Source organism: Sorex fumeus, unplaced genomic scaffold, assembly GCF_029834395.1.
Source record: "Sorex fumeus unplaced genomic scaffold, SorFum_2.1 ptg000002l, whole genome shotgun sequence".
Classification (NCBI taxonomy): Eukaryota; Metazoa; Chordata; class Mammalia; order Eulipotyphla; family Soricidae; genus Sorex; species Sorex fumeus.
Window position 1 is genome coordinate 56,899,920 of NW_026606059.1, and position 288,358 is coordinate 57,188,277.

Sequence of the window (288,358 nt, forward strand, 5' to 3'; positions counted from 1 at the left end):
GCACCCTATCTCCTGTTACTATCTCTTTAGCTATATTTATGTGAGAGAGCTTAAGAGCTATCTTTAAATCACTTTAAATCATTCTTAAATCACTTTAAGAGCTATCTTTAAAGTGAGAGATTGTTCTATAATAGGCCAATGGAACTACAGACCCATCTTTAAAGTTTCAAAAATTTCAATTTAGATTTCATTAGGTTTTATATTGTCATTATTTTTAGTTTGTTTGTTTGCTTGCTTTTTAGGCAAGACCTTGTGGTGCTCAGGGAATACTCCTGACTTTGTGTGCAGGGATCACTCTTGGTGGAGTTTGAGGAACCATATGGAATGCCAAGGATCAAAACTGGTTTGGCCATGTGCAAAACAAGTGCCCTAGCTGCTGTACATTCTCTCACTGACCTATTGTCAGTAATTTTTAAGAAATTACTTCTTGCCAAATTAGTAGTAGTATCATAAATAAGCTTTCACAACTATCTGCAAGGACAGATGTTCTTTGCAAAATCCAACGAAAATAATGTATCACATTAGAGTGAAGCAGAAGATGAAAATCTAGAGGTCTTCTATTTATCCAGACACTGAAAAAATTTACTGAAAGTGCAAAACACTGCTACTCTTTTCACTAAATTATTGGCAATAGCAAATATGTTTTTGTTCATAAAATCATTACTTGGGCCTAGAGTCAAGGGTTATGGTATTTGTCTTGTACACAGTCGAACCTGGTTTAGTCTGTAGCACTGCATGGTCTCTCAAGAACTGCCAGGAGTGACTCTTGAACACAGAGCCAGGAGAAAGTCCTGAGTAGTGCTGGATGTAAATACTATTTGCATCAACATAACATGGGTTAAATAGTATTAATTATATGAATTTGAAACTATTTTTATTTTTTAGTTTTAATTTTGAACATCATGGCACTGATAAATATCACCCACATAAAAAAACTGCAAGAGTCTCAATTATTTTGAGAAGTCTCACTATTTTTATTATCGTGTACAATATTTTGCTTATTATGTTCTACATGTAATTTGCGTGTACACACTAGTATTTGGGTTTTATGAGAATGTGAAAATGCCTCTGATATAAGCTACAGAGTTACATTTTAGAAAGACAAGGTGGAAAATGTTTCGACTGCTCATGAAAGCAGGTAGTCTATCATAGAATCTGAGCCCAGCCCTAGTGAAAGTTAATTAACCTTTGTAAGTCATTGTTTCCTGAGTTTAATAACACTAACCTCTCAGGATTGATGTTTTCATTGGAGTGTAAATATGAAATCTATTACTGAATAGCTTAGCAAAGCTAAATCTTTAATAACTATTCCAATTACCATTAGGACAGCCGATGTGAGTTTTCTATTACCAGTAGAACAAATGGCCCCTAACTTAGTGAATAAAAGCCACAGACATACATTCTCTGATGGTGCTGGAAGTCATAAAATGGATATAGGTCTGGTGTGGCCAACATGAAGATGTCACGAGATTTTGCTTTCCTACGCAGGTTCCAGAGAAAGATATGCTGCTGGAAACCCTTGGCTTTTGGTTGCATCTCTCAGTCTTCATTTGTGACACTGAATTTCTCTTCTATAGTTAATCTACCTCTTGCCTCTACTCTTAATGGGAAACCTTATCTAGGGTCCATCCAAATCATCCAGAACAATCTCACATCTTAAGATTTTTAATCACATTTGCAAAGTTCTTTTTGCCATTTAGGGCTACCTTCAAAGGTTATAGGATTATATTTTTGAGGGTGACAGTATAGATTGCAACATCCTCTCATTTACAATGAGAACATTGAGCATTGTGTCCCATGAGAGGTGAGGATATTTGAAAAGATCACAGGTTGATGGAGTGTGAGAAAAGATAAGGGTATCTACCATCACTCCCATCCAGTCATGAACAAGCAAGTCTGAGGTCTCTGATACCCTAGGAAGAGTCATTTCTCTTAAGTTCCCTGCATATTCCTCATAGATCCAAGTAACCCCTGATATATTTCCCAAACCCACAGATGACAATATGTATGATGCTCCATTTTATTGTGTAACATGATATTTCTCCCTTGACAAGGATCAGAGAATGGAAAGCAACACTTTATTTCAACAAGTTTGAGGGCATCAAAGTAATTTAACGTTGAAAATAAAGATTACTTATAACTCAGTTCATATCTAGGTACATAAGGTAAGACAAAATGATGCAAGACTTGGTCCTTCTAAACCATATTATTTCTTTGAATAATGTCAGTCAACATTTGATATTTTTCTCCTTAGAGTTCCTTTCTTTGTTCCAGTTGTATAACCTAGTCATTATAGTCTGTATTGTCCCACCATTCAACAAGCTCATACTGCAGCCTGTGTTATATGGTGATTCTAGGTACATAGTGAGTGTGGAGGTGCTCAAATATTGGCTTTGAGCAGAGATCATAAATGGATTCCTAGAGAGACTATAAAGAGGTTAATAGCTATTAACTGAATGTCATCAGGACTTAAGAGTCCTGAATAAGAAATAAGCAAAGCCCTTTCCCCCAAACACATTCCCAGTGAATACCTTTCTTTTTAGTAGGCTTAATGGTCCCCAAAATGGTACATATATTCATCTCCAGGACCTATGAAAATTACCTTGAATGTCTAAAAGAGTGATCATGACTTTATTGGAACAGTTGTGATCAAGATAAAGCTCCTGAGTTCAGGAAATTCTCTGAAATTTTCTAGGTGAGGCTTGGAGAACTTCACAAACATCCTTACAGAAAAGAAGCAAAAGGAGACAATACAGACCTAGATGAGAGGACAGAGACACTCAGAAACGGCACTGTAAAGTGATTAGAGGTCAAAGAAGCCAAAATTGTCAATAGCCACCAGCAACTGGAAGAGGCATTTCTGCAAGCACTATTTCCCTTGGGGAAGTGAGCTATCCTTCAGCCCAACCGTATTTGAGTGTGTTGATAACTTCATACCCTCAGCGTTGGAAGGGTTATGGGGAATTCCAAAAGTGGACACAAACATGTGTAATGGATCATGAGTAACAGGGCACACAGTTATCTACCTGCTCAAGGGCAGGTCTAGATCAAATGAAGACCTCGGCCATTTTCAGACTGACCCAGGTTAGATACCCAGCATCTGCTATAATCCTCTAAGCACAACCAGAAGTAATTCCTGAGCACAGAGCTAGGAGTAATACTTGAACATCGCCTGGTGTGTCACTACTCCCCACCCCTCCATCTCATGCTTCCAAGTGTTCCAGGCAAAGGGAAGAGCAAGTTACAGAGGTCTTTGAGAGGTAACATGTTTGCCATGTTCCAAGGACATCCAGAGGTCTGTGAGCCTGGAGCAGAACAGGTAGGAAGAGATGGGAGGAGATGAGGTTAGAGGGAGGCAGGGGTCAGACCTTTAGGATTTTTTAGACCAGACCGAGGTTAGCATTTATTTTAAGTGCCATGGGGATCCAGTAGAAGGTTTACACGAAGAATGATATACAGTTTGGCATATTTTCAAAGACTACCAGGCTATGTCAGGGGCCAATAGTGAAGCACCACTCTGCAAAACTGCAGCAGTTTTGGTGAGAGAGAGTGTGACTTACACCAAGCCACATCTTGGAAAGGGGCAAATGAGGAAGACCTCAGGTGATGTTTGGAAACTGGGTTGGAGAGACAGCATTGGGGCCTGCTTGGAGTCCTGTTGTAACACTGCAACACTTCACCGTAAGGATGTTGACCTTTTTTCACAGATGTAAATTTGGGATTTACTGAATGGTTCAAACAAAAACTATTCCAGTTACCAAAATTTCCAGAGTGGAAGCCACAGTTATATGCTAAAGAGAGTGGAAATGTTGGTATCTCTGAGTTCGCAGACATTTTCTTAGCCAACTAAAGGCCTCTTCTCATTTTCTTTTCATCAGGAAAAGAGAACATTGGTCTATTTCTGGCAGAAGAGTATGTGAATGTTAAATCTAAGATAAAGCCTGCACCTTATCTCTGTTACTACTTTTGGCGAACTATGAGGTAATAAACCTTGTTGAACACTGACATTTTAACTTTGCATTAACCAAGCAAAGGCATTTAGAATACCAAGTGGCTGTCTCTGAACAGAGGGGAGCATTTGACAACCAACAATTCACTTTGCTATGGATCTTTTTATCGGTTTTCAGGAATTCTGAGGAATCAAGGAATCACAACTTGAACCAACATGGTTTCAGAGCCTAAGAAATGAACTTCAGGTACCACACTAGCCATTAGCATGATGTACTCAGACAAACAAGCTGCCAGGTGGCAGGCAAATGGAGATATCACTCATAGGTTCCTTTTCATTGTTGTATGTATGCCCAGGAAAGAGCTGACGATAGCTATAGCAAGATTAACTTTAAAAATGTGGGTCATCCCAAGAAATACAACTTAATCTTTTAATTTGGAGCAGAAAAAAGTTATGGGAGTTAAGGTAAAGGTAAAGGTAAAGGCCCTCCCGTTGATCGTCGATTTGCTCGAGTGGGCCCAGTAACGTCTCCATTGGAGACTTTGTTGTTACTGTGTCTGGCATATCCAATACTCTCGGTAGCTTGCCGGGCTCTCCGAGAGGGGCGGAGGAATCGAACTCGGGTCGGCCATGTTGGCCGCGTGTAAGGCGAACGCCCTACCCGCTTAAATTCATAATGAACGAGTGTTGACTTTCTAATCTAAAATTGTTTCTTTCATCAAAAGTCATCAATGTTGCTGAGGATAATTTTAAATAGTCATTTATGCTTTTGAGCGGGCATTTATTATATGTCTAGTCAGAGCTAGAACTGGGGTGGAGAGGGAGAGAGATTAGTAAGATGTGGTCAGTGCCCTGAGAAAAATCAGTTGTTCAACTGATGGACCATTTGGTAAGGCAAGTCTGGAACAAACAGAGTATAAAATGGATATAATCAGATCTTGAATAATTGGTGTAAGCAAAGGGTCGTGAAATGGAGAAGGGAGTTGGTGCCCTATATAGTACACAGAGCTATATACTTGGCCAATGCCCCAGTGGTTTTTTAAGATGACTATAATACAACCCATACCAGCATTGCAACCCATGGGAGATGACCCCTAGCTAGGTTGCTCCTCCGTTCCCAACCTGAAGACAGCATCAGACAACAAATGCTTGTTGCTTTCAGCTACTACATTTTGGGGTCATTTGATATGTCTCAATAGATAACTACCCAGTGTCGGTTAATTTAAATTTTGTACTCCATTTAAATTTTATACTCCATCACAATGAACTCATTAGGGTCTTGAACTTATCCTGCGGTTATTTTCCAGACCCTGAGTGTATAATTAGAATACATTGACTCAGCCATTAACTGGAATCCCATATTGACTCCAACCATGAAATAGAGGCTATTATTTGGGAAAGATAAAATAGAATCTCTGGAGCTTCTCCTCCCCCATAGACTAGTAAATCAGAAGCAGACACACATTGCAGAGAAATTGCAAAAATTAACTGCATCAACAAAAAATCAAAAGATACAGAGGTGGTTGATTTTTTCCTATCACTTTATAATATAGCACCTCTTTAGTGGGTGCAGAAAGATACTTGGAGGTTGGAAAGAACAATGGATTATCAAAAGCTTAAGCAGATGAGACTCCTTTTGCAGTACTTGAGCCAGACAAAATTTTCTTGCTGCAGCAAAGCAACAGAGCCCCTGGATTCTGATACTGTGCAATTAATTTATAAGATTTTTAGAAACATAACCCAAAAAGGAGATAAAGTTGAGACAAACTAGTTTGTTTTTACCAATAAGAGAGTATAGTGTAACACTATCATCCTGCTTCAAGGCTATATGAACTCTCGAAATCAGCCATAATTTTGTACATTTACCAACTCTTCAATTCCCAAATAAGCTGTAACCTAGTACAGTTACCAACTCTTCGCTCCCAGGCTACCAGGGCAATCTGCAACATCGATGATATACTGTGGAAAGACTGAAGATAAGAAAAAATGTCTTTTATTTTTACTTTTAGGCCACACTCTGTAATGCTCATGGGTTACTCCTGACTGTGCTCAGGAATTACTCCTGGTGGTGCTTGAGGGACCATATGGGGTGCCAGGGGTTGGCCAAGTGCGAGGCAATCACTCTGCCTGCTGAACAATAGCTCCAGCCCAGGACACTTTTGTCTTGATAAGATGTCTGTGCCTGAGGGTCCTGACACCTCAAGGAAATTTCTGGGTCAGAATATTCTTCCTTTTTTTGTGAATATTCTGAACTTAGTGCATGATGAGCTGATTAAGTTGCATTGTGACACATAGCCAGTTTATGAATTTTCTCACTGGGCCTAGGAGCAGAGTCATTATTTGCATAAGACACATGATTTTTCTCTAAAACTAGAGGTCTCTGGTATGATTCTTCTATCAGGACTTTTTTTTCTTCTTCTATCAGGACTTAATGCAAATCCCAAAGATCTTTCTGATACTCATTCCAACAATACCCGTTTTCCTACAAACTATCAATTGTCTAACAAGTGCTTAAATCCAGAGGTACATTCACTATGCTCTGTGACTCTGGATTTTTAAAAGCATTGTCAATTTAGGACCAGACTTCAATCAGCAGATAAATAAATTTACGGAGTACCATCAAATACGTATTACTTCCCTAATTCACATAAATTCACTAAGACCTCTTTCACTCTTTATTTGGCCAACATCACACATCTAGTAAATGGTAGAAACAAGTTTCAAAGCCAGGTTAATTTGATTTAAGGTTAGGAGCCAACCTTTACAAGTTTAAATGAAAGATATTTCTTTGTAATCATTGCTACCACTATTATGATAGTAAAAATAGTATCATAAATTCTCACTGAGTGTCTGGAAACAATAACAGATTTTTAAAAATAACTAGATGGCTAAGAAAGATGATGTATTTTGGGTGGCTAAAGCCAGTTTGTGGACTGCAAGCCTTCTGGAGACTCTAGGAGATAATCTGCTTTCTGTCTGGCTTCTAGGGGCTGCTCGCTTGCCTTGTCTCATGGTCTTGTCCTCCCTAAAAGCTGGTGCTGCATCTCTGACAATCCCCTGTGGCACAGTATCTCCCTCTTCATTTCCTCTTCTGTCTTCCTCTTCTCCTTTTAAGGATCCTTGAGATTACATTGGGACATTCAGATTGTTTCTCTAGGTCAATCTCTTGATTAATTGATAAGAAACTTTATAATTACAGGTGCAATCTTATTTCCCTTTGGCACAGAATTTAACATAGTTATGGACTCAGGAGCCCACCATGGATATTTGGATGTTCACCATAGCCACCTCTTGGTTGCATTACTTTACACGTTCATTAAGAGGCAGTCCTCAGTGTCCTCATTTGTTAAGTAGGAATAATTTTAGGAACAGCTCTGAGGTACTGTTTGATTCAATGAGACAAATAACCAGATAGGTTATTTGTCTAACACAGAAGAAACACCCAGGTTTTATAGTGTTTCTGTCCCGATTCAAAAATGAAAAAACACACAATGTGGAACCCTGGACTGTAATGCCCTTTACATATCCTCACAGGCACACACTGACATTTTTAGTTGGATGACAATGGGAACTCTGAGTTCACACTTCCCTCTCCCTTGTGTCTGAGTGACATGCTCCCTGTGGACACTATGGGACATCCTCAAGTATCACCTCAAGGTTTTATCCTGGTGCCCCGGGACACAAGGAATCATGGACCCACCAAATGTATTGGCATGTTCTCTGCTACTGGGGAGTAGGCTAAATTGGAAAGGGGGTATAAACCAGCACCCTGAAATAGAGCTCTTTCGAGTGAGGCAGGGCAGGTGATCCTGAGCTCATTTGGAAAAGGGGTTCTTTGTCCACACAGTCTCAGGGTAGAAGCTGCCCGCTCCCTGGCTCAGGGCATGCTGCCCTCCCTGGCTGGGGAGAGCGGTCTTCCTCTGGGTCAGACTCACCTCCAGGCCAGAGCCAGGGCTATGCCTGTGCACACTGACCACCTGAGTAATTTTCACCCTGGACTCAGACAGACACTGTCAGTAAGGAATCTTTATTTCCCCTTGGTGGTTGGCAGGGTAGGTTGTCCTATGCCTGCTACATGAAGGGACTATGCTGAGGCCTGGGCAGGATGACCCGACTCCCTCGGTTCTGCACACTGCCTGACAGCCCCCATGCATGGAATTTAACAGCCGTTGTCAGCTCAGTGTCAGATGTCAATGTTGTTTTTCATTTTCCATGCCCATCGCTTCTCATCCTAGGCACAACCGCCTGACCTGGCTTGGCGTTTCTGGATCTTGTCTGCAGTGCTACTCTGACTGGACCCTCCCTTCCTCCATCTGCCACCACCCCTCTGGCCTCTATGCCAATCAGTGCAGAGAAGGGAGCTGGTGTTTTTCCATATACTTCTCCAGTGGCCTTCTGGCTAGTAAGCTGTTTCAGCAATAGAGAGTCGTTTCACAAGAAAAAGAGGTGGTGGTGCAGTAAATGTTGGGCATGAAGAAAGAGTCAGCATGGGGAGCCAAGTGTAGCTCCTTCCCGGGTGGTGTAGACCCCCTGGAGTCCTGGACATAGCTCTGTGATCAGTCAAGATGACAGTAGAGTTTTGCAGCTGACCAGATCCTGCTCTGTAGAATCTTAAATATCCCATTTTTCTTCCAACAGTGCAGAGAAAAGACTAGTATTTCTTTAAAACTAGGACCAGAGTTTGCATGGACCAAGAGAGCTGGAATGACTTGAGAGCTCATAGGGCCAAAAGGTGACCAAGAAGTCATTCTGGGCCAACCATTGTGCAATTGCCTGGGAGTGGTTGTGTGAAATTGGGCCTTAGAAGTTCACTTTGAGCACCAGGGGAAACACAGCCTGGTCTTATCATCATATCTGTCTTGGTCATAGGATGAGAGCAAGGCCATTGATGGGCCACATCCTAGCCATTGCCCATCCAGCTCAATTTGCCTCTTGTGCAGGACAGGAAATGAACTCCCCGTGAAATGAGAAGACATGTCCCAGGTCACACAGATATTTTCTTCATTATGTATATAGGAAAAGAACCCAGGGTTTTAAACACAATTTCACTACATTCTTATTGAAATAGAGGCTTTGGAAATCAGCCTGAGTTCAAATCCCCAACCCATCATGTACCAGTGGAATGGAGTGACCTTGGGATTGTCACTTAATATCTCTGTGCTGCCATTTTCTCAGTGGTAAGTGGAATGAAAATACCCATTTCAGCCAGGATAGACCTCAGCATTATAGCAGTATGGCACATTCCTTACTAGATCCCTGACACTAAAAGCAATAACCAGCACCACAAAACCTCACCCCGGCATTATTGGGGAATCATGTGACAAAGGTATTTGTGGCTTACGGCCTCATGCATTAGTGCTTATTTTTCTTTCTACAACTGAAAATGATATTCAGTTTATGATTGCCTCCTGGGGAGCAGTTAGCACAGTGTGGTAATTACTTTATTAGACAATTGTAATTCTGGTTTGTTGTCTTGTGAACTCTAAGACTCTAGGACCATATTACAATCAAGATTCCTCTGGATTAAAATTCTAATGACTACAATAAATAAGTTTATTATTTCAGGGGAATGCTAAAGAAATGATTAGGGGGTCTTGGAAACACCCCAAATGATACCTGGCCAATCAGGCTAGACAGTTCAGTGCTTAGGTCTACAATGTGTTGCTGTTTGGGTACAGTGGTGCTCATATCCACTAAAGCCATATTCAGTGGTGCTCAAGGGCCTTCAGGGCGATACTTGGTGCTGCCCAGGGGCTATACAGTGCTAAGATTAAAGCTCAGGTCTCTGTGCATACAAAGCATGTAACCTGCAGAAGCCTGAGCTATCTCCCCAACCCCAGAAAAGCAACTACAAGATTTTTCTTCACTTGTTTCAATTTCCTGGAATTTGAATCCTTGGAGTATGTTCTGATCAATCTAAGGTCATTCAAGAGTCATTTACAGGATTTATAGCCTTCCAGGGCTTCCCTTTGCCACTTTTTGCTTTGAATGTGAACCTTTGAGGGTCAAATCTGGGCCAAGTCATTATGACGTCCCAGCTCCCCATGAAAAGAACCCCTCTACCTCTTAGAAGGTGGCAGACTTAATTTATAGGGGAAGGGGATGAGGAAAAGTATTCACATGTAGTCATGACTCTGGACTTGGTACTTACAAGACCTTGAACTGGATGAGTCTGGGACTTTGACACCCTGATCCAATTACTTCCTCTTATCATCTTTGAGCTTTAAATGGGCAAGTGGCCAAGTGGTCCTTTGGTCCTTGATGCAGAAGCTACTTGGACAAATAGGAAAGACATTTAGAGCTGGATAGAGCCATAGCACATTGCCATGAATGGTGGGACGTCCAATGAACTCCATTTCAGGACAGCCAAAGCATTCTGCCCTCTGAGGAAGGCCAGGAGAGAGGAGCAAATCAGGCCCAAGAACTGGGCTCAGTTGAGAGTTATAAATAGGACCATGGAAACTCATAGAAGAAGCCAAGCAAGGCAAAGGAGAATGGGCAAGTCTCAGCGAGACCATTCTAAGATGCAAATAATGGGTGAGAAAGAAGCCAAATTTCTTTGAGTTTCTTTGCAGGACATTATGTAACCCTTTTTCTGGATGAGGATCCGGGAAGCAATTTGAGCTGAAAAGCACATACAGGGATGAAATTAAGATCTGGTGCTTATATTGTTCCTTTGTTATTTAAGCTGCACACTCTTCTTCATTACCTCGGGCACCCCTGCTATGCTGGGCATAAGTTATTTCGTCGATTGCCTCGAGCAGGCCCCAGTAATGTCTCTTTCATCCTAGCCCTGAGATTATATTCAAAGCTCTTTAGGAGAAAGAGACCCATCATTGTTACTGGTATTTGGCATATTTGGTACGCCACGGGGAGTTTGCCAGACTCTGCCCTGTGGGCAGGCTACATTCGATAGCCTGCAAGTTTGTCCAAAGTAGGAATGAGATAATAAGATGTCATAAAAAGATGTCCTGATATGATATCGCGCAGCCGATATGATAGCAGGGCATAAGTAAAGCTTCAGATGCCAGAAACGAAACCAGGGAGGACACATGTACAGCTTAGAGAGGTAACAGAAATGACCCTTGTGCCATGGACACACTGTTTTTAGTATGTTGCGTTTCTCATGGTGGACATCTGTTGTTGTGTCTGCCTGGAATTCTCCCACCTCCTTGACAGTGCAAAGCTGATCTTTGAAGGAACTATCCCTTACTCAGAACAAAGTTTGTACGTCTTCACTTTCTTGACCCTGGTGATAGGGAAATTGGCCTGTGACCCAAGTCAAGGTGATCAGAGTTCTTTCTGGGGGTTTTCCTGGAGAAAGCAGCATTATTTCTCTGTGAAAGTGAAGCTCTTAAGAGAGGGAAAGTGCTGCAGAGAGGAATTTTCTGCTTCAGAAGGGCAGAGAGTTAAGAGAATAAAAATAACAAGGAGAAGCAGAGACTACCCTCATACATGTGCACACACACACACACACACACACACACACACACACACACACACACAGAACAAGAGGGAGAGAGATGTGGGCAGCTGAGAGCAGTTAAGTGCCTAGTTTCACCTTCTATTTATTTTTTCAATGATTAACAAATGCTGATAAATAGCTTCTTTTCTGGCTTCAGTTAGCTCAAATGAGTTTCACTAATAACTCTTACTAATCCCACTTCACCTCTTCTCAAGGTAAAAGGGAAGAAACCAAATATTTCCTAAGAGCCAAGCATTATTATAGGTAGGTTGCAAAATGAGTTCAATTACTTCTCCAAATAAGCTTGGAGATAGGGGTCAGTTGCTCCATTTTTTCAGTTAAAAGGAGAGAGAGAGACAGAGAAAGAGAAAGAGACAGAGAGACAGAGAGAGAGACAGAGAAAGAGAAAGAGACAGAGAGACACAGAGATATAGACAGAGGGACAGAGACAGAGATAGGGAGAGACAGAGAGAGAGCTTAATTAACTTGTTCTAAATCACAGAGTGACAGGAGACCGCTAAGCTGATTCTGATTTTGAGCTTCAGTGTAGGAAGCCAATCAAGGAAAATGCCCTGCACACAAATAATGCACTGGATTGAACACAGAGTGTGGAGGGGTTTTGGCCATTAGAGAAAAATACCTACTTAAACTGAAGGCTAAAGGATGAAAAGACACTGGTAGAAGGTGAGGAGAGCAGAGACTCAGGAGTGGCTGAACGAGAGCAGGAAACCAACCAGGAGCAAGCAGAGACCTGGCATGGTGGCATTAACTTGGACTTGGACTGTCATTGGCCTTGTGGAATAGGATGCCGGGAGACTTATGAATGGGTTAGAAATGGTGGCAAGGAAAAACCTGCCTCATTTCTTCATTTAGAAGTATGTCATCTCCAAGCCAGGGCTGACAAATGAGATGAAGAAAGGCCTGAATGCCAGGGATGCTGTGGCCTGTTTGTAACAGAGACAGGTTAGCTAGAAGAGGAAAAATATGATAGAATATCCTTTGTTGTTTGATTGCCATTGGGGAGGTTTAGCTAAGTTGGTGCAGAGGGAAAGAAAATGGAAACTTTAGTGAAATTTTTCCTGAAAATGGCATTTCTTAAAAGATTGGTTAACTTTGTTCCAAAGTAAATGGCTATGACAATCGCTCTATGGAGGCCTATCTGAGAGCACAAGGCTTTGCACACATCTTATTATTATTATCATTATTTTTTAAATGTAGAAGTTCTGCTATTTATTTAGCCATTGACTAAGCTGGCATTCTTTCTGCAGCTTAACTTAATCAGGAAGAAGGCCTGGCCACCCACCTTTGAGATAGTCGAACTTCTTCAAGACCCTAAACAAACAGTTTGAGACTCTTCGTGTTCCTTGAGAGAGCAGACGCTGTTAGGCTACACTAGCACAAGATAGAGACAAATGGAGACATTATTGGCTCCTGCCAAAGCAAATCAATGAGCAATGGGATGATAAGTGATATAAGTGATTGATTAAGCTGATTGCGTTGGACATGAACTCCATATTACTTTTTAAAAAACTTTAAAAATTGAATATCTGTGAGATAGACCATTACAAAGCTGTTTATAATTGGGTCTCAATAATACAATGATCCAGCACCCATCCCTCCACCAGTGCACATTTCTCACCACCAATGTCCCCCATTTCCCTACCACTATTCCCCAACACACTACCCCCACCCCAGCCTCCCTCTATGGGAGGCACTTTTCTTCTTGCCATTTCTCTCTCCTTTTCTTGTTGTGCATTACGGTTTGCAATACAGGTGCCAAGAGGTCATGGTATTTGTTCAGGGCATTTGGTATTTTTATCAGGATGGAAAGGCTGAAGTAGTTTTTCAGTTGGGTGGTCACTTTGGGGTGTGGGTGAGACTGCCGAGGCTTCTGGGAATACAGGGAGGTGGGGGAGGGTGGCACATCCTGACCCCTAGAAGCCTGGAGATTTCAGTCACAAAACCTGCACACCAGAATTTTCAGCAGATTATGTCTCAGTGGGGCTCTGTCCTGAGACAGAGGAGTCAGGCAGAGGGTATGGCAGTGATTTTGGATTGTGGGAGCAAGCGGCTGCAGGGCGCTCTGCTTGAGCAGGCATCAGACTGACCCACCTCCCTTCTATTTACCCCGGCATGTTCAGCCTTGTGTGGGTCCAAGATAAGCTGCGGCTTTTGATCTCTTTTGAGAATTATTTATGGGTCTCTGAAAGAAGGCCAATAAATGAGCTTGTATAGTTGAGCTGGAGGTGGTTTGTTGGCTCTGCTCCCACATACCTAACTTTTGGCCATTTCTTGGTAAACTTAACCCAAGTTGTTGGGGTCTGGCCAAAGGCACAGCGAAAATTTGGTGGTATCAGGAAGCCTGAAGGCACCATAAGGCTGCTGATGCACTTGTCTCACAGGTACAGTTTGACCTGCTGGCGCAGGTTTGCACACATCTTAGTATTACATAGATCTCTTCTCTCTCTCTCTCTCTCTCTCTCTCTCTCTCTCTCTCTCTCTCTCTCTCTCTCCCCCCCCTCTCATATCCCTTGGGACAAAGAGCATTTTTCTGATTCTCAAAGCTCCGTCTCAGTCAGCTCCTACACTGAATAAGAGCAAATCTGTCAGAAATCATTTTATTGTTTCAAATAAAAGTAGAAAGGAACTCAGGTGTTTAATCCAGGACTTTCTCTACTGTGACCTCATACAAACAAGACTCAGGTATACCCCTGAATGACAGTAATGGTGTGTGTTGAGTGCCAGATAGCTACACAGGTGTGCTCTGCACAACTCTAGGAAGCATCTTACCCAGAGGCTGCTATGTGCCTGTGTCCTGTGGAGCTGTGAGGGCATATCTGTCATACACATACAGTGACTCATTTTTGAATGAGTCCCTTCATCTCTCAATGATATAGTTCTATTGGCTGCAAAAGAAAACAGGAAAATGGACCAGATCAATCTTTCCAAAATTGTATTTTCTGGGGCATTCATTTTGATGTGATTTCTCTGGGGATTGCATGGGATTTATTATTATTATTATTATTTTAAATTTTATTTTTGTGTTGGGGTCACTCTTGCAGGGCTTATTTCGGACTTTGTGCTCAGAGATCACTCCTGGTGATCCCCTCCATACTGTGTGTTCAATTCAGGGGACTACATGTGGTGCTGGGGATTAAACCTAGATCTGCTTTGTGCAAGGAAAGTTTCCTACCATTGTACTATCTCTCCGACCCCAAAGCTCTGGGATTTTAAAAGAACCTACAACCAGAGAGACTGCTCAATAGATTAAGCATATGCTTTACTTGCTCTGCATGCAAGAGGCCAGGGGTTGATCACGCACTGCATGTTTCCCTGAGCATTGCTAGGGGAGAACCTTGAAACAAAGCTGAGACTAAGCCTCGATCATTGCCAGGTGTTGGTTTCCAAAATCCAAACCAAACCGAAAAACAAACCTGGATTTGAAAAGTTATCATTGGATTTTTTGAAATAACCTTATTGAAACCTATAATTGTTAACATGATTATAAAAGTGGAATTAAAATGGTAGAGTTTGTCATTAGAATTCAGAAAGGTACTTTTATTTTTTGAAGACAATTTGTGTTTATCCTACAGAAGGTTATATATTACTTTATGACCACAGTGAGAGTTAAAATATTTTTTGAATAATAATTTTCTTGTAAAATTGTTATACTAAAAGTAGAAGACATATATCAGTGAAAGTAAAATAAAAATCACCATGGAATATAAAGATTTATAAAATACTTTGAATGCAAAAACAAAACTCACCTGACATGCCATGGAAATTCACATGGTAGACTTTGTGTATGACTAGACACTTTTTAATAAATACATATTGATAATGTCCAAATGAAATGAGGGTGTTTGAACCCTGTGATCCCCAAATCACTAGGGTTTTTGCCACAGAAAAATATAATGTGTAGTGGGTAATGTCAGAAAGCACAAGACATTCTTCAATAACAACTTTGCTTCCATGTTTTATGAAACCCTAGTATAGGCACATGAATGTTTTCTTCTCTCTAGCATGGACACCAAAATGTGGAGACAAGAGAAGGTAGGCTGAGAGGTATTGGGGCCCTTCTGTCATACCACCACAACCAAGGATTTGGTGCCTTCAGTGGTGAGGGAAATACATTCAAAAATAGCATGAAAGTGTGTCCAAAGACCCAACTCAGAGTTGAGTGAATCTCTTCCTCAGTTCTCTGCAGGCAAGAGGCATCTCCTGAAGAGGACCGCTCCCACACCCCCTCCCCCTGAACTTTATTAACAAAGTAAGCTGGAGGACAATAGAGGAACACTGAGGTTATCTGGAACACTAATTTGAAGAGCAAGAACACTTGTGAGACCCACAAAAATGCGGGATCATGCTGCCTAACAATAATCATCTTTTTTCCTGGTATAGTTATTCTGGAAGGGTTGTTATGGAATAACCACAGTTGTTCCATGATTCACCTTACTACTATACATCTTTTGGTATTTGGCCACAGGTGGCAGTGCTCAGGTACTACTTATGGCTCAAAAATCACTCCTGGTGGAGTCAGGGAGAATATACGGGGTGCCAAGGATCAAACCCAGGGTGAAAGGCAAGTGTCTTACCAACTCTACTATTGCCTTGCCCCCTACTATTTTCTTAAAGTACTTTAGAGTCCTTAAAGCTGGAAGCAATGGATGAAGCAACTGGTTGAAAGGTCTCTCAAGTTCTACTAAAAGGTGGAGGTGGGAAGTTTTGGGAATGAGAGGAAGAGGAATTTGGTCTGGTCTCAGAGGCTCTATGGAAGTCAGGCTATTCTTTTGAAGATGAGAAGGTTGTTCATCTCTCTTTTATTACTATTTATTTTTTTGGTTTATGTGCCACACCAGGCTGTGCTCAGAGTTTAGTAATAGCTCCTCTGTTCTCAGGGATCACTCCTGATGGTGCTCACAGAACATGTGAGGTGCCGAGGATCAAACCTAGGTTAATCACTTAATCACTTAACTTCCCATTAATTGTCGATTTGCTCAAGCGGGTGCCAGTAATATCTCCATTTGTCCCTGTCGTGTGCTAGTGTAGCCCAATGGCGTCTGTTCGCTCTAGGGACATGAAGAACCTCAAACCGATCGTTCATGATCTTGACGAAGAAGTCTGACCATCTGGTAGGTGGGCGACCATGCGGTCTTTTGACATCCCGTGGAATCCAGTCGGTAACAGCTCTAGTCCAGCGGTCGTCTTTAAATCTCATTGCATGACCAGCCCATCTGATTTTTGACACCTTGGCAAACAAGACAGTGTCCCTGATTCTTGATCGTCGACGGATGTCGGAAGTCAGGATTCTTTCTCTCTTTAGAGTGAAACGTGATATTCCAAGCATAGTTCTTTCAATTCCTCTTTGGGAGACCTGAATAGCGTTCTCATCCTATTTGCGTAGGGCCCATGTCTCTGAGGCATATGTTAATGCAGGAAGAACAGTGGAATCAAAGAGATGTGCCCGGAGCCGGAGGTTCTTCGTCCTCTTAGCTATTTCTTCAATGCTCTTGAAGACGTTCCAAGCTGCTCTCTTCCTCCTGCGCAGCTCGGGTGCCAGGTCATTTGTCATGTTGACTTCTCGGCCTAGGTACACATAGCTGTTGCATCCGGAGATGGTCGTTCTGTTGAGAGCGAATGGGGCGTCAGGAACGATGCTGTTTCTCATAAACATTGTCTTTGTAAGATTCAGCTGTAGTCTTATCTTTCCACATTCACGGTCAAAGTCGGCCAGCATTTGTTCCGCTTGGCTGATGCTTGGTGTTATTAAAACAATGTCATCAGCAAAGCGGAGGTGGTGTAGTTGCCGACCATCTATCTTCACTCCCATTCCTTTCCATTCCAGTCGTTTAATGATGTTCTCGAAGGTGGCACTGAAGAGTTTCAGTGAAATGATATCACCCTGCTGAACCCCTCTCTTGACATCAATGATTACTTCTTTGTAGAATGGTGAGATCCTGGTAGTGAATCCACAATACAGCTCACGGAGGATCTTGATGTATTGGGCATGAATGCCCTGATTGGCTAGGGCTTCAATGACTGCTTCCATCTCAACAGAATCAAAGGCCTTCTTTAATCAATGAACGTTAGTCAGAGCGGCATCTAGAACTCCCGAGAAACCTCAATGAGCTTGGTTATCGTGTGGATATGATCGGTGGTGCTGAATCCTTTGTGGAACCCGGCTTGCTCGCATGGTTGTCCTTCATCTAGTGTTCTACCAATCCTATTTAGGATGACTCAAGTGAACAACTTGAGTTGTTAGGACAGACATTAGGCAGATCGGGCGATAGTTGCCAATGTCATGGACATCTCCCTTCTTGAACAGTAGTACGGTCCTGCTGGTTTTCCATTGGGACGGAACCTTGCATTCAGACTGGTAGTGTGTGAAGAGCCGAGTCAGTGTATTGATGAGTACTGACGGCAGGTTCTTCAGGTGTTCAGGTCTGACCTTGTCTGGGCCGGGTGCTGTTCGTTTCTTTACTGACGAAATGGCGTGTCGGATTTCGGAAGGGAGAACATTGGGAACGACATATCCATCCTGTGGAATTTGGTATGTCGGCAAGTGGACATGGCTATTGAAGAGATTTGAGTAGAAGTCATGGATAATCTTCTCCATTGCTGTTCTGGAGGATGTGATAGATCATCAGGACGTTGGAGGGCAGTCATCTTGGTCTTGTAGTTGGCGAAGGACAGGCGGGCATTACGAATACTTTTCCCAGCTTCTGCCGCATCTACCAGCACTTCTGCTCTTCTCTCTTTGAGGACTTCCTTGATCGAATCTCTGCACTGCTTTGCTAGCTCGGACGTTAGCTTGCGGTTGCCTGAGGCATGCGCCAAACCACGTTAGCGAATAAGCTCAAGAGTTTTCAAAGACAGGCGTTTTTTTGTGGCTATCTCTCTCTTGGCGTTCCTCGCACAATCATGGAGGTGCTGAACCAGTCGATTCTATTCCTCATCAATGTTGTCAACAATGGCATCTTCCCATGTTGCCGCAATAGTGCCAAAGAGCTCCCAGTTGGCGGTCGTTCTGGGAGTTCTCTTTTTTAAACTTTGCAGCCCTTTCTCCCCGCTCTGTGAAGTAGAATTTTGCATGAAGGAGACAGTGGTCCGATCCCGTTCGGAATTTTGGGACAACAGTGACATCGGTCAGGCAAAACTGTCCATTGAATACGATGTGGTCTATTTCATTGTGGAATTGTCCACTGGGAGACTCCCATGTCCAACGTTTAGATTCAGCCTTCTGGAATTGTGAGTTACCATGGATGGTCTTGGTCGTCATGATGAACTCAGACAGTCTCTCACCCTGTTTGTTCCATTCTAGGCCATGGGTCCCGATGTAGAGTTCTTCTGCTGATCTTCTCGGTCCTATCTTGGCATTAAAGTCACCCACAATGATCTTGTAGAACGTGTGGTCTTCTTTATAGAACTTCTCCAGCTCCATGTAGAACTTCTCAATTTCTCTTTCATCATAATGAGATGTTGGTGCGTAGACAACGAAGACAGAAACTTCCGGCAGTGAGCCACATCTATTCAAATGTAAACGTCCGACTCGGGTTGTTAGGCATTCGAATGAATCAATGCTCATGGCCAAGTTTGTGTTGACAAGGACACCGACGCCTCCAAAACCTCTTTGATCACATGTTCCGAGGAACAGTTCTTCTCCAGTGTCGAAAATGGCATGGTGAGATTTGTGCCTTCTTGTCTCGGTCAGACCAATGATATCGTACTTGATCTTTTGCGCTTGTACCATCAGGTCATCGATGGATGCATCTGATGCTAGCGTACGTGCATTGAAAGTACAGACGATCATTTTTGTCTTCCTTCGTTGTGGCAGCCTAGTTCGGCCTTGAGACTTTATCGGCCTCTCGTTTCTCATCCTTCTCAGTGCTGCCATGTTGGTGAAGCCTTCAGGGTCAAGTGAATGAGACCCATTGTAATTACTGATTTTGGCATATCAAATACACAACGGATAGCTTGCCAGGCTCTGCCATGCGGGCGGAATACTCTTGGTAGCTTGCCAGTCTTTCCGAGAGGGATAGAGGCTTTTGGGACGACGTCTAATTGCCCTCGTAGGTGTTACCATATTTGAACCCTATCAAATATGGTATGGCAATTCCAGAAGATGGGTATTTAGTGTCTTATAACGTGTCGCGGGAAAGGAAGGCGTCCTGGAGTGTGGCGGCGGCTGGGTAGTGGAGGTAGTGTCAGTAGTTGTACCTAGGTTAGTTGTACACAAATCAAGTGTCCTACCTTCTTTACTTTCTCTCTGGTCAGGATGTTCATCTTTTAAAGCAGGGTTTTCAAGGCATAGGATGCATGCTTCTGCTTCTCCTCCTGATTTTAGATATTTTATAGGCAAGACAAGTAACAATATTGAATAGAGTGAGGAATAATTCCCTTTTCAATTTCCTTTCAATCTTTTCAATTATGGCTAGAAAAAGCAGGCATGGGGAACACTCTTTTCAACAAGCAAAGCTATCTAGTTAGAATCTAATAACATTGCTCAAATTTCATAATCATTACTCTCAGCTACTCTTAGCTGTTGTTAAGAATTACAGTAACAGGATAAAACTTTTCTCAACACTGGCTTTACATTTCTGATGACATATACATTTTTATTTTATTATTTTATTATCTTTTTTATTTGGGGCCACATCTGCCTGGGGTAGGGCTTACTCCAGACTCTGTGCTCAGGATCACTCCTGGTGGGGCTGGGAATTGAATCTGGATTGGGTGCATGCAAAGCAAGTGCCTTACCCACTGTGCTATCTCTCTGGCCCTCCATTTCCCTTTAAAAAGAAGTTAAATAAAGTAGCTAGGTTTAAGGAAAACTATTGAGTATATAGAAATGTCAATGGCATACAAAGATGACTGAAAGTATAAAGGCAAGGAGAAACCAATAATGGAAAGAATCTGATAATGACAGTGATGTGCAAGCTGGGAATTCTCTAATCCCAAAACCGAGAAAGATAACTTATTTTTTAATTTGTGGTACCACGATTTACAATACTGCTCATGATACGGTTTCAGGCTCACAACATGCCAACACCACACCCTCCACCCACGTCCACTTCCCTCTACCGTGATTTCAAGTCCCCTCCTCCCCTCCTGCCCCGCCTATCTATGCCCTTGGAAAGCTCAGTTCTATAGCCCAGTTCTCATGTTCTGTTGCCTTTGACTTTTAGTTACTCCCTAACTATGTTTATTCATGCCCCACATATGAGAGATCATTCTGTACAAGAAAGATGGTAATTCACAATAGGTACAGATTCTTTGGCCAGGAAATAGTGGGGACACTTCTCTTAGATTCATAGGACTCTGAAGCAGAGAGAAAAGTGGGATCTAGGGGTGGAAAGAGGGAAAGGGAGTTCAGTGATTGGCAGAGTAGGAGTAGAGATCTTTGCATACCTCCCTGGGGAAATTCAGGATACTAGCAAAGAGCTCAGGGACTCCATCCTTGTGTCTGTGCTGGGAAGGGAGAGAAAGGTAGAGGAATGCTGCTGGATTCCGTTGTGTTTTTCCCTGATACCCCTGTGATGTCTGACTGAGCAATGGAGCACATGCCCTCCTAATTTTCTACTTAGACTGTGGGTCACATTCTCTCTTTAGAGTTCTTGCTGCTGTTCAGGAAGCTGAGAGATAAACGAGTCAGCATTGGTCACAATCTCAGTATTCCCTGATGATTTGCTATTGTAAATACAGCCCACAAGCCTATAGAATTTCCAGGTGGGCAGAAGAACTCAAGGTTCATTAGAAAGAAAAATTCTTCTGGATTGAAAATCTTATTTGTGTGCACGAGTTCACATTTCTGAAAAGCTCTTACAAAGCTGTGTACAAAGCAAACGAGGCATCTCAAACATGCTGTTTGCTGCTGTTCTTGTTAGAATTATTTCCATTGTTGCCCCGAAAGATAGACAAGGTGGCAGGCCATATCAGAACAATTTTATGGATAAAGATAAAAACTCAGAGAGATGCAGTGACTGGTCTAAACCTGTGCAAGAAAGAACAGAGAGCCAGTTTTCAGACTCAAGCCTTTAGGCGATTAATCTCAGCTTAAATAAAAAGAAAAGACCAGACAAACAGTAACAGTACTGTGGAATGTGCTCTTGCCTCTGTCACCTGTCACCCCTGAGAATAGCAGATACCCAGTGGGGGCTGTGGGCACAAATGGGCAAGGTTTACTGAGAGCCTTTGTAATGGATAATCACCTTTGAGGGGGAGGTTTTGAAGCTATATAATACCCTTGCACTCATCAATTTTTTTCACCCATTAATTTCAATATCCATATCAATGTATGTCTGAGTCAATATTTATGATGCTGGTTGCCAAAATGTGGTTTTCTATTTTCATCATTCCTGCTACACTCCTTAGTTGGCTTCTCTATTTAAGAAGGAAATTTCCCTTTCCTCTCATTTATGTGCATGGATTCATGGATTCCTATCTTATGCAATGGCTTAATAATCAATTACTACTCATTACTTTGATGCTGAAATTGTCCTGGCTTTCAGCCAGCCATGGCTCCTTCAAGCTGGCTTCCCTGTCCTTTCGCCAGAGTCCTGCTGTTCTTCAAAAACTTATTTATTGCATGCTGATGTGATCTCGGCTGACAACAGTCACATAAGACAGGAGCATTCAAATAGACATTGTTTTCTCTAACCTTTTCTTGTTCTTTGTGTCTCCTGCTGCCTTCTTCTTTGTCCTGCCACAGGATGTTCTAGAACACTTGAACAGTGGACACAAAATGGAGCTCAAGATCTCTAACCATCAGTCAGAGATCTACAAAACTGTGTCATCCAGTGACCTCCAGATTCAGAGTCAAGTCATCGTCCCGTGTCAGTGAACATGTCATTCCCTTGCCCCTGCCTGCCCTCACCCAACATTCTGCTGTCTGAATGTTCGAAGGCCTTTCTTCTCTGACGTGTCCATATTTTGGACTCGGAATAGGTCAAGTATCCATTTAATAATTTAAATTTGTTAAGTATTTAATGATAAATTCCTAAAATAAAAAAGTGACCCTTTATGTGGCAATGGGTTAGTATTTCACATAAGAGAGTAGGAGGGCTGTTTGGATGGTGGCAAGCTGGCTCTGACTTTTTTCTTCATACGTGTCCCTGGCCAAGAAGTTCTGAGCCTTCTTCTCATCGTCCGTAAAGCTGGCATTATAAACATCCATCATGAACAGACATTGTGAAGAAATCTCCAAGAATGCATTTGAAAATCGTTCCCGGTACCCAATACTATTATACACGTTTTTCAGGCTATTCATGATCACATTCAAGTTTGGGGAGCCTGGAGATTAAGAATTCTTAATTTATGTGTGGCTATAAAGAGGGGTGTTCAGAGAAGTGGGGCAGCTATAGTTGGTGTCTTGTCATGGTTCAACTGAGAGAACAACTTCAGACTACCAGATATTCTGATTTTAACTGATGCTCGACTTGTAACACTCACCTAGCTGTGATGCAGGTGAGGTAGAAGTGGTGGCGGGTTCATTTGCGACTCCCAGGTTCTTCATAAAAAAGATGATCAGACTCAGAAAAGTCTACTTGGAAAGTAGAAATATTTATTGGCAAGTAAGAGAGAAAAGAAAAAAGAGCTCTCCGTGTGGGGAGGAACTTAATTAACAAAGGACTAAGTTAAAAGTAAGGGTTAGTGTAGGCCTTTTTAAAAGGCTCTTTGCATTTCTTATCAACCAACAACTATTACAGAGAATGCAGGGGATCTTCAGGGGGTCGGGCTGGTTTGAGTCTTTCTGGCCATCTGCCTCAGGTATTGTCCATTATTTTAGTCTCTCAGAGAGCTTAAGCTCTGGGGAAGAAAAGCCGAGGAATTTTTTTTTGTTTTTGCATTTTGGGTCACACCCGGTGATGCTCAGGGGTTACTCCTGGCTTTTCACTCAGGAATTGCTCAGGGGACCATATGGGATGCTGGGAATTGAACCCGGGTTGGCTGCGTGCAAGGCAAACACCCTAACGGTTGTACTATTGCTCCAGTCCCCAAGGCCAGGAATTTGCAGGTCGTCAAAAATGTAGGATGGGCCAGCCAAAAGCTGCTCACAGCAGCTGGCAAGGTGAAACTGAGGCTTCCTCTTTCAGTGGGAATCACTAAACTTCATCCTGTCACTAACCATAGCCGTTTTGTAGAATGGCTGGGTCACAAAGAGAGCTACCATGAAGCATGCACAGAGATTCTGAGTACCACAACTCCTTCAACTTCTGCTTCTGTCTGCTCTACCGAGTCAAGAGGTCCAATTTTTTTATTTTTAATACCCTCCTACAGGGGCTGGGAAGGCAGTAGAGTAGGTAGGGTGTTTGCCTTGCATATATCTGACCTGTGTTTGATCCCTGGCATCATAATGGGCCCTCAAGTCCCTCCAGGATCACTGAGTTTGGATCCAGGATTAAATCCTGAGCACTGCTGGATGTGGCCCACTTCCAACCCCCCAACAAACAAACATAACTTCCTCCTATTGAAGTCTAGATTTGATTGACTCAGGGAATATTTTAAGCTGGGTTTATGTAAGTTCAAAACTTACAAAACCACAGCTTCTCTGGAAGAAATTCAAAGAAAAACTATTATCAATTGCACTCTATGGTGAATGCATTTTTCTCGTGTCTTCCTGAGTTAGGTTTGGCTGTAAATTGAACTATTAAACCCAGGAGAGACACCTAGACTTCAGAGAGTGGCATAAGTGGGGTGTGCAGTTGGAGATCTTGCAGCGAGGATGAAGTCTCCAGCAAACAGTTACATCAGGAAATATTTGTGTACATTAAATCTAAAAATTCTCATTGTATGATTGTAACCCAAACATGAAAGCCTCTAACTATCTCACAGTGATTCAATAGAATTAAAAAATAAAATAAAAAATAAAAATGTATGCAGAGCTAACCATTGTTTGCAAGTACCACTCAATTCTTGGAATAGTCTTATAAGGTCGGAATTGCTATCATGCCCACTTTATGGAGTATTACCAAGACTCAGGCATCAAGGGAGCTTGGTTATGGCTGACTGGAGCAAGTTCACTGACATGGACCATGCAAGGACTCTCCAGACTTCTGAGAAGCAGAACACCAAGGATGGAAGAATGTATCAAGTCTTCTGGGGAAAGGAGTCTGCAAAGGCTCCTCAGGGAAAGACAAAACTTGGATACAGAGCAATATGGCTGCACTCTCCTGGGTCACATTCAGAAAGGAGTAGCTGGGGCTTGTTTATTCTCCTTTGTTCAGACAAGGAAAAATGGCTTGTCATCAACTTAGCACAATTTCACTTTAACAGTTCCTGGACCTTTTGTTTCTGAGAACAAATGCTCCCCTGCTTCCAGCCATTTGCATGTAATTTCATGTTAATGTCAAATGGAACATCAGTGACTCTGAAATAGCAAAAGAGAATTTTTGAGCTGCTTGCATGCTGCCTGCATCTTTTGCAAGTGATTAGGATCCATATTTACCGAGTGAATGTCTTTGCCACACCTGCTATTTTTTTGCTACTGTTATTGTGTATCTCATTCACCCCTGACTAGTCATCCATTTCAGAGACAGAAGACTGAGCTGGAGAAATAGTATAGCTGATAGGAAACTTGCCTTGCAGGTTGCTCACCCGAGTTTGATCTTTGCACCCCATATAATTCACCAAGCATTGACAGGAGTGGTCCCCAAGTGCAGAAGCAGTAGTAAGTCCTGAGCAACACTGGGTGTGGAATAAAAGCTGAAAGAAAAAAAAGACAAGATGACTGAGATTCAATGAATTGGAATTCAGAATGCCTGACTCCATACTCTGTCCTCTTTACACTCCACCCTCTTAAATGTAGTTTGAAATTTATTTTTTTTTTAAGTGTCTGGGCCGAACCCAACTGTGGATCAGGGAGTGATCTACCTGCTGTACTATCACCCAGGCCTCCAAATGTTTTTCTTCTTTTTTCTTTTATTTATTGAATCACCTTGAGATACAGTTATAAGCTTTCATGCTTGAGTTTCAGTCATACAATAATCAAACACCCATCTCTCCACCAGTGCACATTCTCCACCACCAATGTCCCCAGTATACACCCCATTTCCAACCCTCCCCCTGCCTCCATGGCAGACAATTTACTCCATACTCTCTCTCTACTTGGGCATTATGGTTTGCAATACAGATACTGAGAGGTTATCATGTTTGAACCTTTATCTACTTTCAGCACAAATCTCCCATTGCAAACGATTCCTCTAACCATCATTGACTTAGTGATCCCTTCTATATTCCTAATGTTTTTCTTTGGTTTTGGGTCACATCAAAACTGAGTGAGGATTTAATCGGAAGTGCCTGGGTATTGTGCTCAAGAATTACTCCTGGTGGTGTTCAGGGGACCGTATCTGCACTGGGAATCGAACCCAGGTTAGTTGTGTGCAAGGTAAGCACACAGTTCCTCCTGTTCTTAATTGTGATGACAATGCTACCTACCAGAGTGTTCGGCACAGGTCAATAACAGTCTTTTGTTAAGTTGAACTGAATATTGTGTCAGTGTGAAGAAAACTCATGGTCTTCATACTCTTTGAGAGATACTTGAAGCTACTACTGGGTTCTGAAGGAGGCACCCGGTTCTGAGGTGTCCTCTGGGGCACACAGGAGTCCAGGCAGTTCTTTAGTGCAGCCTGCTGGATTTGCTCGAGCGGGCCCAGTAACGTCTCCATTGGAGACTTTGTTGTTACTGTGTTTGGCATATCAAATACTCTCGGTAGCTTGCCGGGCTCTCCGAGAGGGGCGGAGGAATCGAACTCGGGTCAGCCATGTTGGCCGCTTGTAAGGCGAACGCCCTACCCACTGTGCTAAGCCTGCTGGATTACAGAAGAGAAAGAATTACACTTCCTCATTTAGTGTAATGAGAAAATTGACATTTTCTAGTGTATTTCCAAGAGATTATGAGGAATTTAATGACTTGTCCAAATGAAGATTAATGAACAACATGTAGGCATAATTTTAGGTAGAAGTTTTAAAATCCTCCTGAATTTGGGCTTTGGGAGTACCTTGTTCCTAACACACTTTATGTTTCTCCTCATCTCCTCTTTCCTTCTCTCTCTCTTTCTCTCTCTCTTTCTCTCTCTCTTTCTTTCTTTCTTTCTTTCTTTCTTTCTTTCTTTCTTTCTCTCTCTCTTTCTTTCCTTTGTTTCTCTTTCTTTCTCCTTTCTCCTTCTCCCTCCCTCCCTCCCTCCCTCCCTCCCTTCCTTCCTTCCTTCCTTCCTTCCTTCCTTCCTTCCTTCCTTCCTGTGGGGAAGGCTGTGTCATATCTGAGAAAGAAATTTCGCAGTTCAGACCAAAATCCTAAAGATATTACTATTTAGTAATTTTTGATGCGGGTACCATTTCAGAATTAATATCTTAGAAATACTTAGAAAAATAAGGAAAGCCATATAGTTAAAAATGATATAGTATTTTTAACAGTGGTTCTATAGGTTAAACTATGGAAATTATTTTTAAAATATGCTAGTGTTAGCTCATTAGAGTTCATGATCACAATCATCCTGTTGTTCGTCGATTGCCTCGAGCAGGGCACCAGTAACATCTCCTTCTTCCTAGCCCTGAGATTTTAAAAGAGCCATATTCAATGCTCTTTCAGGGTTAGGAGAATGAGTCCCATCATTGTTACTGGTATTTGGCATATTGAGTACGACACAGGAAGTTTGCCAGACTCTGCCGTGGGGAAGGATACTTTTGGTAGCCTGCCAGGTTATCCAAAGTAAGAACGAGATAGTAATTAAGATGTTGCGCAGCTGCAAATGCGGCCGTACTCTTCTGGGAGCTGGGTTTTATTGTCTCTGGGTCTTGGCCATTGATGGGACCAACCTGGCACTGGCGACAGCTGGTGGGTGTGATTCCTACCTACTGGAATGGGGGATCTGGGTGGAGAAGGCCCAGTCCCAATCTGAGCAGGCTTGGAGATCTCAGCCCCAGGATCCGCATGCCTGGGTTCCTCTGCCAGTTCCTTCATGCATGATGCCTGTCCAGACATGTGAAGAGTGGTCTCAGCATGGCTGTGGCTGGTTCTGGAGGTCTTCGACTGGTGGGGCTCTGCTCAGACGGGGGGAAGGGAAACTCAACCCGCCCCACTCCAAGGGGCCCTGGTGGGAACAGCCAGGCATGGGGGCAGGAGACTCTCATTAAAATTATGGTGCATATATCTAATAGGATGCCTGTCATCATCATAAACTGTGAAATGAAGATTATGATACAGCATTATACATGTGCACAGCTACAAAGTTGATTCATAAACTTGGGGGGGGGAGACTTCAGGCCCAGCCTGAATTCAAATCTTGTGTGAATCTAGTTGGTACCTAAATGATGCCATTGTACAATGAACTGGGAATTTGGGAATGGTGGGCTCTTCGTTGAGAAGGCGGGCAGGAAGGAAGGAAGGAAAGAGGGGAGGAAGGAAGGAGGAAGGGAGGGAGGAAGAAAGAAAGAAAAAATGAAAGAAAGAAAGAAAGAAAGAAAGAAAGAAAGAAAGAAAGAGAGCAAAAGAGAATATGGAGACCATGGTGATGAATGCCTTTACCCAGCCTCTCTCCTGTTGTTCATGGATTATGCCATTGTAAGACAAATCCTCCTGAACTTATTTTATTTATTTATTTATTTATTACTGTTTATCCATTTCATTGCTTTATTTATATGAAGTAGAGGTGACATTTATAAACCAGGTGTAGTGATAACAGGTGTGCATGCTCCCTGGATATTCAACGGATATATTCTTGCTAAGTGGTAGTCTAATCACCCAAGCTCAATGGAAGACTAAATTTAAATCAGATGTTAATTGCCTACAGAGTTTAGTTGATCTTTGCATTCAATTATCTCCCCTAAAGTCAACTGGAAAAATGTTTTGACTCAGGAAATTGTATATGAAATTGACAACTTTATAAAGAAGATAGGCTTAAAAACTATGTGCTCTTAAAAAGAGAAAACTTTTACTCATTTTCAAGTGTAATATTTCCTTCCTTATGTTTTTCATGTTGTTGTAATCAAATAATTGCTATAATATATTAAAAATATAGTCTATAATTTTGAAATTTAAACTTCTTTAAATGGAGTGATTATTTATTTATTTTTTATTAGTGAAACACCATGAGGTACAGTTATAGACTTACAAATTTTTGTGCTTGGGTTTCAGTTATACAATGATCAAGTACCCATCCCTCCACCAGCGTCCATCCTCCACCACCACGGGTCCCAGCGTCCCTCCCACCCCCCCATCCCCTCCATCCCACCCTGCCTCTGTGGCAAGGCATTCCCTTTTGTTCTCTCTCTCTCTCTTCTTTTGGGTCCTGTGGTTTGCAAGAGAGGCACTGAGTGGCAATCATGTTTGGTCTATAGTCTACTCCTGAACTTTAATGCCTGTATCTGTAGCACTATCCTCCCATTGTTCATCTATTTGCTTGAGCGGGCCCAGTAATGTCTCCATTGTGAGACTTGTTGTTACTGTGTTTGGCATATTGCATACATCATGGTTAGCTTGCCAGGCTTTGTTGTACGGGTGAAATACTCTCTGTAGCTTGCCGACTTCTCCGAGAGGGGCGGAGAAATAAAACTCAGTTTGGCTGGGCTGGCGGCTTGCAAGGCTAACGTCCTACTGCTGTGCTATCGCTCCAGCCCCTGTATCTGTAAAACAAATAAATTGGGAGAAGTCAGAGGTCAAAGTATGGAGAGTCCATTTTTCCTGCTCCTAGATTCTGAGCACTTACATACTGACCAAGGAGATTAATGGGGATCCCGTGCCAATTTTAGAATTGACAGCTAACCGGTGGTCAATGACTGCAAGTTTAAAACTCACCCTGGTAAGTTTGAGGTTGGAGAGTGTCATAGGGCTGCAGATCTTTACATAGGTATACCTCTGAGGATGTGCTACATTTCTTTCTTATATAAATGGCTGCATCATATGTCAGGGCTTAGAAATCAGGTGAAATATCAAGGTAGTGGCTGGGTACACGATTCGGTAAGTTTTAGGAACATTGTAAGGAGACATGAGTGCCCAGCATGCTGCGCACTAGGTTCGAAGAGCAAGTCACAATGCTTTCCCATCTTTCCAGCTTCTCGGTGTCAGACCCTCAACAATAACAGAAAGGCAGAGTCAGAGGCTGTCATAGGATTACCGATTCCTGGGCTTGGCCTAGGAAGAATGTGGGGAAGAAGTCACAGGCATGAAACAACCAAGAAGCTACCAGAAACTACTCTGTGTTCAGTTATACTAGTTATCAAATGGGTACAAATGGGGGTTAATATTTTGCTTCCATTCATGTTAGTGGACAATTGAAAGTACTGTTATTTTAGGAATAAGTTACATACCATGTACACAATTATACATTTCTCTTGTTCTTTTTATTCATAAAAGTTGAACAAAATAGTATTAATTAAAGCCTTTTATGCCGTTTATCTGTGGATTTTTCTGTAAGACCAAAATATTTAGAAGTACTTCAAGGAGTGAGTTGCTCTTTGTGGGGGACAACATGTTCTTTGTGTTCCAAGGGGTTAGATTTTTCTTTAGCACATCTAGCACAGCTTGTTCTGATGAAATAGAATAGCTCCAGATTAGACAGCGTGAAGAAGCAAGTTTATTTTTAAGGCATTGGATACTAATCGTCCTTGGGTGCCAACATTACCAGCAAAGAGGGGTGGTCACCTTTATGACAAAGTGTAGACAACTCAATGAAAAAGAATACAATCCAGATCATTTGAGTGGAGTAGTTATAGGAGGCAGTTACTAGCCAGAGTTTGAGAATGGGGAACATAGTGATTTCCTTTCTTCAGGACCTGGGATTTAAAACAACTTAGGGATATAAATTAATCACTATTGCCATTGTTAATTTGTTGAATGCTAGGATGGTGAAATCCAGGAGGGTGTTAGTAACAGTTGTTGAGAAAGCCCTTTTCTCTTTCTACCAGAAAAGAAAGTCCTTTTCTCTTTATACCACATATATCATATGTGCTTGACCACAAACCAATTGCAACAAGCTAATTGTAGTCTGTTAATGACTCATTGTGGCATGGAACAAGAAAGCAGAATTATAGTAGGCCCAGATTCTGTGTGTACATATTTCTATTTGTGTATATTTAAATCAGTAGTTAGAACAATTAAGCAATGCTTTCGATTCATGATCAAGTCTTTATTTCTGAGGGGTGGAAGTTTTTCTTTAAGACCCAAGAATTCCATAAAATTTGAATTGAGAGTCCTGAGTTAAACCTTCAGACTTATAGAAAATCTACAGTATGTGAAGTAGAGAAAAGAAAATCTCTTCAATGAATTTTGGGTGAAATGGATAACCGTATGTGAAATAATGAAAGTAGAACTGTACCTCACACCATTTACAAAAGTAAGCTCAAAGTGGATTTTAGATATCAATTTAGACTACAATTTATTAAATACATTAAAGAAAACACCATCAGAACTCTCCAGGAAATTGAATTCAAAGAAGTCTTCAATTAGGTGACCACATAGGAAAAGACAACAAAAACAAAAATTAAAAAATGGGATTGATTCATAAAATTAAAAAGCTTCTGCACAGAAAAGAAACTAAAGCTATAATAAAAAGACATTCTATTGGATAGGGGAAAATATTTATACACAATAGATCAGATAAAGGGCGGTTGTCTGAGACCAATAAAGCACTCACAAAACTCAAAAACAACAAAATCCACTACTCTATGCAAATGTGGGGAGAGAAGGTGAATAGGCACTTTCCCAAGGACTTACAGATGGACAATAGGTATATGAAAAAGTTCTTATAATAACTCATGATTAGATGAACGCAAATCATAATAACAGTGAAATGTCATATCATGTCATATCAGCTAGTGAGAGTGGCACAAAAAGTCTGGAAACAGTCAAGTGTTGGCAGTGTTGTTTTGAGAAAGTAACTGCCATCCATTATTAGTGGGAATGTCATCTGACTCAGCCTCTATGGAAAGCAATATAGAGATCTCCCAAAAAATAGTGATAGAACACTCATATAACCCAGTGAAATAACTTCTTGGCATTTATCCCCCAAACACAGAGAGAAACCATTAATTTGAATTAATTCATTGCAGTAATTAGTACAATAGCCAAGATATGAAACTAGCCCAAATGCTCAAATATGGATGAATGGATCAAGAAGTTGGGTATATATGCACAATGGGATATTATGCAACCCTAAGAAACAATAAAATTATGCAGTTTGCTGTGATATAGATGGAACTAGAAGATATTCTGACTGAATCAGTGAGAGGGAAAGGATAGATACAGAAAAGTCTCTTTCATATGTGATACAGATATACATCAAGGTAGCAACAATGACAAAAGGCATCATAATGGTAGAACTGATCCACACAGCTGATTTTGTGGGGGTGGAAAGGGAATGACATTGGGGTCTTTGGAGGAAAGAGGTGGATACACTCGTGATGGATGTGGTGTTGGAATTCTGTGCACGAGAAACCATCATTAACAGTATCAAAATTTTAAGGTAAAGGTAAAGGCCCTCCCGTTGATCGTCGATTTGCTCGAGCGGGCCCAGTAACGTCTCCATTGGAGACTTTGTTGTTACTGTGTTTGGCATATCGAATACTCTCTGTAGCTTGCCGGGCTCTCCGAGAGGGGCGGAGGAATCGAACTCAGGTCGGCCATGTTGGCCGCTTGTAAGGCAAATGCCCTACCGCTGTGCTATCAAAATTTTAATCAATTTAAAAATAAATGACAATATAAAAAATAAATGAGTTTCACAAATAACTAAATAAAGATAATTATTGGAAACTGACAGTGTTTTAACTTATTGGAATATCCATTAAAAATCATACTATTTTTATATCTATTAAAATAATATTAAAAATAATCTATTAAATGTCTATTAAATATTTAATATTTATTAGATATCTATCAAATATCTATTAAATAATTGTATAACAATTACTTAACTATTAATTAATGAGCAATCATTAAATATCTATCAAATAATCTACTAAATCTACTAAATATCTATTAAATAATCTATTACAAATAATATCTATTAAAACAATGCTCAGTTTTATCTTAAGATATTTTATCTGAAGTTTTCTGATAGTTGCATAATTTACAACAATATTTCTGAATCTCTAGAGAACAATGAAGTTACACTATTTTAGACATCTTAATAAGAACATGCTATTTGCGTTAGTAGTGCTGTATCGGTAAATGAAACCAAAAGAAATAATTACGAGTAGGACAAGAATTTAGCTAGTTAGATGTTTACTTCAGTGTTATACATAGGGAAGACACTTATTGGTGAAATCTGATTTAATCAAAGCTCTGTTGATCAGTATAGTATAATAATCAAACGATTATAATAATAATGTGAGCTATGTTTACTTGTATATGAAGTAGCTTCATTTAAAGCAAAATTTAAGAACAGAGGGTGGGTTTCTGGGTCTGAAAATATTAAACATTCTACCCACTAAGTGAAATCTAACCCCTGGATATAATACATAAAACAAGCCATGAAGATTCTTAAAGTGACCCAATTAGTGATGTATAGTGAGTTCTCTGAAAGTTTTTTCTGTTTGTCTCATGTAATCCCAACTTGAGTTGTCCTCCCATTTTTCATCGATTTGCTCTAACGGGCCCAGTAACATTGTGAGACTTGTTACTGTGTTTGGCATATCGAATACGTCATGGGTAGCTTGCCAGGCTTTGCTGTGCAGGCAAGATACTCTAGGTAGCTTGCCAGGCTCTCTGAGAGGGGCAGAGGAATCAAACTCGGGTGGGCTGTGTTGGCTGCCTTCAAGGCAAACACCCTACCTGCTGTGCTATCGCTCCAGCCCAAAGTAGCAACCTAGAAACATCCTTAGGCATAGACTCAGAAGCATATGCAAAATCTGACTCTCATTTTCCAGAACTAGTATTTTAGCAAGGCAGAACTCATAGACAATAAGTTCTCTACTCCAGACAAACCTCACAGAAAAAACTATAGCCATAGTCCTTTCAGCAAGGCTGAGCAATCCTAGACTTCCATGCTCACCCAGCTGTGGAGACACACCTGCATTTCCTCCAAAAAGGCACAGCCCAGAAGCATTGAGGACTTTGCCTATCTCTTATCTGTTACAATGCCTGTGCTGTTACGCTACTCTCTTCAATTCATTCCAGTTAAACCTCTGCTAGCTCTCTGGCCTTGTCCAGTTTTAGTTCAGAGAGATAAATGAACAATATCTTGAGAGCTGGCAATTGGGCAAGGTTGGGGGAAAGTCATGGACATTTCTGCAGCTTTCTTTCCCTGCTCTCACTCCAGGTTTGCATGAGTCATCCCTTCTTTATGGTCCTTTGTGCTCACATAACTCTTCTCTCTTAGGAGAGTTATCCAGGATGAATATTCACTGTCATTTATACATCAGTACACTGAGTTTCTGCATCCATAGATCTCTAGAAATGAAATGGGAATCTTTGTGTTAGGAAGGACCATGCCATCCATTAAAAAGTGGTGTCTGGGGCCAAAGTGATAGTACATCGGGTAGGGCATTTGTCTTGCATATGACTAACCCAGGTTTGATCCCAGGCATTCCATGTGGTCCCCTGAGCACCATCACTAGTAATTCCTGAGTGCAAAGCAAGAGAAACCCCTGAGCATCACCAGCTGTGATCCAAAAAAGGCAAACAAAACAAAACCACAAACAAAAACTGCCCCAAACTGGTGTCTGCAAGAAGAAAAATATCAGTTAGGAAGGCATATCTTGAATTTCTATTCTCTTTCTTCTAGGTTATCCTGAATGAAGGGAATAAGCTGACTGTGAAAGTAGAGGCTAAGCCAAAGGAATGGCTGTATTGAGCAGTGATAATAATTACAGCTCCTTATGGGAGATAATGATTCGCTTGGTAATTCCCATTAGTATTAAAAATTTTGCTGGTGTAAATTTTTGCTAAACTAAGAATGACTTTTCTATAGCCATTCACCTAATGGCTAAAAATAGACTCCTATGAAATATATATTAGTTTTCTAAAGTTTTTCTTTTGATCCAAAAAATAAGACTTCTAGATAAATATTGAATGATAGATTTACAGTTTCAACTCTAACATATAAAGAACTTGGAAATTGGTACTGAATGTGATACTACTTGCCATGCACGTGTCCAATACAGGCTCAATGCCTGGCACCCTATATGGTTTCCTGAGCGCCACCAGAAGTGATCCCTGAGTACAGAGCTAAGAGTAAGCCCTGGGGACTTCCAGGTATGACTCCAACCCCTGCCTTCCTTTCTTGAAAGAAAGAAAGAAAGAAAGAAAGAAAGAAAGAAAGAAAGAAAGAAAAAGAGAGAGAGGGAGGGAGAGAAAGCAAGAAAGCAAGAAAGCAAGAAAGCAAGGAAGCAAGAAAGCAAGAAAGCAAGAAAGCAAGAAAGAAAGAAAGAAAGAGAGAGGGGGAAGGAGGGAGGGAGAGAGGGAGGGAGGGAGGGAGGGAGAGAGAGAAAGCAAGGAAGGAATGAAGAAAGAAAGAGAGAGAGAGAAAGAGAGAGAGAGAGAGAGAGAGAGAGAAAAGATGCGGGGATTTTCCGTTAGACCTCTTCAGAAAGAATGTCAGTTTCCAAGCCCCCAAACTGTCAGAGGTGATTTTTGCTGGGCTCACCGAGGGTCCTGCTCCATGCATGGTATCTGGTTACTTCTAGCTACCATAGTCACCCACTTTGGCAGAGCCACCGCTGTCACCAGTCAGCCAAATTACGTGGGCTGAGAGCAGTTGTGGCTCCATGACATTGCCAGGAGAACAACCAAATCTTCAGCCCCTCAGCAGGGCCACCTCAACACCCACCGCCTCACGGAAAGAGTAGGAAAGAGGGGACGGACCCAAACTCCGCAGGCCCCAGAATTGCACAAACATAGGCTCTGGGTAATAATCAGTAGTCTCGTATTTCTTGGAAGCTTCATTCTTTTTGTTGAGGGGATGGCTGGAAAATAGTCTAAATCTTTCTTTGCCAAGTTCACTGGTGCTAGGGCCACAATTATCTATTTTCTTGAAGAGCTAATAGAGGCAGATTTTAAGTGAGCTCCTTGAATCGTTATTTAAATTTAATGATTATTAAATAATGCAGGCTCTCCTGTGGGGTCTTCAAAATAAATACATTCATGCTTGAGAAAGTGACTATTTTGAAATTATTATTAAAAAATTCAGCCTCACAGTGGAGTTTTCTAATTCTGAATCTGGATCATCACCAATAACCACTAGATGAGCCAAACCCAGGATGTTTTAAATTGAGTTCTTAAATTCCAGAGCCTGTGGTTTTACATGGGGGCACATTTTAACATGCTGAATAATTAATAGGAATTGAACTTCGAAACCTCTAAATTTCTTACCAAGATAGCATTTTAGAAAAAAAGTTCTGATGCACTTCAGCAGGCACCTGCTGAGATTTCTCTTAAAATTCTTTCTCATCTGCTTGATGGAAGAAATAATTCATTAATAAGGATTAGACCATGTCAATAGTTTGTTGTGTGGGAGGAGGGGGCTCACATCTGCAAATGCTCAGGATTTATTCTGTGCTCAGAGGTCACACCTGGTGGTTCACAGAGGACCATATAAGGTGCCAGAAATTGAACAGGTTCTGCCACATGGAAGGCACGTGCCTTAACCCCTAAATACCTCTCCTGCTCTTGTGTCGATAGGTCATCGAGAACCTATAAACCAAGCACTTGAGAGAGTTGTTTCTAATCTTCATGTAACAGGATGTTAAGAGGAAAGTGTTTTGGATTCAGGTTTCTCCCAGGTATGCATCCACTGTTTACAAGGATGATGCTGGTGAGACTTCCAACACGCAGGGCTAAGGATGGGGATGGAGAAGAATCTGCTTCTTGTCTCCCAACTCCCTCACCTGATGTGAAATCATGAAAGACTAAGAGAAGATTTAAAAAATATAGAATGAGAACCTTCTAAACTCAAGCTAAGAGTGGAGGGATTCAGAGGGTCTGGCTGGTCTTTTGAATGACTTCTGTCTCTCCCATTTGTCAGGGTCGGAGAATTCAGTCACCACTAAAGAATTGCTGACCCTTTCCCTTGCCTGGATCTGAGCTTCCCTTCTCTGATTACAGGCTCGGTAGATTCCAAAAGAATCATGCCAGCACAGAGGGATGTGAACAGCAAAAGTAGAGAAGAGACAGACATGCTCCTGCCTCACGGTTCATGGGAGTCTGCCTGACAGGAGAAGGAAGGTTTGAAGTTGTCAGCATCAGAGTCCGGGCTCACTACAAAGATCCAGATGCACTGTGTTGTTGAGTTCAGCCTTTGTTTCCTTTTTGGGTCATACCCAGCGATGACCTGGGTTCCTCCTGGCTCTTCACTAAGGAATCACCCTTGGCAGTGCTCAGGGGACCATATGGGATGCTGGGAATCAAACCTGGGTCAGCCACATGCAAGGCAAATACCCTACCGGCTGTGCTATTGCTCCAGCCCCGAGTTCAGCCTTTTTGATTATCAACTGCCAAGGTAAAGGTAAAGGTAAAGGCCCTCCCGTTGATCGTCGATTTGCTCGAGCGGGCCCAGTAACGTCTCCATTGGAGACTTTGTTGTTACTGTGTCTGGCATATCGAATACTCTCGGTAGCTTGCCGGGCTCTCCAAGAGGGGCAGAGGAATCGAACTCAGGTCGGCCATGTTGGCTGCGTGCAAGGCAGACGCCCTACCCGCTGTGCTATCACTCCACCCTGCCAACTGCCAAAGTGTTTGCAAAATAGGCTTAGGCCTGTGGATTTGTTACAGTTCAGAGACTGGCCCTGGCCCTCTTCCCACCCTCCTGAACTCCTGACCGCCGCCCATGGAATGAAGTTCAAAAGGATGTAGTAATCACAATGAAATCACCCCGCATCCACATGCTTGTTGAGTACCAACAGCATCATAATGATGTGTGATTCTGGCCCCCCTCCCATTTAATAGATGGAAAAGTAAAGGTCAGAGTGTTAAAATATTGTAACTGGTAAACAAATATAAATTCAGCAGTTCTTCAGGGTTGCATTATACTGTACTATTTTTGATTATCCTGACAAGAGGGGAAACTATATGCTAGAGATTAGACATATTAAAGAAATAGATTTTTAGCCAGGAGAAAGAAGTTTCTCCAAAGAAATTATTTTACGTATCACCCATACTTATAAATTACTCTGAAAAAAATTATAGTGGGAAAGATAGATGAATTTGACTGTTTCATTTCAATCTGTATGAAACCACACAGGAAAATCCTTATTTTCTGCTCCAGCCACAACCTCTCTGACAGTATAGTGCATTGCATTTCTTTTATCTTGAGGATCCATTATTCTACATAAAAACACGAATTAAAATGTGGAGACATGAGGGACTGAGGCTTTACTTTGTAAAATTAATCACAGTGGGTTTTCTTTTATTAATCTATTTACAAATAGCAAGGGTACCAGACTGCATTTGGCATCATTTTGTTTAACTTACAACTTGGAAGAAAGAAAGGCTTTTCAAGAATCCATCCTATTCCAGAATATCATGTATTTGAATCTGTTCCATACAACTCCATGCTGACAATAGTCTAGAGATGTCACCATCCAAGGGTTGGTGAGGGGGCCAGGACTACAGCAATTATGGTTCCTTGGGTTGGGGGACCCTGTTACCCTTTCCTCCTGTGGATCTTTCATTACTCCACGCATAGAACACCTCACTTCTGACAGGTCTAGATTTCTCCCAATACCAAACAATTCTCCAGGACACCAGCTGGCATGTTTTACAACACACTTTTTTACAACACTTTTTTTGGGGGGTCACACCTGGCGATTCACAGGGGTTACTCCTGGCTCTGCACTCAGAAGTTACTCCAAGCGGTGCTCAGGGGACCATATGGGATGGGAATCGAACCCGGGTCAGCTGCGTGCAAAGCAAACACCCTACCCGCTGTGCTATCTCTCCAGCTCCACAACACGTTTTTGACAATGTGTTTTACAAGGCTTTTGAAACCACCTCAGATACTATCTCAGAAATTGTGATGGTGTTAGGTCTCACAGAGAAAGGAGTCAATTCCACAGGGCTGCACTCCCCTCTTCAACACCCCACTTTAAAAACCAGTCTCAAGTTGTAGGTCCCCAGGTAGTCCCTAACTTTCACTCATTGGCTATAATTAAGATGTTCTCACAACTTCTTTCTCTAGCTTGGTTTGTTACAGCAGCACACTGACTGTAGAGAAATGTGTAGGCTTACTAGTTCATCAATAGGTATGATGAAGGATACAGATGAACACCAGAAGAGGAGAGCTATAGGGTGAGGTCTGGGAAAAATTCTGAGGCCAGGGGCTTCTGTCCCCATAGAACTGAGGTGTGTCATCCTCTTGATACTTGCATGTATGTGTCAACCAACCCAAACTCTCTCTGAATCTTGTTCTCTTAAAGATTCTTACCAACACTTCACCACATCTCTCAGTCTATTTTCTATTCTTCTGCAGTGAGTGAGTGGGGGCAGAGCCTAACATTCCAAGTTTCTGGTCTTTCTGGTGATCACCAACTCCCAACCCAGAGTGACCCAGAAGCCTACCCAGAGTCACCTCATTTAAGTAAAAGACATTCATATCATCTGATTAAGAGGATTTTTTTTTGCGTCATACCTGGCGACGCACAGGGGTTGCTCCTGGCTCTGCACTCAGGAGTCACTCCTGGTGGTGCTCAGGGGACCATATGGGATGCTGGGAATCGAACCTGGGTCGGCTGTGTGCAAGGCAAATGCCCTACCCGCTTTGCTATCTCTCCAGCCCTAAGAGGCATTTTGAGAAGGGATCGTGTAAAGGGACTTAGATATCCAGGATCAAGAACCAGCACCAAAGACCAAATATTAGAACAAAGGATGATGCTCTTAGTGCCTTTTTCACTTAAGATAAAAAATCAAAAGGAATTCAGGAGCTGCGTGTCAGCAATCTGCAGGTTATATATAGTGCTCCAGGCAAGAAATCTCTGCTCACTCTGTTTCTGGTGGTCTCTTAGAATTCAAGTAGAAGGTTAGCTGGCTTGGGGGAGAGGGTGAAGAAGAGGAAGCAACGTCATCTACCCACATACAGGTGACCAAAGCAAAGACATCATGGCCAACGCAAGTATCTGCCAACATAGCCATGGTCTGCCCCCTTTTAGAATGTGTAACTGGGTCAGCCTCTGTAAGCCCCCTCCGCACTCCAAATGGAAGTTGTTAATGTACTAGAAATGCAAATTGAGCTAAAATTAGTTTATCTTCATTCTCCAAAGGCCATCTCCTCCCCAGTTGGCAGAGAAAGAATTTGCATAATTTTATTTAGAGAAGATATGATAACTCAGCCTTTTATATAAATGAGCATATTTGATGATAATTTTGCCATCTTCCATCACCTTTTCGCAAGCTTAACAGCAATTGCGTTTTTGCATTATGATCTTTGCTCTCATTTCAACATGGGCAGATACAATAAAGCTCAACAAAAATGGGAGACAAAAGCAGGAGAGGGCCAGGTTGCTAGGAGGAAATCAGGAAAATCAGATAATCAGGAGTTCTTGGACAAAGGCCATACCTAACAGCCTCTTCTTCAAGTTGCACTTGAGTTAGACTAACTGAAGTCAATGGTGAGTCCCAAACCACCTTTTGGAGAATTAAATCTATGCAGCAGGGGCATAAGCTACCTTAAATCAGAATAAGATGGGTCATATCTCTTGCCAGTGGTATCTTCTCATCTGGAAAGTCCTGATAATCCCAGGAACATTGAAGGGTCATTGAAAGGTCTTAAAGGTCATTGGGGCTTTCTTTGGGGAGGAGAACTTGGAGGAGATTTAAGAATTACATGAGCTTTGGGCATGGTTAAGAAAACATGATAAAGGTAAAGGTAAAGGTAAAGGCCCTCCCGTTGATCGTCGATTTGCTCGAGCGGGCCCAGTAACGTCTCCATTGGAGACTTTGTTGTTACTGTGTCTGGCATATCGAATACTCTCGGTAGCTTGCCGGGCTCTCCGAGAGGGGCGGAGGAATCGAACTCGGGTCGGCCATGTTGGCCGCTTGTAAGGCGAACACCCTACCCGCTGTGCTATCGCTCCAGCAAGAAAACATGATAATAAAAATTAAAAAATAATAATAACTAAAACAAAAAGAAAAGATGATGGTGACAACAATAGTTGGAAATGATCATTTTGGACAGAAACTGAATGTTGAAAGTAGTAAAGATAGAAAACTTCATGGTCTGTATTGCAAACCATAAGGCCCAAAGGGAAAGAGAGATAAAGAGAAAGAGAAGGTAGAAGAGAGAGAGAAAAAGAGAGAGAGTGAAGAAAAGTGCCTATCCTTGTTCTTTTTCATGTGTGCCATTTTCTGTAATGTAAAATGATGTCTCATTGTTTTTTTGACTCTCAACCCCTGATGACTAGCAGTGTAGAGTATTTTTTCATGGGCTTTTGGCTATTGGTATTTCTTTTTTAGGAAGTTTTTATTCATTTTTTCTCTCCATTTTTCATAGGGTTGGAGGTCTTTTTTCCTGTAAAGTTCTACCAGTGTCTTGTTTATTTTGGATATTTAACCCTTTACCTGATGGGTTGTGAGTAAATGATTTTTCCCATTCCGTGAGCTCTCTGTATTTTGGTCACTGTTTCTTTTGAGGTGCAGAAGTTCCTTAGTTTAATGTAATCCTATTTGTTTCCACTTGCTTGGTCAGTGATGTTTCATCCTTAAAGATGCCTTTAGCTTCAATATCATGGTGGGTTATGCCTACATTTTTTTCTATGTACTTTACAGCATGGGTGCGGGGAGAAAAGGACTCTTATTCACTTGTTGGTAGGAATGCTGGCTGGTCCAACCTTTATGGAAATCAATATTGACATTCTCCAAAAATCTTGAAATTGAGCTTCCATATGACCCAGCAATATCACATCTGAGAATATATACTGGGGGTGCAAAAAAGCACAGAAAAAATGACATCTGCACTTGTATGTTTATTGCCGCACTGTTCACAATAGCCAGAATCTGGAAAAAAACCCGGAGTGCCCGAGAACAGATGGCTGGTTAAAGAAGCTATGGTACATCTACATACTGGAATACTATAAAGCTGTTAGAAAAGATGAAGACATGAAATTTGCATGTAAGTGGATGGAGATGGAGAGTATTGTGCTAAATGAAATGAGTCAGAAAGAGGAACAGACATACAATGACTACACTCATCTGTGGAATATAAAATATGATGAGACTAACACCCAAGGACACTAGACAAGGGCCAGGAGGATCACTCCACAGTTTGGAAACCTGCTTCATGTGCTGGGGTAAAGGCAGATGGGATGGAGAAGGGACCACTAAGTTCTAGGAATGGGAGATGCATGCTGAAAATAGACTAAGGACCAACATGATGGCCTCTCAATATCTATATTGCAAACCATAAAGCCCAAAGCAGAGAATAAGAAGGAAGATGCCTGCCACAGAGGCAGGTAGTGGGTAGGGGAGGGGGTGGCGGAAGGATACTGGGGACATTGGTGATGGAAAATGCGCATTGGAGGAGGGGTGGGTGTTTGATCATTGTATGACAGAAACTCAATCAATGATCATGATCACGATCACGATCATCCTGTTGTTTGTTGATTGCCTCAAGCAGGCACCAGTAATGTCTCCTTCTTCCCAGCCCTGAGATTTTAAAAGACCCATATTCAATGCTCTTTCAGGGGTTAGGAAAATGAGACCCATCATTGTTACTGGTATTTGGCATATTGAGTATGACACGGGAAGTTTTCCAGGCTCTGCCATGTGGGCAGGATACTTTCGGTAGCCTGCCGGGTTCTCCAAAGTAAGAACGAGATAATAAGATGTCCCAACTTCTGGGAGCTGGGTCTTGGCCATTGATTCATTTCAATCAATGAAAGCTTTGTAAATATATCTCACAGTGATTCAATAAAATAAATAAATACCCAACTATGAATAACTTTGTAATTTTATAATTCATGGTGATTAAATGAAAAAAATAGAAAAAGAAAAGTGCCTGTAAATGGTCCCAGGGAAACTGGGACCATTGGTGATGGAAAAGTACACTGGTAAAGATACATTATGTCAATGAAATCTAATCATGAACAACTTTGCATCTGTGTATACCACGGGTTCAATAAAATTAATTCATTAATTAAAAGAAAGCATGATAATGGTTCCAAGAATGATTATTCTCTTGGCTGGTCTCATGGGCTTTTTCACTGGTTCAACTTCTCAGTTTTCAGATGAATCAATCTGCAACTGAATTGAATTGTATCTTAAACCTCAGGGTGACTGAGAAAGGATTTTCTCTGCATCTAATGATAAAGCTATAGATTTGGATTCTTGTTTTTCTTTCCTGACCAATGAATGCTTAATTGTGGATGTTGAGTATTTCTCAAGAAAGACTTCAGCAGGTCCTTTGGGGCTGACTACCTGGGGTGACCCACTCTTCTCTAGAAGTATGCTTGGTTCTCAGGCATAGATCCCTGTGCCTTGGTCCATTACTGCCCATAAATGGTTTGAATATCCTAGAGGCATCTGCTAGAAACATTGGACAAATGAAAATTTTAGTTTTCCTTGGAATTTAGATAAAGAAGAATGATTTGTATTCCTGTGCATAATAGCACTGACATTGAAGGTCAGTGATCTACTGCCGAGTCCTTTCAATCATCCAATACAAGTTGCTGTTGTTTCTTTCTTAAATGTCTGATAAATTTTACCAGTGACTTTGATATTTAGCTCTGCTGGGACATTTTCATTCTGAATTACTTTTATTAATTGTAAAGCTGTTTTTGAGTTACTCTTTTCTTCTGGTGCATGTGTTGGTTTCTTCTTCATGGCATTTTTCTAAAGTTTTCCCCTTAAGGTTATTAATAGGTATAAGATTATCAATAATATTCCCAATTATGCTTCTACTGTGTACAAGATAACATAGATCCCTTTTTATTCCTAATATTAAAAATTTATTTTTCACTTTTATTCTGAAGAACATTTTAATTTTTTTTTTCAATTGCTTTTAACTGGGCTGGCGTGATAGCACAGCGGGTAGGGCATTTGCCTTGCAAGTGGCCAACATGGCCAACTCGAGTTTGATTCCTCTGCCCCTCTTGGAGATCCCGGCAAGCTATCGAGAGAATCTCGCCTGCACGGCAAAGCCTAGCAAGCTACCAGTGACGTATTTGATATGCCAAACACAGTAACAATTGTCACAATGGAGATGTTACTGGGCCCGCTCGAGCAAATCGATGAACAATGGGAAGACAGTGACAGTGACAGTGACAGTCTCATAGGTGTGAGGTGATATTGTTTGGGCTGGAAGGATAGCACAGCGGGTAGGGCATTTGCCTTGCATGCAGCTTTTAAACTATTTTATTGCTTTCAGATTTTGTTTTTTTGGTTATTTCTTTTCCTTGTACTTTGGGTTTAGTTGCTTTAATTTTTTTAAAATTTTATTTTCATAAAGTTGTTCACAATAATTGATAACATTCAATATTTGAACACCAATCTCACCACCATTACACCTTCCCACCACCATTATTTCTAATTTTCCCACCACCACTCCAGCTTGCACCATAGGCAGATGCTAACTCATTTATTTTGTATTGCTTGTTATGAATAGTAGGAGGTGTCATGCAACCATAAATGCACTGCACTGTAGCACTGTCTTCCCGTTGTTCATCGATTTGCTCGAGTGGGCTCAGTAACGTCTCCATTGTGAGACTCGTTACTGTGTTTGGCATATCGAATACGTCATGGGTAGTTTGCCAGACTTTGCCGTGCGGGCGAGATATTCTCGTTAGCTTGCCTGGCTCTCCGAAACAGGTGGAGGAATTGAACTGGTTCCGCCAGGTCGGCTGCATGCAAGGCAAATGCCCTACCTGCTGTGCTATTGCTCTAGCCCATGAAAATTTTAAATAATTGCGATCTGGAGGATCTCTGCAGCATTTTGCTTTCTTTCGAGATTCATTTGTGAATCTCTGGGTCATGACCATTAATGCGCTTAAATGGTGCCCAGTGGCAGTTCCTGAGCATGACTGCCAGGAAACCAGAAGGGTGGGGAGATGGGAGAAAGTGGCCCATTCCTGACTCCATGAAGCCTGGAGTTTTCAGTCACAAGTCCCACATACCTAAGTTTTTCAGTGGATTCATTCTCATGCTTGGGGTCTCAGGAAGAGCCTGTGAAAATTGGCCGTGAGTGTGGTGGCAATTGGGTTCTGGAGGTTTGCAGCTGCCTGGGGTTCATTTGGAGCAGGCGAAAGAATACGCCTGCCTCCCTCCCAGGTGCCCCAGTGAAATCAGCCTGGCATGGGGTGGGAAGATATCTCTGTAGCATGCTGCTGTTTTCCAAGATTGATTTGTAAGTCCAGTTTAACTGCTTTTAAATTATTATTTAAGGTGAGTAGTTAGAAATTTTAGATAAAACCCTTCTTTTATGATATATAATTGCCATGTAACTTTGTGGTAGGTTTAAAGGATATTGGTAGGTCCTATATTGATATTGCAATATGATTACCACTATAGGGTTAGCTAACAACTCTATCATGCTACATATATCATGTCATATATATGTGTATATATACACACAGAGAGACATTAAGATCTAGTTTCTTAGCAATTTGACCTTTTTAAAGAGTGTTAACTATGTATAATCACTATTTTGTGGATTAGAGCTCCAGAAGTTATTTATCTATACCTTGCAAATTTCCATTCTTAATTTGCATATTCCTCAATCACCCTACCCTTTGGCCCCTACTATCCACCGTTCCACTCTTTGGACTAGCAAGTTTGGATTTTTTAATATTTTACACGAAGTTATATCATACAACATTTGCCTTTATTTGATTTATGTCATGTAACATAATGCCATCAAGGACCATCTATATTGTTAAAAATGGAAGACTATCCTGTCATGTAATTCTATGTGCCTTATTATTATTTTTTTATTATTTGTATATATAAAACCTCTTATTTACATATTAAGCTGTTGATGAACAGTTCAAATGTTTCTATATTTTGGCTATTGCAAATAAAGCTGCGATAAACATGAGAGTGGATGTATCTTGTTAAATAAAATTTTGCTTTTGCTGTTTTGGATATACACATAGAATTAGATTTTTAAATCATATGCTAGCTCTATTTTTAACTTTTTTTGAGGAAACTCCAAACTGTTTTTCATAGTGGCTGTACTAATTTACATTCCCACCAACTGTGTATAAGGTATAAGGGTTTATTATTATCACATCTTCCTGAACACTAGAGTTTTTATTTTGATGATAGTTATTCTAATAGGTGGAGGTAGTACAATATACCATTATGTTCTTGGTTTGTATTTTCATCATAATTAACAATGCTGAACATTTTTTTAATATATGGTGAACATTTGGATATCTTCTTTTGAAAATATCTATTTCATTTGCAAATTGGATTGATAGTCTCTTTGTCATTGGGTTGTTTAAGATATTGATGTAATTTTCTGTTTTTGAAAATGTAAGTATTTAAGCTTCCAATTTTACGTCTATTATAGTTTTAGCTGGATCTCACATATTTTTATATGCTGTAATTTTTATAATTCAGATTTTACAATTTTTATTGACATATGGGCTGTTTAGAAATATGTTCTCATTGAATTTGGATTCTATCTTGACTGTTCTCTCTAAGATATTAATTTTAAAATATGTGTTAAGAATTGCTTTATGAACATGGTGTGATTCCTCTTGATAAATGCATGCACTGTAGCACTGCACTATTCTCCCATTGTTCATCAATTTGCTCAAGCGGGCCCAGTAACATCTCCATTGTGAGACCTGTTGTTACTGTGTTTGGCATATCAAATATATCACGGGGAGCTTGTTAGGCTTTGCCTTGCAGGCAAGATACTCTCAGTAGCTTGCTGGGCTCTCCGAAAGGGGCTGAGGAATCGAAACTGAGTCAGCCAGGTCAGCCGTGTGCAAGGCAGAAGAAGGAGAAGTAATTCATTAATGAACCCACAGTTTATCTGGTCATCTGTTCTTGGACACTTGATTGTTTCTAGATTTTTCGCTATGGTGAATAGTGCAAATGTGTTTTCTGAATAGAGTTTGGGGCCTTTGGAGTAGATGACAAGAAAGAAATTTCCGAGTCCTATGGAAGCTCAATTCTTAGTGTTTGGAGTAGTGTCCATAATGTTTTCCAAAAGAGTTGAACCAGGAGATATTCCCACCAGCAGTGGATGAGGGTCTTTCCCCACCCCCCACATCCACACCAACACTGATTGTTTTGTTCTTTTTGATGTGTCTTAATCTAACTAATATCCTTTTATATTTTTAAAACATTGTCTCTCTTTGGGGTACATTTAATTTTGTTATTCCTATGGGAATCCCTAAAGCTCTACTCAACATCTTTGTTTCAGCTTTGTTTTAGGAATCAACAGTTAAACCAAGAAGTAATGGAGCTTCATTTTCTGCCTCACTTCCCCTGTCTTTGTCAGACTTTTGCTTTGTAAGTTATCTTTGCCTTCTGAGTGTTCTAATGCCTTCAAATAGGTTAATTTAATTTTTAACGAATTTTCTGTAGCCTTCAACAAGAGGACTGGTCCAAATACAACTTAGCCATTGCTAAAAAGCAAAACTGTCTACTACTATTTATTAGCATTTTTCAGAGATTTCACGGCCTTATCTGGAAATGTGCCTTCATAGCTCACTGCTGTTAAATTTAGGTAAGTCATTGTTCTTCGCTGATACCTGGGGTCCACCTATGGCCAACCACTCATCTTTCATTTGTTTTGTGGAGCTTTTCAAGTTTAAACCTGGAAAGGGATTTTTCCCCCCTGCTGTTGTTTCTGCTTTCCCTACACATTTTTCAGTTTCCTGTGATGATCTACCAGTCATTATATAATTGTTTCAGAGCAGCAAACAATTTTTATTATCAAATAGAATCAATTTATTTGGTTTAATTATAACATGTCATCACCAACAAATCTAAATTTTGCTCTGTGCCCATATTCTTCCACAATACCATTATTTTTTAATTTTAATTTCTTTGATCATAATTAAAATTTACCCAAGCCTATAGTGACATTTTGCATGACATGATTTTATTTTATTTTATTTTATTTAATTTATTTATTTATTGAATGTGGGAAAGGTTACAAAGCTTTCAGGTTTAGGTCTCAGTCATGCAAATATCAAACACATTTCCCTTTACCAAAACTTATTTTTTACCATGAAGAACCCCAATAAGATCCCACCCCCCACCCCTCCCAGACCCTGTGAGGCAGATGAATTCTAGTTAACACTCTATCTCCTTTGATTAGATTCATTGTTTCATTAAAAGATTCACCACTATTATTTAGAGTTTACTCCCCCCCCCCAAATCAGACATGCTGAAAAAGCATTGTGAAGTGATTTGCTTTCTACAGCTGGGTTCAAGAATTAAATGTTGGTTTTGGATTTCTGCTATTTTACTTATTGACCCTGGAAGTATTTCTACTGAAAGTAAGATAGTTAAGAAATTGGTTTCTGTGCTCTGGAGTTGTGGCCGTGCTGGAGAGCCGCTCGTGGGGGGCAACTGGTGGCCTCGGTAGGGCGTGAAGGGCGGACCGAAACGCCCCCCTTCCCATGAGGTTTTAGTCGCCCCCACACCCCCAGCTCATACCTGCTGTCCACAAGGCTCCCATGCGGCTGCCATCTTTCTTTCCAGGGAGGAAAGGGCGAATGGGGCAACACCCTTTCCCCTCCGGACAGACATGATGGCCTGGATTAATGCATAGTTCGTTCACTTTTCTGCTCCAAGCTGCCGGGTTCTGCATTAAGTCCTTGTGCTTCTGGGGCCGTGGCCGTGCTGGAGAGCCGCTCGCGGGGGAAAACTGGTGACTTCGGTAGGGCATGAAGGACGGACCGGAACGCCCCCTTCCCATGAGGTTTTAGTCACCCCCACACCCCCGGCTCATACCTGTTGTCCACAAGGCTCCCGTGTGGCCGCCATCTTTCTTTCCAGAGGGAGGAGGGCGGAAGGGAGCAACACCCTTTCCCCTCTGGGCAGACATGATGGCCTGGATTAACGCATAGTCCGTTCACTTTTCTGCTCCAAGCTGCTGGGTTCTGCATTAAGTCCTTGTGCTTCTAGGGCTGTGGCCGTGCTGGAGAGCCACTCGTGGGGGGCAACTGGTAACCTTGGTAGGGCGTGAAGGACAGACCGGAATGCCCCCCTTCCCATGAGGTTTTAGTCGCCCCCACACCCCCGGCTCATACCTGCTGTCCACATAGCTCCCATGCGGCCACCATCATTCTTTCCAGAGAAGAGAGAGCGAATGGGGTAAAACTCTTTCCCCTCCGGGCAGACATAATGGCCTGGATTAACGCATAGTCCATTCACTTTTCTGCTCCAAGCTGCCGGATTCTGCATTAAGTCCTTGTGCTTCTGGGGTTGTGGCCGTGCTGGAGAGCCGCTCGTGGGGGGCAACTGGTGACCTCGGTAGGGCGTGAAGGACGGACCGGAATGCCCCCCTTCCCATGAGGTTTTAGTCGCCCCCACACCCCCAGCTCATACCTGCTGTCCACAAGGCTCCCATGCGGCCGCCATCCTTCTTTCCAGAGAGGAGAGGGCGAATGGGGCAACACCCTTTCCCCTCCAGACAGACAGGATGGCCTGGATTAACGCATAGTCCGTTCACTTTTCTGCTCCAAGCTGCCGGGTTCTGCATTAAGTCCTTGTGCTTCTGGGGCCGTGGCCGTGCTGGAGAGCCGCTCGCGGGGGGCAACTGCTGACCTTGGTAGGGCGTGAAGGACGGACCGGAATGCCCCCCTTCCCATGAGGTTTTAGTCGCCCCCACACCCCCGGCTCATACCTGCTGTCCACAAGGCTCCCATGCGGCCGCCATCCTTCTTTCCAGAGAAGAGAGGGCGAATGGGGCAACACCCTTTCCCCTCCGGGCAGACATGATGGCCTGGATTAACGCATAGTCCGTTTACTTTTCTGTTCCAAGCTGCTGGGTTCTGCATTAAGTCCTTGTGTTTCTGGGGCTGTGGCCGTGCTCCAAACTTAACTCTGATTTTCAGGGAGAAAGGTTGGGTGGTTTACTTCCCATTGATCACTTTGTATATAGAGAGGTGTCGCGCGGCCGCATAAGCGGCCGCGCAGTTTTGAGAAAAAGTCCTAGTTCCCGCATACTCGAGCTGTGCTTGTAGAGGCTTCTGTTCACCGGGGTTCCATCTGGGGGAGGTGGGATGCGGTACCTACCCCATCTGGAACTTCCCGATGATCTCGGCTCTTTTTGGAACCTGTTTTTTTCTTTTTCTCCGGGAGCTGTGGGTCCCGCTCTCCATGTGGCCTTTCTCTTGCGGCTGTATGTTGTAAATATGGCGCTGGGGGGCGGGCTGTGGGCGTGACTTCCGGAATCTGAGGTTACCTGGGAGCTGTAGTCCCGGCAGATTTGATAAAAAAAAGTTCTAGTTCCCGCATACTCAAGCTGTGCTAGTAGAGGCTTCTGGTCACCGAGGTTCCATCTGGGGGAGGCGGGATGCAGTGCCTACCCCATCTGGAACTTCCTGATGATCTCGGCTCTTTTTGGAACCTGTTTTTTTCTTTTTCTCCGGGAGCTGTGGGTCCCGCCCTCCATGTGGCCCTTCTCTTCCGGCTGTATGCTCATGACATGATTTTAAATGTCACCTATTATCTTGTCACATCAGCTTGTTATTTTTATGTTGGGTGTTTTCTTGGTGTTAAAAGGAATGGCATATCCTAGTTTATTTATGTATTTTTAAAGAGTTTGGTTTGGAGAATCTTACACTGGAAATGCATTTATCATTTTATGGGCTTACATTTTTGTTCCTTATTAATTAAAAAGATATAAATATTATTCAAAAAATAACCAAAGATAAAACCGAATCCAGAAACAGGATGGGATGGAGGAGCTCATTGGGAGGAAAGAGAATTGGGTTTAAAGAGTCTTGGGAAAATTAGATTTGCCACAGAAAAGGCAAAGGGCTGGGACTTAGGAAATCTGTGATTTAGAATTAGAATTTATAACTGACTATGAAGCATTGGGTAGGGAAGAAATAATTTCTGAGAAACATCCATATCCAAGGGTGAAAAAGTATGTCTTCTTCAGCTACTCTGTGTGGAATTTTTAACAATAGATATGCCATCCCTTCTTTGCACGTACTATAAAATATCCATCTACCAAAACTTTCCATTACTAGTTTTCAGTTTGTGAAATAAGGACATTGAAGTTATTATCTTTAAGGATTACTCCTGGTGGTACTCAGAACACCATGTGGGATGCTGAGGATTGAACCCAGGTTGGCCACCTGTAAGGCAAGTGCCCTACCTGCTGTACAGGGAGAGAGAGAGAGAAAGAGAGAGAGAGAGAGAGAGACAGACAGAGGAGAAGAAAAAGAAAAGCACCTACCATAGGGGCAGGCAGGGGGTAGGGGGTGGGGAATTATGGGAGGAAATCTGGGAACACTGGTGCTAGGAAATGTACACTGGTGGAGGGATGGGTATGGGATATTGTACGACTGAAATCCAATCAGAAAACTTTGTAAGGGTCTATCTCACAGTGATTCAGTTAAAAAGTTAAAAATAAAATAAAATTTCAAGATTTGAAACAGCTCTTTTAAGTTTCAAATTGACTTTAGGAATTTTGGGAATCCTTTGAAATTGATACAAACTTTTGTGAGATTGTGTACAGATGTAAATTTTTCAGGGGAAGAGGATTAATAATGCAGTTATTTTATTCTATAAAATTTTGTAGATGCAAACATATCAAGAAACAAATGAACAATTTAATCATAATAATTCATTTAAACACAGAAATAGAGCAAACATGTTCTTGAACACCTTTTATGTGTTCCTATAAGCACAAAAACAAAAAACAAACACTGTCTTCCCGTTGTTCATCGATTTGCTCAAGCGGGCCCAGTAACGTCTCCATTTGGAGACTTGTTACTGTGTTTGGCATATGGAACACATCACGGGTAGCTTGCCAGGCTTTGCCGAGTGGGCAATTTACTCTCAGGCTCTCTGAGAGGGATGGAGGAATCAAACCTGCCTCAGCCAGGCTGACTGAGCACAAGGCAAACGCCCTACGGTTGTGCTATCGCTCCGGCCTCCTATAAGCACATTGAGGAATAAAATGCACATTTGAGAAATTCCAATAGACCATCAACAAAAGTTATAATATTTCTTCTGGGCTGTGTTGAATAGGGCCAATGTCAGAAGTGTAGGGTACAAATTTTTTATTCCTGCAGTACTCAGCCATGACTCAACTAAGAAATTACATTAATAATATTACACTGAGCCAGTATTAGTTCATTCAGATGATAAACAAATCATACACGGCTGTACATGTTGGGGTCATGTATAATCTCTGCTAGATCAAGGGATACATCAGTGAATAACCAGTGAACCTGCCCCAGAGAACATAGAGCCTAATAGTAAGTTATAGATTTGATTTTCCCATGGGAAATATGCCATAGTGGGGTGGCTATTAACTTGAGGTGGGAATTTGGTAAAATTACTTTGAGTCCTTTCCCTTTCTTCTTTCCATATTGAAATGACCAAGGCAATTGAGAAGCATCCAGACAAAATCTGTGTTTACCCTGTTTCTTGAATAGAGAGAGAAGAGGTATGGTGACTGTGGGAAATGGCTACTGAGGGCCCACGTGAGTTTTCAGATCCCTCAGTTTTTTGAAACTTTCTAAGATTGGCTTCCCAGAAAGACTTTTGGGAATTGAGAAGAATTGAGTACATAGCCAGCCTTCTATCACAGGGTGGTGTATTGAGCATGGTAAAGTCACCTTCTTTGAAAAGTAAAAAGTGTGTAGATCCCGCCTCCCCCAGATGGAACCCCGGTGACCAGAAGCCTCTATAACCACAGCTCGAGTATGCGGGAACTAGGACTTTTCCTCAAATGTGCCGGGACTGCAACTCCCAGGTAACCTCAGATTCCGGAAGTCACGCCCACAGCCCGCCCCCCAGCGCCATATTTACAGCATTCAGCTGAAGAGAAGAACAACATGGAGGGCGGGATCCACAGATCCCGAAGGAAAAAAAAAACAGGTTCCAAAAAGAGCCGAGATGATCGGGAAGCCCCAGATGGGGTAGGTACCGCATCCCGCCTCCCCCAGATGGAACCCCGGTGACCAGAAGCCTCTACAAGCACAGCTCGAGTATGCGGGAACTAGGACTTTTCCTCAAAACCGCGCAGCCGCTCACGCGGCCACGCGACATCTCTCTATATACAAAGTGATCCATGGGAAGTAAATGACCCAACGTTTCTCTCTGAAAATCATAGTTAAGTTTGGAGCACGGCCACAGCCCAGAAACACAAGGACTTAATGCATAACCCAGCAGCTTGGAGCAGAAAAGTGAACAGGCTATGCGTTAATCCAGGCCATCATGTCTGCCCGGAGGGGAAAGGGTGTTGGTCCCTTCCACACTCCTCCCTCTGGAAAGAAAGATGGCGGCCACATGGGAGCCTTGTGGACAGCAGGTATGAGCCGGGGGTGTGGGGGCAACTAAAACCTCATGGGAAGGGGGGCGTTCCAGTCCGTCCTTCACGCCCTACCGAGGTCACCAGTTGCCCCCCACTAGCGGCTCTCCAGCACGGCCACGGCCCCAGAAGCACAAGGACTTAATGCAGAACCCGGAAGCTTGGAGCAGAAAAGTGAACAGACCATGCGTTAATCCAGGCCATCAAGTCTGCCGGAGGAGAAAGGGTGTTGCCCCATTTGCCCTCTCTTCTCTGGAAAGAAGGATGGCGGCTGCATGGGAGCCTTGTGGACAGCAGGTATGAGCCGGGGGTGTGGGGGCGACTAAAACCTCATGGGAAGGGGGGCATTCCGGTCTGTCCTTCACGCCCTACCGAGGTCACCAGTTGCCCCCCGCGAGCGGCTCTCCAGCACGGCCACAGCCCCAGAAGCACAAGGACTTAATGCAGAACCCGGCAGCTTGGAGCAGAAAAGTGAACGGACTATGCGTTAATCCAGGCCATCAGGTCTGTCCGGAGGGGAAAGGGTGTTGCCCCAGTCGCCTTCTCCTCTCTGGAAAGAAAGATGGCGGCCACATGGGAGCCTTGTGGACAGCAGGTATGAGCCGGGGGACTGGGGGCGACTAAAACCTCATGGGAAAGGGGGCGTTTCAGTCCGCCCTTCACGCCCTACCGAGGCCACCAGTTGCCCCCCACTAGCAGCTCTCCAGCACGGCCACGACTCCAGAGCACAGAAACCAATTTCTTAACTATCTTACTTTCAGTAGAAATACTTCCAGGGTCAATAAGTAAAATAGCAGAAATCCAAAACCAACATTTAATTCTTGAACCCAGCTGTAGAAAGCAAATCACTTCACAATGCTTTGCCAGTATGTCTGATTCGGGGGGGGGGGTAAACTCTAAATAATAGTGGTGAATCTTTTATTGAAACAATGAATCTAATCAAAGCAGATAGAGTGTTAACTAGAATTCATCTGCCCCACAGGGACTGGGAGGGGTGGGGGGTGGGGTTTTATTGGGGTTCTTCATGGTAAAAAATAAGTTTTGGTAAAGGGAAATGTGCTTGATATTTGCATGACTGAGACCTAAACCTGAAAGCTTTGTAACCTTTCCCATGGTGATTCAATAAATAAATAAATTAATTAAAAAACATTATTACTACTGAAATTCAGGTCTACAATGGAACTTAGCAGAATTAGGGACTAAGAGAACAGATAGAAAGCAGAGAAGTCTGTCTAAAGAACTGGGGGAGAAGGCAGCTGGAATAGAGAAGGGATCACTAACTCATTGAGTTGGAGGGATTGCTCGGGATGAAAGATGTGTGCTGAAAGTAGATAAAGGACCAAACATGGTGGCCTCTGAGTATCTATTGCAAACCATAATACCCATAAGTGGAGAGAGAGTTAGAGGGAAATTGTCCGCCATAGAGGTAGGGGGAAGTATGGAATGAGGGGTGGTGGGAGGGATACTGGGGACACTGGTGGTGGAAAATGTACACTGGTGGAGGGATGGATATTTGATCATTGTATGACTGAAACTCAAACATGAAAGCTTTGTAACTGTATATCACGGTGATTCAATAAAAATAAAAATTTGTTTTTTAAAAAAAAAAGTGTGTAGAAACAAAATTATTTTTAGATCTTCAAAAGCACATAGACTCAATAAAAAGCATTAAGATGTTATGCATATTAAAATGATAAGAAAATCTTTATAGATCAGAATCACAAACAATTTTTTAAATTTGGGCCACACCCTACAGAGTTCATGGGTTATTCCTAGCTCTGTGCTCAGGAATTACTTTTGGCAGTGACTGGAAACATATAAGACAGAGGGGATTAAACCCTGGTTGGGTGTGCAAAGCAAATCCTACTACTGTCCTTTTCCTCTGTCCCCAGGGACAAATCTTAAAGGAACCATTAACAGTTTCTGCATGGATAGGGGGTGAGGTAGGATGGAGAGGAACAATAAAAATCTCTAAAAGATAAAAAAAATGAGTAACATTCTTTGACTATTGAACAGGAACCATGATGACAAAGCAACAATAGTTATTCAATCTGTTCTTTTAACAGGTCACATCACTCATAATCATCATATCATGAGGGAGATTCCTGAAGAAATAATCAGTGAGCTGTATGATTTAATGTGAAAAGCTAACGTTGTAGAGAAAAGGGAAAATTAAAGAATTATCCAAATAACAAGGTGTAGCGTAGCATTAATATAAAATAAAAGTAATGAAATACTGGAGAGGCGAATTTGAATATTTCTTCCTGAGAAATTTCTAGAACTAAAGAAAGACTTGAATTTTTTAAATGTAAATAACCTACCAGCCATAATCAAAGACAAACCCTCCACAGATAAAATAGCACAAGCCTTGGACACAATGTAATCGTGCTTCATAATAAGTACATTCAGAGAGAAACAATTTAACAGCTTCCACGGGAAGAGACAGATTATCTCTAAAGGCATAAAATTCGTGGAGAACCAATTTCTCAGTAGCCACATCAGGGGTCCAGGAGAACAATGAATCAATCAGCCTTAAAGTGTTTTTAGATATGTACTCTTGAATCTGAATGTTTTTTCAGTCTAGGCAAATGTTAAGTGGAGGTGGGGAACAGTTTGTCTTTAGGAACTTTGTACATGATTATGAGGCACATTGAATTTTGAGAGCCACCATCATTTTATATTGTTTTCTCATTTATTTGCTTTTTATTGAGGTTAGATGTTTTAAAATGACATTAATATTTATGCTTTTGGCATGCCATGTAAATGCGCCTCTCTCACTACTAAATTCCCAATGTTTATACACCATTGTCCTAGGTCCCTTATCAATCACTCCATCCTCTATCTCCTACCAAACTCCCACTCCCACCCCCTCCACCCCTGCTTGGTAACCTCAGTTTTCTTGTCAGAGTCTAAGAATTTGTTTTCATTGGCCATTTCCTATTACTTGCTTTCATTCTGGAAGACTCACTACTCTTATTCCTGCAAATACTTGCATCTTGCTCGCCTGATTCTGTCGACATTTGTAACACCTGGCATGGAGACTTTAACAGAAATAATATCTTAAGCTATGAGAATAAAATTATTATGAGGTTGAGTTTCTGGTACTTTTGGGACATGTTGGTGTGACAGGAGGGGCTGAGCTAAGATCTGGGGAGGGAGGTGGCTTTCTAGGAGCTGATAGTTGGGGTGTTTGTTGTCTATTTGAAAAGTTGGTCTGGTCCTTGAAACAGTGAATTATCCTTTTTGGTCTCAGCTTCATTTCTCTAGGTGGTTCCTCTGGCTACGCGTTTACCCATATGTGTGTTTCTTTGCTCCAAAACAAGAGTTTGAAATAGTCTTGGCAACAAACAGATTTGAAGGGAATTAAGCCCACTTGCTGTTTTCAAAGGGTTTATTCTCAGCACCATCAGGAATACCTTATAGCAGCTCTTTAAAGAAATATTTTCTCATCATGAGTCTAAGTACTTACAGTCTGGTTTTTCTAGGTCTAAGCTCAGTTTCCTGACTGAAGAACTTTAGTCATTTCTTGAATGTTTATTTTTTCCCACTGGGTAAAAAAAATAAAAATTTGAATTGATGTTATCAGTAGACTACACTAATAGTTGAAAATGCTGAGGTTTTTTTTGTTGTTGTTGTTGTTGTTTTTAATCTCAGCAGTGATCAGAGGCCTCATCATGGCCTGAGAGCCCAGAATTAAGAGGGATGGGTCTAAGGGGGACTGAGAGCCCACAGCATCCTGGTGCAAACCTCTTCGTTTCGGTTCTGGGGTGGGAATGACCTGATTCACCTCTGGGTCCAGCTTCAAGCACAGAGGTGATGGAGATGATTAGGAAATTCATTTTGAACCAACTGGTAGATGAGTGTAACATTTTAAAATGTCCAAATTGAACTAGTTTCTATGTTTCCTGGCATTTGAGTAAAAAAGGGCAGTTCCTTGATCTATGGTTTGAAATCTCTAGTTTACAGTTTCAGACTCGAGTGCTTTTAATTGGGCCACTCTGAGGTTTGAGGGGAGGGAAGGACTGCCTCAAAGCTCTACTCTTTGAATGAAAAATTTTAGGCTGAGGGACATTTTTTTTGGGAAGTAGCTGAACTGAGACTTAAAACCCAGCTCTTAATATTCTCCTCTCAGTTAGGCAGGAAATAGAGCAAACTGTATCTTTAACCAGCCTTGCTCAAAAGGTGAGAGGGAAATGCTGCTGAAATGGAGGCTACACCATTAAGTCACAGTTTCAAGTCAGCAATGACCTTGGGTAGGAACAGAATAAGAGATTGTGTGTTGAGGAACCATTCATATATATATTTAAGTTGATTAAGCTTGAGAATGGAATAGTAGTGGAAAAATTTCTTAAAATTTATAGTATTGGGGGTTGGAGAGATAGGTATAGTTATAGGTTGAGTCCTATGGTTCCCTGAGTACTGCCAGGAGCAACAACTAAGCACAGAGCAGGTATCGACCCCAAGCACTGCTAGGTGTGGCTCTCAAGCAAAATTAAAATTGCAGTTCTGCTAATGGATAATCCAAGGTCACCTCAGGTGACTTTGTAATATACTTCTCATTTTCCTTCATCATTGTTTGGCACCAGTTGAAAAATATAATTATCTCTCAGAATATATTTCATCTGGGGTACAGGAGGAAATGATCACGGGACCATATTTGCAAAATGAGTTTAATGATCTAAAGTACTATTCTCCGCTTTTCATGCCTATTGCTTATAATTAGTTTTATTTTCTGATGACCATGCTACAGATGTTCATTGTGTGGAGTTCCAACTGTCATCCCAAGCCTACACCCAATCCACTCACTACTCCAGTTCTCACTAGTTTTCTATTGGAGACCTTGTAGGGAGTCTTTTCCTCTCCTCGATCCTTCTACACTTCTGTCCTCCTCTCTAGAGAGAAGAGAGAACTTATTGTCGAGGCTTAGGAAGGTACAAGCTGGCCAGCTTGCATTGATTTTTCCAAGAACTTTCTGATTTTAGCATTGAGAGTCCTTACAGTTTTGAATCACTGTAGTTCCAGTGAGCTGGGATGTGGGTTTATTACTCTCCCCTGCCCCATCCCAGGAACAGAAAGGAAGAACTTTATTGACTCTGCCTTGAAGGGCTGGTGACAGGCTGACACTCAGCAGCCATGGTGCTCCGTTGGACAAGGTTAATGTGTTCACTCATGCAGAGATCTTGCTTTCTGCTGGGTCTGTGCCCAGGCACAGTGAGCCTCATAATCTTGCCACACTTTGGCTTCTCTAGCTGCACCCAAGACATAAAAATAAAGCAGTAAATTGGTTAATACCTTATCCTTCGCTGTGTTCTTTTACCTTCCACACAAAGCAAGGGTCTGGGAAACTTTATTAGCAATTTATGACCTTAATAATTATGGGGACTATGTATCTGTTGTGACAGATACAGCTGATTCTCTGGTTCCCATGTCTCCCTGTATCTACTGTTAGCTGGTTTCAGCTCTGATGGAGGGAGGGAGGAATGTATAGTCCTAATCTCCAACACACCAGTACTTTCATGGGCAGGCCTTTGAAACTAAGACTTCTTTGAATACTAAGGTGAGACACTAGCATAATTTGGTGCATTGTATTATTACCGCTGGTATTCCTAAGTGGGACTTGAGAGCTTTGTGTGTTTTGGAATTGTAAATGAAAGAAAGACTTTTATTTCTATGGGAAGTCAATGAGAAAATTAGTGAGTTGGTATGGTTGACTTGTGATTCCTGGAGTTAGTTGTCAAATTTCCTAAGGGCTGAGTGTGCTTAGTGGACAGCCCCGGTTCAAGGTCAAACAAAGTAGGGGTTGGGGTTGGGAGGGAATATGGGAACACTGGTAAAGGGAAGTTGATATCGGTAGTGGGATTGGTATTGAAATATTGTATGCCTAAACTCATCTATCAATAAATTTATAAATCACAGTTCTTTAATAATAGGTAAGGTAAAGGTAAAGGCCCTCCCGTTGATCGTCGATTTGCTCGAGCGGGCCCAGTAACGTCTCCATTGGAGACTTTGTTGTTACTGTGTCTGGCATATCGAATACTCTCAGTAGCTTGCCGGGCTCTCCGAGAGGGGTGGAGGAATCGAACTCGGGTCGGCCATGTTGGCCGCTTGTAAGGCGAACACCCTACCGCTGTGCTATCGCTCCAGCCTTTTATAATAGTAATATTAATAAAATAATTGTTTAAAAAAGATAACAAAGATGGGACTCACAGTCAAATGGAGATGAGACTTTAACTAGATCCATTCTTGGCAAGTGGGAAGCAAGCATATCACTTTTCACTATCTTGCCCTTGAACATGTACTCATTTGCTTCTCTCTTTATCTTTTTTTTTTGTTTTTGGTTTTTTTGGGTCACACCTGGCGATGCACAGGGGTAACTCCTGACTTTGCATTAAGGAATTATGCCTGGTGGTGCATGGGGGACCATATGGGATGCTGGGAATTGAACACAGATCAGCCGCGTGCTAGGCAGGGGCCCGACATGCTGTACTATCGCTCCAGTCCCTCATTTGCTTCTCTTGGCTCCATCATGTCCCCTGTACCTTGTTCTTTATCTAGAAACCAAGCACCATCCTTTAATGATATTTTTTCATCAAAATGACTCATCCATGGAAGTTTGTTATCAAACCAAGCCTGGGAACGGTGCCCGAAAATGACTGCTGAGGATGTATGGGGACCCTGCAGTTCAGAATCCAGATTTGAGAAAGGGAATTTGAGTCAAAAATCTCACCAGACACTTGTGCTCACTTCAATGAGAGGACTTGGACTTCACTGTGTCCACCCTTCCTCCTGTTTCCCCACTGAATGCTGTCCCAGACACTCGAGTTGAACAGTCAACTGAAGGTTACTTCAGGGACTTGAAAGCAGAAAAGGCAAACTTTGGTAAGGCAGGCAGAGCTTTATTTTTGAAGGTATCGCCTGTATTTGTCACAGCTGAATTTTGTCTCCTCCAGGTCATATGCTGAATTCCTAAGATTGTGACTTCATTTGATGAAAGAACCTAAAGAAGAGGCACTGAGGTGAAAATGGAGTCTCCATAGTCTGCAGCTTCAGAGTCCTTAGGAGATGAGGCAAGTGGACACAGACATGCATAGACAAAAGAACACATTGAACACAGAGGAAAGACGGCCATCTAGAAGTCAAGGAAAGGGACCTCATAAGGATCCGACCTTGCTAATGCCTTCAACTCAGATGGCTAGTCTGTAAGAAAATTAATTCTTGTCATTTGAGTGACCTGGCTTGTGGTACCTTGAGAGGGAGCTTGAGCAGACTCATACAATGTTGGACACTGGTGTGGATTCTGTAGGGGGTGGAGGATAATACTTACCCATGCTCTTATGAGTGAGAAATGATGCCATGGCAAGTAAATCAGAGAGTCTCTCTGAAAAGTTAACATGTGGACTGAGCTCAGAAAAATGAGAATGAGCCAGTCACAAGGAGAGCCAAGAGACAAATATTCCAGAGAGTTAGAATTTCAAAGGCAAAGTTCCTTGAAATTTCAAGGTTTAAAAAAGCTCTATTCAAGGTTAAGAAAGAGCAGGAAATCTGTGGAAAGAGAAAACTAGCAGAAAGTTATGAGCTGAAGGGAACAGACCCTGAGGGCGTGTGGTCAGAGCATTAAGAGAATATGAATAGCCCCCCCACCCCCCCAGCAATAGGTAGTCACCAAAATGTTCCAAGCAAGGCAGCCTTAATAAGATTTATGTGCTTGAAAGATTGCTCAGGCTGTCTGAGGAGATGTCTGAGAAGATGGGGAGATCATGGAGGTTATTTCTATAGTCCAGCCAAGTCAGTGAACTTGAGAATAGAATGATATGATTACATTTCGGTATTCTATCCACACTGGTAATAATCTCCAGTAGAAGGAATTGGGAAGACCTGGTAAAGGAGAACCCATGAAGGACTGAGACTGACGTGCATGTGACAGAATGTATCTCAGTGAGGATTTGAGGACAGAGCAGTTTTTGGAAAGGGGGACAATAAAAGCGAATGATGGAGGACAGGAAGAATTTTGTATCTGTGAAGCATAGGGAAAACTTTTCCAGTGGTTCCAGAATATGTGGAGTTAGTGAGAGCAAGTTATTATTATTATTATTTTTGCTTTTTGGGTCACACCCAGCGATGCTCAGGGGTTACTCCTGGCTCTGCACTCAGGAATGACTCCCGGAAGTGCTTGGGGGACCATATGGGATGCTGGGAATCGAACCTGGGTCGGCCACGTTCAAGGCAAGTACCCTACCCACTGTGCTATCACTCCAGTCCCCCGAGAGCAAGTTTTAAATCTACCTGCCACAAAAATAAACTGTTGGTTGATGTAACTAGGAGGTATGTGCTTCAGGTACGGCTAGATCTACTCTGTTCTCTTTCCCCTACCCCTTCAACTCTGAGGTGCTTTCCTTGGTGCTGATTTTATCCTGGCACAGACCATAGATTGTTATTCAACAAAATGTGAAGGTCAGTAATGTCGCAGGAATGTTGTTTACTGCTTGGTTTGGGTCACATGCTTAATGCTGAACGAATCACTGTGCCTCTGGGTTTAAATGTCTATTCACTGTCTAGGCCTGGCTAATGTGTGTGAGGAGAAGGGGTTGAGTCATTCTCACTAAAAGCACAAGAACTGAAGGTAGCAGATGAAAAAAAAAAAAAAGAACTCAGCCACAAAAGAACTTTTTTTTTTTTTTCAGCCTAAGGTCCCATCATGTCTCAGCTGAGGCTGAGGCTGACCTACTTCCCAAGGTGGCCAAGTTGTGCCAGTGAGTGAGATCATGGTTCAACTCTTCAAGATCAATTTTATTTCCCTTACTAGTGTTTCCTAGGAGGGGGACTCAGTATAGCGCCAGGGAACAAAACTATCCACTAAAGAAGACTTTGGCCTAACAGGGTACACAGTAGGTCTTCTATCAAGGGTGGCAATGGTTACAACCATTTATTGTTCAAGGATGTCCTTGTCACAGATCAGACACTGTCATGGCTACTTGGAACTGACCCTCGCAACTCAGTCTCAGCTAGGACCAGTCATTTCATGGACTGGGTGTGGGGGCAAATGATGGCTCACACCTGCACCTCTTCCTTCTGAAAGGGACCATGGAGAGGTCTCCAAGGGAGACTCAACTGCATGAAGAGGAGCAAGTACCATGAGCAGTCCTCTGAGGGAGATTGAGTGTGAAGGCCGCCCAGGCCTCCTGTGATTTGTCTCTGAACCCAGCTCTAGCAGCTGATGTCTGAGCACTCAAAAAAGAGATAAAAAACTTTTTTTTTAAAAAAAAAGCTGTTCTGCTTGGGTCCCTGGGGAGCTCAGGGGACAGGACAGCTGACCCCCTGGGCCTCTCCTATAGCTCCTAATGGACTGTAAAGGGAAGGAGGACGTGTCTTAGTCTAGGGACAACTCCTCCTCTCTGGCTCAGAGGGATGCTCAGTGATTGTACATTGTATAGTAACCCTGATTCTAGCTGAAACCATGGGCATCAAGTCACACTTCAGAAAATAAGTTTGCTGAAAGCTAATTTCCTGAAAGCCGACTGACTTAATGACCAAATGATCAATGACTACATGATTGAGGAGTTAGTAGGCATTTTCAGGTTTGCTCTTGTACCTACCCCTGCCTGGTCTCTAAGGAGTGGGATTGCTGGTGAGGGGTGGGGCAGGAGGAGCTGGGGGATGAAGAGAGGTCCTGGGGGTTGAGATGGGGCTGCTTTTAAATTTGAATTCTCCTCCCATAGTCTATATTTTTGTGTCCTTCTCTTCTGCCTCTATTCCCAAGTCAGACTAGTCTGTGCCTCTTGCTCTGATCCTCCTCTATCATATGATCCTACTGTCCTTTGAAAGGTCACTAATAACATTCGTGATTTGAGAGAGTCATGTCACGTCGCTTTGAACGAGTTACAGTTGCTATTGACTACAAGTCACACAAAACAGGTTAGGGGTGTGTTTTTCCCCACGTAGCAGGAAGTAGAGAGAAAACCAAGGCAGAATCAAGACTCCTTTACCTATCTGGTTGTGTTATCATTGGCTTGCTTAGTCCCCAGGTGGAGAGAAAGTTGCTGTAACTCTGAACATCACATCTACATTTCAGGAAGGAATCAAGGGATGGGATTAAGATAAAACAAAAGCAAAAGCAAAACCAAAAATTAGCCTCTTTTTGACTTTGAAAAAAGCATTTCAAAGGCCTTAATCTTTTTTTTTTTTTTGTAGTTGTTTGTTTTGGTTTTGGGCAACACCTGACAGTGCTTAGGGCTCACTCCTGGTTCTGTGCTCAGGGATAACTCCTGGTACTAAGGGGATCTATGTGATGCTGGGGACCAAATACTTGAATCTAGGTCTGCCACATGTAAGGCAAGTACCTTTCTGACTGACTATCTCTCGAAGACCTCAAAAGCATTAATCTTAATCTTAATGGTCAGTGATGGTCTTGTGATCACTCTAGTCTCTGCCTCTTCCCTTATATCTGTTGCTGTCCCTGTGCTGGAGGTGGAATAATGGCAAGTTTTATTTTAAAGCCTCTGGGAGCTGAGTGAGAGAATCAACTTGTATCAAAAGAGTTCTGATTTGGAGGTTATAACTGTCATTACAATCTTATTTCTACCCATCAGTCAATTCAATTGATGAAAATCAGCATGCAGGGTGTATAGGGCATGGTGACAAACATAAATCCAGTTGAGAGTCAGGAAAAACATGTCTGAATTTCAGGAGAGACACAAAATGCACTGAGGCTTGGCCAAGGAGCAGAAATTCCAGAGCAGGGGAGATGAATATAAGCAGCATTACGGTCTTCTAATGCTTATTTCAAAATTGACACCAGTGCACTATAAATTAACATCAAAGCAAATTTACTTCTGTGTAGGGGACAAGAAATGCTGCATCTATATGCCTGAATCCTAACTGCTAAGACTCCAAAGGGTGTTCTTAAACAACAAACATAGTAAAAGATCACTCGGGTATTCCCCGAGGGCCCCAAGAGGACCTTCACAGGCCATAAATGAGCTTGGTAGAGATGCTCAGGAAAGCCATTACAATGATTCACTGTAATGTGAATTTCCCTCTTTTATTGAAAATCAGTTGGCCTGAAGTTAGCAAGCGGTTTCATTAAATCTTCATAAACATCACAGATACTGTTATAGGCAGGAAACTGGGTAAATCTTTGGGGGAGGATACAGGATATATATAGTACATTAAAATGTAATAACTATCACGTTGGGAATAAGGAGATAAATTTTAAAACCAAAGAGAACTTTTTGTAATTAGCTATAGAGCCCTGATTTTTTAAATCCATAAACTTGAAATAGTTACTGCCGCATGTGGAAAACATTAGTCACCAACATCTGGTTCTTCTCAACTTTGGAGCACATGAAGGGATTGTGGTTCTCTGCTCCTCAGAATTTGGTCATGTGACTTCTTTTGGCTAATCAAATGTGTGTGGATAAATTATTAGCAAGTGGAAGTTAGTGTTGGAGTCTCATTCCTTGATCCCCACCCCCAATCGCCCCTTGAACCAGCCACTGTGAATTAGTGTGCTGTGGATGATCCATGTTATAATACTCCAGCATCCTGGGGTAAGTATATAGAATAGTTCATATCCAAAAGCAAATTTTTAAGAGAGAAAAACTACGAAGACAAATCTCAGAGATATAAAACGTTGCTTGTTACACAAATAAGTCCAACTCTATCCTGGTAATAGTCTTTACAGAAGGTCATTGTAAGGATTAAAAATGATTATGTGTGAAAATATAGCATATTGACTGCCGCAAAAACTTCTGCTGCTGCTAGAGAAGCACAGAGAAACATTTAAAAGGTGAAGCTTTCAACAAATGGTGAAAGGAACACTGAATGTCCACAAAATAATGAAGTTTGAGGGCTAGAGAGATAGTAGGGGGTTAAGGCATAGTTGGGGGTTAAGGCCTTGCATGCACTCAACCCCAGTTAGCTCTTCAGCACCACATGGTCCCCTGAGCACTGCAGAAGTACTGCTGATGTGGTTCTGAAGGTCTCTCAGAGCACATCTGGGGTGGCCTGGGTATTCCCTGGCACTATAAGGCCCTTGTAGTGCTACATCTCCAGGTGCTTAGAGGAGCCCACTGATCTAGTTGGCTAAGATTCACCATGGGTCTCTTGAGCAGTGCTTGGGAGACCTCCCTCATATCTCTCCCTCATCAAAAATGAATTTTACCCTTGCCTAATACTGTATACAAAAACTAATTCAAAGTATGTGGGAGACCTAACCATGGTGCTAAAACTATAAAATTCATAGAAGAAAACATAGAAGAAAGGTTTCATGTCATTGAATTTATTCATGACTTCTTAAATAGCACACCAAAAGCACAGGCAAAAGCATTTTTAAAAATAGACAAATAACTTTGACTTTGGAAAGATTGAGTTTCATTTTACTCCATCAAATTAAAAAAATCTGTTTCAAAGAACACTATCAACAGAGTAAAAATTAAATCATAGAGAAAATACTTGGAAATGACATGTATAAATTATTATTGTCTAGAATATATAAGGGCTGGAGTGATAGCATAGTGGGTAGGGCATTCGTTTTGCACGCAGCCAACATGGCCAACCCGAGTTTGATTCCTCTGCCCCTCTCAGAGAGCCCAGCAAGCTACCGAGAGTATCTCGCCCGCACGGCAAAACCTGGCAAGCTACCCATGACATATTTGATATGCCAAACACAGTAAACAACAAAGTTTCACGATGGAGACGTTACTGGGCCCACTCAAGAAAATCGATGAACAACGGAAGGTCAGTGATACAGTGATACAGAATATATAAAGGCTGGAGCAATAGCACAGTGGGTAGGGCATTTGCCTTGCACGTGGCTGACATGGTTGACCTGAGTTTGATTCCTCCGCCCCTCTTGGAGAGCCCGGCAAGCTACTGAGAGTATCTCGCCTGTACGGCAAAGCCTGGCAAGCTACCTGTGACATATTCAATATGCCAAACACAGTAACAAGTCTCACAATGTTACTGGGCCTGATCGAGCAAAATCTATGAACAATGGGAGGACAGTGACAGTGACAGAATATAAAAATTCTGGACAAAATGGAGATAGAACCTGTATAGATACTTCCTAAGAATATACACAACCTCCACCACCCCAGGAGCACATGTAAACATAATAGATGTTACTAATCATTAAGTAAATGAAAATCAAAGTCACAATGAAATACCATCTTTCATACATTAGGGCAGTCTTTGATATAAAAAGGGGGCTCTAGGGGCTGGAGCGATAGTATAATGGGTAGGGTGTTTGCCTTGCATGCGGCGAACCAGGGTCCAATTCCCAGCATCCCATATGGTCTCCTGAGCACCGCCAGGAGTAATTCCTGAGTGCAGGAGCCAGGAGTGACCCTTGTGCAATGCAGGCTGTGATCCCCCCCAAAAAAGCAAAAAAAAAAAAAATAAAAAGGGGGCTCTCAGAGGATATAGCTTAGTGAGTGATAGAGCATCTGCATTGCTCATGTAAGGTCAAGAGTTCAGTACCTGGTGTTGCTCCACATTTCTGAAAGTGATCCCCAGCAGTCACTATGATTCTTGGAGCTACAACATGGGTGACCCAACACATAACAACGAAGTGTTTGATCACTTAATGGAAGATGACATATCTTCACAAAGGGACCATTGATAGTGAAATGTTGCTGATCTGAGAGGCAGTGACTCAAATAAGGATCTGGAAGAAACTGGCTTCTACTTCTACAAGGTCAAAGAACACTTCTATGCACCACTTAGGATTTGGTTAGTTACATGTGACAACAAAAACAATCATAGTCACCCCCAAGCAACTCTGACTTTAGAAAGATAGTTTATTTTGCTTTCATATGAAAAAGTCTGGAAATAGTGCATCAATAAGGTGTATGTTGTTGCCACAATAAGCAGGGATTGAAGTCCCTCCCATTTCCCTTTATTTTTTGTGGTGGTGTCGTAGTCAAGATTGCCTCATAATCCAAGATAACAGATGGAGCTCCAGTCATCACATATATAATTCAGGCAGGATAAATGAGAGTGGAAACAACAGAAATAGTCTGTCAGCTGAGTAAATCTTCAATGAGATTTCCTGTAAACCCTACCCACTGAACTCTGTACACATAGCCTCAAGCCATTAGAAAGACACTTTGAGTTTAGCACTTTGCTACCCCTGACTTTCAACTGGCAGCTTGAAGAATTAGTGAGAAGAAATATGTATGTCACTGTCACTGTCCTCCCGTTGTTCATCGATTTGCTCGAGCGGGCACCAGTAACATCTCACAACAAATTGTGAAACTTGTTGTTACTGTGTTTGTCATATCGAATACATCACTGGTAGCTTGCCAGGCTTTGCCGTGTGGGCGAGATGCTCTCAGTAGCTTGCCGGGCTCTCCAAGAGGGGCGGAGGAATCGAACTCCAGTTGGTCATATTGGCCGCTTGCAAGGCAAACGCCCTACCTGCTGTGCTATCGCTCCATGTATGTATGTCATCCCATTGATCTTCTATTTACTTGAGCGGGCCCCAGTAACATCTCTATTCCTCCCAGCCCTGAGATTTTAGCAGCCTCTTCTTACTCATCTTTTCCCAACAATTGGAGGCTCTGTCAGGGTCAGGGGAATGAGACCTATCCTGCCCGTGTGGGCAGGATACTCTTTGTAGCTTGTTGGGCTTCTGAACGGCATAAATGGGTAGAAAGTGTCTTATACTGTGTCACATAGCCACGAGGTCCAGAAAGTGGTCTGGAGCATGGCGGTGGTTGGGCAATGGAGGTTAGCTGCCGGGGCTGGGCCCCTTGGGGTAAGGAGGGCTCTCACCCACCCCACACCCTGGTGCGGAGCCCGGTGGCATGGTTCTGGGGGCCTCCTTTTATACTCCCATCTGGGAGGAGCATCCGTGAGTTCTGGAGGGTGGCCAATGAGATTATCTGGTGCCAGCAGGGTGTGGTTTATGGGTGTGATCCCTGAGTCACTGGAGTCTGGGGGCAGCGGGCAGAGAATCTCTATTCTGGGTCCTGTTGAGTCCAGTGTCCAAGGTCACAAAGTTCTGCATTATCTGGGTTCCATGAGAATTCATTCATGTGTGAGGCTTTGCCTGAGTATCCGGAAAGTGGCCTGGAGTGTGGCGGTGGTTGGGCAGTGGAGGTTGGCTGCCGGGGCTGGGTCCCTTGGGGTGGGGAGGGCTCTCACCCGCCCCACAACCTGGCGCGGAGTCTGGTAGCATGGTTCTGGGGGCCTCCCCCTCTCCCCTTTCTCCCTAAAAAATATATAATACATACTTCTAATTAATCACAGCACATAGCAAACATCAGTTGTCACTTAAATAGTGCTTATTAATCTGGTACTATGATATACAAGATGGTGTACTAGACACTTGTTCCCCAGTAGAGAACCATTACCTTCTACCACACAAGCCCCAATCACAGATAATTCTATACTATGAGTGTTATCTGCATTTTATATATCAGCAAGTTATAGTTAAGAGTTGCCACAGAACTGGCTGAAGGTCACACAGTGTGTGTCTTTCCCAGGTTTCAATGCCCTCTTCTCAGCCGCCAAAGCCCATTTCTTTCCACTGGTACGATTCAGAGAAAAATAGAGTGTTCTTTTGTCAAATTGTCCTTTATAAACTAGGGAGAGCAGAGACAGTGTTTTCTTTTGAATTGGAAGAAATAATGCCGTGGGTGAAAAAAAGCCGAGTTTAAGAGGCCTGTCTGGAATTTCTAAGGCAGAGGGAGTGAGGACATGAGAGAGTCCTCTCATAACCCTCTCAGAACTAGATTCTTCCGGGCTTGAGAAGATTTAAATGAGTATGGGAAGGATGGGTGGTTTCTTTTCTTATTCCTGAAACAACTGGCACTTGAGACACTGCACAACAAAAAGAGACATCTTGTTCCAGAGCAAAACAAAATAAAATATGTCTGTGGAACCTCCTTCTTTCCTATGTCATAATCATTCCATCAACTCTTAAAGCTGTATGGAATGACTTTGAAGTTGCAAGAGTTACGAGCTGGATGTTCTGCTCAAGTGCTTGGTCAACAGAAGAATTCCCTCCTCTGCAAAAACGAACAAATGAATAAATAATAAGTGCATAAATAAATTCACATCATAATTCTCGGTACTGTGTTCTTTTATTTGTTGTTGCAGTGTGTTCTTTTGTTTCGGCAGAGCTGGTGAAACCCTGGGCCTTATCTGCAGAAAGCATGTGTGTGCTCTACAACCGGGTTACATTCCTAGTGGTCGTGGCCACAATATGACAAGAGGATGTTTACAGATAGAATAAAGTCAAGGACTTTGAGGGGAAGATTTTATCCTGGATGATGTGGATAGATACAATGACATAACAAGTTTTCTTAAAAGTAAGAATTCCTCTGGCTGTAGCCTCCAGAAGGAAGGCACAAATGGATATAATGTGACTGGCTTTGAGGGTGAAGGATGGGGGCCCAGCAAAGTGGAGCGAGCAGTGATCTCTAGTAGCTGGAAAGACAAATCCACATGTTCTCCCCCCAAGAGCCTGCAGAAAGGAAAGCAGCCCTGCCTAAACCTTGATTTTAGCTCAGGAGCTCTGTGTTGAACTTGGGGCCTGCTGAACTGCAAAACTATATTATTTAGGTTCTAGTCCATAGGTTTGCTGTAATCAATCACCACATTAAATTGATTGAAAAATTTCTTTGTTTAGTGTCAAAATGGGTTGGAGCGATAGCACAGCGGGTAGGGTGTTTGCCTTGCACGCGGCTGATCCGGGTTTGATTCCTCTGTCCCTCTTGGAGAACCTGGGAAGCTACTGAGTATCCTGCCTGCAAGGCAGAGCCTGGCAAGCTCCCTGTGGCGTATTCGGTATGCCAAAAACAGTAACAAGTCTCACAATGGAGACGCTACTGGTGCCTGCTTGAGCAAATTGATGAACAATGGGAGGACAGTGCTACAGTGTTAGTGCCAAAACATTTTGGAAACAAAGATCTGGTGCTCATTCCTCACTTCCCATCATTTGATCACTTGATCTCCTGTTATTCATCGATTTACTCGAGCAGGTGCCAGTAACGTCTCCAATCATCCCTGTTGCGTGCTAGCGTAGCCCAACGGCATCTGTTCGTTCTAGGAACATGCAGAGCCTCAAACCGATCATTCAGGGTATTGACGAAGAAGTCTGACCATCTTGTAGGTGGGCATCCATGCGATCTTTTGATGTCCCATGGAATCCAGTCAGTAGTGGCTCTAGTCCAGCGGTTGTCTGTAAACCTCATTACGTGTCCAGCCCATCTGATTTTTGATGCCTTGGCAAATGAGACAGCGTCCCTGATTCTTGAGCGTTGACGGAGATCAGAACTCTGGATTCTAACTCTCATTTGAGTGAAGCGTGATATTCCAAGCATAGCTCTTTTGATTCCTCTTTGAGAGACCTGAATAGCGTTCTCATCCTGTTTTCGTAGGGCCCAGGTCTCTGAGGCATATGTTAATGCAGGAAAGACAGTGGACTCGAAGAGATGTGTTCGTAGCTGGAGCATATCACTTCCCATATCCAATTAAAATCCATTTACTCTTGATTCTACACATAGAAACGACTCTTATGACACTAGTTGCTTGTCTTTAAGGATGGACTGTGCCAGACACATGTTAGACTTTTGACATTCACTTTTCTTGAGAAGTAAGTAACAATTTATTGCTATCAAATGAGAAAATTGAGTCTTGGAGAGATTCAGTGAACTTCTTCTCAGATGGACTTAAACATCTCTGTGTTGTGGCAGAGAGCTGAGGACCTTGCCAGTGTCCTGGGATCTGGACACCCCTCTCCATCTCCAGAGCTAAGACCCTGAAACAGATTCATTTTCCATCAGGTTTTGGGTCCTTCTCTAGAAATGTCTCCCTGGACCTAGATCACATCCCATCAATCTTCAGGGACTGTAGAACAGCTTCTCCAATATTCCACCTGTCCTTTTCACTTGTTTCTTTAGTCAGGCTACACAAACCATCTTCTGCTACATAAAGTCCAACCTCCTTGACGTGGCGTTCAAAATTCCTCAAAATCTGACTGAATTTATTCTGTCTCTTTGAAATCATCACACTCCAAACCCACCAACATGTTAACTTTGTGCCGGGATATACCACATACTTTTGTACTGCAGCACATATGTAGCTGTGTGTATGTGTATGTGTTTGTCTGTGTGTGTTGTATGGCTAGTGACCCAATGTTATGTCTCAGGGATATGAGATAACCTGCCTCAGGTCACACAGCAGTACAAGCAGAGTCAACACTAGATTCCCAAATTTCCATTAGATCTGGAGCCTGAAAGAAACACCTTATCCTTACACATCCCTCCTCTGCTGTCATTACTGAGAGAAAATACCCTCTCTGGACCACAGCCCCTCTTACTCATTCTTCACTTGAAATGAAACATCCACACATCCTTTTCCACTGATTAAAATCCTTCACTGTTTATTGCTTTTTCAATGAAGACCCAAACTCTCAAGGTTAGGACTGTTCGTGAGTTTTCAGCTCCACCTCAGATCCCTCTGCCTCTCACTACGATAACTATTCTCTTTCAGATCCCTCCAGATACCTTGTTCCCTTCCACTTCGGAGCTTTTCCACATAATAATAATACCACGTCTGTCTACAGTGCTCCTCTTTTTTCCCTCTCTTTCCTCTCCCTTATCCTTCAACTCTCTCAGCTCAACTATCCCAGGAAGACTTCTTAACATGTAGATGGGGTGTGGGTTTTCTGTGAAATGTGTTTCTGTCTCCAGTACTTTGCCCCTATTCAATCCATCAGCCTGTAACGATCCCCATGTGTAATTATTTGATTAATGTCTTTTCTCCATCAAAGTCTATGCTCCATTAGAGCTGAGACTTACATTATCTGATTGGGTGCTTTTGTCTCCCTAGTGTTGACAACAGCACCTGGAACAGGAATGGAGCTTAATAGTTTATCAGTTTAATGAATAAATGCTAAATGACCCTGCTGTGCAGTCCATTTGGTAATTTCCACTTATGTGTCTTTTAAGGGAAAGAGCAAGGGAGGTACAAAATGTTTCAATGACTGGAGATCCACAATGGAAATTTTATCCTAAAGGTTGTTAGTTGCTCCTGGTGTTAATTTTACATTGTTTAATTTAGGGGGGGGGATGGAAATTCAAATGAAAATTCAAATGATTAAAAAAACCCTCCAATTAAAACCACTTACAGATTTAAGCTATAAGAAAAATTCTTCACTGTTAGATGAAGGAATTTGTCAAATGAATAAATTTAAATTAATCTTATTTAAAAGCACAAATAAGGATTGTGGCAACTTGTTAGAAAATAGACCTTCTGTTTTAAAATTTAAAAAATTAAACTGTAATATCTTTAGTACTAGTGCTACAAAATTAGGACTAGAACATGATTCTCCTTATTTATTTTTTACACTGGATGGGCCATAAGTGATAACCTATGTATAGAACACCAGGCAGAGCTGATTCCAAAATTATCTTTTCTTGCCACTTCTTCTCACACATTTCTTATGTTGCCATCTGATCTGAAAGTGTTTCAAATACTTCTAAAGGCCTATCATCTTGGACATCTTTTGACATCAAGTAAGGGTGATGAGCTCTACTTAGAAGCATTTCCAACTTCTAGTCTATTTTTATTGTACATTTGAACAGTGTGCTTTGCTTTGTCAAAAGCTGACTTCTCATTATGCTGTCCAGGATCCAACAGAAATTATAGTTCCTTATTTCCAAATCTATCCTTAAGTAATCTTTTATTTTATCAACAAAGCAGAAAATACATATTGTACCATTTTTTAGATCTTGTCTAGAAAATACATTACTTACCTGGTATGCTTTTTGGACAGCTGAAAAAATATTGGAGATAAAACAGTATCTTGAGAGAACAGGAAGATCATACAAGGGTTACTTTCAGTATCAGTGCCTGACTTGGGCTCAATCCCTGCTACCACATGGGACCCTGAGCACCCCAGAATGTAAGCCTGGAGACACTTAGGCACTGATGAAGTGGCCCTGGTGGTCCCCAACACTGTAGAGTCTGAGCAGCACTGTATCCTCAGACTCCCACAATCTACTGACTTGATGAGAATTTCAGGAAATGACTTCCAGATGCCTCAAATAGTGTATGGAACCCTCACTTCAAAAAAAAAAAAAGACCAATCATAAATAAAATCCTAAAAGTAGCTGGGATATGAACTCCATGGTGAAATGGGTCATGTTTTCCTATTCCTTTTTAATTTAATTTAATTTGCGCTTTTTGTTTCAAAGCATTTTTAAAATTTTAATAGTTTATTATTGAATCACTGTGAGGTGAGATTGATCCTTGCAAAGCTATTCATGATTAGGTTTCAGTCATACAGTGTTCCAACACCCATCCCTCCACCAGTACATTTCCCAGCACCAGTGTCCCCAGTTTCCTTCTGAGCATTCCCTCTTTGCCCCCAGCCTGCCTCTACGGACACCTTTCTACTCTCTCGTCTCTTTATTTCTCTACTTTATTTTGTTATTTCTATGCCTACTGCCTCCCTCATTGAAGACAGTAAGTATTTTAAAATTTGTCTTCATTTACTAAACTCTTACACTTACTATACATCTAACTTTAGGCGCAGAATGATATTACAGCAAGTAGGGTACTTGGCGCCGTGTAATCCCATCAGCGGCCAAGACTCAGAGACTATAAAATCCAGATCCCGGACGAGAACAGTGCAGTCTTCTGCCCCCGCGCCTGGGTGTTCCTTCCCGGAGCCCCTTGGAGGGGAGCGGGTTGAGCTTTCCTCCCTGCCCCGACCAGGGCTCCGGCAGCCGAAGACCTCCAGGACCAGCCATCACCATGCTGAGACCACTCTCCGCACACATGAAGGTACTGGCAGAGGGACAAAGCCACGCGGGTTCCGGGGCTGAGACCTCCAAGCCTACTCGAATTGGAGTCGAGCATCTTCCACCCAGATCCTCCAAATTCCAGTAGGCGGGGGTCACACCCACCACCTGGCCCCCTGGCGCCGTGTAATCCCATCAGCGGCCAAGACTCAGAGACTATAAAATCCAGATCCTGGAACCGCGCGGCCGCATTTGCGGCCGCGCAACATCTTATCAAAACTTTTTTTTTTTATGACATCTTATTGTCTCATTCCTATTTTGGACAAACTTGCAGGCTATCGAGTGTAGCCTGCCCACAGGGCAGAGTCTGGCAAACTCCCCGTGGCGTACCAAATATGCCAAATACCAGTAACAATGATGGGTCTCATTCTCCTAAAGAGCCTTGAATATAATCTCAGGGCTAGGATGAAAGAGACGTTACTGGGGCCTGCTCGAGGCAATCGACGAATAACAGGATAATGAAAAAAAAAATGAAAAGGGTACTTGTCTTGCACAAAGCCAATTGGTTTGATCCGCTGCTTTCCATATGGTCCCCAGAGCCTGCCAGGAGAGATCCCTGAGCACAGAGCCAGGAGTAAGCCCAGAGCATGCCAGGTGTGGCACCCAAATAAAAAGCAAACAAAATAAATTTAAGAATAAATTTAATATACATTTAAATTTACATTAAACTTTTTACATTAAAATAATATGTGTTTATTAAATATTTGGGGAGAAAACCAAAAGGAAAAGAAAATGGTATTTAAGATAATTACAATCAACATTTTGGCATATTCTTAGAAATATTTTACACATGCATATATATTTTCTTTTTACTTCCTGCTTACATATAGTTTTATATATGTCTATATTTACTTACAATGTATTCAACATACATTCTCCAACTCATCAAGTGTTTTTGATTTCAGTACTACTGGCATTTGTATGCAATTTCTCAGCAAGAATGAACCAATTATGCAAATAAACTTACTGAAAAATGGAGCGAATGATATAATAGCTCTGTTTTTCAGCTCTTAGTAAAACAGGAGATTTTGGTTACTAGGGACTAATCAGCTAGACAAGAATTCAGTGACCAATGCTAAGTCTAAAATTACATAGACCATGCTTAGTCTCTAGTAAACAAAGAACATTCTAAAACTACTTTCCATATGGAAGCAAACACCTTTATTTAAAGAGTCGCATATTTTAACAAAAAATCCAAATAAAAAAGTATCCCTGTACTTCTGGTGTTGAGTGGCAAACCCATTCCAAGTAACCCAATAATAGAAAGAACAAATAGTGTCATATTTAGTTGTCTACAAAGTGGGAAATTTTGTAGTGAAATTGAGACCAAACATTCCAATTCCTATGTTTTTCATTTTAACTGAGAAGGCCACCTAATACTCTTTGATTTAATTCAAGTGGCAGAACTTGAATGAAGAGTATATGTTTACTTTCAAGAATAAAAAAGTGACTTTCTTGACAAGTGCAACAATATCATTTCTAAGTAATTAAGTATGCTTTGGAATTAGCTTCTGATTAACTTTCTTGACAGAAATTACCACAACATGTCAGTAAAACCAAATTCTAAATTCTAGCATCAGGGAGGCCCACTGTATCATGGTCTGTGGGAATACTAGTATTGATGGGACCTGTAAATATGTCTTAAATATATTCCTGCCCGTCGAAAAGGACTTTGTTTATCTCCCCTCATCAACTTCCCAATACCATACACACAGACCCATGTATATATTTCGTATTTACAAAGTTCAAACTCTGGAATGGCTATGAAGTATATATCTACAGGGATTTCTACAGAACTTAATACTACTATTAAACATGTTTAACAAGTGTTGACTTAAGTGGTAAACCAATGGCATCTCTTTAGGTGGAAATTTTTTACAACAAGGTATTTTAAGTGACTTATGTAAGTTTTTCTCTAAGCCAATTGCATAACATGAATAAGTGAATATAAACTTTAGGGATTTAACAATCTACAGTGTAGGGGACAGGTTAAATATCTAGTAATTAGCTGAGATACTTTATTTGCTATACAATGTTGTTAAAGGTATTTCCTATAAAAGCTCAAACCCAGAATTAAAACTCTTAAAATAGAATGAATTATGTAAAGAAAATATTCATCTAGGTTCATTTGAGGTCATCTCTGATTATTCTGAGGTGAAGGGGCAATTATTTCATGCTGTCCTTGGGTGATCACATGACTTAAACATTATAAGTGTGGAAGGTAGTGGCAGTGGGGTAAAGAGAATGCTCCTGTTTTATCTTCCCCAAGAAGAACTGATCTGTACTTAGACAAAGGGCCACTTAGGTCTATCCACTCTGCACCCAGCAGAGTGTCTGTACACAGCACACACTTTCAAGTAACTGTTTGCTGATGAGGATGGTAGGGTTAGGGAAAAGAAGGGTTCTGGTACCATAATCTATGAACCCACAATTTTTTGGCTGATGGCTCCTGGCAAAGTATAGATGAAGAGGACCAGGAAGATGATGAGGACGAGCAGAATAAAAGCGATAATGATGTACTTCTTGTAATTCCTCCAGATGAGGTGGTAGAGGCACTTGAAGGGGCTCACGAACCAGGAGAAGGAGGTGTCTGGACGGCTGGAAAGGAGGCAAGAGAAGATCAGGTTGTGTTGTAAACATACTGAATATACAAGCTCTCAGGAAGTATACCTGACTTCCACTTTCTGGGACCTCACAAAGAGAGGCCTGAGAACAGGAGAGGATGTGTTGTTCTGAAGCAGGAATGGTTTCTTTTTCGGGTTGGTATGGTTTCAGCATCCTTGTTCAGACTGGTGGGGAGTATGGCAAGAGTCTACCCAAAAGCAAGGGAAGGGGCTGGAGTGATAGCACAGCTTGTAGGGCATTTGCCTTGCACGTGACTGACCCGGGTTCGATTCCCAGCATCCCATATGGTCCCCCAAGCAACTGCCAGGAGTGATTCCTGAGTGCAGAGCCAGGAGTAACCCCAGTGCATCTCTGGGTGTGACCCAAAAAGCAAAAAAAAAAAAAAAAACCCAAAGCAAGAGGAAATGTGTCCAACCGTTAGCTGCTCAGGTTCTGTTCCGTGGCGCCTGCCCTACTCTCTGGTTCACAGTGATTCCTTTCTTCCACATACTGATCTCACTTGTCTTTTGACTTATCCCCTTTCTAAGCTGAATATATTTGCCTTCTATACTCTGACAACAATCTTACGAGTCTCTTTGTTCTTCCTATTCAGACAGAAAGTTCTTGCAAGGGAAAGTACATGTCTTATACTTCTTTGATGTTCTTCTAAAGAGTACATATTGTAGGAGCTCAAAAAATAATTTTTCAGTAATGAATAACTAAGCACACATAATTAGGAATTCGTGTTCCTATGGTAAATCACAGGTAGGTACAGAGAAGGAATGATTCATCTTGTGTCCCTTAGAATGCAAGAAGGACAGATGGAATTGAAAAAATTCATTTTTATTTATATTTTACATCTATGTATATTTTATTTTTAAGTGATATGTGATCATGGATTAAACTGAATAAGGAAATTATTCTAAAAAGTCTACTCCTGAGAATTTACTTTAGATTAATAATTTATAAAGGCAAAACTTTTAAAAATAATATTATATTCATGATAATGGAGGAAAAGTACAGGTAAAATTATACAGAATTATAGAATACCAAATAAGTCAATTGTGAGCATTAACTCTTGGTTATTATTGCACCATTAAAAATCCTAATTATTAGCATATAAAGAAACGTGGTAAAAGAATAACAAATGGTCATGTTTGTGTGATTATAGAATGAGTAGAAAAATCATGTGAATTCATATTCATATAAGAATTCATTATTTTATTAGAACTTATTCGTTTAAAAATGAAAAGAAAAGTCATAAAGGGTTAATATAGGAATTCTTCTGTGGTTCTACTAGAAAAAAAGCAAACTCTTCATTTGCCAAACACTCAGTAATATTTTAGAATATTTTCCAACTACAGGAACTAAATACTACATTGGTATGATGGCACCTTTTTGTGGATGCTTTTCAGTTCTCCCAGAAAAATCCAATAAACCACTGACTTCTTTTACACTTTGGACCAGGACTGAGTTGAAAACCACTAAAGTAAAGCCCTGAACCTTAGGCATAAGGATTGCAAGGGGTATTTGCATTTCTGGTACCCTCAGCTCAACTCACTTGGGCTTAGCCAGAGGCTCTGGCTCCTTCCGGGCTTTTCCGACAGGGTTCCTCTCAGCTTCTTCTGCTGTGACCAAGTGAAATTCAGCTTCGACCTTGCCCTGAACAAAGATGAGAGATTCAGTTTCTAGTTACAAAGACCAGCCAGGGCATTGCCACTATGTTAGAAGTGCTATCCTGTAGGAATGTCAGCAAATATTCTGGCTCTCCTGCTGTTTTATTTTGAGAAATATTGTTGCCTTGGGAGAAGCCACTTTTGTGACAATGAAAGACCAAAATGATTTTTTTATTGAGTGTTGTGGGCTGGACCGATAGCACAGCGGTAGGGTGTTCGCCTTGCACGCAGCCAACGTGGCCAACCCGAGTTCGATTCCTCCGCCCCTCTCAGAGAGCCTGGCAAGCTACCGAGAGTATCTCACCCGCAAGGCAAAGCCTGGCAAGCTCCCCGTGATGTATTCAATATGCCAGACACAGTAACAACAAAGTCTCCAATGGAGACGTTACTGGGTCCGCTTGAGCAAATTGATGAACAACGGGAGGACGGTGACAGTGACATTGAGTTTTGTGAAAGATAACCACACACACACACACACACACACACACACACACACACACACACACAGAGACACAGTTGCCGATGCTATTTTGTTTGTAACTAAAAAAGGTAACTAATAAAACATGTATTATAGAAACTTAATAGCAATTAGAAAAAATATTAGCATGGCAGAACTTTTTAGAATCACTATCATCATTCTTCTCTGTCAAAGATTCTCAAGAGGACAGTGATAGGAGCGGCCCTACATTTATCAAATGATTTTTCTGTCACCCCTCATTGTTTTTGTCACCCCCGTGAATTGTTTTAGAATTATCCTCTTATTATAGATTTTCCTTCTTTTTTTGTCCCCTCAATAATAAATTGAGCTTCTGACTTGAAAATGCAGAGTCAAGTGCTTTAGAAAGTGGAGCTGTTTTAAAGTAATTGTTCTTAAGTCTTGAGTTACCAAAGGGTTAGAAGTGTATGCAAAAGGTAAGAATCGTCTTTTTCCTTCATTTGTTTGCTAATTTGGGAACCCTTTGAATGGTAGGTACTGTGCTAGGTACTGCGAACTTGAAGATTAAGAATAATATGGTCCTCTATTTTATGAATCTCCTATTGTTGGTAGCAGATACCCACTCTCCCTACTTTCCTTGAAGATGATGTTCAAGTTTACAGAAGGGACACAGAATTGTCCCAAGAATTCTACCACCCAAGAATTTTACCACCTAAGAATTCAATTCACCCAAGATTTCTATCCCCTACAATTGCGATAAAAGACTGTTTTCCTGGATAACACCTGGTTTGTGAGTAATATCTCATTTCCTACCTCAATAAAAAGTTTGTGATGCATTAATAACCTTTCACAATTCACTTACATATTCACTCTGAAAAGACCCGGATTATATGTTTTTTAAATCTTAGCATATGGTTGTTTTTGGTTCTAAGTAATTCCCAATTTTTACAAAAGCAACATTCATAGGTAGTATGCAAAAGGCACCTTTAAAATTGATGTACATTTTAAATTTTTGCTCCTTCCAACTTCAAAGTTCGAGTAATGCAACAAGTTCTATTTTTTTAGTTAAAATCTATGGGGGGAGGGAACACATTTTTAAATTTTTTTTAGGCTTTTGACTATCTACAGTCTATCCAACTATTATTATTATTATTATTATTATTATTATTATTATTGTAGTTTAGGTGACCTGTTTACAATAGTGTTAACACTTATGGGATTGATGTGCAGTTGCTGTAACTGACCACCACCAATATGCTCAATACCCTCTACTAATATCTTTATGTTACATCTAAGCCACCTCTTCTCTCTCCTGTACCCCCACCCCACCCTCTGGTAACCTCTGCTTGGTAACCTCTGTTTTATAATCCGAAGAGCAGAATTTCTTAACAAATGGGTTTGATTGCTTACAGCCATGAAAATATAGCCTGGGTGGAGGTAAGGCTGACTTTGCTTTTCCTGCAAAAAGCTCCAATCTGAGACTACAGCTTTCTCTTCTGTTTCCCCACTCCACCCTCCAAGGCTTTTCACAGGGAAGTTAATGTGGATCAAGTAGGATGGCGGCTGTACTCTTTCTTTATCTAGGCTATTCCTTCCAGGCTCCTCATTTCTCCAAAGACATCCTTTGGCGAGCCATTCACAAGAAAAGTGAAGAAACTGCATCAATGGTTAGAGCAGTAACTTTGAAAAATCTTCCGTAAGGTTCCTTGGGGTTTCTCCTACAGTCTTGGTCAAAATAGAAACTTTAATTAGTGGAAAATTTTGCTCCCTTGCTAGTCTACCAGAAAGATTTCTTCTTTTTTTTTTCTTTCTTTTTTCTTTTCTTTTCTTTTTTCTTTTTGATGCTCTTTCTTTAACCCTCTCACTTAGTTCAGAAGAAATGATTTCAGATCCAGATAGTAACTGGAATGTTAATGAGGCCAAGACACAGGAACTTAGCCTGGGCAAAATTCAGGCTGCAAATTCTAGTGAGAGAGATGGTATCTGAGCAGAAAAGTTCTCTCTTTTTCTCTCTTTGATAAGGTCTTCAAAACACACTGCCTTTAGTTAGCCATAGTCATGCCTGATATCAGGTCAGATCCCGGGACTCCCAGGGACCTAGTGGGACCTTAATCACTTAATCACTTAACTTCCCGTTAGTCGTCGATTTGCTCGAGCGGGCGCCAGTAACGTCTCCATTTGTCCCTGTCGCGTGCTAGTGTAGCCCAATGGCATCTGTTCGCTCTGGGAACATGAAGGGCCTCAAACCGATCGTTCATGATCTTGACGAAGAAGTCTGACCATCTGGTAGGTGGGCGGCCACGCGGTCTTTTGACATCCCGTGGAATCCAGTCGGTAACAGCTCTAGTCCAGCGGTCGTCACTACTTCCACTACCCAGCCGTCGCCACACTTCAGGATGCTTTCCGGACACATCATAAGACACTAAATACCCATCTTCCGGAATTGTCGTACCGTATTTGATAGGGTTCAAATATGGTAACACCTACAAGGGTGATTAGAGGTCGCCCCAAAAGCCTCTATCCCTCTCGGAAAGACTGGCAAGCTACCGAGAGTATTCCGCCCGCACAGAAGAGCCTGGCAAGTGGGACCTAAGGCAGCAAAATTTAGGGGTTAGAACCCCCCTAGGGCTGCTGTTCTACCCCTTCCTGAAATCTTTAGAGGTTAGAGTTCCTCATTACAGATGCCATGGCCATCACTGGAAATGCAAATCAGGTCTGCCCTAATTTAGAGGGGGTTAATCCCCTGAAAAAAGAAATGCAAGCCATGTTGATAAAACATCCTACTTCCCTGTTCTTTTTTCCCCTCCCCCTTTTCTCATGGTAGATAGGTACTGGCACTCGGGATGCAAAAGCATGGGAAATTTGATCTCCATTTCAGAGGACTCCTCTTTCAGGGCTTATCAAAACACTAGGAAGACTTTCTAATTAAACAGGCTGACAAGGAAGCATCTTATCCATCTTCGTGACACTGTGTGGTGGCCCCAATATAAACGGAGTATGAAGAAAGATGGCCCTCTCAAAGAGACTTTTAGGTTATAATACATACCATCTTGCAGCTAGATCTTTTCTACAAAAAAAACAAGAAGAAGAACGGCATGAAATGGTTTATGTTCAAGCCTTTCTGGCAATATTGAATATTCAAAAAGAAAGAGGGCTTGTATGTATGCTCTGCCATGTTTTGGAATTAAAGGAAGTGATCTGGATTCTGTGGATAGCTTTCTATTGTGAAATCCTCCCAGAACCGGCACCCATGAAAACCCTAAAGCCCTGGTTCCATCTCCCCCTTCACCTCATCATGCCACAGAGACTCAGGCTGAAAAGTTCCACCACTTCCTTCTCAGAAACTCAAAAAGGGGCGAGGGCACTTCATTCTTTCTCCAAGAGGGAAGACAGCCCAGCAGGATACCCTCTCAGTGGAGCTTGATACCATCTCCAAATGGCCCAACTGTTCCTTCTAAGACCAAGCAGGGAAGCAAGTAGAGTACAAACACACACATGCACACACACACACACACACACACACACACACACACACACTCACACTTCACCCACCAGGAGCTCTAGTGCTCTGGTGTCACTGCACTATAAAATGGTAGATCAATTTCTATGTCTTTGTTTGGGTTCCAGGGATTAAAATCTAAGGTTTCATACATACAAAGCATACACTAATACTGTGAGCAATTTCACTGGCCCAATCTTCTTAGAGATGGAGAACTGAAGCTACAGAAATCAAATACCTTACCCACAGTTATGTAGTCAGTAAGCAGCCAGATGGACTTTAAATCAGAGGTCTGTAAAGTGACAAAGCTCTGTAAGTTGAACCCGACACATTCATCTACTTGTCAGATAATTAGATCAGATGTTTTTACAAAAACCTTTCCAACTCGGCAAGAAGATTCTGATGGTTTTCATCACCTAAAGGATTTTTATCTTCTGGGATTCTGTTTCCTTCTCTGTCAAGTGGCAAAAGTCTTTGTAATGAGTTCTGGCTATCACTTCTGCTTTCATGAAACGTGGAGTTGAAAGTCAAGGAGACCCTGATAGATTTGATGGCCAGAAGAAACCCAAGGAGACAGCCCACAACTCAGGAGAGACACTTTTAATAGGCTGAAGGAACTAGAGGTTTCTCAGAAGGAAGCTAAACTCCACAGATCTGTATATTTACATGCTGAAAGTTTCAACCAATTCTTCCAAACTTGAAGGAGAATCAGCTCAAAGAGTTGCTACTTTTTGAGTTTTAGAATGTTTGGAAGAAAGGAGAAAAGTAAACAAGAAGTGGGAACCAGAGTATAAAGGTCAGAGTTGCCTCTCTCCTCTTCACTGCTCCATAGCTCTGTCTGTCCGTACATTATTACCTGGCAACTGCTTCAAGCATGCGCTGTTCCATTCATCCTAACAACACTGCAAGGTAATGTTGTTACTGTTATTACTGTTATTGTTTTATAGACAAGGAAACAAAGGATTGACGATGTTCCCTAATTTGTGGCCGAAATCAAGATTTGCAAGGAAATCCTCTGATACCTAATCCCACCTTCTATTATTTTATGTGTCCAAACAGGCCCTCTCTTTGGAAGAAAAGAAACAGGCTATTAAACAATGAATAAGTGTGGCTTTTATGGAATCCTCAAGAGGCCATCCATAATTGTTGTTATGACTCTGGCATTAGAATTTGTTTTTTTATTTCCCCTCTAAGAGCATTTTTTGGGTAGTTTGATAAATATTATAAACACAAGACAGCACAGAATTGCAGGTATGGGACAGTGAAGTATAGTATAGTATATTATAATACAACGGGGGCTTAGCATAGTATAGTATAACACAGAATAGCATAGTGTAGTATAACAGCAAGGCATAGCATAGTATAGTATAATACAGCAAGACATAGCTTTTAGTATAGTGTAACACACACAGCATATCAAGGCATAGCATAACAGCATAACATATTGCACTACATGGCATAGCAGAGCATTACACAGCATAGCATAGCATAGCATAGCATAGCATAGCATAGCATAGCATAGCATACCATGATATAGAACAGCATGGTATAGTCTATCAAGTATACTATTGAGTGAATTAAGATTTGGTGGCCAGATTTTACCATTTATTATCTGTGTAACCTTGAGGAAGTTATCTGCCTTCTTTCATTTTTGTTGTCAAGGGATGTTAAAATTATATTCCCTATGGTTTTTCTTTGAAAAATAAGTGAAGTAACACATATAAAGTATTCATCTTAGAGCCCTGTAAACAGCAAGCTCATAAATGATGGCTATTGCATTCAACACTATTTCATGGATGATAACACATAATTTAACAGGAAATAGCTTCCCATACTGAAGACATCCAGCAAAGTCTTAGGACCCAGATTCCTACCAAAACAAAATGCAAAGAAAATGGAGGCAGAGAATATGAAATTAATTCTGCCCAACACCTGAGAATCATCATTTATTCTCACGAAGATTCTTGTTTCTGCTTCACTGCTCTGTCTGAGGCAATATTTTTTCCTGATACCACAGTGGTAGTGCAGGAAGGTTTTTTATCGACATAGTTAGATAAAAGTTGCTCCTCATTCTCTATCTCACCACACAGAGGGCTCCATGTCCCATTTCAATTGTCACTATTCAGTCAAGCACCAAGTGGATGTCTAAAGCTAATAATAGCCTCCACATGTAATTTGAAATCTGTTAGAAGAGAAAAGGGACAATTTGAGAGACTCTCTCAACCTAACTTTATCTTTGGAAAGCAGACAATGATAAATCCACAAAAACCTTTATTTGTGGTACCAGATGTAATATTTATGGCTTTAAACTTTATCAAGCCCGGAGAGTTGATGCTAGGGGAGAGAAAGGCTGGGGGAAAAGTATATGTTCAGTTGAACATGCCTTCTGCAGTAATGATTATTGCTTATACAAACCCAACTCTCACTGGCATGAGAGGGGACATTCTTATACATCAATGATGGGCCTTCTTGGGGGTAGAGTCACAGCTCAACGTTAGGTTGCTTGCCTTGCATGCAGCTGACGCTGGCATCTCATATGTTTCCCTAAGCACTGCCAGAAATGACTCCTGAGCACAGAGCCAGGAGTTACCCCTGAGCATTGCTGGATGTGGCCCAAAACCCAAAAAAGAAAAAAATATATGAGGATTTCAATCTGGCAGAATCCTTTAGTAAAAGGAATACACTCATACACTAACTTATATGCACATACATATATATATATATATACATAAACATGTATACGTAAGTGTGTGCATTATTCTATATGTAGTCATTTTTGGACCTAAGAATTATATTTCTGGGTAGCTTGCTTAAGGAAATAATTCAAAATGTAGAAAATTTTCATGCACAATTCATAATCATTCTTTTGTTCTACTTGTTACAAAGAGAAGACCCAGCCTCATCTAATCTTTTGTCTGTATTTAATCTGGAAATGGCTTTTCTCCACTTTTCTCCAGTCAGAACTGTTATTTGGAAACATGAATTCAGAACTATAGATATTTTTTGCTACTGGGTAATTTTAATCTATATCCTTTCAATGAAGAAAGCTAGAAAAATATTTTAAAATATGAGTCCATAGAGGGCTAGAGTGATAGCACAGCGGGTAGGGCGCAGCCAACATGGCCAACCTGAGTTCGATTCCTCCACTCCTCTCGGAGAGCCCGGCAAGCTACCGAGAGTATCTTGCCCACACAACAAAGCCTGGCAAGCTACCTGTGACGTATTTGATATGCCAAACACAGTAACAAGTCTCACAATGTTACTGCGCCCGCTCGAGCAAATCGAAGAACGGGAGGACAGTGATACAGTGACAGTGAGTCCATAGAGATACTAAAGGAGAAAAGTGTTGTTATTTTAGAGGTATCTCTTTATATCAGTTACTTCCTAAGTGCGAAGAGGAAAATGTACCTCCTCAATGAAGGATCTCAATCGTGTTGGGTCGCCAACATGATTCAGTGAGCAAACACAACCTAATAAATAATAGCTAGACATCCAAGGAAAATGGTTCCTGATATGTTTCAGTAGGAAGAAAAAAGCTTTGTGTCTTAACTACTCTCTCAGAAAAAGCTTAACCTGGACCTTATGAAATTGTTCCACCTCACAGTAGCATCATGAGTAGCATCATGAGAAGATAATCAGATGAAGCAGGTGAAGTCTCATTGAATAGTTCATGACATAGGGGAACATGATGGGAGGCTATTCTAAAAAAACAAGTCAAAGACATAAGGACCAAAAGCAACACACAAACCATGAGTAAATTCTGCTTGAAAAAAATAGGAACCAGAGAGATAGCACAGGAGTTAAGGCACTTGCCTTGCCTTTTGAATCTCTGGCACACATAAGATGAGCACTGGCAGGGGTCATCCCTGAGCACAGAGCTGAGCATCACCAAGAGTCCCTGTCTCCCCACAGAAGGAATTGTAATAAAGTATACTTTGATATGTAGATATGAATAGTGTAGATACCAGATTATATTAGGTAACTATTATTAACTGTTTTATTTTGGGCAGGTGTAGGATGACATTGCTTTGTCCCTTTCTCCTTTGTCTCAAGGAGCTTAGGTTTATCAGGTTACACCCACCACGGTGCTCCAGAGTCACTCCCATTCCTTTGTTTATCTGTAACCACTTCTCTATGCTCTCTTCCCCAACCAGTTAATCAGCTTTTTCCCCCTAATCAGACTCTGTTAATTTGTAAGGTCAGATCCTCCTACGACATTGAAATTGTATTGTAAGTTAATATTGCCTTTCTCCTCTCCTTATGTCTTTTGAATAGTTTACTTTAAAGCAATGTCCTTTTTGTATAGAAACAGGAAGACCATTAATATTATGCTTTGTAATTTAGGATTTAATTGACTTTGAATATTATTCACTCCTGGGCATCTGCTTTCTTGACTTAAGCCTCAGTTGCCCTTGGTTCCTAGCACCCCAAAAGCAGGGTTCCAATGAGGGACTGAACGGACCCAGGGCAAGCGGTGAGCTATCCTGGCATCGAAATGAGCCAGGCCAAAATGCACGATTCTTAACTATAAGTTAAGAGCTTGATCATAGACAAATGCTGTCATGATCCAAAAGTAACGACAAGATTAGGACCCTGCTAGGGATAGAAAAGACTATCTGGCCTGAGTACTGTAGTCTTGAGATTGAGATGGCCCTGAGGGGACAATTCTATAAGTTTAAGATATTTTTTACTGTATCCATACAAAATGATTTATATTATGTCTGCTTATATGTTTGTTGGACAAGGAGAGGAGAAACACACCCAGGGGATTCTGCTCTAGGATGGGTCGATCTGATAATGAGAATCTGTCCTAGAAGTGGCTTTCCCCAAGGGAAAGAATTCTACCCCTATTGATTGTGACCACATTTATGTGTAATCGTTACCCCAACCCCTCATGCTTTGGGATTTAACTAGACCGTATTCAGATTCCAGAGTGAGAAGGAAAATGAAGGGGGATCGAGGAAATTGAATTAGCATGGGGGAGGAAGAAGCAGGAGAATCAGAGGAGAATGGAGATGGGATTGGAATAAACTGCAACTGACACCAACCAGCCTGGTCCTCGTTTCCTTCCTTCTCCTTCCCATTGCCATCGACCTTCCTGGGGTGGGGGAAGCGGCGTGAGACTACAGAACATAGGCAGCGGGAGAGATAGACCACAGGCGCTGCCACTGCTGCTGTCTTTTTTGAGTTTACACGGGGGGTCACACCTGATGGTGCTCAAGACTTTCTTCTGGTTCTGCACTGAGGGATCATTCCTGGAGGGCTTGGGAGACCATTTGGGGTGCCATGGATGGAGCTTGGGGTGACTGCATGCAAGGCAAAAATACTCTACCCACTGTTTAACCTCTTTGCTCCCAACTTCTTATAGATGATGATGGCATTTTGTCATGTAAGATAATATTCATATTCTTAGAAGATGCAGTAAGGAATATTGAAACATAAAATGCCATATTGCCTATAATTTACTCGAGTCAATATATGTATGTGTTATGCCACCTAATCGGATAACATTAATAGAGAAAAATTATAGGTAAAGGTAAAAGGTAAAGGCCCTCTCGTTGATCGTCGATTTGCTCGAGCGGGCCCAGTAACGTCTCCATTGGAGACTTTGTTGTTACTGTGTCTGGCATATCGAATACTCTTGCCGGGCTCTCCGAGAGGGGCGGAGGAATCGAACTCAGGTCAGCCATGTTGGCCGCTTGTAAGGCGAACACCCTACCACTGTGCTATTGGGCGATCTGGCTGCGACATCTGTCACCCCATTGATCACCAGGGTTGATTCGGCTGATCTGGCTGGCTAGGCGGGTGTCCCCTTCCTCCCTCACCGCTCCATGTGCGTCCCTCCCGAAGCTGCGCGCTCGGTCAAAGAGGACGGCCTTCCCCGATAGAGACGGACCGGTCTTCGGTCGAGGGTATACGAGTAGCTGCGCTCCCCTGCTAGAACCTCCAAACAAGCTCAAGAGAAAAATTATAATGTGTTGAATATATGTGAAAGACATATGGCTGATCATTTCCTATTGTTTTTACCTAGCTGCACATTTCAGTTTTTAAATGAACACAAGTTGATTAAAATCACAATAACTAAGATGATGAAATGAACAGAAACTTTCTCAAAGAAGAAATCCGAATGGCTAAAAGAAATGGCACACAAGAAAATGCTCTACATCACTAATCATCAGGGAGATACACATCAAACAACAATGAGATATTATCTCACCACAGAGACTGGCCCACATCCAAAAGAACAAAAACAACCAGTGTTGGTAAGAACCAACCAGTTGTGGGGAGAAAGGAACTCTCCTTCACTGCTGGTGGGAATCCCAACTGGTTCAGCCCTTTTGGAAAACAGTATGGATGATTCTCAAAAAATTAGAAATTGAGCTCCCATTTGACCCAGCAATACCACTCCTGGGAATATATCCCGGAGAGGCAAAAAAAGTACAGTTGAAACGACATCTGCACCTGTATGCTCATTGCTGCACTGTTCACAAGAGCCAAAATCTGGAAAAAACCCAAGTGCCCAAGAACAGATGACTGGCTAAAGAAACTTTGGTACATTTACACAACGGAATACTATGCAGCTGTTAGAAAAGATGAAGTCATGAAATTTGCATACAAGTGGTACTACATGGAAAGTATCATGCTAAGTGAAATGAGTCAGAAAGAGAGGGACAGACATAGAAAGACTGCACTCATCTGGGGAATATAAAGTAACAGAATGGGAGACGAACACCCAAGAATAGTTGAGATAAATACCAGGAGATGTGCTCCATGGCTTGGAAACTGACAGCTCAGGCTGGGGGGAAAAGGCAGCTCAGATAGAGAAGGGAACACCAAGTAAAGGGTGTTTGGAAGATTCACTCAGGATGTGAGATGTGTGCTGAAAGAAGACTATAGACAGAACATGATGGCCACTCAATACCTCTATTGCAAACCACAATATCATAAAGGAAAGAGAGAGCAAAAGGGAATGCCCTGCAACAGAGACGGGTCAGGATGGGGGGGATGGGGTGGACGGGTGAGAGGGCTACTGGGATCATTGGTGGTGGAGAATTAGAAAAAAGATTAAAAAATTACATTGATTAAACTGTGACTTATCTATTTTGAAAATACAGTTATTAATAACATTTGCTTAGATAGATGACTGCTTATTATAACACCAAGTAAGATAAAAAAAAAAAAGTTCACCTGAAATTTTGCTCCATGGTTTGGAGGCCAGCCACGCATGCTAGGGGAAAAGGGAGCTCAGATAGAGAAGGGGGCACCAAATAGAGGGTGTTGGAAGGATCCTCCCAGGATGGGAGAAGCATGCTGAAAGTAGACTATAGACCAAACATGATTGCCACTCAATGCCTCTTTTGCAAACCACAACACCCAAAAGGAGAGAGAGAACAAAAGGGAATGCCCTGCCACAGAGGCAAGGCAGGATGGGGGAGATGGGGGGGTGGGAGGGATACTGGGACTCGTGGTGGTAGAGAATGGGCACTGGTGGAGGGATGGGTATTTGATCATTGTATCACTGAAACCCAAGCACAAAATTTGTAAGTCTACAACTGTACCTCATTGTGTTTCACTAATAAAAATTTTTTTTAAAAAAAGTTCACCTGAGGACACAGGATGATCTCACTGTATAATTAATTAAATAAAATCTATACAAGTTATGAATAAATCAAACATTGCAATAATTTTCTTTGGATGATTTGCATCTGAATATCTTCTTTTCTACATTTTTATGAATTGAGGTTTTCAAAGAGTTAAGGGAATGAGGTGATGGCGGCGTAAGGGCAGATAACTGTACCATTTGCTGCTTTACACTGTTTTTAAAATTATAAAAAGAAAATAACATAAATTTCCTATAAATGCCTATTACATGCTCTATCTTAAAAAAAATCTTCACACCAAAGATTTAGTCTTTCCCCTCTGCTTGGGAAAATATCAATTAGTCACAAACTCTGTAGGTGATTGGTGTGTCTAACCAGCCTCCTTAGCTGAGCTGTGAAACTCTGGCTGACAGGAATGTGTCTCATTCATTGCTGATCTCTTAGTTCCTCGCATGCAAGTGTGTATTACGGTAACTGCTGGAAATTGTTTCTCATGCTGAACTTGAGACACAGAAATGTCTTTTTAAAAAAAATTTCAGTCACACTACTTGCAACTTACTTGGGCTACTTAACTGCCAATTTTCAGGTTTAACTTGTGACAGAAACATCCTTTCCCCCCATCTTCGGAAGGAGTGGTTTAACACTTGCTTTTTTGTACAAAAGCACATATAAAATGTGCTGTGTAACGGTCTCATGAAGAACATGTTCAGTATACATTCTCTATCCTTCTACCCAGTCTTTAGCAATCTGATTGGAACTGTTTTCACTTACTATGAGGACAGACACACTCCACACTAGGAGGGTGCAATCCAGTTGTCTACGTTACATGGTGCCCATAGGCAGATTAGCAGCTTTAAAATGTGGCCAAACAAGGGGCAGTGCTCATCATGAGAGCCTTCCGGGGCCACTGATTGGAACAGGGGGGCAATGACTATGGGGCTGATGGTATGCACCTGGTGGACCCTCGCTGGGATCCCTCTGGCACTGCATGTGATCACCCAGTCCCATGTACTCATTTTAAAGATGTGTGAACTGACGTCTTAGAGCTCAGAAATGACAGGAAGAGACAGAAAAAAAGGGACTCACTTGAGGCAGAAGTTTTTCATCACTCTTACTCTGGCATGGTCTATCTTCCTACCACAAAGGGAGAAGGCCACTGGTACTTAGCTTTTGCTCTGGTAACTGGTTCCTTAAGACTAAGGGGATGAGGGACAGCAGGACTTTACCTCACTGTAGGCCAAAGCAGGGTCTCATGGCCAGACTTTGACCAGTAACTGTTTAGGTGAGGAAGGGAGAATCAATCCTTATTTTTCCCTCAGATTTTCAAAGACAATCATAAATTGAAAATAAGAGGATGGATTCTCTCTGTTGAAAATAAAGAAAGATAGTTTCCTTCCTTCCTTTTCCCTTTTTGGTTTTTGAGCCATACCCAGTAGTGCTCAGGGCTTACTCCTGGCTGCCAGAGATGGAACCCTGGTTGGCTGTGTGCAAGGCAGGCACCCTACCTGCTGTACTTTTGCTCTGATCCCTCCCCTTCTTTTTTCTTAGGGTGTTCATACTTTAGAAAACTTGTCGTTGTAAGCCCTCTATCTTCCTTTAAAGTGTATATAAACCCCTTTGAATAATAGACAGAACTTTTGTCTTTAGTGTCCAGGAATGCCTTCATAAAGAATCCTATTTATTTATTTAGTTAGTTAGTTTGCTTTTTGGGTTACAACCGGCGATGCACAGGTGTTACTACTGGCTCATGCACTTAGGAATTACTCCTGGCAGTGCTCAGGGGACCATATGGGATGCTGGGAATCGAACCTGGGTTGGCCATGTGCAAGGCAAATGCCCTACCCACTGTGTTATTGCTCCAGCCCCAAAGGGATTATCTTTAGAACGAATACATTAGAACTGGAGAGACAATACAGGGTTTTGGAGCTTACCTAGCACCCCAAAACCCATTCAAATCTCTAGCATCACCCATGGTTCTAAGCACCCCCAGGGATTACTTCTGAGCACATAGTCAGGAATAGTTCCTAAGCACATTTGGGTCAGCTCACCCGCCCCTATCCCACATCTCAACCCCAACTCAAAGTTCATACTACAGGACATGGAAGACATCTCTCCCAGTTTAATGTGAAGGAAGGCACCTAACTTCAGGGGTGCCAGCTCCCTTTGCAAAACAGCCTCGTGTCACTACGAAAAGTTTGTTTTTCTTCTGGATAAAGCCAAGAGGAGCAACAAGCTAACCTAAGATGGGCAGGTGAATCTAGGGTGATCTATGTGAAACAAATGTCCAGTTTTATTACATAAGGATCAGTTGTTTATCTTGAGCACATGCCTGTAATAAATTAGATTTGCTTCATTTTACAAAGGGTGGGATTTATTACTGTCACTGCTATCTCAGTGGGTGACCTATGATATACATCACCTTCTGGTATAATGCTTAATCAGCAATAAATCTGCTTTCTTTCTCAGGTTGAAAACTTCTGTGGAAAGGTTTTCTGAGTTGAAGAAAAATTTCATTTTTACCCAGTTTTTTTATTGAGGCACTATGATTTACAACACTGTGATTTATAGTGTCACAGTGCTACCGATTTACAATACTGTGATTTGCAATACTGCAACTTACTGAGGCACTGTGATTTACAATACTGTTTATGATAGAGTTTAATGATAGAACTGTTAAAGACAGAATAACATTCTCAAAATGTTCTAACACCACATCTACCACCAACATCAGATATCCCTCCAAGTTCCTAAGGTCCCCTCCCATCTCCACGACTTTCTTGGTAAGCTCAATTCTGTAGGTTAATTCTCAGACCATTATCATTTAATTTTTAGTTTTAGTTCCCCAAAGAGATGCCCCTCAAGACTGAACTTACATGGGATGATTTTGGATGACCCCAGTACCAAATTTCCTGTTCCTTCTATTTCTTATAGCCCTCAGCCGCAAGAGGAAGCACTGCAGAATGGTGAAGACCAGACTGTATGGGTTTGCATTCCAGTTCTTGACTCTCTCCTTTTTTAATTTACAAAGATCATACCCAGCAGCCCTGGGTGGGGGGCACCAGAAATATACCTGGCGATGCTGGTGAACAAGTACCTCACACAGGCCTGTGCACCACCACTTGTGCTATATGTCTGGCTCATGAGTTCATCCTCTAACCTACCTGTGTAACATGAGTCACGTTACTTAACCTCTTTATGCCTTATTTCTTAAATGCTTATTGATGCTATAAATATATTTGGGATCTTTTTGCAGACAACAGACAACTGAGTTTATATATAATATAGATTACATAATATAAATATATTATTATAAGATATGTTATAGTATATTATATATACATGTATAGTGAATGGAAGTGTGGAAATAATTGAAGACTATCAGTAGAGAATATTTATCTCTGAATGCTACATCCCTTTCAATCTCATTGATCAAATAGATCATCCCTGCTCTCTTGAGAGGAGAAAGGGGTTGCCTAAGAAAAAGGGAAGAAGAAACTTCTTTGCTAGCAGAGTTTGGGGTCGGCATTCCTATAACCATGCCACACAGCAGTGCGGGAAGAAAGAACGCTGCCTCTCCCTCTATCACCTTCTTGAGGCAGATTTTCAAAGATGAATCACTTTTTAAATTGCTCTGAGTTTGAGGTAGAAGAAATGAAAAGAGATGGAACTGCTCACACTAGTCAGGACTGTATGTTTCATTTTCAGAAGTGTTAAAGAAAATCAAGGTCATGGACCTCAGACCAAGCCAAAAGGATAGAAAAACCGACCAGAGAGATTGCAAGTGTGCTGAAATAGGAAAGTCTTAAGGCAGTTATACAATCTTCAAATTCTTCCTTCTCGGCAGAACTTTTACCTTCAAAGATTGCGTTATTTCAAGGAGTTGGACCTGATGTTCATAAAATAACTCATGATTTGTAAATCTACAACTGTACCTCATGGTGTTTCACTAACAAAAATTTTTTAAAAAATGTAAATGATGGAGAATGGGCATTGGTGGAGGGATGGGTATTGGATCATTGTATAACTGAAACCTAAGCACAAAAATTTGTAAGTCTACAACTGTACCTCATGGTGTTTCACTAATAAAAAATTTTTAAAAAATAAAATAAAACAACTCATGTAGAAAACAACAAGTCCCTTGTCTGACCCCGCCCCCAACTGCCCCCATCACTTACTGTGAGTTCTTTGCTTTTAGCAAAAGGCCACCAGCCTCGCACACGCTTCTGCTGGAATATGGAGATCTTGTTCTCCTCATCTGCATTTTCAAATTTGTTAAGGTCACAGGCTTTGGCAGACTTGGCTGCTCGAGGAAAACTATTGAGGTTCATTTCCAAGGTTCCTGTAAAGAATATGTTAACAGTTACAGAAGGATGTTTGCAATTCCTCCTCTGGGACCACAGAGATAGTCCAGGAGGCAAAGCCTTGTGTGCAGTGTACATGGTCAGCCCCGGCATTGCATATGGTCTCCCTGAGCATCACCAGGGAGAATTCCTTACCACAAACAGGAATAGCCCCTGAGTACCACTGGGTGTGGCTCAAATTTCCTTTAATGAAGAAAATTAAAAATCAAATCAAATTTATTGCTCGATAACATTCATTCATTCATCCACTCTCACTTGTCAGTCTTTCTATTGCACAATGAGTCACTAGCATGGGCTGGTGGAGGAAATATAGACATACCCCAGACATGTATGGGCCCTTTAAAGTGTTTGTGCAGTGGTATTAGGTAGAAGATAAGGGCAGACTCCATTATGTCACTTTCAAGTGTTTCAAGTGTCTTTCTCTGCTCCCTGAGTACAGCCTATGTTATATCCCCATCCTCTGAGATTTCCAAAGTCTTAGTTTAGATGAGTTTGTGAGAACCTTCTACCCCATCAGAACTTTCTCCTCCAAGTCCACAAAATTCCAGATTAAGAAGAAAGTCTTCTTCTTGGTCTTATAGGTCCTCTTTAGGATAGATACTCTGAGTGAATCTCAACAATGTACTTTCAATGAGGGGCTATACGGCTGAGTAAGAAAATATCATGACTATGGGGTCCTGGTTGTCACGCCCACAAACTGCCTCCAGGTGCCATTTAAGCACATTGATGGCCATGATCCAGAGACTCACAAATGAATCTCAGAACTGAGCTCACTGTTTCTGGACCATAATTATTTAAAATTTTAAAATTTCATGAGTGCACAGCCGCAATATCTCACGCTATTCATAACAAGCAATACAAAATAAATTATCTAGCATCTGTTTGTTGGGCAGGCTTGAGTGGTGGTGGGAAGATGTAATGGTGGTGGGATTGGTGTTGAAATTTTAAATCTAATCCATTATTGTGAACAACTTTATGAAATAAACTTTAAAAAAAAATACCATGAGAGATCAATAACACTTCCTTGTTACAAAAAATGAGAAAAAATAAGAATAAAGGTCCTTGCTTCCACTCTCTAAGAGTTAACCAGTTCTCTATGAGTCATTTCTTTCTCTTGTGTCAATCTTTTCTGTCCTTTTGCCTATCTGACTTCTTTCTTCCTCTACATATAGTTAAAAATGTATTTTACAGAAAGGAGGCTTTGTCTCTATCCTAATACTCAATGCAAGCTGTCCAAATTCTCAACTAATCAAATATTTTTAATTGCTTAAGGGTTTTGGTGTCTTGGGCTATACTTAATGTGAAAAAACTATCTTATAGTCTACACAGGTCCCAACACTCTTTGAGGTAGCACTGTAGAACTGTCTTCCTGTTGTTCATTGATTTGCTTGAGTGGGCACCAGTACTGTCTCTGTTGTGTGACTTATTGTTGTTGTTTTTGGCATATTGAATGGGGAGCTAGCTAGTTTCTGCTGTGTGGTCGGGATGCTCTCCGTAGCTTCCAGGGCTCTCTGAGAGGGATGGAGGAATCGAACACAGGTTGGCCATGTGCAAGGCAAACGCCCTACCTGCTGTGCTATCTCGAAACTAAGGCACAGAAGAGTCTCTTAATTAGCATAAAGTTTAATTGCTTCTTGGTGGGGCCAGAGTGATAGAACAGTGTTTAGGGCAGTTGCCTTGCATGTAGCCAACCTGGGTTCGATCCCTGGCACCCCAAATGTCCCCTGAGTCCACCAAAAGTGATCCCTGAGTACAGATCAGAGTATGCCCTGAGGACTGCCAAATGAGGCCCCAAAAGAGACATATTTTTCTAAAGATCAAATTCAGTCTGAACATATATCCTTCACCTTATGAATGCCCCATGACTATTCACCCAATCCCCTTGCTAATGGCTAGTTGGAGTGCTTCCAATTCTTTGCTATCATAAATAGAACTGAAATTATTATTTTGGCTGCTAAATCAGACCAAGTGCTCCAAAAGCCGGGACAAAACCTCTAACATTATTATGAGCTTGTTCAAGTCATCAGCTTACCCAGAAAGTCATCTGAGGACAGCCTTTCAAAATCCCAAACTTGAAGCACCAATACAGCTGGTGTCTTACACTCCATCTTCTCTAAGGAGAAGATGTTCTCCCTCTTGGTTATAACCATTTGCTTCTCAGCTGGGAGATACTGAAATGGAAACAGGAAGCGCCAGTTGAAGTTCCCCTCTCCTGTTAGGGAGTTATAGTGCACATCTGTCTCCTGCTTGTCATCTTCCAAACCTTTTATCCACCTGAATAGAGAAGAAAAAATATATTCAGATTTAAAATTATCATTGGTAAACATAAAGATTCAGGTGGAAGTTTCTACTGAATCCAAAGAAGGAAACGAACAGGCTCGATTTGGGCCTGCTTGGGGAAGCATCTTCAGTTGTTCTTGGGTAGATTGGAAATCTCATATGATAAAGAGGGAAAATCATGAAGATATGACATAAAAGTGTAGTTCATTTTCTCATCCCCCTGGGAGTCTCCTTTGGAAAGAGCACTTTCTCTGTTTCTGAGAATCAGAAGAATGATGTCTACCCTTGACAGAGGCCTGATAAATGGTCTGGTGTAGATCTGTGATGTCACGATTCTAAATTTGCCCTCTCCTGCCTGGTTCTAGGTCTCAAAACCTCAGAAAGTCTGTGTCCATAGGACACGAAATATACAAAGATTGCTTATATTCACCTAGATCCTAATTCTGATTTATGCCACTGACCAACTGTGTAGCCATGGATAAATTATCTAAGTTCTTTGTGCCTTTGTTTTGTCCTGGAAATGGAAACAATGATAGTATTGGGTTGATGTGTCTGTGCTGAAGAATTATGTAGATAATGTCTATAAACTGCTTGTAGACTCAAGATTATATATAATACTATTTTTCCTGAGTGTCATAAAGTTTTCTTCCTCTTTTTCCAGCATACAAGAACCTACAATGAACACATTTTCCCTGAGTATTTTATCCATGGTGAATTAATTATTGAGGAAACAAATGGCTTCCTTTCAAACAAATTAATAGTGCCCAGCCATTTGCTTTATAAAATCAGGTATTATTGCCCCAGTGTAGATGAGAATAAAGACTTGTCTCTTTCCAGAGAAGTGGTATCACTTGAGGCAAAGAAGAAATTATCTACCTTATTAAATTAGTACATTTATGGTACCTTATATCAGGCAGGGCTGGAGTGACAGCACAGCGGGTAGGGCATTTGCCTTGCATGCAGTTGAGCCGGGTTTGATTCCTTCATCCCTTTCGGAGAGCCCAGCAAGCTACCAAGAGTATCCCGTCCACATGGCAGAGCCTGGCAAGCTCCCCGTGGTGTATTTGATATGCCCAAAACGTAACAAGTTTCACAATGGAGACATTACTGGTGCCTGCTTGAGCAAATCAAAAAACAACGGGAGGACAGTGCTACAGTGCAATAACAGGCAAATAGTGGGCCAGACATTAGGGGAGTGTCAGGGAGCACAAAGATTACCTTGCCTTCATGGAGTTACAATCATAGAGGGAAGAGGATGGAGGACATAGGTGGTTAGCAGAAATCATCAGAGAGATGTGAGAAAAGTTGTCCTATGGAAGAAGAGGAGATGAAACACTCTGAAAAGGTAAAAATTCAGTGTGCTTGGACGGTAAAAGCAAAGGGGATTATTGACAAGTAAGATGAGGCTGAAGAGACAGGCAGGAACTGATTGTTAGCAATATTGGGAATTTGGGTCTTTGCCTAGAAGAATATAGGATGTGATTGGACAGCACTGAAATGATTATTTTGCATTTTGAAAGGATAATTTAGGTTTTAACACCGAGAAAAATTATTGGAAGCAACACAAAGTGATCAATCCATATTGGTCTTGGTATCTTAAAGATTCTAGCAAGATAATGGAGAAAAAGACTTATGATGATCATGTGGTGAAGATGGAGAAAATAGACAATGTTGATAGTAGTTTTTGAAGTAATATAGACAAAATTTGATTTCTAACTGTAAGTGCTAATATCGTAGTACTGTAGCACTGTCCTCCCGTTGTTCATCGATTTGCTCAAGCAGGCCCAGTAACGTCTCCATTATGAGACTTGTTGTTACTGTGTTTGACATATCAAATATGTCACGGGTAGCTTGCCAGGCTTTGCTGTGTGGGCAAGATACTCTCGGTAGCTTGCCGGGCTCTCAGAGAGGGGCAGAGGAATCGAAATCGGGTTGGCCATGTCCGCCGTGTGCAAGGCAAATGCCCTACCACTGTGCTAAGACCTCAAATCAGCACCTGTACAACTTAAAAACTAGAAAAAGAACAAATTAAAGTTAAGACAATCAGAAGGAAGAAAATAATAAAGATTATAGTTGAGACAATTAAAATTGAAAGATGAAAAGCAATGAAGAAAACCAGTGAAGCCAAAATGTGGCTTCTTAAAAGATAAAGAAATTGACAAATATCTAGTAAATTTATGAAGAAAAAAAGATAATTCAAGTCACCAAAATTATAAATAGAAGTGGAGACAGTACTAAGTAAAGAGGACTATAAAACAGTACTATGAATAGCTTAATCACAACAAATTAGATACCTTAATGTAAAGAACACATTCCTAGAAACACAAAACTCATAAAGACTAAACATATCCGATACACAGGGAAATGTCTGGACAATGAAGTTTCCTTACTTGTTCCATTGCTTAAAAAAGACTAAATTAAATACCATATAAAAGCTAACTTAAACTAGATCAAATGCTTTAATATTATTCCTAAACTATAAAGCACTCAGAAGAAAACAGAGGAAAGTTTCATGACATGGATTTGGCATTGATTCTTCAATATTATTATTCAAGAATATGTAGCAAAAGAAAGAAATAGACAGATCAGATTACATGAAAACTAAAAGAAGTGTGCATCAAAAGAAACTAACAATATAGTAAACAGGACAATATAAAGGACATGGAATATATTTTCAAAATTTTATCTGATAAGCTACTCATAACCAGAATACATAGAGAACTCGTAAGACTCAGTAGTAGTAGAACTACCCAATTAAAAAAATGATCAAATGACTTGAATGTCTATACCTCTTTCCAAAAGAGATGTATGAATAGAAAGTGATTACATGAAAAGATGTTCAACACTGCCAACCATTAGGGAAATCCAAATCAAAACCACAAACAGAAACCATTACTAAAGAAAGCAACAATTGTTGGTAAAGATGTGGAAACTCTAACTTTCATATGCTGTTGATATGAATATAAAATAGTACAGCGACTGTGGAAAACTCTATGGTGGTTCCTAAACATTGGAGATATATATATATACATACATGTATATATATATACATACATACATCTGTATGTGTGTATGGATATATATGTATCGCAGATTTTTGAAGAGATATTTACATACACATATCACTATTATTATATCACAGTAATTAAGCTTTGGAAGCAATCCAAATATCTATCAATAGGTGAGTGGATAATCAAAACATGATATAAACATACAACGTAGCCTGCCTTCAAAGGAAGAAAATTCAGACATGTGCTGCGACATGGAGAAATCTTGATGCTGAGTGATCTAAGCCAGTCACAAAAAGAGAAAACTGTATGATTTCTCTTATATGAAGCACCTGGAGTACTAAGTCACAGAAACAAAGTACAAGGGTAGTTAATATGGGCCAAAAGTAGGGTTGGGGAAATGAGGATTATTATTCAACGGGTAAAGAACCTCATTGTCACTGTCATCACTGTCATCCTGTTGTTCATCGATTGCCTCGAGCAGGCCCCAATAATGTCTCCTTAGTCCTAGCCCTGAGATTTTAAGAAGTGCCACATTCGAGGCTCTTTCAGGGTGAGGAGAATGAGACCCATCATTGTTACTGGTGTTTGGCATATTGAATACACCATGGGGAGTTTGCCAGACTCTGCAGAGGCAAAGAACTTCAGTTTCATTTATCTAACTTTTGGTTTGGGGCCACACTGGTGGTGCTCAGGGGTTATTCCTGGCTCTGAATTCAGGAATTACTCCTGATGAGCTTTGGGGACCATATGGGGTGTGGGGATTGAACTCAGGTCAGCCAGGTGCCAGGCAAGCATCTTCATTTTCTGTTTCAGAAGCCAATTTATCTTGGGTTATGCTACTTCCATTTGTCTTTATTTATAAGCACTTAACTCCCTCCCAGTATTCTTACCCTGAACTGAACCTCTGGACATGTTTTGACTATAAAGTATGTTGGCAATATGAATTCCGAAGGCAGAATGTTTCTTGTTTGAGTGAGGAAATCAGTTACAAATATAAGGCTGAAATGAGTTTACATCTTCTGAGATGAATTTTATCTGAGAGTAGTATATATTTCAATTTCTTTATATCTGTTTCTCCACCAACTATTCTCTCTCTCCAACTGAGGCTAAAATAAAATCTTCAAAAATATTTTGTGTCAAAATAAATATGTAAGAAAGAGCTATAAAATGTTTAATACCCCGAGTCCTAGTTTGTTCTCTCCATTAGCAGAAATAGCAACTTTAAATGTCTAATTTTTAGCTTTTTCATTAGTCTTCAATCTTCTGAACATAAAAGATGTCACTCCAAAATTTTAGTTATTTTACGTTCAACTGAAAGAGATATTTGTGTAACAAAATTTCCTCACAAAAATTGTTTCCTAAGATAATAGTTATTTAAAATGAACAAAATATTTGACAGAATTATCTAACAAAGTTTGTAAGATGTGGGTGGAATATTCTCCATAAGGCATGGGTCAGATGAGTCAAGTGACATTACCCTTTAACATAAATATCACTTGATTTTTGTCCTGTGAAGAAATTCTCATCTTCTAAAATGACATCTTCCGTGTTCCAGATGGTTACTCTCAATTCATACCTGGGACAAAGAAAGACAGTATTAGTCTAAAGCCCTTGAAAAATAAGAGGTAATTATGTTAAGTAGGAAAGGTAATGGAAATATTATTTAGGTCTACAGTGTATTTCTGCTTGAAGTAACCATGCTGTACATTTTAAATATATGTAATTTAGATTTCTCAAAAACTCTCATTGAAGCTTATTGACTCCTTTAACTTCACTAAGCTGAAAAAAAACTTCAACATTTTGTTTATTCTATCAAAAACTTCCCCCAGAAAGCAACCTCAGAATCATGAATACAGATTCTATTCCTGTTGACCAATATTTTTCTGGATATTGAATCTCAAAAACTACCACTAGACATCTGGGACCAATATTTCATTTCCTACCACTTCACCGCTTGAGCAAATCGATGAACAACGGGAGGAAAGTGACAGTGACAGTGACCACTTCTCCATCACCACCACTCATTCCTCTAACTAGCCAGGTGGAAGTGAGGTCAAGTGAGATCTGTTGTCAAGTGCCAATTGATAAATATAATTAATGTATCAGAATTCAAGATCAATTGCTATGCTCTTTAAGTCTGCTACCATAGTACCTCTCCCTTAACAAAGGACTGCAACTGACTTACCCTTTGGGTTTTCTTGGTGAAATGTCAACAGGAGGTCCTGGCTGAGTCATATCTTTGGGAAACATGTCCACCCACATCTGCAGGCGGCCCTGTTTAAGAAAAGACCTCCTTTAGCTTGGAGGGAGGAGAAGCACCTGAGAAAATGAGGGCTCATAGCTAAAAAAGATCTCTTTAAAAGACATGGTTATCAGGTACAATGTGGGAGTTTTACACATATTTAGAACATTATGTCTATTATGTCTTTGCTGATAGCCTACATTTTTATTACAAACTGGAGTATGCATAAGAATGTGCGCAGTAGAAATGATCATAGAATCCATGGACCTTCTCCCTATCTGATCTCTCAAATTTCTTCCAAGAATGTGAAGTCTGATGTATGGAGTCCATGGAAATGGATGGGGACTCTTGTTCTATCACTAGTTAATCATAAGCCTTCAGATTGTTTCTTTGACTTCCCTAAGCTTTTCAATATTTATGACTAACCCTGACGTGTGATTGGTTTAAGAAATCATAAAGATAGGGGCAGGCTACTCAATGCCTCTTTTGCAAACCACAACACCCAAAAGGAGAGAGAGAACAAAAGGGAATGCCCTGCCACAGAGGCAGGGTGGGATGGGGGGATGGGGGGTGGGAGGGATAAACAGCAGGGGAAGGGTAAACAACTCTTCACGAACCCCTGTTACCTGGTTCACAAATGATCGGTATCTGGCAAACATCTCATTAACTTTTTCAACGTTCCCACTGGGTAGATATTGCTATTTTTGTTTGGAATATGAAAAAATATTTTGTAGATGTTTACAAAGACAATACGTGTCAAAGTCTAGATTCAACCCTAGTTTGTTAATTCCACAGAGCCTTCTATTTCTACAAATTCCTAAGATTAAAACTATAGTACCATCTCTCAGGAGTGTCATTCTTCAGTATTTCCAAAGTTCCTTTGACATCAATATATCTATGAATTTTTAAGTTAATTAATTAATTTGTTTTGAGGACCACACTCGCTGATGCACAGTAGTCACACTGGCTTCACTCCTAGTGGTGCTCAGGGGATCACAGGGGATGCTGAGGACCAAACTTGGGTTGACGCAAATAAGACAAGCACCTTACCTGCTGTGCTCTCTCACCTGATCCTATCTTTTTCTTTCTTTTTTTTTTATTAGTGAAACACCATGAGTTACAGTTGTAGACTTACAAATTTTTGTGCTTGGATTTCAGTTATACAATGATCAAGTACCCATCCCTCCACCAGTGCCCATTTTCCACCACCACGGGTCCCAGTATCCCTCCCACACCCCATCCCCCCATCCCACCCTGCCTCTGTGGCAGGGCATTCCCTTTTGTTCTCTCTCTCCTTTTGGGTGTTGTGGTTTGCAAAAGAGGCATTGAGTAGCCTGCCCCTATCTTTATGATTTCTTAAACCAATCACACATCAGGGTTAGTCATAAATATTGAAAAGCTTAGGGAAGTCAAAGAAACAATCTGAAGGCTTATGATTAACTAGTGATAGAACAAGAGTCCCCATCCATTTCCATGGACTCCATACATCAGACTTCACATTCTTGGAAGAAATTTGAGAGATCAGATAGGGAGAAGGTCCATGGATTCTATGATCATTTCTACTGTGCACATTCTAAAGATTTTGTCAGCTCACACAACTAGATGAGTGATCAACAAGGGCTGAAATTATCAATGGAGATTTTATATGAAGGAAGTGGGGTTTCCACTGGAACAGTAAATATCTAGGTGAAGGATGAGTTTTACAAAAACAAAACCCCACAAAAAGCCTCAAAGCAACCTTTTTTTTTAAGGGTAAAGGTAAGTAAGACAACTTTAACGAGCATTTGAAAAGAAGTGAACCAATGAAATGCTGATTACTATAATGGTAATAATAATTACTATACCAGTCCTAGCGTTTTTAAAGATATATTATCATTTTTTAATATAATTCATAAATTATCTTTAACATAATTAAAGATATATTAACATTTACTTTTCACCAAAGAGTCAGGAAAAATAAAGGATTCCAGAAACCAAAAAACTTGAAATATTAGTAGTAATCTACAAAAGTAATTATAAGTTACCATTTATAATAAGGATTTATCCTTTTGAGATGTACTATCACCAGCTCTGTACCTCAATACTGCAGAAATAGATGTTTCTGCCCTTTCACCTTGGAGTTCTCTTGTTTTGTCTGAGTTACAGGGTGAGGGTCCAGAGAGAGACTTGAGAAGACAGGACTCAGCTTGTGATTTTGAACACAGTCTAGGGAGTCAAATTGCCTTGAGGACATATCAGTTCTACTGTTTGCAGGGTGAGAAACTTTGAGCAAATCACATAAACCCTCTGTATTACCATTTCCTCTTTTAAAATGAACACCAAAAATACTACATCATGAGGTTGTATTTAGAAAACAGGTGACTCCACCCACCCCTGTTTGTCTACAAAAATTCCAGGGTAGGCCAGCTAAATTAATAGGACCTCTTTTACTCTCAAGCTAGTCACAGTATGGAAGCACAGTTCTGTGATCATTTTAATAAGGTAATATATTTATATAAAAAGTCTCATAACTAAGAGACTTTTAACAAAATTTATCTCCTCTTCCTTTCTAACTCCTAATCTAAGATTATATTAAAAATAGCATAGTCAATTTCTTCCCCTCATTTCTTGTCAGTTCTTTAGATTAAGTTTCCACCAGTTGCTTCTCTTGAGAAAACTAGTGGGTTGTGTGTTTAGTAAGAGATTTTGGACAAGGTCTTGTCAATCTAATAGGTTTGGAAATTTCTAAATCAGAATTCTTCCAAAAGAGTTTGATAATTCAAATCATAAAAAGAAAAGGCTCAAAGGCCAAGACTGATTTTAGGGCGAGGTCCTCGATTTGCACTTTACTGGCACTTGGGGCTGAGTAATTCCTGGTTAGATGGGGCAAGGAAGCTGGCCTGTGTATGATTGATGATCAGTGGCATTCCTGACCCTTACCCACTTGATGCTAATAGCACCATCCACAATGACAACCAAAACTATCTCCTGACAATTTTAAATGTGCAGAGGGTGTTGATATTATTCCATTATCTATTTTTCCCTAAAATTAAATTTTAGGGTAAAAGATATGATTTTGGGGATAAAAAGTTTCTTGGGCCCACAACCATATTGCCCATTACCTGCTCCATTCCTGGTTTGTCCTTGTGGTACAGAGGTCGAGTTTCTATGTGTTCAGGAACCAGCCTGCACCCAACCTCCGTGATATTCTCCCAAGAGTGTAAAACCTTGAGGGCCAAGTGCTCATATGACTCCACTGTCTCATCTGCATGGAAGAGGGAAAATTATGGGGAGATTTGTCAGATGTGAGTTCTTGGAAAGGGGCAAGTGATGGTTATCACAGGATTCTTAACTTTCCTTTAATGTTCATGAGCACAACAGAGCATGGGGAGAGAGGAAAGACAGCCTAGGAGAAAAGGAAGAAAGGGAATGGGGGAAAGGTGGGAACAGGGGAGAAACTGAAAGTGGGAAAACTAGAAAGAGAAAGGGGGACATGGCAGTAGCACACTGGGCAGACAGGGTCCTGGAACATGGGCTCCTTTCACCCCAAAAGTGAATCCTTTAGAGACCATGAGTTATGAGTTAAAGGGTTGGCCTAGAGGTACTAGGGAAGGTGTCTCCTGGAGACATAAACCCATTTTTAAATTCTATAATGTAAGACAATCAGGTGACCCTAAGCAAGGTGTGGAAATGGGCCTAGAGGTTGTTTTGCGTCATTAAAGTAAACTTAACTTTTTACTCCTAAATTTATGGAGAACTTTCTGGCAAGTGCCATGAAGCTCCTCTGGAGAATCTACATTCTGGTGTCAGTGTAGGAGAGTTACTGCATATATAGGGAACTTTTGGCATGTGCCCACTCATTGATTTTCCCTTAGAGTCATTTTAAGGTTGTTTAGCATCTAAAAAGTAAAACAATTTTTCTTTTATAATCTGCATCATAGTAATATCAGAAATAAGGAAAATTATGTATTAGGAAACTCACGGTAGCATTCACTCTCTCTCTAAAGAATGGAGAATGAGCCCTCTGGCTACTCAATAAGCAGCTTAAACCATGATCCAAGAGATTCAGAAACGAATCTCTGAACCCAGTGGCTTTTAGCAGAAATCCCTCCAGATTTAATTATTAAGATTTCAGAATTTCAAAATCGCACAGCCACAATTATCAGCAATAGAAAACAAATTGTCTAATGTTGCCTTTTTGGCAGATGTGAGTGTTGGGGCAAAATCCCTAATAATAATGGTGGATCTGGTGTCGAAATATTGAATGTAATCAAAATAGAGAGTAATGTGGAGACCATCTGCCACACAAGTAGGCGAGGGGGTGGGATGGGGAGTATACTGGGGGTTTTGGTGGTGGGAAATGTACCCTGGTGAAGGGATGGGTGTTTCATCATTGTATGACCGAGACTTAAACCCAAAAGCTTTGTAACTGCTCTCACGGTGAATCAGTGAATTTTGTCACTGTCTTCCCGTTGTTCATCGATTTTCTCAAGCGGGACCAGTAACATCTCCATCGTGAGACTTTGTTGTTACTGTGTTTGACATATCGAATACGTCACAGGTAGCTTGCCAGGCTTTGCTGTGCAGGCGAGATACTCTCGGTAGCTTGCTAGGCTCTCCAAGAGGGGCGGAGATGTTGGCTGCGTGCAAGGCAAATGCTCTACCCACTGTGCTATTGCTCCAGCCCTTCAATAAATAAATTTATTTTTTTTTTAAAAAAAGGACTGGAATAAAATACAGACAAAGAACTCTGTCCTGAAATGGAATACTATCAGTGTCTTAAAGGACAGCAGAATCACCATAATGAGCTGAAAATAGAAAAAGACAGTTTACAAAACTTTATATGTATATATATATATACTTTATATGTATATATGTACTTATACTGTATATAAATTATATATATACTATAATTACAATTCTCTTCGAATGGTACACATTATATACAAACCTCTATAAGGAAATAAATCAGCGTGATCATATTTATCTCCAACTTAGGGGTTTACAAGTGGTTTTCATTATCCCTCTTAATTTTTCATATTCTCTGCCTGAGCATGCATTACTTTTTTGGTTGGAAGAGTTTTAGGTCACAATCTGTGATGCTCAGGGTCAACTCCTGGCTTACTCCAGCAGTGCTTGGGAGACCATATGCAGTGCTGGGGAGGAACCAGGATTGACTGTGTATAAATAAGGCAAGCACCTTCACCCCTGCCCTAGCTCTCCCACTCCACAGGTATTACTTTTATGAACAGTGATCGATGTCCCAGTCACAAAGGCCCAAGAAGCAAGACTGTCAAGAGAAGGGCTGTGTCAGCAGGACACATGTGAGCAGTTACCAGTGTCCTCTTCGGTGAAGGTCGTTTTTCCAGAGAAGACCTGGCATCCTATCTGTATTTTTCCAGGGCTAAAATGTGGTCCATCCAGCTTGTTGTCTTTGCAGAGCTTGGTGAGAATTTCAGTGGGTTTGGACGTATCTCTCCAGGCATTGTATCCTTCTCTGGAAGTAAAGGAAGGGCAGCTAGAACCCCTGTGCCCTGCACTCAGAATTCTGCCCGAATTTGATCTTTTTGGTTTCCTGAAGATCCCACTGTATGTTCTGCTCTCCTGAGGCCACAGTCTGTTTTGTTTTCCTTCTCTCTATTCTGCTCAGTACCTCAGCACGGGCATAGCTGTGAGGAAATACAGGACTTCTAAAGAGCATGGCATACAAATAGTAGGCAGATAGTTTTACTTTTCTTTAAAGGAATATACATCACTTTTCAAAATTGAAGGTCAGTGGATTATTTAAAAATTGACCAAGGACAGTGCACTAAGCATATTCTCAATGCTATGCAACTAAGACCTCTATCTAGTTCCAAAGTATTTACATCACAAAAAAGGGAAACCTGGAACTCATTAACGTAGTTAGTCCCCTACTTCTAGCTCCTGGCAACTATAAATATTTTTCCATTCTCTGTGGATTATTTTGCAGGAAGTTTCTGTTTTGCCTTTGTTCTACACCAAGCAGAATAACTGAGGGAAATCAAAGCTCTTTATTCGATTTTTGTTTGTTTTTGTCTTCTGGTAACATACAGTGGTGCTCAGGACTGGCTTGATACTCAGGAATTACTCTGGGCAACATGTGGGGGACCATATGTGATGCCGGGGATGGAACCTGGGTCAGCCATGTGCAAGGAAAATGTCCTCCCTGCTGTACTACTGCTCTAGCCCAAGTTACTTATTCTGAAAGAAAAAGTCAAGCTTATCCTTTCATTCCTCTGGCTCTTTCTTCCCACCCCCTACACTCCACATGCCAAACCATATTGTGGACTCAAGACACAGCAGAAAGTTTTGAAGTATGGTGTCTTTAATTGGTGATACTCTTGGTAGTGAGTATCACTACTTCTATATATTTCCAACTTCTCTTAAAATCTAGCTGTTTGCTTCAAAATTTTAACTTGCAGTGAAACCCTTCCTGAGTGTCATGACTAAGATAAATTCAGATGTCACTGCTCATTAGGACAGAAGCGTTATTGGCATTTAACTTTCTCAAGCTTTAAAAAAAATCAAAACATGATTATAAAACAGTTTTTCTATGCTGGGCTGGAGCCTGGAAAGTTCCCCCAAGCTATGTCCTTAAGTCAGACATACAACTTCTGAGAAATAGGGGCACTTATCTTATTTTTAAAAGATGTCAGTAAACATCTCTTAATACTTTCCTGATTAAACTGTCCTACTTTCCACCATCAGGAAGTTCTTATGAATAGAAAAGACACAAGTTCATTTTTGTTTTGGGGGCATACCCCTGGTGGTGCTCAGGGTTAACTCCTAGTTCTGTGTTCAGGGATTATGCTTAGCTGGAGAGCTCTATGTTTGTTCAGGACTTCCTTTTCTGGTTTCAGAGTAAGAACACTAATTGGGCTCTTAATGGTATCTTCGCCCAAGCAGGAGAATGAAGTAAATGCCTTTGGAGGTCCATTCATTCACTGGAGTCCCAGATAAAACCTGGCTTTCTAGACTCAGGGAGTAGCCAACAAGCAATAGACTTGTTTCAAAATCATGCCAAGGAAAGAGGCGCTCAGATTCTGTTAATGGAGAGTTAGTTGGGCACAAATATTAAAGTCCATAAGATATGCATTTCTTATACTAGACAATCCACATTTATGGATGAAAACCAAGTGAATTATCAAGGAGATAAGCAATGGCTTTTATATGCAAATGCTCATAGAGCAACGCTTATAATAGACAAAGAAGGAAATATAGATAAATATTATATATTTCTAGAGGAAATATAATAGATAATGAAGGAAATAGAAATGCCCTATAGGCAAATTGGTTAAGTCATTTTTTATAGTAAAGTCATATGCTACTGTGGGTTCTGAAAATACTGATTTTTAAGACTAATGACATTATAGAACACTCTAAGGGTAAGGACAATAAACATGATACAAATTGTAGGGATATTGTAAGACCAATTTAAATGAGAAATAGCATAGAAAACTAAAACGAAAATAAAATACTTAAGCATTTTTTGTATGTTACCTCTGATTATAATAATTTGAACGTTACTTTGTATTTTCTCTATTTCCTAATTTTTCTGTAGTGAGTATACATTATTTTATATTTAGGCAAATTTTCCAAAATTATACCACAGAAATCTGATTGTCTTATATTTCTAGCTGAGTATATAAAACTTGAAATTTGTAATATTTTAATGTTTTTCTTAAGATAGTCAATACAAGGTAATTTTATTGGTGGTATATAAATTTACACTTGGCAGAATTCATAGTATGTGTAAGAATTAACAGTAAGTACAATTTCCCCTCATTTGTGAGATGGGGCTATCATATCCTCAATGATTTTTGAGAGTTTGAAGAGAGATTCCACACATTCAGGAATATTTGTTATGCTTAACTGGGATATTGTCATTTGTATTAGATTAATCATTTTTCTTCTAATATTATTCTCCACTGGGGAACTCTGTCCACTAGATACAGGTGACAAAGTGAACATATACAATTCACATTTACATAGACACAACTCACATAGACTTTGAAGGATCTGCTCAGATTCTTCCTAACTCCAGTTACCCTCAAGTCCCCAAGCCAGCTCTAATGACACGGAGTTCCCTTGACACACTGAAGGTTTGGTTGTCCTTTTCAGAGCAGAGACAAACTGAAGCCAAAAGCTTAGAACCCCCACGGTGCCTCCAACAGAAGAACTTACATCTCGTACTGGCTCTGCAAGCCACAGATGGCTCGGTGTTTGCTATAGAAGCGATTTTCCAGGTCAATCTTGGTCTCCCCAATGAGGTCATCTGTGCCGATCAGGTCATGATCATAGATTAAGATAGAGAGTAGGGACTCCTTTGGGAATGTGGCCTGAATCTCAAATGACCTGCAGTCCAAGTAGAAGCATTGGGAGTCAGTACCATTCAGCAAAGTGGGAAAATTGTTCCCTACTTTGCTTTAGCTAAAATAGGACTCATATGAATCAAACATTAAAATAACTGATTTATACTTCATAGACATTTATATGGTTTTATTTCACATTAAGTAACAATTTCCAATCCCCTTGTCAATTTTTCATAGCCAATAACCTCTGTCATGGCATGTGTTTTACAGTTTTTAGAGCCACAAGAGAGAGAGAGGAATAACTTTGTGTTTTGTTCTTCATCAGGAGATGAATTTCCAATCTTAATTTCAAATCAATAACCTTCTGGTTGTAAAACTTTGGGTGAGTTATTTCATCCCTTCAACCTCCTTGGGAATAAATATCTTCTTTATAATCACTGTCACTGTCCCTGTCCCCCCATTGTTCATCGATTTCCTCGAGCGGGCCCAGTAATGTCTCCATTGTGACACTTGTTACTGTGTTTGGCATATCAAATACATCACAGGTAGCTTGCCAGGCTTTGCGGTGTAGGCGAGATACTCTCAGTAGCTTGCCGGTCTCTCTGAGAGGGACAGAGGAATTGAACCTGGGTTGGCCAGGTCAGCCGCGTACAAGGTAAACGCCCTACCGTTGTGCTATCATTTTATTAAGGACACAACAATTTCTCTCCAATTGTTCCTTCCTCTGGCTGCCCCAGAAGTGAAGGACCCAGAGAAGGTGGAGAGCAAGGCAGAAGGGGCGGCTCTGGCTGTTGTCCTCATGGTCAAATTCACTTAGCTCTGACTCCTCTTCTCCAAGTAACTGCAGTCACAGCACAACCCAAAGGCAATGAATGAACCCTCCCCAACAATAGAGCAGAGATGCTAGTGACTCTCACTGATGGAGGCAGCTGCAGACCAGGAATGTGGCCATGTGGGAAATAACACATGTTTTCTCTAGAGGCACAGTATTGCTTCATGGGGCTCCAAGATGTGGATTGCAAAATGTAATTGATATTCTGGAGGAAGCCTCCAGCCTCCTGAACTTGCTCACCACTGTGACTGTTGCCACCAAAGAAGGATTTAGGTTATGCTTAACCACATCTGCTCCATGACAGAGAAGCCAACTGCTCTGGTCCATCTCCCTGAGCTGAGCATTTACAGGTTACCCAGATTCCTTTGAATTTTCCTTAAGTTGCGATTGAAAGACTGATCCCAAAAAGTCCACCTAGATGGACTTCTGGCCATTTTGGGGAAAATGAGACATATACCAACTGTGTATCAAAGGAGTCTTCTCTAGATAGAGAAGTGATTTGAGAAAAAAAAAACAAGGTACATTATATTGGGACAAGCAATCTAATTGAAAATTCAGTACCTCTAAGCTTCAGAGCAAAGAAATTCATGCTTTCTTTTTCACTCATTCTTTTGCTCATTCATCTTTTCATTGGCACTTGTTACACATCCATTATGTGCCAGGTGCTATGTTTATCAAGCATCTGCACGGTGTCAGGATTTTTGTTAAGTATTGGAAATACTGCCTTGAGCAGTCTAGACCAAAAACCTGATCAAAGAGAATTTACATTCTAGTGTGGAGCTGAGAGATAACCAAAAAACACATAAACATATCAATTCATGTCAGTAGTTACAAAGGATTTAAAGTAGGCAAGGAAATTGGGCTACAGGTGGGTAAAGCCCAGGTGTCCTCATACCCAAGGTGACAGAGAATCGAGTTCAGGCCCAAGTACCCTGTGTGCTGTGGGCTGGGATACTGTAAGACTGAACCACAAAGATTTTATTCCTGAATAGCAATGAAATATACACCCAGTAAGACATCTTATACATGGAAGATTTCTGAAAGAGGCTCTGCAATGCCAGAGGCAGGAGGAAATATCCCATCTTTTTTTTGTATTTTTGTTATTGCCATAAGATGGGGGGTAATGAGACCAGTCTAATTCATGGCAGGGTGGCAAGAGTAGCCAATAAAAAGTGACCACAAAGCTCTAGGTAAAGTGTGGTACTTGTTATGTAAACACAGGGTAATGATTGAGGTCACTGGGGAACAGAAAAGCAACGGTAAATTTCCCAGCACTATCGTTCTAATCATTTCCATTAATCTGAACAGGCAAGATCATTTATTGCTTCATTTCTCCGGGAGCAATAAAATGGAAGAGGCTGCTGTTGATCAAATGTCAGAGGGTCCACAGTGATCATAAATGTGTAAATTTAAACAAGGCTGATGGAGATTTCATCCCATGCTACTAGCCATTCAGGAAAAAGAAGAAATTATACATGTTTGATGTTTCCATTGTTAAAGCAATTATCAAGATGGAGAGGAAGGATGCTAATGTTTTGAGTATCTACTGTGTGTGATTATAGACAATGTTCTAGGAGTTTTATGTATTAAATATACTGAAAGCTTCTGATAGTCAAGTGTCACTATTGTTGCTTTATAGAACTAGAAAATGTAGGATCAGAGAGATTAAGTCCTGTGCAGAAAGTTACACAGCTTTATGTGGCAGAGTGAAACCCAGATCTACTTGACCCCAAAGTTGATGGATTTCAGTGCACAGACTCAAATAGGGAAAATGGGACCTGGCGGGAATTATATAATAGGTAAAGCACTTGCCTTGTGTGCAGCAGACCCTGGTTCAATCCCCAGCATCCCATATGGTCCCCTGAGTCACATCCCAGGAGTGACCCCTGAGCATAAAGACAGAAGTAAGACCTGAACACTGCCAGGTGTGGCTCCAAAACCAACCCCCCAAAAAATAAAATGGGAAGACAAAGGTTAGAAGACCAAGTAGGAGACAGGAGTTAGGATAAGTGTAAGTCAGAAAACAATGTCAACTTCACCCAAACACACACAAATGCAATGGGTTTATTAAGTACTTGTCAGAAAAACAAAAGCGTGGCTGGGGGATGCAATTCAACTCTTTGACTTCAGGAAGTCAACTCAAATGAGCTGCAAAAATGATGTGATGGAAATATGCCTTTGTGGGGAAAAAGACCAACTGTTTGACCCCTTCTTCTTCACTTAATGAGCCATTTTTTTATTAAAAGGAAGTCTCTTTGTCCAAAGTTAGGAGACTGAATGCAAGACATTCAAGAAATCTTTTAAATTTGGGGAGGGCAGTTTGGGGGGTGATGCTCAGGGCTTATTCCTGACTCTGAACTCAAGAATCACTCCTGGAGGTGCTCAGGAGACCATATACGATGCCAGGATCAAACTCAGTTAGGCCATTTGCAAGGTAAATGCCTTACCCACTCTACTACCATTCCAGCCTCAAGGAGTCTTTTAAATTTAAGACCTTGGAACTAGTATTGGTAAAACAGTGGTAAAGATAGCCACATACCCATTAAATTTCTTTAGACACCAAGGCAAAAAGTAAGTTTTTCTGAGATTTGATTGGCTGTTATTATGAGCAAAAGTCAGTATTCAACCCCATCACCATTTACTCAGACACAACACAACACGCACACACACAAATTCTCCCCCCCCCACCCCACACACACACATAGTCCTCACAGAAACACATCAGGAACAAATGCAGAAGAATAAAATATGTCAAGTTTAAGATGGCCAGCTGACCTTCCAAATACTGGGTTCAGTTGTTTGGGAATGTATTTGTCCCGGTCTTTGATTTCTGTTTTGCCAAGTCTGACCACAATGTAAGGATCTGCTTTGCCATCTGGATCAGCTGGGCTGAGATTGAATGCCTGCAAAAGACAAAGAAAATCCCTTTGGACCAGCAGTTCTCAACAATGTCTGACGATTCTAGTGGTGCATCCTAGGCTAAGAAATACTGTTATTGCCTCTCCAGTTTGCTCTTAAAAATGGCCAGGGACTGAAGAGATAGTATAGTGTGTAAGTGCTTGCCTTGCACATAGCTGACACAAGTCTGGTGCCTGGTATTCCATATGGTACTACAATACCCTCCAGGACTGATTCCTGAGTATAGAGCCATGGGTAAACCCTGAGTACCACTGGGTATTATCCCGCTTTCCCCCAAAGAGAAGAAAGTAAAAAGAAAACGGTCATCCCAAGTCCAACTTTTTCTGGAGCTCCTCTTTGGTGAAAACCAGTGCCAGATACAGGTAAAAAAGGAGCATATTGGACAGAGAATGGAAGGCATTAACTTCAATTCTTTTTCTTGTTTGTTGTGTGATCCTTTGTCTCCAGGTTCTGGCTATAAAATCATGGGGTAGGCCTGAAGATACCTCCTAAAATGAAAGGGCTCAGAAGTCATGACCTGAGAGTCTTGTTTTTAGCATTGCCCAGTTGATTAGTGATCTGTTGTCAGATTCCAGATTCTGTACACACAGGATTTTAATTTTATTTTTTAGATTATTATTATTTGCTTTTTGGGTCACACCCAGTGATACTCAGGGGTTACTCCTGGCTCTGCACTCAGGAATTACTCTTGGTCGTGTTTGGGAGACCCTATGGGATGCCAGGGATTAAACCCAGGTCAGCCGCATGCAAGGCAAATGCCCTACCCATTGTACTGTCGCTCTGGCCCCACACAGGATCTTATACCACCGCAAGTGAACACCCTCCAGGAGAAAGCAAGGTAGGGCCAGTGGAATAATAATACTGAAATGATGGAAAAACAAGCGAGAAATAACCCTGGCTTTTGAACTTTATCCTTTAGAGAGTTAGTCTAGTCCTATCTCTAATCATCCAGTTAGAGCCTGGATAGAAAGGAATTTTGATGGCAATACTACCGAAAGCACTGTACAAATTCAATGCAATCCCTATAAGGATACCCATGACGTTCTTCAAAGAAATGGAGAAAACACTCCTGAAATTTATATGGAACAATAAACCCCCACGAATAGCTAAAGCAATTCTGGGGAAAAAGAAAATGGGAGGAATCAACCTCCCGAACTTCAAACTTTACTACAAAGCGGTAATAATCAAAACAGCATGGTACTGGAACAAAGGCAGAACTGCAGACCAATGGAACAGAGTTGAATACACTGACATCACCCCCCAATCATATGATCATCTAATCTTTGATAAAGGTGCAAGAAATGTGAAGTGGAGTAAGGAAAGCCTCTTTAACAAATTGTGCTGGCATCACTGGACGGCTACATGCAAAAAAATGGGCTCAGAACTCTGCCTAACACCATGTACAAAGGTAAGATCAAAATGGATTAAAGACCTCAACATCAGACCAGAAACCATAAGATACATTGAAGACAAAGTTGGCAAAACCCTCCATGACATTGAGGCTAATGGTATGTTCAAAGATGACACGCCACTGGCTGAGCAAGTGAAAACAGAGATAGATAAATGGGACTATCTTAAACTAAGAAGCTTCTGTACCTCCAAAGAAACAGTGACCAAAATACAAAGACAGCCTACAGAATGGGAAAGAATATTCGCCGAATACACATCTGACAAGGGATTGATATCAAGGATATACAAAATACTGGTTGAACTCCACAAGAAGAAAACATCCAACCCCATCCAAAAAATGGGGCAATGAAATGAACAGAAACTTTCTCAAAGAAGAAATCCGAATGGCAAAAAAGCACATGAGAAAATGCTCTACATCATTAATCATCAGGGAGATGCAGATCAAAACCACAATGAGATACCATCTCACACCTCAGAGACTGGCCCACATTCAAAAGAACAAAAGCAACCGATGCTGGCGCGGATGTGGCGAGAAAGGGACACTCCTTCACTGTTGGTGGGAATGTCCACTGGTTCAGCCCTTCTGGAAAACAGTATGGACGTTCCTCAAAAAATTAGAAATTGAGCTCCCATTTGACCCAGCGATACCACTCCTGGGAATATATCCCAGAGAGGCAAAAACGTGTAGCCGAAGTGACATCTGCACTTGTTTGTTCATTGCAGCACTCTTTACAGTAGCCAGAAACTGGAAGAGACCTGAGTGCCCAAGAACAGATGACTGGTTAAAGAAACTTTGGTACATCTACACAATGGAGTACTATGTGGCTCTTAGAAAAGATGAAGTCATGAACTTTACATACAAGTGGTACAATATGGAAAGTATCATGCTAAGCGAAATGAGTCAGAAAGAGAGGGATAGACATAGAAAGATAGCATTCATCTGGGGGATATAAAATAATAAAATATGAGATTAATACCCAAGAATAGCTGAGAGCAACACCAGGAGAATTACTCCATAACTTAGAGGCCAGCTGGGTATTCTAGGGGAAAGGACAATTCAGATAGAAAGGGGAACACCAAGTGGAGGGTGTTTGGAGGATCCTCCCAGGAGGGGAGATGCAGGTTGAAAGTAGACTGGACTGAACATGCTCGCCACTCAATGCCTCTTTGGCTGATCACAGCGCCCAGGAGGAGAGAGAGAACAGGGGGGAATGCCCTGCCACAGTGGCAGGGGGGGATGGGGGGATGGGAGGATGGGGGGGGAGGGATATTATCCTGGTGGTGGAAAATGGGCACTGGTGGAGGGATGGGTATTTGATCGTGGTATGACCGAGATCCAAGCACAAAAATTTGTAAATCTACAACTGTACCTCATGTCGTTTCACTAATAAAAAAGAAAAAAAAAAAGAAAGGAATTTTGAGGATGCTAGCTAGACTATTGTTTAATAGCTCAAAATTATAATCTGTACGAGAACAATTTATGGAGAAACAGAATTCAAACCCCCCCCCCATTTACTCTCATTATATCACCCAACTTTAACTCTTTACATAGAAGTTATCTTGAACATTCATTTATCTGTTCTTTAACTTTTATTTCATCTTAAATCCCATACTATTTCATGGAGATTAGTATATAATCCCCATGGTTAGTATTAGCAAGATCAGTTTTAATTTGATTAGAATTAATGTGGAGATTAGGATGTCATCTTCATGAGAACAAAATTTATTTCTTTTGTTTATTACCTTATCTCTAGGTCCTTTGACAGTCTCTTTTTAATATATGTTGAATGAAAGAGTAGATAGGTATTATATTTATTCAGGAAAAGACTAGGTGACTAGTAAAAAAGGATGAGGAAACCCCATCACACCTATTTGTAGAAACATTCATGATAAGTAAAAAAATAGAAGATAAACATGTAATGCATGAAGCAGGATTCCATTAACTGAGTACCTGGCCATGGCTGTAGACATGTTTACATAGATATGATGTGTTTGCAAATGCACACATAAAGTAAGCTATTTCTATGGATGGAATTTAGATTGAGCAATTGAGATTTTTCTGTACTCAGCTATGCTTTTTAAACTTTTATACTTTAACAAATTAAATGAGTCTTAAATTAACTCATTACTTAGCTAATTAATTAGATATTAGTCTGAGAGGACAACCATGCATCATCCTTGAAATGTCATCCTTGAAAAGCACTGACTGTCCCTGTATGCAGTGAAATTACCCTACTCCCTGCAGCCCAGGGCCACCATCCTCTCTATTCCTTTGTTCAAGTCCTGCCTGTCTTCAAGTTTCAGCCCAAGCTCCTCATTCTCTAGGCTTCCACTGAGTATTTCTCTCTCTCTCTCACTCTCTCTCTCTCTTTCTCTTCCTCTCTCATTTTTGGGCCACAGTTCTCAGAGGTTATTCCTGGCTCTGTGCTTAGTAATCATTCCTGGCAGGCTTAGGGAACTATATAAGATGCCAGGGATCGAAACCCAGGTTGGCTATATGAAAGGCAAACACCTTACTTGCTATATGATCTCTTCAACCCCTGGCATTTCTGAATAAATAAGTGAATAATTAAATAATACTCTTTCTCTGTAGCCTAAATTTTTTCTCATGCTATTCCCCACATTCTGCATTCTACTTTTCATAGAATATGATCCCATAGAATCCAGTCCTCAGAGTTTTCTGTAGCAAGGCGGAGGGAGGGGGAAAATGAGGAGAAATATGTTAAGAAAATTCAGTTAGATTCAACAATTAAACAAGTTTCCTTGATTTGGGCATTCTCAGATCCTTGGATTAGCTTTCAAGGAAAGTTTCAGGGATTAAAGGAGTGAAATAAATTATTGTCCCCACCATTTATCAATTTCTTTCGGATGTAGGTCTGTATTCAAAGAAATGCAAATTAAATTTCCAATATACATGAATTCTCCAAATTACCCTAACTCATATGAATTTCAAAACATGAGAACAAAATTTTGAGAAGGTTAGTCTCAGCTATCCTCTAGGCATTCAATAAAAGTGATTTCTCTTAGCTTCTTTATAGGGTTCTCATCTTTCCTACTATACTGAATCACTTGAGGGCAGAGCTTTATATTTTCATTACAACATTTCCTAATAATGATTCGCTAATGGTCCTGCTGTTGCTGTAGGGAATGGAAAAAAGAAAACATCTCCCTTCGCATTTTAAAATACTCAATTTATCTTTCGTTAAGGCGTCCTTATATTTCAAAGAATAATGTCAATTTCATCAAAAAAGTCAATGCACAGTAAGACTGCAGGAATCTAATATGATCATGAAAATCAGTTCCAGGATCAGGAGGGAGAAACACTATTATGAACCATCAAAGTTCAGCCAAGCCAATTTCTTTGTTTAGCATCCTATTTGGCCTTGAATTTCCCAGCAATCAAGCCTGAAAAGTTCATACTATTAAAGTTTAGTACTCTTACTGGCAGAGAGTACGAAGCCTAGGGCAGGAATAATATTGTTCTTGGAAATACATTAGAAATAAAATTTCATGACAAGGCATGTGGTGGGAGAGTATTTCGTAGGCAGCTGCCCCGCTCCATTCTGTTTCTTCCCTCTAACAGCCTGTGAACTTCCTGTTTCTGTCCTGTTTGGTAGCCTGGCCAACTTGTGGGTAAATGCAGAGAGAAAAATAAAGCTCCCCATAGCAGCTCTCTCTCTGCCTGGGAAATATTTTCCTAGAGTGAAAGTCAGCAAATTTCTGTGTTACTGACCAATACTTAGGCCCTCTGTCATGAACTGAACTCTGTCATCTCAGAACTAAATATTGCATCTCTAACCTCAATGTCACCATATTTGGATGGCGTATCCTTAGAAGACCATGGAGACAAAATGAGGCCACAGAGTGTTATTCTAATGTAATAGGAGCAGAGTTCTCTTTAAAAAGGTGAAGAGCTACCAGATTTCTCTCTCCCCCATTTTTATTCTCCCTTATCCCATTTCTACAGAGGAGAGGACATCTGAAGGCCTAGCAGGAAGCAAGGCCTTCATGGTAAGAAGATAGGCCTTACTAGAAACCAACCCCACCCTCTCTGTGAATTTCCAGGCATCAGCACTAGATAAAGAGTCTGTGGTTTATGTCTCACAGGTTTGTGCCTGTGGTGTTCTTTTGTTGCAGCTGAAATGACTGAGACGCCCGGGGAGAGTAAACAAGATGACTCACGGCCACAATGTAGACTCTGATCAGAACTTTGACAGGGTGGTTGGGGGGAACCCCTTGCTGGATTCTCAGCTGCCCGCTATCCTCAGTACTGGAATCTTCGGGGCTTTTGTAGATGCAGAAGGAGCCCTGAAGAAACAATGTGTGGACCCATTGAAATAAAATAGTCATAGGTTCCCTTCCCCAACCCACCAAAAGAAAATAAAAAGAAAAAAAAATGTCAGAAGGATAATCTGGAAAAAGGAGCGGTGCATATTGGGTAGAAGAGAGGTTGGTGCTAATGCCCTCTAGGTGTTCTCAAGCAGTACTTCAAGGCTCAGCAGTGATCCACTGCCAGCACTTAACACCTTGATGTGAGGAGCAAGAGCAGGAACATCAGGGTGGGGAGGAAGGCTGATGTCTTCACAGTTGCGGCTCTCTCCCCTTGTCTCATTCTGTCTGGACTATAGTATTTCTATTTCCAGATGCTGCGACCAAGGCTCAAGGGAGTCAAGAACTATTCAAACAAGAACCAGGAGGACTGGTTGATGGTAGCAAGCTTGCCACTAAAGGGGGGTTGGGGGATTGCAGTTAGGACAGAGAAGGGAACATTATGACAATGAGAGTTGGACATGATCACTTTGGACAGAACAGAGTATTGAAAGGAGGTAAAGTGATATGCGTGATACTCTTTCAGTAACAGTATTGCAAATCACAGTGCCTAAAAGGAAAATGAGAGAGAGGATGAGAGAGAGAGGGATGGAAAGAGAGAGAGAGAGATGAAAAAGTGTCTGCCATAGAGGTAAGCTGTGGGTGGGAGCAGGAGCCAGGCAGGAGAGAAACTGGGGACATTGGTAGAGAGAAATGTGCACTGGTGTTTGAACATTGTATGACTGAAACTAAATTATGAACAACTTTGTATATCTCATAGTGGATTCAATAAATTTTTTTTAAATAACTGTTCAAGATCAAGGGGCTGGAGCAATAGCACAGCGGTAGGGCATTTGCCTTGCACGCAGCCAACATGGCCGACCCGAGTTCGATTCCTCCGCCCCTCTCTGAGAGCCTGGCAAGCTACCGAGAGTATCTCGCCCGCATGGCAGAGCCTGGCAAGCTACCTGTGACGTATTCGATATGCCAAACACAGTAAAAACAAAGTCTCCAATGGAGACGTTATGGGGCCCGCTCGAGCAAATTGATGAACAACGAGAGGACAGTGGACAGTGGACAGTTCAAGATCATGAGGTTAGTTAGTATTATAATTATGATTAGTTAGACTGACAAATTACAATGCCAGGCTATTTCCAGCACACCACACTGCGTGCAAAGGGTCCATTATACAGTGGGTTCATAGTCACTGTCCATTGGAACTTTGTGGTGCTGATATCACAAGTCTGCTAGGTAATGAGTTTTTGTAATTTGATTCAACCATCCAACTAGAGAGTTGCATATGAATTACACATTTTGTAGGTGATGAATAAAAAATAATTTTCAATGATACTTTCAAGAAACAATTCTGATTGATTGTATTTCAGAGTTCTAGCCTAGTTCACAGACCAGTAACCCAATATTTTCAAAAGACTGGGGTTCAATCTTATAGAATTCTTGAATAAAGAAGGATTTTCCTTAAATGCATTACACAACAGAATTGTCCTATATGTTATTTATGGACAAAAGAGATAAGTAAAAGGGCTAACATTGGAACCTGCCTTAAACTTCCCTATGACTCGATCTCCATCTAGGCCATGGTCTTCTTCTGTAGATTTGCCTCTTAAGAGCTCAAATGTTTTCACCCAGTCTTGAAAATTGTTGAAATGACTCTCAAGATCACCATCATATATCTAGGGAAAGGGGATAAGGGGGAAGAATGTGTTTAGAGAAAGGAAAACCTAGAATCAGTTTAATAAGAAAAGCGAAGGTTTTCTAAATCAGTCTTAATATATGCCCCTGGGAAAAATGATGCTATTTATTTCTCTTTAACAAAATAATATGATTGACTCCTCATTCCTAAAACTACTCCTCTGAAATGTATACAACTTTTTTTGATCATCTTTGAAATGTTAAGGATTAAAGCAGAATTAAAAATTAAAATTGTGAAAGTATTAATATAAAAATCATTTATTCTTGCTGTGGACTATTAATTTTGAGAAAATTTGAGTCAACAAATGCCAGCTAAGTATAAATATAAATATATTTAAGGAATGCAAAATCAAATTGAGTTTTAGGCTTGGTAACATAATTACATTACTTACTCAAATTTCTTATCAAAATTGCTTATCCAAATTGGTTATCTAGATACATAATTTTCATTCTCTGACTTTTCATATTCATAAATATGCCTCTAGTTAATAGCTTCTGGCTGAAGTGAAGGCTGATCTAATGGATCTCACTGTAGAGTTAAAACTCCTGCTATTATGATCGTGTTCACAGCCGCATGCTGATGCCAAGCCTCAAGAAGTGAACCAAGGGGAACTCGGATACTGTCAAATGTCATGCTGAATTGAGGCTAACCAGTGTAAATTATGCCCCTTCTTTCTCCATGTGAGAACATAGAATGTGAACATTTAACAAGCTCACTTTGTCTTGGCTAAAATACCTGTTAAAGTTTTATTCTCTGCACCAATGATTATAATGATGATAAAGTAAGTTCAAACAAAGCACTTCCTAGGTAGGGGTGATGGAAGCACAAACAGGATCCCTCTCGGAACTTCTCCCCATCTCTGTGGTCACGATAGTGGTATCTACACACCTTCAAGACTGCCAGATTGGGGATTTCATCTTCTTTTGGTTTCTTCTTGAGTAGTTTGTCTTTCTTCTTCTTTGGGCTGTTTTCTATGTTTACCACTACCTGGTCTGATTTTGCCTCTGTGGGTAGGTAGTGAAAATCATTAGATTTTGTATGGCTGTTGAGATGAGAAAAATAAAGTCAAGTTCCTTTTCGCTTTAGTTTTAGCATGTGTCATGCTCCTTCATTAAATAAAGACAAAGTTTTGTTGTAGGATTTTGTTGTAGGTAATATTCTGCCCAGTTCTGGTATAAGTAAGAATCCACTGAATTAAGCAGAGAGGGTAAGTAATTACACCTGTGAAGTAGCAAAAATCAGGATAGGGCAACTCCAAAGCCTTTAGTTACATTCTCTCTCCGATCTATTTATATTTAAAGACTTGAAATCCAACCACTTGAGGCTCAAATGTGTTAGAAGTCTTGCACAAAGTCATGCATCCAGTTAACAGTGATTTTTTAAGGACCAATTCTAGGAAAAACCTAACCTCTGTTGTTTTCCAGCTCTATAAATTCGGGAAAGTTAGTCTACCTCTGTGTACCTGTTTGATCTTGTGCAAAATTAAGCCACAATGGCTTATGTCATAGTGGTGATCTGAGACTGAAACATGCTAATTAGGAGCCTGGCTCTGGTTTTACCCACTTTCGGTGGTGCCACTGAAACACCACCGACAGCTTGTTGTGACTTGCTATTTTTAGGCCAAAATCTGTCATTGGCTTGAATTGAGTTTTCGGTCATCTTAAATCCCAGGCATTTTTCATTTGACCTTCTGCCAAACTAGATCTACTCAGTCCTTGTAAACTGAGTCTTAGGACCTAAATCCGGGTCACCTCTATTAAATTTTATCAAGTTTGTTTGGGCCTCTCATCTCAGCCTACTCCTATTTTTACTCTACTGTTTCTGCATTCAAACTGTCAATGTAGGGACATGAGCCAGAGAGTGGATTTCAACATTGAACTAGATAGGGAGACTTGGGACGTGCTCGCAGTTCAGCTCAAATTAGATACGTGACCTTTTTTTAAAATAGCGTGATCTTGCTGAGATTGTTGTCTCTTTGGGAAGCGAGGGAGTGGAGTTGTAACACACCTTCTGTGTCCCCTGAATAGCTACTGACCTGTGTTATCTTTTTTCTCTTCGGAATTGCTCTCCTTTTCCTTTGAAATAAGAGGAACACCAAATTATTTACACCACCATGTCAGACTTATTAATTGACTGCTACAGTTCTGATTCAATCCCCTTAATTGTCTGCCTTCCCAGAATTTCTATTTTTCAAAAAGGATATTCAGATAGTCCCCAAGGGGCTCCCAAGGGAAGTGGCATGTAAAGACAGGGGGCCCAAGTGTAGTGATATGATCCACCCTAGAGAAGAGTTACGTGCACTCATCAGAAAAACATCCCAACTGAGCTGTTGATGGTCTTGCTTTTGGAGTACAGTTCCTTCTGCTGCTGGGCAAACAACCCCTCACCACTCTGAGCCCTGCCCAGTCTACACTGTTTTACCTGCTGGCATGCTGGGTCACTGGGCTGGTCCCAGAGATGGGGGGGAGGTTAATAGAGAACAGGGATCGGGGGCTGGAGCAATAGCACAGCGGGTAGGGCGTTTGCCTTGCACGCAGCCAACATGACCGACACAGGTTCAATTCCCAGCACCCCATATGGTCCCCTGAGCACCGCCAGGGGCAATTCCTGAGTGCATGAGCCAGGAGTAACCCCTGAGCATCGCCGGGTGTGACCCAAAAAGCAAAAAAAAAAAAATAGAGAACAGGGATAGGTCTGACTAGGCACCGGAAGTGGTAGTGTGCATGGCTGCAAAAGGAGGGAGACTGGAGATAGGAATTAACACTTGGCGAAATTCTCTAATGACATAAGAAGCCATTGTCTTTCTAGGCCAAAGAGTCATTAAGTTTTCCTAGTCAATTAAATTTAATTCTCTTGTCCTGCTTTAGTCAGGGAGAAAAAAATCTTGCCAAATATTGACACTGAGCTTTGGCCTGAGACTCCAGATCTACTTCCCACTGGTTCTCCGCCTTCATAATTCAATTCTTTATTTTTTTTCCCCCCATGCCATGTGCATGAGACCTTGCTTTGGCAACTTGTGGGTTATTCCCACTTGCTAAGGCCAAGATCTATGCTTCTATTTCTAGAGCTTTCCATATGACTTTTTAATATTATTGAAGAATCAGGCATCTACCGTTTCACTGGAAACCCCTATTGTTTCTTTCCTTCTTTCTAGAGATCTCATTTCTCTTGGCTAGACCTTCTGGCATTATACTGGGCTGACTTCTCCAGATGCCACACTAGGCTGTACACCCTTTCAGCATATCTACCATGAGACCGTGTCAGTCAGCTCTAGCCAGAGGGTGGGAAACTTGTAAATCAGAGACACCTGGTCCTTCTAGTCTTTTTACTCACCTGCAGTTAACAGAAACACCCCGCAGGAGGGCCTTCATAGAGTGGAGTTTTAAGTAGGGTAAAAGGTAAAGGCCCTCCCGTTGATCGTCGATTTGCTCGAACGGGCCCAGTAACGTCTCCATTGGAGACTTTTGTTGTTACTGTGTTTGGCATATCGAATACTCTCCGTAGCTTGGGCTGGAGCAATAGCACAGCGGGTAGGGCGTTAGCCTTACAAGCGGCCAACATGGCCGACCCGAGGAGTTTTAAAGAGGGGCTAATAAAAGGATTGCACAGTAGAGGGTGCTATTCTTTCTTTCTTTCTTTCTTTCTTTCTTTCTTTCTTTCTTTCTTTCTTTCCTTCTTTCTTTCTTTCTCCCTTCCTTCCTTCCTTCCTTCCTTCCTCCCTCCCTCCCTCCCTCCCTCCCTCCCTCCCTCTTTTCCTTCCTTCCTTCCTTCCTTCCTTCCTTCCTCCCTCCCTCTTTTCCTTCCTTCCTTCCTTCCTTCCTTCCTTCCTTCCTTTCTTTCATTTAAAAATAACTTTAATAAGTCATTCATTTAATCACAGATGTTCAATATTCCAACAGCAATCCCACCAACATTGCAGCTTCCAGGCTGCACGACATCTCAAACTTTGTAACACTGACAAACCAGTTGTAGTACACCAAGTTGGATGGGTTGTAATGTAAAAGGCAACCAACCTCAATTAACAAAATATAAGCACAGAAGGTTTAACCTGTAACAATATCTTAGTAAACTCTTATACAAGGCCTTAAGGGTTCCATGGTGAGACACAACAATCTTCACTAACTTTCTTCTAAGAAACCATTTTTGAGCATCCTTTTAGCAAATTATTTATAACAAGCAACATAAATTACTGAGGGCCTGCTATGGGGTCAAGATTAAGGGTAATTGGGGAAATTGGAAATAACAGTGGTGGGGAGTTGAATGGTGTGCTTTCTCATTGAATCCCATGACCTTCCCAGGGCAGACTCTACCTTTAATGCTTTCTTCACAGAGGCGTAATATTTAGTCCACCAGTCAATGACATTTTCTGCGGATTCATCTGCTATGGTCCTCTTCTTTTTTTTGGTAGACCTCCGAGAAAGTCTCCTGGGATCCTGGAAAGAAATGAGGAATGTATTATGAGTTTGGCCTCATGGATCTGCATGTCTCTGACTGATGGTCTGCTGAAGAAAAGAATACATGGGCAGCCTCTGGGGGAGTGGATGAGCTATCAGTAAGGTTTGTGGTTATAGTTCTTACCACATCAGCAAATGAAAGTTTAATAAGGTGCTCATTCATCCATCCATCTATCCATCCAACATACTTTTACTGAGCAGATGCAAGATAATATGCTTGACTCTGGGGATGTAAGGGAAATTAAATAATAGATAATTTAATTCATTAGATAATTTTGGAAGCTTAGAGTCCACCGGAAGAAACAGGCATATGAGTAAAAGAGCATCACTTCAAACCAGGCCTATGTTAAAATCACTCATTATATAGTGTGAATTTTGTGATTCTCAATTTTCTCATCTACGCATAATAATACCTGCATTATTTGCAATGTGAGAAAAAAGGGACATAATGTAGACAATTCCCCTTGAGCAAATAAATGGCTACTACAGCCTAAAGGAGAGACTGGGGAGGATGTGTGTGTGAGAGAGAGAAAGGGAGTATTCCTGGGAGATAATAGTTATCTTATTAGAAATTACTCATGCAAGACACATCACACACCCGTCATCCATCTACACTTCTGATATGTCTTGAGTATCTATAATGTACCAGACACTCTATCAAGTACAGGGGTCACAGAGGTGTTAAAAAAATCATCTCTGACCTTGTAGGGATCACAGTCTTATGGTGAAAACAGACATTAAAGCTAAGAAATCCAACATAAGGCATCAGGTGCAATGTTGGTGGGATGGAGAAAGTCCTGTGAGGTGTCATGGAGGGTCACACTGCACATGATGAGAGTGGACAAGGCTGAGCAAACAGCCACTCACCAATCCACTCTGCTCGTCATTTCCATCTCTACCATTTGCAAGGCAGAGAACCTTTTAGAACTTCCTTTAAACTTCTCCTTTCTGTCAGTCAATGTTACATCAGGATTTTGTACTCAGATTTGTGATTTAGATCCTTGCTTTATGGTTTGTTATATATATATATATATATATATATATATATATATATATATCTTCTCTTCCAAAATCTCAGCTGCAGATGACAAGTTTAACTCTCTTTTGGAATAAATCCAGAGGGCTAATACTTTTTTTGAGCCATATGACCTTGTATAAAGAAAGTTCTGAGAATTTGTGTAACCAGTCTGGATGAGAAAACCACTACATTACCAAGTTAATGAATTTAGAAGCGCTTCTATTCAATTAAATTTGGCAGTCACATTTGACTAGCACTTTGAATTCATATATTTTTTTTCTGATTTAGTTTTATATGTACTTCTATATCTGCAGTGATGCTGTACAGTGGGTATCAATAGCCCTCTTTTATAAATCAGGAAACTGATGCGTGGAAATATGAAGTTATCCTTGGTCACAAGTATGGTGGGAGAAGTGGTACTGAGAAGAACCTACAAAGCAAACTCTCAGTCCACCTGTTAGTAGAAAGGGGGATTGCTTTCTGACCTTCGCTTTGTCATCTTTTGGTGGCTCTTGGACTGCAGACTTTTGTTTAGGCTCCTGCACAGGTGGTGAATCAGGGATGTCAATCAGGACAGCTGACTGAGGCTGGGCAGAATCAGTTGCATCTGTGGGAAGTGGCTCAACATTCACGGAGATGTACTCAATGGGGGCATCCTGGGAGGCACTATTGGTTCCAGAGGGGTCCATGGCTTTTAGCGAATCTGGAGTAGCTGAAATGAAAGCACCTCGATTGGTCAATTGGGCTATAATCAGAGCAGTCATTTGAGCATCCTCATACTGGGAATCACACATATCTAGATTCAGATATGGAAACTCCCTATTATCTTTGAATATCACTTTTCTTATTTATAAAATGATAGTGAAAATAGTTCTTGCACAAGGGGATAAGTGAGATCATGGGGTAAGGTAAATGATGTATAGGAAATAATCAATAGGTACTTGTTATTGATCTCTCAGACTGATTTTAATCAATGGTGTCATAGGATGAAGCATAATAAGATTAATACACATGTCTTAAGTGTTGACTGGATTCCCCAAGTGCCTTAACTCAGGGAACTTTGGAAGGCAACATGCCTGTGAGCTCCCATATGTAGGTTGAAGTCTGGTGACATGAGCAATTGAACTTGAGAGGGAGCAAAGGTTGCTCCTTGGCTTTATGAGGGTTTTAAATGGGGTTCTTGATTCAAAAAAAAAGGGCATAATGCTGATTGTCTCTGTCTAGGATCATAGATTGATTGCATTATATTTTTTGCTGTAAAATTAAGTATTTATAAGCTTTCAGTTGGAAGCCCCTAAGGTTGCCATGGTCTCCAGAGTGTCTTTTCCCCAGTTGTAGACTTTTGAACAGTGATCCAACCCAACATTTAATAGGCATCTACCCTGTGCCGGGCACGGGGATAGAGATATCAGAATAGAAGTAGGCTCAGAATGGTTTCTTGATTTAGAAGAAAACAGTACACGAATCAATGATAAATCATTTGTGGAAAAATATATAATCTGTGCATAAAAATGTACCTACATTTTTACATTAAATCATATACAAATGCAGATAAATTAAAGTTCTGATACATGCAGATGTAATACTAATTTAAAGATAAGATCTATAAGACCAAAGGATAAGAGCGATAGCAGAGGGTTGGTGTTTTTTGTTGTTGTGTTTTGTTGTGTTCATGGGATAGAACCCGCATTCTCATATGTAAAAAGCATGTGTTTTGTTGTGGCTTGGTTTTGGTTTCTGAGCAAAACCCAGCTGTGCTCAAGGATTACACCTGTTCCTGTGCTCAGAGGTCACTTCTGATGGTATCACTTCTGTACTATATGTGGTTCTAGGGATCAAACTTGGGGCAGCTGTGTGCAAAGCCTCTGTATTATTGGAGCGATGTGCTCTATTGCTGAACCATGTCCCCTGCCCCTAAAAAGGTTTTCTTATCAAACTTACAAAAGAACAAATTACAATGTTTAAAAACCAATTTGAGGCCAGATCGATAGTACAGTGGGTAGGGAGTTTGCCTTGCATGGGACCGACCCAGGTTTGATCCCCGGCATCCCATATGGTCCCCCAAACACCACCAGCAGTAATTCCTGAGTAAAGAGCCAGGAGTAGCCCCTGAGCATTGCTGGTGTGACCCAAAAAGCAAATTAATTAACTAATTAATTAATTAAAAAACAATTTGATGTGATTATATCAAATTAAGAATTTCTGTAACTGTTATGGACCATATCCAATATTAGCAGTTACCAGACAAAAGATTTTATCGATATGTGCAAAATACAGGATTCTAACATCTAAAGTACAAAAAACAATGAAACTTACACGTAAAGTGTGGGGAAAGGATGAAAGCTGAATTGTAGAGGAGAAATGAAATTAGGAAAAGATCTGTAAGCTGAGTGGCACCTAGAGAAATCCAAGCTAAAATACAAAGATTGACTGATGTGGCAAAAAATCAACACAAAAATGAAATCAAAGCAAAACAAAACTTAGATGGTAGCAAATGCTACTGAAGAGGTGAAATGCGGAGCCCTAGACAATAGGAGAACAGACTGAGTAAACCCATCCTGCTCCTTAGAGTGGTCCCTGGAATTAGTGTAGTTAAACCAGCACATTCCCTGCCTCCCACTCATCTCTCACTCCTAGATGTATATTCCAAAGAAATTTCCACAGAAATCAGGTTACCCATCACAGCACTGTCAGTGGAAGTGGGAAGTCGGAGGCAGCCTAAAAGTTCAATGTGGGGGCAAAGAAAATATAGTTATTGCAGCAGAATATTATTTCAAGTTAGCATACACAGAGTGATCCGTGGCTCTAATTCTAAAGACTTTTTGAATAAAAAATCTATAAGACCATATGTGCATATATATATATATGCAAACTAGTATTTTACAAGGATTAGTGGGTTGGAAACCAAGAGTAAAGGCAGGGAGTAAGATATGTATGGAGGGGCGGAGGGAAGCGGAAGATATAATGAGAGCAAAGTTTAAACTGAGGATGATTGTATAGACTGAACTGAAAAAATGTAGTTCACTTGTCTCTGTGCACCTGAGACCCAAAATGTCCAAATTAAAGTAATGTTGATCAAAGAAAGACATCAGAGAATAGAGGTTCAAGGAAGCTTGCGTAACAGTCACAGAAGTTTTCTTAGGTGAGTTTTAAAGGGGTGAGGGGTGTCAAGCCTGTGTAGTAAGCTCTGAAGTCATTTGAATAGAAGTAGAGGGCAAACAGGAGCAAATTCTTGGGAAGGAGACAGCTGACCATGGGCACTTCTAACAGGCTCCCTCATCAACCCTCTGTGGACACCATGACTTTGTACAACTCATCAGTCTATGAGGCAGTTCCTACCTTGTCCGTCCACCTGTGAGGTGATGGCCAGGGGCTCCCTGGATTTGCACAGAAACTGCTTCAAGCAGTTGATTGTGTAGGTGCCCACCAGGGTGCTCCTCCCGAAAGCTCTCCAGTCCACCACAGAGATGCTCAGGGGTGGGTGCAGAAGTTCATTCTCAGGCAGCTCCTGTAGGGAGAGGCCGAGTGAGTGGGGGCACTGGAAGGGCAGGACCAAGTGGCCTGTCTGGAAACAGGATAGAAGCAAGTCCGGCACCCCTCCTCCGCCTTCTGTCTCTGCCTTGCCATTCCATCTCTCCTTGGCACCTTGATAAATTTCCAAGTCAGCTAGTGATTACCCCAAATGGGAAGATGGCAATAATAATTCATTTCTGGTATAAATTTCAAAAACAACCCACTTCCAAATTCTTTCTGTCAGCATCTCTGTTCTCTTGCTTTCTCCTTTATTACCTGTGAAGCTCTTATCTTGGATGACCCCTGACTTCCAAGATCTCAAACAGAATAAAAATGGAGTCATTTGAAAGAGAGTTGAGGGTGTCAGGCTAAGGACCAGTTCTGCTTCCCTTGACAATCCTCTAAGCTTAAGCATTCTCATTATTTCTAGTCTTTGCTAATTTAAAATATGAGTTCATTAGAGCTGACTGATCTGACAAGATAATCTTTCAGTTCATTCCAGATAAGACACACAAAAAAGTACAGTTAACCATTGAGCAGTAAAGGGGTAAGGGGTGTCAAGCCTGTGTAGCAAAAAATTCAGGTATAAGTTACAGTTGATCGAGGATTCTATAAACACAGAATTAGCAACCAGTGGTTGACTGAATTTAAAGTCAACAGCTAGGAAAAAAATGGCATAGAAGTGGATCCAGGAGTTAGGGTATCTTCTAGATTAGAATTTCTGAACTGGGGGCCACATGGCTCCCTGGGGTAGGCAGGATATTCCAAGGGGGCTGCAGGTAAAAAATCACACAAATGAGGGACTACAGCACAAAACTAGAGTATTGACTGGTAAGACAGTGAGTGAGGGGAGAAAAAACAAGGTCAGAAATGGGTCATGGCTGGGAACAGGTTGAGAAAAACTGTTCTAGATCAATGATTCTCAGACTTTTAGTGAATCCAAATACTCAGGGTAGGGGGAGGGTCTTGTAAAGCCAAAGGTAAAGGGGTCTTACCCTACTGAAGTTTCTCACTCAATAGTATGGGGTTATCCTGAAAATCTGCATTTCTAATACGTTCCCCGCTAAGACTGATGAACTGGGGATCCTAGTGAGGAACTATTGCAGCTGTTTTGATTTTTACTGTGTGATTGGCTTCTGGAACCACCAAGACCAAAACAATAATGACAACAAAACTCTATTGTGGACCAGAGAGACAGTATAGTGGGTAGTGTGCTTGCCTTGCATGCAAGAGACCCAGGTGTGATCACTGGCTCCATATACTTCCCCAAGCCCTCCAGGAGTGACCCCTGATACCTGGTCCCAGAGCCTGAGTAAGCCCTGAGCATGCAGATAGGGCCCCAAAACAAAACAACAAAAACCTATGCCAGTCTGAAAATTCAGCCTCTTCACTAAATTAGACAGTTCTTCGTCACAGACATAAGATCCCAAAAGCTCTGGAACTTTCTCCCCCAAGGCAGGGTGAGGAAGGACAGGTGACCTCTGCAGAAATGAAGCAAGAGGCAGGTGGGGAGAAGGGTCCGCACCACTTCGAAAACGTCCGCCTGGACATTGAAGTTGGGGTTGTTCTTGTAGCTCTGGATCACACAGGACTTGACTCCTCGTCCCCCGCACTCGATGAGAACCTGAGGCCGGTCCACTGATAGGAGCTGCACCTTCTTCATTTCACGAACTCCCCAGAAGAGAACCTGAGGAGAAGAGGTGAGCAGAATTGCCTGTAAAGACCTCCAGGTGTTGACATATGCAGGTCCTGGTTTCCATGTGGCCCGGACAGACATGCGACCAGAGAATGAAGCCTGTCCAGTGCCCAGGGGACCGCATGAGGTGTTCTGTGTGCCTCCTTCCCACCATCCCCTCATGCCATATACAGCCATGCTCATTGCTGCCTGTCAGCCCCCAGAAACGATGCGCTCTTCCCCTGCTCTGCTCTGTACCTCAATGCGGTATTTACTCAACACTGGCCGGATGTTTGCAGGAACAGGGTAGATCTGGGTGACATCTGGTGGGTCAATGGGAGGGAGGCCCTGGATTCCAGATGGAGGAACCTGCACACAGAGGACAAGCACTGGTTAGAGCACAGGGGCAGGGAGGTAAGGGAGACTTGGGGTACCAAGCAACCACCTCGGCCCTAAAGCAAAAGTTGCAACCAGCTCAATCATTTTACCATGACAAATTTATTACTTGACAAATGCATTTTCCAGCAGGGTAGCCAATGTTTACTGAACCTTTACAATGTGACCCAAGATGAATGGATCCTTCCCTAGGCTCATACTAGACCGAACAGATGGAGAGGGAGGGAAGCAGGTGTTTGTGACTTGGAGACATGACACCAGAGCTGGGGGGGATGCAGAAGGGTTCGGATCAAAGTCGGAACCTCTGAGACTCCACTCTCTTGCTTTCACGACTTAAACTTGCTTTCATGTTTTCATGAGCTGAATCTAGTAGGCACTGTGTTTTAATGAGTAAAACAGAAAGTCCTTTGAAGGCTGAATTCTAGGATGAAAGGTATCATTTTCGGGGCATGAAGCCTCAAGAAAGCTATCACTGTGCTTTGCCGAGCTCTCTCACAAAGGACTGAGAAACTATTGAGGAAAGGGCCTTTATCACTGAGATTCATCCAGGCCACCACCAACACTTGCCTCAACAAGCCTCAGTAAGTCATCCTGGTTTGATCAACCTTGGGGATCATTCTCTTGGTCTTTAGTCCTGGGACATAGTGAGTCCCTGTGGAGGCTTAGTGAAAACACTCGGTGGGCTGAACCAGAAAACAGGCTCTGCTGTGTGACTTTGCATTAGAAAATCTCTCTCTCTGCACCTAGATGCTGGGCCAGCCACAAGAATCTCCAAGCCCCCCGGAAGTCAGATGTTCTCCTAAGCACTGCTGTGTCACAGGAGGTTTTCCTCACTAGGGGTGTTTCTCCTGGCCAAGAGGATGTCTCTGCCTACTTCATTTCATTCTCCAATCCCCTCGAGCAATGCTCAACCTCTTGTGAGTTCTTTTTACAGGCTGAAAACACTTGCGCTCCATATGCTGGAAAGGCCTAATTGCTCACCAGAAGCTGCCAAGCCCAGACAAATCATCATTTTTTTTCCACAGTGTTCTAGTTGGTGCCAGCAGATGTGCTTAAGCTAATGATCAGAGAGCCCAGAAAAGACAGAGCACAGACACTGCGAATAGAAAACAGGCTGCAGCTAATGACGCTGCAGCCAGAAAGGATGTGAGGATGAAGATGTGTACCCAAGAGCACCCCCTGCGGCAGAGGTGAGCAGTACAGCCTGCAAAACCACACTCACTGACAGACCCAGCTCCCCGCAGAGGTCCCAGGGAGAAGCCAAGCTGGGGTCATAGGTCACCTCTGGCTATGTTTAATAAAATCTTGCCCTTTGTTTTTTCCTTAAGGCAACTGTAATGCCAGCCTGGGAAATGCCCTAAAGTCTCTCTGTTCATTGAGTTCCTGAAAGATGCCCTTCAGAGTTTCTGTCTGGGCTCTAACATGGTGGAGACTGGAGCACGTTGGACTCTGCTAGGATCCAGCTTTTCCACAATGAGATAGATCAGCTGCTGATCAAACACAGACCTGGTAGTTACTCAGCATATGGGGCCTAAGGGAAGTAAAGAATTTTCATGAAGGCAAAATGAAATTAAAAAATGAGGAGTGGAAGGTACATAAGATGAATTGGTCTAGAAGGTAGACTGTTCTAACATCCCAATGGAGAGAAATACCAGGACTTCAAAAGGAGATTAAGGGGCAGAGCCAGGACAAGGGGACTCAGGGTGGGACTTGTAAGGGGACCCTAATCTCAAGGTCATGAATGAAGTTCGTCCCAGTCTTAACCCTTTGATAAATGGTGCTTAGAACCCTTTCTCCTTTCTTTACCCTCCCCGCTCTATCACTGCTTATAGGATCTAGTGATGAGGATGTTTTACTTCTTATTCAGTAAGGACCCAGCGTTGGGCTCTATCACTTATAAGCTGGATAAATTTGGAGAAGCCTTTCAGTGTCACTGAATCTCAACTGTGTCATTTATAAAGTGACAACAGTGTTGATGGATTCATGAACTCCTGCGAGGAATTGTTGAAAGAGCCTGCAAAGCACTTGGCACACTTTCTGGTATTGTATTTGCTAGGAGTAAGGGTAAAGGGAAAATGGACTGACCTTGACAAATATGAAAGCACAACTTCAAATCATTTTCATTTTAAATTGCATTCAGATGACCTAAGATTGCCAGTGCCCCAAACTACATTAGAAGTGAATTTAAATTGTCTCTAGAGGAAAACAATGCCCAGGCTCAAGTATTCTCTACATAATTTATGTAATTGAGCAAATAAGTGTGCTTGGAAATATTGTATTGAGAATTTTCTATATAAAATAAAATTGGCTTCTCTCAGTGACATGGAGAGATGAACTTCACACTCACCTCCAATTGTCAGCCAACTTTCATTCCCTTTGACGGCTATCTAAAACCCTGTTCTCTTTTTTTGTTCTATATCCGCTCTTCCTGTTCCCTAAGCTGGATTGCTTGAAAAGCATATTTGAATGAATGAATGAATGAGCAAAACACTCTTGGGCTTCAAGACACTTAGTGATTACTGGAGATAAGTTTATGAATAATTGACCTTTCCAAAACCTAAATTAAGTAGAAAGCGAGGTCAAGTGCTGTAGAAAGGAAGAGGAGAAACTATTTGGTGGATATGGGAATGAGGAGAGCTTCCTGGTTTCTCTGGTCGGAAATCAACAGGATTAACCACCTCCCTAAAAAGGAGACCAGAATGTGGAGGTCAGGGTGGGAATGTGAGGGAGATCTTTATGAGTCCCTCTCTGGGGTGAGATTAGAGAGCTCAAAGTTTTGGCATAAAGAGGTCACAGCAAGTATTAGGTAACCTGGGAAAATATGAGCTTAAAAACCAAACAAAAACAGTTTGAGGACAAGTGTTAGGAGAGTCTAAATGCCATGCTATGCAAATTTGACATTCCCCTATGGATCCAATTTATTTTCCATGAGTTGTACAAACAAAAAAAAAACAGTTTATAGTTTAAAATATATTGGGGAAATACTGAATTTCAGAAAAATGTTTCAAATGCTTATTATAAGACTTCTCAGAATCTTTACTACGGTAAAAACATTTCAAATCCCAAAGTCAAGTCATCTAAAATAGTATGATGTAAATTTCTTCAACTTCTTTATCATTATATTTGGAGAGATTTGGCTTATAATAAAACAGACTCTGGGAAATGTTCCTGGAAGTAAAATGCAGGGAGGAGACTGTATGGTCTGAAACTGTGTTCTGGAAGATCACAAATTGGGTAGAGGTCTGGGAGATGGTCCAGCTGTTAGGAAGCATGCCTAGCAAGCCAGCCTTGGGGGATGTCCACTCCAGCACCACATGGTCCCCTGAGCACAGCTGGTGCAGTCCTGGAGGCTACTGAGCACCATCAAATTGTGGCCCTGAAGTCCCTGGGCACCTCTGGGTGGCCTGAGCAATCCCCAGCACTGCGAGGTCCAGGTAGCCCCACATCCTCTGGCCTTTGCATCACACTGTTTGCACAGCTGGCTGAGAGCCACCAGTGGGTCTCCTGTAGCATGGCTTGAGAGCATCGCCTACCTATTCCCACCCCCACCCTCACACAAAATGGGTAGAAACTCATCCACCTGCAAAGAGGTCAGTGTAACAATCCTGGTTACACTGGTAAGAAACAGCCTAGGGCCAGAAAAGATTACAACTGCTCAAGGAGCCATCAGTGGGCTGACCTGGCTGTGGGTCTATAGACACAGAGTGAAGAATCAAAGTTGAGTATAAGTTTTCAAGGCAGAAGAGCTGGGAGAAGAATGGAACTATGGACCAGTACTGGGAGGACTTTAGGGGCAGGGTTAGCAAGGCAGCTAGGTGGGTCAGCAGAAGGAGATAGAGATATGAATTCAGTGAGGGCTGAGAACCCAGCTACTACATCCTTTTGCTTTTTTTTTTTTTTTAAAAAATTGAATCAATGTGTGATGCAGAATTAAAAAGCTTATCATGTTCATACAGTTTCAGTCATATAGTTCCCCAACATCCCTCCGTCCACCAGTACACATTTCCCACCACCAGTGTCCCCAGGTTCCCTCCTGCCACCCTACCCCCAGCCTGTCTCTATGGCAGGACCTTTCCTTCTTTCTCTCTCTGTGTAATTCTCTCTGTCTGTATCTCTGTGTCTGTCTCTGTGTCTGTTTCTGTGTGTCTCTGTTTGTCTCTGTGTCTGTCTCTGTGTCTGTCTCTGTCTGAGTAACTCTGTCTTTCTCTGACTCTCTGTGTCTCTGTGTCTGTCTCTGTCTTTGTCTCTCTGTCTCTGCCTCCGTCTGTCTCTGTCTGACTGTCTGTCTCTCTGCCTCTCTTTCTCTCTCTCTCTCTCTCTCTCTCCTCCCTTTCTCTCTCCTTTTGGCCATTATGATTTGCAATACAGATCGGATTCTGAGACAGGGAAACATTTCCATAATGGAGAGGCTGAAGGCACCATCCACGAAGGAAAACTTAGAGCCACTGGTGACAAATGAAGCCAGTTTCTTGCTCTGCCTTCTCAGCATGGAGAGAATCACACGTGAAGACAGCCGTGCTGGTGATCAAATTACTCTCTGAATTACTCTGAATGAGAAAGAAGTTCCAATGAAATGCTAATGAATTGTATCTCTTAGGCTGCTTCCCTTTGACAAGGTTTCTTCCATTAACTCAGCTGTCAGGAAGCAGCGGGGGTCTCTGTTTCACCCAGCCCAGAGGAGAGGAGAGCAGAGACTCTGGAACTCAGATGCTCTCCAAAGGCCTGTAGGGGTCTGTTGGTACAGACCTTCACTTTGGGACTCTAGGCATTTCGGGAGGTTTTGTGTAGTGAAAAGAGTAATTGACTGAGGGGCCCAAGTGACGGTACAGAGAGTAGAGAGTTTGCCTTGCAAGTGGCCCACCTGGGTTTGATCTTCAGTATCCCTGGACCTGTCAGTTGTGATCCCTGAGCACAGATCCAGGAATAAGCTCTGAGCACCGCTGGAGTAGCCCAGCCCCTGCCCCCACCAAAAAAAAGAGACTAGCTGACCAAATCCAATTCAGCTAACCTTGAGCCTCTGCTTTCTGATGTGTGAAATAAAAGCATTGCCCTATATTGAGTTTTCCCATGTCAGCTTCTCCTCCATCACCTTTACCACCTATGCTATTAACCATAAAACATTTTCCTGCACGCAGTCTTGTTTTGAAAAAGAAAACTTCTTGGTGTTCAGACAAGGCCATATAAGCAAGGCAACTTTAAAATGAAAATAAAACACTGTTATTGGGATACGTCAAGTCAAGCATTTCTTAAACTTCCTTTTCAATATATTTGGACAGTCTGGTATTCCAAGATGTTGGGAAATGTTCCTATTAACATCCATCCTTTTTCCCCTCAACCCCAAGAGACTAAGCCTGTGCTTTGTTTTAGGAAGACTGCAGTTGAGAGCAGTAAATTTTTTTGTTTGTATTATTTGATGAGTAGCAAATAACTTTCTTCTAAAAGTGGTGAGAAGGATGAAAAGCATCAAAACTCTTTGCAATAGTATGGATAGAACTTGAGAGTATTATGCTAATTGAGAAGATCTGGAGGAAAAAATTTCCCGCCTGAGCTTATTATATGCAGAATACAAAAGAAATAGAGTGGCTTCATGATCACTGGATGGAGAAATGGGTGAGGGTGATTGAAGGGGACACATTTCCATTATTAGATAAATAAGTCTTGAATTTCATGAACATGGTGACTAAAGTTAACAATGACCCTGTTACATGCTTGAAAGTGGCTCAGAAAAATTCTTGTCAAATACATACAAGATAACTCTGTAAGGTGATAGATATGATAAATCAACTAATTATGAAAATTATTTTGTGATATATACATATATTAATGATCACTTTGTGCATCTTAAAAATGAAATGTTATATGTCACATTACATGTCATTAAACCTGGTCACATGGGAAGGCAAAGCTCCTTCCAGTGAATTCAACAATAACAAAAAATTAATGCTCTTCCTTTTTTGACCTAAAATTCTTCTTTGACAGCCTAAAATCAGTCTTTGGGTTTGAAGAAAGATTGGCCCAGCTGGTTTCAAAGGTTACTTTCAGCTCTGGAATTTACTTCCTTCCTTCTTTGCAATGCAAATCTATCTGGCAAGAGCTGGTCTAGTGGAATCTCTCTGGGTTCATTCCTCTGGTATCCTAGAACCTAAGATTTCTAAAACAAAGAGTTTCTAGTTCTCGCCCTTCTCCCATCCTGAACTGCAATCATTTTGGAGCAGGATATACCTGAAATCTGCCACCCTTTCGAGAGGCTCACCCAATTTCACAATCTTCAACAGAGTTTCCTCTTTCTTTCTTATTAAGTAGAGCAAAATCAAAGTCTCTAATGAAATGGAATAAAAAACTTATTGTTGTACTTACATATAGCTCCCAGGTTGCAGAAATGAACAAGCCTTGATTGGAATACAAGTATCTAACTCCACAGCAGTTCCCTTCCTCATTATGTGCCCTACCCTCTTCAGCTCTTAGCGGAAACAGGTAGACTTGGAGTCACAACTCTGATCCTGCTTATTCAGCACGTTTTCATATATCTCCACTTGACATCCCTTATCTGATGTAAACTGATGGGACTGGACATCTTGTTTTAATATTCTGTGCCATAATATAAGCAATAATAATAAAGCGTGTGGTATTTGTTGAATGTCTGTTTCACACCATGTCCTTAGGCAGGTGACTATCATCATCAATTTACAGGGTAAACACTGAGAGATGAAGTAGCTTACCCAGGGTCACACACTAGTAAGTAAAGGAAATGAGGTCTACACCATTGAAGCTATTATCAATGTGTTAGGAATGCTTGCATTCACGGTTTTCTACCAAGACAGTTTTCTTTAAAAATTGAGATTCTTGGGGCTGGAGTGATAGTATAGCAGGTAGGGCATTTGCCTTGCACACAGCTGACCTGGATTCCATCCCTGGCATTCCATGTGGTCTCCCAAACACTACCAGGAGTAATTTATGAGTGCAGAGCCAGGAGTAACCCCTGAACATCACTGAATGTGACCCAAAAAGCAAAAAGAGTAAGTAAAATAAAATTGAGATTCTGAAACTGAGATTATCTGTAAAGGAACAGGCCTGACCTAGAAGCAAAGTACCATCTGCTCTCCTGATTCTCAATAAATGAAATAGTCAGGAAGATAAATCTGATATAGGTCCACTTGGTCACCTCTTTTCCAGGTCTTCATGTCCCATTTAATCATCTACTGGACAGCCATACTTAAGAGTCTCAGCTTCCCCCAAGTACAATGACTTTGCTTTCTGAAAAAGTCTCCCAAAACCTATGTTCCCAAACACAACTGCATTTTATCAGGACAGAGAAAGAGCTCGCTCTTGTCTTCAGGAAAAGGTATGGTACAGTGTAAGGAAAAAAAGATTTTAGAGTCCAATTTAGCTCTCAACTTAACCCTAACTAACTGCCTAATAAAGTCAGTCCATTGCATGCATCTTCAGTTTACTTGCAACAAAATGGGTGCACTATCTCAGCAGGAGGGAGGGTGAAAGAGGGCAACGAAGGGTAAGTGAGGCAACAAATACAACTCTGGGTTCATGCCAAGTGCCCACAAGTATCTGCTACCTCCCTCTGAGCCTCTTCTCATGACCTATCTGGAGCTCTGAGACTTGAACACAGGACTGCCGAAGCATTATCTGCCAGCTCTGGAAGACTTGCAGACACTCTTGACTTTGCAGCAGTGGGACTCGGGGAATAACTTGTGTCCCTCGAGTTCTTAAGAAACACCGCCAGATTCTCAGAAGAAGACACAGGCTATCGCAGTGAAATCAGGAACAGCTGCAGAGCTGTGCTCTCCCATGAAGTTGCTTCTTGAGCAGGTTGAGCAGAGAGGCCACTAGTGTGGTTATCTTGTCACTTACCTGCAGCAGTTCAAATACCGCGAGAAGGTCCCCTCCAGAGAGGTTCCCACAGAAGATGGGGTGATAGCTCAGCTTCGGTGGCTCATAGTCCTGGTCAACCAGCTTCACCACAGGAGAAGCCACGGTGGCACCCAAGTACTCTGGCTTTCCCTAAAGTGGGAAATAAATTCACGTTTGTTCTTGACTTTGAGCCACCTGTGCAATTCTGTAAATGACCTTCATAAAAAATGTTACCCTCAGGCGTTCCCTCTTAGCTCGCTCCATCTCCCTATCATCTGTCAAGTCCCTTTATCCCTTTCCATGGGATTGGGGAGTCATGGAGTGCACTTGGGTTTCTGGAGTGGAAACTTTAGGAGGGTCATCACGGGTCTTCCTGCTCCAAGACTCTCTTAAAGGATTTATCACCCTCAACAGAATAATTAAAATAATTATCGAGAGTATCTTGAGGAGAGTAAGTGACACCAAACATTCCCAGAGCACTCCACAGAAAGACACCATCGGGACTAGGACATGGACTTTGGAGACCAGTAAACCTAAATATGGGCTACCAAATGTACTACTTTCCACATTCACAGCCATTCATTTGTCAATTTCTCAACCATTTTTGAATGTATGCCTAACCTTGGGTTTAAATGAATACCTGTTTATGGAGAGATGTTACAATGATGTATGTACCTTACACAGTTATTTGTATATAATAGGTACTGAATATGTGGTAGTAAGATGAGGAGAAAAACGAGGAAGACTAGTATGTTTAAGTGACAAAAGTTCTAAGTTTCTTTAAGAATTATTATATGGAAGATGGAGGGGGGATTGTCTGACTAAAGCTTAATTATGAACAAAGTTGTTGCTGAAAGATAATTCAATTTTTTTAATTTAAAGAATTTTAAGAGGCTGAAGAGATAATACAGCAGGCAGGGTGTTTGCCTTGTACATGATCAGCTCTGGCATCCCATATGGTCCCCCAAGTATTATCAGGAATGATTCTTGAGTGTAAAGACAGGGATAACCACTGAGCATTGCCAGGGGTGGCCCCCGCAAAGCAAAACAAATAAAAACCAACTAAAACAAATAAAAATAATTCTTCTATGTCACCATCTCACATCTCTTGTCTCTTCCCCATGCCTGATCCTGGACCCTGTGTCCACATTCCACCCAGGAGCAGCTTAGGGCTGAAACAAACCAATCTGCTTTGCTGTTTATGTTAGGAACTTCTGGAATGAAAGTTCCATATGGCAAATTTCCTGCTTTCTTGACCACCATATCCCCTGGCTGCGGGCAGTCACTTTCACATATTGAACAAGTGAAAGTTGTTGGCAGTACGACCAGCAGAATCCAAAGCCAGGCCTGCCACCTTTTCTGTCGCTTGAGGTTGGGTTTGAACAACAGTACTACATCACTGCCTTTGGATTCAAGTTTGAAGCACATTTGAGGAGAAGAACAAACAAAGCTGCCTGCTGATGGCCTCTGAAAGAGTCAGCTATTCCTGGTCTGGGAAGAGATAGGGCAGCTGGATATGAAATGACTGACCAACTATCTGACTATTTTGTCCATGACCAGAGCTGGAAATTAGTAAGCATAATTAGCCCTATAAATAAAGAGTAAGTAGAAACTGAAGTCATCAATTTCCCAAGTAAGGCAGTTTCTTATAAAGCTCAAGATGTAAATGAGGGCACAGGTCATTAGCTAATATATTAATATTCTAGGCTGGAAGCACAGGACAGACAGTGTCAGGACCTAATAATTTTACCACCACTATAAAACTGTGGTCCTAGTGCAGCTGCAGCTACAGACTCTTTTGCATGTCTTCATGTTTCTCTCCAGGGAAGAGGGAAACTTTCTCCTGTTTTCTGTCTTTCTGATGTTTCTTTCCTTACGTGTGAGAATGGAAGCTTGTTTTGCTGTGAAAGATTTGGCTTGGGTTGAGAGCAGGAAGGCAATCACAAGATAGAGGCAGCAATTTAAAAAGTGTCTTGTCTAACACCTAAAAACAGTAGAGATAAGGGCCAGGAAGATCACACCATGGTTTGGATGCAGGCCCCATGTGCTGGGGTAAAAGGCATTCAGGGCTAGAGTGATAGCACAGTGGTAGGGCGTTTGCCTTGCACACAGCCAACCCGGCTGAGCCAGGTTCGATTCTTATGCCCCTCTCGGACAGCTTGGCAAGCTACCGAGAGTATTCAATATGCCAAACACAGTAACAAGAAGTCTTATAATTGGAGACGTTACTGGGCCTGCTCGAGCAAATCGATGAACAACGGGAGGACAGGACAGAGAAAGGACCACCAAGTAAATGAGATTGGAGGGATTGCCCAGGTTGGGAGATATGTGCTGAAAGTAGACCAAGGACCAAACATGATGACCTCTTAGTATTTGTATCACAAATAGCAATGCCCAAAATGAGAGAGAGAGAGAGAGAGAGAGAGAGAGAGAGAGAGAGAGAGAGAGAGACTGTACCTGCCACAGAAGCAGGGAGTGAGGTAAGGTGGGGGTGGCGGGTGGGACACTGGGAACAATGGTGATGGAAAATGTGCACTGGTGGAGGGATGGGTGCTTGAGTATTGTTTGAATGAAATGCAATCATGCAAGTTTGTAGCTGAATCTCACGGTGATCCAATAAAATTTTTATTTAATAAATAAATAAATAAAAAGTATCTGGACAGTAAAGGCAAATCCATCTAGTCCTGCAGGTTGATTAAGGGGGCACTTTCAAAGATGGCTGATTATTGCTATTAACTTTTAAATAAAAATACTGAGGACAGGGAATTATGTTGTTAGGAATAAAATTGAGAAGGAGCTACTTCGTGGTCATCTCTGTAGAAAATCAACACAACAGCAGAACTCATTTCTCCTAAGAGTATATATATATATAAATATTAAACGATATATATATCGTCCCCTTTACAGAAGGGGAGCAGAAGCCAGGGACAGAGTCACTCCCAAAGTGGAAAGAGTGAACACAGGAGGCTAAGTTCAAGTTCTGGAATTTGACATTTGCTCAAATTTGTTTCCTGCTATCATAAAAGAGGGCTTCCTTAACTACAATCTCCCATTTGACTTTCCTCTTGACCTTGGATCAAGGTCAGGCTGCTAGGATGCTCGAGGTGAAGAGACTTTTGTGATGCTTCTTGTACCATCTGCCATCCCTAACATAACTGTATTTTGCCATCTCCCAAAAAAGCAGAATAAAGCTTTGCCTTTCACTTTAGATTTCTTAATTTAAAAAATATTTGTCTCAGTATTTTTCAGAGTCCTTTCATAGACCTTTGAGTCTATTTAAAGTTTCATAGCACAAACATCTTCAGAGAAGAGGTCTGGTTAACATCAGAATAGAAATAGAAGAGGGATGGAAGTGTTGTTGCAAGACTTGGAAGCCACAACCAGAGATTAAGAGACCCAGTTACAAAAGCTGAACTGGCAACAATAGCCATTCATTTCCTTCCAGTCAGGGGATGTCACTAAAAGCCTCTGGTTTACAAAAGACATTCTTATTAAACAGCAATAAAGATATAAAACTAGCTGGGGCAGTGGGTGGAAGTCTCCTAAAGCATTCCTAAAGAAATATGTGATAATTGAATGTTTGTGAACTAGATCCTATCATATTCTGATTCAATTTCAACCTAAAGGCAAATCTAAGTCACACACACACACACACACACACACACACACACACACACACACACCCCTTTAGTAGAGCAGATAATCGTGGAGCATTTTCTTGGCTCTGTTTTTGCAGGTCAGGATTGCCTCCAGGCACATCCTGAGTTCAGTGCTGTGGCAGGCTGGTGGCAGACTGGTTAAGTAAACTCAGTACATCAAACAAGGTGTGTTTAGAGCCCTTGAACACTCACCACTGCATCGCTGTCGTATAACTCCACCACCACTGATGGTGGCGCCTCGGCCAGCTCCTTCTGGTCCCCATGCAGTACCAAATCATTGAAGAGCAGCATCTGGTTCCAGGTCGGGGAGAGGGTCTGGGAAATAACCTGAAAAGTGGGTCCAAAAAATAGTAAAATGTCACTGGAATGGATGGTAGGGAACTCCAAGGTACATTCAAGGCACATTTAACAATGTACTCCAAGGTACATTCAACTCCAAGGTATATCCAGATGAAAGATGAAAAGAGCATGTCCTCACACATTCAACACTCAAGTGACAATAAAAAGTGTGAGGATGTCACACATTTTTACTGTGCTGGCTTCTGTGCTCTTTGTATTTGGTCTCTTTCAAACTTCTCAATTCAAGAGGTGGATACAGCTAATGAATCAGATTCTATAGACCATAAAAACAGAAGCTCTCCTCCAGAGCCAGCAAGTGGCAGAAGTTAATATTTGGTTGGATAATCTGGTACCCAAGCCCAGTCTGCTAATCTCTCTCACCATCAGATGCTAAAATTATCTCAAGTTTTGTGGAAGGGAAAATAGAGGATGAGGGAGATCTGGTGATTTATCACTTGTGAGCCAATACAATTTTATCATCAATATCCCTAAAGAGGGATTTAAAATGATGTTCCTTATAAGGAATTCTGTTTTGTGGACATTTATCTGACTGCATAAAACTGATCAGGTTCTTCAAACTAAATTTTACCCTTTTGTATGGTAACACTCTTTCTGCCATAGCAAATCGCCATGTTGGCAGTTGGTCATGCCCACAATAGAGATGGAGAAACCAAATTAAGAAAACAGCCTGCTTAATTGGCCCAGCCCTACTTCCACTCAAAGGGTGCTTTAGACAAAAGAGGATAATTAAGATTTGCATCCTCTTCCTTCTTGTGAATCTCCTTCCATCCTCCCTGTTGATCTGTTGACCCCTAGTATTTTACGGTGGCCACCATCTCACCTTAGAATATCCTGGGTGCCTACAGGAGGTTGTATGGAAACGTTGCTCCAGTATACTTAATTGTATGTTTGGAAATAACACCAGTTTCACAGAAATAAAACAAAGGTTGTTTGCAGAATGGGACTCTGCACCTGGACAGAAACTCTCCCCTTAGTAAGTGAGGTTAGCCTGGAGAGGGGCTGCAGCCACACTCACTCAAATGAATGATTTCACAGTGCACACAACACAGTGTTTTCTGGAGCCTGGGCAAATGCCCATGACACCCGTATTTCTTGCTGCTCAGTCAAAGAGCATGTGAGAGAGATTTAGCCTGTACTAAGTGTCCAGACTACAAACTCAAATAATCCTATCAGAGTTTTACATCAAGAGTTGTTTCTAATCATTTGCATCAAATCATTAGCACCACAGCTACAAAATACTTGTAATGTTCTCCTTTATGAGTCATAAAAATTATTTTGCTTTATAATTTTATAGGTATTTTTCTACAGTAACAGTGAAGTTTTTAATACAAAATTTCAGAGAAAATATGAATTTTTTAGACAGGGTAAGAGTGACTCCATTCAATGTAGAAATAGGAGTTAAGAAGTAGCAAGGCAAATTTATCTTTTGCTAGTAACTGACATTATGGAGAATCATGTGTGTTTATGTTGATTTAAAGATAGAAATGTCTTCATGTTTTTGGTTTTTTTTTTTTGCAATGTTCACCCAACAGTGAGATACAAAAGCAATTTATTACCCTCATTGCATCTTTCCTATAGAAAAATTTAAAGTTTTTTTTTAGCTTTGAAGACACAGCCCTCTTGATAAGATTATAGGGGTCAGTATTCATTCATTCATTCATTCGTTCGTTCAACATTTATTTTCAGAATTGGTAATATCTCAGCACAATCATAGGCGCTAACTCAGCATCATTCTTCTGTGTGAATTCAGTAGTTACTTGCATGAATGAATGAATATGTACTGGACTGGCATCAGAGGTTCTCCCATGGACGAAAGGATCATATGACCCCCTTTGAGTGGTTCCGAAAGTATCTCCCAAACAGATATATATTCTCCCTTTACCAAGGTACCTATGACTAGTATCATTTCTTCAGAATTTGCTTAAAAGGTGATACATTAGAATCATGCAGAATGTCATTATCCAGAACACTATTATTTGAAAAACAGATTCTCTGTCTCTTTGAGATATGGTTCCAAATCAAAGGGAGATACCCCTGCAGAGATACACTGTAGCACTGTAGCACTGTCCTCCCATTGTTCATGGATTTGCTTTAGCGGGCACCAGTAATGTCTCACAACAAATTTGAGACTTGTTGTTACTTTTTTCGGCATATAGAATACATCACAGATAGCTTGTCAGACTTTGCTATGTGGGCAATATACTCTTGGTAGCTTGCCGGGCTCTCTGAGAGGGGTGGAGGAATCAAACCCAGGTCGGCTGAGTGCAAGGCAAACACCCTACCCGCTGTGGTATACAAAACAGAATAATTACCTAGCAGCTCAGTGAGCTCACTGAACCCTCACCTCACACAGTCAAGATCATCTCTGGGGTCTGGAACTGCAGTGTTATTTTTGTTGCTGTTGTTGGTGGGGGCTGTTGGGTCTCACCTGATAGTGCCTCTATCTTATTCCAGTGCTGTACTTCCGGGTCAGTCCTAGTGGTGCTTAGGGCAGTGCTAGGGATCAAATGTGAGGCAACTGTCTTAACTTCTACTATCTCTCTGGCCCCAGTCCATGGTGTTAAGACTGGTGGAGAAGGTCCCCATGGGGCCACGCTTTGAGAGTCCCCTTTGCTTAGGAGGATAAATCTCATGATAATAGTCATGCACAGTCACAGAGAAGCTATTTTGAGCTAGGCACTGACTGTGGGAAGCATCTACGCTATCACTGGACCCACATTACTGATAAAGTAACTGAGGACAATGGGGATTTTGCTTGATGTCACACAGCTGAACAAAGAAAGATAGTAGATTTGAATTCTGATATTGTAACTCTGATCTATACTCTTTTGAAATGTCTTTATTTTTTTCGTTTAGTGACCATAAAATTACAAAGTAATTCTTGATCGGGTTTCAGACATACAATGTTTCAACACCTACCCCTTCACCAGTGTCCACTTACCTCTACCAATTCCCATCCCCACCCCATTTGTCGTCCTTCCACCAATCTACTTCTATAAGAAGTGCTTTTCTTTTCTTGTCTTGTCTTGTCTTTTCTTTTCTTTCATTTTCTTTTCTTTTCTTCTTCTTTTTTTTTTAACATTTTACCATTGTGATTTACAGTGCTGTTGCTGATAGGGTTTCTTTCATAAATAACACTCTACCACCTTTTAGCAGTGCCTCCTCCTTCTGATTGAACATTTCCCCCCTCCACCATAGATGCTGCCCCCTCCTCCCCACTCCTATCCACCAGGCCCTTCATGTTCTATTGAATAACAGTTCTCATATTCTTTGTTTCCATTGTCTTTGGTATTTAATATTCACCCATTATGTTTCTTTATATCTAACACAGCCCCCGACACCTCTGTCCCTAACCAACTTCACTCAAGCAAGTGGAAGCAAAGATAAACAAATGATCTGCCCTCTTAATCCCTCTCAAAGCATAGGAGGGCAAAGCAGCCTACTGTCCTCATTTCCTGCTTGGTCCCTGAGTGAGGATGGAGCCGTGGTCCTTAACCAATATCTCTCCATTTCCTTCTTATTTCCTTCTAACTTCTCTCCACAGTTTGCAGCCAGAACTATGTGGGCTTTATTCTGGTTTGTGCATATCTCATAGGCTGGAGCAATAGCACAGCGGGTAGGGCATTTACTCTGCATGTGGCCGAGCCGGGTTTGATTCCTCCTTCCCTCTCAGAGACCCCGGCAAGCTACTGAGAATATCCTGCCCGCACGGCAGAGCCTGGCAAGTTCCCCGGGCCATATTCGATACGCCAAAAACAGTAACAACAAGTCTCACAATGGAGACATTACTGGTGCCCGCTCGAGCAAATCGATGAACAATGGGAGGACAGTGCTACAGTGAAGACAGTGCATATCTCATGCCTGTGCCAGCCTCCATGTCTGGATGGCATCTTCCATGGGAACAGGGTCTGCCCCTGTACTCCGCCCCAAAACCCCTACCCGGCAAGGGTCTTGGTTCATGAGAGCAAGATCCCAGCCTGGAATGGACACGTGACCAGCTCACATTATGATCTTGGTCTGTGTGTCATCCATCAAAAGTCACTTCCCAGGTCACAGACCTCACTTAGGAGAGAAACACTGTCCCTCCAGCATCAGCCAATGGAAAGGCGTCCATTCATCAATCACTATTTTTACGTTTTGCTTCTTCACACCTGCTCTCATTTCAGGTGACAAACAGACTTAGTGAACAAATGCAGCAGATTAACTAGAAGGAAACCTCAGGTCTCTTTGTAGTCTGACTTTTTGTCTTAATTCCCAGAAACGGGCAGAGAAGAACAATAAACTCTTGAGGACAGAGTAAGGCCTTAGAGAATTTGATCTAAGAAGAAAAGCAGTCTGTTGGGTGTCTGCTGGTTGGGAGCACTCTTCACATTTCAGTCCAGGAAAGGGAGAAAACACAGAAAAAAAGAAGCAGAGCTTTACTCCTCTAAGCTTCAGACACCCATCAGGAAGCCTAGCTGTTGGGGCAAAGGCTGAGCTGCAGAGGTGTTCAGAGTATGCAAAGACCTCGACCTGGCAGGCACAGAACAAGTCAGAGCTGGAAAACTCTGCTCTCCCAAAGATACCAAATAAAGACTGGATTAGAATAGCCCCATGAAGGAGATCTGAGCAGCGCTGTTTCTCCTTTGTCCATTCTCCACTGAAGGTGAACTTGGCATTATGTGGGCATTTGAGCATTACTCTAGGTTCCTTTCTCCCTCTCCAAACTTTCTGCCTCCCATCCTTCCTTTGTCTTGGCTAAGTGCTCTTTTTGGCTGCAGGACTAAAGATCACACTGGACAATGTCACTTCTTCATGTCACTCCTTCCTTGCAAAACTACTTCTGAGTCAGAAATACATAGCACATAGCCAGACATAGACTTGTTCCTAGCTTTCCATCCCAGGCTGTGCTGTGGCTTGCTGTGGGCTGTGGGGGGAGGAGGCAGCTGGGCTTCCCTGCTTACCTTTGTGGCCTGGCAGTGGGAAAGGAACGTGACTTTGGCAAAGGGGTCAGAAAGTCCATTGCTATCAGCAGCGATGAGGCCTCGGGCTTGGTACATGTGAGCTCTCAGCTGAAAGGTATGCCGGTCTGTGGACAAAAAATTGAGAGAAGACAGGCATTAGCAGGCTTTCAGGAAGCGTGTGCATGAATAGGAATGTGTGGTATGTTTGGCGGGAGAGGGGAAAGAAAAGAGAGGTGTGTGTGTGTGGGGTGTGTGTGTGTGTGTGTGTGTGTGTGTGTGTGTGTGTGTGTGTGTATCCAGGAACAAAGGAGACCAGGAGCCATCCACCCTGACATTAATGAAAGTAAGAGGATGAAGTTATGTTTTTTGGGTACATATTCTCTTTGGTGTTTTCACCACGTGGTGGGTTTTATTCCTCCCACTAACCAAGTGAGGGATCTATAATTACTTCCATTTTTACAAATGAGGGAAATAGCTCATAAAAAGGTAAAAATACTTTTAAAATGTACAGAGCTAACAAAAGCCAGAGCTTGAATTTCATTACTGTCAGATTCCATAATCATCTTCTTTTCCTAAAAAACACATTTTCACTTCCTAGTAATTCTGATTCCTGTGTTTGAGAGTGTGTATGTGTGTGTGTGTGTGTGTGTGTGAATGTGTGATCAAGAAAGAGAAAGAGAGTCAGAGAGTGGGGGTGGAAGGATGGAAGGAAAGTGGGGAGAGATTGAAAAAGAGAAGAAAGAAGAAAGAAACAAGAGACAAGAAAAAGGAGGGAGAGAGAGAAAAGCTGGCAGGGAAGGGGCTGTTCTGCAAATGGCTCTTGTTTTGAGGAACTCTATAATGTTTTGGGTCATCCATTCACACATTCTTCCAGGTTTGAGCACCTCTGCTATGCCAGGCATGGTTCTCCTCTCTGAAGTAGCCACCACAGCACCTACCCTTGGGGAGTTCCAGGAAAGGAAAGAATAGACAAGCATCAATCAGGACATGAGGCAGGGACAAGTGCCCTGCGGGAGACACAGTCAGAAGCCAAAAGCTTAAATCAACAGTAAACACATTTGTTGTCAGGAAGCACGGTAAAGAGTTGGTTTCAGGTCAGCACAGATCAGAGACATAGATGGAACCCCAAGTTAGAGACGAATTAATACATTCCTTGGTTCATGCAGTCTAATGATCATTGACAGTTGCAAAGACCCTCTTGTTTTTGATATTAGCTTGTTTTCTTTTATATATAAACCCATTCTCAACTGTGTAGTATTCCATGGTGTCTACATTCCACAGCCTTTTAATCCACTCATTTGCTGTTTGACATTTGGGTAGTTTTCATATCCTGACTGTGGTACTAAGGCACCATAATGAACACAGGTGTGCACATGTCTTTTTCAATTAATGTTTTTGCATTTCTGGGATAGATGCCAAGAAATGAAATCGCTGAGCCGTATGGGACTCTATTCTTATTTCTTGGAGGAATTGCCACACTGTCTCCATGTGAGGCTGAGCCAGGCAACTTTCCCACCAACAGTGAATGAGAATTCCTTTGTCTTTACATTTGCTTGCAGTGTGAAGCCTTGAGTATTATAGGCACTGCATCTGAAAGCAGCACAGTCAGCCTCCTCATTGCTCTCACACCTTGGCTGCAACCTCCTGTGCTGTGGCTCACTTCCTGTAGCACTGTAGCACTGTCCTCCCGTTGATCATCGATTTGCTCGAGCAGCACCAGTAATGTCTCCATTGACAATGGCTCACTTCCTACCTGTAGTTATTTAGGACATATCCAAGAGTCCCATCTCAGGAATTTGCAGCTGGGACTCTTGAACATTTGATAGCCTCACCCACCTCCACACCCCCCACTAGTCTTCCTCCTGTGCTTCCCACACGAAGGTGCAAACTAATTACTGAGTGGACATTTTCTGAAGCATAAAATGACTGAGGAAATAAAATTCTCCAGTAGGTGTGGAAGGTAGCCAAAGTCATTAATGCCAGTGAACTGCAGAGAAAGTTTATTAGGTCATCCCATAAAAACCACACACTGCGAGGATCAGAAGCTTCAGGAAAAGTCTTTTCTCCCCCCTGAAGTGTTAAGAACTGGGGCAGTAAAAATAATAAGAACCTTGGGTCTCTAGAGACGGTATATTTAGAAATAAAAAAAATTGATGTGGTTTTTTTTTTCAAAGAGGGTAATTTTCACAACATGGGATGAAAGGCATGGTAATGTAGCAGATTTGAAAATGGTTTACTCATCATTTACCAGCTGGGTAATCTCTGGAAATCTCTAAGCATCTCTAATATATTTGATGTCTTTCTATAAAGTGAAAAAACCCTCACCTAGAAGATTTTATTATAAAGGATGAGTATAGGGCCTGGCTTTAATGGAAGGTGTTATATGGAAGGTGTTATACATTTTCCTCAAAAGATAATCAAACCTTTTTTGCCTTTATACATTATCTTTGAATACAGAAACATAAGCTGATCCATTGATTGCAGATTTCTAGAATACTTTCTTTTATAACTATTGAGTCTCTTAGATACCATCAATGTTCAACAGAAAAGTCTTGAGCAATATAGAGAAGTTAAAATTGCAGTCTATTCTCTCTAATTTCAGCAATAAGAGATTCAGCAAAGTGAAGCAACTTGGAAACAAAAAGCAAAAAGTTACAGAAAGCATTAAAATTATATTAAAACTCAAAAATGTGTTAAAATGTACACGTGATTTCATAGAAAATTAAAGAAAGAATTCTAAAAAGCGTATTGAATTCCTAAAAGCAGCTAAATGAAGAATCAAGATAGAGAAATAAAGTTTCCACTGGTGCAAATTTCCATTTGGTCTTTAGTGGAAAATATGTTGTTTATATGTCAAAAACTCAGTCCCCTATAAAAGTAAAATCTGCTTTCATTCCACAGGTCACAGCTTTACCAAAATTTAATAGATTTCATTAAACGAAATTTTTTATGCTGAAAAATGCAAAAATCAACCCATATTATCTGCTTGCAAAAAAGAAGTCATTGCATTCCCTCCATTAACATAAAGATTTTTTTAATTCAAAATATGTTTAATGACTTTATTCCTTCTAGATAGGACACTGAAAGGTAAGGAAGAATATATAGTTTTGGAAACTATAATTTTGTGATATAGTTTTAGAAACTATATCAAAAATAGAAGACCATAACAGTGAGTACCCATGTAGGTTGTTCCTATCATCCTTCTCACTATCTTCTCAGAAAGCCCACCTGAGACATGCAATGACCTTCTTGACACAGTGGGGAATCATACCTTGGTAGTGCAGATTGGCTGGGGGTTTAATGGTGGTGCCAGACACTTTGGATTGTATTTCAGCTTCAAAACCTACTGGTAAGTTTTCCAAAATGGCACTGGAGTGTTTGGTGGGGCCCAGCCATAGGTACACGTCAACTTTGGCTTGTACTGACCAACCAGATGTTCGTTTCCCTGGAAGCTGAGGAAAGGTTACAAGAATACCATCTTATTAGCAAGTCTTGGTCTTTGAGAAAAGAGGTTCTTACTGGGGACATATTGAGGTTGGTGATCAGAGAACAGTTCGCTGAACTTCATCCTGTTTTTATTATTTTAGGAGCTTGGGATATCACTTGGTGGAGATCAGGCCCTATATCTTTCTCTGTGCTCAGAGTTCACTCCTGGTAATACTCAGGGGACCATAAGCAGTACTAGGGATTAAACCAGGGAGGGTAGCCTGCAAGGCGAGTGCCTTCACCCCTGAACTATCTTCCATCTGGTCTTCATCTTGGGACACAATAACCCCAGTCATCACAACACACAATTCCAGAGGAGTCCTAGATCACATGGAGTCCTGTATCACATAAATATAACAGTAGGTGAAAAGGACAAGAAAGCTCAGACTCAAAGTATAACTAATTGGTTTCCAAGTCACTCAACTTTTAGGTGGTGAAATAGGACTCAAAGCGAGGAGAGATGATTTCAAATCTGAATTCTGCCATTTATCCCCTGAATTGGAATCGTCCATTCCAGAACTCCCAAATATCTGGAGTTTTACCCTCTTTGTTCAATGCAGGGGCTGGAGCAATAGCACAGCAGGTAGGGCATTTGCCTTGCACACAGGCAACCTGGGTTCGGTTCCTCCATCCCTCTCGGAGAGCCTGGCAAGCTACCTAGAGTATCCTGCCCGCAAGGCAGAGCCTGGCAAGCTCCCCGTGGCATATTCTATATGACAAAAACAGTAACAACAAATCTCACAATGGAGACGTTACTGGCACCCCCTTGAGCAAATTGATGAACAATGGGAGGACAGGGTTTGCTTGACAGTGCTTTTGTTTAACCCAGAAGAATTCAGACACTTCTTTTATCAATGAGGTCTTCATGTACTCAAAGACACTTTCTCACCCTATCCCATCCTCTCTTTGAAAGATAGCCCCATGACAATTGGGTCCTAGCAAAGCAAGTCCCAGCCCATATCCCGTCCTGCAGCTGCGGCAGGCTAGCAACACCAAGTACCCCCATCTCCTCCTTGCACCTGGAATTCGCCAGATAAGGCCACAAGGCTGGAGAAGGCCTAATGAGGCATCTCCTTGTCCTGGAATCCGCCTAACAAGGCCCAACATCAAGTACCCCCATCCCCTCCTTGCACCTGGAACTCGCCAAAAAAGGCCATGTAATAGTTCAAATGTATTGGATGCTTTGTGTGCGGGTTTGTTCTGAAATGCGCGGGAAGATACCCTATAAAAAGCCCCCTCTGAAGGGGCTCGGGGCTCTCAGCCACTGAGATTTTGTTGTCATGCTGTGAGCCCAAGCATGCTCGAATAAACCTCTTGCTTTTGCATGGACTTGGTCTCTCAGAGTTTTCCTTGACAGGTGAGGCTGTCCTGAGCTCAGACCCTAACATCTTCATGAATTAACCCTTCTTGTTTCTTAATCCTTTTGGTGCAACATGTTCCAAATATCTGGTAAAGTATTCTTTATTTCCTCAGTATACTTGGATTAATTTGCTTGTTTGATTTAGTGTGTTTATGTACATATCCCTGTGTGTGGTGTGACTTTATGTGTGCACATCCTGCTATGGGGGTACACACACTATCAAGGTGAGAAGGATGCAACTCAAAGTAGCGGACTTGATTAGTGGACTAATTTCATCTAAGGAGTCAGGCCCTAGATTAAGCTGTGTAATGAATTTCTGGTAAGGTTATTGTTCTGAGTGAGAGTGGCTGTATTCATTTTTTGTTGACTCTCCTAAGTGTCCTAGCATTTCTCAGGATTTATTATCATTATTTTCCTTTTATTCTATATCACCATTACTCTATAGAGAATCACAAAATCCTGCTCAGAGAGGCTTAGACTTGCCCGACAACTTCTAAGGCCACTATGGAGAGGCTCTGAGTCCCATGTGGAGTTTGCTTATTTGTCTTTCTCTCGTGCTTCATGGGTTTCCTGTATAGATGCTGAACCTTGCAATTTAGCAACTGTCACACACGTCACTGGGCCTTAGTTGAAGGAGTGAGGCCACAGGGAGTCTCACAATGACATAAATGCAGTACAGGAGGGTCTCTAAGAACTCATGTCTAGACAAGGACACCAATGATGTGCATTTCCAGTTCAAAAGTAAAGTCAAGTGTAAGAGAGAAACAATCAAGGAAACAGAAAAATAGCTTTGGGAGTTTTCATCCTTTCTTTATGGTACAAGTGTGGGGCTGGGTTTTAATCAGCAGAGAAAGCATCCTGGGTAGAGAGAAGTGTATCAACAAAGATGGGGGGGAAACAAACCATGTGGATGTGAGCTGGCAGGAATTGTGTGCTAATTTTCTGTGTGTAAAACTTTCTGTGCCAGAAAGTTTCTCTGAAGGCTTTCATCAAAGAAGGAACAGCAAGAAATGAGTGAGAGAGTTGAAAAAGAAGGTGTGGGGGAGGATGGAGAACCCCACTTGGTTTTTTGTTGTTGTTGTTGTTTTTAAAATTTTATTGATTCACTGTGAGATAGTTACAAGCTTTCATGTTTGGGTTACAGTCACACAACGATCAAACATCCCTCTACCAGTGCATATTCCCAACCACCAATATCCCCAGTATACCCCCCACTTTCCTACCCTCCCCCTGCCTCCATGGCAGACATTATTCCCCATAATCTCTCTCTACTTTTGGACATTATGGTTTGCAATATAGACACTGAGAGGTTATCGTGGAGAACCCCACTTGTGTGGAGGAGTTTGGGTTTTGTTCTCTAAGGAGTGGGTTGTCATTATTCAGCTTTTAAAAGCAAAGTGGACCATTGTGTTGTTGTCAAAGGCAAGCACTCTGCAACTTGAAACTCTTTTTTTTTTAAATACTCATAAAACAAATGATCCTCAATTCATCATTTCTACCATAGCTAGTCTGTGTGAGCTGCTGCTTCAACAAAACAAATGTTTATTGAGAGCCTAGGGTTATTTTGTTGTTAATACAAGTGATCATTTGCCATTTATAGGTGCCACTAGGACATCTATTTACAAAGGCAAGGATTTTGTTTGATACTGTCATTAGACAAAAAGAACAAAACAAAACACCACACAGTGATGTCCCCGATGCCTAAAGGGTATCTGACACCCAGGAAGCACTTGGTAAATATTTGTTGACAATAATCCTTTATTTTTCTATGAATAATAAGACTTCACATGTTGGAGCATTTACATTGCCCCAGGCAGAATGATCTGTTGCATATGATTAATAACTCATCCATCCTGATTCATCACTATGGTGACTACAGAGCAGATCCCGTCATTATGTGTATTTGAAAAATGAAGAAATGGGAGATCCAGGAGGCTACCTGTACAACTGATTAAAATGTAAATCTCAATCCCTTTGTTGTGCTGGGTTTGAGATGTGATATCTTCCCTGTTAGTAATGATTCTCCCAATCTGCAGACCACAGTGTTAATCTGAGTTCCAAGATTTAAGTTAATATGCTGTATTGCCTTAAGTACAGAGAAATACCTTTAGTTCTGTGCGGGTGGGGTGGTGTGTGAGTTCTCCCTGGCTGTGCTCAGAGCCTATTCTATAGTGCTCCAGGCAGTGCTGGTGGGGGGACCACAGGCAACGCTGGAGATCAGTCAGAGGCAGCTGAGTGCAAGGCAAGCTCTTAACACCTAACCACCCCCCCTACTATCTCTCCAGTCCAGAAGTACCTTTACTTCTTAAGGTGAAACAATATATAATCTATCATTTGCTTCTATTGTTAAAAACAATGAGCTTTTTGAGTTCATGGTTATAACCAAAAGCTTGGCTAAAACCTTGTAAGAATTAACACTAGGACTCTGCTACAGTTGCAAGTTTTGTGGTGTATTTATCTTTGGAAAAAATACATGAATGGAAACTGCTTGCAAGACAATACTTGAGTCTCTCCCTTAAGTGACCAAGTTTAACTCAGGTGACATTCCTGAGTGACTGGACTCCCAAAGTAGGTGCTTCCATAAACAGAACTCTGTTTTGAATTCCACTTACCTATGGGGTGAGTCTTCTCCTGCCTTCCCTTCTCCACTGTCTTTCCTCTCTTTACATTGCAGAAGTCTGAGCAACCATAGAAAATTCTTTTCTTTAGAGAGTAACATAATAAGGCAGAAGGAAAAAAACTACTCTAGAACAAAATTACCAAGTGCCAAGTGTCTAGGAAAACTGTGACCATCAATGTATAAAATTGTATTAGACAAAATGTTAGTCTTAGCCTAAGCCCTGTCCACTTCTCTCCATGTTCTGGGGAATGTCAACTGGCTAAAAAAATTTTTTAAAAAAATATAAAAAGAGGAAACCCTGACAAGTCTTTAAAAGAAGAGCCATTTACATAAACTGTGTTGTAGCTGGTTAATCAGTATTGATAGACTTGGTTGCCTCATACATTTTGCTCTAATGCAGAAAGTGGCAGGCTGTTTCAGCCAACACCTCCTACTGCATCCTGGAGAAAGTTGCTAGGGAAACTGGAGGCCAGAGGAGGAGACTGGACTCAGTGTGGAGCAGAAGTTAAAGACAAGAAGAGGATACTGAGAAGGAGCTCTTGGGCACAAGTGAACCACCACTGAGAGGGGAGATAGCAGAAAAGGAAGGGTGAGTGCTCCCTCTGCAGGGCCAGTGCACATCGTCTCATAGAGGCAGAGTTAACTCTCAGGTGATGAATGTCCGTTCTGTGACCTGTGGGGTCCGTGGGGATGGTACTGATGTGACAGAACTCTGCAGTTTGGCATGGTGTAGGATAACATTGGTTTGTCCTTTCTGCCTTGCCACAGGGAGCTCAGGTTTATTGGGTTACTCCCATCACAGTGCTCCCATTTCTCTGTGTTTATTTGTAACCTCTTTCTTTGTGCTCTGTCCACTTGTAAATACTGCTTTTCTCTTCTCCTTAAGTCCTTTGCATAGTTAATTCAGATCAATGTCCTTTTTGTATAGACACAGGAAGACAGTTAAGGCTAAGCTTTTGTAACTTGGGAGTTAATTGACTCTGAATGATATTCACCCCTGAGAATCTATTCTCTCCACGTAAGCCTCAGTTTTCTTTACTTCCTAGCACCCCCAAAACACTGTACCGACGAGGGACTGGTTGGACCCAGGGCAAGCTGTGAGTTACCCTGCCATCGAAATGGGCCAAGCCAAAGCACCGTGATGCTTAACTATAAGTTAAGAGCATGGTCATGGACAAATTCTGTCATGATCCATAGAGTAACAACTAGATTCGGACCCTGTGAGGGTTAGGAAAGATTTATCTGGCCTGAGCACTGTAGTCTGAGATCTATTGTGAGATGTTCCCAGGAGAGCCACCTTACAAGCTCAATGTATCTCTTACTGTGTCTATACAAAATAACAAATATTAAGAAGTAGGATTTAGATGTTAATTAAGTTATTGGACTAAGAACAGGAGAAAAACCCCTAGGTGGCATTTCCACCTTTGAACCTGATCAGTGATCAGGAAGGGCTTTATTTTTTTTTTTTAGGAGGGGGTAATCAATTGCTGTTTATTCCATTCTCCCCACGCGCCTGCCCCAGTCTCTCTGAGCCTCCCATTCTAGTCTCACTCTGGCCCTCATTTCTGTCTGCTCCTGTCTTTCCTGCCCATCTCTCCCTGCTCCATCTCGAAGCCTCCGAGGCTCTCTCTCTCATCTCTCCAACTCTCTTCCTCTCAGCTCTCTAGTCACTTCAACTCCCTCCCACCTCCCCCCCCCCCCCCCACACACACACACACTCTGGGCCAACACTGCACCCAGTCAGGTAGCAAAATCAATATAAGAAAGCCCTTTCTGGGCTGGAGAGATAGCACAGAGGGTAGGGCATTTGCCTTGTACGCTGTCAACCTGGGTGAGTGCAGAGCCAGGAGTAACCCTGTGCATTACCAGGTGTGACCCAAAAAGAAAAAAAGAAAAAAAAGCCTTTCCAGAGGGCCCAGTAAGTTCAAAGGGAACACCACCTAAAAGGTATTTCAAAGTCCAGGAAGGGCTTTTGATATGTTGATTCTGCTACCCCCAATGCAGGGAGTTGGAGAAAGAGAGAGAGAGAGAGAGAGAGAGAGAGAGAGAGAGAGAGAGAGAGAGAGAGAGAGAGAGAGAAAGAGAGAGAGAGAGAGAGAGAGAAGAATGTAGGCAAAAAATGCAGGAGCAGGTTTGTGGAGAGAGAGATACGAGATACGGCTGTGAGAGGGAGTGTAGAGAGATGAGCGGGAGAAACAGGAGGAGACTGGAATGAGGGGCCAGAGTGAGACTAGAATAGGGGGTTTAGTGAGACTGGAGCAGGCGAGTAGGGAGAAAGGAATAAATGGCAAACGGTCATCAACCAGCCTGGCGGCCTTGTTTCCTCCTTCTTCTGCGCATGGCATTGACTGCCCCTAGATGGGGAGCAGCCCAAGTCCACCAAACACAGGCTGTGAGAGAGAGAGCCCCTGAGGTTCCCTAGCCACTCCTGAGATTACACAGCATGGTAGTTGGGGCCAAGTTCTGAAAATCCTATTCCAGTCTTTTTGGTAGCATTATAAGAGTGTGTGTGTATACACACTTTTTGTGTGTATATATGTACATATATGTATATATATGATATATTGATATACGTATATATTATATATGTTTGGGGGGTCACACTATCAATGCTCGGAGGTTACTCCTGGGTCTGTACACAGGAATCACTCCTGGCAATACCAGAGGAGTGGAGAACCATATGGGATGCCGAAAATTAAGCCTGGGTCAGCCATATGCAAGGCATCACCCTACCTGCTGTACTACAGCTCCGCCCCCTTATTATGAATATATTTAAATTAAAGAAAAAGATTTATCATGGAGTGAGGTTCATGAAACTCTGGCAATTGTGACAAATTTACCATCATGTGGCCATGAGACTGCATGAGACACCTTCAGTTCCTCTATACTAATATCCTCCCAGCTGGGCCTCCTAGGCACAGCAGTATCCCCATATTTTTAAATAGTAATTCAAGATGGAATAGGGTTAGCAGACATGGGTTGGAATATATGTTTCTTGACTACAGAACTTCTCAGAGACCTCTACTAGTTAGTGGAAGCTGAAATTCCCCACAGATGGCTGCAACTACAATTTCCCAATGTCTTAACTCTGGATCATTCATGGAAGCATACCCAGGTAAACTGTTCAGTAGAAAAAAACAGTGAAGAGAGCCTGGCCTAGAGACCTTTACACACTGATATGCTATGCTGCTTCCCAGCTAAGACCCAGGTCATGTTTGAAGACTGTCTCCCTGGGAAAGCCCTGGCTTTGTTCAGGTTTTCTAATTCCCTATGGAGAAAGAGGCAATGAAGAGAGATTGGAGAGAAGGAGGTGAAATCAGGGACAACAATTAACATGGGAATAAAAATTGTTTTTGCTAAGTCATATTATCAAGATATTTCATTATGTCAGTTCAGTTCAATTCCACATAATTTAGAAAACTATTACCCAGAGGAATATCAATGCAGAAGAGAATTCCAGATAAATGTGAAAGTGAACTATGACTTAGAGACCAACTGATAGAGAATAATATCTAGAAGATGAACACAGCAGAATAGAGGTTCTGAAGCCTTCATTTTGTTGCTCCACTGGCTTTCTTCCACAGCTGTTCTTTGTCTTAATTTTAAATATAATGACAGGATGCATCCAAATGTTTATGAGGAAGTAACTTCGCACTGATTTCCTGATATGCTTAACCCAGGGCCTTCTAAAATGATATTCTATTAAAGACACATGTTTCTTGTGCCCCCGGAATTTTTTTGATGGAAAAAGATGAAGGTCTTTTATTTGTGGTAAATAACTTGGACAGAAAATCATTTTACACAAAAGATAACCTGTATATAATCTACAGAGACTGGATATAAAGATGACACATAGTTACAGAAACATCTTCTTGAGGTTGGATGCCCATTTGCTTGAGTGCTACATTTATTCAGTGGTTTTACTGGATGATCTATCTTTGACATATTTCCTTTTTCTCTTCTTTGGCCTTTTGGGTTACACCCAGTGATATTCAGGGGGTTACTCCTGGTGCTGTACTGAAGAATTACTCCTGGCAATGCTCTGGGGACCATATGGGATGCTGGGCATCAACTTGAGTCCACTGCATGCAAGACAAACACACTAACTGCTATACTATAGTTCAAGACTATGTTTCTTTTTAAAAACTATTCTGCAATACCATTTACACTTTATGAATGAAGAATAAAAAACACATAGGTGTTGAGTGACTTTCCCAAGGACATATAGTCAGTAAATATTAGCCCTGGAATTTTGTTATAAGTTAAATTGTATTCCACCAAGATTCCTATAGTGAATTCCTACCTCCCAGTATCTTTGAATTTGGAATTACCTGATTTAGAAACAGGTCATTGCAGGGCTAGGTGCAACTGAAGTTAAGTTCTTATAAAAAAGATAACTGTAAAATGGACACAGGGAGAATGCTAGGTAAAGACTGGAGTTGTGCTGCCTTTAGCAGAGAAGTTATCTGAAAATACAAGAGATGCTTCCCAAACACTTTCAGAGGGATCCCAACCCTTACCACAACTTCATCTCATACTTTTGGACTTTAATCCAACTGTGATAACTGTGAGATAGTAAATTTTCTGTTTAAGCCATGAGTCGTACTTTGTAATAGCAAGCCTAGTAAAAGGAATTTCAATCCAAATTGACTTTTATTTCAAAGCCCGTGCATTAAGCCATTACCAATAATTCATTTTGCTCTTCTATGACATTTACTACTTCTCACTGGAAACTAGCAGTTAACTGAACGATCCTTGAAGGCTATCTAATCTAGCTTCCCACTGCACCATTTATATCAAGGGGTCAAGGAACACATTATGGACCTCCAGCTAAGAAATTATTTTCTTGTCATATCTTCATGTGGCCTATCTTTATCCTCTGAAAATATCACACACACACACACACACACACACACACACACACACACACACACATACTCAACCCATAATCCTTATGATATCCACATAAAACTTTTTAAAAAAATCCTCTCTTCTCAGCTAAATATTGCTCCCTCTTCAACAATTCACCTGGCATCATTTTGAGCCTTTTTATTCTTTATGAAGGTGAAGATTTACAGTATAGCAAAAATTGAGAAGTGCAATTGGCAGGACATTCTTACATTATTAGGAAAAATCAGTATAACTATAACCTATATAACTATACTCTCTTAGGACTATCAGGGATGAGTGATAAGTATTTGAACCAATTTTTCTCCATATTTACTAAGTCAACTTTTGAATTAGAACTTCCTTCACAGTAGAGGCAAATACTGAGGATCTCCAAGGAAGACTCGGCTTTTGAGTTAAAGTCAGTAGAATCTAGTGAGAGATTGAGGTGTAAGGCCATACACAGGGGGCCTGCCTTCAAGAAGTGTGCAGAGACCCAAGTTGAAAAGAACAGCACATGTTGGAACCATAATTAGTTCTTTGAAATATAAACCTCACTTTTTACAACTTGCTTTGAAATCTGCTTTGTTTTCTCAAAAAAAAAATCATAGATGGACTTGTGTGAAAAATATCATGAACAAATTACCATAAAGACAAAGGGTAGAGAAGAAACAAATAAAAACATATCATTTTCCCTAGTAATTTATGAAGTGAAAACTAAAGTATTCTTGAAGCATATGCATTAGATTTAAAAATAGCTTGTTTCTGGTAACAGAAATTGGGAAATTGGGAAATGTCCCTCCTCCAGATGATCTACTGAATGGCAATTCGAATCAGAAGGGGTCAAAGTAGTCCTTTTATTCTCAGACCTTTAAAAGTATAGAGGGACAGGTCTGTGGAGACACAATGAAATACTTAACTGGTCAGAGAAAGCAAACTTCTCATCTCTGAGTCAAAAATATCATGCAGACTTACTTTGAGGAAATGGGTTTTGATCTTCCCACAGTGTTTACCCATCTGCTCCATGACTGGAGAATAGAGCAGGTCTTTGGAAGCAATGCGGGCATATGCCACTCTCTTGTTATTGCTGAGCATCCAGATGAAGACATCAGGGATAGTGTGCTGAGGCTGAAGAACAGAGGGAAATAGATTGGTCCGGTTTAACAAATGCACTTCCAGATTGCTGCTATCCTGAAACAGTCCTTCTTTTGCATAACAAATTTTTAAACTACATTGTTTTCTTGGTTTAGACCATCCAATATTGAACTATTCAGTCAAATAAGTTAAATGTAGCTTCTTTGAAAAGTGGAAGTCTTAGCCCATGGATTTCTAGTACATGACAATTCCAAACTTGTCCCTGTAGCCCTGATTTGGCACCATTGGTAGCCTACTCTTCTCTGCTGTTGAAAAAGTTAACAGAAACAAAAATCTTGGATTTTTTTCCATTTGCTCTTAAGGAAAGCCAAAACATTCTTTAAGGGACTTTATTGCTCCAATATGATTGCCAAGTATTTTAGCCCACTTTACATGGCTATTCAGGAGAAACTAAATTGCACAGAAAATGAGACTTGCAAGTTTTGCTAACCAAGACTGAAATTGCAGAATTCCCTGCCAAGAGGCCCATTATATGTAAGTGTTTGAAATGCACATTTCTGAGCCAGTGAAAGTACAGAAAAAAATGAAAGGTATAGAGTCATAATGAGGCTTTGGAATTCCTGGGGTACAAGTAGATGTTCTGTTGCTTTTGGGAGCCAGAGAGAGCTTTCTTTCTTTCTATTGGCGAGAGGGTGAATTTGACCACAACCAGCTGTGCTCAAGACTTACTTCTAGTTTTTTGCTCAGGAATCAATCCTTGCTGTGTTTGGGACACCATATTTGGTGTCAGGGATTGAACTGGGGTCAGCCACATGCCATACAAGCAATTTAACTCCTCCATCATCCCTTCTCTCTTGACATGGAAATAAAGACATTGATGTGAATGACTTCCTGGGCACCTGGCCTGTTACTGGATGCCCTAATGTCTGTCTTGAACCTTCTGGGTGAGTACTCATTAAAACCCTTGCACTACTAAAATGATGAGCTGCCTTCCTGCTTATTTTCCGGAGTATGTTTGATTCACAATAAGCAATATAATATTAAAGATAACAGAAGCAATAAATATGTCCTATTCCCAGAAATCTTTTCATATAAAGCCCAGTGTCTGGCAAGCAAATAAAAACCAAAACAAAAATGCCATTTATTTCTAGAAGATCATTCAAGAAGTCACCAAAGATATTTAAGTTTACAACTAACTTAAAATGAGAATCTGTTCTCTTATCAAACACGTTTTAAATCCTCTTATTGTTGAAAACTTATCAAAGGCCCAGAGCTTATTTTGACTTTTCCTGAGTGCATTAAGAAAGATGCTTTTTCATTTCTGCTGAATACTCAGGTTTTGTTTTTAAAAATCAATAAAGCTATGCATGGTTGGCTTAATTTAAAACTTTCCTTTCTCACCCCAAAACTAATAGTGCCTACTCAGCCAGTCAAACTTAGGAGAAAACATTGTTGTATCTTTCATCCTTATCAAGTCTTCCAACGTCAGTAGGAATATATTCAGTCTAATCTTTTAAACAAGGTTTGGAGTGGATTACCTCATCCACAAGAAAGCGAATTTTTTCCATTACGTTTTGGGCTGCCTGGATCATTTCATTGAGAGAGAACTTTTTCTTCTGCTGCTGAATAATCCCCTTGGCCTCCTTGGCCATCGCCTCCTAAAATAAGACAAGAATAAGTGTAGATCTGTCCAGAAATCAGAACAAACTCTGTGCTGTTTCTGAAGAGCTCTGAAGGTTCTTGTTAATACTTGAAAGCATTCACAACAGATCCTTGAGGGCCTGTCCCCATACATGCTGCCTCTTTCAAGGAAATCTGGAAGACATCTGAGAACAGGAATCTCAGCTCACCTCTGTTGACGGATGAGAAGCTAAGACCCAGAAAATTCAGACTTTTGTCAAGATTCCCATAGTTCTGTTAGCCAAAACCCAAATCTTAGCTTCCCAACACTTAACAACAGCAACAACTATAATAAAAGCACCTAAAATGTAGTGAGCTCTAATCTTGTGCTAGGTAGTATTCTCTCTCCTGAATTCATCCTCATTAATCCTCACAACGCCTCCTGGGGCACGGAAACTTGCTCTGATTGTACAGTTGGGGAAACAGAGTGAGCCTGTGATTTTCAACCACTGCTTGGTGGACTGGGGGCAACTGAAGGAAATTTCATGCCAGTTCATGAAAAAGCTGCTGCTGTGTATACATGGTAGCCTGAATCGGGATGACTATGATAAACATTGAAGTCAGAATATTCTTATCATAAATAATAGTTTTTATTTCTGCCTTAGTGTTACATGAACTATTTCTCCTATTTTCACTGGCCTGAGGATGGAGAAAGGTTGGACATCACTGGAGAAAGCATCGCCTAAGGGCAAGTTGGAGGGGACCCACAGCCAAGTCAGGAGTCCAAGACTGTTTTCACAGCCCTCACCACCCCTTCCTAGAGAAATAAAACAGCATATGAGAAATACCACCAGGGAGATCAGAGGAGTAGCTGTAGCATTTAAATGTGTTATTTTGATGCATTCGTTCAGCCTACATTTATGTGCTTAGGAAAACAACCCCAACACTTCCGAGTGATTTCTGAGGCCCTGTGTGATTTGGCACTGTTTGCTCTCTGCTTCAAAATATTTCAATCACTGTGCCCCAGGAAGGACTGGAGCGATAGCACAGCATGAATCCTCAGGGGACCTCAAACTTGCCAACTTCTCTCCATCATCCAGTATGGCATGTGTGGTCGCCTCTTGCTCAGATGTTCTTCCTACACTCTGCTGTTCCTTATCGGGCCCTAGTGTAAATAGCATCACTGAATTATATTCCCCAACATGGCCCAAATCACTCAGGGCCTTTAAAATTTCCCTAAGAATTATAACCTGCAGTAATACTTGTTTGCTTTTATTTGTCTAGCTTCGATCTTCTCCACTAAAAGGCCACACTCACTAGAACAGGGAAATCCTCTTTCTTGTACATACCTTCTCTTCTCAGAATCTGGCAGAACTCCTGGGATATAGCAGGTGTTAAATAAATGTTGATGTAATGAACACAGCATTCAGTCAATAAGTTCTTTGTGGACAAGAGTCAATTATTAAAACCTTTGCGTTTCCGGTATCTAACATAGAATGTGACACCAAAGTTTGCAGCTTCTTTGTCTGGTGAATGGCCTGGTATATTGCTGCCAAGCCAAGGACAGGGGGAGACATATGCTTCCTTCCCTTTAAGACTTTGACATTTTGGAGAGGTGCAATCAACATATGCAAACAACTAAAATGTACAAAAATCATGGGACCAGAGGGAGGGAAAATCTGGGTTTTGTGTGTGATGTGAGATTTGAACTGAGCCTTTAAAAATGAATGAAACTATTCAGATAACAGGAAGTAAAAGAACAGTCCAGACTGAGGGAATAATCATATAGGAAGGCACATTATCAGTGAGGTTCAAAATTGTTGGAGTATAGACAAAGAGATATAGGAGATAATGCTGGGATGCCAGATGGAGAGCTGCCATGTATGTGTGCATATATAATATTTACAATATAATAAATAAAATATACATGTAAATTTAAAGGGGAATTAGAATTCATTTGAGAGATTTCAGTGACTTTAAGTAAATGTGACCTATCAGACTCTTACTCTAGAAAAATCATTCTGGTTCCTTATGTAAGATGTGTTGGAGGAATATTACTGCAATTCTAAACTAGAGATGATAAGAGATTTTTAAAGCAGTGACTCTGGGCATGCAGCAATGGAATAACTTCTGGAGGCTGTAAGGAATAGAATCAATCGAGTCTGGAGTCTGACTGTTGAGGGCAAGGTACAAGGACTTAGATTCAAAGCTTCTGGCTGGAGAGCAACGTTATGGAATGAAGAACACATTAGGTGGGAAGATGATGGGCTATAACATACACCGGTACCAGGCCCACTAGAAGGACAGAAATACACGTCAAAAGGTGGAGGAAAAAGAGCTGGACCACTACAGAAATGGAGACTATGGGCTTGCTCCAGTAGATCTGAGGAGGGAGCAGAATAATTCTGGATAAGAGGGAATGTGTGCGATTGAGGGGCTAGAAAGGGCAATAAGGAGTGCTGAAGAAGAGATGGGAGAGAGGAACATTTGATATTTGGCTGGACCCTGTCTTCCTGGGAGTACAGGGAATAAAATCTTTTATTTATTATTCTGGTGATGAGATAATTCAGGGTCTGACTTGGTGTGGCATTTTCAGTCAGTATACAGTCTACTAAGTCTAAGAGTCTAAAGGACATCCAAGCACTATACCTGTCAGCAGGTAACAGAAAGACATCAGTTACTGTCCTGTTCTCAAGAAATGCTAACAATTTTTCACACATTTATTAATGGGAGAAAATCATAGAAAGGAATTTAAACCATTGCTGTGGATCTATTTCCAAAGGAGAAAGACAGGTTTATACCTTTGACAAAGTACACATGTCCAGAAGATGTGGAAGAAAATGTGCTAATATATGATACGGGTGTGCTTCTAGATCATTCTTTTTAAATATCCCATAAAATACTAGTGCCTTTCCAACTTACCCAAACATTCCCTCATCACCGACTTCTCTGTCTCACGTAAATATATAATCTCTAGAACCTTATCCTCATCTGGTCTTTGACCTATGCTTTGTCCACAAGGTTTATTTTTAAAACACATGCTTTAATTTTGTTCCAAGTATAAATAGATTTTCACATACCAGCTCCTGCCAACAGAGTGTAAGTCGTTTCTTATCTAAAGTGGTTTGGTTCAACGTCTTGGGCTTTTTTTCTGCTTCAGAGATAAAGGCACTATAAGAGAAGAATAACAATTTTTAAACCTACTTTAGATGAAAATCCACTTATATAGTTCCAGAGACTTGCAAATTCTTTCTGCATTACCACGGGAAGGTTGATGAGGCCACCAGTGTACCAAGAATTTTTATTTAGAATTAAACAGTGATGCACTCACCTTCCTCAGAAACAAAATAAGAATCAGAAATGATGCTCAGAACCCATAATCATTTTGGGAAATAGGTGTTTGTTTTTCCATTTTCCCTAATACATATTAATTGTGATTGCTACCCAAGATTATAACAACAAGCACACCAAAAAGAAATGCAATTTTTCTTTTTTTCAAGTTGAACAAATACCAAAAGTTTTTTGAAAAGTTGTATTTGAAGCAAATATTTTAGACTTAACACTGAGAAGCATTTATGTTTTAAAGAAACGGTACAAAGAACTCAGTAGTAACATTTTGATATAAAGTAAAAATGTTTTAGTACAAAAATGGTAATGGTAATAAATGCAATTAAAAAAGAACTATAAATGACTGTAAAACAAGAAAATAGGGGCCAGAGAGATAGTCCAATGGGGAGGACATTTGCCTTGCACACAGTCAGCCCAGATTCAACCCCCAACATCCCAGATGGTTTCCTGAGCACCACCAGGAGTGATTTCTGAGTACAGAGGCAGGAGTAAACCCTGTGCATTACTGCGAGTGACCCAAAAAGTCAAGAAAGAAAGAAAGAAAGAAAGAAAGAAAGAAAGAAAGAAAGAAAGAAAAGAAAAAACCCTCAGGAAAATAAAAATAATCTTCATTAGCAATATTTTAAATGCAACTTATAATCAATACCATTTGCCTATTAAAAAGTGAATATTGTTCAATATTGATAAGATGTGGGAAAATAGTACACTTCTTCGATTGTCATAGGAGAGTTTAAATTGTTATAATACTTAAAAGGTTATCTGACAACATTATCAAAATCTATATAATTTAAATAAAAGATAATGTAGAATTTGATGCTTCAAAAATAACTTAAAAAACTGGGGGGTAATTTTGGGTCACACCTGACTGCTTAAAGTTTACTCCTGGTGGGCTTGAGAGACCATATTGAAGAACTAGGGATTGAACCTGGGTTGGCAGCATGCAACACAAGTGCCCTACCCACTATACTATCTCTTCAGCCCCCAAAATAACAGAAAACTTTTGCAAGTTTTGCACTGTTATTTTTATCGGGCAAAATACATGGAACAACTTAAATATCAGGGCCTGGTTTATGTGATAGATATCAGGAAACAGATATTCAGGAGGACGTGCTACTACAGAAAGGTGCCAATGATATATTGTCAAAAGAAAAGGCAGCCTACTGAATAAAGTGTCTGATATTTGTGAAGAAATGTAATAGTTTGAAGATTATGTGTGTTTTCAAAGTCACTGGGAAAGAACCCACACGTCAAATTCTTCTCTTTGGACAGAAGGATTAGAAAGAAAATTGAGAGACTTCTTACTTTAAACATTTCCTGTGTTTGGGAAGTAAGAAGATCAAGTACTACTTTTCTCAGGAAAACAGTTACAAGAGAAACAAATGGGGCAGTCCAAGATGCCACAATACCAATGAAGGATCCTTCTCTAAAACGATCTCCTGGCAATTGGAAATCTCACCAGAAATTCTCTTTGACTATGTATTTTCTTTTAAATTTTTTAAAGGATTTAAAGTTCCCCAATATAAGAAGGGAGACTAGTTGCCACATATCCAGCTTTCCAAGAAGCACAGGAATTTCCTTCTCCACCCAGGATGGATCCATCCAGGAAATATGGCAGATATACTGCGACCACTAATCTTTCCCTCTTCGTCGGAATGAGAGCTAATGCCAGAGAACTGCTTTTGTTCATTCTTCGTCTTTCAGACTTAGCCTCTTTGGGCTCTATGCAGTCTCCTCACTATGTAGCGAATTGCCTGTTCCTTCTTCTGGAGAAAGCCACAGAAGGTCGACTGTTTAATAGCGAACAGTTGGAAACCCACCTTGGCCTCAGACCCAAATCCATGTTTATCGAATATAAGACTGAAACTTGATCTATGAAGGAGCATTTTGTAGTTGTTTGTAGACATGCACATATAGGAATGACTATGATTTAAACTATCCTTCTAATATAGAAAAGTTATTGAGCTAGTAACTTGCCCACAAGTTATTACTAAAAATGTAAGATTATGAAACTTTTAAAAGATGTTTAAAGAGAATCGCAGATGGTTATTGGCTGAGAGAAAAGGTGCATTGATAATGTTGTTTCTATGAACAACTGAAGTGAAAATGAGTTGAAAAGAGGGGAAAGCATATTTATTTCTTTATTTTTTAAGTAAAAAGAGTTGTGTAATTGTGATTTTAAGAGAAATAGGACACTACAATTTTTTGTTGCCAGATTTTCACTAGTCTTTGCTCCTATCAATGAATTTCATCTTCATATCCATTAATCTTGTTGTAGCAAACCTTTTATCTTACTCAAGTCTAAGCTGATTCATTTTAAGGATTTGTTAAAGTTCTCTCCTTATGTAGGAAGTAGTTTGAGGCTAGTCTAGTGATGCCCATCTGCTCCTACTTTTGTTGCTGTGCGATCAGGTTCTCCTTTCTGAGTATGCACTGGACCCCGTGACTTGTTTCTAATAGAATGTGTCGAGAGAGATAAAAGATCACTTCCAAATAAGACTTCAAAAGGCTGTGTCTTCCATTGGGCTGACTTTACCTTCTGCCTCTCTCTTGCTCCTTCTGATTAACTCAGGTGCATGTTGAAGAAGGAAGAAGGAAGTATGGGAGCCCCAGGTACCAAGGAGTTGAGGCTGACCTCCAAATAACAGTCAAGAAGGAGCTCAAGTCCTCAATCTAACAACTTTGAGGAACTAGGCTCTGCAAATAGCTGTGTGAGTGACGTTGGAAGTGAATCCTTGCCAGCAGAGTCTCAAGATAAATGGTTCATCAGTGCCTTACTGTGGTCTATATGAGTCTGAGCAAAAGTCCTTGCCAAGCCATCCCTAGACTGGTGACCCAAAGAAGCTATGACATAATAAATACAATCTCATAATATTATCTCAAAACCATCAAAAAAGCAAATCAAAATTAGTAAAGTTGTTAAATTTGGAGTTTGTTGCTGACTAATACGTAAACAATATTCCCTAATTTTTATCTCTCAATGTATTGTTCACCAGCTGGAGTGGGTCATTAAAGACGTGATTCATGCTGGAGCAAGAGTACAGGAAATGAGGAATTTGCTTTGCAAGTGGCTGACCCTGACCCAATACCCAGAACACATATTGTCCCCCAGCACTACCAGGGTTCACTTCTGAGAGCAGAGCCACGAACAGCCCTTGAACGTTGTCTGGAGTGTTCCCAGAAAAAGATGAATCACTTAACAGCATGTATATATTCTGAAAAATGCAATATGATTTGATTCTTGTGAGAATGTCAGTGGGATTACCAAACCTACTAGAGACCAGGATGTATGATATCACCCAGTGCTATTGACCTTGTATATGTACTCTCTCATTGACTGAAATGTTTTTAAATCACATAGACCATAATCAGTACCAAATGTGTTGCATGAAAAAATTCCATTAAATAATATCTGATGCAACATATCAATTTCGTTGTCAAATAGCTGTTGGTTATTGACCAAATACGAAGAACTGTGTGGGGCACCAAAACTATTAGTGTTTTACTGTTTCCTGAGTCCCCATATGAAGTCTTTTCTTTTCTTCCTCTACTTTGTCTTTTCTTTTTTGTTTCAGTGTTAGAAAGCAGTAGTGAGTCCACAAGTGCCAGCTAAATTACTACGCAATATTAAGTTGAATATAATAGCACTATAAAGTGCCTCTCTGAATGCATGGAGAATTGACTATTTTCTCAAGGTAATTGAAGCTTGAGATTCCTCCAATGGTGCTTTCCCCATTCACTGGCTGTGTCTCCCAGTACCTGCTTTGACTGATAAAGTTATTCAGAATTGTCTTCATTTTCTCTTCTGGTGCTTCCTCTGAAATCTTAATCAATTCTTTCACTTCTTCTAAACCTTCTTCCTGCAAACGAACCACAAGGTGGAGGATGAGAGGTGAAACGGTGACACTATAGTATAGATATTGACTGTATACATTCTAAAAATTATGCTTAGCTAATATCTTGTTTGGGAACAAATAATTTCCCTAATTTTCTTGTGCTTGAACTGGGAAGGACACTGCTCTCTAACATCAAATCTTCGCTTTCTTAATTAGAACTGGTACAGATTCAAGTCTTCTCTTGTGTTTTTCAAGCTCATTGTTGTTTCCATCCAGCTGCATCCCCTCACTAGTTACCATTTATCTCGTGTCTAGGTTGTGGGTAAGCTAATGTCATGGAACTACCTAACAAATAGAACAAGTTAGTTACAAAAATTTGCTCGAGCGGGCCCAGTAACGTCTCCATTGGAGATTTTGTTGTAGCGATAGCACAGCGGTAGGGCATTTGCCTTGCACACAGCCAACATGGCCGACCCGAGTTTGATTCCTCCCCCCTCTCAGAGCCCAGCAAGCTACCGAGAGTATCTCGCCCACACGGCAGAGCCTGGCAAGCTCCCCGTGACGTATTCGATATGCCAAACACAGTAACAACAAAGTCTCCAATGGAGACGTTACTGGGCCCGCTCGAGCAAATCGATGTACAAAGGGAGGACCTTTAATTTACTTTTAGTTACAAAAACAATTAGGTTTTTTTTTTTTAGCTTTTTGGGTCACACCCGGTGATGCTCAGGGGTTACTCCTGGCTTTGCACTCAGGAATTACTCCTGGCGGTGCTCAGAGGACCATATGGAATGCTGGGAATTGAACCCGGGTTACCCTCGTGCAAGGCAAATGCCCTACCCACTGTACTACTGCTCCAGCCCCAATAATAAAAAAAAACTTTGAAAGCAACATTCAAGTGAATTTTCTACAGATAAATATATTAGTAGTTGGAGGGATAGTATAGGGAGAGAGACAATTGTCTTGCACATGGTCAACCTGGTTCAAATCCCCAGCCCTATCTATGGTACCTTAAACACCATCAGGAGTCACTCCTGAGCAGAGCCAAGTGTAGCCCCTAAGCATCACCATATTTGTGGCACAAGTATACTATATGAATATGTATACTCATGTTGAATGACCCATGAAACAGAAGGCTATCAATTTTTCTTTTATTGGGGTCGGGACAAGGTGCGCACTGTGTATGGCAATGTCTATAAGTTTAAATATTTAATATTTGCACTTTTCCACTGAAGCTTAAATTCTAGTATTCTGTTCAGTGGCATGGAGAAAAATGTTACCCAAAGGGCATGTGCATGCCGTCACTGATTTGCTAGAATTTATAAAAACTACATTCTCTACCACATAATGTTTTCTACTCTTGCCCTTGACTATGAGTAAAGAAAGCATTGTGTGTTTTATATTAACTGAAGCCAAGATCCCTGCCTTTGGGAATTATAAAAACAATCTAACCATTTATTCTAATAGAAAAAGCATGTTATATTTGAATCAGGATTAACTGACTTAAAGTCCAGGGATTATGAAAAACGTTTTGTCATTCCTTCATTCACAGGGAAGAAGACACGTATCTTATAAAGCCAGAGGCTTTTATTCATTTGTTCTCAGACTTAGGTCAAAATCATACTCGGGAGCAGACTGGGACTGTAACTCAGGTAGAGTATATGCCTTGCATATAGGGATCCTTGAGTTCCATCCCTAGCATACCTGGTGCCTCAGAACATCACCAAGTGTGTCTTAAATACCATTAATTTATATAGAAAACTTATAAAGCATTCCCAGACCCCTGAGCACTGATGAGAGTGGCTCTGGGTCCCTAACCTCTGAGTGAGGCCCCTATAAAAGAAAAGAAAAGAAAAAAAATAGAACCAAATGCTCTTATGCTTCTCAGGAAAACAAACTTTTTGTTGTTTATTTTTAACAAATACTTTTTTTTTGTTTGCTTTTTGCGTCACACCCGGCGATGCACAGTGGTAACTCCTGGCTCTGCACTTGGGAATTACCCCTGGAGGTGCTCAGGGGACCATATGGGATGCTGGGAATTGAACCCGGGTTGGCTGCGTGCAAGGCAACCGCCCTACCTGCTGTGCCATTGCTTCAGCCCAACAAATACTTTTATTTAAAATCTTCTGGGTGAATTAAAAAAAAATTCCTTTGCTTACAACTTTCCCCTGTTCAAGTCTGTCATATGTCAGAGTCACCTACCAGGAGGTCTGCCATTTTCTCCAGCATGTTGGACCAGTAGAGCCTAAATATCTGGTCTCCCCAAGAACTGATAAAGTAGACACAGGGTTTCTTAGCTTCAAATGGCAAATAGTTGTAATTCCTGTGGGGAAAAATGTTAGATTTGGAGGTTAATGCACAGTATTTTTAAGCTGTTTCACTCACAGGTTCATGTTCTATACACTGTGTGAGTCAGCAGAGGTAGTTGCAAAATGATCATATTATTAGCTGTCTCCAAACTGAGTATCTATGATGAGAAATCAAAGAACAGTTATTGTGCTACAGTGGGAGGTATTATTAACAGGCCTGGTTGGGGGGCAGGGAGGGTGTGTAGGGAATCTTAGAAATGATCAGCAGAGGGCAGGATATGCAAGAGGTAAAAGTACTTATAGAAAGAAAACGACAAATCACTACTAAAAGAAATAAAAGATGATGCAAGAAATGGAAACTTATTTCCCTGTTCATGGATTAGAAGGATTAATATTGTCAAAATGATATTTTCCCCCAAAGCCTTACACAGATTCAATGCAGTACCTACAAAATTACCCATGACTTTTTTTTTAAAGACATAGATCAAGGATTTGAAATTTAAATGTAACAACAAACCTCCCAGAATAGTCAACAAAATCCTAGGGAAAAAGAGAGGGGGGTGTCTATTTTTTCCATTTCAAACTATACTATAAATCTGTAGTAATCAAAACAGTGCGATATTGGAAGGACAGACTCAGACCAATGGAACAGAACTGAGAGATTAGAGATAGAGCCTCAGATACATGGGCAGTTAAACTTTGACCAAGGAGCAAAAAGTATAGAACAGAGAAAACCTCTTCAGCAAATGGTGTTGGGAAAACTGGTTGGTCATATTTTTTTAAAAAAGAATTCAGACCCCTTTTCAACTTCATGGACAGAAATTCATAAATTGTATTGAGGAGACAATAGAAAACTTTATGACATTAAAACTAGAGTCAACTTATTCAATGCCATTGTCTAAGCAGACCGAAGCAAAGATAAATAAATGGGTATGCATTAAACGAAGAAGCTTCTGCATTGCAAAAGAAATGATAATTCAAATTAAAAGGTACCCTAAAGAATGGTAAAATATATTTGCCTCCACTCATTTGAAAAGGGCTCACATCAAAGATTTACAGAGCACTGGCAGAACTTTACAAGAAAAAAATAAGCAATCTATCAAAAAATGGAGGGCAGAAATGAACAGAAACTTTCTGAAAGAAGACATACAGATGATCAAAAGTCTATGAAAAATGCTCTGTGCCACTTTTCATCAGGGAAATGCAAACCAAAATAAGAAAATACAGCACAACAGTGGGAATGGCACACATTACAAAGAATAAAAGTCCCCAGTGTTTGCATGGATGTGGAGCAAAGTGATCCTCATTCACTGCTGGTGGAAATGTTGACCAGTTCACCAGTTGTGGAAAACAGTATGGACACTTTAAAAAAACCTAAGACTTGTACTTGGAGTCTACCCCATGGGCCCAAAAACTCTACCCAGAAGAGATATTTTCACTCATGTTCATTACAGCACTATTCATATTAGCTAAAGTCTGAAAACAATCCAAATCTCTAAGAACAAATGACTATATAAGGAAACTATGGTTCATATACACAATTAAATACCACTCAGCTATAAGAAAAAAAATAATGCAACTTCCTGCTATGTGATGGATCTGAACAGTATCATGTTGAGTGAAGTCAGTCAGAAGAATAGGGATGGCTACAGAATGATCTCCCTCAGATGTGGGACATAAAGACACATAGTAAAGAAACAATAAACACCCAAAGGCAACAGAAACTGAAAACTAGCCTCTACTAGAAAGTTTATCAGTGCAGGGTACTGGTGGGACTAGGACAGGGTTGGGGACATGACACTGGGACAATGATGGAGGGAAGCAGACACTTATGGAGGGTGTAGTGCTTGACTACTTTCTTCATGAAACCCTACCATTACCAGTATTGTAAATCATGGTGCCTAAAATAAAATTTAATGAAAATGAAAATCTAAACCTCAGCATCCCATGACTTGCCTTCTATTCATCTTTCACCTATTCATTCATTTATGCATCTCCCATTCATTCTCCATTTATCCACTTATTCTTCATCCATTCATCCACGTATCCATTTATCCATTTATAGTCCATTTGGTTCTCCATCCTCAATCCATTTACCTATCCTCCACTCATTCATCTACCTTTCCTCTAGCCATCAATCATCCATTCATTTATACATCCCCTTGTCTTCTTGTCTTTCATCTATTCATCCACTCTTCAATATCATTCAGTTGTCATCTATCAATTCATTTATCCTTTATTCATACATTCATCATCCATACATACATCTAATATTTATTGTTGCCAGAAATTGATGTTAATTATTCAGCAATAAAGGACAAGAGAGATATTAAAGTACCAAGAAAGTGATGTATGGAGTCAAAGGGAATGTTTAAGGGTGGCAGTTAAAAATCCTAAAATGATGGCAAGAGATGATAGACAGGTTGGAATTGGAAAAAGAAAAGAAGTTTTTAGATTCATTATCTATCCATCTGAAAGGAATGGATATGAAATCAGGTAAGGTGGGAGAAGTGTTGTAAAAAGTTGAAATTCTCAGGCTAGAGATGTACAGGGGTTATTCTACTCCAGATTCAATATCCAGCATACATGGTCCCCTGAGAATCACTGGGTGCAGTCCTGGAGACCCTCAAGCACAGCTGTGGTCTAGATGATCCCCAGCATCACAGAACCCAAGCTACATTGCATCCTCAAGCCCTCACATTGAACCTTTGGTCTGGTTATCTGGATATCTCCAGAAGGGGTACCTGGAGCAATACTTGAGAGTTTAAAACAAATTGAAGTTCCTTGCTAGTGACAACAATTTCCTTAACTAAATTTTCCTTGGCCCCCTTATTTCTGGGACTGTGTGAAGGGAAATGTGCACATTTCTTGCGATGGGCTTCATAGGAGAAGTGGCTCTGATACATGAAGACAGTGTTTGGAGTCACAGGTGTCTAGAAGCAGAGAGAGGGAAAGAAAGTTTTGTTTCCATTCCAAAATGCTAAAGTGAATGTCAGTCTCTGAAAGAATATAGTTTGTCAGCTCAGGTTTCTCCTGGACTCCATAAAATTAACACAGGTGACCCATGCTCTGCACTGCAGAAAATAAATCAGCAGGTGTCCATTAAGAAGAGAAGACACATGAACTCTTGGCAGAAACTAAGGTTGTTATAAAATCAGGAGAACAAAAATTAAAATAAAATTAAATTAGAAACAAAACTGCTTTTTATATCTTTTCAAAATATTTCACTAAAATTATTAAAGTAGCAGAGACATTCACATAGTCCAGGAAATATACAATTAAATAAATAAAAAAGCTTCTGGTTATTCAAAAAGAATCAATCAGGTATATTCTAATAACTTTGAGATAATTTTCTGTTTTAACATTAAATCAATCTGGGATGGAGTAGTAGTGTAACAGGTACGGCATTTGCCTTACATGCACAGTCAACCGGGGTTCAATCTCCTACATCTCATGTGATCACCTGAGCACCACCAAGAGTAATTCCTGTGCAGAGCCAGGAGTGACTCCTGAGCACAGCTGGATATGGCACCAAAACAGAAATATATATGTATATATATATTAAATCAATCTAAAATATTTTAAAAATCCTACAATGAAGTAGATTCCTACCTATTGGATAACAGTGGGTTGTCATTGCTGCTCCCACAGGGAGCTTAAGGTTTATTGAGCCACTCCTACAACAGTGCAACTGAGGCACTCCATCAGGCACTAATAATCCTAAATTGCTACCTACCCAATGTTATGCTTTCCTTAGATGATTCTTTGACTCTGATTATTTTATTTTTTAAGGAGTTCAGGGCCTTTGTCTCTTTGATGCACAGGGTCCTCCTGGCCTTTGTGAAGTGGGATGCTATGTCTTGTCAGAAAGTAGTAGTGCAAAGGAAAGCTGGATGAAGGAGGACTCCACATTTATAGCAGAAAGAGGAAACTGCTAGTTTGAATGACTGCCCTTCCCCATAACCAGTCTTATGAGTGTGACCAAAGTTAGGCCTGAAATCCCGAGAATCAGATGATGACCTGACATTGGACATCTTGTGCTCTGGTCTCATCCCTGAGTTATGGTCCCAATACATAAATGTATGTGACTATGCATGCTTGGCAAGACTGCAAGTGCTAGTATTTTAATGGTAATTAAAATACTAAAATTAAAATTTAATTTTAATTAATAAATCCTAGATGTGCATGTGTGAAAACATGCATTTGTGTGTATACAGATGTGTTTAGGGGCATACTATACAAAAAATCTGCTCATTTGGCTGCTGCTATCCCAGCTTACAACTCTGTGGACACCGTCTTGATGGAATATATAGAAAGACTAAAAAACACTATGATGACTTATTTTGTTTTCCTCAAGCCAGTTTGCCAAAACTCTTATGAGCCCCATCCAAAAGTATTTGAGACCTCTCATCTCCTCCCAAACCCTTCCTACGTTGTATCTCTGACATTCCAGCCAGAGTCAATATTAATCCAACACGGTGCGGGATGGTGTCAGCACCTGGTCCCTGCTAGAAGGCACAGAGTAACTCCTGGAGGTCTCCCACAGCTGCAGATTCACTCACAGAATCCATTCTTTGATCCTCTCACGTTTGAGCATGGATAGAGAAGTCATCATGGGATTAGGTTGTCTGGGGCCCTTTTGTGCTCCCTGATGAGAGGACAAATCGCTAAGCTCATTTTTCCTTGCTCCAGGGAGAATGTCTTTGCCTCAGCACTCTGTCCTCTACTTTAGTTTCTTTTCATCCTCTAGGACATCACTTTTCCTAAGTTATCTTTTTTTTTTTTTTTTTGCTTTTTGGGTCACACCCGGCGATGCTCAGGGGTTACTCCTGGCTCATGCACTCAGGAATTGCTCCTGTCGGTGGTCGGGGGACCATATGGGATGCTGGGAATCGAACCTGTGTTGGCCATGTCGGCTGCGTGCAAGGCAAATGTCCCACCCGCTGTGCTATCGCTCCAGCCCCCTAAGTTATCTTTTTAAAGTCAACTCTTTAAAGTCAGCTTTTCACTGCATGCTGGAAATTTACGTCGATTAGAGTTCACTGAGGATGCATGTAAAAGCTTCTGAGGTTTCTTCTAAAATAATCTTTTCTGGCCTCTGACAATTGCTTTTGAGTTCCTTGGTTTGGTTGTGATGAAAAGGAACGATGTATTCAGTAATCCTGCCAAACTGAGTTTATAAGTTGGCACAGAACTCAAATGAAAAAAATGACTGTGACTATGGTCTGGATTTAAAATTTAAATTCGACTTTCCTATCTTTCTAGTCTCCATAGTCATAAAATAAATGGGCCTTCATATATAAAAATAATAACCACTATTATTTCTTTGCCCTTAAATGAGTTACCTGGAGGTGTGGGATTTGTACATATAGTATCTGACATGTCACCAAAGAGTCAATGAAGTGGCATATATTTTCCCTGCTTGCACCTTGCTCCCCAAACAGTGATTTTAAATGGGATGCTTCTGGTGGTAGAGAAGAAAATCAAAGAGCCCCAGGTTTGGCAGAACTGTCCCATTGAATGCCCTATTGTCCTGCTGTGTCTCCTACCTGTTCCCTTCTGTCACCTGTGGCTTCTCTGGAGGAGTGGTGGAGACCATAGGGATACTGTGGTGGGCAGCATCCCCTTCCTTTTCATGCAACAGTGGAAGGCTCTCTTCTGTGAGTTCTTCCGACTTTTTCTTACTCCCATGGTGAGAGCCTCCATCAATCAAGTTTCCAAAATTACCTGCAGTACCAGCATCAAGCAGAGGGGGTTAGGTAACAAAGAGAGATATAATCCAGTGAGTAGGATGCTTGCCTTGCATGTGGCTAACCTGGATTCAATCCCCAGCACCTATCGGGTCTTCTGAGCCTCGCCAGTCCTGAGAGCAGAGCCATGAGTAAGCTCTGAGCAACACTGGGTGTGAGCCCAAAACAAAAAGAAATTTTAGAAAGGTGGGATCAGCAATGGTCAGACCACAAAAATGGCAAGAAACTATCGTCTACATTTATTTTCTGTTTTATTTCTTTCGGGGGGAGGGTTCTAAGGATGCTCAGAGAAGTTCCCCCCAGTAATGTTTAGTCTACTGGGCCAGCCAGTTCAGGACCTAGCAGTGGAGCACTGCTCCAGTCCACTGTGTTGGGGGTCGTGAGGGCTATACCTGGCAGGGCTGCAGGAGACACATGGTACCAGGGTTCAAACTTGGTACCTCACTAATAAGTCCATGCAATCGAAACATGTGTCCCTGATCCCTGAAATTTCTTCCTGGCTCTTTAATATTTACTTTTGTAAAAACTCCTGAAATTATAAATGAACTGGGTTCCACCTGCATTTTTCTCTATTGAAGAGCTTTCTGATCCTGAATCAACACCTTTTTACATTTTTATTTATTTACTTTTAATTGTTATTATTGTGTAACACCCAGCAATGCCTGGTTACTCTTGGTTCTGTGCTCAGGAATTACTCCTGGCAGTACTCAGGGAACAACCTGGGTCGGCCACATGCAAGGCAATTGCCCTACACATTATACTGTCTCGCTGGTCCCAAACCAAGATTTTTTTTTGATGGAGTATTTTTTCTAGGAATGATTTTCCCTGCTGTGTAACAGCCTCAGAAGGTAGTTGACAGTTATAATTATAGCACCTACTATATGCACAGTATTTGGCATGCCTTTACTGAAGACAGTCTTGTAGTAGTTCTGCGAGGAGTTGTTAGTATTCTCACTTATAGATAAAGAAACTGTGACCCAAAATATGAAGTGAGTCTAGGGTAATGGAACTAGGATAAAACTCCAGGTTTATCTGGATCTAGATCATTATTTTCAATCTTTCCCAAAGTAGGTGATACTGCCCCCAGATTGGGGAGGAGGGGTTGATGCTGGAATTATGGTGGGGGCAATAGCCTCTGGTGCAATGGTAGGGGAGCACTTTCTTATTATTCTCTAAAAGAAGGAGGTTGAATGGGCCCCTCACCTGCCCCCACCATTGATGAATTTTTTTCATGAGAAGAGAATGACAAAGCAAATAAGCCTGGGAATCTCTGATTGTTTTCATGCTTTTTAAAGCTATTAAGATAAATCTGTTCCTTATACATTGACTCTAGAGAGGACAAGGAATTACTGATTTCTTTTGAGAGGCAAAACCCCACCGAAATGCCATTGCAAGTTAGGTACTAACTTATACTTCAGGAAGTGTGGGCATGTGCCTGTGCATCTGTGTTCCTGTCTTTATACTTGGGTTGTACTTACCAATAGAAACTTCAAAACTGATGGGTTTATCCCCAATCTTCCTGTCAATCATGGTAGCATCAAAAAATGTTCCAAAAAGTAAAAATTCCTCATATTTTTCTGGTACAATCTGTAGGAAAAATACCATTAGACAGGTCTGGATACTTTTAACCACCAGGAAACTGAATTAGTGGTGCCAACCTGGTTCTGAAAGATAATTTATAGGCATTTGACTCAGTGTCTGCCTGAAATGATAGATTATTCCCTCACTAATCAGGCAGCAGGAACCAGGAAATTGCAAATTACAAGTCCAGATTCAGTCATTTATCTGGAATGATGTGATCTCAACCTCCTGAAGTTCTGCCTTAAAATAAAATATCTTATTCTAAATAATAAGCTAGCTGTGAAGATCCCTCTAAAATGATATTGTGATATGCAGACCTCGAATCACCTTTTGGTGACAGAACATTTAGAAAATAGGAAAACAAGGAGAACCAGCGTCACAGGATTAAGTCTTTGTGTTAGAGCATAATTTAGTGAATTGGGCAGGACAGTCACATCTATTCTGTTTGTTCCTCTTAATGGCCTCAATAAGCAAAATTTGGATCAATCCCATTGTACAGAGCAGGAAACCTAGGATATTTGAGCATGAATTGAGTCATTTTCCCAAGTACATAAAAAGCGTTACTTATTACTCTGAAATAACATAAATCCAATTTTTTAAAAAAGGGTTGTACTTGCATAAACATCAGCCAATAAATCAATGGTGTCCAGAGTGGGGTATAATTCTGTTTGCTGCTATGAGGGGTCACAAGAGACATACTCATAACAATGTAAACTGTTTTTACATTGAAAGAGAAAAGAGAAGTAGAGTCATCTGCTCCAATCTCACTTTTAACTTGAATAAACTTAAGGCCCCACAGTCACAGTGCAACTTAAAGTCAACAAAGATTTGGTCTACCTGCTCAGAAAGTCTAATTCTGGAAGATGGAACTGAGAGAGCACATGTGTTGGAGATATTCCAAGATATCATGGGGATATCCCAAGATATCCCAACTGTTTGCAAATGGCTCTGATTAATATACCAGTGGCTCAGGAGGTAGGTGTAACTGAGACACAGCATCACGTTTCTGAACAAAAGAAAGTAAAGTGCTACAGCCAAGCGGTCTATACTTTCTGGCTTTGGAGTTAGATTTATTAAACTGCACAGTAAAACAAGTCTCCTCTAAGGAAATAAAGCGTCAATGGTCTCAGAGGTTAGGAGCCCCATTCAGTCAAACCTCCAGGTCTCTGTCCCTCTGACAACAACGGTTTCCACATCATCAGGTGAGAAGTGACACTTTCCTCCTTAGAGAAGCCCCAGGTGCTGTTTCCTGCATCAGCAGGAAATGTTTCTGTTGACAGAAAATATTAAATCGGGTGGGGGCCCATGATGAACCTTAGTCACAGGGCTCACACCCTTCTGACCTGCTGCTGCTCTGGTCTCCGGGTTTAGACAGAAGCTAATCTCACCGTCTTTGGGGCCAGTTTACTTTCTGGGAGGAGGCTAAAAGCTGCTCTGGAACCTGAGGACCAGAGAGACCAGGTCATGCAACTAAGAAAAGAGATGGCAGGCTTCCGGCCAGGAAAACCCTTCCTCAAAGTCTGACTCTGCTGCTTCCCTGGTGACTTGACTGTGGGGGAAAGTCGTGTCCTCTCTCTGGGTCTCATTTTCCATTGTCTTTAAAATAAACATTATAATAGGGCTAATAGGTCAGAGAGTAGGGAGAAATCGGTTCATTCCTAATGTTTTATTTCCTTTCTTAGGGAGGAGCCTTCTAAACTATGCTCCAAGAAGCTATCCCAAGCAACACTTAGCCAACTGGGCCGGCCAGATCAGGACCTAGCAGTGGAGCACTGCTCTAGCTTCAGCCCAATGTGTTGGGGGTCAGCAGAGCTATACCTGGCAAGGCTGCAGAGGAAAATGTGGTACCAGGGATCACTTTGTCACTCACTCTTCATTCCTCCTTCCATAACATCTCACATCCAAAGAAAACACTATGCTAATGAACTGAGTAAAATTAGGCCATAGATAAAGTTCAGCCCACCACCCCCATTAGCGATTTTAATTGCTTTAATTTCTTTTTGACTTTGGGACTCATGTTTGTGGGGGACACAGGAGCAATACATCAAGAGCAGGTGGTGGTGAAATGTGCAAGAAGAGGCAGAGGATCAGCCATACACATACATTGATTCACATACATTTTGGAAGGGGGCAGGGGGGAAGAGAGCTGTTCAAGAGAGCACTATTGGGAACCAACAGCAGGAACTATCTGCATTCTGGGCTCACGTCCTCAGTGCTCAGACCTACCTCTGGGGGCACATCAAAAGGTTCCACTTCCACCTCTGTTGAATTGCTTTTGTCGGAAGTCGGCTGAGTTTTTCCATCACTGCCTTTGTCAGACTTATCTTTGCTGGAGCCTTTAGATTTGGAAGGTAATTTGAGTTCCTTGAGAGCTTTGGAAAATTTAGATTCTTGTGCTCCTCCAGAGAGAATCTCCACAGCAATTTCTACCAAAATTCGACCCCGGAATGACACGCCTTCTCCAAAGCCTTCATTCATTTCCTGGTAATCATCCATCAGACTGTGGTTCCTGGGTGAGCCATATAGATTAATCCAAGCAGGTCCAAAGGTTGGTAGGAAGCCTAGAGAGATTCCAAGATTTAGCTGCTTGGCTGTGCTTTTCAGTGGATCACTAGTGTTACTGTTGCTCTAATGAAAGTTGTGCACATTCATTTGAACATAAAAAATTTAGAGAAAAGTCAAGAAATGGTATTGCTAGGCTAGCCTATAACCTAAAGAAAATCACAAATGTCATTTTGCTATATTACTTTCTAGTCCATTCAAATTTCTATACTTGTAATCATACTATTAATGTTGGCATGCATAGTTTCTGTTCGTTCATTCATTGGTCATTGGTTCATTGACTCCCAACATATACCAGCACCATGCCAGACACCAAACAGAGCCTGGAGTAGAATAAAGCAGATAAAAACCCTAAAAAATCAATATTTATGTTATAAATACTGTGAAAGGTATAGGCCTTGTGTTGAAAGAACAAATAACAGGCTAGAGTGATGTAGACAAATAGGACAAGGGAGAAGGAGGGAGGAAAGTAGAAACTTCTGAAGAGAAGGAACAGCATCTGCCAGTTGGAAAGGCACTTAGGGATGGCAGGGTGCAGTTTAGTGATATATTGTGCGTGCCTTGAGCATAGGAAACCCTGGGTGTGCTCACCACTCTGACACTCTCACACATGCAGAAAAACTGGAAAGAAAGTCACATTAATTCAGAGTGGATTAAGTCCCAAGACTAAGCCGTGTGAGAAGAGTTTGGTGAGGTGAATGTGTCTTGGAACCTTGATAAGAAATTTTATCTCTATCCTAGAAATTATGGGATATTTTCTAAAGGAATTTAAGTGAAGATGGACATAATCAGATGTTTTAATATCACTGTGGTTGCTTTATAAATGATTATGAGATTTGATGTGTATGATATATCGGACAAATATGATATATTTGTCATCACAATTGAAGGCACATCAGTGGTCTGGACACAGGCGATGATAGCAGAGAGAGAGGAAACAAAGACCAAGTTTCCAGATACATTTCAAACACAGAACTGAAAGGGTCCTGCTGATTTTCATTAACTATATGCGGGAGTATTTTTTTTTCTTAATACAGGACAACTGGAAAAAACAGAAGAAAGTAGTGTCAGGAAGTAATCCAAAATGGGTGCATGTCTTGCCTGCATAAGGACCAAAATATGATCCTGTGCACGGCATAACCCTCTCCAGGCTGCCAGGTGTGAATCTGGGGGGCCCCAGCACCACTAGGCCCTAGTACTGAATCTCTGGCAAAACAACATTATTCTATTTAACAAGCAGTGTAGCATAGTGGCCTGAAGTTTGACTACCTGGGTTCATATCTCAAATCACAGGTCTGCCAGTTTCTAGCTCTCTAATGATTCCATGGGTAAATGATTTTATTTCTATTATATTTTTTCCTTAGACATCAATTTCCTCATCTATATCAGATTAGTAGACACAGTATCCATAAAGTGCCTCACACAGACCCTTAAGAAGTGTCCAAAAATGTCAACAAGTCGAACACTGTCCTCCCGTTGTTCATCAATTTGCTCAAGCGGGCCCAGTAACGTCTCCATTTTTCGAGACTTGTTGTTACTGTATTTGGCATACTGAATACGTCAAAGCGTGCCAGGCTTTGCCATGCAGGCAAGATACTCTCGGTAGCTTGCCGGGCTTTCCGAGAAGGGCGGAGGAATCGAACCTGGCTCGACCAGGCTGGCTGCGCTCAGGGCAAATGCCCTACCGCTGTGCTATCGCTCTAGCCCGTCAATAAGTACTCTTTTTAAAAAAAGAAAAGAAAAGACAAAATTAACAGACACAATACGTAATCATGCTTGGGCTGGCATTGCAGGCCTGGCAGTTTGGTGCTTGGGGCCCACTGGTACTCAGGGGACCACCAGGGGCATAGTAGGCCGTGCTGGGGAGAGGGGGTTATGCTGGGCCAGCAATTGAACTCAAGGACTCACACCTGCTAGACATTTGCTCTCCTAATTGAACCATATTCTTGACCCTTAACCATTACTCTTAATAAACACATGCAGCCTAAGTTGCTTAATAATCCCCTTATTATTGATTGACAAGTAGATGTTTCCCTATACGTTATTGTATGCAATCATTTTCTATCTTTTGTTTCCTCTCTCTCTGCTATGGTCCAGATTCACCTTTCATTTGGGTAAATTTTAAGAAGCAGAGATATTGGGTTAAAATATATATGGGAAACTTGGCTCAGGAGAACAAGCATAAACATTCAATGCCCTCTGCTGAATAAGTTACCCATCTTTGCAAACACCATCAAGATATACCTGAAGAGTGTGGGGAAAAGCATGTTTACTAACTGAGATGCAGTGGATAGGCAGAGTATACTTTCTGTAGAAAGCAATTGTGGGTAGCAGTGAGTCTCCCATATCAAGAAGAATAAAAAATAGATATCTCAAGAGGTCTGTCTCTAGTGTCACAGTGTGAGGGTAACAGATGAGTAAATCTTGTTCTCCTGAGCCAAGTTTTCCATATATACATGACAGTATCCATACACGTGTCTGTAGCAGAGAGAAACACTGCTTGAGACTTAATGGATGATGGTTTGTTTAGGATACTTAGAGTATAATCACCATTTAAGTTTTATAAACAAAGAGCGTTATTTATTTATTTTAATCTTTTTTTTTTTCTCTTTGGGTCACACCTGGCAATGCACAGGGGTTACTCCTGGCGCTGCATTCAGGAATTACCCCTGGCGGTGCTTGGGGGGACCATATGGGATGCTGGGAATCAAACCTGGGTCAGCCTTGTGCAAGGCAAACACTTTAGCCGCTGTGCTATTGCTCCAGCCACTATTTTAATCATTTAACTGAATTTAATTTATAATGATATTAGAAAAATATCTGCCACTTCAATCACTAGAAAGTTGTTCACAAGCCAGAAAAAAATCACAAGTATGAACATATAGATGTAAACACATGTATATAACACTCAGGATCATAATTCTGTTAAACGAAGAACTTTATACTGAGTGGAAGTTCTTTTGACTGATGGTGGATTAATTGGGACTCACCATTACCCCTCCCCCTCCCCTTCTCTCCGAGTGTATATTTCAGCAGCGTCTTTCTACAATGTCCATGCTCCCAGATGCCATGAATGATTTGAGAGCACATTTTATTTTTGGACCACTTAAACATGTGAAAATCATTCTGAACTTAGGATCTTCCAAAACATGGCAGGGCAGATATGGCCACTAACCACCGTTTGCTCACCCTGGATCAGATCTAAACTCTTTATATTTTTATTAAGTAAGCTGAGGTCCCAAGAAAGGAAACAACCACTTCGAGGGTACATAACATTGTATGCGGGAGATCGGGACTGTAACCAAGTCTGGCTCCCAGAATCCAGATCCACCCACCACCATGAACCACAGAACTGTGGAAACAGCCTTCCACATCATCGGCTCCAACCTCCTCTTTTTAAAGATGGGGTAGAGAGTTACAGCAGTCCCTGCAAAAGCCTTTTTTCCTTTTTCTAGTATGTGAGACTTTACCTTTATCTCCATCCTGCTCATTGGAGATTTTCTTCAGGTCTATGAAATGGGTTGCCAGGGCTACATCATTCACGCTGCCTTCATCCCACACCTGGATCTTCACCCTCCGGCACAGGGGCGGGAACATTTCCTTGAAGACCACCTGCTCGTGCCACACGGGGTCAGCACAGTTTTTCTGCACTGTGGTCTTCCCCTGAGAAAGAACCCAGAGGGCGTGATTGACAGGAAAAGAAAGAGCCCCTTTGTTTATTTATTTAATTGAGTTACCATGAGTTATACACAGCTATAAAGCTGTTCATGATCAGGTTTCAGTCATACAATGATCCAACACCCGTCCCTCCACCAGTGTACATTTCCCAGCACTAGTTTCCCCAGTTTCCCTCCCACTCCATCTCCAGCCCACAGCCTGCTACTATGGCAGGCACTTTCTCTCTCTCTCTCTCTCTCCCTCTCTATCCTGTCTACTCTCTCTCTCCCATATCTCTCTTCTCTCTCTTTCTCTTATTTTTTTCTCTCTCTCCTTTTGCACATTCTGATTTGCAATACAGATACTGAGGGGTTATGAAATGGGTTGCCAGGATTATCATAGGTTGTTCCTTCACTTACTTTCAGCACATAGTTCTTATCCAGAGTAATCTAGATGATCTAGTGATCTAGCTATCTTTGGAGCACCTTTATTTATTATTTATTTACTTATTTATTTATTTTTTATTAGTGAAACACCATGAGGTATAGTTGTAGACTTATAAACTTTCATGCTTGGGTTTCAGTTATACAATGATCGAGTATCCATCCCTCCATCAGTGCCCATTATCCACCACCAATGAACCCAGTAGCCCTCCCATCACCTGACCCCATCCCCCATGGAGATATCATGGTGTGAGATGATATCTCATTGTTGTTTCACCTCACCTCTGTGGCAGGGCATTCCCTTTTGCTCTCTCTTTCCTTTAGGGTGTTGTGGTTTGCAATAGAGGTACTGAGTGGCCATCGTGTTTGGTCTTTAGTCTACTTCCTGCAAGCATCTCGCATCCACAGCGAATCCTCCAAACACCCTTTACTTGGTGTTCCCTTTTCTATCTGAACTGCCTTTTGCCCCAGCATCTGCTGCCGGCTTCTAAGCCGTGGAGCAGACCTCCTGGTACTTATCTCAACTATTCTTGGGTGTTCGTCTCTCATTCTGTTACTTTATATTCCCCAGATGAGTGCAGTCTTTCTAAGTCTGTCCCTCTCTTTCTTACTCATTTAACTCAGCATGATACTTTCCATGCAGAAGCACTTGTATGCAAAATTCATGACTTCATCTTTTCTAACAGCTGTGTAGTATTCCATTGTGTAGATGTACCAAAGTTTCTTTAGCCAATCATCTGTTCTTGGGCACTGAGTTTTTTTCCCAGATTTTGGCTATTGTGAACAGTGCAGCAATGAACATACAAGCACAGATGTCATTTCGACTGTACTTTTTTGCCTCTCTGGGATATATTCCCAAGAGTGGTATTGCTGAGTCAAATGGAAACTCAATTTCTAATTTTTTGAGAATTGTCCATACTGTTTTCCAAATCAGATCGAGCAGGCCCAGTAACGTCTCCATTGGAGACTTTGTTGTTACTGTGTTTGGCATATCGAATACGTCACGGGGAGCTTGCCAGGCTCTGCCGTGCGGGCGAGATACTCTCGATAGCTTGCCGGGCTCTCCGAGAGGGGCGGAGGAATCGAACTCGGGTTGGCCATGTTGGCCGCTTGTAAGGCAAACGCCCTACCCGCTGTGTTTTCCAAAAGGGCTGAACCAGTCGGCATTCCCACCAGCAGTGAACGAGAGTCCCTTTCTCGCCACATCTGCGCCAACACCTGTTGCTTTTGTTCTTTTGGATGTGGGCCAGTCTCTGTGGTGTGATATGATATCTCATTGTTGTTTTGATCTGCATCCCCCTGATGATTAGTGATGTAGAGCATTTTCTCATGTGCCTTTTAGCCATTCGAATTTCTTCTTTGACAAAGTTTCTGTTCATTTCATTGCTCCATTTTTTGATGGGGTTGGATGTTTTCTCCTTGTGGAGTTCAATCAGTGCTTTGTATATCCTTGATATCAACCCCTTATCGGATGGGTATTGGGTGAATATCCTTTCCCATTCTGTGGATTGTCTTTGTATTTTGGTCACTGTATCTTTGCAGTGCAGAAGCTTAATATAGTTTAATATAAGTTTAATATAGTCCCATTTGTTTATCTCTGTTTCCACTTGGTTGGTCAGTGGCATGTCATCTTTGAAGATACCATTAGCCTTAATATCGTGGAGGGTTTTACCAACCTTGTCTTCAATGCATCTTATGGTTTCTGGTCTGATGTTGAGATCTTTAGTTCATTTTAATCTGACTTTTGTGCATGGTGTTAAGAGGTCTAAGCCCATTATTTTTTCCCGCATGTGGTTGTCCAGTTATGCCAGCACCATTTGTTAAGGAGGCTTTCCTTGCTCCACTTCACATTTCTTGTTCCCGTATCAAAGATTAGATGTTTATACATTTGGGGTTGTGTGTAGGGATATTCCACCCTCTTCCATTGGTCTGCAGTTCTACTTTTGTTCCAGTACCATGCTGTTTGTTACTGCTTTGCAGTAGAGTTTGAGGTTGGGGAGGGCGATGCCTCTCATTATCTTTTCCCCAAGAATTGCTTTAGCTATTCATGGGCATTTGTTGTTCCAAATGGATTTTAGGAGTGCTTGATCCATATCTTTGAAAAATTTTATGGATATCCTTATAGGGATCACATTGAATCTGTATAATGCCTTGGGGAGTATTGCCATTTTGACAATGTTAATTCTTCCTATCCATGAGCAGGGAATATGTTTCCATTTCCTCATGTTCTCTTTTATTTCCTGGAGTAGCATTTTGTAGTTTTCTTTGTAGAGGTCCTTTACCACCTTAGTTAGGCTAACTCCGAGGTATTTGATTTTCTGGGGCACAATTTTGAACGGGATTGTTTTTTTTTTCATGTTTCTTTCCTCTGTTTCATTTATTAACAAAGTAAAATACTTCAAACCAGCAGGCAATGTAAAGCAAACGACCCCAAAAAATCAATCTGCTCTCCCCAATACACATACATATCAGTTTCCCCCAGGAACCACTGGCGATGGCCTGCTCTACAGCAGACATCAGGCCAGGCACCAGGACAAAGGTGAGTAAGGTTCTGTTGGCTGGAAGGCTCACATCATCACACAGTAAATGGTGTGAAACAGACGTTGCTGGAATTAGCCATTTTTCCGGACCTCTCCAGGAATGCAGCAGGAAGTATTACACCTTGACTCCAAGTTTTATAAAAGTAGGATCCTCTGCAAATCACTTCCCTAGCCAGGACCTCAGCTTCCTCATTAGCAAATAGAGGTGATGCCCTATATGACTATCATAGTAATCCAAGTCAAAATATTCTAATACTCACCCTGCCAAGCAGAGGGGTGAGAGAGGAGAATTTTTAGGGGGTGACGGAGGTAAGAGGCATTAGGTCACAACTAGTGATGCTCAGGGGCTACTCTTGGTTCTGCGCTCCAGAGATCATAAGCAGAGCCAGAGATCAAACCGAGTAGCTGCATGAAAGTCCTAACCAATGTATTAGTTCTTTAGCTGCAAAGTCTGGACATCAGGATCACTCTCTGGTCATGTACCCAGGTTGTGGTCCGGAGCATAGACCAGCCAGAACAGAGAGGACCAGGACTGCATAGGATAGAACTTTTGGGGAACACTGTAAAGCTTATTGGGAAGGGATGGTGACTCTCCCTTCAGCCTGGGGCAGGGTGACAGCTCAGAGAAGTGCCCAGAGTTGAGCACTTCAGACTGCCTTGAGTCTATGCTCTGACACACTCATGGCCCCTGTCTCTGGTCTCATGGTAAGCAAGTGAGCACAGTCTGCATTGAGACTTCCATTCTTTTCCAAGGCACATCTTAATATGGATTTTAACTTCACTTCATCTGACAAGAAAGCCCTCGGCGAGAATTGGGGCTTTCACCCAGGTTCTTAGGTGACAATGGTTTCTCACCGTCTGCCCTGCAAAGGAGACCTCCACGAATGGGTCCACGAGGTCCTTACTGTCGCCCACAAATGCTTTGGTGACATTCGCCATGATGCTGGAGTTCATTTTGGGCAGCCCCTCGGCTTTGTAGAGTCTTACATAGAATCTGGCCCAGGGTCTCTCTGATGGAAATCCTTGGGGAATTAAAAGATTCCTAAAGGAGAGAAAAAAAAAGAGGAATAAAGCCGACTTCACTCAAGATGATTGACACAAAATTGAAGCAATTTGGAATTAGAGAGAAGGACCCTGCCATATGAGAAAAGTATGAAAACATTGGGGCTCCTCACCAAAGTGAATTTTCTTTCTGGCATAAATGAGAACAAATGGCACAGAGTGAGAGTAAGCTCATTCAGGTCCTGAGGATAAACTCTGTCCCCCACTGTGCACCTTTAAAAAGGTACATGAGAGTTTTCCTACTTTTTAAGTCAGTCGCTAAAATTAAAGCTTCAAAGAAAATTCCATCATGTTCAGATACATCAAATCAGTTCAGGAATCACTTATGTGCCTATCTGAGAATTTGACCTTCCCAGCGATGGCCCCATCTTCCAGACCACTGCTTCTCAACTTTTGTCCCTACATGGCCCCTTTCCAACTTGTTTCTTTCCTAAGACTCTCCAAACCTGCTTAGATGGCTCCAAGATTCATGCTACAGCACCCTGTTTACATGATTTCTACCTGTGACCCCCTTGGAATATCCTGAGGCTGACAGGAAAGCCCCGCTGGCCCTCGTTGAGAAACACTCCTTTAGATGACACATCTCGGTGTCTGCCAGAACTGAATCCCTGGGGAAAATGCCATGAACTTGGCCATTCTTTTGTGCTCATAGGAAAAGGGAGGAGAAAGACACACTGACACGGGGCCATATCATTTTTCTCACGTGCCCAGGGAGGACCAGTCTCACTTTTCTATTTGCTCTTCAGCATCGGAGATTTTGGGGCTGGTCTTCAAGATGTCGCCTTTCCCCGTCACACTGATGTCACACTTCAAGTACCCCTTGGTGCCAGTCCTGATGTCGCCAGGGTCTGTGAGCAGGGCCCACTTGTCACAGAACTGATGACCTGAAAAAGCATCTTGACAGTTCAGATACCCCACACAGCTGCACACAATCTCTCCATACCCAAGGCTCCTTCACTCTACCGCCCCGAGGGAGACTAGCTCAGTGTGATTACTTTTAGGTCTTGTGCTCTCTCTGTCTCACTTGCTGGGTCTCTGTCTGTTTCCTCATTTCTTTCTCTCCTCCGCCTCTATCTATTTTATGTATTTCTTTCTTTTTTTTTTTTTTTTTTACTTTTTGGGTGGGTCACAACCAGCAATGCACAGGGGTTACTACAGGCTCTACACTCAGGAATTACCCCTGGCAGTGTTCAGGGGATCATATGATATGGGATACTGGGAATCAAACCCAGGTTGGCCACGTGCAAGGCAAACACTCTAGTCGCTGTGCTATTGCTCCAGCCCCTGTATTTCTTTTTTATCTTACTTCCCAGAGATCTTTGGGAGACATTCAACATTGTGGGCAATCACTAGACAGGATTTGAGTTTTGACTCAATAGAAGGACACTGCGGAGAGAGAAGTCGTTGTATTGCAGTATTGCAGAGATCATAAATGTAGCTTTGAATCTTTTTGTGTGGTCTTAACTGTGAGCCCAAACTTCAAAAGCTCTCATAAATTCTAGGTTTCTAGCTTCTTTTTAAAAATGTACTATATTTAACAGTACACATTTCCACATCAGCTAGTGGAAAAATAACTGAGTAGATCTCACTCCTTTCATATGGGTACTGAGTTCTCCTGTTTCCTGAATCTTCCAGCCTGCATTAATGGATCAAACCCAGCCCTCTGTCCTTTCATGTCTATTTCCTGGCCATCCCCTAGGGGTCCTCTGAGTTAGAATTACTGTTTAAGATAAAAGGGTCTTATAGGGAAGACCTATGTTGCTGTTGACTCTGCTACTCTGCTACTTAATTACTCTTGACCTTGAACACATTTTTAGATTCTCTGAGTTTCACGTTTCTACAACTCAAGGCTAATAAGTATTGCCATAGAAAACATAGATTGTATGTCAATTATTTTATACTGAGTTCTCTATTAAACACTTCATGTATATTTATGAATTTAATCCCCAACTTCATTTTCCTTCCTGTGAATGAAGGACACTATTTTATCTCCACTTTTACAGGACCAGAACTGAATATTTATGTATTCTTTCTGAACTTCTATACTCTGTCATGTTTTATTTATTTATTTATTTTATTAGTGAAACACCATGAGGTACAGTTGTAGATTTACAAATTTTTGTGCTTGGATTTCGGTCATACCATGATCAAATACCCATCCCTCCACCAGTGCCCATTTTCCATCATCAGGATTATATTCCTCCCCCCCCATCCCCCCATCCCCCCCTGCCACTGTGGCAGGCATTCCCTTTTGTTCTCTTTCCTTTTGGGTGTTGTGATCAGCAAAAGAGGCATTGTATACTCTGTCATGTTTATGTTCACAACACCTATTTAGATAGAATTAGTAGGAATGAAAAAAGATTCTCCAGCCTATGAACATACAGATTATTTTATCATTTGATGGGCTGGAGCAATAGCACAGTGGTAGCGTGTTTGCCTTGTGCATAGCAAGCCTGGCCGAGCTGGGTTTGATTCCTCCACCCCTCTCGGAAAGCCTGGCGAGCTACTGAGAGTATCTCACCCACGCGACAAAGCCTGGCAAGCTACCCGTGACATATTCAATATGCCAAACACAGTAACAACAAGTCTCAAAATGGAGATGTTACTGGGCCCGCTCAAGCAAATCGATGAACAATGGGAGGACAGTGACAGTGACAGTGATGTCATTTTGAAGAAAAGGGCTATTTATTATCAGTCTTGCATAATTAGTACTCAATGCTGAAGGAATGGTGAAATGAATAAGTCAGTTATTAGTTGACTTCCAGATGAAGGAAATCAGAGGCAAGTGAGAGAGAGAGGTTGAGAAATGATGCTACTTACCAGGCTGGTTGTACACAGTCCCCAGGTCTACTTTGAAGGAGCCAATCAGCACACTTCCAATCAGCTTATGATGAAAGACCTGAGGGCAGATGGACTAGTAAGCCCAGCAGCCTGCTCCATGAGGAAAATCTTTGAAATGGGTTTAAATGCTTCAAAGATGTTTCTAGACCTTGACACTTGTCTGCCCTTTTGTCTAAAACACTATGTTATTTGGTTACCAAACTGCAGAGCAGTAAAGAATATTAGTGGTACTACTTCTATTTCCTTCTAGCAGGTTTTCAGCTAATCCATCTTGAAGAATGCCTCACAAATTTTGTGCCTAAAATGCTTTCTGCTTTGTGCTGTTCTGTCATTTAATCAAAAACTCGAGTGCTGCTCATATTTTGATGTCTTGAATAAGTGCTACATTCTCCAAGCAGCCTTAACTGATACTTCGTAGCAGGAAGTTTCCCTTTGTCTCCTAAACACCCACAACACTTTGCTCACAACTTTATCAGATCATTTATCATATTTTGCCTTGAGAAGTTTTGATCACATGTAACATTCAGCACAATTTTATGTCCATCCTTAATATTCCATCATATTAAAAATGAATAGAGTGCTATCTAGTTACTGCGGTGTATTTAGAGGTTAATGCTGTGAAGATAGAGACATTCTGATAAAGATAGTGAGTTGGTGTCAGATCCAGAAGTTACATGATTCTGTAAGTAAGTGCTGAAGAATCAGGAGCATACAAACTTTCATTCAGAAAAAAAATAATAACACTGGGGTTTTGTTGGAAGAATGCATGGTAATTTGAATGTCCTCTAACTTTGGAAACTCTAACGTCTAGAAGAGAGTAGGTTCCCAAGTCACCAGGAAGAGATTTCAGATCACCAGAAGGTGAATATTTATAACAAAACTTCCAAGTAATGGAATGGGCTCTCTGAGAGAGCATCCCAGTATATAACTATGTCGTTCCCAGAAATCCTAAGTCATGGAGATGGTTGAAAGGAATTCTGGCCCCAGCTGGATGGTAGCGACCTTTCTTCTAACTACAAAATTTGATGAGTTCCTTGAGCCAAGGTTAGTCTCCTACTTTACTCTACTCACTACACAGCCTGTGTTCAAAACAGGTGCTCAATAAACATTCAGTGGAGTGGCAAATGATCGGCCAATTGAATGATGGATGAATATTTTTGTAACTCGAAATACCATCTACCAGTTACTTTTGTCAGAGAAAATAAAAGACAATAAATTCAATTAACTTCAAGAAATGACATCTCTCTTCACTCTCTAGTCTTCTCCTTTGACTATGTGGCAAGGGAGTAGGAAGCTGAGAAGTAAGGACAACTTGACTTGAGCAGAGATACTTAAGGCCACACATAGCTCGCACCAACCCCCACCCACTGTTTGCAGTTATTCACACCATTTCCCAAGGACTGAGTGAGAACACAGCCTGACTCCAGCTCTCTTCTCATCTGTCCCTGTGGATGAGACAGGAGGCAGAACTCAAATATCTTTAAATAACACAGGAGTCATTCATCCCGTGAGCATGTCAGGCAGCCCAGAGGGGTGGAGCATTAAGTTACAGGAACTCCAGTGCATCTCATGTACAGAGCCTGGGGCCTGGGCTCTGGGGCCTCTGACCAGGGAAGATAATTTTCACACTATCAATCCCTTATATACTGACTATTCCAGTGTCATCAGCTTATCACACTTCCTCTCCCTTACCCTGTATTGAATTTTTCTGAGAAAACTTTCAGTTCATGGACTAACAGAAAGCTTGTATCAAGCTGCTCCTCTAGTCTCTATCCATGAAGGTGTTCCAGAGAGAAACAAGCTCCTCTTCTTCCAAGTTAAAGTGAAAAAGGCAACACCAGCTTTGATGCTTTGCCTAATAATTTATTTGACCTGTGGACAGTCATGACTTGCCAGTGGCACAATATGAAAACCAGCTAATACTGTTATCTGGAAGCTCAGTCATCCCTTAGGAGCTAAACTGACTAGTACTCAGACAGGTGGCTGCCTGAGCTACACAATGTGACGGCATCCTAGGAGTGTCCCAGGGCCCAAAATATATTCTGTACCACCTGTCATCATGACTGAGATTCAAACATGAAGAATGTGGGGCTCTTGACAACTTTTCATTCTTCAAGAGTCACATTCCACAAGCGCCCCTAGGAAAGTTTTTATAGATATTATAATTCTATTTGTACCTACATCTTCTTGCAGGACTTTCATAGATTGTGTTCTTTCTATAATTTAGGTATAGAGAGAACTAAATAAATACAATCTCAAAAATATATATGATGTAAGGATATCTGTAGTTTGGTATAGTTAGAGGTTATATAATACAACCTAGATATTATATATAACTTTATAAACTTAGATTATATGTCATATTTTCTATAATATATGTAATATCTAACGATATTGGGTGAATTATAAAATAATATAAAGGTATGGGTTGGAACAATAGCACGGCGGATAGGGCATTTGCCTTGCACACTGACAACCTGGCCAACCCAGGTTCGATTCCTTTCCCCCTCTCAGAGAGCCTGGCAAGCTACCTAGAGTGTTGTGCCTGCACGGCAAGGCTGGCAAGCTAACCATGATGTATTCAATATGTCAAACACAGTAACAAGTGTCACAATGGAGACATTGCTGGGCCTGCTCAAGTAAATCGATGAACAACGGGAAGACAGTGATGGTGATTTATAAGACAGAAATTGAGAGGGTAGGACAGGCAGGGTCTTCGCTAAGACATGTCTTACAGATCTAACGTGAACTGGTGTCACTGTTGAGAAGACATGTTCTTCCGCCCATGTCACAGTTCAGTTCTTTCAGGACTGTTGAGAAGGGAGAACTTTCCCCAGACCCTGTACTTCACCAGCTTGCCTCCTCTCCATGGAAAAGCAATAAATCCCCAGACTGGAGAGATAGATGTAAATTGCCATCCATATTCTCTTTTCTCTTACCAAGGGCTGTGAGATTGATAAGATCCCATTTGCCTTGTCTCGGTTGGACAAATGCAGCTTCAACAGTGGCACTTTCCTGCCTGTTCCTGTCCTCTGTGAGGTGGCCCACCTGGCTAAGACCCCCCAGACAGACCAGGAAGCTTTCTCTGTTTTCCACTCCTCAGACTTGCTCTGTGGAGGCAGGAATTCACTGAGCAAGGCTGAGGAAGAGTCTGTGCAGACTCCACCCTGTGAGTTCCTGGGGTCTATACTAGGAGAAGGTGAATGACAACTATGTGCTTTGAATCAGACTCTGATTCAATGTTACTAGTATATTTGGTTCTTTAATAATTATTTTTCCTGTCTGCTTGTATCCAAACAGGAAGGGAAAAGGATGTGATTAATTATCGTTCACATAGATATCACATTTCTACAAGAGAGAAACACTAACATCTGCTTATAAAAAGAAGGAAAACATCTGCTTATAAAAAGAAGGAAGCCTCAAAATGACAAGGCTTTAAAATGTCATTTGAAGCATATATTTTACCTTCCCACATTAGAACATTTTAGGATGCTTTGTTAATACCTTACAAAGTGCTTCAAAGCAGAGATTTTCTTCAGGATGGTTTGATAGTAACTTTCTTGCTTCCAAGAAGCAGAGATTTTCTTTAGTAGATTTGTTTCCCAAACTCCTTGGCACTGTTTATTTCAGATTCTATCCTATTGGTTTCAAACTCCCCCACTTGCAATTACCCTCCTAAGTCTTTTCATTCCTAGTAGGCTGAGCCATTCAGAGAATTCCTATTGCCTGGAATCCCTCTAATCCGTACCCTCTAATGATGTACTTACTGAGATTTTGATGATCTTGTCGAAAAGATGCACTTGGGGTCCAATGAAATCGAAGACAAAGTACTGAAAAACATTTAGTTCATTCAGATCTTGCATTCCAGACTTCTATCCAAGAACCCTCAGTCTAGACCTCTTTTATTCTAGTTGTTACACAATGAGTCACAGCATGACTGTCTCATTCATTGATTGACCATCCTCCTCTGAAAACTATTTAACTGATTTCTAATTTTTTAAAAAAATTTTATTAGTGAGACACCATGAAGTACAGTTGTAGACTTACAAATTTTGTGCTTGGGTTTCAATTATACAATGATCAAATACCCATCCCTCGACTAGTGCCCATTTCCCACCACCACGGATCCCAGTATCCCTCCCACCCCCCATCCTCCCCATTCCACCCTGCCTATGTGGCAGGGCATTCCCCTCTGTTCTCTCTCTCCTTTTGGGTGTTGGAAGAAAACATATGCATACACTGGCACAGAACCTATGTAAGTTTTCTTTTAAAATGGATCTGAGGGGCTGGAGCAATAGTACAACAGGTAGGGCATTTGCCTTGCACGTGGCCAACCCAGGTTCAATTCCCAGCATCCCATATGGTTCCCCGAGCACCACCAGGAGTAATTCCTGAATGCAGAGCTAGGAGTAACCGCTGAGCATCGCTGGGTGTGACCCAAAAAGCAAAAAAGCAATAAAAAAAAGCTGAGAAGTGAAGATGTTGGTTCATAACTATGTGCCTTTAGTAGGTAATATGAAATTTCTTTTCAAAGAGCATATGCTATCTTACATTTCCAGTGACAGGATGTGAAAATGGTCATTTCTTAAAATTCTTGTCAATGCTACTCAGGGTTTTAATTGGTTCTGTCAACATCTGAGAAGTCATAGGTTTGGAAAAGCATTTTTATTTCCACTGTGACAAAAATCGTTCCTTCAGTTTTGACATTTTTTCTTGGTTTTGCTGCTGATTCCATTTGGTAGAGTTTAATATCTTTTCAATTCAGGACTTAGGTGCATAAAGCGAATGCTAATTATACTAATTATGAGTCTATAGAGGTTTGCAGTTTAAAGCATTTTCGTGGACATCATTTAACCCATGGCAGAAGATGTAGCAATAAGTGGAGAGTAACACAGGAAGGAGAAAACAGTCACTTTTATGCCTAGCCAAAGGCTCAGAGGCAGAGTGATAAAGAGAAAAGACATTAACAGTTCAAGTGGGACTCCTACTTTCTGGTGATTTCATTACTTATGCTCTCCTTGCCTTCTTTTTCAATTACCACTCCCATTAGGAAAATAATGAAGAGTTTACTGCATTTTTGATTATTCATGGTGACAAGTGCCTATGGGAAAACAAAAACTCTTAGACACTACTGTTGGGTGGAATTTAATTTTTTAACTCGTTGGAGAGAAACTGGGCTACATCAAAATTTTACGTATGTATCCTTTCTGCCCCATTTAGCAAGATAAATATTAGTATAATATTTTATAGGTAGAGGACAATTACTAAAATATTCATCCATCAGAGATTGACCAGTTTAGGAAATTGGGTGGGAGAGGAACATAATACAACTCTACTGTAATGAGGTGAGAATAAAATGGAGAGGTATGCTCTAAAAGACACACACACATATCTCAGAACATACATATATATTATATTAAGAAATAGACTAGTAGACTAATCTCCAAGTTATGCTATTGTCATAGTGAAAAAGATTAACTTCCAAGATAGTGTGCTTACAATGCTACCTTTTGGCTCAATATTTATTTTGTTTTGCTTTTTTTCGTTTTGCTTGTGTTTGGTTCTTTGAGGTTTTGTTTTGTTTTTTAAAGCCATAACCAGTGATACTCAGAAATCACTCCCACTGGTGCTTCGATGCCAGGCAGTGATGGGGATCAAACCCAGGGTTCCAACATGCAAAGCATGAGCTCTACTTGTCCTATCTTCCTAACCCCTTGATCCTAATACAAATCTACACTATCTCTGGAGAAACACACAAACTCCTAGTAAGAATGACTGCATCCAAGAAGGGGAATTTACTGCATCCTAGTAAGAAATGACTGCATCCAGGAAGGATTTGGATTCAAGATCAGAAGAGCACATTGACAATGACTATTTGTCATTTTATACTCATTGTAGATACACTTTTTTAACATTTTAACTGTGTAGTCTTTTAATTTTATTTTTGGAGATAGGAGGGACTTTGGTCATAACCAGTCATACTCAGGGGTTGCTCCAGGCTCTGTGCTCAGCAGTTACTCCTGGTGATGCTGGGGGGGTCATAAAGGATGGTGGGGTTCTAACGTGAGTTGGCTGCATGCAAGGGAAAACACCTACCTGCTTCACTATTGCTCCAACCCCAGTAGTTTGATTTTAAAAAGAAAATGTACGTGTGTTGAGTATTTTATATCTCTTTGATGTTTTACCTTACAAGCAAGTTTTTATACCATTTAAATAAATGACTGTTATACTTCCCAATACAGCATGCCTGTTTAAAAAATAATAATTAAATACCCTTTGTCTCTGATATGCAAAAATCTCGTTATCTCCTCTCTAACCAACATACCACAGATTTATTAACTATAAACCCAGAGTTTATAAGAGATGAAGATGAGCTTATAAGAAATGAGAGAAAGAGGCCTATTGGAAATATGTCAGTAAATTTTAAATCAGAAGAAATTCCTTCCTTCCTTCCTTCCTTCCTTCCTTCCTCCTCCCTCCCTTTCTCTCTTTCTTTCTTTCTTTCCTTCCTTCTCTCTTTCTTCCTTCCTTCCTTCCTCCCTCCCTTTCTCTCTTTCTTTCTCTCTTTCCTTCCTTCTCTTTCTTCTTTCTTTCTTTCTTTCTTTCTTTCTTTCTTTCTTTCTTCCTTCCTTCCTTCCTTCCTTCCTCTGTTCCTTTCTCTCTTTCTCTCTTTCCTTCCTTCTCTCTCTCTTTCTCTCTCTTTCTCTCTCCTTCCTTCCTTCCTTCCTTCCCTTCTCTCTTTCTTTCTCTCTTTCCTCCCTTCTCCCTTCCTTCCTTCCTTCCTTCCTTCCTTCCTTCCTTCCTTCCTTCCTTCCTTCCTTCCTTCCTCCCTCCCTCCCTCCCTCCCTCCCTCCCTCTCTTCTTCTTTCTTTCTTTCTTTCTTTCTTTCTTTCTTTCTTTCTTTCTTTCTTTCTTTCTTTCTTGTCTTTGGGGCCTCTCATGGCTGTGCTCAGGGCTTACTTCTTGCTCTGTGGTTAGGAAACTATTGCTGAGCTCAGGCTATGGGAACTGAAAAGGGTGTCAGGTATGTAGCCTGAGTCAGCTGCATGCAAGCCAAACACATTACCCACTGCACTACACCTCCCGCCTTGAGGAAGAATTTCTTCCATCCTTTTTCATGATTATTTTGTTAGATGCCATTGGACTGTTGATGAGAAGACTCAGGGAGTTACCCATGGGCTTAAAACAAAAAACAGGAAACAGTCATAGTTTTCTATTAGACCGAGAAGAGCACAGAGTGAAGACAGTGTTGAGGAAGAAGGTATTGGTGGCCTCTAAGACTTACTTCGTTGTAAAAGGGGCTGTTGGTGCCTTCCTTCACTGTGCTCTGCTTCTTCTCATCCCCAACTTCGATGATCACCACAGGGTCAATGTTCTCACCCACCAGCTGGCGGGCCTCCGTGATGGTTATGGAGATCTGCATACAACACAAATCAGCCACTCTGGGTCCCCCCTGTGTTTTCACACAAGAAGAACTGGGTGCAAGGAGGTGTCAGTAACTTACTTGATAATTTTGGGATCTGACTTCCCCATCATGAATCTTAGTTAACAGTTTGGACCTATTAAGAGAAAGCAATATGTCTCATCAAGTTAAGAACATATACCAAATCCATAGTCTCTGTTTATATTTTCCCTGGCAATTTTTTTAATTTTTTTAAATTTCTTTTTATTTTTTTTTATTTTTATTTTTTTTTACAGTTGTAGATTTACAATTTTTTGTGCTTGGGTTTCAATTATACAATGATCAGATACCCATCCCTCCACCAGTGCCCGTTTTTCACCACCATGGATAAATGGATAATATCCCTCCCACCCCCATCCCCCCATCCCCCCCTAGCTTTTGTTCATATCATGTATTCTCTGCATCTCTGGGAGAAATAAGAACAAATGCAAAATGACCTAGTTTGCATGACTTAGTTTCCCTACTTCCTAATCACTTACAAATGGAATTAATAGTGCATAAGGGGCCGGAGCGATAGTACAGAGGGTAGGGCATTTGCCTTGCATGTGGCCAACCTGGGTTTGATCCCCAGTATCCCATATGGTCCCCCAAGCACTGCCAGGAATAAATCCTCTGTGCAGAGCCAGGAGTAACCCCATGAGCATCGCTGGGTATGACCCAAAATGCAAAAAAGAAAAAAAACTAATAGCACTTACCTAACAAGAGATGATTGTTACAATTTATGATGTATTCATGTCAAAGTTTTACCCAAGTCTGGCAGAACGAAATATCAACTTTTAATACCAGTATGATTATTAGGTTCATGCCTTTTTTTTTAACTTCACAGAACTAAAATCTGAGAGGTTTCAGCATGGCAGTGACAAAATTTCTTCCTTCTTCTGTCTGATTCTATTGAGATAATCACATTGCTATTTCTAGTAGCTATAACAAGTCTGAATTCCATAGGTGCTTTGGAGAGAATTGATAAAAAAAAGAGAAAATTGGAAGAACTGACCAACAAGGCTTCTCACTAAGTTTTCACATTTCATGAGACTTCACTTGTCTGGATTACCTTACATAATTGAAAACGGATGTGTAACACCTGGGCATTTAGAAATCAGATTAAAGGGGGAGATGAAAAATCCCTGTTGCCATAGTAGCAGCGGCAGGTATGAAATGAATTGAGCCTGAGATACTATTGGATTGCCCTATTGTCTTCTAACAGTACCATCCTGCATTCGACGTCATTCCCTTTCTGCTGATTACAATCCAATCTAGTAGATACAGAGAAAACTGATAAAAGTTCCAGTCTTTGAAGTTTGATGGATTCAAATTAGAATTTTTTGCCATTAGCCTTAATTTCCTCTCTTGAAGGTGAAATTATAATGTCTACCACACAGGGCGGCTCTGAGGATTAAGGGAGATAAATGCATATAGGAAAATATAGACATCAAAAAGTAAAATGCCAAATTTGTGTCACTCATTTAATATGCCAAAACTCCACTAGTCTCAGAAAAAAAAAACTGAGGATGAATTAAGTCATCATTTTTGGCCTTTATAGAATTAACTACCTGAGGGAAAAGACATCGCATATAAAGAGAGACTAACAAGTGTTAAATGTGTCATAGAAAAAAAAAAACAATAGAAGTTCAGAGAAGAGAAAATCCCTGAGACAAGAACAAACAACAAAATCTTCTTGCAAAGGTCAGTTTTGAATTCAGCTTTAATTTGTTTAATAGTCAACTGATGGATAAAGTGCTGACCTAAGAGAAAGAAAAACAGCTACTCCTCCTTGCTCTCTTGCTTCCCCTGTCAGTGCTATTGTCTTAATAAAATTACTGGGAAGGGATCCCTTGAAGGATAAAAATAATTGAAATTCCCATTCAGGGGCTTGCGGGTGGTTGCCTCGGTACATTGTAGGGGAAGATCTTGAAGTAAATATTTCCATGTATTCAGGGATGGCCTCTGAGCTCTCCCCTCTGATTTCCACCTGCCTCCTATACCCCCTTCCCCTTTATATAAATACACTGTCATTTTCCAAGAGTCCAGTGTAACAAACCAGGATCTGCCACTCAGTGAATCCTAATTTTCTTTATCCTTAGTAACAGCTCTGAGTAGAAGAAAGAAATCACGGGCAGGAGAACAGAGACCTGCTGTCTCCACTCTTGTACCAACACCAGTTAAAGTCATTCTAGACCAACCTCTCTCACCAGGAAATCCTTAAACTAAAAATCAGTCATGTTACCAAGTTGACAGTCACATCAATGACATATCTGTGGCAACATGGCTTCAATAAAACTATCTAACTATGAATCATAGTTTCTTCAGTCACCATAAATGCTTATTATTTTAAGCAATTGTGTATGTAAATTATCAGAAACTAACCAATACAGTAAACTATACACAGAAAGCTATTGTTTTCTGCACAGTATGAGAACTGTCATCTTATTTGGGACAAACAATGCTAAAATATCTTGCGCTTTGGTGAATAAAAGAGCAGGGGAGCAACAGCTTCCAAATCTATCTTTTCTTGCTATGAGGGACTTAAGTCAGGGGATTTAAGACTCAGAGCTTAGAGAACTAGGAACGACAGTTGATAGGTCTGAAAAGACCAGCACTGCCATGTAAATAGAAGAAGGGCCAGAGACTCTGTCTTCCTATCTGGACCTTTGGATCTTGGAGAGAGTGTCTTGGTGTTCTTCTCTCTCCCAGAGCCTAACGGCGTCCCCACAAATGAAGACTCTCCCTGAGTGTGTACTGGCTGCATGAACCAACACTGTACCTTCTCTTTGGAGGGGCTGAAGGGGCAGGCGGGACAGAGGCATCATCATAAGTAGAATCTGCTCTTGGTCCTTCCTGCTGAGAAGGACCTTCTTGAGGGGCTTCTGCTTCACTTTGGCCACCTAAAGAAGAAGCAAACAAAGGAAAAGAAATGTTATAGGCAGGACCTACACTGACTGAGCCCTGACTCTGCTTGGCATGGGATAAGGCCACATAGAACTGTTCCTACCAGACAGAAAAGTCAAGTATAATGTCTTTTTTTGTCAAATAAATAAAAACTTAAATCTATTAAGGTAGATTAAAACTATCTTAATTTTTCTATGAGATGGTTGGACTTCTTCATCAAGATCCTGAACGAATGGTTTGATGCTATTCGTCTTCCTGGAGCGAGCAGACACCATTGGGGTAAACTAGCACATTACAGGAACGGATGGAGACATTACTGGTGCCTGCTCAAGCAAATCGATGAGCAACGGGATGATAAGTGATATAAGTAATAATTTTTCTTTTAAAAAATGCATATTGTGGGGCTGGAGCAATAGTACAGTGGACATGATATTTGCCTTGCATGTCACCCACCCAGGATCAAATATATACAATCTCTTCAGCACCACCAGGAATGATCCCTGAGCACAGAGCCAGGAGTAAGTTCTGACCACTGCTGAGTGTAGCCTAAAAAACAAACCAAAACAAAAACCTTCTGCATTTATTTGCTTGGCATTGTAGAAAGAAAACTGGATTTATACATCTACAGGGCCAGAGAGATACTACAGTAGATAAGAACCCAGGTTCAATCCCAGTATCCCATAGGGTTCTCTGGAGCATGGCCAAGGAGTGAGTGATTTCTGAGTGCAGAACCAGGAGTAATCCTTGAGTATCGCTGAGTGAGGTCCAGAAACAAACAGAACAAAATTTAAAGATTTTCTTACAAGGCTCAGCCTTATTTCAGTAAGACTTTTGGCAAGTATTTCAGTCCCTATGAACTTCATTAGCAAAATTCAGCATGCAGAAGAGTCACTTGGGATGCTTCTGAAATGCAGATTGCAATTTAAGAATGCCGGGATGGGCCCTCCATTCTGCATTTGCAGCCACAAATTCCCAGGCGAGTCTATTTCTGCTATCTGAGAACCCATTCTCTTACATGCTACATTGGCTTTTATTGACTTGGTATTTATAATTGGTCAAAAAATAAGCACCCAATTCCTGGCTCCTGGGATGACACAGCATCAATGAAACACACTCAAATTACCACCAACAGAACCTCTTTCTCCCCATTTGTCATTTGCCTTCTTCTATACCCACTCCACTGAAGGCCAATTTTGTTTGTTTGTTTGTTTTTGTGTGTGTGAAGCAAGATAGTTTTTAATGAATGAAACTTGCTTAGTCAGTGTAACAGGAGAAAAAGAGGAATATGTGTTCAAAGAGAAATGGACTTCTCCAGAGTGGAGATTAAAAAGTGAGGTATGTGTTTGTGGGAGAACACAGGTTTGAGGTGCCAGCCCTGAAATAGCTTTTGGGAGGAACTTGTATACAATTCTCTCAAATGTTTTTTCCTGGAGCCTTGAATACAGAAAAATTCATCTGGACAAGGAGAGCCTTGCACCATTGATGGTTCCTTTATAACCTAATACATTCTTCTGTAGCTTCTCCTTTGCTGAGGAGTTCACCATTTTCTGGGTGAGCCTTTGGTTTTCTTCATCTGGGTTGTGTGAGGGCCAATTTTGAGTAGTAAATTGTAATGGGACAAATAATGTTTCCGAATGTTAGTGGGTCCAAGGTCCTAGGTACCTGAATTATGACCTCATCTGAAAGTGGGATTTTTGCAGATATTATTAATAACGTGAATAGGGGGCAATTACCCTGGATTACAGCACTGCATGCTCACAGTGATCATATGTATTCTTTTTTTCCCTTTATTTTATTTTTTTTACAGTTGTAGATTTACAATTTTTTGTGCTTTGGTTTCAATTATACAATGATCAGATACCCATCCCTCCACCAGTGCCCATTTTCCACCACCATGGATAATATCCTTCCCACCCCCTTCCCCCCATCCCCCCTGTCTCTGTGGCAGGGCAATCCCCTGTGTTCTCTCTCTCCTTTTGGGTGTTGTGGTCTGCAAAAGAGGCATTGAGTGGCAAACATGTTCAGTCCATAGTCTACTTTCGACATGCATCTCATATGTATTCTTAGAAGGGGAGTTCACAGAAGTAAAGAGGAATGCCTTGTGAGCAGCAAAAAGAGCCGGGGCTAAATATTGCCACAACCAAATAACTTCGTGTTCAACGATCAGGAGATGGAAGAGGCAGGAAACAGATTCTTCTGAGGGAAGGAAGCATGACCAACCACCAGTTCCTGACCCAGGGAGTTATTATAAATTTCTTGCTTCCATCACTATTGAAAGCAAAAAAATCTGGATTGTTTGAAATCACCCAGTTTGTGATGATTTTTTTTCAGAAATATTATAAGTCACTTGTGATAGGAAATCAAACTACAAGGGTTTAAAATTTTTTCCATGTGCAGATAATAAATTGATTCCACAGGTTTTCCCTTCTCAGCTTGGGAGATGGTGTTTTCATCCAACAGAATAGATAGATAGAATAGGTAGCCGATGGCCCATTCAGAACAGGATTGGAGGACTTTACAAAGATGTGGGTTAGAAAAACCAGGACACCTACTTAGCTGACTAATGTGCCAGGCAGCCAAGCTATTCCTTCCCTGAGCCCCTTCCCCACCCAATGAGAAGAGAGACCTCTTATCGAAATCTGGATAGAGAGGAAGTTGGAGTCAGTAGACTTCCCTGAGAGGAGCAGCAACCATCTTTCATTTGAGGGACACACTCTACCCCCTGACTTCGCCATCCCCCCTCAGAACTCCTACTAGGATGCCCCGTTGGGTAAAAGACTTGCACCCAAAGAGATCAGCCTCCTGGGAGAAGGAACAGGGGGATAGTTGGAGAATAGATCTGGAGAAGCAAATGAAAGAAATCCACACAGGGATGTTGTTCTAGAATCTCCAGTGTCTGTCAATCATTCATCCAGCATTCCGCCACTCAGAACCCAAATAGACTCAAAGTCCAGTGGGCACTCCTATATCTCTTGAGAAAGTGAATGGTTAGATGAAAACCGGAGATATCAAATAACTATTTCTGGGGCAACTAAATAATAGATAAGTTCACTGGAATTTTAATAAATTAAGGCCTTAATACTAGACCTAAAAACATATAGACATAAGAGGCACAGACTTTGAGACTCGCCTGGCATTTTACCTGGTAGAACCCTAAATTCCCAGGTCAGTCCATAAAGCATAGACCAAAGGATTCTAAGTTCTTTGGACTTTACATTGTCAGTCTCCTTCAGAGCCAGCTATTGGCTATAGAATGGATGATATTTACTTTCTAGGAGGCACTTGACTCCTCTCCACCCTGTTTGCTTTTAAAGGGATGAAGACTCTAATTAGAATGAGACAACAGAGCCAGCTCTTCGGAAATACCCATGGCTCACTGCCCTAAATGCACAGACAGTTAAATAAAGTGGAAGAGAGGCTAGCTTCAGTTTGCAGGACTCAATGTAAAACAAGTGACATTAAGAAATGATTAAGAGTTGCATGATGGTGACAGCAGAGCTTGATGCAAAGTACAAGGTCCTTCTAATCCCATTGGTAGGAAAATCCAGATCCTAGTTTAAGATTTAATCAGACTCGGGGCTGGAGCGATAGCACAGTGGGTAGGGCGTTTGCCTTGCACACGGCCTACCCAGGTTCGAATCCCAGCATCCCATATGGTCCCCTGAGCACCACCAGGAGTAATTCCTGAGTGCAGAACCAGGAGTAACCCCTGAGCATCACCGGGAGTGACCCAAAAAGGGAAAAAAATTAATATTTAATGAGACTCAAGAGTCTGGTGTGATTTTGAGAAAGTTCCTCAGCTCCTTTCAACTTCTGCTGTAGAACAAGGGCTAAAAAACCCTACATTTCAGAAATGACTCTGAAACAATGACTATGGACTCCGGGCTTGAGCAATAGTACAGCAAGCTGGGTGTTTGCCTTGCATGCAACCAACCCAGGTTCCATTCCTAACATCCCGTATGGTCCCTTGAGCACCAACAGGAGTAATTCTTGAGTGTGGAGCCAGGAGTAACCCCTCGGCACCGCTGGGTGTGACCCAACACCCCCTAAAAATAACAGAGTCACGAGTGATGCATATCAAGTTAAAAACACCAGAGGATTATTAAATATGTCATAAATATCATTTTTCACGAAGTTCTTAAGGGAAGGAACTGTATTTTCTTCAACCTTGGGTCACCACGACCTACCACTCGGTCATAGTTTCAGGGAGATCAGGAAAGACGCAAAGTCTTTTCCACTCACTCCCTGATATCTTCAAAGTAACAGAACAAATAATACTTGTATTAAATGTTAAGCTTTGTCTCCCCTTAAAACACAACACTCTCTATTCTATACAAGGATGACTGGAATAGAAACTAACAACATACGAATAGTAAGTTTAGTGAATTAGTTTCCATATTTTCCACTAACAAGGTCAGGTTTTCCTGAGGACAAGGAATGGCGTTAGGGAGGGCATAAGGTTTTCAGGAAATATCAAGGAATGCTTCCCACCACAGACACACACTCACACACACACACACACACACACACACACACACACACTCACACACATCCCTAAGATAATGAGGGAGGTGAAGAGGAAATCAAATCCACTGCATCATTTTGGTTTAGGAATGACCAGAAAACAAACTGGCTGCCATCAGTGCTGCCCAGCTAATGTCTCCATGTGTCTATAAAAGCTCAAAGAATTTTCCAAGTAAATTAATGGTAATTTTTCTTTTTTCATTGGAGCTTACAAAAATCTTCACAGGAACACTTGGATTATCAGACAGTAGGGCTGGGGGCACCAATATTCATTGGGCTCCCTTCACCAACATGTGACATAGCTGCCATCCTTTCTTTTATGCCTTGATTCTCTCAGGGCCATGGAGATGACCTCAGATATCCATATATCTCTATCAGACAATAGACAACTCTCAGTGTGTGAGAGTTAGTGGCTGAGATACTGATCACAGGGTCCACTTGGACATAAGTGGAGGTTTGAACCCTATCATTGTTCTTTCATGGGGTGCCTCCATAGTCTCGTGGGAATCTGCCCCACCCTTGATTTGCCCAATGTCTAGATGAATAGGTGCTCTGAAGTGGGTGACGTTGGGCTCACACTGAGGATTTGCCAGAGGACATTTCCTGCTTCCCTTCCATAGAGATTGAAACCCATCCCTATCCAAGAGGGAGTCCATTCTGTGAGGCCTGCAGGGCCCCAGGGAAGAGGTATGCACCCTACCTCTCCCTTAACACACATATAACCTCACCTTGGGCAGACTTGTTGGCTAGGAATAATCCCTTTTCTGCTTTATTCTTCTTCTTCTTCAGTCCAAATATTTTCTTTCTGAAAGGAAGAAGAAAAATTAAGTCACACAGTAACAGAAACTTTAACTTTGAGTTTTTCAGATAAGTTAAAAGAAAATGCATACACACACACACACACACACACACACACACACACACACACACAGAATCCAACCTGTTTCCACATCCTTCCAAGATGGGGTATGGGGGGAAGATGTCAAAAGACAAGCATCCTAATAACCCAACAAGCTTTTCAGATAGCTCTATTTTCACAGAAACAACCAGAATGCCACTTGAACAGGAATTATAAGGTCCACTTAGGTCAGTGTTTCCCAAATAGGGTGATACCTCCCTTTAAGGGGTACTGGAACAAACCAAGGGGAAAGGAGTAATTGGGGAACAATTGGGAGTCCTTTATGCTTATTCCCAGGGATTACTGAGTAATTTTTTTTCATAAAAAGTGGCCAAATAAATTTGGAAACCTCTGGCCTAGAGCAGAACTTACATAATAATAATGTCATTTCTCCCTTCCTCTTTACTTACTTGTGCCAGGCACTCCAAACTGACATTATTTATGTTGATCACAGCAGCTACAACCGGGGCCTCACCTAGTAACAATCCTACCCACACGGCAGAGCCTGGCAAGCTCCCTGTGGCGTATTCAATATGCCCAAAACAGTAACAACAAGTCTCTCAGTGAACAACGGGAGGACAGTGCTACAGTACTACTTTCTCCAAATGATCTTACAGATGGGAAACAAAGGCTCAGAGATAGAGGCTGTTTCTGAGGTCACACATCTATGAGCATCTGGTTTATGTTGATTTTGAAGCCCAGCTCTAACCCATGATCAGCCCAAGTCTGCCTGTTCCCACATACAGATAACTCACTTCAGTGCAAACACCCCTCCCCCACCCCCGCCTATTCCCAAGGACAAGAATACCAACTGAAGTAGGCAGAAAGGTCAGAAATGAAATTTCTAGGAAGTAATAAAACCAATAGCTCCAAGCCTACAAAGAGCCCACCTTGTGAGAGCCTAATAAGACTTCACCAACAGACCCAGAGAAGGCTGGACCCCCCTCCAAGAGAAGCTGCAGGATGAACAAAGGCCAAAGAAAGGAATTCCAAAGAGGACCATCAACCACTCCCAAGTCTACCCCATTGGCATCCAACCTAGCAATGGACTCTTACCTAGCTAGAAATCCCACACAGGCAGCCTGGGAAAACCCTACAAAGCCAACTTGAACAAAGGAAGTGCACACATGTGCTGCCCAAGCCCAGGTGCTGCATGTGTTTACATAGCCAAGAACAGATAGTTCTCGAGCACATGTGTTGCCCGCAACTCCCCTCTTGAGATGTTTACTGGGGCTCTCTTCGCCTTTGGAGAAGTCCGCATTCTCTCTTAAGTACATTATTCTCTCTCCCTTTCTCACCCTTTTCCCCTTCCTCAAGAGTCTCCAAATAAAATCTGTTTTTATGTCACTGCTAGTTTATTTCTGAAATTTTTTTTCTGTGAGATAGGACAAGATCTGTGAAGCCTGAGTAAGGCCTAGAACTGGCTTTCTTTTCTTGCAAAGAGCAATTCCTTGCTCCAGCTTGAGTCCCAGGGTAGCAATGATGGATGGGGAGAAAGTGGCTATCTCTCTCCTCTCCACCTCACATAAGCCACCTTGTGGGGCCCACGGACTTCACAATCATTTCCTGAGAGTTGGGGGTTGGGGGAAGGTCAAACTACAAATGTGCCACTAAACTGACACATGATAAGTTGTCCAGAATGTGAGATACTATGTTCATTTTGTTATTCAACTAATTGGAGCCTCCTCATACCAGCAAAGGGCTCTAGTCCACTGTCTCAAACAGATGACTGGAGTGTTCTCACACTCAGAAGGCCTCCTTGGGGAATCACTTCCTGAAGTTGAGGGTAGAAGAGTCTGACTCCATGTGGAAGAATGGAGAGACACAGTTCAGGGAAGTCCTGCCCTTGAGCCATTTAGGGTGATGATGGCAACCCTTGGAGTTTGGAGTTGGAGGAACAAAGAAAGGGTAGAGCAGAAAGGAGAGTGAGCTGCAAAGATGCCCCTTCCCTGAGGAAGTGTCCTGCCCTCCTGGAGAAAAGTGAGAAAAGTAGTGGGGCATCATGTATTCCTACTCATTTAGGTCTTAGAATGCAGTGAAGATCTGTGCTAACATAAAGGGAATGCACTAACGAAATGCCTGTTCTCCGACCCCAGAACTGTCTACTTTATTTTGAACAGGGCACTTTGCCTCTCTGAACTTTGCAGTCCTTCTGTTAATTGAGGCAGTAAATGTAAGGCCATGAGAACATACTAGATGCTCAATTAATATTAGTATTTCTTGCTGTTATTCTAAGAAATAGGATTTGGACCCACAAGCAGTAGCTAGTAGGACATTATGTATATATACACATATATACATATATATTCTTTTCTTTGCTATTTTAATCATTCTGCATGTGTTCTGCCTTTATTCATGACAGAAATTAAGAATTGACACTCCACATTGATGCTGTCTCAACAGCGAAATGGGCCAAACTATGTGGGGGTGAGTTCTCTGTTTGAGGCGATATCAAGCAGACACCTAAGACTCCTTGGTAAAGGATATTATAGTGAGTAAAAGCGTAAAAAGAGGGGGAAGACTAAGGACCTCTAATGTCTTTTGAGACACTGACAGACAACAGAATGGAAAGAAGATATTCTGGAACTACCCACAGAAGGATGGGATAAGTCATAGAACCTCTCTGAGTCTCAGTCTCCTCACTGGTGCATTGGGGATAATAATAAAGTTTTATTTTACAAAATTAAGGGAAGAAAGTGTAAATCAAGTATAAACTAAGGACAGTGCCTGGTATAAAGGAGGTGGTAGAAATTACCTTTCTCATAGATTACAACCTTTCCCCCCTCTTTGAGTTGCATCACCCTGGACTAAGGACATCATTCTGAGTGTCCTAAGAATCTTGAGATAACACATTCAGTGGAGAGTCCCTTTGTCTGAAAAGAAATTCTTTTTGTTTTTGTTTTTGTTTTGGAGCCATACTCAGCAATGCTCTTGGCTTACTCCTGGCTCTGTACTCAAGGATCACTCTTGGCAGGGCTCAGGGGACTATCTGGAGTGCTGGGAATCAACCCCAGGTTAGCTGTGTGAAAGGCAACCACCTTACCTTACTTGCTATACTATTGCTCTGACCCTACAAAATATTTCTTAAAGGGTAATTTCCATAATAGCTCTTGATTTCCTGTTTTTAGAGGCTAATGATAGTTACCATGCAGATAAGCCAGGACCTTCCAACCTCAAATTGTCATTTTTTTATCCCCAGGGTTCACAGCCATGATCATTTCACAGAGGCAGACTCTTATGCTCCTGGGAATTTGGCTAGAGAGCTCTGTAAATAAGTTAAAAACACTAAGTTTCTTCCATCTGTGAGTCTCCTCCATTTGATATCTACCAGAGGGAAACATAAGGTTCCTCTGGGAAGCTGATATCTTCAACTACGACAGTTTCAGCATTCTGGTCTCCCAGAGGAAGCAGGTGAATGAAGTATGGGTCATGCCTGAGGTTAGAGACATGGATAAATGGGGAAGGACGGAGCTCCCACCTTTCACAGATAAAGATCCATGCCCCTCTAAAATCAAGGGTATTGACCCTACTCCAGAACAGACCGGTAAGGGACTCTTAAAGATACTGATATTCAGAACCACTTCAAAGATCTAACTGCTTTGGAAAGAGCCAGCACTGAAAGTCTCTGAGTGAATCACAGCTCATCAACACCTCAGGGAAACAAACGAGACAGGCAGGGAAATGTTGCAGAAGTGTCCAAAGGATGGCAACCAATTACACCCTCTTGGGGAGATTAATTTTTTTTTTCACAAAAACACCATTTATTTGTCTAAAACCCTAATTTAGTCCTTAGGGGTCCTTCCAATGTGACAAGACTTTTTTGATTAAACCAACAGGTCTTGATAAATTGATTTCTCTTTTTCGCAGGAGATATTAACAGTAGGAAAAAGTACAGCCTGAGAGCCCAGAACATGCATTTCATTTGCTTTTAGATTTGTGTAGTACTACTACATAATCTAATAGTATTATGTAGTAGTAGTGAGTGAACCAAGCAACCAAGACTCAGCTCTGGGACATACCTGCTTGAGCCCACCTTTTAGCTCTAGAATTTGGTGCTGGACTTAATTTGGATGGGTGTGTTTCACTTATACAATATCAGCCAGACATTTCTCCCCAATTCATACTGTGATGTTAAAATAGGAAGCAATACTTGTGGTGTAAAGTAGGCTGCAAATAGTACTTTGATAACAAAAAAATATGATGTAATAACCCCGAGTGGGTTTTAAAGTTCTAGACATGCAGTCTGTGTTCCGCACATCATTTTACATACATTATTTCCTAGGTTCCAACAACAGACCACAAGGCTCTGCTTTGATGCTCTATTTTTACAAATAAGAGGTAGTCAGGTTTTCAACCAATGCATTGGGATCATGAATAAATCAAGAAGACTTACCTGAGAAATCTCTGTGTAGTCTGTGACCATCACCCAATCCCCTCCTATTTGCCAAGATTTCCAACATAGGAACCCTCCCACTTAACATAAAGGATGGGATTATCAGATTAAGATCTCTTAAATTACCTCCCCAGTCATTCCAAGATAAATCAAGAGACATCTAGCTCTCATACCAACCTGGGCTCCTCAGGGTGGAAGCTACTGCGAGTCTGGTATCTGCATTTAAACAACAAGATCATTACAGACTGCACATTTTAGTTTTGTTCCAGTATATTTATCTGTTCAAGATGATGCCACAGTATGCTGATCCTCAGGGCCTGTGCTGCTTAGGAGACAGTCTCCAAGGCACACGGAAGAGGAGTTGACCATTGGAACTTGGGTTTCATCTCTTCCACTTTCTACCTGTGTCACTGGGGTTGGCTGTGGCATTTCTCTGAGATCCAGGGTCTTTTTCTTCGGGAAGTGGTGATGTAGTAAACTCTGTTTTCTCATTTGGGGCATCTTAAAGATGATTCAAGTTGAGCTGTACTTCAAATACTAATTTAATATCTTTTTAAAACAAAATAATTTACACATAGGATTTCTGCGTGGTTTAGATCTCCCCGCTGGAATTACCTCTTCTTTCTTTAGTTTGGAATGATATAGGCTCAGTGCAAGTGGTCAAACACAAAGTTAATTTGTTTCAGTGGCAGAGAGTAGTATTGGCACTCATTGTTCTCCTTCCCACCTAGTGCACAGGACACAGATTATCAGGCTGTTCACCCTCCAAACCCAGAAACATATTACCCAGTAAGGGGAAAAACAGAATATTTTGATTGGTCTGTTTATGTGTTTGCACAAAAACTCATCAACTTAAAAATAGTCATACTTAAAAATATTTCTTTATTATAAACTCGGTTTGTCTGTACTCAGATCTTGAAAATTATGCAAAGTCTTACCACCATCCAAGGTTCTTCAGAGAATCTGAAGTAAATTCCTTCTGGGAAATGCTCCCCTCTAGGTATTCATCTTACTTCTAAAACTGGGATATATTCAGCAAACTCAAACCAGTAAACATACAAACAGCTCTAAGGTGGATTTTGACAGTAGATTGGTAAACTATAAATCCATGTGACACAGTGCTTTGCCAAGATACTCTAATTGCTCCTTTTCCATGCTCTTCCTATCAAGATTTAACTGTCATGCATCCTATTCTTTAAGACAACAACAACAACTTTTGGTTTTATGTCATCCTAGGGAAGAGCTTTCTCTAGATGTCCCCTACACTATAGGGATAAAGGGATAACCCAGAGTTTAACTGCAACGATCAATAGTAGGGCCATGGCTCAGAAGTGCTTAGAGTTATTCAGGTAATTCTAATGTAATTCTAATGGGCATTAAATTCCAATCTCAAATGAACCATTCATTCTTAATCACTGTGATTTAGAATCTCTCAAATATAGAATCCTAAAGTTTCCCAATTGTGGCATATAGATGTTTCTCTGTCATTTTGTACATTTTAGCCCTGTAAGCTAACCTAAGATTCAAATTTCACCAACTCAACTGTCATTAAGAACGTTAACATTCACCTGCAAGAGTCAGCTGAATCTAGGAAATGTACCTCTAAAGATGCTAATGAGAAACTCTGTGGTTTCTCTGAACTGAGAATGACTCAGAAATAATTCAGAGTAACATCGTGTACTAGCAGCCTGGGTCAAGCAGCCTCTGACAGTTTCCAAAGATCTTTGCTAAGTGTTAGGGGCAAGGTGGTAGGAAGGTGCTACTATAGGACTAGCTCAGGAAAGTGGGGCCTTTTTCCTTGAATACATCTCACTCATCTTCTGGCACAGCAACAGTGCCCACTACTGATATCATCTTCCAAGGGCTACTACTGTTGGTGGTGGTGGTGCTTATTTTCAACTGGTAGCCACTAACTAGCCTCCATCCTCCTCTGCTTCTCCTCCTTAAAGTTCAGATCAGCACATGATTGGGGTAGAGTTCCAGGAAATGAGGAAACCTCCATTGGCAGGTGGGGCCAATGACTCAGTAAAGTTGAGGCTGCTAGACCCTGCCCCACATCCAAACTTCTTCTTGTTAGGAAATGAGAAAGTGTTCATTTTCCCAATTCTATTGTCTATAGCCAAACTAATCAGTTCTTTTCTCCTAAAAACATCAGAATCAACATCTATGCCAAAAATTGGTTCCGGCCAGCTTTCAGCATTTGGAACAAGCAATCTCCCAAAGCTGCAGCATAAATTCGTTTTTAAAATCTGTTTCTTCTGACCCTGCACCAGGCTGTCTTCACTGGGGCACCTCGGAGGGTGGCGGGTTGAGTTTCCCTCCCCACCCCAAGCAGAACCCCTGCAGCTGAAAACCTACAGAACCCAGCCACAGCCATGCTCAAAGCCACTATCCACACACTCAGATGAGCCTCACCCAAGAGGGAACTGGCAGAGGAACCCAGGTGTGCGGGACCCATGACTGAGATCTCCAAGCCTGCTCGGATCGGGACTGGGCCTCCTCCACCCAGATCCACAGTTTTCCAGTAGCTTGGCAGTCACATCCACAAACTGCCCCTGGGCCATGTAATCCTCCTGTTTCTTCCTTAAGTAAGGCCTATGACCTGGGAGGTGACATTTTGATGGATGACACTCAGACCAAGATTCTAATGTGAGCGGTCATGTGTCCATTCCAGGCTGGGGTTTTGCTCTCATGCACAGGACCCTTGCCAGGTAGGAGTTTGAGGGCAGAGTGCAGAGGCAGACCCTGTTCCTGTGGAAGATGCCATCCAGACATGGAGGCTGGCACAGGAATGAGACGTGTACTATCTTCACTGTAGCACTGTCGTCCCATTCATCGATTTACTCAAGCAGGCACCAGTAATGTTACTGTTTTTGGCATATCAAATACGCCATGGGGAGCTTGCCAGGCCTTGCCATGCAGGTGGAATACTCTCAGTAGCTTGCTGGGCTCTTTGAGAGGGACAGAGGAATTGAACCTGGGTCAGCTGTGTGCAAGGCAAATGCCCTACCTGATGTGCTATTGCTCCAGCCTTGTGAAAGAAAGTATAAGACTACACTTTCATTTTTATAGTATGAAAATAAAATGTATAAAAATAGCAATAAAATAGAATAAATAAAACCTGTTTCTTTGCGATTTCTTCTTCTCTTTTGAGTCTATTTTGTCAGAATGACAAGACTCTGGCAACCCTTTTATCTAGGGTGAAGGTCCGAGGCAACTTTTCCCTTCCTTAAGTCTGCCTTCGCACAGAACATTTGCAACCACCCCTACAATAGCAGAGGTTAAGTTACTGAAGCTGGCCCTCTTTTTCTCCAGCTGGCTGAGACACACAGTACTGAGATTCAGAAGGAAATTTGTGAAAACCTGTCTGAATTCTGGTCCAGACAGCTTTCCCCAACCTAGCTTTACCAGCAATGAAGGTGATCTTTAGATCACTATTTGAAACTCAGCTATACACTAAGTAAATGTTTCTTGGAGGGCTGGCTCGGGATGGTAAATGTGTGCTGAAAGTAGACTACGGACCAAACATGATGGCTGCTTAGTATTTGTACTGCAAACCATAACACCAAAGAGAGAGAGAGAGAGAGAGAGAGAGAGAGAGAGAGAGAGAGAATGTGCCTGCCACAGAGGAAGGGGGGAAGGAAGCGGGGAGGGCGGCGGGAAGGATACTTGGAAACATTGGTGCTGGAGAATGAGCATGGGTGGAGAGATGGTACTCAAACATTGTGTGACCGAAACGTAATCATGCAAGTTTGTAAGTCTGTAACTGTATCTCATGATGATTCATTAAAATAAAATTTAAAAAAGAACGATAAGGTGAAGTGGTAACCTTTATGAAAACTCTAGTTTCCTGAAACTCATTCCACAAATACTTACTGAAGATATATTTCCATGCAAGATACTGTGCTTAGTGTTCTTATAACACCAATAAATAATATGTGAAAATAATTTTTAAAAGACCTCAGGTTTAATGAAAGATAATGATATGGCTGTAACTTTATATCAATATACTTACCTAGAATTGGGTTCATTAAAAGAAAAAAAATCATTGCATTCCATGTTGGGGAGAGGACCTGTAAATTTTTTTCTGAGTCTCATTTTTTGTCATCAAGCATGTTGAAGGCTGCATGAAGTAGTGTATTCAAGTTAATTTACATTCTGATATTCATGGTCACTCCCTAAAGGGGTGATTCAGGATTCATATTTTTTTCCAAATGAGTTTGACTATGCTTCTATCATAAAACATCTAAAAATACCTAAAAGGATACTATTTGGGATTCTCAGAGAATGGAAACTCTGGAAACCTTTGTTATTTCTTTTTCTGATTTTTTTTGAGCTGAGTAGAGTTCCTTTAGGAAAAAAAAACTGAGAAAATTGGGAATCCAGGACATCTCTCTCAGAACATCTTGACACAGAATATTTACTCTCTCCCTTCTATCCAATACAGCACTAGCGGCCTTAGCCAATTCAACAAAGTAAAATTTATAAGACAGCTTTGCAAAGTGTCTAGAAACAAGGCTAGTGAATGGGAAATCAATTGCACCTTTCAATACCAAGAACAAATGATTATAAATGAAAAACATTAAAATATCACTCAATTTTTAAACATTTTATTTTCAAAGAGTTGTTCATAGTAACTGATTACATTCAATATTTCAACACCAATCCCACCATCATTACGCTTTCCCAGCACTATTATTTTGAGTTTTCCCACCACCACCCAAGCCTGCCCCAAAGGCAGATGTTAGCTAATTTATTTTGTATTGTTTGTTATAAATAATTGACTAAATTGGTTTCCTTGGAGGAAAGTGTGAATTAGATATCACTAACATGTTGTTAGAGTTTGAGTCTTGTGTGCTAATATATATATATATAATATACATATGTACATATGTGTGCACATATATTATATATATAATTTTTTACCAAGATTGGTTATCTTCTACATTAAATCCATCAAATGCAGTATATCAGTGGTGTAATTATATGAAATGTGGATCTTTCGATCCAAATTTGTATCTTTCACGTAGTCGTAAAAGCAGTCATGCACTCCTGGAATTTAAAAATATTTTCATAGGGTGCTAGAGGATGGGCTGGAGTGATAGCACAGTGGGTAGGACATTTGCCTTGCACATGGCCAACCCGGCTTCAATTCCTCCACTCCTCTCAGAGATCTCGGCAAGTTACCAAGAGTATCCCACCCACACAACAGAGCCTGGCAAGCTCCCTGTGGCAAATTTGATATGCCAAAAACAGTAACAAGTCTCACAATGACGATGTTACTGGTGCCCGCTTGAGCAAATTGATGAACAACAGGAGGACAGTGCTGCAGTGCTACAGTGCTAGAGGATGGTAATTTTCTGGTCTGGAGGCATCTCTGCGTCATGTTGCTCTCTCCTGAGATTCACTTCTGAGTCTGGATCATGGCCATTAATGCACTTAAAAGGCACCCAGAGGCAATTCATAGGTGTGACTGCCAGGAAAATAGAAGTGAGGGAGATGTTGGATGGGGCACATTCCCAACTCCGGAAGCCTGGAGATTTTAGTCCCAAGTCCCTAAAACCTGGGTTTTTCAAATAATTCAATCTCGTGTGTGTGTGTGTGTGTGTGTGTGCATGTGTGTGTGTGTGTGAGAGAGAGAGAGAAAGAGAGAGACACAGAGAGAGAGAGGTGGGGGGGAGTGGGGGAGTTGGGGGGGGCAGGAGAGGGGTGACAGGTTCAAAGTAAGCCTGTGCAGATCGGCCCGGCCATGAGTATGATGAGTTATGGAGGTTTGCGGCTGCCAGGGTTCTTTGGGGGCAAGTTGAGGGACACCCCTGAAGCCTCCAAGGTACCCTAATCACCCAACATTTTAAAACCTGATCATCTAAGAAACAGAAACAAGACCTTTACACTAGGAATTACAAAATAAGATAAACAGAGAGATTCCGAGTGGATGGATTAGAAAATGCAACATTGGATCATTGTATAATTGAAACCCAAGCACAAAAATTTGTAAGTCTACAACTATACCTCATGATGTCTCACTAAAAAAAAAAGAAATAAAAAAATGCAACATTGGAAAGATATTAACCCCCAACACACATGATTGATTTGAAGATTATTAGCTATTTTCACTTTATAAAAAATTTCAAATCATAAATTTATGATTTGTATGTTTTTCTCTGTGTATGCCATGTCTCAAAATATTTTCTTAAAAGACATGGATTTGGAACTCAGTTGTTCTCACTGTGCTTTTCTCCCGTCTGACAAAGTAAGTGGGGGCTGGTGGCTTCAGGCTACTCCTGCATTGGCTTTGGTGTCCCTGGGGACGTCCTCTGTGGGGGAGAGCCAGGATACGGGGCGCTCCTACTGGCATTCTGGAGAAGTTAGGTGTGTACTGGGAAAGCAGTTAGAGAAAGAGAGGTTACCTCACAAGTCACTGCAAGTGGCCAGAACATCTGCTTCTCACTATTACCTACTAATTATGTAATTTTGAGCAAATATCAGTCTTTTGAAATCTGTTTCTCCATTTATTAAAAAAGAAGAGGATAAATTAATCTCTCCTACAAGGCTGTTATAAAGATCAAATAAGATGAAGGTTGCAACATTCTGTTTGTAAACACTCAAGTGCTATCCCCCAACATACTAAATTATAAAGCAAATTCAGTATTCTATAAATGTCCTTCAGGGTCCTTCACAAACTAGCCTTAGCCTACCATTTCAGCCTTTGTGCCAAAACTCTGCATTCCAGTATAAGAGATAGACATATTCAATTTATCACACTCTTTTGCCCATGGAACTTTTCTCACTTCAGGGCCTCCTTTGAGGTGACTTCTTTATTCACCTGACAATATCCATATACATCTTTCAGATTCAATTCAGCTAATTTCTTTCATGTGATGGCTTCCTGAGTTGTGGAAGGAAGAACAAGTCTATGGATTCTTCTAACAATGGTCTTGTCTTGGTCATAATATTTATCACATATATATGAATAGTTATTTGAAACATTATTTATTAGATCATTTATTAGAGGCTGGGGCTGGAGCGATAGCACAGCGGGTAGGGCGTTCGCCTTACAAGCGGCCAACATGGCCGACCCGAGTTCGATTCCTCCGCCCCTCTCGGAGAGCCCGGCAAGCTACCGAGAGTATTCGATATGCCAGACACAGTAACAACAAAAAGTCTCCAATGGAGACGTTACTGGGCCCTCTCGAGCAAATCGACGATCAACGGGAGGGCCTTTACCTTTACCTATTAGAGGCTGAGCTTTTGGAGGCAGTTATCGTGCCTAGTTTATGTATGTACCCCAGTTACCTAACACAACACATGACACATAACAGGGTTCAGTGATGTTTGAATATGTGAATAGAAAGATTAACAAATAGAGTATAAATACAGAAAGTTCCATAAGAATTCAATGGGATTGGTGTTGGAACATTGAATGTCCAAAAAACTATATTATAAACAACTTCGTAAACCATGGTGTTTAAATAAAGTTTAAATCACTGTCACTGTACTCATGTTGTTAATAGATTTACTCAAACAGGCCCAGTAATGTCTCCATTGTGACAATTGTTACTGTGTTTGGCATATCGAATATGTCATAGGTAGCTTGCCAGGCTTTGCTGTGCGGATGAGATGCTCTCAATAGCTTGCTGGGCTCTCTGAGAGAAACAGAAGAATCGAACTTGAGTTGGCAATGTTGGCCGCTTGTAAGGCAAATGCCCTACCCACTGTGCTATCACTCCAGTCCAAAGTTTAAATAATAAACATTTTTAAAAAAGAATTCACAATAAATTCTTTGCCTCTATTAAACCTGTATTACATTAGATGGAAAGCATGTAAGGTCATCTCAAGACTAAGAGAATAAGGAGAACATAAAATGTCATTTACATCTTACATGGGCCTGAAGGAGTCAGGTAAGACTGCCAGAAGAGGGGATACTCCAGTTTGGCCTCCAAAGATGAATAAGATCCCAGGAAGCAGAGAAATGAGTGAGAAAATTGAGTGTGACATATCAAACATATGTCAGATTCCTTTCTGTTATAATTCACTGAATAGCCCCAACCACCTTGACAGGAGACAATATTATTCTCAATTGAAAAAGGATGAAGTGCCTTGTGGCTGAGAATGCTCTGCTTTGGATGCATCTCCTTCCCCACAACTCCTCCCCACAATTCCCCAACCCCTGCCACCAAATCCTTGTTTTGAAGCTCAAATTTCTTTGAAGGCTTTTGGAGGTGAGACCTTTGGAAATTGGTTGGGTTGGAATGAGCTCCATGAGGTGGAACCCTCATGGTGGGATCCATGTCCTCCTAAGGGCATAAAAGGCCTGGGGCACTCTCTCTCTCTCTCTCTCTCTCTCTCTCTCTCTCTCTCTCTCTCTCTCTCTCTCTCTCTCCTGTCTGAAGCAGCAAGAAGCAGCTGGCTGGCTATAACTTTGAAACCAAGCTCTTGTCAGACACTGGATGTGAGACTTTCCATCTTCCAGAATTGTGAGAAACAAATGTGTTTATTAACTATCCAATCTATACTATTTTTTTTTGGTTATAGCATCAGAAACTGAGAGCCATGTTTCCAAGGTCATGGTAATAGTGGATGCAGATGGAATTCAGATAAGAGGAAGAAACCGTATACAGAAATACTGCTCAAAAGGGGGGATGAGAAGATTGTACCGAGAGAAAAGGAGACGGAGGATCTCTTTTGTTAGTTCTTACTCAGTCTCTGTTTTGGCTTCTTTCGCTGAGTCTGAACTCTGAATACTGCATATCAGCATCTCAGGTCTGCTTTCAATAATATCCAGCCCATACATAATGTGAAACATTTCTGCTTTGCATATCAATTCCCAAGCCTGTCTATCTTCCTTAAGGACTCTTCCAAGAATTATCATATCCCAACAAACCTCTGAGAAAATAAACCCAGTATCTAGTTCTAAGTAGATTCTTCTACCTTTGTATAGCTTCTTTGAGATTCAAAAACAAGACAGCAATATACTCCACACTGCAGAAGTTCATGCACTGCCTCATTTTCTAGGAGTTCATGCAAACTCTAAGCTGAAAGCACTCTTGAAAATCAGCACTACTTGATCTGATGTTTGAATTCCTTTATGGTTATCACCATTAACTTCAACCCACTATCTTTCTTATATTTCTGAGAATGGGGAATTCACTAACTTCCTAATTATTTTGGTCACAGTTTTGGTCAAAGCATATAGAAATACAGGTGTCACTTGGGGTGTTTGACTTTAAATTGAGAGAAAGCTCTAATGTTTCCACAGCTACCTAATGTAAAAGAACAAAACAGAAGAAGCTCCTTCAGCAAAAGACTAACAATGAGAAGATAGGGGATAGGAATTCTGTGAACAATGGCTGGTGAGAAGTTTGAAAGAGGGTCTTGTGAATCTCCTTTGACTGCATCCCAATCACAGTAGACTCTGTTCTGGAAGCCCCCTGCCTTCAGCACTAAAGAACCAGAGTATGACCTCCTACTGGCCAACTTCTGAGATGGGATTTTAGAATATCCTATTCTACATGGCCAGAGTTCTGGAAGAAGGGACAGCAAGAGAAAAGACCTGGAGAGAAGTGTGGGCACAATATGCTAAAGTGCCCCTCTCTGCATACCTGAGCATAGAGTGGAAGAGAGGAAGGGAGGATGAGGCCAGAGGGGAGAGCCTGAAGGAGAACAGACAGGAACTCAAGTCATGGGAAAGGGACTAAGATTTTGTTCTAAGAGTAATAGGGAGCTAGAGGATGACTGACCAGTGGTAATTCTCTCCCTGTATTGGCCACCTTCTTTCTTTTTATTTATTTATTTATTTATTTATTGAATCACTGTGGGAAAGGTTACAGAGCTTTCAGGTTTAGGTCTCAGTCATGCAAATATCAAACACATTTCCCTTTACCAATACTTATTTTTTACCATGAAGAACCCCAATAAAACCCCACCCCCCACCCCTCCCAGTCCCTGTGATGCAGATGAATTCTAGTTAACACTCTATCTGCTTTGATTAGATTCATTGTTTCAATAAAAGATTCACCACTATTATTTAGAGTTTACCCCCCCCCCCCCAATCAGACATGCTGAAAAAGCATTGTGAAGTGATTTGCTTTCTACAGCTGGGTTCAAGAATTAAATGTTGGTTTTGGATTTCTGCTATTTTACTTATTGACCCTGGAAGTATTTCTACTGAAAGTCAGATAGTTAAGAAATTGGTTTCTGTGCTCTGTAGTCGTGGCCGTGCTGGAGAGCCGCTCGTGGGGGGCAACTGGTGGCCTCGGTAGGGCGTGAAGGGCGGACCAAAACGCCCCCCTTCCCATGAGGTTTTAGTCGCCCCCACACCCCCGGCTCATACCTGCTGTCCACAAGGCTCCCATGCGGCCGCCATCTTTCTTTCCAGAGAGGAGAGGGCGAATGGGACAACACCCTTTCCCCTCCGGCAGACTTGATGGCCTGGATTAACGCATAGTCCGTTCACTTTTCTGCTCCAAGCTGCCGGGTTCTGCATTAAGTCCTTGTGCTTCTGGGGCTGTGGCTGTGCTGGAGAGCCGCTCGCGGGGGGCAACTGGTGACCTCGGTAGGGTGGCCACCTTCTTTCTCTCTGCAATCCCACTCCAACACAAATAACTCAGACCATATCTTTGCAGTTGCAGTTGGGCACACAGCCAGGTATAATATCACAGAACTGTCAAGTATGAGTTGTCAGTTGCTTGTGACTGGCAGGACCCAGCCAGGCCCTCTGCAACAGCTTCTCTTCAAGAATCCTAAATCAATATTCCTTAGACATGGAGCATGGAAAGTGGCTCTTTGTGTGCGTCTACCAACTACCTCACATGTCTTTGAGTACTCAGATCTCAGAGTCTGCTTAGGAGGAAGAGGAAAATTTGCAAAGGGGTCCCGGGAGTTACCAAAAGAAAGGGATGGAGAGAACTTTGTGAAACCTAGCTTTATTAGAGATTTTCCAGTTCCTTGTGTCTGTCACTGATGGAAGTTTATATGCAAAAAAGATGGAGTGGTGGTGGTGGTGGTGGGGGGGTGTCATCATGAGGATAACTGGTTCCTGATTGGTGATCAATGCCCAGTTCCAAGGGTGAAGACTGGTGCCAACCTAGGGTGTGGCTGAGGTTTGCAGCTCCTCCCAACTCACTGGCCTTAGTACTGAAATGACTGAACATCCTATAAATCAGGGAAAAGTCTATCAGATAAGGATTTATCTTCTGGAGTCCTTTTGAAGAGTATCATTTTAACTGACAGGAGCAAAACCTGATTCTGTATGGGCTGATCAGTACTTTGTCCAGGACTGACAGGCAAAACTGCTCTTTATGATTCTAAAGGAGTTTTAAAGTAATAAGAGATCCTTTCAGGAAAGACAAGTTGAACTTTTTTCTAATTTGCCTAAGCAGGTACCCTGAATGGTGTCAATGTGACTTTTCTGCACCCTTAGTTGGGAGGTAGGTTCCACCTCCGTGTGCTGCTGCTTATGGTTCTCTTTCCATCCTATCAGGCAAAATGTGGAATATACTTCAGCATTTTGTGCATAATACAGACAGTTGTTGAATAAAATAGATTTAGCTTTGACAACTGACAAATCAAGCCTTGCCTTACAGCTCCAGTAATGAAATGTACTACCTCAAAATTTAATATCCTTAAGACCAGATGTACCCACAAAACTTGTAGTAAGAGGAAGTGATAAATTATATTAGTTCTTCCACACAAAAAAATTCAGAATAAATCATCACAGGACTTTGTAGTTCTCTCAGTAATAGATGAAACCATAAAATCATTTTTCACATCTATCTTTGTACAAAATGATACATATGAGATATAGTGAAGTGGAACAAGGAAAGCCTCTTCAACAAGTGGTGCTGGGAAAACTGGATAGCTACCTGCAAAAAAATGAACGTTGACCTCTGTCTAATGCCAGGCACAAAAGTCAGATCAAAGTGGATTAAAGACCTCAATATCAGACATGAATCCATAAGGTACATAGAGGAAAATGTAGGCAGAACTCTCCATGACATTGAAGCTAAAAACATCTTTAAGCATGAAACAGCACTGACCATGCAAGTGGAAACAAACATAAACAAATGGGACTACATCAAACTAAGAAGATTCTGCACTTCAAAAGAAACAGTGACCAAAATACAGAAAGAGCCCACAGAATGGGAAAGAATATTTACCCATACCCATTTGATAAGGGATTAATATCCAGGATATACAAGACACTGCTAGAATTGTACAAGAAAAAACCTCCAACCCCATCAAAAATGGGGAGAAGAAATGAACAGAAGTTTCCTCAAAAAAGAAATACAAATGGTCAAAAGGCACATGAAAAAATGCTCCACGTCGCTAGCCATCAGGGAGATGCAAATCAAAACAATGAGATATCATCTCACACCACAGAGACTGGCACACATTCAAAAGAACAAAAGCAACCAGTGCTGGCATGGATGTGGGGAAAAAAGGATACTCTTTCTCTGTTGGTGGGAATGCCCACTAGTCCAGCCTTTCTGGAAAACAATACGGATAGTCCTTCAAAAACTAGATATTGAGCTTCCATATGACCCTGCAATACCACTTCTGGGTGGTGTAGTTGTTGACCGTCCATCTTCACTCCCATTCTTTTCCATTCCAGTTGTTGCATGACATTCTTGATGGTGGCATAAAGAGTTTTGGTGAAATGGTATCACCCTGCCGAACCCCTCTCTTAACATGGATGATCAATTCCTTGTAGAATGGTGAGATTCTGGTAGTGAATCCATAATACAGCTCACAGAGGACCTTGAAGTATTGAGTTTGAATGCCCTGTTTGGCTAGGGCTTCGATGACCACTTCAGTCTCAAAAAAATCAAAGGCCTTCTTTAAATCAATGAACATTAGACAGAGCGGCATCTTGAACTCCCGAGAATCCTCAGTGAGCTTGGTTATCATGTGGTTATGGTCGATCATGCTGAATCCTTTTTGGAACCCAGCTTGCTTGCATGGTTGTCCTTCATATAGTGTTCTGCCAATCCTATTCAGGATGACTCAAGTGAACAGCTTGTAGACAACAGACAACAGGCAGATCAGGCGATACTTGCCAATGTTGTGGATGTAGCCCTTCTTGTACAGTAGTATGGTCCTGCTGGTTTTTCACTGGGACAGAAACTTGCATTCAGACAGGTAGCGTGTGAAGAGCCGAGCCAGTGTATTGATGAGTACTGATGACAGGTTCTTCAGGTGTTCAGGTCTGACCTTGTCTGGGCCGGGTGCTGTTCACTTCTTTACTGACGAAATGGCATCAGATTTCAAATGGAAAATGTTGGGAACGACATATCCATCCTGTGGAATTTGGTATGTGGGCAGGTGGACATGGCTATCTAAGAGATCTGAGTAGAAGGCATGGATAATCTTCTCCATTGTCCTTCTGCAAGATGTGAGAGATCCATCAGGACGTCGGAGGGCAGTCATCTTGGTCTTGTAGTTGGTGAAGGACAGGCGGACATTGCAAATGCTTTTCCAGGCTTCTGCTGCATATGCCAGCACTGCTGCTCTTCTCTCTTTTAGATCTTCCTTTATCGCTTCTCTGCACTAGTTTGTGAGCTTGGACATTCGCTTGCAGTTGCCTGAAGCTTGCGCCAAGCCACGTTGGCGAGTGAGCTCAAGAATTTTCTAAGACAGGTGTCTTTTTGTGGCTATCTCTCGGCGTTCCTCACACAATCATGCTGAACCAGTCGATCATATTCCTGTCAATGTTGACAACGACAACATCTTCCCATATTACTGAAATAGTGCCAAAGAGTTCCCAGTTGGTGGTCATTCTGGGAGTTCTCTTCTTAAACTTTGCAGCTCTTTCTCCCAGCTCCATGAAGTAGAATTTCGCATGAAGGAGACAATGTTCCGATCCCGTTTGGAATTCTGGGACAGCAGTGACATTGGTCAGGCAAAACCATTGATTGAATATGATGTGGTCAGTTTCATTGTGGAAGCGTCTACCGAGAGACTCCCATGTCCAACATTTAGATTCGGCCTTGTGGAATTGTGAGTTACCATGGATGGTCTTGGTCAACATGATGAACTCAGACAATCTCACACTCTGTTCGTTTCAATCTAGATCATGGGTCCTGATGTTGGAGTTCTTCGGCTGACCTTCTCAGTCCTATCTTGGCATTAAAATCACTGACAATGATCTTGTAGAAGGTGTGATCTTTATAGAACTTCTCCAGCTCCATGTAGAACTTCTCAATTTCTCCCTCATCATAATTGGATATTGGTGCGTAGACAACGAAGATAGAAACTGCCAGCAGTGAGCCACATCTATTCAAGTGTAATCTTCCAATTTGGGTTTTTAGGCATTCAATTGAATCAATGCCCATGGCTAAGTTCATGTTGACAAGGACACCAACACCACCGATGCCTCTTTTGTCACATGTTTCAAGGAACAGTTCTTCTCCAGTGTCAAAAACGGCGTGATGTGATTGATGCCTTCTCGTCTTGGTCAGACCAATGATGTCATACTTGATCTTTCACGCTTGTACCATCAGGTCCTTGATGGATGCATCTGATGCCAGCATACGTGCATTGAAAGTACAGACCATATCTGCACTACCCAGTCGCCGCCACACTCCAGGACACTTTCCGGACGCTTGGGCTGAGACTCATGCACAAGTGAAGCCCCACAGAACCAGGTAAGTGGAACTCTGTGACCTTGTACTCCAGGCTCAATGGACCCAGGGACAGAGATCCTCTGCTTGTTCCCACCATCCACAAGTGACAAAGGGATTAAACCAGGAGCCCCACACTACCCTGCCCTGTCTGCTTCCACCAACTTCCGTGGACCCAGGGATTACACACAGAAGATCTACCCTACTGGTACCAGATAAATACCTCTCGGCAGACCTCCACTACCTCCAGTACCTCCACTACCCGCCACCACCACGCTCCAGGATGCTTTCCGGACTGCACGGCTGCTTTGCGGCCACGTGACACATCATAAGACACTTAATACCCATCTTCCAAGATTACCACATCATTTTTGATAGGGTTCAAATATGGTGTGAACCATGAGAACACCTGCAAAGGCAATTGGAGGCCACTCTAAAAGCCTCTATCCCTCTCAGAGAGCCTGGCAAGCTATCGAGAATATCTCACCCACAGGGCAGAGCCTGGCAAGCTATTTGTGGCATGTTCAATATGCCAAAACCAGTAAATACATGGGTCTCATTCCCCCGACCCTGAAAGAGCCACCAATATGGCAGCATTAAGAAGGATAAGGAAGGAGAGGCTAATAAAATCTCAAGGCCGAACTAGGCTGCCAAAATGAAGAAGGACAAAAATGACTGTAATTTCAATGCATGTATAGATTAATAAATAATAAAATGAATATAGATATGTATTTATATATATCTATCTGGAGCGATAGCACAGCAGGTAGGGCATTTGCTTTGCATGCGGCCAACACAGCTGACCCAAGTTCTGTTCGTCCACCCCTCTCGGAGAGCCCGGCAAGCTACCAAGAGTATCTCGCCCTCATGGCAAAGCCTGGCAAGCTACCCATGACGTATTCGATGTGCCAAATATAGTAACAAGTCTCACAGTGTTACTGGGCCCGCTCGAGCAAATTGATGAACAATGGGAGGACAGTGACAGTGATCTATATATAAAGTATATATTATATTTATATATATCATATATATATAAAGCACACAGGCTCAACCTTTAACAACATGTAAGTGATCTCTTATAGAAGGGCTAATGGCCCCTGGTTGAAATACAATAACCTCTACATTCTTTTCTCTAAGGAAACTTTTTTGTAACATTTTTAGTGGATTTCAGAACAAACAATACAAAATATATTATTTCTGCTTTGGGAGAGGAATTGGGGTTTGGGATGGAAACATCTGAAATATGGTGATGGGAAGGTGTCATGGTGGTGGGATTGGTATTTAAATATTAAATGTAATCAAATATTGTGAACTTCTTTATAAAATTTTTAAAAACTATCTTTATCCTAGTATTGACTTCTGTTAGTTTTCATTATTATTTATGACAAAACTTATATGTCATATAATCATAAGCATGCACATAATGACAATTAATAATAAAAATTGTCATAGTTATGAATAATCTGATTAATATATTTTGCAAATTGATCTTCAAAAAAATAAAAAGATCGTGTATTTGTTCAAGAAAAATTGAAACTGAGACTTAAGTGGGAATAAAGGAGCCAGAGCAAGTTTCTTTATCTAATTCTTGAAGTTCCTGGAACTTATAGATATCTAAGAATCCTATATTTTCCCTCTAGGGCTGCTAGGACCTCAGCAAACATGGGGCCCACAGCACTTCCTCTCCAAACCTAGGGCAGGTTAACTCTGCATATCAGATACACTGGAATCCCTTTCTGTGAAAACTGAACTCTTGGGCAGGAACATATGCCCAATGTTCACAAGATCTTGAGTTCAATCCCCAGCATCATGTGGCATCCCTCACACCACTGACTTTATCCCTGTTTCTTCAGAACTCACCCCTCCATCTACCTCACATACATACACAAGAAAAATAAAGAGAAAGAAAAGAAATTAAAAGTGTTATCTATCTTTGAGTAAAACTCTTGTGCATTATATAAGAGGTTCTAGAGAGTTAAATATGGTAGCCTAAGTACTTTTCTCTGTATATTTTTAACAAGAAAGGAAATTCATATCCGTTCAAAGCAAAAGAAGTTTGACGCTGAAATAAAGTATACTTGGCCTTTCCAATGAGGCCTGCCAAGAAGCTTATCTCCTCTTCATGTCTGAGTTCCTTAACGTCTGCAGCAACCAAGAGGGGAGAAAAATATGCTCATTCCGGATGATTAATTTCAAGAGTAAAATCTTTAATTGGTGCAGTGAAATGAAGCTTTCTAATCAGTCAAAACTTCAACTATAATGAGGCAACTCAATGCAGTTACTCATAAATAGCTTCCAGCCAGCACCAGACTGGGCATAGCCTCAGACACACAAACAATCCCCACTGGATATTCATGGCTTTCATTTCCACAGACGCCCCACATAGAGGGAAATGAACTGAAGACTCATCTACTTACTGATGCAATCAAACATAACTCTGAAAGCATCCTGGAGAGAGGTTTTACAGCAGAGCCCATCTTGAGGGAGCATTTAGTGTGCTATTCACAGGGTCAAAGACAACAGTATCCCAACAGACTTTCCTTTGCTTAGCTAAGATGTCCTTGAGGGATCCGCTCAGTTTCCTTTGAAATCACTTATGCAAAATCAGGTGTTCGGACCTCTCAGGTTCGAGGAGTAGTAAGGTACCTCACTTCTGTTGATTCCCCAGCAGAAACTGTCCTTGAGGTTTCAGCCTCTCCACTAAGGGCCTGATCATATTGTATCCCAAACATACAGTTGTTCCTATACTGTTGCACATATAAATCTTCGAAATTTCTCTCTTTCCAGGCCTGAAACTTGGGAGAAGCTTGGTAAAGATTGTGCCACCACAGCATGGGATCATGAATTTAATCCCTGGGACTATCCATATCCATCCAGTGAGGTTCCAGAAGCTCCTTTGCCCTGACAGGACAACAGTGTGTAATCTCTCGCTTATAGGCAGGTGTTTGTGAATACCACACAAGGAAGAGATCCCCTTTCCCAACATCAGTGAGCATTGCAACAAAATATGTGAGACAGGCCCCCACCTCCCAGGGAGTACTACAGAGTGTGAGCATCATTTCCAAGCATGCATGACTCCCTGTCATCACGATATTGGCAAACAGAGGGGAAAGGAAAAAAATTTTGTCACATAAACAACAAGGAAAGTATCATAATACAGCAGTGTGTTACAAGAGCAAATCAGAACTAAAGATGTCTACATGCAGAACTTAGATTTAAAAAAGAAAAAGTGATGTGTTATTTCCTATACCTGCTGCAAACCCCCTATTTATTCCCAGACAAATGCCACACAAATACAACACAGAGGGAGAAGGAACTAGGACCCAAGGAGATGAATAGGGACCACAGGTCTAATGGGTCATAAAGTGCTCACTTATGGACCTCTAACAGAAGCCCTGTGAGAGAAGGGAAACAAGGAAGTGGCCATATTCCCAGAGCATTCTGGGTAAGATCCCACATGGGTACACCTTTCACCTCTTTTTAGACCTGTGTTGCCTGGAGCAAACCATGCATTTTCTCTGCCTTCACTTCATCAGCTTTGAAATGGGTGCTGTACAATATCTACCCCATAAAGTGTTAAGACTGACATTATCTATAGAAAGTGCTAATAATAGCCCCTGTAAAATGAAAGGAAGTTACAGCTGTCTTATTTCAAAAGAAGAAAATTGAGACTCAGAAATATGGGGCAACTTGTTCAAAGTCACACAATGGCCAAGCTGGGCAAAAATCTGGGTGTCCTCAAGTCTGTTGAATGCTTTTTCTTCCAGAAAATGCTGGGATTATCACGATCACGACCATCCTGTTGTTCGTTGATTTCCTCGAGCAGGCCCCAGTAATGTCTCCTTCGTCTTAGCCCTGAGATTTTTAAAAAAGTGCCATATTCAAGGCTCTTTCAGGGTTAGGAGAATGAGACCCATCATTGTTACTGGTATTTGGCATATTGGGTATGCCACGGGGAGTTTGCCAGACTCTGCCGTGTGGGCAGGCTACATTCGGTGGCCTGCCAGTTTGTCCAAACTGTTTAGACAAACTAGCAGGCTGGGATTATATGGTAACTATATATTATGGTGACTATATATTAAACCAATATATTGTTCCGGTTGACTATTTTACACATTACTCAATGTAGTAACCCATTTCCTTATTTATTATTATTCAACATAACTTGGGACAGTCATTCAAGTTACTAAAGAATGAGCCAGGCAATAGACTAAAGATTCAACAAATTATTTTTTCATTCAACCATACCATTGTTATTTTTTTTAATGTGAAAATTAAAGTCTGAAAGGTTAAATAACCTTCCTTTCTAAATTCCTATGGTTAAAAATAAGTAAATAAATAAAGTCCTATGATTGTAAGCTGATATCAAAATCTAGCCCAGCAAAGCTCCACTCCACGCTACCTTGCAGATTGAAAGCAGAACCAAAATTTTTCAAGCACAGAATAAGAGTCAGGCCCTGTGCAATCTGCAGTACGCAATTGCAAAACCACTGCGGTTCAGAGACAAAAGCCATCTCTGGCTGCAGCCCAGCCTCTCTGCCTATTTGGTTCCTCTACCATTATGAAGGACATGAAGCTTGTTGTGTGGGGTTGGAGGTTGTCATAAATCCCATCAGATTAAGAACAAGCAGAGGATCAGTAACCCCTGGGGATTCCAATAGCCCAGACTGTGGCAGAGGGTGCAGAAAGAGCTCAATAATGGAAAACAGAGCTATGAATTTTCTTGCTTGACCAGTCTGAGGCTTCTTAGACATACTTTCATGCACTAAGGTATTGAAGTGGAGAGAGACCAGCATGGCAGGAGGTACACAGGCAGGGCAGCACCTGTCTTGTCAGGAGAAAAGCTCTTCGAGAGAACCCAGGTACCCACTGAAGGGGTTACTGGACACTGGGCTGCGATATCTGACCTGGTAGGCCCCCTCCTTTCTGCATATCCACTAGAAGCTCCCTATATCTGATGTTCCACTACCTCTGCAAAGCGTGGCTGCCAGAAACCAAGAGTAAACAGAGACTCAGAGCAGGTCCTAATAGGCAGTGCCCCCCAGCCTGCTTGAGTTCAAGTTAGGAGGCCATGTACTAGGGGAGAGATTCTGAAGAATCCCAATTCCAGACATCAGCAAAGCTTTGGTCCTTTCCAGCTATAAAGTAATCCTCAAACCAAGATTTTTAAAAATCATTTTTGCTAGCTCCAGCCTAAGTTGTGTTTTCACTGTTAACCACCACTACTATAATGTGTACCCCTTTTTTCTGAAATTTATCTTATGCCATGTTGTTTTTTTATGAGTTATCTACATTAGTACCCGCTTTAACTCAAAGAAGCTGTAAGGCTTTAAGGCTTTAGTTATACAGGTGAAAATTGAAAATTATGCAAAGCATCTGTTTTGCAGTAGCAATTCTAAAGGCATCAACACCCCAAGCAATGACTGTTCCTCACTGGTTCTCCCCTCAAATGTTCTTTCCCCTGTACTTTCTACAGTCTGTACAGTTCTGCCTTTACCCTAAGATGTTATTATTTTTGGTTTTATGTGTTGTTTTGATATGATTTAGTAGATAATTACTTGGAACTGGGAACACTAAAAATGTTCTGCAATAGATCACTGCCAATGACTTCTTCACAGTATCCACTTCACCTTAACAGAAATGCTTCCTAGGAATGCTCTACTTTCAGAAAGCAAGGAAATTGTAATAAAAGTCGTGATACTAATAATAACAAAATTTAGTATTATTAGTCACTGTGTCTGGGATCAGTTCTAGATGTCTTACTGTATGATCTAGATGTCTCTAGAGTAAGGCCCATGAGAGCCCTCAGAGGCAGATGTTATTGTTGTTATATTATCCAAGAAGCAACATTGAGCTGTGGAAGGGTTGGCCAATGCTAGAATTTGATTTGCGGCAACTTGACCTAGTAACCTGTGGCCTCTTGCAGGTCTGCCTGCTACCTGCCTTCTATGCCATGCCTTTAGGAGCTCTGGTCTGATACTACTTCAAGGAAGTTTTATGAAAGTTGAAAAAGAAATAAACTAAAATACAAGGATGAGTCAAATGCCTCAGAAAACATTGCTCATAGTGATTGAGTCATGCCTCCCTCCTGAAGATAGAGTACATCTATAAACTATGAATGTGTCTTTACTTACAAAGAGTCTTTGTAGGCATAATTAGGTGAAAGATCTCCAGGTCACTCTGGATTACCCAAGTACGCCCTAAATTCAATGACAGCTGTTCTTTCAAGAAACAGGAAAGGAGAAGGCACACTGGGAACAATGCCACATGAAGGCAGAGACAGAGGCTGGAGGGATGTGGCCACCCTCCAGTGGAGCCACCAAAACGGAAAGTCGCGAGGAAGCCCTCTCTATCCCACAGAGTTTTCAGAGATGTTGTGGCCTGCGAGCACTTTGGTTTTAAGCTGACCTCTGAAACTGTGAAAATTAATAAAAATTTCTATTGTATTAAACTATTCAGTTTGTGATTATTTGTTATGGGTGGTCCATAACAGAAAACTAAGAGTGCCCTTTTTCGATATTCATACACTTCTTGAGGGCATCCTAAGAAGGGAAAGAATGTTGGGTTCCTCTGCTTTCCTACAGTAAATTCCTCACTTAATGCCATCAGAAGGCACTTGGAAACTGCAACTTAAAGTGAAATGATGCAGTGAAACCAACTTTATAAAATGCTAATTAACATGAATAAGAGTTAACTTCCTACATCTTACTTATGGTCACAAAAACATCACCAAACTTCTAAGTACAGACACTTCTAATGTTGAACGCTCATTAGTATTCATTTATTTTCCGATGCACTTACTTCAGTTTAAGAGTGCCCAGAACCTATCCTTGCAGCTAAAGAAATAAGCCTGGCACTAACACTGGATGAGAGGGACCCCTTCCATCACAACTCTCTCTCTCTCTCTCTCTCTCTCTCACACACACACACACACACACACACACTTCTATGGGACACATCCATGAATTAATTAAAACACACCCACTAATCTTACTTGCATAGCTTTGAGATATATGGGGACACCAGTATATCCTGAAATACCCCACAGAGACTCGGAGAGGACATACAAACTCTACACTGGAAGTGTGCAAACTTATTTAGCTCACCACCTCTTTCAGAAAAAAATATCCTTTGGTGCTCCCATGCCCACCCCAGTAATTTACCTTTAGGTGAGCAAACAGAAATCCTCCACTAGTTGGACACAAAGCCGCTTCTGCCCTGTCAGTGAGGGTCATTCCTATACCCTAAAGGGGCAGAATCGTAGATTTTGGGAAACACTGTTCTACATAGTGGCCCCTGGCAGAATTTATTTTCTTATCTGTCAACATTATTCAAGGATCTTCTATGTTTAAAATAAGAATTGGGGCACTAACAAAGGACAGAAATCCCTGCCTCCTTGGAAAGGCTGGGAGATTGACCAGGCAGTGGTATAAGACACAAACCTGTAAGGAGCAGAGCATGGAGCAGGGAAAGCAGTCCCCAGGAGACAGAGGGAATGGGTGCTGTAGGTCAAACCTGACCAAGTTAAACAGTTCGTAAATCACTTCATTTAAGATTCCCAACCCAGGGGCTGGAGAGACAGTACAGGAATTAAGTCACTTGCTTTGCAGGCCAACAACCTGGTTTGAATCCTTGCAGAGGAAGGTACCCTGAGAACTGCTGGTGAAACCTTAGAGGCTCCTGAGCACCATTTTGGAAACCAACTGCCCTCAAAAAAAGATTTCCAGCGGAGCCCTTACTGTTCCCCCCAAATTTGCCTCAGCTCAGAGTCTGTTGACAGTTGCATCTCTCCTCTCCCTTCTGGTCACAGTAGGTTGATATCAGAATCAAGGATCAGTCATCGGAGATCTAATTACTCATAATCAGAGATCTAGTTACTACATTCGTAATCTTTATTGCTCATGTTACAGATCAGGAAAAAAGATTAATATAGAGGGCAGAGGTCTTAGAGAAACATAATTATATAGACACAACATCATCAGAGCTGAGGGTTACATATCCTGACCCCTAATTCTTCCCAGAGAAACTTGGGAAAGACACAAGCTTCTCCCCTTGTCTGATGTTTTCTTTTCCTAAAGAAGATCCTGGGACACTCTAATTAGATGATTAGAGCCCCAAGGGCCCCCAAACATTTTCACTGGCTGAAGCTTAAATCCCTTTCCTAGAATTTGTTTCTTTTGTTTCCAGGAAGATTGTCACCTTATGTGTGATTCAGAAACAAGTACATATGATGACCACAGAAACCATTGGTTACACAAGAGACAGTCAATAATGATTGTTTGCTGATTGCTCACCATAGGAATATGCCAAAGGACAACCCTACTACTTTACTTCCCAGTTCCCTCTACTTTTCCTAACTTTCTTTGTTCCAGCCAGTTCAGTGTCCCATGCCAGCTTGACTGGAACATGCTTCTCCTTCAGGTGTCTACACAGGCTTTTCTCTGTGGTTCTAATAAGTTTCCCTCACACACCTCTTTGTTTGATTAACTTGGTACTGTTCTCCAGGGATTATCAACATCACATTTACAGAAAGGTCTCAGATCCCCAGATCCAGAAGTTTCCTAATGCTTTTACTTTCCTTTATTTGTCATAAGTTTAGCATTTTCTTTTCTTTGCTCTTTTTTGTTTAGGGGCCATATGTACAAGTACTGAGGGCTTATTCCTGACTACATGTTCAAGGTTTGCTTCTAGCTGTGCTCTGGGGACCATATAGGATTCTAGAGTCAAACTCAGGTTGGTTATATACAATGCAAGCACCCTTTGTGCTGTCTTGGCCCCTATTATTTTATTTTTATGTGAGTTAGTTTTTTCAATTGTATTCATGTCCATCACTAGAGAACAAAATTTTCAGTAAGATTCCATAGCACCTAGCACATCATAGAAATATGTCATTCATTCATTGTCTTATTTCACAAACAACCTGAGTGTACAAAATGCTGAGTTGCATCTGTGTATATAAAGCAACAAAGCAAGGAAATAGATAGTATTGAACCATGACAAAACATTGAACTTGGATTAGAAAACTTGGATTGCCAGAGCTGGAGCGATAGCATAGCGAGTAGGGCACTTGCCTTGCATGCAGCTGACCCGGGTTCGATTCCCAGCATCCCATATGGTTCCCCGAGCACCGCCAGGAGTAATTCCTGAGTGCATCAGCCAGGAGTAACCACTGTGCATCACCAGGTGTGATCAAAAAAGGAAAAAACAAATAAACAAAAACAACTTGGATTACCAAACAGTAGAATTTGGATGTTGGGAGGAATTAAGAGAGAACTAGAAGAAATTTAAGAACAATGATAGCGTTCTTGAACATTTTAGTGGTGGTAAGGAAGAAAAATTGAGTGCATCAATATCATAGGAATAACCTTTTTGTAACCATGTTAACTAATTATATCATTACTACTACTATTAATAATAAAATTATCGGATGATAAAATGCAATGTATAAAAAAGAAACAGATGAAACTACCACTCATCAGGAAAATGGAACCAAACAGATGGATTTACATTAAGCACTTTAACACATCAGAGATTACCTTTGCTACTTCACTTACTCTCTGTCCCTGTCTTTTCCCCTTTACCATTTTAGACCTGATGGGCATTTTTAAAGGGGGGTGGGGTGGAGTGGGAGAGAAACTCTGGTAAAATTTTAAGTGGTAACAATGTAATCAATCAGTAGAAACTAGAAAATAGGCCAGCGATGCTGTCCAATTTTGACTAGAATGAAGTTTTGGTGTTGTCTGAAATTCAGTAGCTTTGGAAACATTTTAGAGATGTAAAAGAGAGGATATACTGCCAGGAAAGGTTATAAAAATCTTGCTCTAGCCCTCCCTCTCTGGGAAGAATAGTGCCCTTTCCATGAAGTTGCCACTTGGTTCTAGCTGCAAGCACAGATTCCTCTAACAGAAATCATGTCCTACCTTCCCTCTTGTTTTGCCTCCTTGCCATTTTCCAATTCCCCTCGCTGCCAGAGGAAATACATTTCAGTGTATGATTATTCCACATGCAGCCTTAGGCATGGAATGTTTCCGTGGAGAACTCACAACAGTTGTTATCATCATTCAACAAACACTCCCTGAGTACCCGTTAGATACCCAGCACTGGTAGGCACTTGGGAATCGGGGATGGAGCTGCAAAAGACAATGTGCTGTGGTGAGGGAATAGCCTGGCATTCGTTATCCAGGACACTTGAAAAAGTGACTCCAATCACCTCCTCAAAATATTGGCCTCTATTTTTAGAATGCTCCATAGAACACAGAGAGCATTCATATGCAACTGTGAGATTGGAAGAATAGTTTCTATTTGATAGATTCACTGCTTAGGTACAAGAATTCTGCCTCACATGACTTACAGGGGTTGCACTGCTAATTGGGGATCCAAATGGAAATTGTCATGGTCACAAAAATATCTGCTCAGAACTCTGGCTGTAGGAAGCAAGGCCAATTGTCAACCTCTCAATTCACTTTTTGGGTCAAAGTAAGGCCACATGACCCATGGCTGCTTTCAGCGAGAGAGAAATTCAGGTCTCTTCCTTCAAGACTTCCTTTCCAATTTGGAAAAACTCTTTCTTGTAAGATTCTTCTAACCCAACTATTCTCTTTCTTGCAATCTATTACAAGGGTCAGATTGTATCTTGGTCCAAAGGCTCTTCCTTATCTTCTCCAGAACCTTCTTCCTAATCATTCCCCCATGAATCTCAGCCAAACCAATACCATCTTGGAATCTGCTGTCTTTGAGGATCCAAATTAACAGAACTCAAGTCTACATCTTTTCATTCACAATTAGGCCTTCTATCAAAGCCTTTGGCATTGCAAAAGAGCCTCATATTAATGACTTGATTATCATATCTTGCTCTGCCTAAACAAATATGTATCAATATTGCAAAAAAAATGAACTAAAAACACCCAAGTGGCTCAGATAATTCTGTGTCATCTTCCCTGGAAAAAAATAGTAATCATCTTTTACATCAAAACTTGTTCCTATGTTTAGAAAATGTCTTGCTTTTGAGTATTTTAAATAGGCATCTTCTAATCAGAGACACATAAGCTTTTAACATAAACAATGGATTCTAAATTGTCTATAGGTTTGAACAACTATTGTTTCAGACACTGCTCAGTGAAGTAATATTTAAATGGTTTCAGTCAATGCCAAAAGTAGTACTAGACATCACTTCTTCTTCTTGATTCAACATATGAAGGAAAAGGGAATAAATCAAGGGAAACAAATTGTCTTAGAGTTTTTCCTGGGTACCAAAAGCACAGCAAGTTTGAAGCAAGTGTGAAACACATTTCTGTGTACCAAAGAGGTGTTCCTTGTGCAAACAGCTTGGTGAGAGTCGATTGAAACTGCAAGGTAGGGTCACTTACAGGGCAGGATCCTATATATATATATATAGGATCCAGTCTACGGGAAGGCCTCTGCTGGTCTTCCCCTGCTTCTTGAGAAGCATAATAATTAAAAGAGGATATTCTTAATAAGAAGTGGGGAAGGATTCATTAGACTGTGGTGGAGAAGTATTGGTACCTTGATGGTAGGTATGGTGTGCTAACATGTATTAGGGAGGAGTATGAAGTGTAGGCCTAAAATATACACTGTCTGGTAAACCAACTTAACCTAATTTTTTAAAAAATTGGAATAGCTGGAGATGTGGCTCGCTGATGCAGCACTTGACCTTCATATGTGAGGTTGAAGGTCCAACTCATGGCATGACACAGTCCCCTAAGCAATAAAGAATGACACCCCCCACTGCCCACCCCCCACGCACTAAACCAGGAGTAGCTCTTTAAAGCACTGTCAGGTATGACCCAAAACTCTTCCAAAAACAAATTTTAAAGTAGGTAAATGAAGAAATAAAAAAATAAACAAAAGAACATGGAGACTAATTCATTTTTCCCCATCTACTATGAAAGAAGCAAGCACTATACAAATCATGTGTCATTTAGTTTTCAAAATATTGGAAGTAAATAGAACTTCTATTCCCCAACCCCTCTCTTCCACCTTCTCATTTTTAGGCCATACCAGACTGTGCTGAGATCTTACAACTGGCTTTCTGCTCAGGGATCATTCCTGCTGCAGCTTTGGGGATTGGTAAACTATATGCCAAGTTTCAAACCTGGGTCAGTTACGTAAAATACAAATGCCTTACCTGCTATATTATCTGTTCAGCCCTTCTTTTTCTATGAGGATTTCGTTTAATTGAATGATCTTTCTTTTACTTTGGTCAGAGGAGTGTGTATACCTGTTAGTGCTGAGGAACGATGTCTTGGTTCTATCTTCAGGAGTGAGCAGTCCTCAGAGTATCATATGCAGTGCCAGGGTCAAATCAGGGTTGTCACACTCAAGACAAGTGCCTTCACCCCAGAACTGCCCGGTTTCTATTTTTTTAACCCTAGTATATTTTAAGATGAAGAAATAGAGCATAAACCAGGAAAGTTACTGACACAAGATCACAGAAACTGTAGGTGACATTTCTTAACATCTTGGTATTATGATAGAGTATTGATTCTGTCAGAAATAATCTCTTAGGATTTCTTTTTATTTCTGTATTTTGCAAAATTTTGGCAAGAAATGTTATAAGGTTTTTGTTAAAAAGTGAAAAATAGATTATTTAGATACCAGGTGATGGTGATCATTTGATAGGCTAAAAATGAATTTAAGACAATTATCATCAACATCACCCACAATTGCTTCTCAAGCAATGAAAGTTTCTGGTGAACAAGGAAAAGATATTTAACTTTTCTTAACCATCAATATTGCATCCTATATTGACATCCTATACAGATACTAAACAGGAGCGGGACTTAGGGGAGGAAAAGATCGGGACAGCCCTTTTATATAGAGATAATAGAAAAAAAAAGATTTTAAATCATCACTTTACAAAGCTTCAAGGATCAATAACTAGCTAAGAATCATGAATAAACCCATAGGATGAAAAATTGGGGGGAGAGTATAGTGGGTATTTCATAATCAAAGGATCATACTTATTAATAACAACAAGAAAACAAATGCCACATGGTTGCTCTGCTCTAGTGAGTACCTCTGATATATATGATCTATGTCCTTCTCTGGGAGAAATATTCAACCTACATCAAATCCTGAATAAGAAACCAAATACAAATTGGAGGCATTATTTAAAAGAATCAGTTGTGATTCTTAAATGTCAATTTCTTTGAAGAAGACAAAACAAGTCTCTTTATTAATGGAGATTTTAATATTATAGGAAACTGTCCTCTATTAATTAATAAGGACTAGAAGCAATAAAGTCCTTGTTTTGATTCTATTTCCTTCCCTTCTTACCCAGAAAAGAGGCTTTTTTTCTAGACATACCAGGAATTCTTAGAACAACTGGATCATTTAAACAGGTATCATGTTGGACGTTAGTAGACCAATACTAGTACTACTAGTGACATAAATACTACTAGTATTGATACTTGTGGCATCTTTAGTACTATATCAATGATTATTTGATGGTATGTGTTCTTAAGTAGTTACTAAAATTAAAATGTTTTGGCAAAATGTAAAAGGGACAAATCAATAAAAAGCCAGAGATACTTGGGAAGTATCTAATTCTAGAAACCAGGTTTCCTTTTCCTAGTCCAAACTTCCTTCCACATGCCAAAGCTTTCTTGTTTCGGCTATTTGAGTATCACATCAGGAAAGGTCCAATCAATTATCTCCTTGATCATTGGTACTTTAAGAATTTTTTCAAATTGGCTCATCATTTACTATTTGAAGTCATTAAAAAGCGAACTGGTAACAGAGGCCATTAAAAATTTTTTATTTAAACTTATAAAATGTAAATGTTTACATTTAAGTGTATATTTTAAATACACTTAAATATTTTATATACACTTAAATATACACTTAGGGCTGGGGCAGGAGATGGCTCGGTCCTAAAGGCACCTACCTGCCTTGCTAATGAGAGGCTCTGAGTAACCACTGGTGCCAGTGCATGTCCTGAGCATGATCTGGGCAGCTCTTTAGTCTCTGCCCGCAGCCCTGCTATCCAAGATCCCTTGTGCTTCAAGGTATTTCTGGCTGCATGGCAGACACGTGTGTGGATCCCAGTAACTAAGAAGGGTGCAGCTTCTGGAAATCACCAGAACTGAAAAACAGATGTGACCCTCCGTTGCATGGCAATCGAAGAGTGTGACCCTCAGCAAGAACACATGGGCACCACAGTACCCCCTAGTGAGTAGCATGACCAGAATGTGCATAAGCATCACAGTCAGATGAACTCAACCCCCAGTGAGCACAGGTGCAAACAGCACAATTCAAGGAATGAGACACACTGCCCCCCCAGCAAGCACCAGGGTCAAGTGTGCAAGCATCACAAGCAAGTGTGAGTGTGATACCTGGTCGTGACAACAGTCTCAACAGAGAGAAGGTTGAGGAAAATGGGAAAATAAACTAAATAAGTAGATAAATAGAAAGGATGGAAGTGAGGTGGAGAAACTTGCTAAACTATAGTTCAAGCTGTTGTGTGAGCTGGTTCTGAGGATAAGATTTACTCTATTTAGTCTCTTGTTTAAAAGTAACTAGAGGAGCTGGAGAGAAAGCACAGTGGATAGGGTGTTTGCCTTGCACGTGGCCGACCAAGGTTCTATTCCCAGCATCTCATATGTCCCCAGAGCACCGCCAGGAGTAATTCCTGAGCGCAGGGCCAGGAGTAACCCTTGAGCATCACTGCGTGTGATGCAAAAAATAAAAGTAAAAACTTTTCTAAAGCTAATGAAGGCAACAAATCCTTTTTATTAGTTTGGTTTTTGTTTTTGTTTTGTTTGGGAGCCACACTGAGCAGTGCTCAGGGCTTACTCCTGGGTCCGAGCTCAGTGATCATCCCTGGCAGGTCTGCTACATGCAAGGTGAGCACAGTACCTGTTCTACTTGGGTTCAGTCCCCAAGGCAACATGTTTTTCTTTGACTGGGATAGAAGTGAAAGATTACCTTTAGAAGAATGACTTTCTCTGTGATTCGCTATTATTTTGTCTCAATAACCTTTGCTGTCATTATTTTCCCTGTAGCTTGTGTCTTAGGTCTATGACATGGAACCACCCACAATCCACTCCCACGAGCCCCTCTTTTCCCTGCCCCACCACAATGTATTATTGAAGAGACACTTGAAGAGAAGTTTGTGGGTGCAAAGTCCCTTCCCAGGCTCTGTTTCATGTTGATCCTGAAAAAAGCCCCAAACTGAGGTGGCTTCCTAGAAGGCCTCTCTCAAGTGGCATCTTCCAAAAAAATGGGTTTCATTTATGGAGATGGGTGGGGGGCAGGGGGGAGAGATTTGTCAGTTTCTTCCCCCTGGACACTGTTCTACTGTTTATGGTCTTTGTAACCCAACAGGATTACTCACAACAGGTGTTTGCATAGTAAGGTGCTCTCAGGGAGAGGAAGAGAAAACCCAACATGCTAATCCCGGATCAGAGCCACAATAAACGCCCCTTATTCATCCATGGAAGAGAAAATGGAGGAAAGGGAGTTGTCTCTCAGAAACAATTCTCAACAAGCTCCTCAGGTTGTGGGCAAACTCATCCACTTACAGTGTAAAGTTTTGGCAGGGATTTCGTATACAGGACTCTGGTGTTTTCGGAGTATGGTCTACCAGAACACAGTTGCCTGTTTGACTATCATTTTCCCCAGAGGAAGTCCTAGAAAAGTGGGAAATGCAAGTAATGCCTCTGGAGCCTCAATGGAAATGATTAAAAGGCATTTGGGCAAAAAGCACAGAAATGCAGTGTTTCTGGGGTTAGAGGCCTGGCCACCAGCTGGGTTACATTCTCCTAGGCTGGCCTCAGGGAACTGCGATCTATGACTCCCTAAGAAGGTAGATTTTAACAGCACATGTTTTTTAGAACATGGAGGCTCCTGTTAGCGGAAACCAAATCAATTTAGAGCTGCATCCTTTCGCTGAGGGAAAGTCTCAGCAGGTGCCAGCACTCTGTCGAGGGTTGGACAGACACCATTGCATTTCGTCCGCCACCCATGTCATCTTGATTTTGAACATAGTAAAACTGAGGAGACCAAGAGAGGTAGAGTCCTGATACCACTCAGATAATAAGTGTTGTGAAGGGAGAGAGCATCTAGGGTTAGTCAGGAAGCTAACAGCCACAAGCTGCTCACTAGTGAACTCTGCCTCTCCTCTTCTGCTGTCTGTATGGTTCAGCTCAAAAGAACCTCTTCTTCCTTTGCCCTCCAGAGAAGGGGTGTGTGTGTGTGTGTGTGTGTGTGTGTGTGTGTGCGTGCGTGTGTGTGTGTGTGTGTTAGCCTCTTAAGGCACTCAGTCATTTATTCATTTAAGAAATATATTTATTAACTACCTTTATATACACCAAGGACATAAGAGACCAAAAAATTTAGGAAGGGGAACAAAGAGGTTTGATTATTAAAATGCAAAAACACAACAAAATAATCTTGCATGATGGAACTGCTCTGTAGTTTAACTGTGGTGTTGGAATCACAAACTATCACAGGTGATAAGATTTTGTAGAATTAAATACACACACATAGAACAGAGAGAGGGTATGGGGTTAAGGCCTTCGATTTGCACACACCTCTAGTGTTCAATCCTGAACATGGTATATGGCCCCCCCAAGTACCACCAGTAGTGATCCCTGAGCATAGAATAAACTCTGAGTACCACCAGGTATAGTCCCAAACTTACCAAAACAAATAAATAAATAAATGAAACAAATAAACCCTCTTGAGTATGAACACATAGCTAAATGAACACAAATAGCAGTTAGCAAATCTGAACTCAATAGGTTATAGCAGTATCGATATCCTAATTGTGATATTATACTACAGTTTGGCAAGACATCGTCTCTGGGAGAAACTGAGGAAAGAGTAAGAGAGAGGGTGTATGATGCTGCCAGCAGGTCAATTTGTACCTGTGAGGTGAGTGCATCAGCAGCCTGATGGCACTGTCAGGCTTTCAGATACCCCAAAATTGCTTCTATGCCTTTGGTCAGACCCCAAAAACTTGGGGCAAAGTTTAACAAGAAAGTAAACAGCCAAAAGTTATATATGTGGGAGACACACTCACAAACCACCTCTGGCTCAGCTATATAATTGGAGGCCTGGCCTCTCTGGTTCCTGATCGAACTGCTTAATGACCATGATCCCAGAGACTCAGAAACGAATCTCAGAACCCAAAGGCTTTTGGCGGAAATGCATCCTGTTCCTGCAGTAGGTTATTGGCTCTGGGCCAATCCAGGTGGGAGTAGGTTTCGTGCCTTGGCCTGTTCCCCTTGGCGGCCCGGTGACCACCATCCTCCAGAGGCTACTGGACAGTCAGGTTTGGGCCTGCAGTGACAAGACACACAGGGCCTCACTAGATGGGGGTGGAACCAGCCCTTTCCTCCCCATCCCAGCAAGACCCCGAGTTGCCGCCTACAAATGGCCTCTCTGGCTCTGATCAAGCTAAGTAACGGCCATGATCCCAGAGACTCAGAAACAAATCTCAAAACCCAGCAGCTTTTGGCAGAAATGCATCTGGACTGCATACAAGGTGGCTGCTGCCTCAGAGCTTCTTTGAAAGCCAGGTATGAGCTGGTGGTGATAGGGCAACTGTAGTCTCATGGGAAGGGGGGCAGTACCGGCACATCCTTCACGCCCTATCAAGGTCATGAGTTACCCCCCACAATCAACTCTCTGGCACGGCCATGGCTCCAGAGACAAAAGGACTTAATCCAGAGCCTGGCAGCTTGCGGCAAAAAAGTGAATGGACCATGCATTAAACTACAGCTCCATGCCTCCCCAGGAGGGAAAGGGTGTTGCTCCCTTCTGCCTTTTTCCCACCTGGCAGCAAGGTGGTCGTCGCCTGAGAGCTTATTGAAAAGCCAGATATGAGCCAGTGGTGATGGGGCAACTGCAATCTCATGGGAAGGGGGGCGGTACCGGCACATCCTTCACGCCCTACCGAGGTCATGAATTGCCCCCCATGAGCGGCTCTCTGGCACAGCCATAACACCAGACATACAGAAACCAATCTTGTAATTATCTGGCTTTTTGCAGAAATCCAAAATCGCAAGGCTGCTATTGCAGCCACGCAAGATTGTATGATTCTCATAACCAGCTATAGAAAACAAAGTATTTCACATTGCCTTTTCAGCAATTCTGATTGTTTGGGGGGAAATTCTAAACAATAATGGTGCATCTTTTGTCAAAATGATGAATGTAATCAATGTAGAGAAGAGTTAGGTGGAAAACATCTGCCTCACAGGCATTGGGAGGGGTGAAAGGGGGGTATATTGGGGTTCTTGGTGGTGAAAAATGAGTACTGGTGAAGGGTAAGGTGTTTGATCATTGCATGATCAAAACCTGAAACCTGAAACCTTAGTAACTTTTCCCACAGTGATTTAATAAATAAATATAAGAAGAAAAATAAATAAATAAATAAATAATATTATGAAAAAATAGTAAGAGAGACCTTTCCATAAATGATTTATAAAATGGATGTCACTTATGTTTTTAATAATTTATGGCTATCAATAAAATTTTCATTAAAACACCCATCTCACACCACAGAAAGCCCCTGGAGAGACTTATAGACACAACTTGTTCAGCTAATCCACTGCACTGGAAGTCAAACAGAATTTTCCAGAACCTCTGATTCTGCTCTCTCTGAGGAATTAGGTGGCTGTTCTCTTCCCTTCAGCAGAATGGGTCTCAGAGCATTTTTAAATACTTATTTAAAAAAATTTAAATACATTTTTAAATACTTATTTGTGTCATTGAGTTTCAATTCAGCAATCTTAAATGTGAGCATCTGACTCGTAAATCCTGGGTCACAAGTCTACATTTTAGCTGCAAGGAAATATGGGAAAACAAACTTATGCCTTTTACCTAGGAGAGAATTCAATTTATAAACGGGAAATAAAGTTTGAAGATGTAGAGTAGTCAAAAAAATCATCCAGTTTAATATAAATGAACAACTCCAACATTTCATCATCAGGCTGCTATGGTCTTAGCTAATCTCACAATCATTTTTTGCTCAAAAACTTTGAACATGTTGAATTATACATTTGTTATTTTTACGCAAAGATATGTATTTATTTAAGAATTTATAGGGAAAATATGACATGAAACATTTTCTCTGATTTTTTAAATGCATCAATCAATCAAATTATTGATTAATATTGAGGCTAACATGGAAATTAATATTCCTGTGTAAACTTTACCATCATTTGAAGTAATTTTATAAATAAAACTATCCATTATTCATGATGTACACATTGCATCTCTTTTAGAAAGGAAAAAAAACAGCAGTAAATATAAATCAGCAGACAATAACTTTAGGAGCACAGTGATACATAGTGGTATAAGACAGCAGTCAGTTAAACCTCATAAAAAAGAAATCTTGTTAAACAAATCTAATTTAGCTCTCTCTAACCAAAACAAGTACAAAGTATCAAAAGGAATCAGTAAATGTTATATAGTTTTATGATGCCAGGATTATAGTTTCTGGGTAATATGAATATAAATAAAGCAAAATATTATCAGCCAGGTTAGCCAGTAATTAACCAAAAGTATAACTTTTGTTTTGTTTTAAGGAGGTGTCACACCCAGCAAAGCTCAGGGCTCACTTCTGACACTGTATTCAGGAAATCACTCCTGGCAGGCTCAGATCGGGGACCATATGGGGCGTTGTCTATCGAGCCCAGGACAATCACATGCAAAGCAAGTGCCCTACCCACTGTGCTTTCTTCTGGCCCCTCAAAAGTACAACCTTTGAGAAATGCATTGAAGATAGATGTCAGTGGTGCAAAGATACATGTGAAAGTTTTCAAAATAGAGTATATTAATTACAATCAATTCCAAAAATTTGACAAATAAAAATGGGTTTTGCCTTTTGGATACTTAAATAGACTATGACTTGTATCCATGAATCATACTACTCACAAGGTCACTTCATTTTTCCAGAAAATTAACATAGTCTGTAGTCTTGTTGAACTTTTCCACTAACCCTCTCACCTCACCCAAAGTAGTCCAATAATTTCAACCAATTCAGGTTTTTTTTTTATTATTGTTGCCTACTATCCTTTTCATTCTATCTCAGAGTAGTAGAATTGCCATTTTCAGGTGAGCACTTAGTCACAAAAATACAAAATTACATTTCCCAGAACTCCTTCCCACCTAAAGCTAGATATGGTTATATAACAGCTTCTAACCAATAACATTTTGTCAAATTCACATGATGTTACAGCTTCAAGTTTAGTTTTTAGATACAGGGAACATATAATTTTCTCTATCTTTTCATCCATCCTGCTTCTTGGAACTGGAATAATTCTGTGAACTATCCTGGGCCATGCAGATGAGGGGCGCTCTCAGGATGTCAGAACTGGAAAAGAGTTAATTGACTCCAGATAATATTACCTCCGGAGCATCTGTTCTCTCGACCTAAGCCTCAGTTGCCCTAACTTTATAGCACCCCAAAAGCAGGGTCCCAACAAGAGACTGAATGGACCAGGGCAAGCAGTGAGCTACCCTGGCATTGAAATATTTCTGGCCAAAGAGCCATAATACTTAGCTGTAAGTTAAGAACATAGTCATGGACAAGTTCTGTCACGGTCCAAAAAGTAATAACTAGATTTGCACCCTGCTAGAGTTAGGAAAGATTAATCTTGCCTGAGCACTATAGTCTGAGTCTATAGCAAGTTGTCCCCAGGAGAGCCACCCTACAAGCTCAATGTATCTCTTACTGTGTCCGTACAAAAAGACTAATATTAGGAAGTAGAATTAAGATGTTAATTAAGTTATTGCACTAAGGAGAGGAGGAACACCCCTAAATGGTATTTTGCCTGTGAGCAAAGGAAGGGTTTTCTTATACTGATTTTGCTCCCAGACAAGGGGTGTGGTGTCTACCCCTACTAGAGAGTGAGAGAGAGAGCAGGGCAGCAAGACCGAGCGCAGAGAGATTAGCAAGGCGAACAGAGGGAGAAGAATGTAAGGGAAGAATGCAGGGGCAGGCGCGTGGAAAAACGACAGACGGGGCTTTGAGGGGGAACACAGACAGGTGAGCAGGAGAGCGAAGGAGAAGGGATTGAGAGGCAGTGGGATACTAGGATGAGGGCTTAGCGAGACTGAAACAGGAGCGTGGGGAGAATGGAATAAACGGCAACTGATCATCAACCAGCCTGGTGGCCCTCGTTTCCTCCTTCATCCGCCCATGGTATGGGCTGTCCATCCCAGGTTGGGCGAGTGGCCCGAGTCCACTGAATGCCGGTGGCAGGAGGGGGAGCCGAGCCGTCAAGGCTTTCCCTAGCCACCCAGAGCTTACACACATGAACGATGTTTCATTTCTGCCTGCTAAAAGTCTCTGCTCTTAGTGTTAAGACCCTGTCGAAATCATACAGCCAAACCACAGCTCTAATATATTTATGCAGGGATATAATTCAACTCTAATAACCAGATATAAAATTTTCTAGCTTAGAGATTCCACTTTGTAGGAAACTGGACTTCAGACATTCCACTAGATTTTTAGATGTAGTCAAAAGTTTATCTTATATCTAAAGAAATAGGTGGACTCAACAAAGACCTCCCTCCCCTGCCAAGCACTATATCTTACTTCGCCACTGTTTTGGGGGTGATGGTGAGTGAACAAGTACCTGACTAGGGTATAAGAAGAAAAGACAGCTATCGAGCAGCCATTCTAGAATATTCCAGTATGCCTCATCAGAATCTCAGAACACAAAAAGCGATTTGTGTAACTCTTAACTCACTGGGGCTGGTAAATAATTTGTGCTATTCTAGACAAGCTAGATTTTCTAGACAAGGAAATAAGAGTGCAGGAAACGGCTGCTGTGAATGCTAGTATCTAGTCCTCTCACAGAGGTCTGTGTGAAAAAGGCAGGAAATACTCTGATCCACTGACTATTCTGGTTAATGGAATGTTTTCTCTTTCTTTGAGATCTGGGGGTTCCATGGCAACACTAGGGGCCACCACCTCTCCTTCCACCTCTCAGGGTCACTCTAATCTAGGTTCTTCATGATGGCCCAGCACACGTCTTGGATTGCTCCATTTATGAGTTGAGGTGGACTACAGACTGCAGAGCAAATGGAGATGCACATTCATTTACAGGCTGCAGAAAAATCACAGAGGAACCCAGGACTGGCCTGACGTCAGACCCAGGTTGGAAGCAGTTACCTGGTCTGTTAATTGCTCTGTTCCTTCGCCAGAGTCCTGCTAGGTCCTTATTCTGGTGGAACTGGAGTAAGCTTCAGGACTTGGTAGTGGTTAAAAATTACCTTTGGGAGCCCCAAGAAAGGGACTTACATCCAGTACAGTCATACAAGATCCCAGGCTCAGACAAGGACCTGTACATGCAACCTAAGCGTCAATGTCAACATGCTTCATGATTACATCTTTGATTTTGTGTTTCGACAGTGAGATACAACAGATCACATGCCAAGACTTAGAATCTCCACTCATGTGTGTGCCCGCCTTTGCCCCCCTCCTTCCCAAGACAGATTTTCAGCCACTGCTCGCTCCTCCCCCATCCAATCATCATGGCCGTTCTTCACCCTTTGCAGGGGTCTGGGACCAGGTGCAGAAAGTGACCATATCAAGCATAGGAACCCCGTGTGAATGTTACGGGTACCAGTGAGGGTCTGCACTTGCTCTCAGATTAGCTCTGTGCATGGGAGAGCAATACTTTAAATAGCACTGCAGCACTGTAGCACTGTCCTCCTATTGTTCGTCGATTTGTCGAGTGGGCACCAGTAACAATTCCATTGTGAGACTTGTTGTTACTGCTTTTGGCATATGAAATATGCCACAGGGAGCTTGCCAGGCTAGTAAAAAAAGTAGAAAAAGGAAACAACAAACCACTGACTAATGGAGAGAGACCAGCCATGGTAGAGAGAAAGAACTCTTCTTGCTTACTCCTCTGCATTTCTTCTTCTTCTTCTTCTTCTTCTTCTTCTTCTTCTTCTTCTTCTTCTTCTTCTTCTTCTTCTTCTTCTTCTTCTTCTTCTTCTTCATCTTCTTCTTCTTCTTCATCTTCTTCTTCTTCATCATCTTCTTCTTCTTCTTCTCTTCTCTCTTCTTCTTCTTCTTCTCCTCCTCCTCCTCCTCCTCCTCCTCCTCCTCCTCCTCCTCCTCCTCCTCCTCCTCCTTCTCCTTCTCCTTCTCCTTCTCCTTCTCCTTCTCCTTCTCCTTCTCCTTCTCCTTCTCCTTCTTCTTCTTCTTCTTCTTCTTCTTCTTCTTCTTCTTCTTCTTCTTCTTCTTCTTCCTTTGAATCTTTCAGAGTGTGTAGTGGCCCCTGCCCAAGAATATGAGGTTATTACAGCTCCCGGGCCATAAATGTTAATGTGGGAGAATGATTCTATATTCAAGCTGAAACCTCACCAGCAGAGATAGTGCACGCCTGTCTTTGGAGAGGAGTGCTAGTGCTTGTGGGCTGTTATCACATACCTCCTGGATTGGATTTTCTCTACCTCTTTGAGAGAGAAAGTGCAAAGCCAGTCCTCTCTGCAAGGAAGCCCAGCCTGGACCTCCAGAGGCAAGAAGTCCAGAGGGTGAAATGAGGCAGGTGGTCCTGAAAACCCACCTTCCTGTCTCTTCTTTGTGCGCCAGTCAGCCAGGATCACAGAGGTCCCTATTCTCCTGCATGGCTGAGACTTTTAGGACCCCTGCCCATTTGCTTGAGTCATTTCTGTTCCTCCTAGAACCCCAGCACTCATGGCAAGTGTCTCTCCACCTGCTCCCTTCTACCCTCCCCATCAGAGTGCTTGCTGACTCCCTCCAAGAGAGTTGCTGGGAGAGTCCATTCTGAAGCTGTCCCTGTCATCTGCCTCTGTTCGTCCTGGAGACTGAGCCTCTGGCTACTGACCTCCTGCTCCCAAAGGTCCAGAAGGGCACTCACAAAATATTTTTGTGGTTTGTTTTTTTAGATTTCACCCAAAAGGATGCTTTTTATTTTGTTTGGCTTTTTTAAAATGGAATAATTGTGAATCACTAACTTTAAAAGTTATTCATGATTAAGAAGGGAGCTCAGATAGAGAAGGGAGCACCAAATAAAGGGTGTTGGGAGAATCCTCCCAGGATGGGAGAAGCATGCTGAAAGTAGACTATAGACCAAACATGATTGCCACTCAATGCCTCTTTTGCAAACCACAGCACACAAAAGGAGAGAGAGAACAAAACGGAGTGCCCTGCCATAGAGGCAGGGTGGGATGGAGGGATACTGGGATCCATGGTGGTGGGAAATGGGCACTGGTGGAGGGATGGGTACTTGATCACTGTATAACTGAAATCCAAGCACAAAAATTTGTAAGTCTGCAACTGTACCTCATGGTGTTTCACTAATAAAAATTTAAATAAATAAAAAAAAAGAATTGCAAAGTTACTCCACCTGCCCCAGGGCAAGGTTCTTTTAAGAGAGAAACAAGGTGCAGCTATTTTTAAGGACTCCAAAGTCAATCCATCCACTCTCTGAAACTGCTTCCAATGTGCAGGGACCATTTTCACCCAACAGCATTCACGTTTCAGCTCTCTATGGGACATTTTCTGCACTGTTTCGTCATGATGCCATACATTGTAAATGTCATTTCTACAGTGTGCGCTTCCCTTGTCTTTTCATAGACTTGGAACGCATACAAATTAAAATCAATCTTCCATTTCTAGGAATTGATCCTGAGTCTGTGATGAAGAGCTTTGCAACTGGGCAAAATTGGATGTACAGGAAATATGGAATCATTAGATGAACAACAAATGAAAAACAGATATTCGTTGACTGGAGACAAAATTTAAATTTTATATAGGTTGGAATACTGTTGTTGTCATTAACCCAGATAGCATAAGTAAATATTAGTTGACTTGAGAAAGAATCATAGTACAAGACCTAGATACAAGACTTATTAGCACGCCATGAATTGCCCCCACGAGCAGCTCTCCAGCACAGCTATGGCTCCAGAAGCACAAGGACTTAATGCAGAGCCCGACAGCTTGCGGCAGAAAAGTGAATGGACTATGCGTTAATCCAAGGTACCATGCCTGTCCGGGAGGGAAAGGGTGTTGCTCCCTTACGCCTTTTTCCCCCTGGACAGCAAGATGGCGGCTCCTCAGAGCTTTTTGGAAAGCCAGGTATGAGCTGGCGGTGACGGGGCAACAAAAACCTCATGGGAAGGGGGATGTTCCCGGCTCGTCCTTCATGCTGTACTGAGGCCACAAGTTGCCCCCCACAAGCGGCTCTCCAGCATGGCCATGGCTCCAGAGCCACAGATACCAATCTCATAATTATCTGGCTAGTGGCAGAAATACCTTCAGGCTTAATAAGTAAAATATCAGAAATCCAAATTCACGTGGCTGCAATAGCGGCCACATGACATCCTATGGTTCTCATAACTAACTGTAGAAAACAAATTATTGCACAATGTCTTTTCAGCAGTTCTGATTGTTGGGTGTAAACTGTAAACAATAATGATGCATCTTTTGTCAAAATAATGAACGTAATCAAAGTAGATAGTGTTAGGTAGAATTCATCTGACTCACAGGCATTGGGAGGGGTGGCAGGGGGGTGTATATTGAGGTTCTTGGTGGTGAAAAATAAGTACTGTTGAAGGGAAATGTATTAGATCATTGCAGAACTGATACATAAACCTGAAAGCTTTGTAACTTTTCCCACAGTGATTCAATAACTAAATATAAAAAAATAAAAATAAAAAATGAAAAAAAAGACTTATTAGCACAAGGTGAAAATGCAAGAAAAATGGGCATTTGATCACTGTATAATTGAAACCCAAGCACAAAAATTTGTAAATCTACAATTGTACCTCATATGTCTCACTAATAATAAATAAATAAATAAATAATAAAAAAGAAAATGCAAGAAAATGATTCAACACTCTAGAATCCCAGGATGTTGTGATAAAAGAAACCTGTGTTCATAAACTCATTTTAATGTTAAATATTTCCTTTCGGTCATCCACCATAGAAGAGAACTTTCAGTGCATATTGATAATGTGCAGAAAAGAAGGAGGTTATGAAACAGATGTGATGCAGTTATATAAAAATGTGTATAATGCACAAAAAGATGCTTGTAGAAATTTTTGATCCAAAATATGAGTATCAATCTCAGGGAAGAATGATTTGGGATTAATTTTACTGTCATCATTATACCTTTTCTGTATTGCTTACATTTTTTAAAGCTGTGAGTAATTTTAAAATTCAGCAAAACCTTAAAACTCATTTTGTTTTTGAAAAAAAAAATAGCACCTGGAGCAAGACAGCTCTCATCAAATGCTAGTTAATAGGAAACTGACTCAGAGTCATTGGAACTATGCAGGATTTACATAAATATCTCAAGGAAATGACGAGCTGAAATGCCCAATTCAATTTTCCATTGCACAAAAATGTACCAGTTTGTTCCAATTAACACCAAGAAAATTACACTGAACTCTTGCTGTCGTAACGACCCCAACCCAACATCAGGGAAGTCCTTGACAATTTCAGTAGGCTTTTGCTTTCAATCTTTTGCTTGCCCTTTAAGACTAAAATTGTAACCAGTCCTCCAAACTGAAGTCCCTTCATGTCTACCTGCTCCCATTAAGTATTATTTCAAGACTGGGGTTAATAGAATTGTTGATAGAGGAATGGGTGAGTGGATGGACAGGTGGATGGATGGATGGATGGATGGATGGATGGATGGATTGATGAGTGGATGGATGGATGGATGGATGGATGGATGGATTAATGAAGTGCTCCCTCTTTTTCAGACAAAAAACAACAGAGAAGTAGGCAGAGTAACACATTAAAGTAAATACTGTTAGCAAACGATAAAATCAATGGTTAGAACCATTATGGTTTCCTAATTAGCTCCTTTTGATGCAAAATGTATCCCAAATCTATTCTTTAAGAGTAATTACTGCACTACCACAGGCACCATGTACTTGTTCATCAGAGGTGCTAGTCAAACTGTCAGTGGCAATGAGTATTGATCTGTCAAAATGTCCCAGTAGGATTCTGGAAACCTTCTGCTGTGACAGGCATGGAGACATTAATTGATGGATGTCAATAGGTCTTAGGTATCAGAAGAACATCCTATGAGCTTAAAAAAGAAGCTCCATTGATACTCCTATGGAATTATTTTTGCCCTTTTTCCTCTTGTTTTGGATCACACAAGAGCTGTGTTCAGGGGCTTTCTCTCAGCATGCTTCTCAGGGGTCAATCCCAAAAGTGGTTAGGGAGCCATGCAGTTCTGGAAATCAAACCGGGCCCTTCTGGATAAAAATATTATGCATTAGCTATTTGAGCTATCTCCCTAGTCTATTTTGTGGTGGTGTCCCCCAAAATTCTTGGGCCACCAGGATCACACTGTGGGTGTAACCGAAGATGGAACCTGGAGCTTCCACTTGCATTCCAGCTCTTTGAACAACTTCATGGTCTACTTCATTATTTTAGCAATCAACACAGTTGTGCCAGTGCAGCTTGCTGTACGGACAACCTACTAAATCCCTCCACAGCTCTCACAAGGTTGCCTGCTCTCCACTCACAGCAGAGCGCTCACTCCAGCACTATTTATGATGCCACTTAGAGTCTTCACCCTAATGAATCCAATCTGCATGAGTAAGTGAAATTAAAAGCCATTATCGCCTTCTGAAAATTACCCTGTGCCTGACTGTGGAAGAAGATCTGGACAGGCAACAGGGAGGAAAAGAATAATTGCAGTGAGGGAGAGAATGCCTTAAAAACTTCAATAAATGCTCAAGATGGCAACACAGACCAGCACTCCCCAGGAACTGACCCAACATTCTCTCAACATACAGGTCATGCTTGCAAGCATCTTTGTCCCTGGTACCAGGGAAGAGTCTAGAAGGTAATCAGACTGTTCTTAATTTCAAACTTCTCATTGCTGTATGGTTGGAAACCTGCCTCATGAGCTGGGGGAGAAGGCAGCTGGGATAGAGAAGAGACCACTAAGTCAATGATGGTTGGAGGAATCACTCAGGATGGGAGATGTGTGCTGAAAGTAAAGCACCAAACATGATGGCCTCTCAGTATCTGTATTGAATACCATAATGCCCAAAAATAGAGAAAGAGTAAGAGGGAAATTGTCTACCACAGAGGCAGTGGGGGGAGGTGGGATGGGGCAAGGATACTGGGGACATTGGTGGTGGAAAATTGCACTGGTGGAGGGATGGGTGTTTGATCACTGTATGACTGAAACTCAAACATGAAAGCTTTGCAACTGTATCTCAGAGTGATTCTGTTTTTAAAAAGACAGAAGAGACATTGTAAATAGCTCTTATGTAAATAGAACATCCAGTGAGGAAAAGAGCGCTAAGGAAAGTCAGAAGAGGGGAGTTTACTTGCCCCACAGGAAATCTAGGAAGACTGCCTGGGAAGGTGGTCTTGACCCAGATCTTATTTAGAAACAGATGCATCTACACTTGATGACGAAGAAAAATGTGACTTCAGAGATAAACACAAGCCAGTGTGAAGCAATTATTCTCCAAGGCCTTGACTAGCAGAACAGGAGAAATAGATATTTCAAATACTTTACTGAATGTATCAGTTCCCAATCCCTCAGGCTTTCTCACTTCCGAGGTTTACTCCTGCTGCTCCTCCTGTCTGGAACATTCTCACATTCACTTCCACATTTAAGAATGTCATTTCCAGCACAATTTGTTAAAGAGGCTTTCCTTGCTCCACTTCACTAGAAGGGAGCACCAAATAAAGGGTATTGGGAAGATCTGCCCAGGATGGGAGATGCATGCTGAAAGTGGACTATAGACCAAACATGATTGCCACTCAATGCCTCTTTTGCAAACCACAACACCCAAAAGGAGAGAGAACAAAAGGGAGTGGCCTGCCACAGAGGCAGAGTGGGATGGGGGGATGGGGGTTGGGAGGGATATTGGGATTAGTGGTGGTGAATGGGACCACTAATTTTTAAAAATAAAAAGAAAAAAGAAAAAAGGAAACCAGAAAAGGAACACACACACATGCACAAAAGAATGTCATTTCTTATTCACTCTCCATTCCTCAGCTTTTACCAACGACCCTTTTCTAAGACATTCCCACATTTCCTCAAACATCTTCCTAGGCATTCCCCAAATAGATAAAGTATTTTTCCTGCCCTGGGCTCCCACAATGCCCTGAGCAGAACCCCTCATCTCAGCACACCCAAGCAAAAGGGTCCTGTCCATTAATACCTAGCACCATTTATTTGTAAGTACTTGAAAAGAAAGCCCCAGTGCATTTTTTTTGGTGTTTATCAGGTGCTTATTATACCAGTGCCTACTAAAGTGCCTACTGTTGTCATAAAAATCAACTCCATTATTAGATTTCTTTTTAAATGATTCAACAGCTACTTCTATAATAGAGCTCGAATATGTTCCCAGACTAAGTTCAGATGCACCCGTGTAGTTCTCCCACATTGTTTGGCAGATGAAAAATTTCAAACATGCCCCATACTCATTGATCTACGCAAAGTCCCAAATAAAAGGAAAAGCCCGAGTTGGCTGAGCTGGAGCCCTAGAGCTCCCTCAGCTAGTCCATGAATGAGGCCAGGAGACCTTTTTTGTAAAAGGTCCCTGGAAAGATCTCACCAGTCTCTTAGAAAAGAGAGGAGAGACTTTGAAGCTGGATGAGAGAGGGCCAGAGAGAGGGAAGCCACAAGCTTAAGTGAACCTTACCTCTTCATTCAATTAAATAAGCAAAGGTTTGAGTTTTCCCAGAAAAAAAAGTATTTAATATTAACTCTTTAAAACCCAGTTCAAGGAATTAATGTTGTAAATGTTTCCATGTTCAGATTTGAACTCTAATGATCTCCCTTGACTTTAAAAGTAAATTCTGATGCGAGGGAGCGATCAAAAGGGAATGCCCTGCCACAGGGTTGGGGTGGGATAGGCGGGTGGGGGTGGTGGGAGGGATTCCGGGAGCATTGGAGGTGGGGAATGGGTACTGGTGGAGGGATGGGTACTCTTATCATTGTATAACTGAAACCCAAGCACAAAAATCTGTAAGTCTACAACTGTACCTCATGGTGTTTCACTAATAAAAACAAATAAATAAATAAAAGTAAATTCTGAAACCTCTATTGCTTTTACTATGGCCAAATTTTCTACTTTGAGTATTGTATCCTCCTCATCAGAATAACAAAGGTGTCTTTTGAATACAGCATTAGGCCAAATCATCTCCCCTCTTACCCCTAGCCCAAGACCTTTGCTTACTGAAGTCTTAATTAACCTCTGAGGACTTTGGAAGGGGAAACTCTCACCCATAGCTCTCAGCCCTTTGGCTCTGTCATACCCATAAACCTTCCTAATAGAAGAAAGAAATACGTTACTTGGCTTTGGCTGGCTTCTTCTCCATTCTTCCTCCTCTCTGTGGCTCCTCTGGGCTGAAACTAGAAAAAGATTGAAGCCGGGCTTTATCTAGATCCTGGGCATAGGCTTTGGGGTTTTAGAATAATCAGTGGGTGAGGCTGTTTGGGGGTGTGGTTGAATCAACACTCATTGGTATGTATGGCTGTTCTCAAGCATTATGTTACTCACTGGTATCAAAGGTGCAAAAGCCAACTGCTCCAGATAAAGTGTGCCCACCTGCCAGGATCTCTCCCCACCCCCCCACCACAGCTCTGTGTGTCCAGCTTTCTTCCACAGCAGGAAAAAGTAAGTGCCATTAAACCTCTTCTGCTGAGAATTGTCTGCTAAGACCATCTCATCATAAGGAAAACACATGAGTAAGATGATGAATAAGTTCTTCATATCATTACAACACACAAGTTCTCAAATGTTTCTAATAAAATGTTCTGTTATATTAGAGGAAAACATTCTGTTCACTGACCAATACGGTAGCCACTCATTCTTGTGACTATTGCCCACTTCAAGTGTGACCAGGCCAAAATTTAAAGAGTCACATGAAAAAAATGGCTCCTACTTTGGACATGGCAGTTTAGAGTTTCAGATTTTTTTTTTGATATCATGGTTTACAAAACTGATTGGTTTCATACATAAAACAGTCCAGTCCACACCCCTACCAGAGTGTTGACTTCCCTTCACTGTCCCACCGTCCCCATCCCCACACCTCTTCCCTGGTGGTAAGTTTCTTAATTATTAGGCCTAGAAAGAGCCCATTAATTAACAGGAACTATGCAATTGTGAGACGCATTTTTAACAAACAAGTTGTATGTGGTCCCCTGTATAGAAAAACCAAGAGTGATCCCTGAGCACAGAACCAGGAGTAAGCTCTGAGTACAGGTGGGTGTGGATGCAAAACAAATAACAAAAAACAGTTTTAATTGCATTTTAAAAAATGGCCGAAGTTAGTAAAAAATCAACAAGGCTTAAAATTATATTTTATTACTTATATACAAAAGCTTGTATATGTACATGCATATTTTTACTTTTGTAAGCAATATACACGTATTTTATAATTATAGATTATATACAATAGATGTGTGCGAGAGTTGATTTTATTCAGTAATCAAGCTTGTTACACAAAACAAAGCCCAGATCCTCTTTATAACTTATGCTCTGATTGTCATTTCCGAGAGCACGACTCATTGTGGAAACACCTATTTGAGAGGAGACCAACCTAAATTGCAGAGCAGATGATCAGATGGAGACATTCTCAGCCAACACCATGCTCTTCTCTCCACCACGAAGCCTGGAGAAAAGAAACTCACAAAAATGATTTGACTGAGTAACTGAAAAACACCTCTCTTTTAGCCACCTTCTTTTTTGTTATTTTTATGTTATTTTTATTTTTATTTCTTTGGGCCTCACCTGGCTGTGCTCCGAACTTCCTCCTGGTTTTGTGCTCAGGGATCACTCCTGAGCACTCCTGGCAGGGCTCTGGGAACCACACAGGATGCTGTGGAGATGGAACCTGGGTTGGCCACATGTAAGGCAAGTGCTCTATTTGCTATATATCCCTCTGAAATCCTTTTCTAGCCTTCTTCTTTTTTTTTTTTTTTGCTTTGCTTTTTGGCTCACACCCAGCGATGCACAGGAGTTACACCTGGTTCATGCACTCAGGAATTACTCCTGGCGGTACTCGGGGGACCATATGGGATGCTGGGAATCGAACTCAGGTCGGCTGCGTGCAAGGCAAACGCCCTACCCACTGTGCTATTGCTCCAGCCCCTTCTAGCCTTCTTTTGGGAACTTCCAGCAATAAAAGAAGCAGATCCACATAATGCCAAAATTAAAATTGCTGATGAATTAATAATTAGACAGCAGTGTTTACAAAGGGGGATGAGTAAAATAGAACTGCCTTTATTTATTTTTCAGTAAAATTAAATAACTTTGCATTATCTTTGAAGCTTTTGTAACTACTTGGGGCCTTTCTGGGTTTACAGCACTTAGCATTTTCCCACAGGTGAGCAATGAGACAGAAGTTTATCTTCCAAACAGACCAGAGGGATGAGCATCTCTCAGAGATAGCAAATAGGACACAGAGAATGTGCTTCCTTCAGTTACAATGGCCAAGGTCAATCCCAAAAAAGATAGGGGTTGTCACCCAGGAACTCTGCCCCATTCTGTCTTGTTCTGGAGACAATAAGCTCTCTTATTTTCACCAACACCCCACTTCCTACCTACCCCACCCCTTAATCAAGCCCTGCAGTCTTCTTTTAGATCACTGGAGCTTGGCAGAAAAAAAAAACCTGTATACATTTGTCCTAAGAATTTAATGTGACTAGACTTAGAGCATCTCCCTCTAGAGTCCCTAAAATATATTTTTAACTCTGACTGCAGCAGCTGCCACCACCCTGAATCGAGATGCTAATATTTGGTAATGACAGAAAGCTTGGTCATTTTGCTTCAGTTCCCCTAGTCTCTGTTTCTCATCCGTAAAATGAGGATTAAAATTAAAAGTCACACTGAGAAATTTAAAGTAAATCTATCAAGCAAATTTTAATACAAATGGTAATTGATTCATATTTTAAATAGTATAGATTTTGTCCAGAGAACACATTCACTAAAAGGATTTCAACTTGCTTTTTTTACTTACCCTCTGGCAAATAGTTCTGCACATTTTACTATGAACCTGATTTAACTTAAAAAAAAAAAGTATAACCCCCAAATGTTTCTCATAAAGCTCTTAGAAAAGTGCCAGTTCTCCCCCCTTCCCTGTCACACACACACACACACACACACACACACACACACTCACAAATGTTCTCCTAAAATAATCAATGTTATAATTTATCATGCTAGTGAACATGTATGTGTCATGTGAAACTATAAGCATTGTGAGCGCAGGAATTTTGCCTGTGTCTCTCAAACACCCTACTTCATGAATATATCCATGAATATAGTTCTCCACAGGTGCTCTGCAGATGCATGTGGTGTTATGGATGGCAGCACTGGCACTGAGCATACCAGGAAATCAAGGCTAAAAATTGGCTCCAGTCCTTGTTTAACTTTGAAAACAAACACTGACAAGTTTCTTGACGTCCCTGGATCTCCATAGCCTTGTTGCTTCATTGTGAGAATCAAGGGACCTTGGTATGTGATGAGCACTCCCCGAAGACTGGCTGGTAAGAGCATGTGAATGCATCATCCAGCTTCCAGATAATCTTCTTGCTAGAAGATACTGCTCAACAAGTATCTAGGGATCTATTTTTAGCAGCTCCCTGCCCACTGCAGATAGGAGCCAGAGGCCAGCCCGCCATAAACGCAGGGTGTGCTGCAGAGACAAACGTCACAGTACACATGCCAGCTGTTTCCTTGGGGAAAATAAATTTGCTCTGTAATTCTCTGGAAGGAATCCAACAACCTTTTTGCAGGCGTGCAAGAGAATGTAAGATCAGCTGCTCACCAGAGATGCAATGTAGTATAGCTAATAGGTCACTCCTGGCTCTGTTCTCAGGGGTTCACTTCTGGCTCTGTGCTCAGGAGTCACTCTTGGCAGGGTTTGGGGGACTATTGTGTGGTGCTGGTGCTCAAAGCTAGATCTGCCATGTATAAGGCAAGTGCCCTACCTGCCATACTGATGCTTTGGCCAGAAGCCCAAGTTTAAAGAACTTGAATTTACTCTGCCTCCTTAGGCAGACTATTTCACGTCTCTAGGCTTCAGATTCTTTTCTTTCAGAAGGTCTACAGGATGAAATCTCCAAGGGTAATTGCCATCCTTCCTGGCATAAGAAAATAAAGTTAACAAGAAGTTTGAATAAACATAGAGCCAGAAAGACCTCGGTTTGAATCCCGAGTCTTAATTTTGATGACTGTTCTTAAAGAGAGAAAGGGATCTCCCAAGTGACTCTCAGGAGGCGAGGGCTCCTCTGGAGATACTCAATACAAGATCTCATGGGTGCAGGGCTGCTCAAGTCTTGTGATGCCAGGGATTATTTTGGGCCACCCTGGTGGTGCTTTGGGGCCTCCAGGAGACAGTGCAGTGCTGCAATTCAATCCTAGATTAGGGACCACAGCATGTAGATTGATTGACATCTATCGAGTGAATTATCTTTTTCTTATGGTTCTATTACGTAGCAATGATCATTTTTATGTAGGAGTATTGCTATTTATTCAGACATTAATTAGGCTGATTTAATTGGGCATGAACTCCACTAGCAATGATCATTTTTATAATAAATGTACATGCTCAAAAAGTTCTAGCTCATGTGAAATCCCAGATCTAATGGTAATCGCACCAATAAAAGCAGTTACATTAATTCAGGTCTTGACCCAGTGTGGCAATAATTTAAAACAATTATTTGGAGCAGGAACTGAGTGTTGAAACTAGGTAAAGGGATATACCTGATAACTTTTAAGAATCTCTATTGAAAACCACAATGCCCAAAAGGAAGAGAGAGAATGGGAGAGAGAGAGAGAGAGAGAGAGAGAGATAGAAAGAAAGAGAGACAAATAAGAAAAGAGCTGCCATAGAGGGAGGTGGGGAGCAGGGGGATGGACAGGAGGGAAACTGGGGACATTGGTGGTAGGAACTGTACCCTGGTGAAGGGATGAGTGTTGGAACATTATATGACTGAGATCCAATTATGAACAACTTTCTAACTGTGGGTCTCACTGTGGTTCAATCAAAAAAAAAAAGAATTGAAAAAATCCAGATTTTGAGCCTGGTGACTATCCTAACATACCCTCTGCTTCTCTCAGTTGGCAAAGTATCCTGACGTTGATAGGACAGTTATCAGTGTCACTGTTTGGTAAAAGAAAAACTATAGTTTAAGAGAAATAACTGGCTTAAGCTACAAAACTAGCTAGAGGTTTGTCTAGGCCATTGACCTTAGTTTCCTAAATTAACCTCTGAAGATGTACAATTCAGCCATTCACAAGTATTTTTTACTTGAAATGTGTCTCACCAGTCTCCTTCCATCTCGGTTCAGACCTTCGCCCCTTCTGTCCTTTAACTGTGCAGCATCCTCCTGACCTATCTTCCTGCCTTCACTCAGCAACACTTTTCTCTCCTTCCTCCAGAAGCAGCCAAAAAGTCTTCCTAAAGTAGAATCTTTTAAACAAAATATGAGATTAATTCCCAAGAATAGCTGAGATCAGCACCAGGAGAACTACTCCATAGCTTAGAGGCCAGCCAGGCATTCTAGGGGGAAAGGACAGCTCAGATAGAGAAGGGAGCACCAAATAAAGGGTGTTTGGAGGATCCTCCCAGGAGGGGAGATGCAGGTTGAAAGTAGACTATGGACTGAATATGTTTGCCACTCAAAGCCTCTTTTGCAGACCACAACACCCAAAAGGAGAGAGAGAACACAAGGGATTGCTCTGCCACAGAGACAGGGGGGATGGGGGGATGGGGGTGGGAGGGATATTATCCATGGTGGTGGAAAATGGGCACTGGTGGAGGGATGGGTATTTGATCATTGTATAATTGAAACCCAAGCACAAAAAATTGTAAATCTACAACTGTACCTCATGGTGTTCCACTAATAATAATAAAAATAAATAAATAAATAAAAAAGAAAAAAAAGTAGAATCTTTTAAAAATAATCTCGATGACTACAGACACCTCACTGCCCACAGAAGCTCTGAATTCTGTCGGAGTGTCCTCAGAGCTTGGGAGGCCCAGCTCGTCCCTCTCCTTGCTTTGATCATGCCCATGCACCTTCCAGACATACTCCCTCTTCCAGCACAGCTTGCACTGTTCTCCATCTTTGCATAAATTCCTGTCTACAGACTAGGTTTCAGCGATTTTGGATTGCATATTTGGTGATTTTCTTGGTCCCAAGCCACTGGAAATACGTAAGATATCCAGTAACTCTTTAAAAAGGTTTAAGTAACAAGTGAATCTAAGAAGTGGTTAATTCCTTAACTGGGAAGTGGGTGGGGGGGCATTCTCTGCAATTAACCACAGACCCACTCTGCCCTACTTACATTCTGCTGTCTTCACTCACTTAGCATGCTTGACTCAGATATTTGAGTTTGCACATTTTTGTTCTCACTACCAAGGAATGCTCTTCTTCATAAACTTCTATTGAAATCACAGTTCTCTCTTAAATAACTCTTCCATGAAGTTAAAATTGATTTTCTGAGATAGAACTAATATCTTTCCCCCATCCTCCTTTAAGTCTCTCCCGTAATTTAGTTGATGCCTCTACCTACAAAGGCACCTAAAGGACTTCCCTAAATTGTAAGTGACTTAAGAGTGCGGTTTAATTATTCTTACTATTTGTGCTCCCAATTTCCTAATGCCCTCTCCCACATTTAATAAATGTTCAAAACAGTCTGTTGATTTTAATTAGTTTTGATTCAATCAACAATTAAGGTTGTCAACAGAAGCCCAATCATCTGTAACCACAACTAGATTTGAACTCTCATTTGTATTCGTGCATGTGCTTGATTCTATTAAAGATCTTACCTAATGACGAAACAAACTCTTCACAAAGTTCTTTTAATTTAGATTTTTAAGCTCTTAAATCGCCCTTCAAAGAGAAGCATAATCAAAAAGTTTACTTCCATCCTGAGATAATATCACTCCCAAGAGCCTCTACCCAGATGAGGATTACAATCACCCTGTAACACATGGTTTAATCACATGTAAAATAATTTAGTCAATTTAGTCAAATGTACTGGAGCGATAGCACAGCAGGTAAGGTATTTGCCTTGCACGTGGCCGACCCAGTCAGCCCAGATTCGATTCCTCCACCCCTCTCGGAGAGCCCGGCAAGCTACCGAGAGTATCAGGCCCGCGCGGCAAAGCCTGGAAGCTACCCATGACGTATTCAATATGTCAAACACAGTAACAACAAGTCTCACAATGGAGACTTACTGGGCCCACTTGAGCAAATCGATGAGCAATAGGAGGACAGTGCTACAGTTAAATGTAAGATAAATACATTTTAACGAATTATTTCCCCAAATGTTATGAATCTAACTTCTCTCATGACATTACCCTTAAATTTAGCATGCCTTTTCAAGAATTTAAAGGTTTATCAGGAACTGCATTTGGTTCAAAGCCAAAGAGAAATATTTGGTTCTAAAAATTTTTTTTCTAACTTCCAGGTGGTTCCTGACCTAATAGACACACAAATTCTTTAGGTACCATTTCTGAAATGCAACACATACATAGGGCAGATCCCTATGAGCATCTGCTATGCCTGCAGTGTAAGGCGCAAAATGCTCCTAGGTGTATAATGTTCTTACATGTACTGTTAGATGTTCAGACTATGTAGTGGGTCTTTGGGATCTGTTTTCCTGCTCATATTTTGAGCTTCTTTCCTATGCTTTAAATGTCAATGAGAAATAGGGGTTTCTGATCCTGAAAACACTTAATCTTACAAGCTCTTGGATTTTCAGTATGGGATTAGGTCTCAGAGACCATTTCTCACCACAGTTTGATGCAAGACTCTCTACTTTTGGTGGTAACTACATGTGCAGTGTAAAAATACAAATAAATAAAAATAAAACTCGTAAGAACAAAATAATAATTAAAGAGAAAAAAGAGGGTTGGCAGGATAGATTCTCAGCTGAAGGAGTCGATTGTACAGTGGAGGAGGAAAATTACACTTTGGTAGAGAAAATTATGCAGAAAATACAAATATTGAACACCTGAAACGTCTATAATGTTCTAAATCACTGTTACTTCAATTAAAATGTTGTGTTTTTGATGTTGGTACGGTTTGTTTTGGGTTGGGTTAGAAGGCAAAGAAGACTTCCCCTCCAGACCATCCCAAGTTTAGTATTTATTCATTCTATGTCCAATATTCCCAGTGTCTGAGAGCTCATATTTCAAGGTTCCTTGTTTTATGTTGAAGCGGTCATTATTAGTCAAAGAACAAGCTGGCTCTAAAAAGCAGTTAAGCAACTTTATATTTTAGAGACAGCTCCTCTTTTCTGGTCTTGGGGTGTTCAAGTAATAAGTCTGCAGAATTTGATTCTTATAAGTAGTTGCTTTCCCAGGTTCCATTCTCTTACATTATATAGAAAGTGACTTCAGGAATAGAAGTTCATGGGTGTGCAGTGTAGACAGGATTTGCTGTGAAGTAATTATGTCACCAATACCATATTTTTTTTTCAATTTTTTTTCCCTTTATTTTATTTTATTTTTTTTAAAGTTGTAGATTTACAATTTTTTGTGCTTGGGTTTCAATTATACAATGATCAGATACCCATCCCTCCACCAGTGCCCATTTTCCACCACCGTGGATAATATCCCTCCCACCCCCATCCCCCCATCCCCCCTGTCTCTGTGGCAGGGCAATCCCCTGTGTTCTCTCTCTCCTTTTGGGTGTTGTGGTCTGCAAAAGAGGCATTGAGTGGCAAACATGTTCAGTCCATAGTCTACTTTCGACATGCATCTCCCCTCCTGGGAGGATCCTCCAAACATCCTTTATTTGGTGCTCCCTTCTCTATCTGAACTGCCCTTTCCTCTAGGATACCCGGCTGGCCTCTAAGTTATGGAGTAATCCTCCTGGTGCTGATCTCAGCTATTCTTGGGTATTAATCTCATACTTTGTTACTTTATATCCCCCAGATGAATGCAATCTTTCTATGTCTATCCCTCTCTTTCTGACTCATTTCGCTTAGCATGATACTTTCCATATTGTACCACTTGTATGTAAATTTCATGACTTCATCTTTTCTAAGAGCTACATAGTACTCCATTGTGTAGATGTACCAAAGTTTCTTTAACCAGTCATCTGTTCTTGGGCATTCAGGTTTCTTCCAGTTTCTGGCTATTGTAAAGAGTGCTGCAATGAACAAACAAGTGCAGATGTCACTTCGACTATACATTTTTGCCTCTCTGGGATATATTCCCAGGAGTGGTATTGCTGGGTCAAATGGGAGCTCAATTTCTAATTTTTTGAGAATCGTCCATACTGTTTTCCAGAAGGGCTGAACCAGTGGACATTCCCACCAACAGTGAAGGAGTGTCCCTTTCTCGCCACATCCACGCCAGCATCGGTTGCTTTTGTTCTTTTGAATGTGGGCCAGTCTCTGAGGTGTGAGATGGTATCTCATTGTGGTTTTGATCTGCATCTCCCTGATGATTAATGATGTAGAGCATTTTCTCATGTGCTTTTTTGCCATTCGGATTTCTTCTTTGAGAAAGTTTCTGTTCATTTCATTGCCCCATTTTTGGATGGGGTTGGATGTTTTCTTCTTGTGGAGTTTAACCAGTATTTTGTATATCCTGGATATCAACCCCTTGTCAGATGTGTATTCGGTGAATATCCTTTCCCATTCTGTAGACTGTCTTTGTACTTTGGTCACTGTTTCTTTGGAGGTGCAGAAGCTTCTTAGTTTAAGATAGTCCCATTTATCTATCTCTGTTTTCACTTGCTCGGCCAGTGGCGTGGCATCTTTGAAGATACCATTAGCTTCAATGTCATGGAGGGTTTTGCCAACTTTATCTTCAATGTACCTTACAATACCATATTTTCTAACCTTGCCTTGAGGAATCTTCTGTGGCACGTCTGCTTAGCCCCCCTCTCCCCACCACACACACACTTTAACTAAGGAATATTCGTATTCCTAAATAACCATTCTGATGAAAAACCCATCATTTCAAGCCTTAGGGCAACATTTTTATACATTTTCTAGAGAAGGCCACTGCTTTGGAATGTAGGAAGCATTTGAGTGTCAGAGTGCTTAGGTTGGAGAAAAGAAACGATAATTGACTCTCAAATCTCTTATCATGGTGAAATGAGATTCTTGCATAGCTAAGTATCTTTTCCCAGTAGAGTTTAGTGTGCCTGCCTTGCCTCTCTCTGTGCTATAATTTGTCATTCCAGAGACACTCACTGATTAGTACAGTGTTACCAAAAGCAGCAAATAACTCCTAGGAGGAATTTTGCAAAATGAAACAATCCATTATTTTTTTTTTACTTTTTAAATCATAGTGTAATTTAGGCAACATGGCTATTATAATGTTCGTTTTTGAAGTCTTAATTAACAGGTACATGCTCACTATTTCCAAGGTACAGGAGACCCTACACTGGGATGTGACACTGTCCCCATGCCACCCCTAGTCTGTCTCTTTCTTCCAACCTATCCCACTGCTTGGAAATCTCAGTTTTGCAGTTACAGGTAGGGTGTTTTAATTAAATGAAAAAATAATATAGAAGCTAACTTAGCACAGTAAACAATAACACAGAAGGCTCAACTAGCAACAAACAGCTGAGTATACCCTCAGACAAGAACTTAGTGACTTTATGGTAAGATAAAACAATTTTCATAAATTTTCTTTTACTCAAGTTTTTTTTTAAATAATTCCATTAGCTATTTAGTTGTAACAAGCAATATAAAATTGTGAGTTTCAAGGAAGTGTGAAACGTGGGATGTGAGTGTTGGGTGGCCAAGAATCACTCCCCAAGCCTATTGACAGCAACGGATGGACAAAAAGCAGGGGGAAGGGAAAAACAAGGCCCTAGGCTGGTTGGTAGACAGTTTATTTCTCTCTCCACCCCTTGGAGGAGGGCGGGTTGTGTTTCCCTCCCTGACCCAAGCAGAATCTCGGTAGTTGAAGACCTCTGGAACCAGCCACAGCTGTGCTTAAGACCACTCTCCACATGTTCAGACTAGGCTCACGCATGAATGGCAGAGGAACCCAGATGTGTGGGACCCGGGGCTGAGATCTCCAAGCCTGCTCAGATCAGGACTGGACCTCCTCCACCCAGATCCCCCATGTTCCAGTAGTTAGGCATTACACCTACCAACTGCTCCTGGCACCATGTTATCCCATCAACAGCCAAGACCCAGGGACTATAAAACCCAGCTCCTGGAAGCACGTGACCACATTTGCGGCCGTGCGACCTCTTATTGTCTAGTTCTCACTCTTGGAGAACTTGACAGGCTACCAAGTGTATCCTGCTCTCACGGCAGAGTCTGGAAAACTCCCAGTGGCATATTCGATATGCCAAAACCCAGTAACAATGATGGGTCTCATTCCCCTGACCCTGAAGGAGCCTCCAATGTGGCACTTGCTAAAATCTCAGGGCTAGGACAAATGGAGGTGTTACTGGTGCCTGCTAGAGGAAATCAATGAACAACAAGATGACAGTGATACAGTGATACCCCAATGTAGTTAGATTTCTCCCCTGTCAGCATAGTAATTTCTCCTCCTTTTTCTCCAGTGTAGTTCAACCTTTTCCCTTGCAGCATAATAATTTCTCTTCTTTTCCTCATCATCATCATAGTCGTAGTCCTAGTGGTAGTTGTAGTCATAGTCCCCTCTCTCCCCTTAGTTATATAGAAATATAGTTATATAGAAATCATGAAGGGTGGGGGTACTCATAGGTGGGGTTGAACATTGTCATAACAACAAACAGATGTAAAACCACTCCTTCAGGGGAAGTTCTAGGAGATTAACTCAAGGACAAGATCTCATCTGAGGGTTCAGCACACTAGATTACTAGGAGATCCGCTCAAGGGTGGGATTCCATCTAAGGTGTGCTGCATTTTCTTTTCCTCACTATTTAAACAATCATAGTAAGTTTACTTCTTACAATATTCTAGTCATTTTGTATGGACACAGTATGAGATATATTCAGTTTAAAGGATGGCTCTTCCTGGGGACATCTTGCTATATATCCCTGACTAGAGTCCTCAGGCCAGGTTAGTCTTTCCTAATCCCAGTAGTGTTCTTATTGAGTCACTTATTTTTTGGGTCATGACAGAGTTTGTTCCATGACAATGCTCTTATTATACCTCTTATGGCACTTAGCTTGTTCTTTTCTGATGCCAGAGTAGCTTACAGCTTGCCGTGGGTTCATCCTTGTACCTTGCTGGTACCCTCCTTTTGGGAGTGTTAAGAAGTAAAGGCAACTGAGGCTTAAGTCAAGTAAATATGATGGATGCTCAGGAGTAAATATTATTTGGAGTCAATTAATATCCATGTTACAAAAGCATAGCATCAACTAGCTGTGTCTATTAAAAATAGGACATTGCTAAACCATGCAAGTGACATAAAGGAAAAAGAAAAGCAATACAGGATTACTAGTGCCTGATGGAATTAGGTGTGTCTCAGGAGCACTCTTCTGGGAGTAATTTAATAAGCCTAAGCTTCCTGTGAGAGAAACAAGGAAAACCCCATGTTATCCAACATAAAATAAATGATTTTGTGCATGCAAAGAAGCAGACTTGGAGGGGCTGAGGGGTGCAGATAGCTAAGGAAGGAATATCCAGAAGAAAGCTTCAGAATGAGTAAAAATTGGTAATTACCCAGCATTTCATCTTATGCAGGTTTTTTTTAACTTCATGCCTACCAGACATCTACTAAGACATCACTGTATCACTGTTATCCCATTATTCATCGATGTGCCCTAGTGGGCACCAGTAACATTTGCATTTGTCCTAGCCCTGAGATTTCAGCAGCCTCTTTTTACTCATCCTTCCCAATGGTGCCGCATTGGAGGCTCTTTCAGGGTCAGGGGAATGAGACACATCACACAGTTTGCCGGGTTCTCTGAGAAGGAGACCTAGAATATAAGAGGTCGCATGACTGCATATGCGGCCGTGTGCTTCCAGGAGCTTTGTTTTATAGTCTCTAGATCTTGGCCATTGATGGGATTTCATGGCGCCAGAGGCAGTTTGTGGGTGTAACTGCCTAGCTACTTGGAAATGGGGGATCTGGGTAGAGGAGTCCCAGTCCCATTCCAAAAAAGCTTTGAGATCTCAGCCCTGGAACCCACTCATCTGGGTTCCTCTGCTGGTTCCTTCATGCATGAGGCTCGTCCAAGCATGTGGAGAGTGGCCTTGAGCATGACATATGCTCCCATGGCTGGGTATGGGAGGTCTGTGGCTGCCGGGGCTCTGCTCAGAGGAGTGGGGGCGGGGAGGGAAACTCAACCCGCTCCTCGTCCAAGGGGCCCTGGTAAAGACAGCCTGGTGCGTGGGCAAGAGACTCTAAGACATTAAAGTAAAACTCCGGGTGTGGGAGTGGAATAGGGAGTTTGATCATATTTGGTATTACCTATTCCTTTATTTTTTTCTCTACAGATGAGTGAGATCATCTACTATTTGTTCTCCTTCTGATTTATTTCACGTATCAAGATACCCTCCAGTTTCATCAAAATTGTGCAAACTGCAACATTTCATATCTTTTTATAGCTGCACCATATTTCATTGGGTGTATTACCACAACTTCTCCATTTGTTCTCGACTCTTTGGGTTGTTTCCCCATCTTGGCTATTACACTTATAACTCTGTGATTAATAGAATGCACATCCATCTTTTCAAATTAATCTTTTTTCATCTTTATTATAGATGTCAGAAAATGGAATCAGTCTTCTGGAAGTTCTATTATTAGTTTTTAAAATCTCCATACTATTTTCCACGGAGGTGGAATACAATGACATTCCCACCAATGATGAAAAAAGGGTTCCTTTTCAAAGTGAAACAATCCTTAATTCCCTTAAGTGTGTGAATATCTCTATACAAACTTAAAATGATTGACATTTTGTTGATTTTTTCTATTAGTAACCAAATAAACATCGCATACTAAAATCACTAGCAATTCCACTTTATATAATATTTATGCTCTATACATACCTTTAGACAAATTCAAATAAAACTTTCATCTATTTAAATAATTTTTGACTTAAAATTTGGGTAGCCTATTCTATTTGCATTCTTCATTTTGACTTGGATAGTTTCCAATATTTATAATAAAGATCACATTAAGACATATTTTATTTTTATTTATTTTTCATAATAGTTTTAATAACAGATATTCAAATTGATATATTTCTACTATAATTAAGAATGTTTGGATACTTTAGATTAGGCATCCACAAACTCAGCTCACCACCTGATTTTGTAAATAAAGTTTCACTGGAACGGCACCAGCATCTTTGTTTAGGTTTTTGTCTCTGCCTCATTTGCTGCTCCACTGGTGGTGCTGACTAGCTGGAACTATGACAAATGAATGCCCCATAAAGTGCAAAATTGCTGAAGATTTGCTAACTCCTGCTTACTGTCAAAAGGAACACAACTTATGTGAAAAACTCTGTCACAATTATGTTTAGTTGTTTAGTAATTTAGCAGACATAAAGTAGGGAAAACCCAGTAAGTAGCTTAGTATATAGTCACAAATGATATACCAAACATGACTGACACCTCCACAGAAGATCTGGACATGCAAACTCATCATTAAATTCAGCTTCCCTTGCTACTATGCCATCTTTAAATCCACAAAAGCAATTGCCTCACCCATATATTTCGTTGTCATGATAAAAACACATGTATCAAGGCAAGAAGCTATGTTTTCAATCTTTAGACATGTGAGCTGCAGGTTCCAATTGTCCACAGACATCAGACTCCACATACATTACTGGTGGTGTAGCACTTTCTATGTTTCACTCACTTCATTGATAGACTTATGAGATAGACAGGAGTGGTCCAGGGAAAAGTCTTAGTATGGAATGAAGAAGAGGCTAAGGGGAATTTATAACAGAAAGTGCTGGAATTGAACTCCTACTTTTGAAAGGAACATTTTGATTGGTTTCTAGCTCAGTTAAGGGCAGAACAAGTCTGGATGGGAGGTTACTACATTGCTTTAGAAAAAAGATAAACGACACTTGCACCCTATAGCAGAATATCCTGACCCCACACCAGGCTGTCTTCACGGGGGCACCTCTGAAGGGGCGAGTTGAGTTTCCCTCCCCACCCCAAGCCAAACCCCAGCAGCCAAAAACCTCCAGAACCCAACCACCCCCATGCTCAAGGCCACTCCCCACACGCTCGGACGAGCTTAACCCAAGAGGGGACAAGCTTCATCCAAGACAGGATGAACGTCACTCCAGAGAAGACAGGCAGGGAAACCCAGGTACATGGGAACCGGTGACTGACAGTTCCAGGCCCACTTGGATCAGGACTGTGTCTCCTCCCCCCACGTCCCCAGTTCTTCAGTTGCTTGGCAGTCACACCCACAAACTGCCCCCAGCGCATCATGTAATCTCATCAACCACCAAGACCCAGAGACTATAAACTAAAGCTCCCAGAAAAGAACGCCACAGAATTTCCTGGAGAGCAAGGCCACATTTGCAGCCCACAATCTCTTACACTCTACCTCACTTACTTATCAAAAGTATCACACAATTGTTTGGTTTCTAACATACTTGCTTGTACTCTTCTTATATTCGGGCTTAAAAGGCTCCAGAATGAAATACAACAACCTTCACACATTTCCCTTTTATTGTGGTGGAAAGGTGCTCAGTAGTGGGATTGGTGTTTGAATATTATCTGTAACGAACTATTGTGAATTAATTTTATGAAAATAAAATATATATGAAAAGAAAAAAGTGATCCTTGCTCTAGAATTCTCAGTTGGGTCATGGAGGCTTTCTTTGATACCACATCAGCTTACTTCTACCTTTGCTCAAACCTGCGTGGGGTCAGGACATTCTGTCAAGGATCACTTTTAAAAAAAATCATTTTCCTGAGTTAGGTGAGAGGTCTGGGCCTCTACCTTTGTGAAAATGAACTCCTGAATGTAGACTGCCTTGGGCACGTAAAACCTTTCTTAGGTCAGTGAGACATTGCCCCTAGATGACTGAGAACTAAAGACCATTCCTTATCAGGACTTCTAACAGTTCAGACCATGTTCAGCTGTCCACAGCAGCTGAAATATACTTTCTTACAAACAAGAACAAGAACAAACAAGAACATTGTCTAACATCTCCATAATCGAATGTGAGTCAACATTTCCATAATAGGAGTGGGTCAATAATCTGATACTATTTATATTTGGTGAGTTCCTACAATGCTCCCTCTCAGCAAGAAGACTCATCCCAAATCATGTTGCGGTTAGTTGTCTTTAGCTTAGTTCTATCTAGAACAGTTTAGTTTTTTGTTTGTTTCTTTGCTTGTTTGTTTTTCCCTTGGCATTCATGACCTTTTGCTTGTGAGAACTATAGATCAGTTGTTATTTTAGCACGTACTTCAGAGGTATTGTCTCTTTCCTTTAGATTCTGATGCATCTTTGGCAGAATGTTACATAAGTGAAATAACTTTTTTCCTTTTCAGGCTCTTAATTGGGCTATTATTTCAATTTCATTGGTGATGTTAGCATAGGCTGCATTTTTCCTGCTCTGTAATCATCTCTTGTGTTTATCCTTGAGATGAACTGTTTTCTGCAAGTTTTTTATAGTAACGTTTAAGAATTTTTTTGTAGTGATGAGTGAGTACATAACTGGATTTGTAAAGGTTTGGTAATTGATTTATGCTAAAACTCTTTCAAATTTAAACATAGGATTTACTCACCAGACACTGTTTTATTATAGGTTAGCTATTTAATATAAGTCAGCTATTTATTTCTTATTGATTAGGACAATACATTTAGGGGATTTAAGTAGAAAACTTTTAACTTCTAAGGAAAAGTCTTGTTCTCTTTCATTTTCCTTTAATTTATATCTGTAGGGGGCTGGAGAGATAGCACAGTGGGTAAGGAGTTTGCAAAGCCTGGCAAGCTACCCGTGACATATTCGATATGCCAAACTCAGTAACAAGTCTCACAATGGAGGTGTTACTAGGCCTGCTACAGCAAATCAATGAACAATGGGAGGACAGTGCTACAGTGCACCCTATAGCAGCAAAGAAGTGGGTAGTAAGGGGTTATAAACCTATCATGATGGAAGAAACTTTGAGATCTGTTGATGGGTCATTAGTAAGATGTGTAAGAAAGAGAATTGAGAATTTTCAGGTAGAGTTTTTGTCTAATTAACGGAGCAAATAGAGAGGTCAGACTTCACAATGGTGAACACCTTGGTGCAATCCGGTTCAGAGCCTGGTTGGTTCAGGCTCTGAACCAGATGGAATGAAAGAAATTAACTTTCAGAACCCCATTAGACAGTTCGGTTATGCTGTTAGTCAGATAGAGGAGCTTGAAGCTTAGGGAGAGGCTGAGACTGAAGACATAAACTTAGGGTTTCTCAGCACCACATGGACTGCAGTGAAGACCATTGTTTTCTGTTTTGATGGAGTTTTTGTTTTGTTTTGCACCACACCAGATGGTGCTCAGGGATTACTCCTGGCTCTTCGCTCAGAAATCATTCCTAGTGGGCTCAGGGGGACCTTATGGGATTCCAGAGATTGAACCTGGGTCAGCCACATGCAAAGTAAACACCCTAGGCCATTGTTTTCTAGCTAGAATATATTCTAGTTTTAGATGAAACCATGAACATGGTTCACATGTCTTTAAGAAAGAAAACAAATATATTAGGGCAATACTCAAAAGCAAAATTGATGGTGACTATGGGGAAGATACGAAGATGAAAGAAGAAAAACAGAACTATTTTTAATAAAACTCGTGACTTTTGGGGCAAAAAGAAAACTTACTAATCAGTGCCAAGACATTCTCTTCCAAAAATCTTGCCAGATTCAAAATATGAAGGCAGATTTCATGCAAAGAAGTCAAATCAGAACAGTTTCAGATTTCTCCTGAATAATAAAACATGTAAACACCATACGGAAAAAAATAATTCCACACAGTTTGCCCGATTTTGTTGTGCTGTAGAGCAGATGCAAGGGAAAAAATCAGGTTTTCCCAGAAGTACAAAACAGCAGAAAAGGCAACAGCTAGTGCCTTTCCTCCAAAGAGTAAATCTGACTTGGAATGAATAACACAGAAAGGGGAGGGTGCGTTTAGAACTGAAATCTGGAAGCCTTTGGAGTGAGCATGTACCCTCTGCCACCCACAGCTCTCTTGCAGAAACTGGTTGGCATGGATCATTTGCCACTTCCCAGGCTGGGTCTGCCCTCTCCTTCTTAGTACAACAGTTGCTTTCCCTAATGCGGTGGCCTCCCAGCCAGATTCTCCTTTTATTTGACTCTAGAGCCCTGCACCTTGAACTGCCTTCCTAGGCACAACAGAACCATGCACACTTGCAAGCCTGCCCTTGCTATTAAGTCAGCCAATCAGAGCCTGCCTGTTCTCCATCCTGCTTGTCCTAATCTTCATATTTCTACTTCTATTTCCCATCTTAGAGCATCCAGAACCTTCTTCATAAATTTGACTCTGCATATCTTTCCGCAGTAAGCTGAGTAACAGACAAGACCAATGTTAATAAATCCTATGAGTTTCTTGGGTTGATTTCATGAACAGGAGAAAGAACTTCACGAGACTCTATATCACTTGTCCCCTTCCATCTCTGCTCAGACCCTCATCTGCCCACTTCATTCCACTGAAACACTACATTCCTTCCTTTAGTCATCTGCATTAATTTATCACCCTCTATTCTGTGATGCGTTTAGTTCATCTGTTTGCTTATTATTTGCTTATTGCTTATTTCTTTAGTAAGAGGCAATCTAGTGCACAAAGAAGCTTCCAGACTTCAGATTCTGAACAAACCAGGCTCTGTTGCTTACTAGCTGCGTGATCTTTTTTTTTTTCCTTTTTTGGGTCACACCTGGTGATGCACAAGGGTTACTCCTGGCTTTACACTCAGGAATTACTCTTGGCACCCTGCTCAGGGGACCATATGGGATGCTGGGAATCAAACCTGGGTCGGCTGTGTGCAAGGCAAACGACCCACCCTCTGTTCTATCGCTCCAGCCCCTAGCTGTGTGATCTTAAGCAAGTTACTAAAACTTTCTGAGTCTCAGCTCTCTTATCTACAAATAAAATAGATAGTCCCTCCTTCAATGGATTGTCCTGAAAATTCAATGAGACATGAATAAAAAAGACCAAAAAAAAAAAAGGGAATTGACATGACCTAATTCTAAAACCCCATTCAAGTTTCTTTCTCCAACAGTGCATCACCTCAATATAGCTCCTTAATCATTCCATGCCTCCTTATCTGTAAATTTGTAAGAGTAACAGTACCTTCCTCAGAGGTGTGAGGACAAATGAGTTCATGTGTAGAGTAATTATAGCAGTGTCTGCGGCTCGATCCAACTATATAAATGCTGCCTACTATAAGAGGAATAATAGACTAGCAGTGGTATCTGTCATGAAGCCCTCAGTCCAGGTGTCAATGTTTCTGAAACAGTCAGATGAAAGAGAACCTAACATGTTAGTAGTGAAAGTTCTGGCAAGGGAGAATGACCAGCACCATCCTGGAAGACAGAAGCAAGGAGGTCAGTAGACGGTGTCCTCATGTGAGTAGGGCAAGTAGAAGATGTATCCATGCCCCTGGCTGGTTATCATGAAGTGTGCAACCTGAAATGGCCAATATTTATTCTCACTGTTCTGGAAGCTAGACTCCTGAAATCAGGATGCCAGCAGGATCGTCTTCCTTCTGAAGTCTTTCAAGAAGAATCCTTCGATCTTTCCTCTGAGCTTGAGGTGGTTCTGGTAACCCTGGATGTTTGTTCTTTGGTTTCTAGAAAAATCACTCTAATTACAGCCTCCGTTTTAGCACAACCTTCTTCTTGGGGCTTTTCTGTTCTTTTGTGTCTCACATCTAAAGATTCTCACTGAATTAGAAATTAATTCAATATGACTGTGTCTTAGCTCCTCTTCGATGTCCATAGTCCCTCTTGTCACTGGCCAGGATCCCCAGGAGCTCACAGAGTGGGGATAAAGACTCACTATCAAGGGGTTGGAGAAAGAGAATAGCAGGAAAGTCCTTTTCCTGCATATGGCCACTGTCAGATCAATCCCTGACATGTCAGATTCTATGTTCCCTGGCACTGCCAGGATTCACTTTTGAATATAGAGTCAAGAAGAGCTCCTGAGAACTGCCAGGTATGACCAAAATACTCCCTCCCCGCAACTACCTTCCCCCTCCAAAAAAAAACACCTGTCAAAGTTGCCCATCCTGGCATAGAATGTTGGCATTAAAACCCCTTTCTCTGCCTTAAATGACTCTCAGGGTGGCTGGAATTTGGCCTCAAAATTTGCTCTCTCTCCTTCTCCAACCTGCAAAGTGTGTGTTCTCTGGATCAAAGACCCACTGTTTAGAAAGGGGGAAATCTCTCAGTTTCACTTTTGGAAATCAGAACTTATTTTTTACTGAAAAAAATATATAAACTGTGCTGAGTCAGCAAGGCAAGTCAAGCATGAATATCTGAAACCTCAGAATAGAGAAAGCATGTTCCGCATTTTGGTCCCAAGTGAATCAGGCTCATTCTGCATTTCTGTTTCTAATCTGCAGCTCCCCAGGCTCCCAACTTCCCTGCACAGGGATTCAGAAAAAAAATCAGAAGCTCAGATATACACTCATATAGATATAGTTAAATACAGATAGATATAATCTCATAGAGATGCTCAACAGTGTTTTATTTTCTTTCTTCTATTCACTTTTTTGTTTTTAATTTCAGTATATTTTATTTAAAAATTAATATCCCGGCGCTGGAGTGATAGTACAGCAGGTAGGGCATTTGCCTTGCAGGTGACCAACCCAGATTTGACACCCAGCATCCTATATGGTCCCCCGAGCACCACCAGGAGTAATTCTTGAGTGCAGAGCCAGGAGTAACCCCTGAGCATTGCTCAAAAAATTAATGAGCTCCCCAAAAAGATTAATATCCCAATTAGGAAAAATGTGATTTTGTCATGGTGCTTTCCTTGCATGGTTCAATCCCTGGCACTGCATATGATCCTCTGAGTAAGAGTGATCCCTGAACACTGAACCAAGAGTAATCCCTGAGCATGTCGGATATGCCCCCTCTCCAAAAAAGAAGATGTGATTTGAATTTCTTAAAGCTAGACTTTAATAAAATATTTTTTATAAAAAGTCTCTGGGGCCAGAAAGACAGCATAGTGGGAAAGATGATTATTTTGCATGTAGGCAACCAAAGTTTAATCTTTGGCACCCCATTTGTTTCCCCAAGTGCAGAGCCAGGAGTAAGCCCTGAACATTGCCAGGTATGGCCCCAAAACAAAAAAACAAAAGCCTTTCTTCTGCATTTCAAAAGGAAAAGTGGCTAAAATACAGAGAGAGCCCACAGAATGGCAAAGAATATTTACCCAATACCAATCTGATAAGGGATTAATACCCAGGATATACAAGACACTAGTAGAATTGTACAAGAAAAAAACCTCCAACCCCATCCAAAAATGGGGAGAAGAAATGAACAGAAGCTTTCTCAAAAAAGAAATTCAAATGGCCAGAAGGCACATGAAAAAATGTTCCACATTGCTAATCATCAGGGAGATGAAAATAAAAACAAACAATGAGATATCATCTCACACCACAGAGACTGGCACATATTCAAAAGAACAAAAGCAACCAGTGCTGGTGTGGATGTGGGGAAAAAGGGATGCTCTTTCACTGTTGGTGGGAATGCCAATTGGTCCAGCCTTTCTGGAAAACAATATGGACATTCTTTCAAAAACTAGAAATTGAGCTTCCATATGACCCAGCAATATCACTTCTTGGAATATATCTCGGGGTCGCAAAAAAGAACAGTAAAAATGACATCTGTACCTATATATTCATCGCAGCACTGTACACAATAGCCAAAATCTGGAAACATCCTAAGTGTCCGAGAACAGACAACTGGTTAAAGAAACTTTGGTACCTCTACACAGTGGAATACTATGCAGCTGTTAGGAGAGATGAAGTCATGAAATTTGCATGTAAGTGGATAGACATGGAGAGTAAAAGTAAAGTAAAAGTAAAGACCCTCCCGTTGATCGTCGATTTGCTTGAGCGGGCCCAGTAACGTCTCCATTGGAGACTTTGTTGTTACTGTGTTTGGCATATCGAATACTCTTGGTAGCTTGCCAGGCTCTCCGAGAGGGGCGGAGGAATCGAACTCGGGTCGGCCATGTTGGCCGCTTGTAAGGCGAACGCCCTACCGCTGTGCTATCGTTTCAGCCCAGACATGGAGAGTATCATGCTAAATTAAATGAGTCAGAAAGAGAGAGACATATATAGAAGGACTGCATTCATTTGTGAAGTATAAAATAATATAGCATGAGACTGACACCCAAGGACAGTAGACACAAGGGCCAGGAAGTTTGATCTATAGCTGGAGGTCTGCTTCATGAGGGAGGGGAGAAGGCACCTGGAAAAGAGAAAGGATCATTAAGACAATGATGGTTGGAGGGATCAGTCAAAACAGGAGATTTGTGCTGAAAGTAGATAAAGGACCAAACATGATAACCTCTCAGGATCTTTATTGCAAACCATAACACCCAAAGTAGAGAGAGAGTATGGGGGAAATTGTCTGCCAGGGAGGCAGTGGGAGGGTGGGGAAGGGGGGATATATTGAAGATATTGGTGGTGAGGAATGAGCACTGGTGGCGGGATGGGTGTTTGATCAGTGTGCGATTGTAACTCAAACATGAAAGCTTGTAACTGTATCTCATGATGATTCAATAGAAAGAAAGAAAGAAAGAAAGAAAGAAAGAAAGAAAGAAAGAAAGAAAGAAAGAAGGAAGGAAGGAAAGAAAAAAAGAGCCTTCATTTTCCCTCACCAGTTGTCAAGTGGCCCTGTTTAAGCTATTACCATCCTACATTCTCCAATTTCTGCAATAACTTTAGTTTCCCAAGGCTCCTGTTAAAACAAGGGAGCTCAATTTCTCAAGACAACAAATTTTGTCCCAGGTCTTGGGACCACAGGAGACTGAAGATTAGCAATCTATACCTAGGCAAATGATCAAATAAATAACCTAAAATGGCTTAAATAAACAATGATTCTCCATCAACCTAACAGGGAATGCATAATGGTCTTATTGCCACACAAAAGATCCTAAATTAACCAGATATCTCCAGGGAAGCAAATGGGAATCCTCTGAGTCTTAGCTTGATGAGATAAAGACTCAGGTTTCCTACAAACCCCACACAATGTGCTGCTTTCTCATAAATATTTTTTCTTTCCAATTTTTATTTAGGCATCATGATTTACAGTACTATTCATACTAGAGCTTTAGGTATACAGTATTCCAAGTCCACACCTACCTACCTCCAGTACCAGTATCCCTCCCCAATGTCTCAAGCTTAAGTTAGTATTTAACTTAATAATTTCTTTTTCATTTGGTTGTTGTGTCATACCCTGTGGTGTTCAGGGCTTACTGCTGGCTCTGTGCTCAGGGATCACTCCTGGGAGCTTCCAAGGAACATGGGATGCCAGGGATCAAATCTGGCTCAGCCAGTGACCTACCTGTTATACTATCTCTCTGACCCCAGGAGTATCTTTCTCTGTTCTAGTTTTTAACAAAAGTTTTTCATTTCTGAGTCTGAACACATCTGTTACTCAGTTTTTTTAATTCCTGAAAATACTGAAGAAACTGGGAATCTTTGACCAACATATCAAAAGTAAATTGTAGAAGATTGACATTAACATTGTCCTCCCGTTTTTCATGAATTTGCTCAAGCGGGCCCAGTAACATCCCTTTTTTTTTTGAGACTTGTTGTTACTGTGTTTGGCATATTGAATATTGCCAGGCTTTGCAGCGCGGGCGAGATACTCTCGGTAGCTTGCCGGGCTCTCTGAGAGGGGCGGAGGAATCTAACAGGGGTCTGCCTGGCCTGGCTGTGCACAAGGCAAACACCCTACTGCTGTGCTATCGCTCCAGCCCACAAATTGTAGAAGATAACACTCAAAAATGACTCCCCAGGTGTGCATTCGCATTCCATTTCAATGACTAGTCTGGAAACTTTAAAACATGATTCTTTATAAGACATCATTCCCAGAGAGAAAAATGTTAAAGTCAAGTTGAAGATGAATGCATTTATTCCCAAATTGCTTCCAGGCAAAGAGTGAGACCTTCGGGGAATATTTTAATTGCTTGATTAATTGTCTGTTAAGTGTGTGAGGCAAAATCCACAGATTATCTTGATTAATTAACCACTGAATTTATCAGGCAAGTAATCCAGGATCCTTATTTTACTACCAAGAATAAATCAATCAAACAAGGAAACAGATATTTGCCATTTTGTCTCCTTTTTCTGGAGACCACCCAGCAGGCTTTTGGATTTCTCAACTGTGGTTGAGTTGGGAATTTGTGACCTAATCCCCGAGCAGTAGGTTAGGGATTGAAATGATGGAAGCCACTTTCAAAAGGTCTGAGTCAACCCTGCCCACCAGGCCTGTTTCCCTGATTTGCCTTTCCTGTCTGAACTTTCATGGAATTTAGGTGGTAGAATCTATTTCAGTGGGAATTGCAGCAAAAAGTTCTCTGCTCTGTAGAACCTGGAGGTCAACCCCAATCACTGATTGTTCTGCCATATCTCTCAAGACATTAACCCCCATGAAATAGACTGTACTGTCTGTACTGTCCTCCCATTGTTCATCAATTTGCTCGACCGGGCCCGGTAACATCTCCATTTTGAGACTTGTTGTTACTGTGTTTGACATATCGAATACGCCATGGGTAGCTTGCCAGGCTTTGCCGTGTGGGTGAGATACTCTCGGTAGCTTGCCGGGCTCTCTGAGAGGGGTGGAGTAATCGAACTTGGGTCAGCGGGGTTGGCCCAGTGCAAGGCAAACGCCCTACCCAATGTGCTATGGCTCCAGCCCAGGCTTGGGAAAAAAATGTCTGTGGTGTGTATGCATGTAAATAATACATGTGATCAAACTAATCCCTATGATGGAGTACCATGGAAAGGATAATATCAAACAGTAGAAGGAAGATATGTTACATTGGTTGGTTAATTGGTTGGTGGGTGGATTATCATGCTAAAAGAGAGAATCTGAGAACAGAGCCAAACTAGAAATGGTTGCTGGATTGGGGGTGGGGAGTGAGTGAAGGCGGAGTGCGTTTATCTCTCTTACAGAGAAATCTCTTACAAAAGAAAATAACTTTAGTAAATATATTCTCCACGGACTTTAGGGAAATCCATGTTGTTGTTGTTGTTTTTATGGTTATATGACCTAAATCTAATTTGGCTGTTCCCTTTAGTTATCTCCATATCTTGGGTATACTATGATATATCTCTGTCCATTGGCAATAATGATGAATAGAGAGACATAATAATAAAAAGAAGTATAGTCAGTCCCACAATAGTTGTTAACTTCTTCCCTATTGCCCCTGGAATGGAAATGGCATTTAATTGAGGGAGAGTGTCCACAAGACTCCAGCAATAACCAATAACACAGCCTTCCAACAGAGCTGTGAGTGGGGAAGAAATTTATGAGTAAACAACATCAGAGAGAAACATGATTTTACACTTCCATTTTCCTAATGCAATTGAATAAATATGTGTGTTTATAAATATATACTTGCATTATTCCTATAGTAAGGAATACACAAGGAGATATTTGTAGCCCTGAGATTTAGATGAAATTAAGTATTATTGAAACTTAACATGAAAAAAATTATTCTTAACTCTCTTTATCCCTTGATTCTTGTGGTTACAATAAAGGAAAGGTTTGCTATTGTGATTTTAATGTGAAACATTGGCTAATACCACTTTTCAACAGAAAGAGGACTTCTTAGGCACACTTTACAGCATTTAGGTGACTTTTTTTTTTACTTACCATCTTTTATACCTTGGTTTTTCATTTTCAATACAGATATTGTTTCCCTTGAAAATAAATAACTGCAAATGTAGGAGTTTATAGAAAAGAAAAAGGAAACGCCCTACCGCTGTGCTATCACTCCAGCCCGGAACAAGACAAAATAAAGTATTTAATGTAATGTACACACAATTCAGAGGATGTGCCATGCTCTAGTATAAATGCTTCACAAACTTTAACCTGTTTATCCTCAGGATAAGCATGATGAATGGGGAAACTTACTCAAAGAGCTAGTGTTGAGCAGGACCTGGCATTGAACACAAGGAGAGACATAACTCCTACCTCTGCTTCTTATAATCACAATGGTCAGAAATTAATGCAGCTATTTGTAAATTAACTGACTATAAAAATGTGGGTTTATTTCTAGGCTCTCAATGCTATTTCCTTTATTCATGTATCTATTTTTATTTCAATTCTATACAATTTGGATTATGGTAGTTTTGTATGGCCTTTCACTTTGAAGAAGAGTATGATACATCCATTCTCATTTTTTAATGTTTTTCTCTCAAGATTACTTTGGCTATTCAAATCTTTTATGGTTCCACATATATTTTTAAAATTATCTTTTGTTGAGAAACTGTATGCCACGGAACATCAAAACCTCGAGGAAATGGATAAATTCCTAGACTCCTACAGACTCCCAAGGCTGAACCAAGAAGACCTGGAATACCTGAACAGACCTATCACCATCAAGGAAATTGAAATGGTAATAAAAAGTCTCCCCAAGCACAAAAGTCCTGGTCCGGATGGATTCACTAGTGAATTCTTCCAAATCTTTAAAGAGGACTTACTCCCAATCCTCTTTAAGCTTTTCCACGAAATTGAAATATCAAAAACACTTCCAAACAGTTTCTACGAAGCAAATATCACACTGATACCAAAAGCAGACAGAGATACCACAAAGAAAGAGAATTACAGACCGATATCCCTGATGAACACAGATGCAAAGATCCTCAACAAACTACTAGCAAATAGAATCCAACTACTCATCAAAAAGATCATACACCATGACCAAGTAGGATTCATCCCAGGGATGCAAGGATGGTTCAACATTCGGAAATCAATCAACATAATCCATCATATCAACAAAAGAAAAGATAAAAAGCATATGATTATATCAATAGATGCAGAGAAAGCATTTGACAAGATCCAGCACCCCTTTATGATGAAAACCCTAGCCAAAATGGGTATAGAGGGGACCTTACTCAACATAATTAAAGCCATCTACCACAAACCTACAGCAAGCATCATCCTCAATGGGGAAAAACTGAGAGCCTTCCCCCTAAGGTCAGGGACAAGACAAGGATGCCCACTCTCTCCACTGCTGTTCAATATAGTACTGGAAGTACTTGCAATAGCGATTAGGCAAGAAAAAGATATTAAGGGTATTCAGGTAGGAAAGGAAGAAATCAAGCTCTCACTATTCGCAGATGATATGATACTATACTTAGAGATCCCAATAACCTCCACCAAAAAACTCCTAGAAACAATAGACTCGTATAGTAAAGTTGCAGGCTATAAAATCAATACCCAAAAGTCCATGGCATTCCTATATGCAAACACTGAGAGAGAAGAAAGCAACATGAAAAAAAAATCCCGTTCACAATTGTGCCCCAGAAAATCAAGTACTTAGGAATCAGCTTAACTAAGGAAGTAAAGGACCTGTACAAAGAAAACTACAAAACGCTACTTCAGGAAATAAAAGAGGACATGAGGAAATGGAAAGATATCCCCTGCTCATGGGTCGGGAGACTTAACATTGTCAAAATGGCAATACTACTGAAAGCATTGTATAAATTCAATGCAATCCCTATAAGGATACGCAAGACATTCTTCAAAGAAATGGAGCAAACACTCCTGAAATTTATATGGAACAATAAGCCCCCACGAATAGCTAAAGCAATTCTTGGGAAAAAGAAAATGGGAGGAATCAACCTCCCGAACTTCAAACTGTACTACAAAGCAGTAATAATTAAAACAGCATGGTACTGGAACAAAGGCAGAACTGCAGACCAATGGAACAGGGTTGAATACACTGACATCTCCCCTCAATCATATGCTCATCTAATCTTTGATAAAGGTGCAAGTAATGTGAAGTGGAGTAAGGAAAGCCTCTTTAATAAATTGTGTTGGCATCACTGGACGGCTACATGCAAAAAAATGGGCTCAGAACTCTGCCTAACACCGTGTACAAAAGTAAGATCAAAATGGATTAAAGACCTCAACATCAGACCAGAAACCATAAGGTACATTGAAGACAAAGTTGGCAAAACCCTCCGTGACATTGAAGCTAATGGTATCTTCAAAGATGCCACACCACCGGCCGAGCAAGTGAAAACAGAGATAGATAAATGGGACTATCTTAAACTAAGAAGCTTCTGCACCTCCAAAGAAACAGTGACCAAAATACAAAGACAGTCTACAGAATGGGAAAGGATATTCGCCGAATACACATCTGACAAGGGGTTGATATCCAGGTTATACAAAATACTGGTTAAACTCCACAAGAAGAAAACATCCAACCCCATCCAAAAATGGGGCAATGAAATGAACAGAAACTTTCTCAAAGAAGAAATCCGAATGGCAAAAAAGCACATGAGAAAATGCTCTACATCATTAATCATCAGGGAGATGCAGATCAAAACCACAATGAGATACCATCTCACACCTCAGAGACTGGCCCACATTCAAAAGAACAAAAGCAACCGATGCTGGCATGGATGTGGCGAGAAAGGGACACTCCTTCACTGTTGGTGGGAATGTCCACTGGTTCAGCCCTTCTGGACAACAGTATGGACGATTCTCAAAAAATTAGAAATTGAGCTCCCATTTGACCCAGCAATACCACTCCTGGGAATATATCCCAGAGAGGCAAAAAGGTATAGTCGAAGTGACATCTGCACTTGTTTGTTCATTGCAGCACTCTTTACAATAGCCAGAAAATGGAAGAAACCTGAGTGCCCGAGAACAGATGACTGGTTAAAGAAACTTTGGTACATCTACACAATGGAGTACTATGTAGCTCTTAGAAAAGATGAAGTCATGAAATTTACATACAAGTGGTACAACATGGAAAGTATCATGCTAAGCGAAATGAGTCAGAAAGAGAGGGATAGACATAGAAAGATTGCATTCATCTGGGGGATATAAAGTAGCAAAATATGAGATTAATACCCAAGAATAGCTGAGATCAGCACCAGGAAGATTACTCCATAGCTTAGTGGCCAGTCGGGCATTCTAGAGGAAAGGGCAGCTCAGATAGAGAAGGGAGCACCAAATAAAGGGTGTTTGGAGGATCCTCCCAGGAGGGGAGATGCATGTCGAAAGTGGACTATGGACTGAACATGTTTGCCACTCAATGCCTCTTTTGCAGACCACAACACCCAAAAGGAGAGAGAGAACACAGGGGATTGCCCTGCCACAGAGGCAGGGGGGAATGGGGGGGATATTATCTATGGTGGTGGAAAATGGGCAGTGGTGGAGGGATGGGTATCTGATCATTGTATAATCAAACCCAAGCACAAAAAACTGTAAATCTACAACTGTACCTCATGGTGTTTCACTAATAAAAAAAAAAATTTAAAAAAAAAAAGAGAAAAGCTAAAAAAAAAAAATTGTCTTTTGTACTTGAAGAATGTCATGGGATTTTGATAGAGTTAGGACTATATCTGCATATTGCTTTAGGTAAATAGTTATTTTAGCAAAGTTAATTCTTCTAATTCAGGAGCAAGAAATATCTTTACATTTCTTTGTATCTTCTATTTCAATAACATCTAATAATTTTAATGAACATTTTCCATCTTTGTTTAGTTTATTTATACGTATTTTATTCTTCTTAATGCAACTGTAAACTGTCCTAAACTATTTCTATTCTACATTTATATACAAACAAAACAATTCTTTATATATTGATTTTTTTCTCTATATATTTATTAACAGGTTTTTAAAAGTGGAGTCCTTGGGGTCTTCTATTATGTTACCATTTTGTTTGCAATATTGAGTTTACCACTTCTTTTCCAATTTGAATTTCTGTATTTCTTTTTGTATCCTTGAAGCTATTCTATTATTTAATTATTTCCAAATATCCCTTTAACTTTGTGAATATTATTTATATTATATTTA

General features: G+C 41.2%; 1 protein-coding gene across 1 annotated transcript; it reads right to left on the reverse strand.

Moving 5' to 3' along the window:
* Window positions 1–76,016: 76,016 nt before the first annotated feature.
* FER1L6 (fer-1 like family member 6) lies at window positions 76,017–209,343 on the reverse strand (the record flags this gene model as incomplete). Its single annotated transcript, XM_056111368.1, has 40 exons — window positions 76,017–76,197; window positions 77,765–77,865; window positions 93,591–93,754; window positions 95,809–96,050; window positions 100,545–100,643; window positions 101,253–101,341; window positions 104,411–104,553; window positions 106,625–106,785; window positions 109,494–109,664; window positions 113,229–113,356; window positions 118,965–119,090; window positions 120,650–120,781; window positions 121,690–121,805; window positions 122,837–122,876; window positions 125,112–125,234; window positions 126,759–126,985; window positions 129,613–129,781; window positions 131,312–131,473; window positions 131,720–131,830; window positions 139,724–139,873; window positions 143,575–143,709; window positions 148,686–148,810; window positions 151,957–152,137; window positions 162,014–162,166; window positions 163,672–163,791; window positions 166,834–166,924; window positions 170,858–170,958; window positions 173,137–173,257; window positions 178,793–178,970; window positions 180,472–180,580; window positions 182,801–183,135; window positions 186,607–186,799; window positions 190,632–190,818; window positions 191,566–191,722; window positions 193,659–193,737; window positions 197,447–197,509; window positions 200,965–201,096; window positions 201,184–201,238; window positions 203,903–204,023; window positions 209,280–209,343. Coding segments are annotated over 40 exons (5,535 nt in total), but the record flags the coding sequence as incomplete, so codon positions are not given.
* Between the last annotated feature and the right edge of the window lie 79,015 nt (window positions 209,344–288,358).